This window comes from Canis lupus, chromosome 11, assembly GCF_011100685.1.
Source record: "Canis lupus familiaris isolate Mischka breed German Shepherd chromosome 11, alternate assembly UU_Cfam_GSD_1.0, whole genome shotgun sequence".
In the NCBI taxonomy this organism is placed as follows: domain Eukaryota; kingdom Metazoa; phylum Chordata; class Mammalia; order Carnivora; family Canidae; genus Canis; species Canis lupus.
In genome coordinates, this window is record NC_049232.1 from 23,592,903 (window position 1) to 23,878,684 (window position 285,782).

Below are 285,782 nucleotides of genomic sequence, written 5' to 3' on the forward strand. Positions count from 1 at the left end.
GTCACCAGATTCAGCTCCCCAAATTCAGGCCCCACCTGCCATGGGATATTGCTAAAGCCAAGGTTCATTTTTGTCTGTTTCATGTTTTTAAATCCTTAAGAACATCTTCAGGGGAGATCAAAAACACCCGCCTCACTCTAAGGTGCTTGTGGGTCAAGTGTGGGGAAAAATGTGTGAGGATGTTTTCTTCTGTGCCTACAAAAGAAGCCACAGTGAAATTTATCCTAATGGAATTTCACTATCGTTTTAGGGGAGAGAATTCTGAAATAAACAGAATAGAGAAATAGCTGAAGGGTTTCCCTTTTGCTTTTTCTCTTCCTTAATGCTGCGGGCTACATATATTCATGTTGGGTTGGAACACAAATGCATTTTGTTTGTAGTAATTAAAATGTTTTAATGAGACAACCATAAAATCCACCATTAATTATTTTATTTCAAACACTCCTGCCTTCTTTTGAACCAGGTCTATTTAGAAATAGTTTAGAGAGTAGCCTGCAGTTTTATTCTTTCCTCTGCATTATACACAGGAGTGGAGAAGTCATTTATAAATAATTACACAATGTTTTGGGTCTTTGGGCTTGTATAATATATCAAAGCGATTAGTACACTTATTGTTCCATTGTAAATGCTTTTTTTCTCCTTTCAGTTTCACTTGCCTTGTCTTCTGGCTAAACCTTTTTCTGCAAATCTTTTGTCTTCTTCATTCTTTTTGCTTGTTACAGTCCGGGAGCATTCTTCTTATTCAAACACTCGCAGCAGGGGCACAGAATGAGACTTCAGCCGCATCTTAAGTTTTACCGTAACTTTCTGGCATTTTCTTTTCTTCTAGTTTTCCCAGACTACCTAGGGGCAATGAAGAATTATAACATACATGAATTATTGGTACTCCCCTTGAGTTAAAGGGTGGGGGTAAAGGGTGCTTCATTTTCAATGCCCCCCCCACCCCCACCCCCCCCCGGGTATGAGCGAGCCGGCGGCCGCGAAACAATGTATTTATCACATCGCCCGTCTGTGGGCCGCGCCCGCGCGCCCCCTCCCGCGCTGCCGCCGCCGCCGCCGCCGCCGCCGCCGCTCTCTTCGCCGAGCCTCGGATACAGGCTCCCAGGCCGGGGCCGGGGTCTCCGTCCGGGCGGCGCGGCCGAGGGGAGCGGCGGGGCCGGGGCCGGGGCCGGGGCGCAGCGGGGCGGGCCGCGTGCGGGGATTAGGGCCGCACGAGAGGAGACTGCGCCGCGGCCTCCAGCCACGTGAGGACGGACGGGGCTTCAAAGGTGCCCCCCAGCTAATCCTTGTTATCCGGCGGCGCGCCCGAGCTCCGGCCTGCTGCTCGGGTTGGGCTCCCCCGCGCGCCCCCGGAGCCCGCCGGCCGGTGGGGCAGCCCGGGGCCAGCCGGCGGGGTTGCACGGCGGGGCGGGGCGGGGGCCTCGAGGGCCTCGAGCGCCTCGCGCCCCCGGCACCCCCCGGGCCAGGGTGCCGTGGCGGGGGAGGCGGGGGGGGGGCTCGGGCGCGCGCGGGTGGCGGCGCGCACGGGGCGCTCTCGGGAACAAGTAGCTGGAGGGCACAGCAGGCCCGGGGGCGCCCCCGCAGCCCGCGCCTCCCGGGGGCGTATCTGAGGCCGGCGCGCGCCCGGCCCCGCGGGCCCCGCCCCGCGCCCCGCCCCGCCCCGCGCCCCGCGCCCCGCGCCCCCCGCCGCCCGAGCGGCCGCGCGGCGCAATCTGTCAGGCCCTCGGCCCGTTTCCATATGAAGGGCGCGCCGGGCGCCTTGGGAGCGCTGAAAGGCCGCTCGCGGTCGGGCGGGCGCGCACGCCCCGCGGCCCCGGCTGGATTTGGCCGCATTTGCATAGCAGGTGCTGATGCTTGTCCATTCTTACTTAAAGAAGTTTTAATATGGGATAAATTACCAGGAATTAGGAGCAGGCGTGGGCGGGAATAAAGGGACCGTGTCGCCCGTCTTACCGCCGCCTGGCGCGGGGGAGCAGAGAAATATTAAGTGAGATTCGACTTCAGAAGTTCGTCTCCTTAACAAGCTACAATCCAACACCCCCTCCCACCACCACCACCACCAAAGAGCCAAGAGAAAACAGGAGGCAACTTGAAGCAATTTGATTTTAGAATCTGTTCTGCAACCAGTAAAGCAATAATCCCAGGGACAGTAATACGATTAGCGATCGAAGATCTTTGAGTCAGAAAGTCCGCTTGAGTTGAAAATGTTAATCCTGACCCTAATCCTCCCTGTTGGCGGACGGAGTAGAGTGCTGTGCCCTGGAACGTGTGTTTTCTTCCTCTACTCTTAAAGGACCATCAGGTGAGGCCCACGTTGGCCTATTTCTTGATGACAAAGAGGGCACACCGATTTGCCCAAGGTCACAGCCCCCACCATCTCTGGCCAGGGGTGCTGGGCTTCCCTTTCCCCCTAGGAACCAGCCCCATGTGGCTGTGCTGGCTCCTGTGGCTCATTCCATCCATCTGCTTGGACTCTTGCAAAGGCTTAGAGCAAAGTGGATTTTTGAAGAGATGGGATTTTGAAGGAATAGGGTTGGGACAGCTCATCCACCCAGCCTGGTCTCCTAGCCTCCTGTAAGTCAGACCCTGGGGTGTCCTCTTCAAATGGATGGCTGGTTTTCAGGTTGTTGAGGACTAGAGAACAGTTGTGGCTGCCTCACACTCTATCCTGCCAGATTGTGGGTCTGCTTATCATATTTGTGGGGGAAATGCCTGGGGTCTGGGACCCTAGTGGGATCTCCACATACTTGGGGGACTGAGTAGGGGTCACAGTGAAGAATGGGTAGATCAAGCATGAGCACTGCCACCCCAGGACTCTCCACACCCCAGGACTCTCCACACCAGGATTCAGCCAGACATGCTATCCTAGGTCTGGGACAGCAGGCTGCCTTCTATGTGAGGGACAAATGTCAAGGTTCTTCTCTCCTTTGCTTTTCTTCTGCCCTCTCAGGGCCACACACTGCTTTGTAGAGTTCAGCCTCTGATCTCTGGCAAGTTTCTCTCTCCTGGTCCCGACTGATCTCACTTTGGGGCAGGATCACACCTGGGATCTTGCAGGCAGGCCTTTGGCTTGCCCCAAGCACTTCCCAACATGCCTGCTTTTCCTGGAAGGCAGTGTGAGATGCCCAAACGGACCATATGGTTTGGAGTGAGAGCCTCGGAGCCCACAGACAATGGGGGAAGTGAGAGGCCCAGGTCAGTGGCAGAGCTCGCGCGGCTGCAAACCTCTCTTTCAGCCTAATGAAGCTGTTGTCTGGGGGTAATGATGCAAATGCCCCGGCCCTTTCTCGCCACGATAGTCTAGAACGTGATTTGTCATACAATCTGAATCTTTGGGAGGACTTTAGACGGAACCTCCCCCAAAGATGGAGATGAGCCATATGTGCACTTTGCATCTGAAGTGGGGGTGGGGGCAGCAGGAGGGAGGACAGAGCCCACTCTGACTTCTCAGAGCCTGCCTGACCCCAAGGGGCTCATGAGTGGGTGCAGCGCCCTAGTGTCTAATGACAGATCAGCAGTGTGTGTTGGAAAAACGATGCAGAGGATCTGGATATTCCGAGTATAGTGGTCCCTGTGTCCCTCATTCCTTTTTCCCATGCTCTGGGATGACGAAGACAGGCAAGGGGCAGTTCTGGATGAAATGCTCATGTAATGCCTAGATTTTGCTGTGTTGAGTGCCCCGGGCTGATGTTATTTGCAGCCAGGGTGGACCCTTCAGTATTTCTGAAGCAGAAATAGTAAAAGAGAAGCAGGCACCAGGTGATAGGCATCCTGAGCCTGGGGCAGATGGGAAGGGAGGCACAAACCAGAGTGAGAAAGATAAGCAGGAAGAGTGTGAAAATCAGCTCCCCGCTGTGTGTGTGTGTGCTCTGAAGGAGAAGGTAGTGATTGCTCTTTGCCAGAAGGGAGGCAGCTTCTCATTGCCTCTGCAGCTCAGGCACTGTGGGTGCCGGCAAAGTCTGGGCACAGAAATATATTACTCATTATCAATCAAAGTAAAACAGACTGTGTGGAAGGCATTGATCTAATGCCCCTTGTTTGCTGGACGCAGTAGAGAAGCACCAGTGCCCAGTATGACCTCAGTAATAGCAGTAACAATGGGGGGAGGGGGATCTGTGGGATGGAGTCTGCCCTAGAAAGGGAGCAGGAGAAGCAGAGATGACATAGTCACATCCGCCTGCCGGTAGGTGAGGCCTTTCCTTTCTGCCCTATCCTCTTTGTGCCCCCAGGCAAAGTGCCGGCTCAGCTTACAGGGTGCTCAGAGGGTATTTGTGGAGAGAAGGGTTTTATGTGTGGGCACTGGGTGTTCATGTATATGTGTCTGCCCAGGTGTGGTTGACTTGCATGTACACATGTGTGCGCATACACAGCCCTTCCTCACCTTTACAGCAAGGAGTTGGGTTGCATCTCCTCTCGGGAATTACCCCACCTCTGTAACCTGAGAGTTGGCCCACAACTAGGCACCACAGCCCCAGGCTCTGCTGGGTGCTCGGTGCCTGGCTGGCAGAGGGCTTGCTGGGTGGGTATCTGTTCACTCATTCTGTGGTGGTGTAACTTTAGGAGTTAAAATGGGATGGGGTGTGAAATGGAGGACTACGTAGGATCTGAGGAGAGGTCCCTAATTACCCCTGCTGTCTGTAGGGGTCAGGCAAGGGCAAAGTGAAACCCTGGGCACGCCTTTACTGCCAATCATACCCATGGCCACAGGGAAGTTGTAACCAAGCTCTGCCAAAGCCCAGGCCACATGATACTCTTTCTGCTCCCTCAGATGCCCCCTGCCTCCTGTCTGGACACTGTAGGAGAGAGCGTAGGGGAGTTACTGTGGTGACAACACCAGCACTCAAAGCCCTGGCCACAAGCTGCTCACCGCAGCACCTGGACACCTGTTACCACTGAGGGGTGTGTCCCAGAGTGGGGGCTGGGAGGTGGCTCTCCTGGAGTCGGGTAGGTTGGGGGTGGGGTGCTGGGAAGGCAGCCGGACTAGACTTTCTGCTCTTTTGCGGGCTCTGCAGAAATCTTTCCAAAGCATCCCTATTTCCTTTCCTGCTTTAACAAATACGTTTCAGCATGAGCCCTGGGAATACCCAGGGTAGAGATGCTCAGTAGAAGTCCTCTTTACTGCGTGATGCCACCATCATCATCAACATTTGCACTGACATAAATACTGTTTCTGAACAGTATTTTTATGGAGAGACTTTGAACTTCATCCTCAATATGAATAATTTTATTAAACTTGTAAGCGTGTGCATTGTACATTTTAATCTGCCTTTCAAATATGAGGAGATTGTGGCCCAAAGAAGTTAATGTACATGACCAAGGTCATGGGGTTGTCAGACAGTAGAGCCAGAATTGGAGCCCAGGGCTGTCTGGCTTCAGCACCCATGACATTGACCACTCACCTTCTCCTTTTCTCAGTTTATGTGAACACCACTCTGTGGCCAGCTCCACAGAGAGGCTGGAGACATGGGATGGAAACCACAGCTCTACTTTGTGGGGGAGGGCAGCTGTGGCAGATGCAGGCGGCAGAGAAGGTCTATTCTTGTGTGTTGGCAGGTTGCTCTTGTGGAAGAGGGCATACAGGAGACATTGTTTGGGTTTGAAGTCTGCTTCTGTCCTTGTTTTCTTGGAAGGAATTGAGAGGTCTGAGTTCCCTTTGCTACCTTGAGAAAATCCTTCTCTCACTTTCTGAATCTCAAAAAAGAATGATGGGGGGGGGGTAGGAGATGGAGGGGTGTTAGGTGTCCTCAAAGGCTTGCAGTCTGGGGGGAGACTTCCAGGCTCCAGTAGTGCCCTCATCTGAGATCTTGGGGAGTCACCTGGATATGGGACATTAAATGTTTCCCTCTTCTCTCTGGTCTCCCTGTCTTCTTGGTGAGCAGAGCTTAGGAGGTGCCAGAGACCTGGGGAGCTGAAGCCAGTAAACTCTCTGAGTGGTGAAGGGGATGCTCTCTGTTCTCTGTCTGGTGTGGAGTTCATGTTCTAGAGTTTGTGGGCTGTCCTGGGCTTCTTGTCCTCATGTCCCTGAAGAACTCAGCATGATCTCATCACTGAGAGACTGTAAGTGACTCACATTCATTGATTCTATAGTTGTTCATTCAATTCATTTGTTCACTCATTCATTCATCGCTAAGATGTTAAGTCAACTTCTGAGTAGAGAAGATCATTTAATTATCCTGCTTAAAACCCTTCAGAGATTTCCCATGGCACTTAGTGTAAAATACCCATGTCTTTTAATTTTTTTAAAGATTTTGTTTATTTATTAATGAGAAACACACAAGCAGAGAGAGAGAGGCAGAGACACAGGCAGAGGGAGAAGCAGGCTCCATGCAGGGAGCCCTGCATGGGACTCGATCCTGGGTCTCCAGGATCAGGCCCTGGGCTGAAGGCGGCGCTAAACCACTGAGCCACCCAGGCTGTGCCATGTCTTTTAATTTTAACTCCAGTTAACAAGGCTGTGTGCGATCTGCCCCCTGCAGACTTGGGGATCTCTTGTGGGGTATCTCAGCCTCATGGGGGAGGGCCAGTTCCTTTGCCCTCTGCACACGGGTCTATATTCGGGACCTTTGAATGCTCTTCAGGGCTTTGTACCTGTTCTGCCTGGAGTGCTCTCCCCATCCTGGAGGATGGAGGAGGACTTCTCAGAGGAGGACCTCCTGCTGATCCTGACCAAAGCCACCTTCCATGACCCCAGAGGTCACTCTTCATCACAGCACTGACTCTACTAGCCTGTTAATGTGTGGTTAGTCTGCATATGTATTTGCTTGCTATTCCTTGTCTCTCTGTCTGTCACTAAACTGAAAGTTCCATGTGGGGCAGTAACCTCTGTCCCCCGATGACTAGAACAGTGTTGGCTATGTATGTTTGGTGATTGAATGTGGACCTGGATTTGGATATATTTTAAATGGTGAAGTGCGTGTGCCTTCCTTTTGTAGATGTCTCTACCTCCTCAGCTCCAGGAAAATCTGGGCTAAAGAAAAAGTATGTCATGTATGAGTGATTTAGCTTTTACAGAGTGGGAAGCTGGGTGCTTCTGACTGGAGTGTGTCCAAGATGGGTGTTTCTCTCAGCATGGGGACATTTTCTGACTTGGCTGGACATAGCACATTTTTTCCTTGGGCCTGACTCCCCATACAATAATTTTGCATCTTGTTTGAATCCATGATCCATGGGACTCCCTGAATCACACTCTTTATGGCCAGAGGAGATTGCTGTATTTGCTAGGGTAAGAGATGTCTCTTCTCTTTATAAAAGAGATATGTGGGCATGCCTCTCTAAGCAGTGTGGGATTGGATGTGGGCAGGCTTTCCTGTCGAAAATGGAGAATGGACGACCAACCCTGGAATGCTCATGAGTTGCAGGGAAGAGGAGGATCCCCCTCAGCGCCGAGTAGGGACTACGTGGTTGCTGGGGGCAAGGTACACCTGGCTTGATGACCATCAGCAGGAAGACAGCTGGGACTGGTTCTAAGGAAAGCATCTCTGTCGCTTCCAGGAATCCACACATGCTGGTATGTTTAGGGTGGGAATGTCAGGGGCCCTACCCTCCAACAAGCCCTCAGCAGCCCTCTCCTGTTGCTCCCTTCCTTCCCCCAAGTCCTGGCTCTGTCCACTGAGTACTGGCATCTAACTGAGGGCTACGTGTGGGAGAAGACACCATTCCTGCCCTCAAAGACTGGGCAGTCTGCCTGGGAATCAGAACATGGGTGTGCAGCCAATGAACAGAGTTCAAAATTCAAACATAACTCTGCCTATGTGCTCTCATCCACTCAGCCAGTCATCCACCTGTCATTTATGGGATACCTCCTGGGTGCAGGATACCTCCTGGCTGCAGTGCTGGAAAACTCGAGGAAGATGAAGCTGCCCTTCTGGAATCTACATTCCAACAGAAAGAGAGACCACAGTCACAAAAATGAATCCACACCTAGGATAGCAGGTGGTAACATGTGCTAAATAAATAGGAGATAGCTACTCTAGCTGAGATGCCAGGGAGATCTCTGGGGAGACGACTCGGAAGCTGAGATCTAAAGGATGAGAAGGAACCAGCCAAGGGGGATCGAGGGGGAGAGTATTGCAGGCAGAGGCCCTAGCAAGTGTGGACTTTGGGGCAGGAACAAGCTTGTGGTGTGTGAAGAACTGATGGAGACCGGCGTATGCTGAGAAGTGTTCCCAAGTGAGGTGCAACATTTGGACAGGCAGGGCATGTCTGTGTAACATTTAGCATGTACCTCGCACATACACTGTAAACCTTGTATGTTACACCTGGTTTAATCCTCCCACCAGCTCGGTGAGGTGTGTACTGCTGTCCTCTTGTCCTGCAGAGGAGGTGGTGGAAGCTTGGACAGGTGAAGCCAGTTGCCAAAGGCCACGCGACAGGGCACATGGTGGAGTCGGATTCTGAACATGAGTGTGATTCTAAAGCCCAAGTTTGTACCAACCAGGTGATTTCGTCTCGCAGTGTGCGGGAGAGCACACCAACTGCACGTACCTGCAACCTGGAAAGGGACGGAGAAGGGAGAAACCAGAGGAAACTGTAGTCATGGCCTGAGGCTGTTGGAAGATCACGTGGAGAGGTTTGTGGGTAATCGCAGGGCTGAAAAGTCCTCATTTACTCTCAGAGACGATTGCTTTTGTAGGAGTTGGCTTCCTATGGAGTGCCTGAGCTGTCCAGAGGCAGGAAGCAGCTCCACCTGTTGGTGAAAGAGGGTGACGGTCTTCCGACCCAAGAGGACCCATGGATCCATGGTAGTGTTTGTCAGCCCCTGGGTGCAGGCCTGCCCTGGATAGGGTAGGGTGGTTAAGGGTGTGCAGGAGAACCTGGAGTCCCAGCTCTGCCTCCAGCACAGAGAGTGCCCAGTTGAGAGGTCCAGCTGCCTGCTCCGCCTCTCCTCACGGGTACCGGTGGATCTCAGAAAATAAATGGAAGCAGCATGTGTCAGAGGTGAAGGATCTGGATAGGCTTGAGGAACGTGGAGAGGCTCTGGCAAAGCGGCAAACCTGAGCAAGCACATGTTTTTGCATAAGCTGTTCACTGCAGTATTGTTTGAAATACAAAAGGTGGAAATGACCCATGTTAGAGGAGCCGGAAATGAAGTATGTTGCATCCATATAAAAGAATACTGTGTAGCTGTAAGAAAATAATTAAAAAAAACTTTCTAGGTACCCATGTAGAAAAGTATCCAAGGTATATTAAGAGAGGAAAACAAGGGGCGCCTGGATGGCATAGTCAGTTAAGTGGCTTCCTTTGGTGCAGGTCATGATCCTGGGGTCCTAGGATCAAGGCCCACATTGGGCTCCCTGCTGCTCAGGGAGCCTGCTTCTCCCTCTCCCTCTGCCTGCTGCTCCCTTCTGCTTGTGCTCATGCTCTCTCTCTTTCTCTGTCAAACAAATAAATAAAATCTTTTTTTAAAAAAGAGAAAAAACAAGGGCAGAGACTAACATTTTATATAGTATGCAATTACATGTATATATATGTATAAAATGTATATAAGTATATTTTATAATATATATAAAATAAATAAATATTCATCTTGCTTGGCTAAGCCTAAGAAGACTCTGAGGCATGCTTGGAAAACTGTTAACATAGTGGTTGCCTGAGTGAGCGTGTGGAGATAGGAATGGGAGGGAGACCATCTGTCTTAAAATGTACCTTTGGAATATTTTTTAATTTTCAAGTTAAGTATATTATTACATATTCAACTTAGTGGTTTTAAAAAAGGAAAGTTAGAAATAAGCAAAAATAAGTTGGAATTCTGATTCCACTGCAGCTCAGCATTGCTTCTCCTCCCCTGGGCCTTTGCAGCCTTGGGTTTAGAGCTGATAAACCTTGGTGGGTCATGTGGGGTCCAGAGTTCTAGAATCTGAGAACTTTTATGGGAAGATTACCCACTGAATTGGAAGCACTGTAAACCTTGTATGTGTAAGATAACTTGTTTCTCAAAGGATTCTTGTTAGACTTTGTTACTCCATATTTTTTGATGTTTTGATATCAAGATTCACCAAGTTGCATTCATAAGCTTTTTGTACTTTGTTGTAATTAGTGATGAGACCAGGTAGTTATTTGTTTAACTGGTGTCAAATATTTACTGAGCACCTAATAGGTTTGGATACTGTGCTTATTCCCGGGACTGTGCTTATTCCCAGAGAAGCCTTGGTCTTAGGTTCCACCCTTGGGGGCTCACCATCTAGACGGAGAGCAGGGAGCTGTTGGGTGGCCCCCAGTTAAGGAGACACTGAAGCCTGCCTGACAGAACTAGGAAGGCTTCAGGGAGGGGGGAGTCCTTACATGGAGACTCAAAGCATGAGTGGTGGTAAGCAAACGTTCCTCCAACATATGTTTTGATCCAACATAGAGCGCCAATGAGAAATGGCTGAGTTGGTTTTTTATTGTCAGAGCAAGCGTGTTTTATTTTTCAAGCGCTCTATGTTCATTTCAAAAAAGAAACACATGGCTTCTGCTTCTTTTTTCTTAGCTTCCATTAAAATTACTGTAAGAACTACTTTCTCTATACTCTGGTTGCAAATAGGTGGTTGTTGCTTCCAGTTTACAGGTCATAATGCAGCTGGCAAAGCCTCTGATCTTTCCGCCCTGCCCTGCCCTGCCCTGCGGCTCCCTGCCTGCATCCTAGGCCTGGCTCTGTCCACCACAGCAGCTAAGACACACTGCACCATGACTAGTGCCAGCGCCTTGGTCACTGGGGACTCAGCTTCTTATTGTTATGCAGTGTGTAGTAGGGGAGACTCCTAGGGTACTAGGGTATTGATCCCCTGCCAAGGCCTCATAACTAGGCTGTGTTCCCTTTGTGATCTCAGTTTACCTGTTTCTGAAATATGAGGGTTGGACAAGGGGACTTGCTGAGGCCTTCTAGATCTTACCCTCTAGAACCATGATGCTGAACACATGGGAAAACTCATGACATATCCCAGGTAAGGGGGTCCAGTATACTCAGTGTGCGTGGCCTCCCTCCATCTTTCTGCCACAATAAAGACAATCTTTCATCTTTACTGAGCTCAGTCAGGGGCAGTGTGGCTCCTTGAAAGAACATTTGAGAGGAAGCTGGAGACAGATCTGGGTCTAGGTTGAGGCCTTTCCCCTTTCAGGCCTCAGTCTCTTCTCTTGGGTCACCAAAAGGCCGATGGATGAGGCCCTTTCTAGGTCCAGCTTTATCAGAAGCATCCCTGGCCCAGTGGCAGGTGTAGAGACTGGGTCCTTTAGATCTGTCTCCCCTACCCCAGAATCCTGATATGCTTTTCTGAACATCTCGTGGGAATGAATTGAAGCTGTATATATGTATATATATATATATATATATATATATATATTATATATATATCTTTAAAAAAAACCCTGCCAAAATCTTAGAGGTCCCATAACTAAATTTCATGTCATGTTTAACAGAGATTCAAAGCATTCGCTTATTTTTTTAAAAGATTTTGTTTATTTATTCATGAGAGACATAGAGAAGCAGAGACACAGGCAGAGGGAGAAGTGGGCACCCTGCGGGGAGCCCGATACGGGACTCGATCCCAGGACCCCCAGGATCACGACCTGAGCCGAAGGCAGACGCTCAACTGCTGAGCCACCCAGGTGCCCCTCAAAGCATTCACTTATTAAACGTAGATCAGAGGTGCCATAGCATTCTGTTTTGGTATTTTGTCCTGTTGAAGGCCTCGGTTTGGCTTTTAGGAGCTGACTTGTAGCCATGGTCCCCTGGTGGGACCTGGGCTAGCCTTCACAGGGGCGACTTTTCCTCCGAAGGCACAGTGCTGAAAGGGTGAGGCAGAGGAGGAGAAGGTGTCCGTGAACTTGTGGGTGAAGCCTGTATTTGGAGCATTTCCCAGCTGTTGGGCTCACTCTGGGACTCCCGCGTCACCTCCCTGGTGCTGTGTGAGCAGCCACAAGGTGGAGCTCGGCTCCCGTCTCCCAGAGGCATCTGCTGGCTCTGGGAAGCCCTTTCCAGACTCCAGGCCTGGGAGGTGGTGCAAAGGACTTGGAAAGAAAAGTGCTGAGAAGCAGCCCCCCAGCCCCACCCGAGTCCCCTGATGGGGATGACAAAATCTCTGCCTTGAAGGAAATCCTCTCTCCTTGGCATCCGAACCAGCCCATTTGGCCCCACCGTGTTAGGGGCTGTTTCCTTCCACCACAGGCCAGGGGACGGAAGCTCGGGGAGGGGGGGGGGTGTCCAGTTCCCAGAGGCAATCTGGGGCAGAGTCCAGCTCCCAGTTCACGTTTTCCCGGGTGCAGGTCCTCCTTGTATCATGGGGCCGTCTGTGCTTTCCCTGTTAGTTGTGGCGTTGCCTCATTCCAGCAGGTGTCAGCAAAAGGTGCTCCCTGAGATCATGCACTGTGGCGGCCCCGTCACTTTCCCACCAGATGTGTAAAGAGGGAAAGAAAAGTATTGCTGTTAAAAAAAACAAAAAACAAAAAGAACCCCTCTCTTCTTTTGAAAGAGGTAATATATGCACAGAAATAAAAGTCAAACAGTATGGAGGAGAGTCTGATGAAAAGAAAATCTCCCTCTGCTGACCCAGTTGCGAGCCTCCTTCCCTGGAGGCGGCCTCTGCTACCAGTTACTTGGGGGTTCTTCCAGAAATACATATATGTACTTGTGTGGGGAGGGAGAGAGAGAGAGAGAACGTGTGTATGTGTGTTTAATAGTTGGTGGTGTATTGTTTTGGATACAGAGCGCCCCAAATCCACTTGCTACCTTTCATTCCTCTACCGGCTGCCCCAGAAGCTAATCATTCTGGGCTTCATGGGGATGGAGGAGGCTCCCACGCCACCTTCTTTCAGCTGGGCTCTATCAGTGGCAGGCAGCAGCTGGAGGTGGTTGGTGGGAAGGGGGTGGGATTGGAGTATTTTTTTTCCCCCTATCTTGTGCCCTACTGGATTTCCTGTCTCAAAGGTTCTGTCCCATGATCCTCACCTTCAGCTACAGTCTGGATTGCTCCTTCAGGGCTGGGCTGCTGATGGCTCCCCACTGCTGCTAACCCCAGAGGACTGCATTATCCTACCCGACTTCCCTTAACTTTGCCCACATTTTTACAAATTTTCTTCCAGGGGTGTGCTGACAAAGGTTTAATAACACACACACACACACACACACTCTCTCTCTCTCTCTCTCTCTCTCTCTTTCTCGGAAAAACCAAACCCTGATTTGTAACATTTCCTGATTTCTGTGGTGTAAATTCTCCCACCACGGCTGGTTCCAGGCTCACTGACAATGTAGTTACTGGCTCATAAACATTCTGAAAAAGTCGCCATTGGCTCCCATGCACATCACTGCCTTTCCTTTATTGTTATCTTTAATTGCCCCGTTTGAGTGTGGCATCTATCTAAGGAGTATGGGTCAGATATTTTGTAGGGTGCCCAGAATGGATGGTTTGGTAATAATATTCTATCAAACTTCTCTCCAAAACGGCTGAACCATTGCCACCTTTTGATCCCAGGATCCTTGAGCATGGTTTTTGCATATAGTTGGTTGATTAGGGTTATAAAGAAGAGATAGTCTGGAGTACTGTTTTTTTTTTTTTTTTTTTTTTTCTGGGGAAGGAGGGCAGAGAACATTTGTTTGGAAACAGTGTGTGTGGGTGTGTGGGTACATCAAAGAGAAGGAGGAAAGTCTCCCACCTTGGCATCACTGTCTAAGCTCCGAGTCTGTAGATCTTCTCTTCAGTGGGGCACAGGGTTTGGAGAGGAGTAGGGTTGTGGGGGGTTGAGTTTGGAAGAACCTGGACCAGAGTCCAACGAATTTGGCTTCACTGTGGCTTTGCCACTTGCTGGCTGTGTCATTCTTTAGAGTTCCTGAGTTTTCGGTGTCACATTTGCCCAATGGGGGTGACCATTCCTCTTCTCCAGAAAGTTTGACTATTCCATAGAAGAAAGCATGTCACATGTCTCAGGGAGGGCCCCGCACGTTTCAGCTGCTCTACAAGTGAGAGTTTTTGTGGTGGTGGTGATGATGATGATTGGCCCATAGTAGAGTTTGGGGCCCAGAGAAGGCAAGAGGTCTTGCCTTTAGAAGTTGTTTATTCTTCACAGAGCTGGTTTAGCCCTTCTACCTGGAAGGGTGTGTTTGGAGAACCCAGGCACCTAAATCTGTCTTTGGCTTTTATTCCCCTCCACTCAGGATGTGTATGCTCTTTTAGGACAAGCACATTCAGCCAGCTTCCACCGAGTGGCTTCTTAAGAAACCTGCCTGGCACCTTATATTGAAGGAATGCAGTTGAGGCTTGTTTGTGAAACTATAACATATGTATTTTTTTGTATTTAGAAACTTGATACATATATATATATATATATATATATATATATATATATATATTTGAATGTATTAATGTTTTTCAGAAATGAAGGTTTCAAGGTTCTGAAAACCAAACTGGTTCTAACAGAGTGGGGTAGAAAGTGTGGACTGCGCAACTCCTGAAAATCTTCCACTGACAGTTTGTGAACTTGCAAGAATGGTGTTGAGATGTGGAGGAGAAAAGGGATCCAACATTTCTTCCGGGGATTAAAAGTGAGTCCAGAATTGCAAGGACTCGGGAGAAAAAGGCTCTTGTTGAGCAACCCTTTGAATAACCGAGCCCCTTTCTCTCTGAGCGCTAAGTGTTGAGATGCAGCGTCCTTACTGCCTAGAAACCCAACAAAGACTGGCTTGGTGGTTGCTTTGAGGTTTCTGTTCTATGTAGAATTTTAACCATGAAAAGACACAAAGATTGGTTTCTTCTGAGTCCTTAACTGAACACCACAAAGAAGGACAATTAGCGGGGAGCTGGGCTGCTGTCTCCCACCAGCTATGCTGCTGCCGTCCGGAACCCCTCCAGGAGCCACGTGAAGTACGCCACCCAGCCCCTCTCTGCCTCTAGTGTTTGGAAATGTGCCACAGACTCAACCGTCCAGGTATGGAGATTGCTGGGCTCCAGAAAGGCTGTGGTGTCGAGAGAATGGGTCTTTATCTGTAGCCTTGTTGTGTCACTTGCTGCAAGTCCTAATCTGTAAAATGGGATAATCCTGGATTGAAGGCCTGCTCTGAGAATGAGGTGAGAGATGGTGGATAGTGTTGGCTTGGAGTAAGGGCCCTATAATGGTAGTCATTTATTTAGTATTGTCATTCTCCCCATTCCAGGCGCTATGGCACACCTGTCCTTCTGCCTGACTTTCAGAGCCCTCCAGACCATTCCCAGCTCCTTATCGTCTGCTGTACCCAAGCAGGTCTCCATGATTTTTCCTATTCGTCTTCTTGTTACACATGTGGATAAGAGGCCATGCCTCTGACCAGGAACAAACGTCTGCATCTCTCTGAACTCAGCTTTTGCAGAAATGAAGGTGTAGTGAGCTCTCTCCCCAGGGATTACTACGAGAGTTAATGTAGACAGTGGAAACAAAGGACCTGGCTCAGTGCCTGACCTCTGGCAGATGCTGATAAAGGCCCTTTCCTTGGCCTCCACCTGGAACCTGGGCTGGAAAGGACAGAGTCCTTCCCACAGAGGCCATGTGCTGACTATACACATAACTCAGGTGACTTTCTCGTTGCCTTACCTGGTTCATGGAAAGTAGCATAGTGAGCATGTGTGTGGACTTTGTGTCAGGACTCCTGGATTCAAATCCTGTGTCACTTCCACCAAAAGGTATAAATTTCTCCAAACCTTGGATTACACATTTATGGAAGGATTTATAAAGATGTCCATAACATTTAAATTGTTCCAGGGTGAAATGATGTAAAGGATGTAAAATGTATAACGCACAATAAGGATTCGGTAAATTATTGCTGGTATTCAGCAAGTGTTTGAGTAAATATTCCTTTTCTTTCTTTCTTTCTTTCTTTCTTTCTTTCTTTCTTTCTTTCTTTCTATTTTTTAGAGAGTGAGAGAGCAGGTGAGTGGGGGAGGGTCAGGGGGTAGAGAGAGAGAATCTTTTTGTTGTTGTTGTTGTTGTTGTTGTTGAGAGAGAGAATCCTAAGTAGGCTCCATGCTCAGACGTGGGGCTCAATCTCAAGATCATGATATCATGACCTGAGCCAAAATCAAGAGTCTGATGCCTAACTGACTGGGCCACCCAGGTGCACCTGAATAGATATTTCTGCAGTTGGTGTATGAATAGGTTGCCTGGTTATGCATGTGTAATAACATTCAATTGTATCCTAACCTTTTGAGTTTGTTTATTGATTTATTTATGCCTGTTGTAAATAATGCTGCAGTGAACATCTCCATGTGAGCATTATTGTCCTTGATTGGAATTCTTTTCTTGGGATGGACTCCTAGAAATGGTTTTGCTGGCCGAAAGGGTTTATCCAGCAGTTCCTGAGGATATTTCTGTATTGCCACGCAGGCTGCAAAGAGAGCTTTGGCAGTAAAAAATACTCAGTAAAAGTTCTATTATACTCAGCAACCACTTCTTTTTGACACTTTGGTGGAGATCTTCCCCGCTCACCTTGCATTTTAATCTATTAGCGATCCATGGCTTTAAGATTTATTATGTCATGTAATTATTTCATTCGAATTTAATGAGCTGGCATTAGTAGTTTTGCTTTCAAAAGCCTTATTATGAAGTTAACGTAAGCATCATTTGTTTTGTGCAACTGGGCTTAATTCTTTTTTTTCTCTTTTACTTTTATTGATGTGTAATGTCTCTTGATGACAAGTGACAGAGACCTGACTCTTGCTTCAGGAAAACAGAACGAGTTGGCTCCCGTGTGGGAGGAGAGAGTGGTTGCAAGTTCAGGCAGAGTTTGATCCAGGGGCTAACCATGTAGCTTGTAGTCCCGGCACTGCATTTCTCTGCTCTGGTTCCTTCTGTCTGTCTGCTTTGTGCTCGGGCAGGTTTTCTTTGAACGACCCCAAACATGACCCGCGGCGCCCTGAGGCCGCATCCTCATAGCTCCTGACGCGAGAAGTGAGAAGCCTCTTTCTCCGGCTTCTCCTGGTACATCTCGTCAAGTCCCTGATTGGCTTTCTTGGGTCAGGTGTCCGCGTCTTGGCCAATCAGCGTGCTGCGGGTGGGCGACGCTGGGCTCTGATTGGTCACCGTGGATCGGGGGGCCGACGCTGCTGCGGTGGGTCACGTGCTCGCGGACGTCGTGGTCCACAGCGCCCCCAGGCTTCACCCGCTGAGGAAGGGGCCTCCAGAGGGAAAAGAGAGAGACAGGCGGGGAGGTGTTACCGCGGACGCGGTGGGTTAGGCCTGCAAGCTGCGAAGTCACCACCAGATGGCGCGCCCGCCCTTTCTCCTTCACGTGAGCGCCGGGTCTTCCCTGGGTCTTTTCTTCCCGCCTGTTAACCCACGACGGGGACTTTAGGGGCGCTCCTGCCTGATGGTTCCCAGAAGCATTAAGACCTCGCAGCCCGGAGTCAGAGGAGCAGGCCACGGTGGGGCGTGGGTGCCACGAGGGGGGCGTGCATGGAAACGCGGCGCTGCGTGGACGGAACTGGTTCCGCGCACGGACGGTGCTGTTCCCTCACGGTCTTAAGCGTCTTCCCCTCGGCCGGATTCCTCGGTCTGAAAGCTCTGTGAGTTCGGTCCGGACCCCGTTTCTTGAAAAAGGAGTGTCTGAGTGTGGTCAGGAATGTTTGAGGAAAATCCAAGCCAGAGGCTTCTCGAACCTTCTCTGTGCCACCCCTGAGGGGGCCCGTGCTGAGGAGGGCGCTGAGGGGCGGGAGGGGGGCACCTGGGAGAGTCCCCCTCCCCCACACACACACCGCAGTGGGCTCAGGTGGACGGTGGTGTGGGAGGGATACAAACGCCACCCTTCGGGGTCAGTTTCCAACGACGTGGGTGAATGGGTGTCACGGTGTTCGCGCCCGCACGATCCTGACGGCTGGGGACACGGCACCTTCTGGTCATGAGTGGACGAAGGGGGCGGTCCTCATGTTCCATAGGGTAGAATAAGTGCTCCAAAAAACTTGAACTTCAGGGCTCGGCTACGTGACCCCTTTCCTTGCTGTCCTTTTAGTCATAAAACATGTGCTCTGCGCCAGGCACTCGCCCAGTGGGGGCTGGGAATTCAGAGATGAAACCTGTTCACGATTATCAGAGATCCCACAGCTCAGGTGGAGGGACAGACATGTCTAGGGAAAGATGCCACTCAGTGTGGAAAATAGTGGGGCTCTGACAAGGCCTGGGTCAAAACCCTGACTGGGCTCTTCGGTACCTGGATGACCTTCTACAAGTGACTGACTCTTTCTTCATCAGGCTCAGTTGTGTTTTGTTTTTAAAGATTTTATTTATTCATGAGAGACACACACAGAGAGGCAGAGACACAGGCAGAGGGAGAAGCAGGCTCCATGCAGGGAGCTCCACGTGGGACTCAATCCCGGATCCCAGGATCACGCCCTGAGCCAAAGGCAGATAGATGCTCAACCGCTGAGCCACCCAGGCATCCCTCAGTTTTGTTTTATAGAACAGGGATGATAGTAGAGATGTCAGTGCCTAGTTCATAGAGTGGATGTGAACATTTAATGAGAACACGTGTGAGGCACTTTGCCCCGAGCTTCACACAGGGAGATGTGTAAGTCTTATTGATCGCCTTACCTTGGATGGGATTTGCAAGTGTCTCAAGGCTGAGAGACAGAATTAATACAACTAGGTGACAGGATGTGAACTCCAAAGATTCCCGAAAGGTTTAGAGTGTCAGGGAAGAAATCAGCGAGACTAAATATAATTGGGATAGATGTACGGTGGCGAGCTTAGGTTTAAAAGATCAGTTGGTCAAACACTAGATTGGAGTGGGAGTGTGTGGGGCACAAAACTCTGCTCTTGCATGATGACACCTTGGGGAGTGGTTAAATGCCTGCCTAATGGATGTGATGAGGTGGCTAAGAACTGTAGCTTGGACTTTGGAGGCATTATTAAAAGCACAATGTACCAGATAAAGGAAAGGAGCTGCAGCCGTGCCAGGAGGTGGTTTGGGCAGGGCGACCTGGATGGCAAATGGCCTGGAAGCCATCACCTGGAATAGCTTAAGGATGCACAGGTTTAGCCCGGAGAGGGTCAGGCATGTCACAGCATGGGTCTGCCTTCTGCAAATGTTAAGGTTTGGCACCTGAAAAAGGTATCATGCTACCACTGTTTTGCTCCAAAGATAAAACTCAGGAAGCATCCTTTAGTATCCTGGTTCAAGAAAGGATTGTACAACCTTTTAGCACTGTTCCAACCACAGAGTGAGCTGCTTTATCAGTTGTGGGGTCCTGGTAGCAGAAGCACTCAGGCAGCTGCTGGATGCATCATCTGGGATGGTCTAAGGCAGGGATTACCCACATAGAATATAAGGAATCATAAGGATGCCTTTCGGGAATCCCAGAATCTCCTGAAATCATTTGTAAAATTGTGCATTTTTTTCAGGGAGAAGGAGGCATAGCATTAATTAATGTTTCTGGGGCAGGAGGTGGGGGGCAGCATTGAAAAGCAGTTTAAAAATACATAACATAATAATAAAATAATAAAAATAAAATAATAAAAGAAATTTAGCTACTGCGTGCAAGGTGGGACTAGATTTTAAGGTGTTTTTCCCCCCAGATGTAAGTCTTTGCTGAATTGTTAAATATATTCTTGTATCATGAAATTATTGTTATTTATTATTAGCTGTCAACTTACTGTATGCCTATTATTACCAAAGAGAGTTCTACATATTTACTTGAATTATTTCATCTGTTTTAAGAAAATTCTTTGAGATTAAGCATTATTATTATTCCTATTTTATAAGTGATGAACTGAGGTGTGGAAATTCACACCAAGTTCCAACTTCTTTTCTTGGTAGATATGTGCCCCCACATCTGACCTTTTTATGCCAAGTAAATGTCATGTTATGTTGGAAATTTTAAAGGTAGGATGGTAGTAACCGTGTATTGGCTTTTTACTTTCTGTGTTGAGACATCTCATTTAATGCTCACTATAGCCCTATAAAGTTGGGCTTGGGGAGGAATTAAGTCACTTGCTCATGGTCACTCAGCTTTTAAGGAGAGGAGCCAGGATTTGAATGGGCCCATCTGGCTCACAGCCTGCATTCTCAGCTCTGCAGACACTTTGGGCTGGGACACAGAGTGGGGGTTCAGGCCCCTTCTGTGTATTTATCCCGCAAGGGACTGTTTGAATAGATGGGGGAGAGGTACAGAAAACCCCCTAAGGATCTGTGGCGGGCATGGGAGGCAGAGTAGCAGCTGGACATACCCTGAAGCCTCAGGAGCGGGATGCCAGCCCAAGGGCTAAATGTGGAGAGGACAGCTGAGTCAGTGAGCCTGAAGGACTCACGTGCCCCTCCCCCTCAGCTGCCATAGCTCCAGGTGGCTCAGCAAAGTGAGGTTCAGCATACCCTGTGTCTTGGGGCTGTGCCCTCTCTCTCACCGCAGCTCCTTCCAGGCTCAGAGAAGGAAGCAGGTCAGCAGCCTCATGGCAGGAAAGCACTCCAGAGGGCAGTTGGAGGGGAGATGTGTTCTGAACTGATGTGGTGGGAGGGACTGCACCTTCAGGTCTGCAGGGTTTCCTCAATCTTCCTGATGGGCTTCAGCCCTCCCCAGGATCCCTGAATCAGAAGGATCGGAATAAGATGTCCAAGGCCTATATCCCATTACCTACTCCTCTGGAGTAGCTAATCCCCCACTTAGTGTATGCCAACCAAATTGTCAAGGAGTGATTTTCCTCAGTCCTCTGGGAAGTACAGCTGCTTGGCTGATTTGCCTCTCTGAAACCAGAATCTGATCCTCCCAATTGTCTGGGAGTCTCATGTGAATAGACACAGAGAGGAGGATAGGGGTTTTGATTTGTGTCTTCATTGAACAGATGGGTCTCCAGAGTACTGTGTGCCTGCTTCCCACTGAACAGTCCGTGGACACAGGCTCCAATTTTTATTTAGCACAGAAAGCAGGCCAGGGTGGAACAGGAGGAAATGGGAGATTGTCCAGGAAGATCCTATAGGGTGCTCTTTAGGGTTAAAGAGGCACCATTACTTCCAAAGGGCCCACACTTGCTTAGGAGTAGGTTTCTCAAGGGGTAAACTGACTAAACATTTCTCAGATAACCACATAATTCCCTACCCTACGTGCTCTCTTGCCAAGCCCTGTAAGTAGAGCAATCACAATTTATCAGTCACACCAGTCTCTCTTTTAAGAGAGAGAAAGGAAACACTCTTCATAATTACACTGGGACGGCCATTATACACTGGGCTTGTCCCAGGAAAACTGGGATATATGGTCACCCTACCTGGAAGTGTCCAAAGATTTAACACTGCCCAAGACCATCTATAAAATGGGACTATTAACAGAATTTGTTGAGAAAGCAGTCAATAAATATTATGATGGTGTTTACAGTTTTTAAATTTATTTATGATAGTCATACAGAGAGAGAGAGAGGCAGAGACATAGGCAGAGGGAGAAGCAGGCTCCATGCACCGGGAGCCTGACGTGGGATTCGATCCCAGGTCTCCAGGATCGCGCCCTGGGCCAAAGGCAGGCGCCAAACCGCTGCACCACCCAGGGATCCCTACAGTTTTTATTAAACTTTGTTGCCCCTCAAAGTGTGGGGAATCAGAAGGGTTGATATCTTAGCAGCTATCAAGGAATTGATTGTTATTCTTTCTCTCATCAGTCTCTCGGTTTATAATTTTTTTTGACTGTACTAATGGAAGTACTTAACTCCAATCTGTCTTTGCAGACCATTATTTCAAGAGGACAAAAGCCTTTGTAATTTAGAAATGATTCTTGTTTGAGGGCTGCCTTTAACAAAACAATGGGCTGAAAGAAAGAGCCTGTTGCTTCACCTTCCCTTTTGCTCTGGGGAATAACTTTGAATATGAGATGAGAGTCTCATTTGCATCCAATTAGACATGCCTACTACTCATCCCACAATGTCAGCTCTCATTATGAAGTGGGGCTGATTTTTTCAAATCCAGCTTTGAATTAATTTTTTAAAACCCAAAATGGTTTCACCTTGTTTCTAGCTTAAGACGTTGTGTTGAATTGGATGCTGCCACAGTCCTCTTGCTTCTTCAAGATGTTTGGTGGTTGTGGGAGAAGTCTCTGGCTGCTGCTTCTCAAGCAGAATTTGTGTGTACCACACGTGGGTGCGAGTAGCGATTGCACAGTTGTTGGGCTCGCTTCGGTGGGTCAGCGGGGGAAGCCCCGAAGGAACACTTGGGGGTTGCAGTCTTCTGCCTCCAAAAGACAAATGAGGTACACTCAAGACAACCCTGGCCAAGGCTGGCTCTCTGTGTGGCCCGTGTTAACTGGATGATTAATCTCTATTCAGTGAACAGGAGTTAAGCCCCTGGTGAGGGCACAGCAGAGTCTCCTGTGGGCCAGGGTCAACAGCAACTGTGAAACAGCATCTCTGCCACACACAGCTGAGTTTGAATCCTGTGTCTGCCGCCTAGTAGCTTCGTGAATGTGGGCAGTGTATTCACCTCACTGAGCCCCGGTTTTCTTATCCATAAAGTGCAGCTGACGACAGAACCCCCTGCTATGGTTGTTAGCAGGATTCAGTGGGATAAGGTGCGTTAGGTCGTCAGCATGGGGTCTGGCTCACAGGCCACTCTGACTGGACCAGTTCACTGCTGTCACTGTTCTCACGCAGCCTCAGGCAACTTGGGGAGAGCCCTGGGCTGGGCGCACTCACTCTTTGCTGCCCTCTGGTGGCACATGTCAGAGTGGTCTGGCTGGGAGGAGGCTGGGAGAGGTTACCTTAAAAGTAAGAAAATTTGGGTTTTATTGCTTTCTCGATGACCCCTGAGAATATCTATTCAACTTTTCAAAAAGAGGAGGAGAGGAAAGTACCCTGAGGTTCCTAAAAACAGGATGATGTCTTCCTTTATAGAAAGTTGCTCAGGAAAGCTGTGGTCAGCTTCCTTGCCCATGAGGTTGGGGAGGCTAGCCCCAGCCAGATGGCAGGCAAAGATAAAGGAGAGGAAGAGACATGCATGAAACGGGGGGTAGAGGTTGGAGCTATGGCTGGTTTCCCTGGACGTTTGTTCATCTAGGGCGTGGCTGGTCTTCCGGATGCCCCTCTGAATTCCCTGAGCCTTCCCCACTTTTCCAGCAGTGGTGCTCCCTGTCTTTGCAGGTCTGTCTCATTGCCAGTGGACGCAGGAACCACAGGCCACGTGAGAGCAAGGATGGTATCAGCACTTCCTATTGTTGCCTGACAACAACTTGCCATTTGCCATGAGTCCTCTCCAAGCTGAGAAAGGTCTTGGTCAGGGGTTGCTTCCTCCGAGCCTAGGTGAGGTACCTCTTTGGAGTGGCCCTGGAGCCTGCAGCACAGCTCCCTAGCATCGTGTGCTTAGACCGGTGGCCAATTACTGCTGAGTCTGTATCTCCCTCGTAGACTGGGAGTTTCTGGAGACATCATTCCTAGCAATTGGCACAGTATGCTACGCATAGCGAAAGCTTCCTGATAAGACAGTGGCTGGGCAGATGAACAGTGGACTCTGCCCTTGAGGACAAGACAGTACTACACCAAGCCTTTGTTCCCCATGGTGCTCCATGCTTGGCACAGGCCTCTGTACGTAGTGATGGCTCAGTAAGTGGGTGCAGAGAGTGTGTTCTCAGGTGCTTCTTGGCACTAAGGTTAATTCACAGTGTTTGAGTACCTCACAACTACTGTCATAGGTTTTGGCAGATTTTTACAAACAAGTGTAAGAGATTGTCCCTGGCTTCTAAGAGCATAATCTTGTTAGATGTCTTAGTTAAAATAAAACTATTACATTGTAGTACCAGTTAAATAACTCAAGGCTGAGATGTGCTGTCCGGGTGGGTGTTAGAGTTGCTACCCGAGGTAGAGGGCTGGCTTCATAGTCTTGAGGCATGTGAGTTGCACAGACCCCTGTACTGAGGTTTGATGCTTTGCTCTTGCCATTTTGACATGGTTAGTTTTTGAATGAGGGCCCTGCATCTTTATTTTGCCCCAGGCCTTGTAGTTATGTAGCTGGTCCTGGGCCAAGATCCAAGCTGACCGGGCTCAGTGATAGAGGGTTTGGCTGGGCAGAGAAGATGAGCAGCAGAGCTAGGCCAGAGCTCTTCTAGGACATGGCCATCCGGGCATCAAGCCTGCATCAAGCCTGGTGCAGTGCTGTGGTGCTCTCAGGACGTGCCTTTTGGAATAGTGGGGCAGGGAGGGGTCAGAGGTGTGGCATTTGCATCCTAAAGCATACCCATCTGTGAGGAAGTGGTGACTCTGAAGATGAAGCCTACGTGGGGGCTTGGGCTGCCTGTGTGCCCCTGCATGCCTCCCCAGACAGGCCTGGGACAGCCACTTGGAAAGATGGCCTGGCCTTGCTTTGCTGCAGTAGAATTACTGTCCCTTCTGGATTGTGGCGGATATACCCCTCATCCGGCTGCTGGGAAGCCCCGAGGAGAAAAATGACGAGCAGCAGCTCTGTAAGTGGGAAAGAGGGTATCTTCCCTGTAGCTGAGCATGGTTTCTGGCGCCAGAGGGTCCTCGTTTGGTGTTTAGTGAATTGTTGGGGCTAAGAGCCTATCCTTAGTGGTCCACCTAATACTTGCCTATTGGAGGACAGGGCCTAAGTCATACAGGAAGCATAGCCCAGTCTTCGTTCTCCAGGGATACACAGTCTCTGTAGGAGATGAAACATTTACACACACTCTCTCCTCCTTCTGCTCCCTGACAGACGGGGTCGAGAAGTCCACTTCTCCCCCTACTGACTGTGTCTCCTAAATGAATTTCTTAACTTGTCTGGGCACCTGCAGTACAGCATGGTTGGTAGGGTGGAGGTTGAGCATGCAGGGCAAGTGCCCAGGTCAGTGCCTGGCACACTGTAAGGGGGCGTTGTTACTGTTCCTAAGAATCCCTTCTGTGCCTTGGGAGGTCAGAGAACCCTGGGGGGACACATGGGCAAGCAGGGCTGGAGAGGAGGTGCTGGTCCTGGAACCACAGATGAGAATGAGAGAGCAAGGGGAGGACATGTGTGTGGTGAGCTTAGAATGAGCAGAAGGTGAAGGCTGAAACTCAGGGAGCAACACAGAGAACCCAGTGCCCCATGGCCCCATGCTCTCATGCCTTAGAGTTGTCAGGCTGGAGGTGTGTGTATGGGGGTCCTTCAGCCGACCTCCTTACAGTGACCCTCCCTTGTGAGGTCCCATGGTGTGCTGATCTGGGGCCAGGTAGGGTTCAGGGCTCCCAGGGAGAGAGGCCTGGCCTCTGGTCTCCCCCGCCTTGGTATGTGCCCTCCTACTGGGGCCCTCCTGCTCTGTTCTGTTGTTTAGTGTCTGGGCTTCCATATCCAGTCTTCCTTCTTTCTCCATAATGAAGGGAAAGGTGGGACCAAGCCCCGGCATTCACAGTGGCCCTGGCCCACTCTGTCCTGCTCCTCTCAGCAGAAAGGCTGGCAGGCTCTGCTACTGGAGCAGTGTGATGAGTGACCTTGGGCAACTTTCTTAACCTCTCTGGTCCTCAGTTTCCTCAGGAATAAATTTGGTATAACTTGGCATTGCTAGGAGAGGAGGCCATGATGTAAAGGGTCTATTGCAGCATTCTGCTGAGGACATCCTAGGGCAGGGTACTTGCTATGTGTCCCTGTAAGTGTTGGCAGAGGCAACAGAGGTAAGTGCATGTCAGGAAACCATCCTCAGAAGTGAAGTGCATGTGGGCACCTGACTTCTCATCCCTGGTGTAGTGCATAAGAAGTGTGGACAGGTGGAGGCTGTCCCTTTAGTCAGTCCTGTGGAGTGTGGGGGACACAGGTGGGCACATAGAGGCCTATTTTAAGGCCTGGCTGACTTGAATACAGTGGACTGTGGGGCTGTGGGTGGTTTGCGCAAAGTACGGAGTGGCCTGGTCTTGTGAATACTAAGGGTACTGACATTTACCAAGTGTTCATCATGCCCTATTATCCTGAGTGCCTTATGTGTATTGCCTCCTGCAGTCCCCAGAAGTGCATGAGGTATGTGTTCATCACCCTCATCTTGCAGAAGCTGAAAGAGAGCCTCAGTATTTCTGTGACTGTAACTCCCTGACAGCCTGGCTCCAGAGCCCCTCAGCCCCACAGCGGGTACTTTCCACCTCTCCCTGAACCCCACTGGTATCATGGCTGCCCTGGACTGTATAGATCTTGCCTGGTCCCCCATCTACTATCTTCCCTAAATGGGGACCCTAGTGTGACCCTTTAGTTCCAGATGTATGGACCTGGTTATTCTGATGAACCAGCCCTGAGACTTTAAGACCTTGCATTCTGGCTGTAGGACTGTAATGGCATTCCACAAAGGTGACGATATTAACAGGTATTTGGGAAACACCAGTTTTCCTTCCTTTCCACTGCATTGGTCCCTGTTTATTTACAATGCGGTAAACATTTGATTGTTATTCTGGCCTCACTGAATAGAAAAAAGTCAGTAGTCTAGAATTTGGTACATTTCAAATATATTTTATTACTTTTCTTTTTGTCTTAGAAAGAATATGAAACCTGCATGCAACGCTAATGGTTTCTGACATGTGCGTAGCATATGACACAGCAGTACAACGAGGCATATACTGAAGGGGCAGTGTGTGGAGGGGGCTTTCTTCAGAGTATATTTACAAAGGAAAGGGCATGTGGTCATCTCAGCTTTCAAAGAGGACTGCGCTATTTAACATTGAATTACACGGGGGAATCGCAGATAGAATGCTTCTTCTGTACTGCCTATTCTGTTGCAAGGAGAGAAAGAGACATGCTTTGAAGGTTCTCCATCATCAATAGAAGGTGTGTCTGTAGCTGTGGGATTGTGCATGTATCGGTTTTCTTGTATTTCTTGTATTAGGTTTTCTTGTAAGGTTTTGCTAACAGTGTTGGGAACTTCACGTGCTTCCAGAGCATTAAATACTGAAGCAGTGAACCTTTCACAAGAAGAAGACCCAACCCCTTCCTTAAGGACCTTATGCTTTGCCATCCCAGAATCTTGGAAATGTTTCCTAGAGTATGCAAAAATAAACCAGGAGATGGGGGTGGGAATGAAGCACATTTCTCTGGCAGCCAACCTCAGGTTCCTCAAAGAACAGATGCCGAGAGATTGGCTTCTGCTTGCCCCATGACAGGGGCCACTGTGGAGTCCCCCTGAGGCTGTGACCAACCATGAGCCCAGGAGAGCCCGTGGCAGCTGTGCTGAGGCGCCAGGACCTCTGAGCGGAAGCTTCCTGCATTAGCAACGGAGCAATGCTGCTATGAAATGTTTCAACCAAGCTCTGTGTTCCTCCCAGGCGCTTATAAAGCTCAGATGTAGTGATGTCTGGACAAATACAAAAAAAGCATTTTTTTTTTTTTACAAAGGAAAGGCATGAGTTTCCCCCTTTTCGGTAAAAAGCAGTGTGTGATAAAGTCTGGAGCACAAGAGAGAAGGGTCTCACATCTGGAAGCCTTCCTTCCACACACAGCTATAAAATGTAAAAACTGACCCTTGGTAAAAAGTGCTTTGTAACAATATATAATTTGTGTCTTATGCCTGTGAGAAAGAAAAGGTTTGTTTTTTTATCTGCAGAGTCCTTTGCTTGTCTCCCAGCTGGTGTGAAGTTTTCCCATGTGGGATATTTCACCCTACTCTTCGTAGACCCTAGGAAGAGAAAATACCCGTGTAAGTGGCTCAGGATATGATGCAGGTGATCCACAGGACAGTGGCTAAACTGCTTCATCCTTGTCTTTAGGAGTGCCCCTTCCAGGAACGCCAGAGCTTGGGAGAAGCAGGGGTGGGAGTGGGGAACATCTCAGAGGAGGTCATCGCATGGACCACAAAGCTTACCCAAATCTGGCTTTGTACATTCTCAACAGCTTCCACCTCTGCAACCCTCAAAGCCCTATGGAGCAGACCCTCTCTATATGTGAGAAAACTGAGGCACAAGGGACTTCAGATTTGCCCAATGAACACTGAATGTCAGTGGTGGTAATGAGGTCTGTCTCTAGCACAAGCAGGGATGCAACAGGGGAGGATAGGCACTCCCTCCTTCAATTTAGGATGGTATCTTTCTGTCTATTTTGCCCAGAGAATGCATGTCCTCCAGAAAAATGCTAGTTCTAGAAGCTCCTGACCAAAGATGAAGGATGGTAGTAGTTAGGCTGGCCTGGGGCTATCTCGTAGGCCTGTGGCTCAAGGTCACCTCCTCTAGTGGTTGTGGGGCCTGTGTGCATTCCCAAGCTGACCTTTCCCCCTCATCTTCCAGGCTGTCTCTCTTTAGTTAACTTAAATCCCTTCTCTTCTGCCCCCTGGCTGTTCCAAGGCCATGCTTCATGCTCAGACAGCCAACTGATTCCTCTGCCTCATTCCTGATTTGAGTAAGACCACCTAATTGTGCTCTGATGCTGCTGCTGCTTCCCATGGCAGCTGGAAGCTCACAGCTCTGAGATATGGAGCTGCTAGTCTGGCTTCAAGGCCTGGGCTGCCTGGCTGGCTTCTCCTCTCTCTACGCTATGTTTATGATTCTCTTGCTGTCTCTACAAAGAGGATTTCCAGATAGTTCATTTCTTTCCATTGTACATTCATGGAGACATTTTCAACCTCTTATAGGGGGCATGGAGGGGGAGGGCAAGGGATTGCCCCCTTCCTCTCCCAGGATGGCTCAGCTTCCCTGGAAAGAAGACAAGCTCATTTTAAAATGAAGTGATGGGAGGCCTGGTAACAGAGATGCTCTCATCATTGGAATTTGTAGAAATAAAAAGAGGAGAGTTCATTGTCCCAGGCCTGCCTCCACTTTATCAGAGCTATGGCCCAGGTGGAGAGCTGGGGGACAAAGTATGCAAAATGCCGGAGTGCCAGCAGTCTGGTGGAGATGTTCTCAACCGCTTCCATGGACTGGCCCTGAAGTTAGCCTCATTCCACTTTGATGACGCAGGGCCTGGAGACTGACAGTGGATAGGGCAGGTCCTGCTTTTGTCACATGAGCCACCTGTGCTGACCAGAAAGAGGGCTTCATTCCCATCAGATTTATAGAAAATAATCTCTCGCTCTCAACAGTTTCTATTTCAAGCAGCTGCAGACGAGGCAGTTTTGGAGGCAGGACAAAAGGCGCAGGTACTGGGGTTGGACCCGAGTGTCAGCTGTGGGAGAGCTGGTCATGGGCTGAGCTTAGAGTGGAAGAGCTGCATGGGACCATGGGAGGGTGGTTCAGGCACCTGCTCTGTACAGGGTGAAGGTGACCCTGGGAGGCCTGGCTTCCTGCCCTGTGCTCCCTGGGAAGTCACTTCCCACCTCCACTTAGCCTTGGTTCCCCCCTCTGCAGGATGAGGTGCTGGCACCAGCACCTGAGGAAGTCCCCTCTGCGTGTGTACGTGCACGCAATTCCCCAGACATGCTATGTAGGTACAGGTGTAGACAGGCCCTGAGTGTATGAGGAGTAGCTGTGTTCTGGGACAGGTTCACCTGCATGCCATATGAGGAAACCAGAAACTCACCAGACACAGGACCCCAGGAGATTAGAAATGGAAAGTCACCTTCTTATTATGGGGACACAGAACCCAGAGAAGACAGGGATCTGGTTCACAGCTCTGGTCATCTCATCACTACTGCCCTCCCAGATTAAGCATGGCTCTGATTTTATTTATTTATTTATTTATTTATTTATTTATTTATTTATTTATTTATTTAGTATGTATGTATGTATGTATGTATGTATGTATGTATTTTTATGGCTCTGATTTTAAAGGGTCAAGCCCAAGGTCCCTCCCTGCATCTGCATAGGAAGGAGTCTATCAGCTTTGTCATGAGCACCTGGAGGGGAGGGAGTATTGTTGGCAGGGCACTGTTCTCACCATCTTGTGTTGTACCCAGTGTTACAGTTAACTAATACCATTACTTGCCATGTTTTACTTACACAGGAATCACAGAGAGCCATACCAGGTGCTTGCTCATTCATTTGACAGAGGGAAACTGGGGATCTGAGAATTTAAGTTACTTTAAAAAGAAGAGGAATTAAGACTACAACTTAAAAAGTTAACATGGTGCAAACTTTAGTTCACAAAGGGATACATTTTTGATGCTTAGAATTGTCCAAGAGAGCAATAGCCTTTGTGAAATTGTGAATGGGGTTCTGCAAGCCGGGTTAGGTATCTGCTTGCTATGGCTACTGTGGGGGGTGTTCACCTATCAGATAGGGGTTCAATGAGCTAGATGGGAGTCTAGGATCTGGAGCTGTGGGAAGGTGGGAAGGAAGGTGTGAGGAGGTGGGGCATACCTGCGCTTCTCGTTCCAGGCGTTGTACCACTTGATGAACCGCTTGGTGCTCTGCAGCTTGGGGTGTAGGCAGTGCTCCTGACCCCGGTACCTGGACACGCTCTTGGTGGTGATGCTGAAATGAAGCAGCATGACGTGGAGGATTGAGAAACTTGAATGACAGGCTTGGTGTGGCCTGTGGGTGGTCCTGGTCTGTTCCAATCAGGACACGGAAAGACTGTGGCCTCCTCCTTCCTTTCAAGGGAGTGTGTCCATGTGCTCACTGCCTGGCTGGCTCTTTGGAAGTTTCTGGGTGTCCCCTTAATCTCTGATTTCACATTAGGGGCTAACCCTGTATGGAGTTATTGGCTTTCACTTTTCCCCTGGTACCTTAGAGTCTGGGATACTCTCCCTACCCTTGTCCCTACCCCCATGAGGCTACTGTTAACAGGGCTCGTGCCTCATTGGAGAACAAAGCTCAGGGGATTCTTCCAGCTGCTCTGAGAGGTGGAGAGGGCTAATGACAGCAAGGTGCACATGCTGAGACCTCTTTCCTTGGATGCAAGGAGCTCAAGACAGGACAGACATGCTTTGCGCATGTGGTGGTCTCTGACCTTTCAAACCCCAGTTCCACTTTATCTTCTGAAGACTGTCCCATGGTTAGGCATTGTGGATCTTGAAGTTAAGTCTTGCTGGCCTTGAAACCCATTTTTATTCCTGAGCATGAAGTCCCAGTTTGTCTCAGCCTCCAGCAATAAAATAAGGCCTCCCTTCAGGCCTCTTGTCAGCCAGTGTCCCAATCCAGTGGAGGCCTTAGCCATGTGGCAGAGAAGCAGGTGGCATTCACTGTACAGAGTATAAGGCCTGGGTGTGAATCCCAGACCTGTCTGTGGACCTTGGTTAATCTCTCTTAATGATTTTGCCCATTTGTAAAATGGGTCTAATAATAGGACCTACCTCTTAGGGTTATTGGGTGATTAGAGGATTTAATCTATGCAGAATGCTTAGCACCTGGTAGATGCACAGTGAAGAGTGTCACTGTAATGACAATACTGTCATTAGTATTTGTCATGGAAGATGGGGTGGCTGAGGAGAAAGAGAAGCCTTAGTATAAGAGCTACAACCTGGCTGGGGATGCAGGACTGCTGCTCAAAACTGCTAGGCCCCTCTCAGCCAGGGCTGGGTCAAGGCAGCAGGATTTAGGAGGAAGCTTCTGGATGGGGGAGGAAGGGTGGTGTTTTAGAATGAGAGACCACCTAGGGGACCTGAAAAACTGGAAGGTGAGAGGGGGCCCCTCCATGAGAGGTCATAGCACAAGCAAGGGATGATGGTGGACTAGGCGCTGGGGAATGAGCTGAGGGCCAAAGAGGGGTAGCTGGAGGCTAGGATGGGAAGAGCAAGAAGGGAAGGAGAGAGGTCAGCTAGGGCCCTGTAGGTTCCTAAAGATAAAGTGTCACAGGGCACATGAGCCATATTCTAGATGGGAGTAGGGCCTCTATGAACTGAGTCTACCAGTTGACAGGGAAGAAAAAAATCAAATCTTGCCACCAGTATGGAGATAGGAAATTTGGGGGCAACTTGTTCTCTTCCTTCTCTGTGCTCTGAATTTCAAGGCCCCCACCACAGCCTCAGCTTCCTAGAGCAGGAGTAGTTCTGCTAATGCCTATGGACTGGGCTCTGCCTTCAGTGGTCCTCCCTGAGACCAGTTGCTCCCGTGGTCCTGTCCCTTCTTCTCAGTCTCAAGCATGGGCCAGGCAGGCTTCAGGGGGGAGTGTGCTCAAACTCCTTCCTGTGGTACCTGGTTGCTCTGTGGGAATTTACCCCTCTGCTCTCTCTGCCTACACTGCCGGTTTTGCACATGGAATGGAAGGATTTGGTGAAGCCTGATGAAAATCCATTCCTATACAGTTAGATCACTGTATAGGCTGAGGATCCACAGTCCTGAAGGGAGGGACAACACGGGAGGACACTCAACCGGCCCACCACAGTCCTCACATGCTTGTCACAAAACTAGGACTGTGAAAATTGGTTATAGGGTGAAGACATTAGGGTTTCTGTTCCCAGCAATTACTCAGAAATTCTGGGTCCTGCGTCCCCTCTCCTCAGCGGTTCTGGGTGCCGAGGGTTTTGGCAAGAGCTCAGTGGACACAGGATACAAATTGCCCTTTATAAAATTTGGAGTCTTCTGGTGCAAGAACTCCCACTTGCAAAGCAGACTGCCCTCCCCACCCCACCCCACCCCCAGCCTCATCAGAGATTTCTGGGTGACTCAGGGTGAGCTGGAAAACTTGCTTTTGTTCAGCTTTTGTGGCTGAAAACCTGCTTTGGCAAAAAGTGCTGGCCCCTTGTCTAGAGACTCTTAGCTTGAGACAGGAGAGGACGTTTAGACTTTCAGGGATGGGGGACCTGGGTGTGGATGAACGTTTAGGAGATGCTTACTGTGTTTGGACCTCCAGAGGCCCCTGCAAGTTTTCACAGGGCTGCGTAACTCTTGCACCTGCCCACTGCTGTCAGTTTCTTCTCAATTCTGACAAGTTTAGCCAGGAAAAAGTAAGCTTGTTTATTGAGGGTTCTGTCTTTTGAGATGGCTCTGCATCCCATACCCTGCTTCTCTTTCCCTGCAAGGTCTTGGCACCTCGTCTTGGGGTGGTTTTCAGCACTTAGAGGAGTGCAGACTTAATTTGCGGTGCCCCTGCCATCTTCAGCCCCCACGCTGGGAACCAAGGGGTCTTGTAGCTCCTCCCTCAGCTTGTGGGAACTCTGGCCCTCACCAAAAAGGAGTTTCCAGCAGGTCTTCTGGGCTTGAGTTTGCAAGGCAGGGGGGCAAGGACAGGAGGTTAATTTAGGTGCCTGGGCAGGAAGACAGTGGGGTTCAGCTCAAGCCTCATGGCTTTGCAAATTCCCTTAACTTCATCCTGACTCTGTAGCCCCCAGGTGGCAGTGGGGGGTGGGAACTGCCTTTGCATGCACTCTTGTGGAGGCCTTTGGGCCAGCCGGTCCAGCAGACAGAAAGTACTTGCCCAGACTGAGAATAAAGTGTGTCCTGTTGCTGGGGGAGGGGAAGAGGGGCCAATGGTCCATGGCAGATATTTGGTAGCTGCTTTGCCAAGGGCTTCTTTCCTGGCCAAGTGCGTATTGATGGGGAAACAGTGGTGCTGGACTCAAGTGGTTAATTGGGAAGGCAGAGGAGCAAGGAAACTCAGTGTTCTCTCACTCTGCCCCAGTTTTTAAAATATTCCTCGCATCCCCACCAAGCAGGGCTCCAGCTGCATGGCACGTTAACCCCAGCAGAACACTTTGCACAGCACTGCTCGGCTCAAGGACCCACAAACCAGTGGTGGAAGATGGAGGATCAGTCTCAAAATGAAATCTCTAGGAGCCAAAAATGGGCCCTCTGTGGTCCCCTGATCCAAAAAAGGCTCTGAAAGGAGGGTCTGAGGACTTAGACATTTGTTCTAATTCTCTCTCCAATAACAGGAAGGCAGCACGTGTGCCTCCCGGTTTGGGTACAGATTCTAGTTCTGGGTGTGTTTTGAGTGCCTTCGGTTTGGAAGTTCTAAAGTTGGCACAACGGAAGCCATTTACCCCTTGACCACCCCAGAAAGGTGGGCAGTGCAAGCAGCTAGGCTGCCCATTTGAATCTTAGCAAGGGTGAACCCCAAGAAGCTGTTTCCAGAGCACGGGACAGTGACCCTCCTTCCAAACTCTTTCAGACTGTCGCGCCAGCGTCCCAAGGACTCGCTGGGCAATTACAAAGGCTGGTCCAAGGCCTTGCCAGAGGCACAGAGGAATGTTTGTTAGCCCGCCCGATCCAGCCCCATGCTGCGCCCCAGCACCGGGTTAAGAGCAGCGCGCACACGCTCACGGTGAGGAGCCAGAACTCACATAACCATCTTCTCCTCGCAGTGCGGGTACTTTGGCTTCATTTCCAGCTTCTTCACGTCGCTGTAGCGAATCTTGGGCCCCTTTCGGGAGCACTTGCACTTGGATCCTGCGAGAGAGAGCGCAGGGTGCCGTTCAACTGCGGGCGGGGTCTCCTGTCCCCGACCTCACCCAGACCCTCCAGGGTCCCAGGAAGCCCAGCCGTTGGCGCCTGGGTGCCCCGGGACCGGACGGCACGGCACGGCACGGCAACGAGGGACCTCCCGGGCACTCACCGTCCACGCGTGCGGCGCAGAGCGCCAGGAGCAGCAGGAGCAGCGCGGCTGGCAGGAGCCTCATGCTGGCCGGAGGGGCGCGGCGCGGAGCAGGGACTGGGGAGGGCGCCGGCCGCTCGGCTCGGCTCGGCTCGGCTCGGCTCGGCTCTGTGTGCCCGGAGCGCGCCTCCCGGCTCCGCTCGCTCCCGCTGCGCCGTCGGTGGTGCCGGGGCTGCCGCGCCGCGCTCTGCGCTCCGCTCCGCGCTCTCCGCAGCCTCCCTCCGCCCGCCGGGCCTCTTTTAAATCCGCGCCTGCCCTCGCCGCGGCGAGCTCATTAATATGCAGAACCACTCGGTGACTCACTGAGATTTCTCAACGAGGTGGGGGGAGGAGACCTTCCCCGCCCCGGGACCGTGGTCGCAGCGGCGCTCGGCCGGAGCCACGCGCGCACACGCAAGCTCACACCCGCTGCCCTCTCACTTCCACACACACTTGCACACCCAGACTCCAGCCCGCGCACACCGCTGGTGCCCGGGCTGTACCCGAACACTTGGGAGGCTGCTTAAGGGCACTGCTTCGCGTGGTTCCTTCTGGCCAGACGGGCTTGCTGTCCCGAGCCGCGGAGGGACCCAGGCCCGCGGCCCAGATCTCCTGAGAACAGAAAGGGTTTTGGAGCAGGTGCCAGGTGTGGTTGCCAGCAGGCCTGACTCGGAGGGCGTGAGTTGTCCTTGCTGGGCCAGCGGCCTTGGTGGCCGCAGCACAAGGCCAGGTCTGCAGGGAGGTTGCCGTCTGCTGTATGGCAGCAAAGCTATTGCCTGTGGTCCCCGGGGCTGCCTCAAAAGGTGTGTGAGGGAGATTTGGTCACTCTGAGAGGAAGGCTTCTTAAAGTGGTTTGTGGCTGTGGGAGCTGTCTGCTGAATGGGGAGAACAGCCAGGGGTTCCTCGCTGTCATACCGTTCTCTAAAGCCTCTGCCCAGTAGGGAAAGGTGGCAATGGTAACCATCTGGACAAAGTCCGTATTCCACACATATGCCAAGCTCTGTGGTATAGTGGTGTGGGCCAAGGCATGGCAATAGAAATTCCTGCTCCATTACTACTCTGAGCCTTCATTTTGTTTTCTGTAAGGCAGGAGTGTCACAGTGCCCGCCCGTCATAGGGCGGCTGTGAGAACTATATGTAAGATCAGACATGTAAAGTGTTCAGCAGGCTGCCTGACCCATAATTGGTGCCCAGGAAATATTACTCATTGGTATCGTTATAGTATGTATTTTGATATATATTATTTTGATTTTTATAAATCGTCTTCCAAGTTGGTGTTTATTTATTTATTTATTTATTATTTATGATAGTCACACAGAGAAAGAGAGAGAGAGAGAGAGAGAGAGGCGGAGACACAGGCAGAGGGAGAATCAGGCTCCATGGACCGGGAGCCCGACGTGGGATTCGATCCCGGGTCTCCAGGATCGCGCCCTGGGCCAAAGGCAGGCGCTAAACCACTGCACCACCCAGGGATCCCCCAAGTTGGTGTTTTAATTCTTTATTTGATGATCGTGGAAACAGACTCAGAAGAAATAACTTGCTTGAGATCATGTGGCCAGGAAGCCGGTGGTTAGGCCAGGAGGGGCCCTGGTGTCTATGGGTGCAGAACTGGGGCTCCAGTCTCTGGGCTGTCCTGCCTCCCTCAGGCACTTGGTGAGGTGCTTCCTTCTTAGACCCAGCGACAGGGGATGGTGTGTCTCGGGCTCCAAGGGTCCCTGGGCTTGGCTCCCAGGCCAGAGCTGAAGCCAGGGCAGAAGCTGCCAGGTTATTCTAGCTAGCAAAGCTCTGTGCTGTCAGCCTGATAACTCTCTGGGGGTACAGATACCCAGAGAGGGTCCTGGGTGGATGGGGAGGGCAGGCTGCTAGGGGCAGAGTAGGAAAATGTGTATTGTCTCTTCCTAGTTTGAGACCTTGGCTGCCTTGAGAGGATGCTTGGCCACGAAGAGCCTGTAGAACTTGATCTGGCTTCAGGCCATTTCCTGAGTCCTATGCATGTAGTCGTATCAATATGTAAACTAATGTCAACAGCTGGACATTTGGGTTTATGCAGATGAGTGCAATGGAGTGATTTTTGACATTAACATTAATTACAAAACTTTTTAATCTTTTGAAGTTTTTTTCTTAGTACAAAACCAAAACATTTGTTACAGAACTATCAGAAAACATAAGCAGAAGAAAACATAAAAAAACACACCTCCATCCACTCAGAGGTCTACACCAAGATGCTAACAGTGTTATCTTTTTAAACCCTTTTGTCTTTGCTTGCATGCATTTGCACAAATGTGACCAGTGTGTGTGTGTCCTGTTTAATAACCCACTTGTTTTACCTATCATTGTATCATCAGCATTCTCCCATGTGACTGGTTTTGCTTCTCCAGTCTCTCTTTTAATAGTGTTATATGAGGGGTGCCTGGGTGACTCAGTTGGTTAAGCATCTGCCTTCAGCTTAGGTCATGATCCTGGGATCCTGGGATCGAGCCCCGTGTTGAGCTCTCTGCTTTGTGGGAGCCTGCTTCTCCTTCTGCCCCTCTTCTCCTGCTTGTGTGCTCTCTCTCTCTGTCAAATAAACAAATAAAATATTTTTTTAAAAATAGCATCATATGAGGTCATAGAGCATTGTGCCTGAGAGCTTGGTGTCTCTATGTCAGACTGCCTGGATGTGAATCCTACTACTAGCTGTGTGATCTGGGGCAAATGACTTAACTTTTTTTTAAATAATTTTTTTTTTTTTTATTTGTGATAGTCACAGAGAGAGAGAGAGAGAATGAGGCAGAGACACAGGCAGAGGGAGAAGCAGGCTCCATGCACCGGGAGCCCGACGTGGGATTCGATCCCGGGTCTCCAGGATCACGCCCTGGGCCAATGGCAGGCGCCAAACCGCTGCGCCACCCAGGGATCCCCGACTTAACTGTTTTTGATACTGATTTTCTAATCTGTGAGATGGCAATAATAATGATAGCTACAGCTTAGGGTGAATTAAATGAGGTGGTACCTTTAAAGCTTTTAATATGGTCCTGTCACAGAGTAAGTGCTCAATAAGTTCTGTGTATTGTTCATATTTTGGATGCAGCATATTTCATTGTACAGATGTGACATAATTACTTTTAAGTAATTACTCTCTGCTAGACATGTCAATTGTTTTCCACCATATTATCTCAGAAGCAATGCTGCGAGGCAGATATTCTTGTAACTTAATTTTGGGGTAGCCCTTTAAAAATTGATCATGTCTCAGAATCACTGGGCCATGGGTCATGCCTATTTTAAGGCTTTTAATACAAGTTGCTCTTCAAAAACTAAAATGCATTTTATTCTGCAAAAAATTTCTTACCTTACAAAGCTTTCTCAGAGCATATGGAATAGATTTTTTTTTTTAATTAACAGTGCTTATTAGTTAAGTGGGATCTAAGAGCATCAGGGATCACAGGCACTGAGCTTTTGTAGGAAAAAGTGGTTGGCCCTAAAAATATGGGCCAATTTCCCAACTTCCAGGGCCAGACCAGAAGTCATACAGTCCAAAGTATCATCCCTAGTTGTATTCTTTAGTCTATGTATGCTCATCTTTGAAACCGAAATATAGCAATGTGTGTTTTTTTTTTAAAGATTTATTTATTTGAGAGAACAAGAGAGCATACACACGATGCATGCTGTGGGGAAGGGGAGAGGGAGAGTCTTAAGCAGACTCTGCACTGAGTATGGGGCCCAATGCAGGGCTGGATCTCAAGACCCTGAGATCATGTTGTGAGCTAAAACCAAGAGTCAGATGCTTAGCCAAATGTGCCAGTGGGACGCTTGGGTGGTTTAGTGGTTGAGCGTCTGCCTTCAACTCAGGGCGTGATCCCAGAGACCGGAGATGGAGTCCCACATCAGGCTCCCTGCATGAAGCCTGCTTCTCTCTCTGCTTGTGTCTCTGCTTCTCTCTCTCTGTGTCTCTCATGAATAAATAAATAAAATCTTAAAAACAAAAAAACAAATGTGTCACCCAGGTGCCCCCAAATACAACCGTGTGTTTTTGTAAGCAGAGCTCACTCCTATTTGTGTGAGCTCTTCCAGGGTCACTGGTATAGAAGAGGATGAGGGCTTCCTGCTGCCAGCCTGTCTGTGGATGATGCTGCTCAACTGGGAGAGAGAGGATGTCTTGACCTTTGACTTGCCTTTAGGGTGTAGATTCTCTACTGAGCTCATGTTGGTGGGGAGGGGTCTTTGGGCAGGTGGATGAGGCAGGGTGAGGTGGATATAAGTAAGGGAGTTTTGTGCACAGCGGCACTGCCTAATTGAAGGGGATCCCTGGGGTGCAGTGAAAGACCAAACACATGATCCTGCTCTCTGGAGCACAGTCTCTCTCTCTCTCTCTCTCTCTCACTCTGTATGTGTGTGTGTGTGTGTGTGTGTGTGTGTGTGTAGGTACCTAAAGGTATTTATGGTCATGCTGGCTTCTGTGGAAGGGGTACAAGCAAGTTGTGGGGGGTACAAAGATGGAAGGAAATAGAAGCAGAAAATCGCTCCTTGAGGGAGTGGAAAAATTGGCAGAGATGCTACAAATTTGCATATTCATTCTGTTTACAGTGATTGAGCACCCATTGTGTGCCAGACTCTGTGCAAGGTGCTGGGGATATAAGGTGAACAGAGGAGGGGTGTACCTGTTCCCAAGGAGTCTAGTGGGGGAAGACAGACATTACTCAGACAACCAGAGATGCACATCAAATTACTACAGAGCTAGATGTATTGAAGGGAAGCTGATGCTGTGGGGCTCACCAGGGGATCCGACCAGGTAGGGAGGTGGGGGTGGCTTCCCACAAGGAAATGCCCACTGGATTGCAGTGTGAAGGATGAGAAGGAGTTAACCAGGTGACAGTGAGAGGAGAGCACTCCTACCCCCTTATAGTCTTTGCTCTTCACATGGTGATCTCCTGGGGGTAAACCCCTGCTCAGTGCCTACTGGCTTCTGATCTCACCCAGAGGCAAAGCCGGTCCCCTGGTGACCAGCATCCACCTCTCTCCCCATGGGCATGCTCCATCAGAGTGCCTTGTCTTCTTCCTCAGATATGCAGAGCCTGACCCTATCTTGGGATCTTTGTCCTTGCTGGCCCCTCTGCCCAAACTGCTGCTGCCCACGTGTTGGCAGGTGGCCCTCTTCTTCCGTGTAGTCAGTCCCATTGTCACCCTCCTCCTCCCTGTGCCTGCAGTCACTCTCTGTGCCCTTAACCTATCCTATTTTACTTTTTACATTGTATGTGCAATGACCTCACACTGTACAATGTGCATGTTTCTTTGGGAGTATATTGTGGGTCATCTTCTGATCTGCTGGTTCTGTGAAGGTAGGGTCTGTGTCTTTCTTGCTCATCCTCAGTGCCAATTGCAGTGATTTACCACATTTTTGATAAATAAAAGTGTGTTTCAGGCAAAAGACCAGGTGTCTTTGATAGAGCAGTGCTGAAACCAGTCTATGTAGACTACAAGATTAGGTGAGAGAGGGAAAGGGCATGCGAGAAAGAGAAGGGAATAGGGGAGGGGAGAGAGGGGGAGAGAGAGAGAGAGAGACAGAGAGAGTGTGTTGGGGGTGGGTGAATGTGGCCACTGGCAAGACCATGTTCCCAGGAAAGCCAGTTCTTCCCAGTGCATTTGTTTCAGAAAAGTGTTTGCTAGGAGGAGGAGGAGAAGGTGAATGAGTAGGAGTGTGGTTTTCAAGGAAACCCTGCAGGTATCTGGCTACCACCTCATAGGTCTGCTGAGCCGGTGGATCTTGACTGGTCAAGGCTGGTTTCCTGCCCAGGGAGCCAAGAAACAGCACTTCCCCATGGTGGAGGTCTGTGTGCCTTTCTCTGTCACCCACAATCTGTGGGACCCTGGGCAGCCAATGGCCTCCTCTTTGCTGGCTTTCCTTCAGCACAGTTCTGCATACTGACCCTCTCCCCAGGACCTTACTCTGGAGGAGAGAAGGATGTAGGCTGAGGTTTCCTCAGGACAACTGTTGGGTTTCATTCTTTATTCTTAGAATGTTTAGGGAGCCTGAGCAATTAAGCCTAGAAGAAGTAGTGCAAGGGGGTAGCCAAACAGTGTCTAATTAGGCTTCAGGCAGCCTTGAGGAGTAGAGTGGCTCTGCCACTCAGGAGGGTAACTGAGGATGCTAGTGTGTTCCCCCAAACATGCAACAGGATGCTTGCAGTAAAGATAACAGACTCACTGTTAGTATTTATCTTGCCACTTATTTATTCAACACCACCTCACTGCAGACAAGCATCTTTACTATATCAAGAACCCAAGCAAAGATATTTTCAAAGGAGGCCCTAACAAACAAATGAGCAAAGGACATCGAAGGGCAATTCAGGGGGAAAACAGAAAGAAAAGCAATTATTAACCAACTCATGAAAGAATGTGCGTCTTCATTAGCAATCAAGGAAACCCACATTAATGCTGTAGTATCATGGCATCTTGGTTTGGATCTTACCTGATGATGAATATTTATTTTAAAGAGTAATATCTGAAGCGGACAATGGGAAAGGGCAGAAACATCACTTAGGTATCACTGGTGGACTTATAAATTGGTACAAGATTTGGGGAAGTTATATTTATAGTATCTATCCAGACTGTTTGAAATAAGCTGCTTCACCCTATTAATACACTTCAGATCTATTTAAACAGTTGATAAGGGAGAAATCCCATGTGCAAATAAGGAGTTAACTAAATGTCCAACAATGGGATGTTGGTTAAGTAAACAGTGAAGGCCCTGAATGAAATATTATACTGGTATGAAGACTCCTGATTACAGAATCTGTGGAATTTCATGGAGGAAATACTTATGCAGTGAGGAGAGACAACACAAGGTCGTGTAAACACCATGATTGCAAGTATGTAAGACAGCAACCGCTATATAAAGCATGGCAAAGTAAGAGATACAAACATCATTCTCTTTGAGTAGCAGGGCTTTGGGCATTTGTAAAAGGTTTTCTCCTTGCTTTCTGGTTTATTAGGATGTTCTTATTATAAAAGGAACTCAAGACCATTCAGTTGAAACAGTGAGGCCTGGGTCACCTTAATCCCACTTTCTTTGTAGGGTGGTAGACACTCCTATCCTGCAGTTGGCACCACAGAAGCAGCACAGAGAGTTCTTGGTGCTGAAGGTGAGCCCTCTGATGAGGATCTAGACCTTGTCATCATAGCTGTCTATACTTTCCGCAGCACAGCTCATGTAGGCCCTACCTGCCTAGCGTTGCTCTGCCTCCTTCTGCTGCCAGTCCTGGTTCACACTCACAGCAGGGTCCTGGCCTCTGTCCCTCACTGGCCTGTACTGCAGGGGTGTCCCCACCTTCTCCAGCCACACTCTCTATTTTTCAGTTCCTTGAAAACTGCCAGCTCAAGTTCCTTTGATGGCTACCTGTTCATCTGAAGGCTTCTCCCCTGCCCCTTGGCCAGGCTGGTTGCTACTTTACCTTCTTACTCTGCAAAGATATCATTTAACAGGGAGGCCTTCTGTGATCATGCACATCTGCCCCTTTCCCTTCCTCTTCCTCTTTCTGTCTCAGTCTGTGTGGTCTATAGACCCATTTTCTCTTTAGTACCACTCATACCTGCAAAGACTCCTTCAAGATCTTCCCCATCAGTCCAGGAGCTTCAGAGGATGTTCTTGTTGACTCCAGTGTCCTGGCAGGAACCCAGGGCCTAGCATACAGCAAGTGCTTAATGAGTGAATGAATGAATGAATGAGTGATGAATGAATTAATATGGATCACAGTTTACCTACCATACAGTCTAGTGAGTTAGAGTCAGACTTCTTGGTTTAGAATCGTTGTCTATCATAGGCTGCCTCTCTGTGCCTCTGCTTCCTCATCTGTAAAAAGAAGATAGTAAAAATAACAGTAGGGCTATGGTGGGGATTAAATAAGCTAATACAGGACAAGCATGCCCACAACGCAATGTCTTATCACATAGCAAGTGCTCCACAGATGTCTGTTCTTGTTGTATTTTACTATTATTTTTAAAATCTCCTCAGCTACCCCCCCCCCCTTATCTCTGGGTTTGCTTGACTAATTCCTTTTGCTTTGTATTTGTGAAAGACTTATATAACACTTACTTTGTGTCAAGGATTGTTCTGAGTGCTATACAAATATTTATTTATTCAGTCATCATAAACACCTAGGATGGGTGACCCCCATCTGTAAAATGGCACAAGGACAAAGATAAGGTAAGTAACTCGCCCAACATAACTAGCTGGTGGCAGAGCTGATCTTTACCTCCAAGTAGTGTGGCTACAGAACTGTGCTCAGAACAGCCATATGCCAGCCCCCCAGGAGGAAAGAGCAGGGCAACATAGCCTATCTTTTTGCCCAGGTCTCCCCACTGCTTCCCTTGACCGGTGCTGCTGGCATGTGATCTTCAGCTCCTGCCCCTGGAGGGTGTCCCAGAGCTCCCATTCAGTTAGGGTTGCCAGATTTGGCACACACAAATACACGATGCCCAGGCAATGTGTGGGGACACACTTACACTAAAAATTTATTCTTTGTTTGTGTGGAATTTATATGTGGAGTGTAAGAAACAAGACAGAGGAGCCTTAGGGGAAGGGAGGGAAAAATAAAATAAGACAAAATCAGACAGGGGGACAAACCATAAGAGCCTCTTAGCCATAGGAAACAAATGGAGAGTTGCTGGAGGGGAGGGTAGTGGGAGGATGGGTGACAGGCATTAAGGAGGGCAAGGGACGTAACCAGCCACTGAGTGTTCTATGCAAGTGATGAATCACTGACCTCTACCTCTGAAACTAATAATACACTATATGTTAATTAATTGAATTTAAATAAAAAACAAAGTTAAAAAAATAATAAAAGTTAACTGAAGTTCCTGTATTTTAAATGGCCACCCTACATTTAGCATCAGAGGCTGTAATGTGGTTTCTGCCAGCCTCCTTCAAATGGTGGTCTCAGACACAGACATGGGAGCCCCCTCAGATCTGCCTTGTGCAGGGCTGGGGAGGAGAAGGATAGGCACACTTGTGAGCTCTGGGCATTAGGCTCCAGCGGGGGAGGAGGAGGCAGTCTGAAAAGGCAGGCATCAAGCAGGACATTCCTGGTGGAGGCAACAGCTTAAGTAAGTGCTCAGGAAAGGGGGAGGTCTGGGGGGAACTAGTCAGTAGACCACTGTGAAGGTAGGGCAGGGATCTGGTGGGGGTAGGGGGGTGGGGTTGGCCGGGAAGGCTGGATCTGTGAATGAGGGCCATACTGCCCATGGCCTTGGGCTTCACCACCTAAGTGATAAGGACCCCTTGAGGCCCAAAAGTGTTAGGATCCAGTGATCAGGTTTTACTTGTTGGGAAGACCCTTCTGGGTGTTGGTGAAGGAGGAGTGACAAAGAGGGAGTTGGGAGGCAAGAGAAGCATTGGCCAAGGGCAGGGAATAAACACTTTGTCTTCTTATTCCCCAAATTCTTTGTCTTCTCCTGAAAAAATGTAATGGAGAGATGGAAAATGAAAGATGGTTCAGTCCCCTTTGTTAAGGAGAGGTAGGCATTTGCAGTGCTGGTATTTCTTTCTACCAAGCTTTCTATCAAAGAGTCTCTAGCACCCAGAGAAAGGAGCACAGCAGAAGGAGGAAATGATTGGGTTTGGAGTGGGGATGTTTCTAATTTGCTTCTAAATCAGTGTCTCAGCCATGTGTAAGACGACCAGGTCAAAGGCATTGCTCAGAGGATTTACCTGCCAGGTGAACATTAGCCTTAATTAATCTTGTATGAAGAAAACTTTTCAACCAACTGTTTGAGATACATTGTACGTTTCTGTCTTAGCAACTAGTCATTGCTTCTGAACAGGACCAGGTTCCTAACGGTGAATGATTTAGGGCTGTAAAAGAATTGTCATAAACAGCTCCCTGGAGCCAAGAGCACAGCCTAGATTTTAAGCACATAATGGAATCATATCAAAAGCAAGGAGGGGCAGCAGGACCCATAAATCCTTGAAGTGCAGAATCTGTCCATTGTGAAACTTGTGAGGAAGGGAAACCAGATGTGGATGCTGGAGAGGAGCAGGCGGGAGGGGGCAGGCAGGAGAGGGGGTATGCAGGGGGGGCAGACAGGAGCGGAGGGAGGGGTGAGGGGCCGGTGGGAGGGAGGGTGTGCAGGTAGGAGGGCCAGGTGGAGGGAAGGTGGGGGGTAGGTGGGAGGAAGGATGTGCAGATGGGGGCAGGCAGGAGGGAGGGTGAGCTGTTGTGGGGGCGGACAGGAGGGAAGGGGTTAAAAGGAAGCAGGTGAGGGACAGGCAGTAGTGGGGGGCAGGCAGGGAGAGGGGATGGAGGGAGGAGGTGGGCTAGAGGTCGAGGTGGTTCAGGCCACGGAAAGAGGGCAGGCTTGCCCCTGTTGGTGGCTGGGAGGTTCAGCTTCAGAGGGGAGAGGCCTAGACTGAAGAGTTACCTTTCTTGTTGCTGCTTCTTCAGCTGTACTAACAAAAGTATTTATAAGCTTTCCCTGAATTTTTGTCTTTGAAGACAACATTTGAAGTAGTTCTTTAATAGTATATTTGAAATACCACGAAAAGACTAACTTTGTTTATCCTGTGGAGGAAAAGAGTAACACATGTGGAAATCCCCTTGGATTGGGGTGAAAAGTATGTTTGCCTAAGTGGCCCTCCTTGGCTTAAGATGGAAGATTCATTTTATTCTGATGTGCGTAGTCCTTTGAAAACATCAAGGTGAACCCTTGCTGAGCACCGCATCTTTGCCAGGGAGCACAGGCTGCAAAGATGCGGGCAGCTTTGTGATGTGTCTGTGGTAGAGGGGACCAAAGGCCAGCAGTCTGGGAAGATTTCTTTAAATGGGTTCCAGACATGAATTCCGGGATTTCAGAGAGTGGCTACTGGTAGCCCCTCCAGCGAGGGGGCCAGGGGAGGTCTTGTGGAGCAGGTAGGCTTGAAGCGAACCTTGAAGGATGAGAAGTATTCCCTCAGGTAGAAAAGGGGGAGGGAAGGGAGAGCTATAGGTACTGAAGAGCAGAAAGCCTGTGGTGAGTCAGGGAGTCGCTGGTTCCATGAAGAGGTAGATGGGGGCTGTGTGGAAGAATGCATGGGACAGCAGGACTGGCTCTTGGCAGGGTGGATGGTTCCATGGTAAATTTTCTTCTTTTCAGTTGCTCCTGTACTATTTCAGGATAAGAAAGCTGTATTATATTGTTGTGGGGGGAGGTGGTTGCATATATATTTTTTTTTTAAAAAGAAATGAGTGTTGCAATGGCATCAAACAGACCTAAGCAAATTGAATTTTCCAGTAAGTTGATTACAACTTCTCGACTTTCGCAAAATTACAGTTATACTGTATGATCCATGTATACTTGTCTTTCTTTGGTACACATTATTTTATGACTCCTCTCGTTGCTCCATTTAATCCCTATGTTAAATGGTCTAGGGAGGCTTAAAAGGACCCTGGGGTAAAATACAGACTTTCTGATATATAAACAAATTTCCAGCTTATGGTTTGATTTTGGGTTCTCCAGAAGTTTCTCTAGTTCATACCTGTCGGAGGTTGGAGAGCCCTTTGGGCTGGCTCCCCCATTTCACTCAGCCACATGCTCCTATAGTACCAGAAAAAGTGAGCTCGTGTTACTGTGCCCACGTTCCTGGCAGGCCACTGGGGTGACAAATGCCATACAGCAGGACAGGAATTTATGGTAGAGCTTTGGGATGACCTCTTCCATCTGCCAGGCAATGGGTTTGGTCTGTTAGGGGCCCCAGGTCAATCCTCTAAAAGTCAATATGCTAAAGGACCAAGGTACTGAAATGTTAGTTTATCAAAATTTGGTTTCTGTTCACTACTAGTGACATTTGTTTGTTTTTTTAATTAAGATTTTATTCATTTGAGAGAGAGAGAGTAGAGAAGGAGAGGGAGAGGCAGAGTCCCTGTTGAGCAGAGAGCTTGACGCAAGGCTGGATCCTAGAATCCTGAGATCATGGGCTGAGCTGAAGGCAGACACTTAACCAACTGAACCACCCAGGTCCCCATGGGCATTTGGTTCTTGCCCAAATATGTTTAGTGAGACCTGAGAGGGACTGCATTTTTTTTGGGAGTGCCTGGAGAGGAGGGATTTAAGGGTGTTCTCACCCAGGGCTTGTATGTACCCATTCCATATCCACAAGCAAGACAAAGTGCGTTTAAGGAAAGGCTATCCCTGAGATTCAAGGCCCCTAACACAGAAGAGCTGCATGAACCTGACTTTCATTGAGCTGGACCTCTCACCCTTTCTTCCCTCACATCTGCAGTAGGGCCAGCCTGGAAGTCTGCCATTGGAGACCAGTGAAGAGCTGGAGGAGGGGCCTTTCCTGCTCTGTTCCATCCCTGCCTATGGCCTGGGCCCCTGCCAGCCTAGTGGGTGTAGGAACTGTTCTCTATCCCTGAATGCCTTTGCTCTGTGTCTGGGTCTGTAAAACTGCTGGGAGCCCCCAAGAATGTAGCACACTCCCCTTACAAAGTCACCCTTTATTTGTAGAATTTTTTTTTTTTTTTTTTTTTTTAATGAAGGCACCTGGTTCCCTTAAGCTCAGGGCTTCTTGGAGGGCCCAGGGTCTGAGCTAGTGGAGGGGAACACAGCCCCTGCCGTGGGACTGTAAAGCTTGAGCACTTCCAGGGCTGCTGCTGGCCCACCCCACCCCCACCCCAGCACCTGCGCTGGGGCCCCCACACTCTTCCATCCTGTGAAGGAGGGTGGGAAGCTTTGCAGGAAAGACATTAGCCTGGTTTGGGGGGGAACTCTGCAGATTCAGACATTCTCTGGCCCTCAGGTTGGGGCAGCCAGCAGAGGGCATTTGTTGCAGGCCTGCTATGTGCTAGTTCTTGTGTACTGGTTCTTCACAGATACTGTCTCTTCACATTATCACCCAAGCCCAATATGGAGCCCACTCCCCATTGTCAAAATAAATGAAGTCACCCAGCTTTTGGGCAGACCTGGGCAATGAGCTTACATCTCAATTCCAAGGCCCTGGCCCCCTCCACAGGTTTTATCCTGCACCCCTCCCCCAACTCGAGGAGGGGAGCCTCCACAATGTCTGGGAGACAAGGACTGCCTTGTCTCCAGAGTTGTTCCCTGCCTATAAGGTACCTGTAATTTTGCTGTTAGACTGTACTTTTCTGGACAAAGGCATGGCCTCACCTGGCAATGATATAAGTGCAGAGCATTGGAGACTCATACACTGCCCTGCATCCATTTTTGTGCCTACTGTAAGGCAAGTATTCTGATCCCCCTTTGGGGGATAGAGAAACTGAGGCCCAGAGCAGAGACAGGACTGCTTCTGCTCAGGAGTGGGGTTGTTCTCAGATGTTTGCCTGATGCCTAGCATACTACCTGGCATGTCAGTATTCTTGAGGTGGTCCTTCTGTGGAATGGAAGGTGACTAAGGCCCACATGCCTGTCGTAGCTGCCTCCCTCGGCCTGCCTCTTATTTCAGTGGCAGCTGTGTTGGGCAGTTCCAACTCACCTGTCCCTGCCCTGTCTCAAGTGTTCCACACATCCTATTGCTTTCTTCCCCAGAGCCTTCTCCAAGCCTATATAGGAGCTCTTGTTGCCTTTATACCACGACATCCTAGAAACATGGAGGAGTAAGTGGCCACTTAATGCCTCTGAGGGCAAATCCCAGCCAATGGGAAGTGGGAGCTGGTGGACCAATACTTGGTTCTGCCTTTCAAGGGGATAGTTCTGCGGGGCATTGCCTACATTTTCAGAGACCCTGGCAGAATGGAGCCCCTATTACCTGTATTTGTGACCTTGATAGCACACCTTACAGTGACTTTTCTCCTCCTGTCTCACTCCTGCTCCCTTTTTCTTGCTTCCTGGGACTATTTCTAAAGAAGCCACTCACACTCATATCCCCATGTCAGGCTCTGTGATGGTTAAACCTAAACCAAGATGGTTGACCACCCCTGGTCAACCCTGCCCTACTTTTTAGGGCCAGGGGAATCTTCTGGGATGAGGGACTTACAAAATGTAGAGTGCCTGGAAACCACCCAGGCCTGCTTGTGTTACAGCAGAAACTAAGGCCCAGCCCTTTAGACCTGTGGTGGGGTCTCATTAAGGGTTATGTAGCTAAGCCTAGGCGACCAGGAACAGACATTGTCTGTGGCTCTAGGAATACTCTTTCAATCCTAAATACCTTTGACTTTGTCCTGTCCTGGTATGTAGTAAGTAAGTCTCATCAAATCCATGCTGAGGCATGGTGACTCCAGAATGGATCTGTCATGGATGTCCACACCACATCCTAGACAGGGGTGTGTTAGGGGCTCAGCCAGAAAGGCCAGAGGAATGAGACATGGGAAGAAACGGACATGGAAGTGGAACTTGAGAAACAGTAATGGGAAAGGGATGGGCCGTGGAGAGGGAAGCTGCAGGGTGTGATATGCTGTGAGAAGAAGAGAAAGGCAAGCAGGGAATGATGGAGTGAGTGAGCGTGTATGAGGGTGAGCATATGTGAGTGAGCGTATGCAAGTGTTTATGGGTGTGCCTTGAGTGTGTGAGCATATATGAGTGTGAGAGAGTGTGTGGATTGTAAGTGTGTACAAGTGAGAGGATCTTTGTGTATGAGAGTGAGTGCATGAGTGTATGTGGGTTGTGAGTGTGTATGAGTGTGAGTATCTGGGTTGTTGTGACTGTATGTGAGTGAGTGTGTGAGAGAGACAACACATAATGTGCCCTGAAATGGTCTAGCCATGGGCCTGGGAAGCAGGAAGGTAGAATGAGGGCACTGGGAGTTTGGGGAGGAGTTGGTTCCCACACAGGTACTGGAGAGTTAAGGGTAGATGTTTTGGGTTTCTAGAAATTCTGAAAGTAGCAAAACCGCCAGTACCTGTAGCAGAATACTCCGAGAGAGCACAGTGGGGTTAGGGTGGGAGGGAGAGACCTGGTGTAAACATTCTCCTCCTGAAAGAGATGGAGGCAATGGACCATCACTTGGTCCATTGCCCAAGGTCCTGAAACTCCAGGACCAGCCAGGGACCATCCCCCCACAGAACTTAGTAGGTCTCCAGGTGAGTGCTCAGCTCCAAGGGCTCAGAGTGCTGCCAACTAGGCTCTCAACTCTGCTCTACAGGAAGAGACACTTCACCCAGTTCTGATGGTCTCTTTTTCTTCCTCCTCTTATCCTCTAGTTCCCTCCTTTTCTGGTCACAGCTGATGTAGTTCTCACTGTCCTCCATTCCTGGGGCAGAAGCCAGGATGTCTCCATCTTGGAATACACAGGGTCAAGCACACAGTGGGCCCTTAGTGAGAGCCTTGTCAACCAGTGAGCCTGATTGCTTTGTTCCTGTGGTGGAACATCAGCTGGCTTCCTGTGCTGTGACTAAGTATCAACCTCCATCACAACCTATGTGTGCTAACCTCAAGTCAACACACAACAGGTATGTATGTTATTTCTAATCCCATCCAGAACAGAAAATGAAAAGGGGCTTTGATGGGTCTAGGGAAGCATTTGTACTTAATTAAGCAGCATCTGCAATTTCTGGCACAATAGACAAAGTTCCAAGGGTTTCTTCCAAGAAACAGATGGAGGATAGCATCTTGAGGGACTTACTGATGAGCTAAAGTCATCACAATGGCCCATTTCTGTGGGAATATGGCACCCAGGGCTTTGATAGGTAGTCCTCACTCCAAATATTCTGTCCCTGTTTTATATATTGGTCTGATCTTGTACCCAGATTTTGGGGCTGAGAGATGTTATACACATGACTTTGAAGTCTGATCATAGCTGCAGTGACTCAGGCCCCACTTTCAAACAGTCTCTGGTGAGACAAATGGAGTCCTCCATCTTTAGGCAGTGCCATTCTGGTGGATCCTCTCATTCCCTCACTCAGGTCCACCCTGTATAGTCCCTGTCACCTCTTTCATTTGGAGATGATTGGATGGGCAGGGCTGGGTATTGCCTATATCTTCTGGGCTCTATTTCCATTCTATGCCATCTGGAGTTGTGTGACATGGAAACCCTGCTCAACCACATGGATCCTGGAGATCAGAATCACTAGCAGTTCTACACTGAATGGGAAGGCTACCGCTGGATGGACAGTGCTGACCAGAAACATGGAGCTACCAGTGGATGGACACTATTGACCAGGGACACAGATACCACTGATTAGGGACCTAGAGATACCAATAGATATACATGGTTGACCATGGATTCCAATGGTTGAATGCTTCTGGTGGTCAGGAGCATCTTCCCATCAGGGTCACCCATCTAGGGAGCTCCCTCCTAGAAAATTAGGAAAGCTGTTGTGCTCTTCACCTTGAAAATTTCAGTTTTGTTGGGTAGTCATGACATTTGTGGGCCTGTTATATGTTGGCAGCAGAGGAGAGGGTAGAAAGGACAGGGTCTTTAGACTGAGACAGACTGGGGCATATATCCTGCTTCTACCTCTTTTTAGCTACATGACCTCTCTTAGCCTCTGTTTCCTCATCTATAAATTTGGCATAATGACAATTATATCTAGCTCCTAGTGCTGTGGTGAGGACTACATGAAATACTGGTAAAGTACATAACAATGATTGGCACAGAGTACACTCTGCATAAATGTTAGCTTTCATCATTCATTTATTCTTTCATTCAACACAGTCGCATCTATTTACATGGGCTGTTCAACATAAGGCCCCAGACAGGCAAAATCACTAAGCACAAGGGCTGAATGATCACTTACATGAATGATCCTCTGAACATCAGTCACCTCCAACCTTGATCCCCCAAGAGTGAACATTGTCAGGCGCTGGACACTGTTTCCTGGGCAACCCCCACCTGTCACTCAGCCAAGCCCTTACCCTCACCAGACCTGCCTCCCTTAGGAGATCTGATGTGCTCATTGCAGGTTAGGGCTGAAAAAGCAAACTGCAACAATTCTTGGATTATTATTTATAGCCATATGGTTACCCAATTTTATCTATTTTTGTGTGTAGAGACATTTTGTATAAAAAAAAATCTTAAAAGGTTCTCTGAACATTCTGTATACTTGATTTCCATGATTGGAGCCCTAGGGGTATTTTCCAAGAATATTTTATGTAAAAGAGACAAGTGATAACTGTTTATACTCAGCCGGTAACCATAGAGATGAAACTTCACCAGATCAAAGTATGAAGGTAATTAACTCTCTGCAAATTATAGTTGTTAGACTTATGCACAGAGACACATGACTTCACTGATGGGCTAAGCAGCCAAGGAAAAATCTCTCAGGGGAAGAAAAGGATTAGCAAGAGCTCATCTGCAAAGCTGTGTCCTTTGTCCCTGTCCAGAGGGAAAGCATATGACGAGCCTTAGTTTTGGCCTAACAGGTCAGCCTCTGTAGCCCTCAAAATCAAATACTTTGATTCTCTTTCCCTCACTTCACTATCCAAGTGGTCTCTTTTTTGGCCCTACTAGGCCAGACTTTGCAGATGTGGGGAATGAAATGACCCAACAAGCTAACTTGTGAAATTGCTGGGGAGTGAGTGGTTGTCAGGATTTTCTTGCTGGTGTCAGTTGCTAAGCAAGCAGAGCTTTATGCCCCACTTTTAATCAGGTTGACCCACCAGAGTGTCCTCCCTTATCCCGCCATCATTTTTAAAGAGTGCCCATCCAGTGAGCTTCCCCTTCTCTCTCCTGCTGTTCTGCCCCTCCCCCAGCATAATGGAGGCTGGAAAAGACATGTTCACAGGGCATCTTCTGGGAGGTAGTGTAACAGTCTGCTCCCCTATAATCCCTGTAGTGTAGGGGTTGGAGATGCACATGGCAGTGGGCTGAAATCTGGCTCTGGCCCTTACTAGCTGTGTGACCTATTGTGAATTGCTTATATCTCTATGACTCAGTCCTCTTTTGAAAAAAAAGCTAATAGTAGGTCTGTCATGAGAGGCTAATGCATGTCAAAGCCCAGCACACTGCCTTGTGTAACCTATCAGGGCTGACCTGGAGCAAGGGGAGATTGAATATAGGGAATGAGGTCCTGCAACTCTATTGGGAGGACTGGAAGAGCAGGTCACTGATGAGCCCCTAGAAGGATTCCCAGGATAGTTCAGAACTGATCTTCCAGGGTGGGGCTGCCTGCCTCTGCACTGCCCCTGACACTGGAGTTCAGAGCTCAGGACTTATGCTTGCTGCTGGGATCCAGGTACCAGGAAGCCACTGCTGCTTCAGGTGTCACCACACTCAGCTCTTAGTACCTGGGAAGCTGCAGAAGGAACCCTGGAACCTGCCTCCAAGAAACCCCACATCTCCAGGACCCTGCTTGCCACTAGTAATAGCTGAAGGACATGGGAGGATGGCCTTCACCTTACTTCTGCTTTCCAGATCTGGTGTGAGTGTATCTGTCTGATGGAATCTAGTTCACATCCTAGACCTTAGCCACAGGAGTCTGAGAAATGTGTTTAGCTTTCCAACCTCCCAGCTAGGAGAATGGAATGGAGGTTGAGAGAACCAATCCCCAGAATCCAGTACAAAGTGCTCATTAGTATTAATGCAAGTGCTCAAAATATTTGATGTTATTATTATTACTGTTGATATCATTATCATTATTTTCCTGGCCTTCTTAGGCAGCCTGGATTGGTGCCTAATAAACAGTGCTAAGGTTCACCTTCCTCTTTTGGGGCCTCCCTTACAGAGAGGTTTTCTGTGACGTAGCGTCTCATTTCATGGTGTCATCACACCATCTTCCGCCATATTTGTCTATGCCAAGAACTTGGACCACTCTGGCTTATTCTTCCCCCTCACTGCTGACCTTCTTGCCCCAACCAGCCACCAAGCCTTGTAAGGCACCTACGTGTCATACATGTCCCTTCACCCATTGCCACAGTCCTTTGCCAAGTCTTCATCACAGTCTCTGAGCTGGACAATGTGACTGCCTTCTCTGTGGCCTCCTGGATTCCAGACTTGCCTTCCAGGCCATTGTCTGCCTGACAGCCTTGCACAGCTTTCTTAAACATAAATCTTTCCACCCTCTCACCTATTTTGAGTTCCTGAGTGGCTCCTGGCCTCCAGGTGGCCATGCTCAGGGCCTGGCCCTGGGACATCTAATCTTAGGGCCTCCTGGATTCCTTTGCCCCTACCACACTTGGCTCAGCCTTCCAGCCCCTGTGGCTGTGCAAATACACCATGTACTCTCACTTATGCAAGCTTCTGTACTCTTTGTTCCCTTGTCTGGAATGCTTTTCCTGCCTCTGCCCCTGGGATTTCTGGATCACCCCTCAGGACTCTCTCAAGGCTGCCTCCTAGTGACATCCTCTCTGGTATTCAATATGTGTTCCCCATTCCTTCCCCTCTGCAGAGCTCCTCTGCTCTTTTAACATCAAACATATTAGGTCCTCCACCATGAAAGAGGGTTGATCAGTTACAAGACAAGAACTTTCTCATCTTTTTTTTGTTCTTTTTAAAGATTTTATTTATTCATGAGAGAGAAAGAGAGAGAGAGAAAGAGAGGCAGAGACACAGGCAGAGGGAGAAGCAGGCTCCATGTAGGGAGCCCGACGTGGGACCCAACCCCAGGACTCCAGGATGGCACCCTGGGCTGAAGGCAGGCGCTAAACCACTGAGCCAACCAGGGATCTCCAAGAACTTTCTCATCTTCATCTACCATCATCATCTCCCCAGTCTTTCACTGACTCAAAGTCAATTAAGAAACCTCTTCCCTGACCTTTGCTCCATCTGGGTGGCTTCTCCAGTCATCTTTTGAGCAGTTCAGCAATGGCCTCAGGCACCATTCTCCCTGGGCTCTGGTAGGGCTGCCAGTCATGTACCTCTAGGTGAAGTCAAAGTCAAGGTCTGTCCTCTGGGGATGTACAGCCTGCGTAGGGGGGAGGACAAGTCCCAGTGACAATAAGAGATAAAGCGGCAAATTCAGTGCCAAAGGAAAAGACTGGGAGGTGCCACAGGGCCCACTGTAGGTGGGTGAGTGGGGAAGGCATGTGGAATAGGGGACTTAGTGGGCCCTCCACAGAGCTGGTCCTTCTCAGTGGGGGATGCCCACTGTGTTCTTCCTGCTGGCTAGTGACCTGCACTGAGTGTGGTCCCACCCTTCTGAACACTTCTACCTCCTGGTCTAGCCTTTTCTCAGTGATTGTCTTGTCAGCAGTATTTGAGCTTTCCTGAGTTTTTTGTTGTGTTTTTTTTTTTTTTTTGAAGATTTATTTATTTGAGAGAGAGAGCATGTGCAAGTATGGGGAGGGGGAGGGAGAGTAGGGTGAGAGGGAGAGAAAATCCCAAGCAGCCTCCATGCCTCATACAGAGCCTGACACAGCTCTCAATCTCATGATCCTGAGATCATGACCTGAGTTGAAATTAAGTGTCAGACACTTAACCGACTGAGCCGGCCATGTGCTTCTGGTTTCCCTGAGTTATTAATGAAAGAGCTGTTCCTTTGACATGCAGACCTCAAAGACAAGTAAGTGTTCATTCCAGTGTTGCTTTCGCTTTGGTGGGAGGAGAGACGGCACTAGGTTGGGAGAAGATGGAGAAATAGATGGAAGGAGAGTTGTGTCTTCTTTGGTTTCCTGATGAGTGAGCAGGAACTAAGCATGTTTGAGGGAAGGAGACAGAGGGAAAGGGAGATTGGGAGACTGGCAAGAGGCAGGGCTGATGGAAGAGACCCATACCCCCCAGCAGTGGGGAGAGAGGGACCCAGAGCCCAGGGGTAGAACTAGCCTTGAGCTAGGAAGGGCCACAGAGATTGGGGGCAAGATGGCCCTGAGGAGGCCTCATGCCCTGGTGGCAGGCATGAGGGGCACACCTGTCTGTAAGTTTCTGTCCTCACTTTTAATACTTTCCCTTAGCACTTGTCACATACTATTTGCTTTGTTCATCTTTTTAGTTGTTTGATTCCCCCCAGTTGGCTGTAAGCTGCTAGGATAAGGATTTGTATCTGTGGTGTTCACTGCTATAGCACCAATGCCTATAGTAAGCCACACACATTTGGGATATTGAATCAGTAACTGCTGAATGAAATATGGGATTCTTTATGATGCGAGGATGAATCTGCAGCTGGGAAGAAGGGGGTAGTGATGTGAGGAGGTCTGAGAGAATGAAAAGAGCTACTGTATGGAGTTTTGACATAGAGGACTGTGTCAGGATCACAGGCACCTCATGTGAGGCTGTGGAGACTCAGCAGTGGGGCTCTGTGGTAGAGTCCAGGTCAGGGGTGGCTCCAGGGTCAGGGCTTCCCAGGAAGATGAAGTGTCCTGAAGGCTGGGGGCCTGGAGGCTGTGGTCAATAGGTGGGGTGTCTGAGTTGGTCATCTGGAAGATGGAGTGAGTCTGGGGGATGACAGGGTGCAGGGTATGACTCTGGATGTGAGTACCTAGGCTAGGGTGTGGGCAAGGTCCACTGGCAACAAGGAGGTCAAGCACTGACGGCATTCCCCAGAGCCTGAGGTCACCCGGATGGGCTAGGGGGAGGTCAGTTGGCCCACGCACAGGTCTGCAGTGAGTGAGGGGGTGTGAAGGAAGTGGATGGTAGATGACCACTGCAGGGAGAGGAGGACCAGACCACAAAGCTTCAGATAGGAGCTTCGGGTGCTGGCAGAGGAGTGTGAGCTGGAAGCAGCTCCAGGGAGTGAGGACAGCTTGGAGCCACTTGCCAATGCAAAAGGAAGGAGTAGCTTCCCTACGAGTGCCATGGAGCAGCAGTGCCCTCAAGGCAAAGCTATCTTCTCATGAGGCCTTGGGCAGAGAGAAGGAGAAGATGTGGTGGAGATGTTATAACCATTACTATTAATTTAGCTCCTAGAGCCATGGTTCCAAAGGGACGGTGAACTTGGGAAGATCCTTCTTGGACAGTGATGGCCAGGAGGGCTTCCACCTGGACGATCATGCTTACTTCTCATTTTGGGGACCATTATGATTATATGTCTGTACACATCCTTCCTGGGCTACCTGACTGATGGGACTCCTAGACCTGATGGTTAGTAAGGGTGTCCCCCTTCTGGTGGGGAGTTTCTGGGGATTTGCTATAATTAAGCCACTTATTGCTCTCCTTTCTTCTTCTTCACCATGCACAGATAGGGTTGCTATTGTGCTGGGTCCGGGTCGCAGGTACCTTTGCCATTTATCACCCCTGAAGGTCCAGAGCAGCTGGAGGCAGGATAGGCTGCTGGGGAAACTGAGGCTGGGAAGACACAGTCAATATTGCTGGTATTAATTGTGCTCTTGCCATTCTAGTTGTAAAGAGCACAGAGCAGCCCGATAAGTTGCTTGTCATCCCTTCCTCCTGGCATTCATACTCTCATTAATTTTACCCAGATAATATTCCTTCTTGCCACTTTTGGGCTAACTCTGTGCAAGGAGCTAGAAGTCAGTAGGCACAGCCTCAGTTCTGGCTTCCAGCATTCACAGACTTGCCCAGGATGGGGCTGCCTCTCCAGGCAACTTTGGGGAAGTCCATACATGGCAGTGACTTTGGGAAGAGGAGTCTGTTCCTGTTTGTCCATGCCATAGCATATCGAAGAAGGAATCCATTTGTATTTCTACATACTCCTCTTGGGGCTCAATATAACAGTCAGCACTTGTGCTGTATTAGAGTTGTCAAGGCTACATCTGTTGACCTCATTATATTATAGCTTCTCATGCTAGGAACTGTATCTTTGGGTGTGGTCTTTGGTTGATTAAAAGCAGGCTAAAATAATAAGGTAGATGAGGCATTTCAGGGCCTTTATGCTCTGGTGCCTGGTTGTTGATGGCCAGGACATTCCAAGTGGAACAGCTTGGGGAATTGAGTAACGTGGCTTCCTACTCTATATGGGCACGGTTGCCCTTGCCTTCACTGCTATCGAGTATCTAAGCCCTACAGATGTTAGTTTGTTGATTTGACAACCCTTCAGCTTAGGGACGGTGGTGCACTGGCCCTTTGAGGAGGTGCACCTGGCACCCAGCTCCAGTGGCCAGATGGGAAGGCACACCTCTTCTCTTCTCAAAGTTCTGCACAAAGTCATGTCCATAGGTCATCTCCCTGACTAACCTTCCACTCACTCCTACACCTTTGTAGCCCCTACTTCTGTGCTCCTTACCTGGAATCTTTGTCTGAGATGTCTTTTCCTGAAGGGACCGTGTGTTCAGTGTCATATTCCAGCACCAAACATGGTGCCTGGCATATAGTAGGCACTCAAGTGTCTGTTGACTGGCTGGCTGACTGGATGAATGAACAAAATACCCCTCCCCTGGCCTCACAGAGTTGGTCACAGAAGTGGGAAGTCACAAACCCAACTACAGAAGAAGAGACTGGAGAGCAAAGGGCTGGCTTGGAGGAGCAGGGAGGGAGTGGCCTGGAGAAGTTCTGACCACTGGCTAGGGCCACCCATCCTGAAGTGGCTAAGTCATTTATGGCTTTGGTTACCATGGTCTCCAGTTACAACTTTGGCCGCTTACTGTCCTTGCAGGGATCTGGTGGGGACCTCATCAGAACTCTGCTGGCTGTTTTTTGGACCTGTGAGAGGCTGTCACAGGTGAGGGCTGCCTCCTCCCACAGCCACCTCCTGCTGCTATGCTGGGGGAGTCTGGCTCTTCCTCAATCTCCACCTTCCTGGGCATGCCTAGGAAGCTTCCATGGAAGAGTTCTTCTATCCTTGAGCTGGTCATGTGTGTTTGAAGTGTTTGTCTCTACCTTGTCTACACTCTTAGGAGAAAGTGTAGTTCTTCTTCCCTTCTTGACCTGAACCCAAAGGTCTACAGTGTTTGAAGAAGCTGGCCTCTCTCCCTAAGCTCTTTGCTTCCTCACAGCTCCCTCCAGTGGGCTCCCACCCCTTTGCTGCCCCTATTGGGCCCTTGCCATCTCCCACTCGATGGTGAGGGCAGTGGGCTGCCCTGCCAGACCTGCCCCGGCTTCCGCCCTCTCCTATCTATCTATCCCTCACATGGCTGCCACATGAAGACTTAGCTGGACCAAAGGGAAGCTCCATTATTGAATTCCTGGGAATGCCATGTGTGCAGGCTTTGACCTGAGTTTGAATCCAGCAGTGTGCTTGGTCAATGACCCTGGGGAGTTATGTAATGTTTCTGGGCCTTGGTTTCTTCTTTTTGTAAATCTGGGTTAACAACGTCTACTCGCCGGGTTTCTTGTGAGGAGTGACTTCAGTGTCAATCACCTTGCCCTGTGCCTGCCACTTAGCAGAGAGCAGAGGATTAGGGCTCGTCTCAGAGCACATGGCAGGCACCAATCCATAAACGGCCTCTTACTTTTTGTAGAGACTGTATACAAAGCTAGGGCTCACTGCCAACAAAGTGAGCCTCACATGGCAAGAATCATCGCTGTTGGACAGAGTGGGGTTATTGATGTCTATCTAGCTCCTTGTGTGCTAAAATGTGCAACTAAGAGGATCAGGAAGGCTCAACGAGACTAAGTGTTTCCCCCACAATTGTGTTCACTAACATGCCTTCCGTAAACCATTACAAAGGAAGGAGCCAAGCATTCCTTGATCTCAGCTACCCTGAATTCTGGATGAGCATGTTTTGACTTAGTGAGATTTTTTTTGTAGGCGTGTGGGCTTTTGCAGACCTGGGGGTGGATCCAGCTTCCAGATTCTCTCCCCATGCCCCAGTTCCAGAAGGGTATTTATATAAAAGGGTTTGGCCACTGGCATCTCTACTCTCCGGGGCTTTTGAATTATGAGTTTAGGATTCAATTTTAGCTGATACATAGATTTTTTTTTCTTGTTGCAAAAGATTGCTCATTCTCATCTGGGCTTTGTAGCCTTGCATGAAGTTTTCTGAGTAAAGAACCATTCCACTCAGATGGATAAGTCTTTCTGTCTCTCAGTTGGCCGGTTACACAGAATCACCCTGGCAGACAGGAGGCTACTGCTGTGGGGAGCAAACAGCTGTAGAAACTGAACCTGTGGGATCTGTGGGAATGTTCCTGGGCATACCTGTTTCCTGGGTCAGATCTGCACTGACCAAGTCAGATAGGCTCAGAGGGAAACCAGAAAAGACCTTCCAGGCCTCCAGTTCAGACCCAGATCTTGACTTGGGACTAGGTTGAGAAGTCCCCCTTTTTGCCCTTCTTGGGTATAGATTTAGCTGGTTAGCTCTGCCCTCAAGATTCCTGAGACCATGCTGTAGGCCTCTTAGGAATTGTGGATACCAGCACCCTAAGCCTCCACCTGTACTCTCCAGCCCCACAGCTGCTTTGGGATTTTCTTCTGAAGACACTTTTGGGAGGTTGAGGGTGAATGACTTCAAGCAGATGATTAGCCTAATTAAGCTTAATGCCTCCTGCAATTACCATGCTGGCTTTGAGGAGTGTCCCATTCCTCCCTTTCAGCCCAAGGGCTGAGTGGAAATACTGAAGAAGCAGGCCTGCCTCCCAGCAGGCCTGGCTCTGCCTCCAGATTGCCCCTCCCTGGAGCTGGGGAATGGGGGTACTGTCTTTGAGGGGCACATCAGCTCAGAGTCCTGGGGAGCCTTATTACTGGATGGTGACAGGCAGTTTCCTGCATAAATCACTTAGGAACCAAGGACGGCTTTCACAACAGGCATTCCAGCCCCAGGGGCAGGACCAAGCTCCTCAGAAGTGCTTTCCTTTCAAGGAGAAGGTGATTCCTTTAAAAGTAAGATGCTAATGGCCCTCTGGGGTGCTGGAAGCCTTCGCAGCTCCAGTAGTACTTTCAGAGGGTGGCCAGGTACCCTGGTCAGGTCCCCTGAACTGTGAAATGGAAAAGGGAAGTGGAGGGCAACCAGGTCTCTAACCCCCCTACCCCCCACCCCCCACTCCCCACGCTACCTCAATTCTGGTTGCTTGAGGGTTCTCATGTCACAGACTCAGGCCTGGTTGGTAGTTCCCCTGCCTCTTTCCTGGGCTTCATCTTGACAGGGAAACAAATGAAATGAATATGGGGGGAAGCAGAGAATGTGGAAAATGAGGGAAGAAGTAGTAAGAAGGGCCATTAGGGAGTCCCTACTAGATGCTAAATTCCTTGACATACATTATCTCATCTGATCCTCTTGGTGACCTGCATGGTGGATACCATTATTATGCCTGTTACACAAATGAGCCAACAAAGTTCAGAGAGGGTAAGAAACTTGCCCCAAATCCCACAGCTAGGAAATGGCAGGGCTGGGAGTTGGACCTAGCTTGCCTAACTGCAGAGTCTGTCCTTCCCATACCAGTGGATAAGTGGATATCCATGCAAATCAATAGGTAAATTAAAAACAAAAACCAAAACCAAAACAAACCAACAACAACAAAAAAAGAGCACTGCACTTTACCCAGCCCTGGGGCCAGCTTGGGCCCAGTACTTCAGGTTCCTCGAGCTGTCTCCTTAAGTCTCATCAGCATCCCATCAGGCGGTGAAAGTGCCTGACAGTGCCGGTGTTAGCGATAGAAAGTGAAGCTCAGCAAGATTAGGCAACCTGCTGGAGCATGAACAAGTGGAGAAACAGCCGGGGCGTGGGGGGCCAAGGGCCAAACAGATAATGCTCTGATAACAGGCATTTCTTTGGCTGTGTTGTCCCTCTTTGCTATACACAGCTTGTAGTCAACAGTTGAGGCAGCTGATACTCGCGATCCTTTTCCTACAATCAAAAAACTCAAAGAACCGAAAGGACCTTGGCTAGAAGGGACTTTGAGGTTTAACTGTGGCACTGCTCCAATCACAGGAGAACAGATTGGAATATTATTAAGGCATAAAAAGTTATGTTTCTAAAGGCTGCAGACACAGTGCAGCATGGTGGTAAAGGGCAGGGCTTTGGAGTTAGACAGCCGGGTGTGAACTCCAGTTCTGCTACTTGCCTGCTCTGTGATCCTTCAGGATCCCCAGCTGCAAATAAGGATAATAATAATACTCACCTCCTAGGCCTGCTGTGAGGATTAATGCTTGCTTGTGAGGCACTTAGAACAGTTTCTGGTGCAGAGTAAAGGCTATGTGGGTGTTCATGAAATATAAATAATATAATAATATAATATAAATAAATATAAACATTGAATGCCATTGGAAAATGCTTTTAAGTAATTTTAGGTGAGAACTGTGGGATGTAAAAATTATGTATGTTATGCTTCTAATTATATATATAGATATATACACATGCATACATATATGCATTTAAAGAAATGTTAATAATGATTATGCTATGAAAATTTAGATGGTTTCTATTGTCTTCTTTATATTCTGTATTCCCTCTATTTTGAACAATGAGTATGAATTACTTTATAATTAAATAAATCCTATTGAAGAATGTAAAACAAAGACTGCTCTTTCATGCCAGGATCCAGCCCTCCCATCCCTCACTCTCCTTAAAGGGTGGGTTCTAAATGATGAGAAGTGTATGCCTCTGAAAGGTTGGGGGTTCTTGATTGGAAACATCAGAGGCTTCGTATCTAGATCTGAGTGTAAAGGTCCTAATGGTTAGGAGGGTTTGGGAATTGGGCAGTTGGTCTTCTTCAGGTTAGTGTGTCTAGCGAGAAACACTAGGTGGGGCCTGCCTTCTCCAGGATCTCATCTTCCTGAAAGACCTGTCTCCTACAGAAATGCTGTATCCATGGAGATGGTAGATACTCTTGGTTGAATTTACCTTGGGTACTCGCTTTCCAGAAACATGAACATTTAACATTTAACATCTTCACTGCCATTGCCTGACTTCCTTGCCTGAAAGACATACCTTTGGAAGTGGCAATGAATTTGCACTTGAAAATTTGTCCTAAGTTTGGCGCCAATGGAAAGTCTCGGATTGAGACTCTTCTGCGTGGTCTTGACTGCTCCTTGGGAATGCTGATTTTACCATAGCACCAGAAGTGAACAGAGAAAAATCTGTGTTGTGACAGAAGGTGCAAGTTTTGGGAGGTGGACACCTGGCCTGGAACAGTATTGTCAAAGAGAAGTTGGCCATTTGAAGCCAGCGTTTCACAAATTAGCATATTATTTTGGGATTTCAGATTAAGTTTAAGAAACATGTATTGAATACTTAAAATGAGCTAGGTTCTCTCCTAAGTAATGTCATTGCAGAGAGCTGTGAGAATAATTTCAGCCCTAGGGGAGAGAAAAAAATCTGGCCTTTTAGCAAGTGTAGGTTGGTTCAGCCTCACATGTTGTTAAGTTAAGGCCCAGACCTGTGTCTGGACTGAGACCTGTTGTTTGTGCTGGCTCCCACTCTACCAGCATTACATTTTTATTCCACATAAAATGCCCACGTTTTCAGTTCTGAGGGTGATTGTCTGAGCTATAGATCCATCTTGACAAATCTGGGGAATATGTTAATTTGGGTTACACTCAAAGTTAATGTGAGACCCTAGAAATGATAAGTTGCTAAGATCTGACTTTGTTATTCAATTCTTCGTTTAAAATATTTAAGGGACACCTGGGTGACTCAGTTGTTTAGGTATCTGACTCTTGGTTTTGGCTCAGGTCATGATCTCAGAGTTATGGGATTGAGCTCTGTGTTGGGCTCTGCACCCAGCATGGAGTCTGCTTGGGATTCTCTCCCTCCTCTCCTCTAGTGCTACACCCCCCCCCCCAAAATAAAATCTTTAAGGTATTTGAGAAACATTTATCTGCAGACAAACTATGTGATTTTTTTAATCCTCTAAATAGACAAATGACACCACTGCCCCATGTGCAGAGCACTTAGCACTTCAGGGTCACCAGGTGGCCACCTGTGTTCTATGGCAGGTTCTTTGCATCCTCACCATGCCTGTGACCCAGCAGCAGTGTCAGAGTGGTTTAACAGGTTAGAAGCCAAGCCTTGGAGAAGTTAAATGGCTTGGCTGAGGGTCCTATCTAATGAGTGGCAGACCCTGAACTGTAGGTCAGCTCTTTTTGACTCCCAAACACCCAGGGTTCCACTGTCTTCCCTGCTATATAGGTCATGTTCTCTCTCAGGGCAAGTGAAACTTCACTGAGGTGTATACTCAACACAGGATGGTTAAGGGAGTTCCTTGGAAGAATAACATCACCATCCATGGTGGCTTTGTTTATGTGGTCTCTGAACAAACTTCCCCAGACATAAAGGAGAGATTTTCCAGGCCTGGAGAACTGCCTTAATGTGTATTTGGTTTGCTTTTATAGTTCAGAGGAACAATAAAATAGATGAAATTACCACTGTGGCTCGTGAGAGAGTGAATTAGAATTCCTTGCTGGTGAAGTCCAAAATTCTTTTCAGTTCTCCCATGTTTCCTGGTCTCCTGCCCTGACAATGTGTCCTGCCTTGACCACTCCCATACTTGGCCTAGACCCCAGGACCTCTAAGTGTCCACCGAGTCAGCTAGTCTGTTTCTCTTTTACCCTCTGGCTGCCTTCAAAGCTGCTACTTATCAGAAGCTCAGGTTCCTGTGTTCACTATTTTCAATGGTTTGGGTTAGGATGTTCTCCAATGCCTTTCCTTCCCTTGTTTTCTTGCACAATACCGCTTGAATTATCCATGGGGAAGAAGTGAACTTCAAAGGTCAAACTTAACTGTAACCTACTTAATTACATTCTGATAAATCTGTAAATATAGCTAATCTCCCGTCAAAGGAGACCAACTCATTTCCAAGCAGGCATGCATATGTCCATGCATGTACCTGTCTGTACGTGTGCTCCCTCATCCATGGACCCAGCCATCCTTCCGTCCATCATCCACCCATTCACGGACTTTGAGTCCCTGCTCATGCCAGGTCTCATGTCAAGAGGTAGAGCATAATAGTGATGAAGACAGCCCTGATTCTCACTTCTAGGAGGAAAGACCCACCCCCTGCCACACCACAGAATGAGATATGCTATGATCGCAGAAATACAGGTTACATTACATATTCTGTTACCTTTGGAAGAGGAATATACAAGCATCTCTGAGTGTATATGTTTCCCTGCTTATATAATGAAATAAGTTAAACCCATTGGAAATTGTATTAGATCAAAAGAACAATTTCTTTAGCTCAGGATTTCTTACTGAATAGTGACTTGTTAGTTTCTAGTGGATGCTCATCTTGTGACTTCAAAAAGGGCCCTTTTCTACTTTGATCATTATGTAAGTCAGTGATAGCAGACAGTGGAGAAAGGATGTGGAATTGGTTTATTCACTGGACTGTAGTCAGGGAATTCGAGTCCAACTCCCATCTCTGTCTCTAACTTCTGTGGGATCTTGGTCATTCCTTTACTTACCATGTCTCTGTCTTTGCTTTTAATGGGGGATTATACTTGTTTTTATAAAACAAGTTCACAAAAGTACTATGTGGATGTGAAATGCTTGGGAATAGTTTTATAAATACCAGGCAGTGGAGGATGTGGAGCTGGGGGAGTCCTTTGGAAGATGAGCCAAGCTCAGAGATGTGTTCAGGGCCGTTAGAAACAGCAGACTTGTTGCCATAGTTAGGGTGAAATATGCCAGGTTTGCTTGGAACAGTCCTGGTTTGTACCTGAAATCCTGGCATAGGTATTAAGGGTACCCTTTTATTTTTATGACTATCTTGGTTTGGAAGCGAAGTCTTAAGGCTTCTTTATCCATAGAGGATGTAAACCAAGTGGAACACTGACGTCTGTCTAAATGACAAAGTTCTGCTATTATCTTTTAGGCTCATCTAATGGTGGTGGTCAGACTCTGTCTAAGACCAACCATGAAAATCAGTGCTTGATTCAAGTCAGAAGGGAGCCAGCTGCTGTCTAGGGCAATGGCTCTTTTCTCACCAGGAGGGAGAACTCTGCAGTTGGCCTGGAATATCTGCAAATGGGCCACCTCGTGAGGCAGTTCCCAGAAAACCTGGCCCATTTGAGGAAGAGCAGATTTCCACTTGGGTGCATGTACCCCTTCTCCCCTCTCTGATCTTGGCTATGCAGCTACAGGGCACATGCTGAAGCATGCAGGTCTGTGATGACAGGAGGTACAGCATGTGAGGGGACTGCTCCATGGTGGATAGCAAACTGATCAATGGAAGTGGGTGGGCTAGGTCAGAGGTGGAGGGTGCTCTCTTCTCCCCAGGCTGGCTACACAAGTATGAGAGGAAATTCCTGGGTTTTCCTGGTACCCCAAATCCCTGGCAGCTTTCATATGTAAAGAAGATAGTTTGTGTCCTTTCAGGCACTAGGAGTTTGAAGGATTTCGTCCCCTTATCTGTGGATATTTGTAGAGTTAGGATCCTACTTGAAAACAAGGACTGGGGATGCCTGGGTGGCTCAGTGGTTGAGTGTCTGCCTTTGGCTCAGGGCGTGATCCTGGAGTACTGGGATGGAGTCCCACATCGGGCTTCCTGCATGGAGCTTCTCCCTCTGCCTATGTCTCTGCTTCCCTCTTTTTCTCTGTGTCTCTCATGAATAAATAAATAAAATCTTTTTTTTAAAAAAAAAACAAGGACTGGCATTTGGAAGCTGAGATTTGATCAGTACAAATTGGCATTTTCTACAGGTAGAAAAGGCATGGTTCTTGAATCACCGTGAGTTGTAATTTTGTTCTGTCACTCACCCATTGTGTGGCCTCAGACGAGTTGTACTTCCTCTCCAAACCTCTCCAAACTTCCTGTTTTCTCATCAGTAAATTGGGGTTAATTCTTATCTCCATGATCTCATACTGCCTCATCTATCCCTCACACAGGAAACAAAGGAGCTCTGTAAAGTCACAATGTTACTTTATTTTCTTACCCAGTATACACAGAGCACCTGTCATGGGCAGTGTGTGGTGGGCACCAGGAGAGTGACAGTGTTGGAGCGGTTGTAGTCTTGGCACCTCATGGAGGTGCCATTTCATGGGAAGAGACACATGGTGAACCAGTGAATGAATGGGCAAATAAAGTAGTTAAATACCCCGTTAAATGGTATGAAGAAAACATACAAGGTTCTGAGAGAAGACTATATCTGGGTGGGGCTGGAAGGTATATCTTAGATAAGGTGACCCAAGAGGGCATGTTGCTGAGGGTGACCTTTTAGGTGAGACCTCAACCTGTGGGGAAACTGCTGTGTAAAGTTGCAGAAATCTGTTCTAGGCAGAGGGACATACAGAGAGTCCCTTTGCCCCTCCTGTACATGGTTTATAAATTACCTTTCCTTGCAAGGATTGGGGGAGGGAGTCTGAGCCAATATTGGGTTAAGAATTAACTCCATCTCCAAGATAGACAATTTGATGGAAAAAGCAAGATGCAGAACAAGGTATCTAACTTACTATCATCTGTTTAATAGGGTGTGTATTTATTCATGTATGCTTGTACATTTGCAGAAATCTCTAGAAGAGTACGCTAAAAATTGGTGGTTGTGCCTGAGATGGGAGATTGGGGGTAAAAGAGAGACTCACTTGTATCTACTTGTACTGTTTAATTTTTGTTTTAGGCACATGCATATATTAGTTTTCAATGCAAAAACCCAGTTGTTTAAAAATATCTATGCTTACTTAAAGGAAATGTTTGTAGACCATTTGGCAATAAAAGTAAGAATGGTATATGAGGAGAGAGAGATGTGGAATCTTCCGGTGCCAGAAAAACAAGCCAGGTTTGGGACTGATGATGGGCCTGGGCCGGCTCCAGCCTGGAGGGCCCAGGAGAGGGAGGTGACCAGCCCCAGGCATCCATTCCCACAGGCTCAGACCATTCTCTGTGGATGTCACTGCATGTGGCAGGGGTGCCTGTTTCCTTTCTCTGACATTCCTACCTGAAGGGACTGTTTCTTTGAGCCTGAAAATTGCAGCCCCAACCCTCATGCATTTACTGACTCTTACTGTTATCATTCGTGTGCATATTCGGTTCTCTTTCAGGATTATGTCCCCTGAGAGTTGCTAGCATACATAGAGCTTCATACAGTGTCAGTACTTTAGTAAGCATAGAAGATATATACATAACAAGATTCAGTTGCCCCAATAGATTTTTTTTTTAATCATTCCTGCTCCATGCTCTTTCCATGGTAGGAAGACCACTGATAACAATAACTTTCATCATGTAACTTTCATCATAGGATGAAATCTTACAATCATTTTATAGAAAGCCTCTTGATTGATTGTAGAATGAGATGTTTAAGTTAATTTTCTGTTTTACTGGGATCCCTGGGTGGCGCAGCAATTTGGCATCTGCCTTTGGCCCAGGGCGCGATCCTGGAGACCCGGGATCAAATCCCACATCGGGCTCCTGGTGCATGGAGCCTGCTTCTCCCTCTGCCTGTGTCTCTGCCTCTCTCTCTCTCTCTGTGTGTGACTATCATAAATAAATAAAAATTTTAAAAAAATTAAAAAAAATTTCTGTTTTACTGTTTGCTTTACTCCCATTTTATTATTGAAGTTCTTAAAGCATGTTTATGTTTACTTTCTTGCCTATAAAGGTAATAATGCTTCCTACTTGAAATCCACTCTGCTCTGGAGCTGAGCTGACAAACACTGAATACAGGGAGAAGTTTAATAACAGACAAAATGGCCCAAGGTTTATTTGTAATAATACTCTAACTCATAAAGAAATTGCTTTCTCAGAGCTTATTCTCATTTTATATATAGCTTTAAGAAGTAGAGTTTTCTAATTTAGACATCTTCAAAAATTTATGGTAAAGGGGAATAGTTAGAGATGCATGCCTTGACATCAGCGGAAAATGACAACTTAATAGCACAGAAAAGAAACATAAAAAGCAGAGCCCTGATTTTAAGAAACATAGCATCAGGTGAAATATTCTTATAGAGGCAAGAACCTTTGTGTGCCCCAAAACATTAAAGTAATGGATATGCAATCAGTGATTCTGAATCTTCAAGACAAATTATGCTCTGAATCTTTCATTTAAAGAAGACAAGTCAAAATAAAATAAATAAATAAAGAAGACAAGTCAATAAATTTTAGAAAGATTTTTATCAGAAATAATTAACATTTAAAAATGCTATGATGTGAAGAATGTTTAACAGGATGAAGAATATTTGTCTAAACTAAAATCCAACTTTGTAGAAAATAAGGAAACAGTAGAGACATACTCATTAAAACCAGCAATATGATAAGAATGGCCTCTCCTACCTGACATTTAATATTGCTCATTCAATAAGATATGGAACCAGAAAACAAAAGGTATAGTTATTGAAGAGAAGAAACAAAGTGATCATTATTTTAAAATTGTATAATTACCTTCCTAGAAAACTTAAGAGCATTAAGAGATGTATTATTAGCATTAATAAGAATTCAGTAAGATGTCCAGGCTGCATAGATACTTTGTATGCTGTAGTTTTCCCAAGTATTAACAATAACTAGCAGAAAAAGTTTTTAGTGCAAAATACCTTATTTTAATTTTTTAAGCATATAAAGTATCTAGGAATGAGCAAGCAGTATATTGAACCTTAGTACATCACTCAGAGTAATAATTAAAGATGGATTGAATCAATGGAGAAGTATACCATGTTCATGAATTGGAAGACTTGGTACTTTGTAGGTATGTGAGACACTGCTTCATGAAGACTATGTGAAACAGCTTATAGTTAAATTGCCCTGATTCAAGCACCTGCTTTACTACTTACTGAATATGTAGTCCTAGCCAAATTACTAAATATTTCTGGGCCTAAGTTTTCTCATCTCTAAAATGGTGACAATAATAACAATTTCCTCATAAGATTGTTGTGAGTTGTTACATTGCAAGCATGTAGAGCGGTGCCTGGTACATAGGAATGGTTCAATAAATATGAGCTATTATTTTATACTAATCCCTCTAAATTAAGTTTTCAATTTATGAGAATATCAAACAAAAATCTAAAAGATGTTAGACCCAAGTGGATATAGGAATTTCATTTATTATTCAGTATTTCACAACAATTGGTAAGGAAGAGTTATTCATTCAATAAATAAGCTGGGGCAATTCACCCATTACCAAAAATGTTAACCTCTTACTCTGTATCAATGTTTTCGGAGTATGGCAGCAGCCATCAGAATTCCTCAGAGCACTCTTAAAATGCAGATTGTTTTTAGAGGGTTGGGGAGGGGCAGAGGGAGAGGGTGAGAGAAAAAAATCTCATGCAGGCTCTATGCCCAGTACGGAGCCTGACATGGGGCTTGACTGAGATCATGACCTGAACCCAAATCAAAGGTCACATGCTTAACTAATGAGCCATCCAGGCGTCCCTTAAAATGCAGATTTTTAAGCTTTACACTGAGCTTCACATTAAATGTGGGGACCACTATCATATACCACACATCAAAATACATTCCAGATAAACTACTGGGATAAATGTCAACATTGCCATCTAAAGCCAGAAGACAGGATGAAGAGATATTTACATTATCTTCCATATTTTCAATATAAGATCTTTTACAGTTCAGTAAGAAAAATAGAAATGCACAAGAGTTAAAAGGGCAAAGTACATGAATAACCAAACCATAATAGCAAAAGGGAAAAGGCCAATAAGCATATGGAAAAATGCCAAACTTCACTAACACTCAAAAAATGCACATTAAAACAACCTATCATTTTTCATATTTCAGGAGAGAGAGTACATTAAAAATTATAAGATCCGGTGATGTTTAAGGATGCAGTGAAATGGGCATTTTGATATTCAGGTGAGGGTGGGGATGCTAAAGCAGCTTTCTGAAATGCTTTGTGTGGAAAGCCTGAAAAATATCTATACCTAGGGGCCAACCTATTCATTTTCCATGAATTTATCTTGGAGGAGAATCAGAGATTCATATACAGACTTATGTATGCAGGTATCTGACATAGTATTATTTTAATAGAAAAAATTGGAAACAGCTGAAATATCCAAACAATATGGTAACAGTTAACTCAATCATGGCCCATCCATGAGACGAATACTCTGTGGTCATTAGAAGTCATTTTTTGAAGGATCCTGTCATTAAATTACTTGAGAAAATGCTTATAATGTATTAAATGAAAACATCAGGATATAGGCTATATATAGAATGATTCTTTTTCTTTAATTTAAAATAATCACAGACCTAGATAAAAGATGGGAATAAGGAAAGAAACTATGCCAACATGTTAATGGTGCTTACATCTGGGTGGTTGGATTTGAGCAATTTTTATGTTCTTTGTACTTTTCAGATTTTCCAGTTTTGTGCAGTGCACACGTATTTGTAATGAGAAAAAATGTTAGTTGAAATATAATCAAACAGGTGAGACTGGATGAGAGATTTTGAAAATGAGTTGTATCTTAAAGATGGTAATGAAACGATGGTGGTCCTGGATTTAATAGAATAAATCGATGAAGCAGGATGGATACATCAGAATCTGAATGCTTTGGAGAGGCAGTATAGCATGAGGGTAGACAGGCAGGCTGCGGGCAGAGTGTATGGGGCCCTGCAGGGTGCCACAGCTTCTCAGAGAGACTGAACTCCCTTGGAGTAACCCCCCATCCTGTCAACTACCCTCACCAGGTGCAAATGAAGTTGGCATCCTAGAGGATTCACTGCAGTATAGTTGGTGCATCCAAAGAGGCTGCTTGGGCATGTGTGTCCAGTACTCTCATTTTGTTTAATTTTAAAAAAGATTTTATTTATTTTAAAAAGAGAGAGAGTGTGTGTACATGCAGGGGGAGGGACAGAGGGAGAGAGAAAGAGAGAGACTCTCAAGCAGACTCCAGACTGAGTACAAAGCCTGATGTGGGGCTCGGTCAGGACCTGAGCCAACACCAAGAGTCGGACACTTAACGAACTGAGCCACCCAGGCACTCCCCAATTCTCCTTTTGACTCTGCTACTTTGGAAGGAAAAGATCTCTGGTATAAAGAGTTTACTCTTGGGAAGCCCCGAGGTTGCCAATACAGTTCTCGGGCTGAGCTTTCTCTCCTCTTACTCCCATCTTGCATCCAGCCTAGCCTTAGGACCTTGGCTGCTTGCTGGCCTTGAACAGTGGATGGGACATTCTGGAGACAAGTGTTTCCCCACGGGCATGGTACTCAAGGCCTGAGAGAGCATAGTGACACCTGAGGGCACCAGTATGGTTGGGAAGGTCAGTCTCAGGTAGGTTTGGAGGAGCCCCATAGGTATGGAAGCCCTTTACACTGGCTGTGAACTCCTGCTATGGGAACTCAGAGAAGCTGCATGACCCTGGGTGTAACCATGTCCCTTCACTTCAGTGGTCAGCCTCAGGCTCCCTCTTTATAAGTAAGTTCCTTATCGGTAATAAGTACCTTGAGGGGCCATGTGAGCCTTAAGTAGGCAAATGTATGCAAAGCATTTCTCTCGGCGCACAATGCAGAGGTGCTCCGTAAATCACAGTCATAATGACTTTGGCCTTTCTGTGTCCCCTCAGCTAGGCAGCATGCGGTGCATGTGCCAGGTGCTGATAAAATGCCCCTGGAATCTGTGCAATAAGACTTCAGGGGCTGCAGGCTATCATTATTACTGTTGCTGCTGCAGTTGTTGCTCTGGCCTCTGCCCCTGGGCACTTTGTGAGGAGGTTCACTCCAGGCCCTCACCTACAACAGGGCCTGCAGCTCTTAGGTCTTTGTGAGAACAGGCTTCCTGCTGGGTCTCTTGTCTGCCCAGCTGCTCAGGGAATGGAAAGCAAGTGGGTGGGAGCCTGAGTGGGTGTGGTTATTCCCTGAAATGAGTACAAAGCCTGGCTTTGCCCTCTGTCTTCCGCTTTCCAGTGTTTGCAAACTCTGCTCACAGTAACCTCCTTAACTGGGCCCTTGGGAGCAGGGTCAGTGAGTCACCCCAGAAGCCTGGGAGCCGGGCACTGTAACCGCTGTGCCAGGTCCCTGATCAGGTGGAGCAGAAGTGTTGACATTTTGGTCTGCAGTGTCAAAAGACAGGCATAGCAGACAGAGGCCACCCCCAAGGTGGCCATGCTCATGACCTGAGTGGGAAACAAAAAGGTTTTAAGCAGGTTTTTGGAAATGTTAGTCATTTTGTGTTTGGTTTAGTAGATATTAGGAAAAATAAATGCATTGAATGAGAAAAGCTAAGTTGGAATAAAAGAGTCATTTTAATGTTATTATGAAGAAAAAGATAAAATTAATAACACAGATGGTAAATGGATGATGGCAAAAATTGTGAACATGGTGGGGATAAACTTTTGAGAAATGCTATTCCAGGGAAACTGAAATTCCATACTATCTTTTGTCAAGTGAGTAGGCCCTATTGATTCATTCATTTTTTGTGGGTTATCTTAAATGAATAGCGGCAAGGAAGAGGATCCTTTAAATTTGGCCAAACCTAAGGGAGGCTTTATCAGAAGTTACCAACTTGGTGCTTGTTTGAAGCTTGTTTGAGTCTGTAGATACATGGAAAACACAGAATGCATTTTTGGCTGCTATGGTTGGCTTAGAATTTTCTTGGCTGGATCAGATAATAGAGGAGATTTCTGTTCCTTTTATGTCTGTGGCTAACAGGTCAGATATGTGGAACAGAATTATCCACCCAAATCAGGTGGGGAAGTATGGCTGATGACACGTTCCTGAGCCCTGTCCCTGCTGAGTTCCCTGTCCATTGAGGGTGAAGAACCTGGGTAGGTGAGGGTGAGACAGGAAGTGGTGGTTGACCTGGTCCTTGAAGGGAAGATGGGGAAGAGCCTTATGGGAGGAGGAGAGTCATGGGCAAAGGTACAGAGACTGTCAACCTAAAACGACCCAGGCTATAGTCAGGAAGATTAAAGAGCCATGAGAGCCAGGTGAGGGGAGTGTGGTAGGGACAGTAGGAGATAAGGCTTATGGGGCTGTGTCAACTGGACCCAGGAGACCACAATTCCCTCCTGAGAGAGAAACTTGTTTCTAGGGCATTACCTGGGTTCTGGTTGATCAGGGTCCTTCTTACCCAGCTTAGGTGGCTGCTTACCCTAAGACTTGGTAGGACATTATGAGGCCCTCCAGAATGGGGGCCCTGACAGGTACTGCCCATCCCTTCCATCTCAACTGGGACATTCTGCTCAGGTTTAGTTCCCTGTCAGTTTGCATCTGATCCCAAGATGTCTGATGGCAGATGGGCATTTGAAGGCCTTTTGGGATGCCCCCAGGTAGAATAGGGGGAAAGTGTCATTGAGGGGAAGGCAAGAATATGAGAGACAGATCTCTCCAGACTCCCTGTCTTTCCTGAGCTGACTGTAACAACTGCCTGGCAGGTAACCATCAAAGTCTCATGGGTCAGCCTTTACATCCTGGTGAGGGGCAGGGGCTGCCAGACTCTGAACATGTGTCTGGTTCAGTAACACTCCCCTGACCATCAAGAGGGTGGATCTTCCCTGGCCCCAACAATGGCTTTGTCTATTTGAGCTGAGCTGCCACCCCTGACCTTCGAGTTTCTAACTCCTCATCTCTTTTGGGCTTAGACACAACCTCAGGGTCCCCCAAGGTCAATGGTAGACCCTAAAAACAAGGGTAAACCTTGATGTAGAAAACTTCAAGAAAGTTGAAATGGGATGGGAATAAGACTACTTGGAATTGTAAGGCTGAACTTCAGGATCCAGGGTTTACCTGCCCTTGTCAGTCCTTCTCCATTTCTCTGATGAAAGTTTGGACAAGATGGGTGGTACTGAGTTTATTTAACATGTCAGATTCCTGAGACATATACTTGAGTATAAACAAAGCTTTTAAATCCCCAGCTGTTTCTCTGCAAAGTGGGATTTCTTCCATATTTTCCTGTAAACATTCATGAGCACATGAGCTCTGCTTAAATGTCAGAGTTGGTTCTTCTTGGCATTACTGGTCCCTGGCTTCTAGATTTTGACATGTGTTTGCAGTGAACAGTGGCTTTTCAATGTTAGAATATTGGGCCCTTAAGCCAAGCATTGCCTTATCAAGGGGAAAGCTAAGGTCAATTTTAAGAAGAACTTTGGGAAAATGCCCAGAGAGTTCCAGCATGTGCAAGAATATATGTGTGAGTATGCGTTTATGCATGTGTATGTGTGTGTGTTTCTGCAGAGCAGGCTTCCTAATTCCTAACCTCTTGTGGGTCAAACCTCTGGTGGTTCTTATCAGAATGAGTTAGAGGGTGGTGGCCAAATCATGCTGTAGAGGCATCCTAAAGCCCTGAGAGGCCAGGTCAACCATATGGTCCTGAGAGAGTTGACTTTATGGGCCCACTGGGATGGGGACTCCTTGCAAATTGGGTGAGGGAGCTGGGCAGTTCTGAGTTCCCCTGGGCCCATCACCAAGCTTGGGTGATTCCCTTTGTCTGTACTGCCCCTAATCCTGACTGGCCAGGCCAGACCTGCTTGCCAGGGCTCTTTGATCAGGGATTGATCAAGGTCCAGCCAACCTCTCTCCCTGGCCTGGTTTGTTGTCCTCTTGGAGCAGACTCAGAGAAGTAGCCCCCATTGATGGCCTGGTTTGGCATGGCCATGAAAGGAACATAGGCAGAAAGGAGAACTCAGAACCATGGCAGAGGAGGGGACAGATGCTTGTTAGGGATAAAGCAAAAGAAGAAAGCTCTTGGACCATTGCTCTCAGATCCATTTCACCCGCTGCTCCAGCTGGCATCACAGGAGCAGCCAGGTGCTCAGGTGGCATTTCCAGGCTCCCTTACCTTCTGGCTTCAGGCTGTGTTTGGCCAATGGGAGGCACCAGTGGAAGGCTGGAGGGCAAGAAAGAGGCAGAAGCCAGGGTATGTCTCTTGCTGTCTGTTTAGGGCAGTGCCTAGGGAAGTGGCTCATCTCCTCTGTGGTTACATTAGCCACAGACAGCCTGGCCCTCTGTGGTCTCAGTCTGACTGGCGGCCTTGGCTCCTGGGCTCTGGTAATGCTGTCTCTGTCTTATGACCCTCCAGCAGAGTCTAGCTATGGATGATGTTTAGATTGCCTCATTGTTCCCTGTCCTTGACCACTCTAACTTTCTTGTACTAAAACCCTCTATGAAAGTACTTCCTGTTTTTTTAACTAGTCCCTGGATGATTAAGGACTCTCTGTCCCTCTTCCTTGTTACTTACTCTTTCTTCCTTTTTCTGGCCGTCTCCATTTTGCTGAGGAGTCATCATCCAAAGAAGTGATATCATATGGGGAAGGGGAATGTCATCTGCCCCATACTTTCTTTTTGTCACTCTTGTCAGAGAGACCTGAAAAGTTATTCCTTTGCCCATGTTCTTCCTCTAACATTTATTAAGCACCTTTTTGCTTGGAAGAAGACTCTATGCTGATGCTGGGGGTGGGAATTAGGGCCTGAAATGAAGAGGCAGGCCTACCTGCCAGAAGCCTGCTGCACACTGAGAATGTGGGGCTTACATACAAGAGAGGGTAACATGGAGCACCACTCAAAGAGGGAAGTGCAAGGAGGTCTGGAGCATGGGAGGCCTCCTATGGCACAAGGAATCAGGGAGGGCTTTCAAAAGGAGGTGGCATTTGGCTGGGTTTTGAAGGATGGGTAAGATGTATGGAGATGATTAGAGGGAGACATCCAGAGGTTAAAGGTAAAGTGTAAATCTTCTAATTCCTCTGAAAAACTGAAAAGCCCTCAATAGCCAATCTGTGCCTTAGTGAAGACTCCTCGTTCTTTCCATGGAGATACTGCAGCCACAGAGGGATTGATGCACACCCAGAGGAGCTTGAGGACAATCCCTAACATGTTTTAGACAAGTGTAGAATTTCCAAAGTGCCTCTTTAGGGTTAGGTTATCCTCTGTTGGAGAAGTCCACTTGGTATTTAGTTTGCTTTCCATATATCTGCTTGGAGAGAGAGCGCAAGGTAAATTGTTGGAGGGGAGGAGAATGAAAGAGTAGTAAAGTAAGGTTTGGGCCCCAGGGGTAACCTGGGAAGGACATCGCAATGGGTGTGGACTAGCTTAAGACAATCTGAGGGTACTAGGACCAAAGGGAGGTAAGATTGGACAGATTTAAATCAGTCATTGGTTGACAGTCCTTTGGGCTGTGAGTCTTGCATGAGACCTGTCTCAGAGGATGGATATCCCCTTACTGTTCCCAGGGATGTGGCAGAAGAGAGGTGGGTACATGTAGACAGAGAAAAACATAACCTCTCTCCCTCTTTCACTCCCTCCCACCATCCCTCTCTCCTACTTTGGAGGGTTGTCAGAGGCATCATTATGAGATAGAGGGTAGGGTCTAAAATATATCATGGATTTAATAATGGAGATTTGTGGGATTTCATCTTGCATGCCTCAGCCCCCTGAGGCCACCCCATGTCCAGATGAGCATATGTGTGAAGACAAGGATATATGTCTGCAGGCTGAGGCCAGGAGGCTGCAGCTGGTGCTAGGTTAATTTCCAAAATTAGGCTGTGGTCTGTTTTCATAAAATCCCCAATAATTATAACAACTGTTAAACTATGACTTTCCTAAGGGGTGGGGGGATATCATTATGTTTCCAGTTCTGCCTTGTGGACTATTGCACAGAAATTCAGCACTGGAGTGAACCTAAAGGGGCATTCAGTGCCAGAATCCCTGGTGTTATAGCCTCTTTAAAGGAGCCTTAGCTTAAAGAAAAAAACTTCCCTGCCTTTGGATATACAGCCAAACACCTGGGTTGGAATCCAACTGCATAAAACAGGCATAGAATGCAGGAATGCAGCACCTGTGGATAAGCTGTTGACTCAGAGGCTAGTGTGGTCTCTGAAGAGGGACTCTCCAGTGCCTCTCTCTGCTATCTGCCTCTGGGGGACAGCTGCCTATGGAGGGGATGGGGGTGATTGTCAGCTTGGTGTTATGGAAAGATCTGGGTTTTTGGAGTCAGTTGCATAGATCTGGCTTCTAATCCCAAGGGACACTGGACAGTGCAGAGTAGGGAGAGAGGAAGTAAGATCAAGAAGGAAAAGAAGCCAACAGAGGATCCAGTGAGTGGATTCAGTTACTCTGTGAGTGACTGAAGGTGCATCAGACTCAGGAACTCTGGGAGACAGTGCATAATGTGCTCAGAGTTATCACAGCCAAAGAGTGAGAGGGCTGGGGTACTGGTCCTACAACTTCCATCTATCAGGGGTTGAGGGCTGCTGTCGGTAGTGAGAGGTGTTGACTTCCTAGTACTCAGGCTTGCTCTGTACATGGGCTGAGCAGCCTCCACTGTCTGGAGAAAGCCCCCAGCACCAAGACTTTTAGGACTTTGTGGTTGGAAGCCATGCAGTTAACATGCTAATGGTGGAGGTGGTAGCTGCAAGGCACCAGCAGTGACTGTGGCAGGTACCCAGACCCCAGAGATTCATGATCTGATCATTTCATCCTCATGAACCTGCTGGGAACCTGCTGGGGTATTTATTCTTCCCCAGGACTTGAAAAAGATCATTCTCATGCCAGGAAATGAATGACTAGGGTAGAATATGGCAGGTGGTGAGAGTTTGGGGCTGGCATCCCACAGTCCCCTTTCTGCAGTGATCTTCCTGCCATTGAAGAGCTGTCTGGATCAGGTGGTGCTCTTATGTTTAGGCAGCTTTTGGACACATGGGCATGTAGCTTCCTCCCGTCTCTGCTGTAGTCCCATGAGGTCTCCAAGATTTCTTCTGTGGCTCTTTCTAATGTAAAATCTCTTCCATGGCCCTGAGAACTGAGCTTCTGACCCCATAGGAAAGTTTGGAGAATATTGTCACAGCCACGTTCCTCATCCTGGCATAATGAGACCAAGGCTCTAGTGAAGATCTCAGGGGGCCAAAGGGCCTCAGGGTGGAGCCAGTTGATGAAGTTTTAGACATTAAACATCTCTCCCCCTCCTGGGGCTGAGGGTGGAAGGGGATGGCTGAGCACCATTCTTATGCAACAATGCTTGGAGGTAGGACTGGCCCAAAGGGGGCAGTACCATCTCTGCCCTGCTGCCCTGCTTGCCCCAGAAGAAGGCCAAGATAGAAGATAGGGCTTGTGGGAGGATCCTGAACCCTTCCCTTCCTCACTGACTCTGGAGCTCAGCATGAAGCCTCTAGGTAGAAGCATGTGCGTTTTTCATTTGGAGAAATGAAAACAGTTTTGAGGCAGGATGATCAGAGGCCTGCCATGTGGAGTGTAGGGTTTTCCAGGTGGAATTTGGGACATGATTTGGTTGAAAGAGTTTCCTCATGGAAATTGAGAGAGGAAAATAGACAGAAGAGTCTCAGCTCCCTTGTAGTGGGATTTCCATTCATGAGCTGACGAATTTCAGGGGAAGCGGGCTCAGGTTATGCTGTGACTTCTGTGTCCAAGGTATGGAGATGGAGCCGTGCCTTGTGCCTTTGAGATGCGTACAACCTTTCATCTCTACATGGTTCCCATCTGTTTGGCAGCTCAAGAATGGATCTGTATGACTGGCACTTAAATGGTTCTCATTTTAGAAAGATTTCAGGCTGACTTAATGCTCCAGGAGACCAAATTCAAAGGCAAAAACTCAAGGGTGACCCCCAAAATGCCTGATTTTCCAGACTAATTTGTCCTCCTTGACTTGTCTCCTCACCTCTCCTCAGATCAGCACAGCCATCAAACTCATTCTCATGTTGTGTAAAATGACAGCTGTAATCACAGATGAATGATATGGATCACTCTAGAGAGGAAAATCTGCTTGGAGGATGAGTCATTTAAAACATCTTGTGAGGTTGCTTTGAGCTTTATCTCCCATGCGAAGAACAGCCATATGATTTAAAGAGCTTCTCAATCCAATCATTAGTATTGATTTTAAATGGGCATTACTACTAATAATAATAAATATGACTTTTGAAATATCATGATCTCCTGTACCACCCATTTTTACAATTTTATAACATATCTTTTAAACAAAACTTTAAATAATTAATAGTCATAAACATGATTTTGTCATAAGGCAATTTTTCTGCCATAGGTTTGTCAGCTCTTCTTAAAAGGTAAACGTAAGAAAATCGGCCACTTTTATTAAATAAGATAGCAGAGTAACTTAACTCACAATTATAGTTCTATACTTTTAAGATTTTTTATTTATTTGAGAGAATGAGAGAGAGCATGAGTGGGGGCAGAGGGAGAGGGAGACACAGACTCCCTGCTGAGCAGGAAGCCAGATGTGGGGCTCAATCCCTGGACTCCCAGATCATCACCAGAGTGGAAGGCAGGCATTTAACCAACTGAACCACTCAGGCACCCCAGTTCTATGCATTTTTTTAATGTGTTGTCTGTCTGTCCTTCTCTTGGTTGTTAAGCAAAAACAGTAGCAAAATATTAAAGGCAAACAATGAAAATCAGAAAAAAAAATAAATGGGCATTACCTCTCATACGGTATTTTTGCTCTTTATCTAAACCACAGTCTGACTTTGAAGTCAGACCCAGGGAAGGGAGAGGTCTTTGAAATGATGCCAACCTTCTCCCTGCTATGATTTAGATGCCTTCTGCCTAGAAACAAGGGCCTACATGTTGTATTTCTTAAGATGCTCTCTACCTGTGTGGTTCTTGTCCCTCAAGGGTTATGATGAAAGACTAACCTGAGTGTGACATGTCTTGTGGTTGGATAGTCTTTTCCAGTGTCCTCTGGAGACCTGGTCCATGGGGACATCATGAGTTATCAGGGTGACCAGGTCACAGAAGGCCTCATATGTCATACTGTAATGTGTAGGCTTTTCCCTGAAGGCCATGGGGAGCTACTAAAAGGTTTCATGCAGGAAAGTGGCAAAGAAGCTTAGTGTCATAGAAGGATGGCTCAGGTTTCCGTGTGGTGGATGGATGACAGAAGAGAACCAAGGGGCATCGAGACTTCATGGGAGGCAGGTGTGTACCCAGGTGAGAGAAGACATTGTGGCTTGGACTTAAGCAGGGGTAGAGGGAGTGTAGAAGAGAGGCACATTCAAGAATATCTAGAAGATAGACTTTGAAGTCCATAGGGTGGACTGTGAGGTACAAGGAGGAAAAGTCTAGTTCCTGTCCTGGAAATAATGATGTACAAAGTCAGGGTTAACTTCGGCCTCTCATTCTTGGGAGCATGTTACCGAACACAAGGGTCTCTAAGCCACTGGGAGGGGAATCTTGTGAAAAAACAGAGAAGAGTCTGAGCAGAAAGAATAGTGGGAAGGAAATTCAAACCAATATTTTGAACTTTTTTTTAATCATCATTTCTCAGACAATGTCATTATCCTAATTTGAAAGAGAGCGATTCAATTCATTTTCTATTTGTGGTTGCCAGCTCCATGAATACTTGATGGTTTTGGATTACAAAGCTTCCAGCAGTGGCTCTCATGTGGTCAATAGAATGGAGGGCAAGGAGAGGCCTGCATTGAGGTATTGATAGGCTGTGTACCTCCTCATGTGTCTCCTGCTTCAATAGCATCTATTTTGAGCCAAGTTCTTTCTGAAGCTCTGGCAGGGTGAGAAAAATGAGCATTCTTCCTGCTTCCAGGGCTGGCTGTCAGAGTTCTGGAAATGATCTGTTGTGACAAACGGCAATGGCTTCAGGTTATGTGGGAGGATCGCAACCCTCAGATGGGTAATTATCTCTGTGGTTTAATGGTGATTGTGAGGGGTGGGGGAACTGATCCGAGTAATGGGAACATGACAGACTAGATGAAGTTAGGTTTTTTCTTTTTTGTTTTGTTTTGTTTGGGGCAGGGTTTCTTTAGGTTTCTTGTAAGACAGTGGGTTGTATTAATTAGAGACATGCCTATGAGAAAGATGAGTGGTCTGGAAGAACTTGGAGATGTGGCAAAACTTGTCACAGCCATGGGTATAGACTGGATTGTGCAGCCCTCACATTCATAATCCCCCAATGTGACTGCACTTGGAGATAGGGCTTTTAGGAGGTAATTAAGGTTAAATCAGGTCATAAGGGAGAGGTCCTATTCTTATACAGTTGGTGGCCTTAAAAGAAGAGGAAGAGTGGCAAAGAGAGTTCCCTCCATGCACACACACTGAGGAAAGGCCATGTGAGGACACAGCAAGAAGGTGGCCATCTGCAAGCCAGGAAGAGGGCTCTCACCAGAACCCAACCATGCTGCTACCCTGATCTCTAGCTTCCAACCTCCAGAACTGTGAAAAAATAAATTGCTGTTGCTTAAGCCACCCAATCTGTGGTGTTTTTTTAATGGCAGCCCAAGCAGACTGAGACAGACATGTAGATGTGAGGATGATTCAATCATAGTATTTATTTGAACAAAACGAATCAGCTCTCACGGTGCTAAGATTGGAATCGGCAATAAAAACTGATTCTCCTGGATTTAGATTTTTGTACAATGAAGTAGTGAGTATCTTGTTCAGTTTTGGAATCTGCATTAACATTGTGAGATCTAAAAAAAATTTTAAACTTAATTTAAGTCTGAAGTTGGCAAATGGCTGACATATTCCCCATATGACTTCTGAATTCTCTCAGGGAAAGTACACCCATTTCTCTCCAAGTTTGAGTTCTTTTCTGAGACCAAGTTAGAATTGGGGAAGGCCAAGTGCTTCATGCTATTTTTGTTTCTGTTCTGCGGAGGTACTTTGCCCATGACTGTCTTTTACTCAGTTCAATTTTCTCTTCAAGAACAAAGTAGGAAGGCAGGGCCAACTCTGTGACACCTGCATCATGAGGGAGTGCTGGATGTGCTTAGCCTGTGGGCTCTGCTGCCCCCTCATTAGGGATGTGGCTACCATTTCTGTTACCCTCTGGAGAGACATTGCTGGCATAGAGTCCAGTCTGCAACCCAGTGTACCTGCAAAGGCAAAGAACAAGAGAAGCAATAAAAAGAGAGAGAGAGATGGAATATCTTCTAGAGCTGATCTATGATCCAGTTATTGGTGATCCTAGCCAATGACCAATGATCATGGGACCGTGAGACTCCTGATTGAGCTAGATACCACAGAAGGACACTAAAGAAAGCGGAAGCTTGGGTTCTGCCATTAAGGAGTTCATGATCTCCTTGAAGAAACAAGACCCATAGGAAGCCAAGACAAGTCCACATAGGGATCTTCATGGGCTAACTTGCACTGGGGGAGTTTTTGAGAAGAGAAAGGAGTGATTTAGGGTTCAGTCCAGGATTGGTAGCATGCTTAATATCTGGGTCAGAGAAGGCCTTCTAGAGGAGATGGTCCTGTTTCAGTCCTCTGAAAGAGATGTAGTCTGAAAGACTCAAGGCTGAGAGTGGTTGCTCATTCAAGAGAATACTTTTTAAGTCACAACTGCAAGTCAGGCCTATGTTGTGTGTCATGGAAAGGAGAAAGCTAATGGCCACATGTGCCTGAGGGATTTCTCTGTCTGTTGGGGCTTTGAGGACCAAGAGAGCTGAAGGCAGATGAATTTCTTATTCATGGGAGGAAGCCAAGCATCCCATGCACTAAGTGCTGCCATTGCTGCAGCTTTTGTTTTGTGACAACTGTTAACTACCTTCATCTGTATCTCCTATGACTCCAGTAGCTGTCCTTCCCTCCTGGTGGCTCCATGTGACTCTGTAGCTCATGAGGATGGGATCCCTGGGGCAGACCTCAGAAAGCACACACTGTCTGCAGGAAAATGCTAGTGGCTGTGACCCTGCTCTTCAGCCTCTGCCTGTTCATGGAGTCCAGGGCTGCTCCACATCTATGGTGGAGCTTCGGAAAAACTCTCATGCTGTAAAGCAGGACATTATTCCAAGCAGGACTCTGAGCAGGCTTCCTGTCAAGTGATGAATCTGTGTAAATTGAGCTGGGATCTAGTGGTGTTAGTGTTGGGGAAGCAGACCTCTTGCTAAGTCCATATAAGTTTAAACAGGTAAACGGGTGAGGTAACCAGGCCTGGGAACCTTGGTGATGGGGCCAACAATGATGACAAGCATCCTAAGTGTGAGGTCTCTTCAGATGGGACAAGAGATGCTTCAAATAACTTGGTGCTGGTGGAGGCCTGAAAGGTTATCTTGCCAACTATGTTTCTGTGCAGGATTTCATATATAAATATCCTCAATATCAGTCATTGGACCTTTAATCGGTGGTATGCTGATAAATGTTTAACAACTGGCTCTCTGGGGAAAATTTAAAAGTCTTGGTTTGTACTTAGTGTAAATATTCCCACCATGGCTGATTTCAAGCTATCAAGAACAACATCTTTGAACCCAAAGCTGGGAAGATACTTACAGTCAGCTTTCTCAAGGAAGTACAAGCCAGACCCTGCACATCATTGCCTTTAATGAAATACCTCTTGTGACAGGAAACTCATTACCTCTTGATGTTGCTTATTCCATTCATCTTTCCTTCTGTCTTGGGTCTTACAGATATCATCCTTTTGTGAGGCCAAAACAAATCCATCCTTAAGCAAATATTAGAAAATTATGTCAAACCCAAATCTGTTATTCTTTCATATTAACCAGTATACCCTCCCTACCCCACCAACTCTAATTTCTGGTTCCTATTTCTACAGATATTTAAGAAGCAAGCTGGATTTTAGGACTAGAGGTGAATGGTTCTAGTAAAGAATAATTGTTACTCACTGGTCTTGGATAACGACCTTCTGCTGACTTGCTGATTGTCCCCCTACAGGTTACCTCATATCTAGCACATTATGTTTCTAATTTATTTCATTCAACAAACACAATAGAGAATCTCTTTGGTGCCACGCCTTGTGCTGGGCACTGTAGGGAAGTAATGAATGAGACAGCCTCTTCTTTGAGGTGCTGAGTGTTCAATGAGAGAGAGAAACAGGTCAGTCAGTACTCTCAAGTGCTTTGTTCTGATGAGGGGCAGGAATGTGCTCTGGGGCTTTCCGGTTATAGAAAGGTCACTTTTGACTCGATGGTCAAAGAAGATGACATTAAATTTTAAGTCTCAATGGCAGTCATCTGTGAATTGCTGTAGGGCTTGTGGTTTGCTGTTTCTGGTGGAAACAGCATGTTTGCTGTTTGGTTTCCATGTTATGGAAAGGGATCAATTAGTATGGCTGACTTCTTTAGGGCAGAGAGCACTTTCCATGGGAAGCTTTGGGCAACTTCTGTCACACACATGTCTGTAGGAATCTTTCCATGTTTCAGTGACAGGAAATTTAACAGTGCCATTGTTAATCTGATCAATAGCTCAGCATGTGGAATGGAACAAACCCATAGTTCTCGTATTAGAAACATCCTCTGTAGCAACTGCACGCACAGTAGCCAATAGTCTTTAGATGTTGGACTCTGGTGCCAAGTTTCAACTTCCATTACCCTTGAGGTTGAGCAATACCATATTCACATACCAGGAAACATGTGGGCTGTTACTAGTCAAGCCAGACCATGTTGTACATCTCTTTTGAAGTGTGGTCTGCTTCCCATGGGATGGAGGAAGAATTTTCCAAGTTCTGTACTGCCTCAGTGTAGAGAGAAAGAGAGTGAGGAAGAGTGAGCATCCATTGGGACTAGGAGCGAAAAATAGGAAAGACAACTTTTAAGAGCCATCTCCTCTTAACAGACATAGTTACTCATGTATCTTTATTGACTGGCGATGTTTTCATGCCAAAGATCAGCCACGTGGATTTGGAGTTGATACAGGGTGAGTTGAACTGATCTCATCTCTGACCTTCAGAATTTGTAATTTATCATCAGTGTGGTCAACCCAAATAACCAAGAAGTAAACTTTCTATCACATGCTGGTTATGAGCTGGCAAAGTAACCAATACAACCCAAATGTTTGGCTTAGTTCTGCCCATATGAAACCATATCCTCCTGTTGGAGTTGAAACAGCAAAGAAAGCTATGTGAAGAAGCAAATGCTACAGGATTCCCAGGGCTCCAGATAAATTCATTCCCTCTCCCTCCCTCCCTCTCCCCCACTCTTCCCCTTTCCTTCCCTTATTGCCTTCTCCTGCCACTTTTTGAAAAGGAAAACTTACCAAGCACATGGGGACCCAAAGAAGAACTTAAGGACCTCAAGCCTCTGCAACCATTTAGGGATAGTTGGGTGAAAAATTTGGGGGGAGTTCTCTTACTCATGGTTCCTAACTCATTAATTTTTTCATGCCAAAGATCAGGGTAAGGAGTACAGCAATTTGATTTAATCCAGGAGGAGTCTCTTTTGGCAAAAGTGTTTTTTCATCACATGTTTCTCCATCAGGAGAGAAATGTGAGTGCTGACAAGTCTGGTATGCAGCAAAGCAAAGAGAATTCCTTTCACAAGCAATAGAAACTGTGATTATGAAGTGGGTGAGAGGTCTCAACTCCCTGTCCTTAGTTAAAACAGCATCCTCAACCTCCTCTCAATTTTAGAGAAACCACTTGTAGACTGTCTACTGAATAGGTAGGTCACAATGACAGGTACTGCAAAGGATATTTTGATTGTATTTGGTGTTGTAACCAAGTACCTTGATTTCTAGTTCCAGAAAAGCCTAAATCTACATAAAGAATGAATATATTTTTCATAACTTGCTCCATTTCATCAATTTTAAGGTGCACATTTTCTGTTTTTCATATTTTAATTTTTTCATATTTTAACTTCTCTGAAATTAATGGCATGGTGTAGTTTCTGTCAGCCAGAGAGCAGTCATGACATGTCATCATCTATACATGTGAAAACTTAGTCTTAGCTGTTCATATTTTCACTTCATTGAGTTATGAAGTTTTATACATTTTGGTGCTACATATGAAGTTTCATTGGCATTTAGAATGCTTTTTTTTTTAAAGATTGCATTATACTTTGGTATCAAAACAAACAAACCCAAAAGAGCAGAGGTATGTAAATTTGCTCTAAGTGAAGCAAATACCAGTCATTGGAGAAATGACCAAAATTCCATATTTCTTGCAGAATAACCAAGTACTTTATGAAAATACTTCTTAACTTTTAATGTGCAAACAAATCATGTGAGAATCTTAAGATTAGTTGCTAGATCTAGGGTGGAGCTTGAGGGTCTTCTTTTGTAACTAGTACTCAGGTGGTGTGTTATTACAGGTCCAGACCATACACTGAGTAACAAGGCTTTAACCAAAGCTATAAAGGAAGTTAATTACAAATAAATGTAGCTGTGCTCATTTTGTTACTGGATTGTATACAATGGATTGTGTATCATGTGCTGAGTCATGCTACTGGAGGCATAAATACTAAATCCCTAGGAATAGGACGAAAGATATTTTTTTAAAAGATTTTATTTATTTATGCATGAGAGACATAGAGAGAGAGAGAGAGGCAGAGATACAGGCAGAGGGAGAAGCAGGTTCCATGCAGGGAGCCTGATGTGGGACTCGATCCCTGGTCTCCAGGGTCAGGCCCTGGGCTGAAGGCAGCACTAAACCGTTGAGCCACCTGGGCTCCCCATGTCAGTGAAAAATTCCCTGAATTGGATTAATATTAGATCAGAGACTCCAGAAGAAAGGGTCAGTGAACTGGAAGAGAGAACAAAAATGATTCAATCTGAAGAATAGAGAGAAGAAAGACTATGCAAACTGACAAACTTGCTTACCTATGGAATAAAAGTAAGCAGTTTAATGTAAGGGTAATTGGAGACCTATAAAGGTATGATAGAGAGAATGGGACAGAAAAATACTTTAAGAAATAATGACCAGAAATATCCTAGGTTTATTGGAAGTCATCAACTTCAGATCCAAGAAGTTCAGCATTCTCCAAGCACAATTAACTTTTTTTAAAAAAGGTTATTTACTTATTTATTTATTTGAGGGAAGGAGGGAGGGAGGGAGAGAGAGAGAGAGAGAATGAGCAGAAATTTGAAAGAAATTGAAGTCATTTATGTTTAAGATTGTGTTCTTCTGTTTGGTGTGTTCAATATCTGGTATCTAGCAAAATTATCCTTAAAAAATAAGGGTGGAATAAAGAAACTTCCGGATAAACAAAAGCTGAGAGAAAAGGTTAATATGCAGGTAAGTATAAAAGACTTTCTTTCCTTTTTTCTTTTAAAATATTTAAACTATACTTGACTAGTTAAAAGAAAAATGATAACATTTAGTTGTAAGATTTTATAATATATGTAGAAGGAAAATACATGACAAAAGTAGCCCAAAGAACGGGAAGTAAGATGATATTTTTATGGGGCTCTTATGTTTTGTAATATAGTAAAATGTTAATTTTAAGTAGACTCTAATGAGTGAAGATGCATTTCCCCCCAGCTTTCTTGAGAAATAATTGACATCACTGTTTAAGGTACTGATGATTCAGTTTACATATATGAAATGATAACCATATTTGAAATGATTCTAAATGACTGCCAGTAGATTTAATTAACATCCAACATCTCATATAGATATGATGCATATTGTAATCTCTACAGCAATCATTAAAATATAAAACAAAAGATAAAAATTTAATTAAGGATATAAAACTGAAAGCTAAAAAGATATTTGATTAGCTCAAAATAAGCCAGAAGTGGAGAAGCAGAGGCATAATAAAACAATGAGAATAAACAGAAGGGACAAATTGAAAACAAGTTGCAAAGTGGTAGGCTTACACCTACACATATAAAGAATTGTACTTCATGAACGTAGACTAAAAGGCAGAGATGATCAGACTGAATAGAAAAGCAAGACCAAACTATATGCTGTGTATAGCAGATGCATTTTAAATATAAAGGCACAGATAAATTGAAAGTAAAGGATAGAAAAGATACCATGAAAACAATAAGTAGAAGAAAGCTGGTGTGGTTCTACCAACTTTAGGCAAAATGGACTTCATGGTAAAGGAGTATTATCAGGCATGGTAGGGATGTTTCAAAAATCATAGAAATATTAATTCACAAGGGAGACATACAGTTATAAATGAATATGCTTCTTATAATCAAATTTCAAAATATTTGAGGCAAAACTGACAGAACTAAAAAGAAAAATAGAGAAATTCACAATCAGTAGGGATATGGAAGACTTGGACAGGGTCAACCAACTAAATTGACACAGAAAACTACACTCAAGAGTTGAAGAATTAACATTCTTTTCAAATGCACAAGGAATGTTGAAAAGTTAGACCATTTGCAGACCCATATAATAATTTTAAAATACTGAATTTCAAAGGACTAAAATTATAGAGTATGTTCTCTAAAAAAACATTAGAAATCAATAGTAGTAAAATATCTAGGAAACCCCCAAACAATTGAAGTATGTTCTAAGAGATAGTTTTGAACCCATTTCCAGGGTGAAACTCCTTGGGAAATTAGAGATATTTCTCTCTTTTTTTTTTTTTTGGAAATTTGAAATACCTAAAATGAAATTATAATGAAAACAGCATATTAAATTTTTTGGGATACAGTTAATGCAGTAGTGGAAAAATTATACCTTTAAATGTTTATAAGAAAAGTTTAAAATCATTGACAAAAACTTCCACCTCAAGAAGCTGGGAAAAGGTGAGCAATTTAAACACAAAGTAAATACAAGGAAAGACACAATAAAGGTAAGAAAAGAAATCAATGCAATAGAAAACAGTAGCATAACAACAGAAAATTAACAAAGCTCAAAGTTGGCACCATAGAAAGATTTTTAAATTTGATAAACTTCTGGAAAGATTGAATAAGAAAAAAAAGAAAAGACACAAATTACCACTATCAGGAATGAAAGAACAAGCCCACTATAAATCCTACATTTATTGAAAGGATAACAAGGGAACATAACAACTTTATGCCAATGACAGTGTAGATACAATGTACTGGTTTCTTGCAAAACACAACTTATTAAATGAACTAAAAAAGAAATCGAAAATCTAAACAGTTTTATATCCATTAAAGAAATTAAATTCATAATAAAAAAAAACCATTCTACTAACAAAACTGCTGGTCAGGTAGCTTCACAGGTGAATTCAATCAAACATTCAGCAAAGATGTAATACTGATGTAACACTATTTCAGCAAATAGGGGAGGAAATGTTCCCAACTTGTTTTATAGAGCCAACATAACTTTGATACTAAAACATGACAAAATATCATGAAAGAAGAAACTAAAGATTAATATTTTTCTGACATAGCCAAACAGAAAAAAACCTTAACAAAAATAAGGAAATTGAATCCAGAAATAAATACAAAGTAATTATATATTATGACCAATTGAGATTTATTTCAGAAATTTAAGCTTTGTTTAGCATTTAGAAATTGATTGTTGTAACTTAGTATATTAAAAGAACTAAGGACAAAAACCATATGATCATTTCAATAAATATAGCAAGAGAATTTGACAAAAATTTAACACCCATTTTTAATCAAAATTCTCAGAAAACTAGGCATAGAAAGGAACTTTTTCAACCTGATAAATAGCATCTGTGAAAAACCTATAGGTAACATCATATCCTCTCATTAAAGACTGAATACTTTTCTCTTAAAATCAGAACAAGACAGGGATGTCCATTCTCATCACTTCTGTTCAACATCGTACTGGAGCTTCTAGCCAGTGAGATAATGCAAGAAAAAAAATGAAAGGCATAAAATTTTTTTTTAAAAAGAACTAGAACTATCTTTGTTTACAAATAACATGATATTGTATGTAGAAAACCCTTAAAAACCTATGGGGAAAAATATTAGAATTAAGAAATGATTTTTTCAACATAATGGAGCACAAGGTCCATATATAAAATCAGTTGATCAGAAGCTTACTTTGAGACATATTAAATTTGAGATGTCAAGTTGACAGTTGAATTTAAAATCTAGGATTCAAGGAAGAGGCCTGTCATGGAGATATAAATTTAGAAATGTTTTATAAGATATTTAAAACATTTGGATGAATGATAGAGGAAAAAAAGAGGGAAGCAAAGAAGTCCAAGGACTGAGGGTCCTTTGTAAGGGAACTTCCCTGAGTTTCATATGCTTGCTCTTGCTCTAAGTCCTGATTTAAGGTGTGGGGGTTCTGCTGGGTGAGAGTCAATAGAGAGCAATATTTCCTCCAAGTCACTTTCACTTGAACAATAATAGGCTCCCCATGGGTGCTGGAACTCTTGCCCACACAGTAGTTTTCCATCAGTACCAATTGACTCTCTAGTTGGTATTTGGGATGACCTCACTGAGAAGCCCTAGGACACCCAGATGCTTGTGCCCAGAGAGCATTGGTCCTTTCTGGGATGGAAGAGGGGTCAGCTGAACCATTAAGAGTATAAATCTTGTTTCCATTGATTGCCCAAGAGACACATTTCTGTGATAAACTCCAGGGCTGTTTCTTCCTTTGGCTTTTTATGCTTTGGCATCTCATCTAGTTCATGTGCAGTGTTTGGCTCTGGGGCTCTGTAGAGACAGGAATGCTCCAGTACATCACCGTCATCACCATCCTGCCAGCCTCAGAGCTCTCATGTTGATGTCTCACTTCTGTTCCACCCCCAGATCTGGGAAGATGAAAACTTTGGGCATTTCACATGGCTTCAGGCTATTGACGACTATAAATATGGAGCCAGATGGATTTACATTTTTTTTTTTTTAAAACAAAACATAGCTTGTCTCTGCTAAGATCTTATCTATTTAATGAGCGGAGGCAGTATAATTAAGGCCTTTCTCTAGTGCTGTGGATATGCCAAACCTACTGGAAAGTTTGCTTAGTGTTCATAAATCAAATTGATTTGGACTTTCACACACTTGGGGGTTAGTTTTGACATCCATTAATAGAGGCTGTCATCGTGGCTTTTATTTTTTCTTCTCACCAGCCAGTCACCTTTGTTTAGAGGGAAACTTCTTGATGGTGCTGCGGACTCTGGCCAGATGGCCATTTTCAAGACCAAGGCATGAGATGAAGGAAGTTGCTCTCAAGCAGGAGGTGTGGGAGGTAGCAGGACTCTCAGAGTGAGCCTTTGGCACCGATCAAGTTCTCCTGATGCAGGAGAACCCAAAAGTAACTAGTGTTAGGCAGTCCCTGACCAGCAAGCAGGACCAAACCACTTAAGGTGACTTTCTTGGCTCTGCTGGCTATAAAAGGTCTTTAGCATGGTTCTCCAGAGTGCCTGGTAGAATTAAATATATTTGCAATTTGCATTCTAAACAAGCTGTTTGGAATAAATATACTGGCCACATTGTTTTCTTGGCTCTTATTCATTGGTTAATAATGTGTTATTTTTTTGGAAACTTTTCTTTCTCTGTTGGCTTGGAAGAGGAACCCAAGAGAAATATTGTTTTGGATTCTGTGCTAATCTTTCAAAACAACACGTGTGCAAGCATGGTTTGGCCAAACCTGGCTATATCCATAGCAAGTGGATCTGGACATAAGAAGGGCTGAGGATGGGATGAAACTCTATTGGCAAGTCCTGATGATGCAGATATAGCATCTGATGTGCACTTGCTCAAGAGTAGAGAGAAAAGAGCAGGGAGCACAGATGGCATCCACATCTTTTATGACCTCTACGATGGCATTGAGAGACTGCCTCATATACAGACTCCACTGGAGGGATCCAGGGCCATGGGAGCTAGAGGGAATGGCATATCAAGTCCTGAACCCATGACACAACAGGCAAGGAAGTGGACAGAGAGCAGTGTGGGGGTACACAGCATGGACTCATCTATCACATGAATTAGCTGTTCCATCACAGGCTTGTAACACATACTTGCTGGACGCAATGTATTGTTCTGAAGCAGGTTCTTTTTACAGCCACAGCTGCTCAATTATATTTCTGTGTTGTTTCCCGACGGGCAGTGGGGAAAAGCCAAGAACAGCTGCAGCCTCCATGAGAATGAAACCCAGTTCCTTGGTCATTTATGGCCCTGCCCCATGTGGGGCTAAACACAGAGGCCCTGGAGGATGTGACCAAGCTGAATTTCTAGCCTCTTTTACAATGACCACTTCAGAATGTCTCTCACCTGCTCCTACGTGAAGAACCTTCAAGCTAGAAGTGGGACTGGAACAATAGTGGATCCTTCCTGGCTGTGGAAGGCAGAGGGTGATACTGGAGAGAACTTTCAGGATGCTGATGGGGCAAAGGGTGCTTCTCTATAGAGGAGGGCACCTCCCATTACAATCTGCCTCCCATGGGCATCATTCTGCTGCACTGCTGATGAAGGGCTGACTTGCCTTCTGTCCCCATTTTAGCACTATGTAGAGGGGTCGGGACAGATGTGGTCTCAGCCTTCAAAGGGTTAGCTCTCCCAAGGGAAATCCTATTCAGCCAACATTCATGGAGCATCTGCTCATTCCAGGAACCATGTTTTCTTTTTTTCTGTGGAGGTGATCTAGTTCTTGGCCTTGGAGAGCTTCCAGGCTGGTGAGCCAGTGAACTGATTTACTCACAGGTTTTCAGAGTAGCGAGCAACATTTCTGGACTAATATATGTGCCAGGTACCTTCACCTGCATAAAAATGTTTAATGCTTCCAGCAACAATGTGTTTGGCGTCATGACTAACCTCTCATTTTACAGATGAGAAGACTGAGGTTTTGAGCATTAAGTAACTTGACTAAAGCCACTCATAATAAATGGAAGAGCCCATACTCTACTAGAGCCAGAGGACTGATATCAGAGAGCCTTTAGGATAAGCAATTGATAGTACACATAAGACAGTGCTGTGGAAGGCCAAGGTGGTTGTTCTAACAAAGAGACTAAGGAAGGCTTTTCAGGGAAGACCATTCATGACACAGATTTTGGAAGACACATGGAATTTCAACAAGGGCAGATGGTGAAAAAAAAAATCCCAAGCAGAGGACCAGCCTTAGTAAAGGGTTTCACGGTGTCCCAGCTAAGCAGGGCGTGCTCAGGAGAAGTCTGATGTGGTAGGAATCTGGCATTTGTGGTAGAAGGTGGTAGAAGATGACACAGGCAGCTAAGATTCTAAGTCTCACTTTGCAAAGCAGATAATTTGAGCTGTGGGCATTAGGGACAGTGCTGTATCTGACCCAAGTGCAGATTTGGAGTTGATAGTGATATCTCATGAATGTCGGGTATACAGGTGGCTAGTCTTCCAGAGGCAGTGTCACCTGCTACTATTCTTGAAAAAGCCAGCATTTGTTGTACATAGCTGCCACAATACTGGAGGCTTTTTATTCATTATCTCTAGAATTTACCTTGCCCTGCAATGCAGATGAGGAAACTAAGGCTCAGAGAGGTTAAGTCACCTCCTCAAGGCCACCCAGCTAATGGATGATGGAACTCTGAGTCAGACTCAGGTCTGTGTGATTTGAAAGCCATGCTCTTTGCACAACACATGAGGCATTTCCCAGGAGACCAGAGGGTGAAATGAAGACCATTTTCCTGCTCATCCTCACTCCTGGGAGGCCACCTTTGCAGGTGTGAGTCAATGATGAGGCCGTCACCCAGTGCTGATTTCACCTTCGGGGAGGTGGCTTTCACCAGGGTCTTCCCTTGCCATCACTGTTAACAGAAAGGGCTGGAATACCCACAGGGGAAGATATTCCCTCACCAGAGTGCAGTTTCTGCAGGGGGAGTGTATTTGGGGGCTATGGGAATAAGTTTCCTGTCTCCTACTCTGTCACCATCCAGAAACAGCCAAAGTCTCGGCAAGGCCTCCTCTGTACTGCTCAGGTGCACTCCAGTTTTGAATGAAACCAGCTCTTGGCCAATTAAGTGATGTACGGGAGCTTCAATATAATTCCAAAGGCAAAGACTTGTGGACAGTTTTTCCTTTGGCTGTTCGCTTTTTTAGCATTGTGTTTTGAGTTTACAGATGTTAAACCACAGCTGGTTTCCTCCTTTCCATAAGGGCCCTTTGATAGCCAGTCAACTGAGTTTTCCATTGTTATTTTTCACAGGGCTAATAGCTGTTGGCAACTACTTTGTGTTATTTTGTTCACGTAATTATTCGCTGGGCCTGAAATACCCCCCAAACAACCATCAGCATCTCAGCTGTGGCCTTGCTCACTGGAGTTACCACTAGAAAGTGGTTAAAACCTTGAGGACAAAATGGGGAACTTTTCCTAATGAGGTTGATTCAACCACTAAGAGCAAAGCCTGACAGACGTTGAGCTCCAGCTCACCCTGAGTTGCTGTGACACGGCTGCCCCAAGTTCTCTGAGCAATGTCAGGTCTGCCTGTGATCATAACTCTTCTTAGAGAAGTGTTTTTGGGACAGACAGGCTGACCCTGTCTCCCTTGCTCATGATTGAAGTTGAGAGCAGAGCAGAGACCATTGAGCCCGACCTGTAAATGCCCTCTGTGGGTTTGTCTCTTCTTCAGCAGGTCTTCTTTGACCAGGAGCTGCTAAGAATTCATATTTCTAGCACTTAGTAGAGCATACATACTAAAAAGAGACAACCTAGAGACTAGGGCCTGCTCCCTGCCCTGTCTCCTACCAGCTAGTTGGGGAGAGAGCTAGAACTCCTCCCTGCCCTTCATCTCATAACTTAGTGGTTCTTGGTGTTGAAGTGTGGAGCCAAGGAGGGGTGAGAGAGTTTGAAGGGCCATCAGATACACTACTGGGCACAGTCAGACTGCAGGATGGAAGGAGGGCCTCATGCTTAGCCAGAAACTTGGGGATAGCTGCACAATTTCTGTCTGTGTGAAAAAGAGCCCTAGGAAGCGTTTTGAGTCTTAAAAAAAATTCTTATAAATAGAAGGAAGAAAGAATTTTCCCTTGATAAAAAGCTTCTGAGGACTATGTTCCAAGGCTCTTGAGGGAGTAGGAAGGAATTTAATTTCCCGCTGGAAGGAGTTGCATGAGGCAGGGAGGGATGGCGGCTCTCACCGTTGACACTGCAGGGGGAGGAAGGGTACTCCCAGGTGGGGCTTGGGGGGAGTTCAGAGGTCCCGGCGAGTGTTTCAGAGGCCTTATGGCAAATCACTCATTTTTACTGGGACGTGGAGTTCCATGTAGTGTGTTAATTGAAGTGTCCTTCTATATATGGGCTCGTACAGGTGGCTGCCTATACAATCTCTACTCCTCCAAGTGGTGGTGACCTCTGAGCTACCACCTGCTGCCCACCAAGCCAGGATGTCTGCAGCTCTGGCCTCAATCTCCTTGGCTGTAAATGAAGATCATAATTGCAGCCTCCATAAAGTTTTGGGAGGATTGATTGAGATAATGCATAGTCAGCTCAGTGACTGACACATGATCAGTGGTTACTTTTTTATATATAAATGTTTCATTTTGGAATAATGTTAAATTTACAGGGAAGTTGCAATAATAGTAGAGGGTTCCCATGTACAGCTTACCCTTTTATATCCTGTTGCCCCTCATCTGTAACAGCTTTCTCCATTAATATCTTGCATAATGTTGGTACATTTATCAAGAGTAAGAAACCAACTTTGATATATCGCTATTATGGACATTGCTGCTATAAACATTGGGGTGCAGGTGTTCTGCCATTTCACTGCATGTGTATCTTTGGGATAAAGCCCCAGCAGTGCAATTGCTGGGTCGTAGGGCAGTTCTATTTTTAACTCTTTGAGGAACCTCCACACAGTTTTCCAGAGTGGCTGCACCAGTTCACATTCCCACCAACAGTGCAAGAGGGTTCCCCTTTCTCCACATCCTCTCCAACATTTGTTGTTTCCGGTCTTGTTAATTTTCCCCATTCTCACTAGTGTGAGGTGGTATCTCATTGTGATTTTGATTTGTATTTCCCTGATGGCAAGTGATGCGGAGCATTTTCTCATGTGCTTGTTGGCCGTGTCTATGTCTTCCTCTGTGAGATTTCTCTTCATGTCTTTTGCCCATTTCATGATTGGATTGTTTGTTTCTTTCCACGGTTCTTTATAGCCAAACTGTGGAAGGAGCCTCGGTGCCCATCGAAAGATAAATGGATAAAGAAGATGTGATCTATGTATACAATGGAATATTACTCAGCCATTAGAAACGACAAATACCCACCATTTGCTTTGACATGGATGGAACTGGAGGGTATTATGCTGAGTGAAGTAAGTCAATCGGAGAAGGACAAACATTATATGGTCTCATTCATTTGGGGAATATAAAAGTTAGTGAAAGGGAATAAAGGGAAAGGAGAGAAAATGAGTGAAAATATCAGTGAGGGTGACAGAACATGAGAGACACCTAACTCTGGGTAACGAACAAGGGGTAGTGGAAAGGGAGGTGGGGGGGGCTGGGGTGACTGGGTGACAGGCACTGAGAGGTGCACTTGACAGGATGAGCACTGGGTGTTATGCTATATGTTGGCATATCGAACTCCAATAAAAAATATATATATAAAAAAAGATATATCGCTATTAACTAAACTCAAGATTTTCTTTTGGATTTTACTAGTTTTTCTACCAATGTCCTTTTTTTGTTCCGTGATCCAATCCAGGGAACTACATTGCATTTAGACTTACTTGGATTAGGCTTCTCCCATTGGTCTGTAGGCCCTGAGATTAGCAGCATCCTCTCTCCTCTCAAATACAGAACAGTCATGCACATGGCCAGGCACACCTGAAGTCTGGGTATGCAGTCAGTTACTTTGCTCTAAAAACATTTTGCCCCAAATCTGTGGGTTTGGAGGAGACCATTAGGGCCCAAGGTGGCAGTTCTCATCATGCCACCGAGTCTCAGCCTTCCTGCCTTATGAAGGATGGAGCCTAGGGCATTTGCAAAGGGAGTCTTCTGGGCTTTAGGCACAGGGACAGGGAGTCTTTGCATTGAGCCCATGGCTGGAAAGGGGTCACCTTCTGGCTTTCCAAGCCAGCTGGGGCTTCCCAGCCAGCCTTGACCTTCTGTCCCATCCCAAGTCAGCACAGGGTCCAGTGTACTCTGCAGAATGGGCCCTGTGGTGGGATCCCCTGGGGCCAAAGCTTTCACTGAAACCTGACTCCTTGGAGCATGGCCTTGGCTCTCAGAGCCCTACTGGAAGTACCATGGAGAGATTTAGAAAGAGCTTTGTTCAATTTCCTGTCAGGGCCTATGGTGGTAGAAGAAGGTGATGACCCAGAGGGCTTAGGGCCTCCATGGCATCTTCTGGCCTCAAGCTAGACCCTTCCTTTTTGTCTTTAGGCTTTTAAGAGGCTTCTGAGGGCTCTAAGAGATGTTAACCGGCTTGAGATGAACCACCCCAGCAGAGATCTCCGTTCCTGGGTCTGTAGCTGCCTATTAGTACAGAACCTGGTGGAGAGTCTGACATGAAGATCCTTAGCCTTTGTCCTGCCTGGAGAGGACAGGCCCTTGTCATATTTTTTCAAGACTTGCTCTCAGGCCTGGCACTTTTCTGTGGCACCCTGCTGCAATGTGAGCAGTTTCGGGACCTGTAACATGGAGCTGTGCAGACGCCCAGACGCACTGAGTCTCAGTGCCCTCACATCAGGCAGCCAGCCTGCCCGGCGCTGGGGGATGGCTGATGACCAAGAATGTGCACTTAACACACATTCCTTCTCCAAACTCTAAGTGCTTAATATTTTGAAACCTCAAATCAGTTTGTTCTCTTAAAAACTAGAACCACATGCCTGCAGAGGCAGTGTGCTGATGGGCTCAGATTTTTCACACATGAAATGGGAACGCTGGGCTATAGAAGCAGGAGCCCTGCTCTCCAGCCCTGCATATGCCACCAAGCGCCCTATGAGCTTGGGCAGGTCCCTGCTCCTCATGGGCCTCGGTTTCTCAGAAAACAAGGACACTGGGATATTTAAGGGCCTACAGCTCTGCGGGTTTATGATTCTTGGGGAGATGGATACTCTGAAGTCGACTGGTTTATAGGAAAGTTTATTTGAAATCCGTGAGGGCCTATGATTGCTTATAAATATTTAAGATGTATTTTTTTAGTAAGTCTAAACACAAGCAAAATGGCAAGAATGTAAACAGTCCTTAGATCCTTTCTGCTGGTGCATGTGGATGAGAACTGCAAGAAGCACAGGGGAGCCAGAAAGGGCCATGGAGAGGCAAGCTGGCCTTCCGGGGCCATTGCACAAGTGGACTTGCTCATAGCCGTCCAGAGCTGGTGCACACCAGCAGCCTGGGACACTTCCTTCTCTGCTGCTTTATGGTAACAGTTTTTGGGGCTCTCCCAGAAATAAAGGCTTGAAGTCTCCAGTCCTGCCCTCCTAGCTCTCCCCGAGGGGATCCTGCGGACTCCCGGTTGTACACTCCCAGCTTTGAATTCTGATTGGAGCCAAACAACTGGAAATAAGGACCCCAGCTAACTAATTTATGGGAAAGTGGAGCAGAGGCAGTGAGAGACAAACCCTAGCCTGTGACTAGCCTTCATTCAGGCGTGTCTGATAGTCATAGCATCTGCAGGAGCCACTAGGTTGGGGGCCTTTGTGTTTCTGGGGTGAGATTGCTTTGGGACAGAGGAGCAGTTCTCTGGCTAACAACATGAATCAGAAAGAAAGTGCTGTAAATGATGAGCATGGTGTCAATTAGCTTGGGAACCCCTCAGGAAAGGGACATGAGTCTATGGGCTTCATTTTCCCCATTGTGAATGTCTCCTGAACGTCCAGGAGGTACCAGATACTGTGCTGGCGCATGACTTGATGGAAGCTGAATCCTGGCAGGACAGAAAGAGCAAGTGAACCACAGATGAGGAAGTGGTGACAAGTGGCAGACAGGGCACCCTGTCTGTGGGGATGACTTTACTCTGAGACTTGAAGGGTTAGGAGGAGCCAGTGTGCCCGGGGTAGTGGGCAGAGCATCCCCGGCAGACATGACAGCACAGGCTAAGGCTCTCAAGCTAGAAAGGGCTGGGCTGAACAGGGTTTGAATGAGAGAGGTGGGGGGACTCAAAGAGGCATGTGTAGGATTTGCTTGGCTGTGGTCCTGAGAGAGGGTGGCTTTTTTTTTTAATATAAATTAATTTTTTATTGTGTTCAATTTACCAACATACAGAATAACACCCAGTGCTCATCCCGTCAAGTGTCCCCCTCAGTGCCCGTCACCCATTCACCCCCACCCCCCGCCCTCCTCCCCTTCCACCACCCCTAGTTCATTTCCCAGAGTTAGGAGTCTTTATGTTCTGTCTCGAGAGGGTGGCTTTGGAACAGGATGAGAAAGCAGGGCAGGATGAAAAGAGGACTGTGTACCCATCAGTGTCTCAGGAACGGACAAGCTTTGCCCGCTGGACTAAGTGGATATGTATGCAGCTTAAATCCAGACTCTTTTTTTTTTTTTTTTTTTAAATCCAGACTCTTGACTAAGAGGCTGAAAATCATGGTTCCCTGGGGACTGATTCAAACAGAGTGAATTAATGGAGACTTTTCCACCTCCACCCACTTCCCCTGCCAGTCATTGTCAGGGGCCATTCTCATCTTTTGTTCTTGCTATTACTCACATTTCCCCCAACATATGCCCATTTATATTTCCTGTAGTCCCATTGTTCTTGCTGGCCCATAATTGCTTGAGGAGAGAGTAGGCAGGACTTACTCCTGAAGTGTCCTCCTCCTGGCTCAGGGTTTCAGAGAAGGAACCAGAGTGGGAAGAGGAACTTGACCATGACACACAGCATGTGTACTTGATCCACCTCCAAGAAGTAGGGCATGCTGAGCAGGAAAGGCATGTGTGTAGGTCAGAGGCAGGACAGGAGAGACTGCTAGTTGTGGCAGGCAGAAGTAAGGGTGCTGCCTCCTCTGTGGACTATTGGGTCCCCACTGCTTGGACACCTCCCTCCCTGCAAAACCTCCTCGTCTTTGAGACCCAGTTCCAGTGTCGGCAACTGTGAAGCTTTGCCTGACTTCCTGGACCTTGTTGGGGCTGTAGCCTCTGTATTCGTGAGTTCCTGTGTCACCATAGTTCTGTAACCCACACACTGGAGACCCTTGCTACTCAAAGTGTGGCCCATAGGTTGGCAGCTTTGGCATCACTGGAAGTTGTTGGAAATGCAGGTTGCCTGGGCCTTCCCTAAACCTTCTGAATCAGGATCTCATTTTAAGAAGATCCCAAGGTGATTCCTTTGTTCATTAGACTTTGAGAAGCAGGGCCATAGATCATCAGTAGCTGCTGCCCTACCCACTCTGCCTCATACAGGAGTGGGACTCAGCTCTCCTGGGTGGGATGGTGAGCTCCTAAGGACAGAGTCCTAGCATCCCTCTTGAAGCCAAGCTGAGAAGGATAATGGCCATCTAGGTAGAGATACATTTTGGATCTGTCTTCTTTAGAGGAGGTGAGGGGTGAACCAAACAGCAGCAAAGGAGGGGAAAAGAGAGCATTTATGAGTGGTTCATCCAAGATCTCAAGAACCTTGGAGAAGGCTGTGTATCTCTCTGGGAATGTTCATAGTCCAAGACGTTTTTCACTTAGGGAGCCCTGAACAGAGATGTTTATGAAATCAAGGCCACAGCTTGGAGACATTGCAAGATCGAGAGCAAGATGACCACTCTTCCTTAACAGAAAGTCCCAGAGATCCCAGAGGGCTCTTTGCTTCCCCATTTCTCTTTCTAAAATCCTGACTTCCAAAAGGCAAAGGTTGGGAAGACCAAAATTATGTCCATCACCAAGATATGTCAAGGGCTGCTCTTCCCTCCCCTCCTCTTCCCATCACTGTATTCCAAGCTCTCTCAGTCATGAAGATAGAGGGACTGTGCCAGCACCCAGGAGGTCAGAGCCATGGTAAGAGCAATAGAGGGTGATGCTTCCTTCACACAAGGAGGAAGAAGCCTCCAGATGCAAAGTGACTTCTCAGGAACCAGTTGGGGTCCTAGGGAGGCTGCCATTCCTGGGATGGATGATTCCAAGGCAAATGATGACCCTGGGGGTAAGTTGTGTCATATGCTGATGGAGTGGAACAGGAAAACTCTCTCAAAGTCATTGACTGTTATTAAGCCCCTCCTGTTAGCCTGGCCCCTGGCCAGGTTCTGGGGAAATGAGGGAAGATGCTTAGTTCAATATCAGAGTTACAGAAGTTGCTTTGTAAGGGTAGTTTGCTTAGATGTGAACGGAACTGAGAACACTCAGCCTGCTCCTACCCTTGGGTTGAGCTGATCATCTTATGGGGGGCGGGGCAGAAGCTCACATACTGCCTCCTACGGGCAGCCTTTGAAGAGTTATATATGCTGCTGAAGAGTTTTATATGCTCAGCTTGTACACAGAGTAATGCACTGCCGTGTGTTGGTCTGCTTCCTGCCGTTCTCTCTGACCCCTTCTCCTAGCATAGCACCCCTCCACCCCATGCCATTTATCAATTTATTGCCTTTTCAGTTCCAAACTCATCCTTGCTGTCTGCTCTGTGATCACAGAAATGGGCTTTGTAAAAATTTCTCCTTTGCCAGCTGTCATGATTCTAAGTCTTGTCCGTAAAGGACACTGAGGTACACTGGAGAAAGGAGTTTCCTCTTTTTGGTTCTCATTTACCAAACTCATGCAGATGATGCTTTGTCCAGTACCCAGGTCCTGAGAGCATATAGTTTCTGCTGTGTTAGGCTTCTGTAGGGGACACCTTTCTCTTGTGCCTGCCTCCTTCAGTCACAGTGTCTTGAGCTCCTGCAATGCCCAGAGGCTAGCAGCTTCTCCCAGCATCTTATCTTCTCTGGCAGTTTCCCAGTGGAATGCCACCAGCCATGGATTTCCTTGTGAATGGCCTCTTCCAGTACTCTCTCCCATGGCTTTACAGTGAGTTCTGAACCATGGCACTTCCCTTTGGAACCTTCTCCTGACCTCTCAGAGGGCAAATTCCTGTCAAGTCCCAGTGGTGAGGCATCTTTTGGCTTTTGTGTCATCCAGTAAGCCATGGCAGTGTGTATTCTGAACTCTGAATCCCCATCCTTGGTCAAGGAGGAGGCTCTTCCTTGGATATTATTAGGGCACTATCTCAGTTCTAGGGGTAGAGGATGCTCCTATGTTTACTATTCCTGCATTCTTTATAGTTCTCAATAACTCTTACTACCCAAGTCCCCATTAGTCTCCTTTTAATATAGTCTAATTTCCTATTAATAATTATTTATATTAATTTTTTTCCGTTTGCATTACCATGTGGTTTCTGTGCCTTGATTGGACTTGTGAAAGAACTTTGAGCAATATACTTATCTGTCCACTATTGTGAAATGAGAGATGTCCAGAAGTAGGAATCTACATAGGTTTATGGGCACTTATTAATGGTTTGGCTGGATGGTCAGGAGCATAATTGGAAGATTGGTGACAAGAAAAGTCTGGGGGAAGAGGTGTTGGATAGATCTCTCTCAGAGTGGGCACAAACTGTGAAGATATTTGTGTCCAATGTGGATGCCGTTTGGGCATCCACAATGGAGAAATTTAGTCATCAGACAAAATTACTCTGTAGACATCAGTCCACCTCTTTCCTCAGACACTCCAATGCTTGCTCAGTAGGCCTGTAACAAAGGAGCCATGGTGGCAGGCATGGAGGCTGTGCAGGAGCTTAGCAACATGGGTGCTTACACTGCTATTAGGTGCCTGGTCTGCCTACAGTAGAGACCAACACTGAGCCCTTGACACCATTCCCTGGGATAACTAGTTAGCCACATAGTGGCAGATTGATTACATTGGACCTCTCTGTCATGAAGGAGGCAGATATTTGTCATCATTGGAAGAGACATTTTCTAGGTATGAATTTGCATTTAAGTGTGTCTGTAGCACCAACCATGATTCATGATTCACAGAATGACTTATCTACCACCATGGCATTCTCCATAGCATTGCTTCTGATCAACAGTCCATTTCTTAGCAAAGGAAGTATAGCAGTGGGCTAATGCCCCTTCCATGGAATTATGTGGTCTTACCCCATTAATTGGACGTGACTGGGCTAATTGGAAGGTTCATTGACTTACTGAAGACTCTGTTGCAGTACCTTTCATGGGAAAACATCTTGACGGATGGGGTTCTGTCTTACAGGACATAGTATATGCTTTGAATCAAATCATAATATGGTGCTGTCTCCCCAACAGTCAGGATGCATGGGGCCAGGAATCAAGGGATATAAATGGGAGTTGCATCTCTTACTATTATGTCCAATGATCCATACACAGAATTTTCGCTTCCTGTTCAGGTATCCTTGAGCTCAAGCAGAGAGTGCTTCAAATGGGCTGAGATTCCATGGAGTAGAAAGATTAGACCCTACTGCTTTGGGCTCCTTGTGCCACTGAATCCACAAAAAAGAGCTGGTCTACTGGCTGGAGTGATTGATCCTGAATACCAAGAGATAATTGGGTTGCAGCTACACAATGGGGGAAAGGAAGACTATTTTTGGAACCCAAGGGATTCTCTGGGACACCTCCTAGCTTTTCCATGCCTGGCAGCAGAGGTTAATGGAAAACTGTAGCAACTAACAAACAGGCAGGGTGACTAAGGACTCTTCAGAAATTAAGGTTTCAGTCACACCCTCAGGTAGCAAACTCAGCTAGCTGAGATCCTGACTGAGAGCATTGGGGAAGCACAGAGTGGTTAGTGGAGGAAGGAAGCCATAGATCGCAATTATGACCTCAAGACCAGTTAGTCATACTCTATAGAACTCTGTTAGTTTGCATATTTTCCCTGGTCTGTTTCATATGTGTGTGTATTTGTATACACTAACTTTCCATTTTTATTTTCTATACGAGTTGTTGGAAGTTAATTTTACGATGTAGTCTTTAGGTGACAGATCATTCAATGGGTTGCTGATGGATTTGAGGAATAAATATAGCTATGGTGCTAGATTCAGTGGCTGTTAGAACTGGGTGTCCATTCATTTCAGGATAGTGTGAGAAATTCTTCACTTGAAAGGAAGATAGCCCTATCACAGGAGTTGGAAAGAAGATAGTATTATTTCATTGTTATGTAGAAGTATGTCCAAGTGCCCTTTGGAAACTGAGTAGCCAAAGGAATGAACTATGCTAGTTTATCCAGTTTATTGCTTCTCAGCTCCAATCCACCTCCTCTTTGCTGGCTCTGTCAGAATGGAGGTGGGCATGGCCTTTGCCATGGGTTCTTCTTTGCCAGCTGGCACATTGTTACATGTGGTTCATAGAGAATCCTGAGAAGACATGGGAGGGAAGAGAAAGAGATTTCCTCTTCCTGGTTCCAGTGTGTCTCACTTGCCAGGCTCCTTGAAGGGTACACTTTCTCTAGTGCTCAGGCCCTGCAGAGGTTGGCTTCTTGAGCTGCTAGTTCCTGTAAGTGTGTTTCAGCCAAAAGTGCCTAGCAGCCAGCATCTTCCTCTGGCACCTTTTCTGGCAGCATCTGGAATAGTGAAAATGCTGCCAGCAAGGCACCTCTATGTGAGCAGTCTTTGTGACATCCTCCTGGGTAACTCTGGGGACAGTTCTGAGGTATGCCATCTCCCTGTGCAAGCCGTACAAGCACAAAAATTAAGTAAATTGGATGGAAGACACATATAAAGTCCAACTATTATGAGTGAAATGGGATGAAGGATTTATTTTAGGGATGAAGCAGGAATGCAAGTGTGGGAGCTGATGACAAAGTCAAGGGAAAGCTATCTTCTCTGTGTCTTACGGGGGCCTGAAGTTGTTAGAGGTCATAGAACTGGCAGGTAGGAAGAAAGCTGGACAAAAAGTGGGGAGAGCAAGGACAAATGACTTGTGTGTAATGATTAATTTTATATGTCAACTTGGTGATGCTACAGTATGCGCATTAATCAGACACTCATCTACATGGTTAGCATCTACAATCACTTGACTATAAGTAAAGGAGACGACCCTTAATAATGTGGGCGGGCCTCATCCAATCAGTTGGATGGCCAGTTGAAGGCCAGGAGAGCAAAAATAGAGGTTTCCCAGAGAAGAAATTCTGCCTCAAGACTGCAGCATCCATTCCTGTCTGAGTTTTTCCAGTTCCCCCATATAGACTTGTGGGAGCTCAGCCCGCCCCACTCCTGCGCGTATTCCTAGCAGCTCTGAGCACAAAGCTTGGCCCAGAGTGGATGCTCGATAAATATTTCCTGTCTGGAAACGACAACCATCTGTCGGATTCAGTGTGAACAGAGCTCTGCCTTGGGGCAGGGGCGGAAGCTGAGGGACTGAGGAGGGCCTTTCCTGTCCTTAGATCCTATGACAGAGAGCGGGAAACTCTCCAGATTTGAGAAGAGGTTGTTGGGAGACAAAGTGGGAAAGCAATCCGAGATCTATAAAGAAAAAATTAAAATTTAGGAGCAGTGCTGGAAGAGCAGCAACTTCGGGGAGAGATTTGAAACTTCAGCTTTGCTGGAGTGCTTGCTGCAGGTGAGGATTGGGTTAGCTGTTCTGAAGGGTCAGGCGCTTTCTTCGAGATTCCCATATATGAATCCCTTGCACCCTCACAGCCACCCCCCTAGATAAGTTCTATATGATGAGCTCTTTGGCTCACAGACGGGGAAAAGGGAGGGACAAAGAGCTAAGTAGCTGGAGAAGGATTCACTTTGCCCCTCGGGTGCTGCTTCTCCAGGGACGCCCCCTCAGGCCAGGGGAAGTGGCCCCTTTGTCTGTCATGTCTGATTCCAGCACAGGCCTCCGCTTGTTTTTTTCTGGAGTTTGCCAAGAAAATCCCAAAGGCTGAGAGAGTCTCCTATCCCCTCTGGGACCCATGGTATGCTCTGCATCAGCCCTGGTGGTCTTCAGAATGGGGACAGATTGCTCTTCAAATCTTTTCACTCAGAGTTGCAGAGCTGGCTTTGTGGCCACATGTGCAATTCATAAAGTTTGCATTTTCCACGGGACTTGGTTTCCAGAGCATTTTGGCCTGAGCACTGTGAGCTTTCAAGAATTTCAGCCGAGAAATGCTGTCCACAGATTGCTCAGCTACATACATCCTTCCCACGGCTGTGAAGTTTGGCACAAGTGTTCTATTATTGCTCCGGGATTGGATTTAGAGTTTCATTTTATTAATATTCTTTTCTGCAAGGATTTAGAAGGGGGAGGGGATCTGGACCAACACTGGCTTCTCCAGGCTCATCGTTACTCCCCGCTGACACCTACCTATGTTTGGCCTCTTTCTGTCCATTGTTGACACCATTTGCGTGTTGACTCATGTCTTCTGTGTCTTGAGGGATGGCTTTTGTGGAGTCCATGGAAATATGAGTGTGATTATGTTTAGAGTCTATAAATTTGAAAACTTCCTTTAAATTTAAAACCACCATATTAACTGGACTTAAGAACTATGTTTATATGAATTTTTTTTTTTCTAAATCAAAATACTCTTTACTTCAAGGCCAGAGCCTATTGTTACAGGCTTTGATTTTGGTCACCATGGGGCTCCTACCCTGGCCTGGGCTCTCAGGCCACACTAGCCAGTATCCTCAGGGAACATCTGCCAGTCCACAGCCTACACTGGCCACCTTGTTCAAGTACTTGAGGTCTGTAGCTGACAGTGTTGCTACTTCTGTGCCCAGTTTGGGCATCAGATTTTTGCTGAAGCTGAGAGCACTGGGTCCTGGGTCCTGACTCCCCATTTAGCTGCTATGCACCCAGGACACTGTATCTTGCCAGTCACGGGACCTGTGGCCCACCATCTTTTTCAACCCCTCTGTTATGGGCTGTGCTGTTAACTCCTCCAAAATAGATAAGTTGTAATCCAGTACCTCAGAAGGTAACCTCATTTGGAAAATGGTCATTGCAGATGTAAGTAGCTAAGGTGAGGTTATACTAGAGTAGGGCAGACCCCTAATCCTGACATCCATACAAGAAGAAAATAAGAGACATGGGGACACACCAAGTGATGACAAAGACAGAGACAGATTGGAATCCTGCAGCCAGGCATTTACCATTCCTAACCAACCACCAGAATTGAAGAAGAGGCAAAGAATGATTTCCCTACACATTTCAGAGGAAGCTTGGTCCTACTCATACCTTAATTTCAGACTTCTAGCCTCCAGAATAATGAGACAATACAACTCTGTTTTAAGATACGCAGTCCATGGCACTTTGTTATACAGCAGCCCTAGGAAAGGAATGTATCCTCTGTCTCAGAGATAGCAACTTTCCTGCCCCTCAAACACATGTCACACCCCACCCTCCAGGAGAGTCCAGCATAGTCACTCCTCAGTGGGGATTCACACTTATTTTGATGGTAGATGCCCCTTTCAGAGGATGAGTGTTGCAAAGGTGATGCTGAGACTAGCCACTTTTCTTCTGTTGACCAATCTTTTTTTTTTTTCTATTACTCTTCAGTTCTAAGCAAAGCTACATCACATGAGCATGTGACCATGGCTGGTTCATTTGGAGCCAATATCCAAACACATGAGTTTTCCTTTCCATTAGCTCTTACACCATGGAGGCCAAACTGAGACCTAGGGCTTAATGGGAGACATTTCTCCTAATGCTGATGAAGGAGGGCCCCTGTGGGAAATGTCAGACTTACGAAAGTCAATGTTTGTGAAATGCAACCTCTTTCACAGCTTGATGGCACATGGCAGCCATCATAGGGCATAAGCTATAGGATAAAGAAAACCACTAGTCAGCTTCCTTATCCTTTGAGTGTACAGAGAACAGTGCTGAGGTATGATTTCCCCTAGCCTTGGGCTCTGTGGGTGCTAAATGTGTAGCTCTGAGTTTTTGTTTTTCTCGCCTTGGTGCTCTTTCCAGAAGGTCTCAGCCTTGAATTTCTCATCCAAAACCTCTCAACTACCTTTGGCATTAGGGCTCCATGCCTGGCTGCTCTTTGTGGTCTTTAGCTATTTGGCTCTCAGGCCTTAGAGAGGGATGGCTTTCAGATCACCTTTGGCCTGTGTGGACTTAGCCCTGGGCTTTTTGTATTTTCCTGCTCCATGAACTGGGGTGAACATGGGGAGGCCACAGGCTGTGCAGTCTTAGGGCTCTGGAGAAAGAGAAATTTCTCTAGAATAGCCAGTGGGCCATACAAGTTCTGGTCAAAGATTGAAGCCGCAAGGAAGAGAAGCAGGACTGAGCCTCAGCTCTTAGACGGTTAGTCCTCCAAGAGTTGTTTATTGAGTAGATACTATGTCCCAGGGCTCATTGGCTAGAAGAGTGATTAAGTAACCAAGTTGAAATCCCTGCTCTCCTGCTTTTATACTGAATGGATTGCAACAAGAGAATAACAGGAAGACAAGGCAGGAGGTGTTGGAAGGATTCGAAACAAAATGGGAGATGAAATGTTCTGGGTGAAGACAAGTGGGTCAGGACAGAAGCTGCACAGTGCCTAGTGCTGCTGGCATGTTTTCATGGACTACTGGCATAAAGCCACTGGGGTTCAGTTTAGGTCCCCTGTTAAGCCCAGGTGGTGGGTGTGGCAGATCTCATCGAGATCATGTCAAACAGTCTTCTGGATATCTCCAGTGAAGGGGATGGAATTAATATAATCCTTAGATGAATAGCATTGTCCAATGAGATGAGATTTGAAGAAAAGAGGACACATTTACATAGAAAGAGGAGGGTGGAAAGAAGAAGGCTGATACTGGCCTCCTGGCTGCCATTCCACAAAGGCCACGGTCCCTGGACGTGGCCAAGCTGGGCCTCTCCCTGGATCACTGGGCAATGATCACCCACAGAAAGGCCTGTCTTTAGTTGCCACCCAATGTGAGAGCCATGTGGTGGCTTCCTGGGACCACGGAAGTAGGTTACTGTGATGTGGTGTCTGCAACAACCTGGGTACTGTCTTCCAGCAGTGGTCAGCACTGGAAACATCCATCACAGACTGGTATGCAAAGTGACCAAGGGGGCTCTTGATCTTCATCTTACAGAGTTCCCTGCAGCCCAGCAGGCCCTACTGTGCAGTGAAGAAGAGCTACTAGCTGTAAGCCTAGTCTGGACTCTCTTAAAAGGAGTGACAACAATGCCTGCTAGCTGGCTTCTGCCACAAGCAACCAGTAGTCAGCTGGAGGGATGCATTAACCTGATGAACTAACTTCCAGGGGAAGCCCTCTCTTCACCTTAGAACTTTCTAGCCTTTTACAAAAATGCCTAATTCATGTGGTGTGAACCAACCATTGGCTTCAGTCAGGACTATGCGGTTCACAACACACATATCTCTCTCCCTCTCATTCTCTCTCTTTCTCTTTCATGTGCATGCGCGCGCACACACACACACACACACACGAGCTTTGGGGTTCACCATTGAGCTGTGTGTTTTTGCTCAGTTTATTGACATTACTCTGTCTGTGCTGATCTAACAACTGGATAATTCCCTTCCTAAGACATTCTGTGAAGAACATGACTTTGGTTTGGCTCTTTGTTTTTAAAAATCAACTCTAGCCAGGAAGATGCTCTTTTTGTCCTGCTGCAAGCCAGGCATGGTTTTCCCACTTTCGACTCCTCATATTTTGTTCTTTTCTATCAATACTGCTTTATGAGATTATTTCCTTCTAAATGACTAACAGGTTGTGTTTGTGGGAGGGATGCACACATGTATGTATGTTTGTGTGTGTGTGCTGTAAGCTGGCATTTTAGAACTAAGGAGACTTAAGTGTTGAAGCACAAATGGTTTTGGTAAATAGCTGCACTTAGATTTGGTCACCTCTCCTCACTCCCCCTCCCTAGGCCTTTAATTGTGCATATTTTAATCAGAACACACTTTTGGTCCATATGTGTAAAATTTAACGTTGGCTTCTTTAGCAGGGTTTTAAGCTTGGAAATTTTAGCAATGGAGAAAGCTTTTTTTTTTTTCTTCTTTAATTAAAACCTTTTTGAGAGTCATATGCAGTTGTAAGAAATAATACAGAGAAATCATCTGCACGCTTAACAGTTTCCCCCAGTGATAATGTATTGCAAAACCATAATAAAAGATCACAACCAGGATATTGACCATGATACAGTCAAAATACAGAACAGCTCCATCACTACAGTGAGCCCTACCTCCCACCTCCACCCAGCTGCATCCCTAGTCCCTAAAAACGACTATTCTGCTCTCTGATTCTATAATTTTGAAAGACATGTTTTTTTTACTGAGCTAGTCTTGGTGAAGTTGACTTTATTCTTCACAGTACCCTAAGGCGTCTGCCATCAGGCTATATAGGAAGTTAGGGAAGCTGTAACCTCTGCAGTTTACAGTCAGCATAGTGCCATGGTGGCTAATAGCTCAGGCTCTACAGGCCAAATCCTGGCGATAGGAATTATTAGCCAGGTGACTGACCTAAGACAAGTTGATTAACCTTTGTATGCAAGATGGGGATGATGATAATAGAACTCAGAGGGAGTTAGTTGATCCAAGTACTAAGTACAGTGCCTCTCAAGTTTTAATGTCACACAAATCACCTGGGTCCTATTGTGCCTGAGAGTCAGCATTTTTTTTTTTTTTTAATTTATGATAGTCACACAGAGAGAGAGAGAGAGAGAGGCAGAGACATAGGCAGAGGGAGAAGCAGGCTCCATGCACCGGGAGCCCGACGTGGGATTCAATCCCCGTCTCCAGGATCACGCCCTGGGCCAAAGACAGGCACTAAACTGCTGCGCCACCCAGGGATCCCCCAGAGAGTCAGCATTTTTAACAAGCTCCCAGGTAATGCTGATTGTTGGTGGTTCTCAGACCACACCCTATAGCCAGGACTCAGAAGAGTTCCTGATACAGAGTAAGCACTCAAGAATCACTGGCCATGTTTTTCCAGCCTTTGTGTGAAGCTGTGTGGGACAGAAGCTGGCCGAGTGAGCCTGAGCTTCAAGGTTCAGAGCCTGGATTGCCCCTATCTTTGCCAGTCTCAGGGTTGGACTGCAGCCTGAGTATGAAGCTAATGATTGGAGAGTGTGGATGCGCCCATGACCTCAAGTCCCAATCCTCGTACTCTTTCCTATGGGAAGAGACATGCATCAGGAGTCACTTTTCTCTTACTAGCTTCTCCTGCCCCCAGCAATGCAGCTTCTGCATGCTGCTCCCTTCTTCACCTGGGCAAGCAGTAGGGAATGAGAGAAGCAAGACCACCAGTACTCAGGTGGCTGTGAGTACCTCTAAGTTGCCCAAGGTTGACTTGCCCTTCATACATCAGGGAGCAATAATGAGAGTGATAGTTACATCCTGGGAGCAGCTCTGCAATGTGTCCTCCTTCAGTCTCTGTGCCCCAAGTGGCCAGGGCTACCAGTCTTGGGCTGGCAGCCTTGGGCAAAGTGATCAAGGCTGGGACTTCTGTTTGAACAAGTGCCACTCACCTTTCCTTCTGTTCCTCTACAGTCCTCTCCAGCAGTAAGTGCTGTCAACCTATTGTGTGTGTCTTCCCAGTACTGTTTCTTTGGGTGCACAAACATATTAATATAGAAACAGTAGGGATAAAGAAAGAAAGAAAAGAAGAAAAGAAAAGAAAAGAAAAGAAAAGAAAAGAAAAGAAAGAAAAGAAAAGAAAAGAAAAGAAAAGAAAAAAGAAAAGAAAAGAAAAAAGAAAAAAAAGAAAGAAAAGAAAAGAAAAAAAGAGTAGGGATGTCTGGGTAGCTTAGCGGTTTAGTGTAGCCTTTGGGCGTGATCCTGGAGACCCGGAATTGAGTCCCACATTGGGCTCCCTGCGTGGAGCCTGCTTCTCCCTCTGCCTGTGTCTCTGTCTCTGTCTCTCTCTCTCTCTTTGTGTGTCTCTCATGAATAAATAAATAAAATCTTTAAAAGAAAAAAAAAAGAAACTAATGACTCATCTATACACGTTGTCTCACAACTTCACCTTGCTCTTGTCACTTTAATATAAATCCTGACCCTTATTCACATATGAACAAGCATGGAGACCTGCCTCATTCTCCCTAACATCTATGTACAACAGTATAGATAGACTATAGTGCAGTCAGATCACACTCTAGTGATGAACATTTTGTTTGTCTCTAAGTTTTTAACTTTATAAGTTGCAGTGAACATTCTCTAGGATGGGTTCCTGAGCAAAAGGTAAGAGCCTTTGTGTTTTTGATAGGTGGTACTCTCCCAAAAGGTCATACCTGCCACCATATACCTTCCACTTATAGCATATACGTCTTCACTCAACACATCCCTGCTATGGCAGGGTATTGTCCAGCCTGTCCATCATTGTCATTCTTCAAAGGGAAAGACATTGTCTTGTGCTTATTTACAGTTGCGTGTCTGGATTCATGAGGAAGGCAGAGCATCCATCCCTTCTGGTGTTTATTTCCCTTCTGCAGTTCATGAGCTCAAGTTTCCAGCAGCCCCTTGGCCAGCTCAGCTCCCCACTGAGGAGGCACCACCAAGGGCTTTGCTCAAGGAAGAGGTAAGCAGTATTTATTTGTTTAATGTAAATACTCTGTGCAGAAGCCGTTGCTATGGCCCCCAGAGGGCTTTCAGCTCATGTTGGAAGAAAGAAGAAAGCTTCTGTATGACACCAGACTCTTTCTGTTCTGGTAACTGTTAATCATCATTCTGTGTCTGCGATAGTACAGCTCCAGCCAGCCCGCTTATGTCCAACAAGAGGCGTTCATGGACCCGCATGGTCCTGAGGCAGTGTGATACAGCCACTGGGAAGAGCCCTGGGCTGGGGGCCAACAGATCCTAGTTGAAATCCCAGCTCTCCCTGTGGAGGGCACAGGTTTCATTCCACCAGCTTTCCTCATCTGTGCCAACTTGTACCTTTGGACCTGCCTCATCCTGGCCTTAGGCCTCATGGCACTGTTGCCCTCTATGGCACTGATTTTATTAGCTGTTCCTTAGTCTCTATAACCATTCTTCTCCCCTTTCCTCGAAGGGTCTTTGTCTGGGTGTCCTCCAGGTCCCTACCTATATGTTCACTTCCTCCCAGGAACACCCACTGAGGTAGCTTCAGTGTATCCCCACTCAGCTAACTTTCAAAGCACTTTCTGATCTCTGCACCTAGAAATCAGGGTTTTTCAACCTCAACATTCTTTATGTTTTGAGATAGATAATTCTTTGTGGTGGGGGAACTCTCCTGTGTATAGTAGAATGTTTAGCAGCATCCCTGGCCTCTTCCCATAGCATCACCTCCCCAGCCATAACAATGAAAAATGTCTTCAGACACTGCCTAATGCCTCATGTTACCCTGGAAGACAAAATTTCCCTGTGTTGAGGACCACTAATCAAGAGCCATATGGTTTCATCTGCGTGGAAAGCCTTCTCCCATATCTCCCCACCCCTAATTTGTAATTTGGTGATACATTTGAAAAAGCAAATTATAGAAAAGTATGCACTGTGATTGTTATATATGCAAGTGAATAAGGACTGGAATAGAATATGCAAAGATGAATATAGTTATGTAAGCTATGTTTCCTTGGGCTACTCTTGTGGGGGGGTTAAAAATGTGGCTACTTTTTATAGAACTAACCAGCGTTTAGGTATCTCTCACTTCCGCTTGTTACTGTAGGATTCTGGCATCAGAAATTCCTGGGAATGAATAATCTCCCATAGCTCCCCAAAAGAATCCCTTGACAGATAAGTTGCCTCTCCCATGGAATCCCCCCAGCCTCAGACACCTGTCAGGCTAGGAGATGCTCATACACAAAGCACTTGCCCTGCTGGAGAAAAATGAGGTCCTCGACCAGGCACACTCAGTGACGACACTGTCTCTGTATTCTCTATAAAGCTGTGGATATGTAATTTTAATGAAACTGCTCTTTGCTGCTTAGATAGGTGTTTATGGAAGGCTTGGCTGGGACTCAATCCAAGGGACAGACACTATGACAGACTCCTCATTCTTACCACCTTGGCTTTGGTATTGATCCGAAGTGTTATGCTTGATGTACTCTCAAAAGGGTCTTGGTGGCCTGCCCCATAGCTCTCTAGGCATGCCCAAATGTGTCTGAATCCTGGTGGTGGGCAAGCACCAATCTGGAATGGATACTCCACTGCAGTGGGGAAGTGGGATTATGAATGACTTGTTTTGATACAAGTCTCATTATTATGTTTTAAAAACTCTGGTTATTATATTTATAAAAAATATCTGATCTACCCTCAAGTCCTGCCTCTAAGACTTCTGGGCTTCCATCCACTTGATCTTTCCTCTCCGAATGTGACGGAATGTTGGCTCTCATGCTTTTTTATAGTCCTGCAATTTAACCCTTGCACAGGACGCTCAGTGGGCTCTGCTCAGTAGTATAGGTATTTGGATACTTTTCTCTTCCTCTCTACTGTGTGTACTCCTTGAAGACATAAAATGCCTTAAACCCACTGTGAGTGCCATCACTGTTTGGTGAAACTCCAGCTATATGCCTGGGCTCCATGAGTACTTGATGTTCATGACGGGCCATGACCTGGTGAGAGAGGCGGACTGCAGGTTAACACAAGGTCCTTCCATGCAACAGCCAGGACATGGAGATTGTAGACCTGCTTTGCCACCATTTCACTGGGGACCACAGCCAGCTCTCATAACTCCCCTATCTTAGTGTCTCATCCATAAAACAGAGGAAACAGCCCCTACACCTGGGATGGGGCGAGACTCTATTTAAGTGAACTGAACCACTGAGAGGAAACTTCTCCACTTATTCAAGGGCTATTTTCAGTAATCTGTGCATTTTAGACCAGGAAATAGTGGTGTGGTTTTTCAGTAAAATACCCCAGTGATCACCTGTCTTTAGATATCTTTCACATAAAGAGCTTATGTTCAGGAAGAACTCAGCAGGTTGGAAGAGAGGATTGAAATCCAATTCCAATTACTCCTGGCCTAGATCCCTCTGTTCCTCAGATGTTTTCCTGTGGTTGTGGGGAACGTCTAAAGCAGGGACCAGCTTACAGCCATGACTGAAATCTGGGGCCCTTAGTCTAGGACACGAGGGCTTTAGCAAATTCTGATTTCTCATAGAAGCCTGTTGTTGAAGAGATCAGAAAGGACAGTTCTTGGGGGCAAAACCTTCCTCCTTTAGGAGCCCAGCTGCGAGTTGTGAGTGACCTGGGGATTGTAAGTCCTGCTTATCAGGAGAAGGAAAGCTGTCTTCTCTGAGTCCCACTTTGCTGATTTTGGAGGAGCAAGGGCACAGAGGGTATTGACGCCAGTGCAGGGAGGAAGGAGTTTGGGTGGGAAGTGTGGCTGTAACAATGCCTTGCTCATCCACAATTACTGGAATGAATTTACCATGAATGGGTTTCCCAGAAAACAGTATCAGCCCTGTGAGCAGATTTTGAAAAAGTATAATCGTCTGGGAAGGAAATGTTTCTAATGGGTGTCACACCTTGTCTGGCTTCTTAAAGGGAGTATGTGAAAAGGCATTTTGCTTCTGCTGTATTTCGGCCCATGCCTTGCACCAGAGCTTTAGCTAGTCTCATGCGTTCTGAAACATGTCCCGTGCTTTTCTGTGTGAGCCTCAGCACTCTTGGCAGCCATCTGTATGCTGTGCATCTTCAACTCTGTTTTCCTAAAAGCATTCTGCATGGCGTCTGGCACACATGGTGAGTGCCAAATAAATGTCTTTGAATGAAGACTCAGTCATAAAAACCCCTGCTGTTTGCAAGTTGTGTCCAGTCAGCAGAGCGCTGACATAGACTCTTTAGAAACGTCTTCCCGGGGCATCCATGAGGGGAGTCTTTGTTGTTTCACTTACTCGCCAACATTCATTACCTCTTCCTCTGTCCCAACACGATGCCAGCATCAGAGGCATACAGACAAATCAGATCTGGTTCCTTCCCTCAAGGAGTTCCTAATCTAAAGTTAATATAAAGAAAATGAACTCAATTCAGTATGGCAAGTGTACTACTGAGGTGTGTCCTGCATGACATGGAGCGTAGAGGCATTCTAAATTTCTTTCATATTTTCCACCATTTTGCTCTCTTCTCTCTCTTCTTCTCACTGCTACTTCTTGATATACTGGGTACCCCTCTTTCATGCCATCCTCTTTCCCTCTTCTAACCTGCTTTTTCTCATCTGCTCTTGTCTAGGAAATTGGTTGAATTTGTGTCCTTTCTTTACAGTACTGGGTTTCCACTCTACCTAGCTGCACAGTACACGCGCCTGGGAATCCATTCCACACCCATACTGCATCCCATGCTCAGAGATCTGATCTAATTGATCAGAGTAGGTGCCAGACTCCCAGATGATTCCTCCATGCATCCAAGGTTTAGAGCTGGTTTACAGACAGTTAGAGGCTTGGGGATGGCCCTAGTCTCACTTGTGGAATTAAGTGCATGTGCTTTGTGACAGCTCTTTCCCAAGTACAGAATTGATTTTTAAATCTCTGGAGGTTGAATACACTACCTTGGCCTCTCTGCAGTTGTAGAGTCCAATAGTAGAGTGGCCCAAGGCCAAGAAATGGCTCCATCTACTCTCCAAGATATTGAAGCACCTCATAAGCAGTCATGATATGGTTGAGGTAGTTCCTAATCAAGTGTTTAAAATCTCAGCTAACCAATGTTGGTGCTAACAAGGGGCCAGAGATTTGATCATAACTGCCAGATCATCAAAACTCAGGAAGGAGTCTCTAAACTAAGACCTGTGCCTTGAGAATGGAATATAAGCTATTTATATACCCAGAAGAGTTCAATGTAACCTGACATCCATAAAATGTATCTAAGAGGGCAAAGTTACCAAAGTTAGTGACGATCTGTCACCTCCTATTTTTTGAGATTTTCTCTCACAAATCAGCCTAGTCAGGCTCTGGCTACATCCAGCTGTCAGTGATGGATGTCATTAGAGCAGGCCCTCTGGTGCTATTTGGCATGTTCATATCAGATTATTTCAGTCAAATAGCCAACATTTAATGAGCACCTACTATGGGCTTGGCATAGAGGAGCATGGACACGGATCAACACAGGTGCTGTCTTTGAGGCACACCTCATGTGAGACGTGCTCTAACTATTCTAATGTATGAAGAGTGAAATCATAACCCATGAGATAACTCACAGCTGCCTCCTCCGGCTGTGGGCTCACACAGCACACATGAGCTGAAGACATCAACAAACAGGAAGTGCTTTAGGGTTCTGTTCTCTAAGCCTGAAAAAACACAGTGTAATTAGCATGCTTTCATCTAAGAACAGGTAATGCAAAGAATAGGCAAAGCAACTTATTTATTGATTTTATTTTTTGAGAGTGAGAGAGAGATAGAGAGAGAGGGCACATACATGAGAGTGAGGGCAGGGCAGAGGGAGAGAAAATCTCCAGCAGACTACCAGTTGAGTGCAGAGCCCAATGCAGGCTGGGCTCCATCTCACAACCCTGAGATCATCACCTGAGCCAAAACCCAAGAGTGGGATACTTAACCAACTGAGCTACTCAAACACCTCTAGGCAAAGCACTTTAATGTAACAAGTATGTAATTGAGTGTCACCTGTGAAGGGGAAGGCAGAGAGGAAATACTCATGGTCTGTGACCTTCAGAAAGTCACAGCTCAATTACAAAGGGAAGACAAGTGCTTGTGTTATTCTAAAAAAAAAAAAAAAAAAAAAGAAGAAGAAATAATACTGGCAGCTACCCTGTGGTGAGCACTCAGTATGTACAAGGCACAGGACTCAGTTCTTGTCATGCCCACATATCACACCCACACATTGTCAGTGTGCTTTACCTTTGAGAATACTGAGGCCATGGGAGGTCACCTTCTGTGCCTAGGATGACACAATATAAGGAACCTTTCTGCCCAGCTTATCTTGTCCAGCCTAAGAAGAGAGACATGAAGATTCCCTGGGGTTAGAGTAGGAGAGGACACACTGGATTGGCACTGGATTGGGTTCTCCCCGAAGCAGACCCGGGACAAGGTTGGAGCACAAGTAGTTTATTGGGAGTAGTGCTGGTAGAAGTAATGATGTGAGGCGGAGAAGGGAAGGGAAGGACACCAAGTCAAGGTACATAATCCAGGAGTTCCTTCTGTGGGCAAATGAATGTCAGTTGCACAGGGGCATGCAGTAAGATGATGCATGCCACACCTCAGAGTTATGCTGAGTGGTGAAGAAGCTGGAGATATTTGTCACCATGCCACCACCCATCATTATTTGAGGGCTGTTTCCAGGAGCATTAACTCTCCAGTAGTAAAGAGCTGACATTCTCATGGGCAATCTAGGTGAGTGCATGGCTCTATGCCTGTCTCTGGCTGTGGCCTCCGGAGGCCCAGGGATGAAGGATGATAATGCAAGTCCTCACCCACACATCTACTGGGGTGGCACCATGTTTTCTTGAGCTTGAAGACCCACATCCCTAGCTCCTCTTCAGAATTAGAAGTCTCTGGGCTCCTTCGGGGCAAGTTCAAGCCCAGCAGAGAGAAACTTCTTACCCATAAATGAGTATGAGTACTTTACAAACCTTCTTTCGATGACCAGAATGATGTCCCAGCAATTCAGAGATCAATGATCAGGAGTTGAATTAGTAAGCTGGTGTAGAAGCCCTTGGAGGCAAGTATTCTAAGCCATACTGGATTTCAAGGCAGTGAACCTGGATTTGAGTGTCAGCTTGGTGCTATTAGCCAGGCCAGTCTCTCTAGGTTCTTGCTGACTGGCTAGCCTGCAGCACCTCGTCTCACCCAGTGCAGATCTGGTATGTCCTCTGGGGAACGCAGGGCAAATGACTCGTTGTGGACCCTCTTCTCTGCTCATGAATAGAGCTGCTGCCAGGAGGCCTCCCAGAGCTGGATCCCAGGCACTGCACTGCAGTCTTGTCCAGGGACAGACACAGAGTGGTGGAAAGAGGCATGGGTTTGGGAGCCAGGGGTGGGGACAGAGCCCTGCTCTGCAGTTTACCAGCTGTGTTGCTCAAGACAAAGCATTTTGTCGTGTTGAGCCTCAGTTCCCTCATTTATAGAATGGAGACAAAACTACTCACTTTTCAGGGCTGTTGTGAGAATGAAGTCAGCAAGTGCACACATGCTGGTTTGCACAGTGTGCAGTACATAGCAAGAACTCTGTAAATGTTAGCTACTTGTTATCATCACTTTGCCCCAGTAGGGATCCCCCTCGGTGCGGGCAGGAGGGAGCACTCCAGCGCTTTGTGAGCCGCCTGGAAGAAGTCCTGGTGTCATGGGAGCAGATGCTCTTTGCCTGTCTCCGGCTGTAATTGTCAGGCTTTGTTCTCTTCCACAATTAGACATATCGGGTTCAAAAGAGACATTGTTTCACACTAATGAATAGATTAATAGCCTCCCTCCCCAGATGTAGGGGACTTTATCAGCCTCTTGAAATGTTGATGATGTCTCAGAGAGTTTTAGGGAGCCACTCCTAAATAAATCATTCATCCCTGCCATACCTGAGCCCCACCCTTGGCTGGGGGTGCCTATGGCTGTGGGACATGAACTGCCTGGGGATCAGTCAGGGGCCACATGCAGTGGGTGCCCATGGACTGGCCTCTAATCAGCTGTATGGTGAAAAATGAAGAATCTGACTCTAATAATAGAGGACAGGATAAGGGCTGAAGGATTTGGAGAAAGTTATGTATTTCAAGCCTGGGTTCAAGTTTGCAACCCAGAGATGTGCTTAGCAGGCCTTGCATTAGACCAGAGGGTGCTGGGCAAGCCCAGCTCAGGAGTTGGGAGGCTGGTGGTCCCCAAGGAGCTGGTGGACACTGTGCCCTTGTCTTCCCTCTCTGGGAGACCTGCTTGCCAACATGGTGCCCTTGGCTGAGAGTCACTTGGCTAGGTGTCAGCCTCTAGGCCTGAGCATTCTTCATTCCACTTCCCGCTCTGATGTGTTATGTAGACCACTCAAGTCAATGTGCTATGTGTGAAGAGCTCCTCCTTTGTCTTTCTAAGGAAACCTAACCAATGGTCTGTTTCCTTTATCCCTGAATGCATATTCCTGCTGTCTTGGGTTGGGGGAGGGCAGACCCATCAGCTGGCAGATAATCCCTACTCCTATCTTGGGGGGAAGCCCTGGCCTGTCAGCATTTGATGAGATGTGACACTTTCTCACTTTCCCTGCAGATCAGCAGCCTGGGGAGGAAGCAGGACTTATTTAGGAGAAAGGTATTTCCAAAAAATTAAAAATATCAGAGCCTTTTAACAAACAGAACCAGATTTCAGATTTATTCCTCTGCTTTCACCATAGATTCAATCTATCCTGAAATGAGCGATTTTTAAAAAAATTATCTATCAGATCACACAACAGAAGGCATTAGATTTTTTCCCCCTCTCTCTCTAGAGTTAACATTTTAATTTTAGAGACAGATTTAAAAGAAAAACACTGACACCAAGGTATCTAGCATTTCATGAGAAAATGGTGAGATTTTCAAAATGGGGAAGTTTACCAGGCTGGCCCCCTTCCCCCCACCCCATCCCCCCACCTCGCCCCTGGTTTGGCCAATTTGTAGGAACTGACCTTCTCAGAAGGATTGGAAGTCTAAGCAAAGCCAACTACTAGTTTCCAAATTGATTTTCTAACCAAAATTGGAATGGTTCTCAAATGCTCCTGGGATTTGGGGCTATTAATATTGAAGAACAATGAGAAGGAAAAAGTGAGTGTGTAAGAGGTGATTTATGACCAAAAGGAAGTTACGAGCTCAGAAACTTGTATGCAACCCAATCACAGAGCCCTCTGGAGAAGTTCCAGAGAAGAGATGGAGAATGTAAAGGGAGAGCGTTTCCGAGGGATATTAAAGCTTATAAAAGAGGTAATGTGGGCTTTGGGCCCAAAATGAGCCAGCGAGGAGCTGACCATGTTGAACTGCTCACAGCCACAGCAGGTTTTGTGCAGCTGTCATCAGTGCCTGAGACCCCCTCCCACCGCCCCCACCGCCCGCCCGAGTCTTTCTTTGTATTTATTTCTTACCATTAGTTCATCACCAAGCAGGTTAAATGGCAGGAAGAGAGTCTCCCAGCCAGAGTGTTGGGACTTTGACCATTGCTATTCAAACCTGTGGGCTCATCTCAGGTGTCAGGTTCTTAGGTGTCAAGGCTGAGGCTCAGCTGCTAAGCGTTAAGACCAGGCCAGAGTGGAGGTGCACAGGGCAGGACGGTTGGGCAGTCACAGCCTGGCCAGGTGTTCTGGGAATGGACACTTAACCCCAGCCTTTTTTTTACCCCTCCCATAGCTCTTACAAAAGTTATTATTATTTATAGTTTTACTGAGGTAGAATTGATACAAAACAAATTGCACATATTTAAAGTGTACAAATTATACACTTTCCATATATACATATATGCATATAGACATGTACATATACATGCCTTTACATGAAGGACTAAAGGAATCAGCTAATCCATGGGGTACTTTGCCTATGAGCAGGGCATTCTCATGGGGGTGCACACCAATCACATCCTTTGGGGGGATTTGGGACATTTCCTCCAAGAGGAAGAAAGGGTGCTGAGATGGGCTTCTAGCTATCACCACTCCTTGAAGGACAAGAGGTGAGACTGTTTGCAGACAACCCAACTGCCTCAAATAGCCAGGTAAGGGACTTTTTATAAAAATGAACAGTAGGTGAACTAGTGCAGCCACTCTGGAAAACTGTGTGGAGATTCCTCAAAGAGTTAAAAATAGATCTGCACTATGACCCAGCAATTGTACTGCTGGGGATTTACCCCAAATATACAGATGCATTGAAACGCCAGAACACCTGCACCCCGATGTTTATAGCAGCAATGTCCACAATAGCCAAACTGTGGAAGGAGCCTCGGTGCCCATTGAAAGATGAATGGATAAAGAAGATGTGGTCTATGTATACAATGGAATATTACTCAGCCATTAGAAACGACAAATACCCACCATTTGCTTCAACGTGGATGGAACTGGAGAGTATTATGCTGAGTGAAATAAGTCAATCAGAGAAGGACAGTCATTATATGATCTCATTAGGGGAATATAAAAGTTAGTGAAAGGGAATAAAGGGAAAGGAGAGAAAATGAGTGAAAATATCAGTGAGGGTGACAAAACATTAGAGACACCTAACTCTGGGAAACGAACAAGGGGTGGTGGAAAGGGAGGTGGGCGGGGGGTTGGGGTGACTGGGTGATGGGCACTGAGGGGGGCACTTGGCAGGATGAGCACTCGGTGTTATGCTATATGTTGGCAAATTGAACTCTGATAAAATTTTTTTTAAATGAACAGTAGGAAATAATCCAAAGGGGGCAAAAATGATACCCTCACACAGTTTTTTATTTTATAGATTTAAAACTATTATACCACCAGGATTTCATCAGGGAGGTATAGCATATCTGGACTGTTATGATTATAACTAATCATCACTAACCAATCTGCTTCTTAGAAGTCATGCTGTGGGGAACCCTGGGTGGCTCAGCGGTTTAGTGCCTGCCTTCCACCCAGGGCCTGATCCTGGAGGCCCAGGATCAAGTCCCACATCGGGCTCCCTGCATGGAGCCTGCTTCTCCCTCTGCCTGTGTCTTTGCCTCCCTCGCTCTGTGTGTCTCTCATGAATAAGTAGATAAAATCTAAAAAAAAAAAAAAGAAGAAGAAGAAGAAGAAGAAGAAAAGAAGAAGAAGAAGTCATGCTGTGGCTAAATGGGAGAGGGAAGAAGGGATTCTCAGCACTGGAGGACTATGGCTGTTTCTAAGACCCGAAGTCCCTCTGGGGAAGCCTCTGCAGGGTCGGCCAGAATGACTTTCCACTGTTAACACTACTTCTGCTTCCAGCATTGATCACAGCCCTCCACTGCCCAGATGATGCCTCCAGATAATGCACATTGCTGCCAACAGAATGTAAATGGAGAAAATACCGTGGGTTTAATCAGCGTTGGCCAAGGAATGGGGGTAGGGCAGGAGTGCAGAAAGGTCTGGGAATGAGGAGAGATCTAGTACATGGAGAAGAGTCAGGCCTCATAAAGGCATTTTATGGTGTGGCTAGGACCAGAATTGTTGGCATCAGATATTTACTAGTCTCCCAGGATCTGCAAGAGCTGAGAAGTGCCTCCACTCCCAGTCTCCTTCTGCCAACTGGCATTCTTGCTGACTTAGCAGTTGCTGAGAAATTTTCCTCTGATCTCCCTTAGAATGTTTCAGTTTTATATTCATAAATGGGATGAGGAAGAAACTTCTAAAAGCAAGGGCTTGGCTCACTGTGGAGGCAGAAGTTCTCTTTGGAGGAAGCATCTGGAAAAGCACACCACCAAATATGTGTTGAAGAGCTGGGTGGTCAGCAGCACCAAGGCGGGGCAAGGCCAGGCATTCAGATGTCTTCCCAGAAATGGGCCTGGTGGGAAGGTCAGCTCCATCATCATCAAAGTGCTCATGACCAGAGACACACACTACCCTGTACTTTCCAGTCCTCTGAACGGTAATACAGGTTAGCACCAAAGGCCCAAGTTCCCTTGGTGATGCCTGCAATTTGTAAGCAGCCCTGACAATTGCCCAAGGAGAGATGCCCTACCAGAAACATTTCTCCTTCCCAACCCGGCTTGGATTTAGGATGTCTTTGTGGGGTTTGAAATGGAAAAGGAGTAATGTCCTCCCTGCAGTATCAGCAGGCCAGGGAGTAACTCAGACTCTCTTGTTTCAGGCTGGTGGAGACTTCCTGCTGAATGCTGGCAATTACCTAATGATTGGAAGAGTCTGGTTAGGTTTTCTTAAACCTCTTCTGCTTTCACTTTAAGGCATTGTTACTTCCTTTATTTTGTCAATAGGTAACATATGCTCATGATACAAATTTCAAAAAAACTAAAAGGGTCTTCTTCCCTCTTAGCCCGGCCCCAACCACTGGGTCCCCTCCCCAGAGTTACTTCCTTTATTTTGTCAATAGGTAACATATGCTCATGATACAAATTTCAAAAAAACTAAAAGGGTCTTCTTCCCTCTTAGCCCGGCCCCAACCACTGGGTCCCCTCCCCATATTGCACATTCTTGCATATGCTTCTAGAAGTATTTTTTGAACAGTTAGGCAGGCATGTAAATGGATAATCTTTCTACCCCTACTCCCATTCCTCCTCCCCCCGCCCCGGCCCCTAGGTGGTAGCCGTAACAGTTGGTTCTATGGAAATAGACTCTAAGGTAGAGATTGGCAGGCAAGAGCAAACACCTGTGAGGAAGAGTGGGAAGCAGGGTTGACCAGAGGGAGAAATTCTAAGTGCAATGCTATCATAACAGGGGCTCAGCCCCGCAGGGACCTCTGGAGCCAGAATGGCCCTCTGAGTTGTCCCAGTTTGGGGTATGAGGGGGCAGGCCTTTGATCAGTCATTGCAAATAGGCATAATCTTTTGTTAGGCTTCTCTCTTCAGCACTGGGCAATCCCCTGGAGAGGAACTTGGGGTCCCTCCAACACTCCCAGCAGCTGTCAAATCTGGATGGGCCCACCCCAGCACCCACTTTACCAGCATATTATGCACATTGCTCTTACATGACTTTTTTCTACCTTATAGTAGATTTTGATTGTTTTACATCAGTACATAAATAGCTTCTATACTCCATTTTTTATGGCTGAAGAGTGTCCATTGTGTGGGTATAGCATAATTTAAGTTCTCCTTTGATGGACATTTTAGTGTATTAGTGTTCTTTCAGAAGTACATCCACTTCCGTATGGATTTGTCTTTTCACACATGTGCAAGTATATCCTATAGACAAATTGCATGATCCAAGAATATGCACATTTTATTTTGGAAGATACTATCCAATGCCATCCACTGAGGCTATATCAGTTTACACTCCCATCAGCAATCTATGAGCTTGTCTGTTTCCCCTACTGTTGCCAATACTATGTTATTAAACTATTTTTCCCAGTCTGAAGGGTTGAAAATAGTTTGTCGTGGTAGTTTCAGTTTGCATTTCTCTTTTTATGAATGAGAGTGTCTTTTTGTTAAGTTTAAATGCAATTTGCATCACCTGTTATGCAAACATTTTAATTACAGCCTTTATTTGATTTTTCCTTAGTTGGCCATTTTCTTATTGATTGGTAGAAACTCTTTCATAGGATGAAAATCAGAACTTTGTGATATAAATTGACAAGTTCACCCTTTAACCTAGGTAGACACAGAAACTGTTGTATATTTATGGACCTTTTGAGAAGGCAGTGAGACCTGCAGTTTCTCTGGAACTTTTCTACCTAGGCTTGGTTTCGTGTGATCTACCTATTTCTCATCTTTCTGTCTCTCAGGTGACTGTCCCGGGAGCTATAACACCCTGAATTTGGGTAGAGCTTCTTGTGGAGCGTACTCTTCATTTTCAGAGGCACTGGAATTGGACAGACCTGGGTTTAAGTCTTCTCTTTGTCATTTAACAACTATGTCATCTTGTTATTAGCTTCTCTGAGGTATAATTCCTTATATGTACGATGGGGGAAATAATAGAGATCTCAGGGCACCTGGGTGACTCAGTTGGTTAAGCATCTGCTTTCAGCTCAGGTCATGATCCCGGGGTCCTAGGATCGAGCCCCACATCTGGCTCCCTGCTCAGAGGGGAGTCTGCTTCTCCCTCCCTCTGCCACTCCTGCTGCTGCTCCCCCTGCTTGTGCTCTCTCTCTCAAAGAAATAAAATCTTAACAAAAATAATAGAGATCTCTGTGGGTTGCTGAGAGGATTAAATGCACTAATGTCTAAACTACTCGATATGTCCCTCTTTTACCCCTCCGCCCTCCCCTCTCCCTGGCACTCTCCCTCTTGCTGCTCCCACTCCAGCCACACTGAGCCTCCTTCACTTCCTTGGAGACCCATGCTCAGGCTAATGCCCACTTACCCTGTAAAGTCTCAGAGTAGTCTCCTCAGAGAAAGAAACAGCCTTCTCTGGCTCTCTTGTATGAGTCTGTTGCTCCTTCCAGGGTCAGCCCTGGCATGCTGTATTACAGCACATTTTAGGCTTCTCCTTTCCTTCCACGAGTGTCTCTCATTAGACCGAGAGTACTGTGAGGGCAGGACCACTGGATCTCTCCCCTGGACTCACGTTTACCCAGGAGGCATGCAGTAAAGGTGTGCTGGAGGACAGATGGATAGTTAGGATAGTTAGATGGACAGCTGAATGGAAGAATGGATGGATAGATGGGTGGATGGGTGAAGTGTGTGGGTGGGTAGGTGGGTGGATAGATGAGCTGCCTGGGGGTCACACGTGATAACTCTGGGAGGGGCTTCATTTATTTCTGAAGGCTCTGACTTAGAAAGAAAATGCTTTCTACAAAGCAGTAGAAACCTGACAAGAACAACTTCTCAGCAGAACCCATGCCATGTTAACTTTTTCTTAAATGTGCTAAGAAAGCATGACTGACTGGCTTGGCTCACCTGGGCTCTCCATACCTGTGAGGCTGAGTCTCAGTGTCCTTATGCTGTCAGTAGCAAGCCCTCAGGGAATTTAGGAAGAAAGCCGACATTAAAGAATCTCACTTACTCTTCAGAAAGTTTACCTGCAGACTGAGTGAAAAGGTGAGCACTTTACCACCTATTTGAAAATCATTAGGTGTGTTTTTCTATAAAAGTCATAATCTATCAAAAGATTAATCCTCAGATTTCATGGTTGCACTTAGAATTGCGATGTTTATACATGGAAAATGCTTCATTCACTGCCAAGTTGAGTAACATGGTGTTCAGATGAGTGAGATTTCTATGAAACTGAGGCTGGGTATTTAAGTCCTCATTTTATCTTTCCACTACGGTTACTTCGAAGCATTTTTGAAATCTTTCTTTTGCAATTTCCTTCAAATCAACTTCGGACAAGTCTTATTTTTTTCTGTTACTGTTTTTACAACAATATGTTCCCTTCCCTGCTTAGCAAATAGAGCATCTCAGACACAAATCACCATTTCACAAAAACTCAGGCTTGTCTTTGTAAATAGGCATTATTTTCCTGAGTTCTTATATTTAGGAATGTTTTCTGGGGCCCCTGCAGTAAGCAAGGCTGTTTGGCTCTGCAGGAAGTGGCCTCTAACTGCCATGCCCGCTACCAAAAGTTCTTCTCCACTTTGTTACCTTTCCCTTCTTGTGTCTGCCATTGTCCTGAGTGCGTCTCTTGTGGTGCAGGGGCTTCCTGAGAGCTACTCACTTCTCTGTGGCTTTTTGATACAGCCTTTGTGGGCATAGCTGAGAGGTTGACCTTACCGGGGGCCTGGTCTCTAGATCATTAGAGACGTCCCTACAGGAGATTATGCCTGAGCAACCAGTGTTCTAGCGATTAGTTAGGGTTGCAGGGATGTCTGTGAAGGTACCTATCATGGAACAGTATGTTGCAACTTGAAAAAAAAAAAAAAAACCTACACCCCAAAAATAAATACCAATGGAAAGAAATTGCTCAAGAACTGATTCCATGAGGGAAGGTGGAGATTGTTATCCAGGGAATATTGATTCTGACATTCAGATTTATTGTAAACGTGCCAAAAGCAAAGGCTGAAGTACCAGCACTCTGCATGAGGAGCAAACACTCGTCCCCTGCAACAGGACTCGTGAAAGTTGTCTGCCTCTGTGGGCCGTGTGAGTTCACTGAGAAGCAATGGTCTCTGTCACTTGTGTAGCAAAACGAGCAGTAAGTGGTACTGTGAATGGATATGCTCACCACCTGCCACCCCTACCTCAGCCTGGCTGAGCCCTCAGTGGGGGTGGACGTCAACAGGAGTCAAATTGGCCAATATTAACCCAGTCCCGCTCTATTTCGGGTCCTCTTAAACAACAAAGTTTGAAGACGTAGCCGCTGTCCTCAGGGAGTCTATGTCTTCTTGGGGACTTGGGACTGTGGATTGGGGAAGGAGCGAGGAGCCACTGGAGAAAGAGCCCTGGTTCGGGCCAACCAGGCATTTGGTTCAAACTAGGGTGACTTAGTTTGCCTGGGACTGAGGGGTTTTCCAGGATGAGAGACGTTAGTGATAAATCCAGGTAAGACCTGGACAAACCAGGATGACTTGCTCACCCAAAAGTTGCTAAATCTCCTTGGTGCCTCAGTGTTCTTACCTACAAAATGGAGGCAGTAATATCAAACCCTTAAAGTTGATGTAAGAGAGGGCAAAAGGTGATTAGATTTGTAAAGCATGTGGCATGTGGGATCTTCAGTGTATGAATGCCGTAAGACATCATAAAGGGTCAAGATTCACATGGAGCTGTGGAACCATTCAGGAAAGGACGCAGCCAGCATGAGCCAAAGTGAACTGGGGAATACTCTGTGGAGGGAATTTGCTCCAGAGAGCTTTGCTTTAAAGAGCAGTGACACTTGGTCCCAAATTATGCAAGGAGATTTGATTGTCTTGGAATAAAATGAGTGGCTCTAGAAATAACTTCTTCCTGCTTCAAGCCACTTAAGTTCTGCAGGATTTAGCTACTGCTCTGCTGTGATTCTCAGTTGCCTCTATCCCCCACCCCAACCTGTCCACTCTTTTCCTTGGGATTTGCTTCTGCTGTGCCATAGGCCGAGTCCCCCTTCTCTAAAACACCTGCTCATTAATTGGCCACCCGCCCCCTCCCCATGAGAGGTGTCTAGTGAGCCAGGATTAGGGAAACTTAAGCTCAGAGAGGTTAAGTGACTTGCCAAGAATCACCCAGCAGATCAATTTTGAATCCAGAAACAGGAACCAGATGTCTGCACCTTACTCTGTGCTTACTTTGGAAGGTGGAGTGTGGGGCCCGGGAGGCCCCAATAGAAAGACGGATCTCCTCTGGGAGAGACCAGGAGACCAAGAATTCCAAAGCTGTCCTGTAATTTATAGCCAGGAGTTTCCCCTAAATGTGTTAGGGGAAGGCATTTTTATAAAAAATTAGCTTTGAAGATACCCCCTGAGTTGGGAAGTTTGCATATGAAGGAAATTTCTGACTGTCGTTAGGAAAAGATGCCACAATGAGTGAATTTAATGAATTAAAGATTTGGCACAAGCTGTATCAAGTATCAAGTAATGAGCTTTCCGTTTCCAGTCACACATTCAGTATTTCTCAGTTCAGCCAAAATTGGCAAGAGTCAAGCTGGTTATTACAGCAAAACCTGGAAAAGGCAATTAAGCACTCCCAGGGTTAAAAGGTTAACTCCAGTGGAAACACGAATCATAAATTTTACTCACAGATATGCCTGTTACTCGGAGCCCTGTATGTGGGGAAGGTTCCTCACCCAGGGCCAGGCCATCAAAGGCCAGGATGGCAGCTGGTGCTGGCCTATCCTGGGAAACCGTGGTCTGGTACTCTGTCCCATGGCAGGCAGAGCTAGTGGGTGGTGGGAGCAAGCTAGGGATTCCAGGGAGGCTCCATGGTTCTCCAGTTGCTTCCCTGGAAGTGGAAGGCACTGTTCAAGGCATCTGGCATGTGCTCCTTGGACATTTAGGAATAGGCTAAATGAGCAACCATCCTGGACACTGATGGGCAACCTGGGATGCAGGGCTTGGGTCAGCTCTAAAACTAGAAAAAGCCCAGGTAAACTTGGTGACCAGTGTGGTCACCCTATAAAGGATCCTGATATTTTGGGGAGTCCTTATTTCCTGTCTAGCAATTTCTGCAGAATGTTTAAAACCAAAGGTGTTGGATGTGGCCTTGGTGCTTCCATGTCTAGAGCTGTTCTACTGCCTAGGGGAGCATGAGGATTGGGTGAAAGTAGGTAGCTGAGTGCCAGGCAGTGGGCAGGAGCCCAGACAGGGTCCCTGTCTGGAAGTGCCACCCATTTATCATCTGCCCCTTGTTCTATGTGGGGGCTTTAGGGGGCTCTTCCACTTTATTTGCAGCAGCCCAGAGAGCTCAGAGAAGTCCTGAGTCCTACCCAAGGGGGCTACGAGGATTATGTTGTTCAAGCTCAAATATCTTCAGAAAAGAGACGGACAATAGCTCATATTAGTTCTTTATCTGAAAGTGGGCCCCATTTCAAGAGCCAGCTAGGAGGGCCAAATGTGCTGCCCTGAGAATGGCTTTATCTTGTTTGCTGATTAAACCTGTTTTGAATAATCATTCATGCAGGTGAAGAAATAGATAATCTGGGATGGTTTTGTTGAGGCTTTTTAGTGTTACAGAATTCTACCTCACTTGATCCTTTCAGAGGGTTATTTGCTATTAAAAAGTGCCCCAGAGGAGGAGCCATGGGCAAAGAACAACTGCCACCACCCCTGAGAGCTGAGACGAGCTGGCCCTGTCTACGTGTGTGCATTTCTTTGGAAAAAGTTACATAGCTGAGTATCTCACTCCCAATTTATATGCACTGCAGTCATCTGTGGAGATGCTGTCTTTGCTAATAATCTAGCAATTAAAATGGAATGTGACTGTTCGTTAAGCCTGCCACTCAACTAGAGATGTATATTTGTTTTCAAGTGGAGCTGGGTTTGATCAGCCTGTCTCCAGCTGAAGCTGAGTACTGAAGATTTGGAGTAGAAAGTGCCTCTATACCTTTGAATTTATTATTTTTTTAATGGACCTTATTAGCCACTAAGATCGAATCAAAAGCTCAAACTGAGTAATTAATCTCAAAGTTCAAAAGTGTTTGTCTTTGCAGTGTGTTTTCAACATGGTTTTCCTCATTCGATTTGTGAGCAGACTTTTAATAACTTGTTGAGACTTTATTAATGTTAAACTTTCTTTACATTTTATTTAATTAAAACTCCTACCACTTAGCTTGGTCTATTAGCAGGGATCTGAAGCTGCTTAGTCTTCTGTGGAGGATCCCTGCCCAAGAAAGTTCTGGGTTAGAAACCTGCTTTAGTGCCCATATGATTAGGGAATTTTGAGTTGAGGAAAGGACTGGGTCAGGCCTGGGTAGTGCTGGGGAGTTCTCTTTGGTATGGCCTGCACTGGGAGCCCCACAGGGACCTGAGCAGTTTGGAATTTGGGAACTGGTTCTGCCAAGCCACACAGCAGCCTTCCAGGTGGGCAGCTACACAGAGGAAGATAGAGTTGGATGCCAATTCTCCAGCTGATGTCTCCAGACTTGTCAGCCTGTGACAGGATTGACAAATAAAGGCACATATGCCTACAGTCTTCTCCCACGATCAGGGCAGACATCACTAATCTATCACTTCATTCTTTCCTCATGAACCAATGCATGATATGAAGTCTTGTTAACACCTTTCTCAAAGCAGCCACTGCCAGTTGAATAGAGTGGAGATTCAGACGAAGCACAGCCGCCACCATCCTCATTTCAGGGCCTGCTGTCCAAGCACCTGCCATATGAGGCAGGCCAGGTCTGAGAGGAGAGGAAAGGAAGAAGGGCTGTTACAGTACAGTGCCATTCACAGCCTGAATAAGAACCCTATGATCCCCTTTCCTGCACCCTGGGTCCTGCTCTGACTTGCAGTGTGTGGAGTGCATATGAGAAGACGACCTTCCCAGGTCCAGAGAAGCCTGCTGGACCTTCTGTCCTGCAGCCTTCCAGGTCCAGAAGGATGGAATATTCTGGAGAAAGAGCCATTTCCTTATCAAATGCTTTTAGAGGACATGCTTGAAAGGCAATGAGGAGAGCGTGGGTGGTGAACTCCAGGTCACTGCTCACCTTTGCAGCCCTAGTAGGGGTCTGTTCACACACAGGAAACCAGGCAGCCACGACAGTGGGCAGGACCACAGCAGGCCTGTATGGAGACAGGGACAGACTGTGAAGGAGGCTCTTGGCTCCTGGATGAAATGCGCCGGTCCCCTGGGTGGCCTGGTGTGCTGCATTTACTATTTTTATTGAGCCACCGGCTGCACGGATGTGTCCCGCCCACACAGGCTTCCCGAGGCCCAGCCCTGGCCATGGGCTCCATGGAGAGAGAGCTGCAGACGGTCAAACACTCTGAGCAGTCTGCACTTTGAGGAATATAAAGATGAAGCCAGTCTCCCTCTAAGCATGACACTGCTTAGATATTTAGGGATGGAAACTCTTCTGGGAAATGGCTGAATTCTAAAATCAGAATTCTATCAGCTCCCATCTGCCTGCTTTGACGTTCACTCTCCAGAAGTTCACTGTCTGCCTGGCAGCCAGAATGAGCTGACCTCTCAAGCCCCATCACCTCTTGCTCTCCTCATGCCCTTCAGCTTCTCCAGCTTCTCCATTCGCAATTTCCTGCTCCTCCAAAGCACAGGCCTGCCTGGGCCCTGGAGCAGTTGTGCTAGCTGGTCCCTCTGCCTGGACCACTCTTTTCCAGTTCTTGCTGGCTGCTTCCTATTACCTGTGGATCAACTCAGTGGTTCCTTCCACAGTGGGGCCTTCTCTGAGCACCCAATCCAAAGCTGTCACCTTTCTCTTCAGGAGTCATTCTCTTCACAGAGTTCATCACTCTCAGAAATTGTCCTGTTTACTGTTTTTTCTTGCTTCTTGTCAGTCTCCCCTTATGAGAATATAAGATCTCTGAGAGTAAGACCTAGCACCCAGCACAGACTATGTGCTCAGTAAGTGTTTGACAATGAACTTAACTTGCTAAGTCTCCTAGGACTATAGGATTGTTTTTTTTTTTTTTTTCCTTTGTTTTTACAGCTGGCTTTTGCAGGATGGTGAGCTAGGATGGAAGCAGCCCAACCCTCCTGGGGCTGGTATGCCAAAACGATGCACACATAGGCCTGGGCGACCCCTTTCCCTTCAGCCTCTGCTCACTGACAAAGAGCTGCCTTCCACCCACAGGGGCCTCTCTCTGGCTGGCCTCCTACCTCAGGGCAGCTGTACAGGCACCTTCCTCCTGCCTCCTGTCCTGGAGGCAGCTGTTTTCCTCTTGGAGCCTGGTTTAGGACAGACACTCTTGGGAGTCTCCTCTGATGCTGGCCACATGTTTTTGTTCCTGCCACAACCTTCCCAGGACATAGGCTTTTGGGCTCAGAAGTAGATAAATTCCCAGCAGCAATGGGATGTGAGGGAGGTTGATTTTTGTTGTTTGGAAAGAGAGAAAACACTAAAGTCTCACCAAGAGCAGGATCTCTGCCTCTTCCTAGCCCGAACAGCCTATCATAACCCAAGAAGAAACATTTTCGTTTTCTAGCCTGCCTTGACAAAGCAAGTCCAGGGAAGAGATGTGTGGATCAGAGTCCCAGGGCATGCTTCAAATATGATCTCTCTGAGCCTCAGTTTCTTCACCAGAAAAGGCAATAACATCTATACCCATGGGCAGTTTTGAAGAGTAGAACGCAAGCCATGCATGGAAAGTGCCCAGCATGAGCTCAATGAGGAGATACCCAGGAATGCCAGGAAGTATTCAGGGACCACAGAACAGCAAGACCACTAGGTAGGGACCAGACTGACTTGGCTCAGAGGGGATGAGCCAAAGTGGGGTGAAGCAGAGGATGCGGTGGGGCCAGGAGTCATGCCAAACTTCGTGGTACTTGAGAGGAGGTAGAGGAGCTCTGAGTGAGAAGGATCTGAGTTTCACCCTTTTTGGATCCTTTGTGCCAAATTCTGTACCAGGCATACAGTAAGTGTGAATGAGGAGAGAGATTTGTTTGGCCGTGAATTCCAGGACACTGATGCTCAGTGAAGAATGAGTAAGTGAATAAATGAATGAGTGAATCAAGAGTTGTGGTCTCCCTGGCCCCTGTCCTGTCCCCACCCTGCCCATCCACCTGCATGCAAATTCAAATATGTGCCAAGGAACTAAGGGAGGTTCTGGAGTAGCACCAGGAGCAGATTTTTACACAGGAAGAGGCTGGTCTGGGAGGCTCTGTTCCCAGTGCAATACCCCGTAGGGCTGTGGCTCCCTGCACACCTGTGGGAGGTCTCTGGGTATGCTCAGGGCTAGCCTGGGCCTTCAATGCTGGAGATCAGCTGCAGCCAACCCTTCTCACCCCCTGCCATTCATTGTGCTTGGAGATGGGAAGCCTGTCCCAGTTCATGGTGACCTCCCCTCTGAACCAGTGCCAGGGAAACAAAGGTGCCCTGAAAGGGCAGGGAGATGGGGCTGGGTGGGACGCATGACCTGGTGATGAGGCACCAATTAGAGTCTCATATCTTAGAGTTTACCTCAAGGAGAAAAGAAAGATAATAGAAGGATAATTGGAAGCTTTATTTATTTATTTATTGAAAGGAAAAAGAAGTAGAATGCCTAAGTATGTAAAAAGTGCTATTTAAATTTCTTGTCTGTAGCGTATACTCAAACCTATAATTATGGCTTTGAAAAAAAAAAGGGTAATTATGAAAATTTCTAGGCTCATTAAAAACACACAATTGACATTCAAAATTATTTGAGTTAGAAATGATGCTGGAATGAATCTCTTGTAAGAGAATCAGAGGCAAAGAACTTTGTTTTTTAAAAACTCCAAGTTCTGGATTAACCTACAGTGTCACAGGCCACCTCACGTGATGCTTCCCTCCCAGTGAAGGAAATGATGCAGACATTGCCCCCTCTGGAGGACCAGCTCGAGTTGGCCTCCAAGATTTAGGCTTGTTGGTCTTGGTGGGTGGTGATTTTCAGGGGCTCCCCATAAACAGTGCACCAAGAGACCTGCAGTCTCTGTTTTGTCCTGCGCCGGCCCGCTCAGGCAACCAAGGAGCAATCAGAAACCACTGATCCATTAATTTCCTTGGGATAGGATATGACTCTAGAGTCAGACTGCCCAGACTCAAATCCCTATGCCATCACTCATGAGCTGTGTGACTTTGGCACATCTCTTCCTTTCTCTGGAGAAGTTGGACCAGTGGAGTGTGGGCAGCTGGAAAGCTTCCCTTGCCAGAGCCTGGACCTACTCTTCTGTGAGTCCTAGCAGTCCTATTCATCTTTGAAAGTACAGAGAAAGAGAGCAAAGCAATGTAACACAGTTTATATTAGTTTTAGCCAGTTCATATTAACCAGTGCAATGATAAGAAGAGCCAGGCCCAACATAATAAGAGGGTAGACAAGATGTATGATGGGTTGCTGGCAGAGCCAGCAAGGCACTTAGTTTGTGGCAGGGTCTCCAGGACAAACAGAACACCCCAGTGGCCTTCTCCCAGGGCCCAAGAGAGGGACATCCTTAGTGTATCCTTGAGATAAGAACACATCTCACAGGCCCTAGCTGCCAGGTGAGCTTATAGATCAGGCTTTCAAAGGCTGGCTGCAAGGTTGCTAAGATCACAACCTTTGCCTCTCCTCCTTGCCACATCTCCTCATGCCTCTCACCCTGGTTCCCGTATCACTAGACCTCTAGACCTACTGTCTTAACTGTCCAGGCTGTCCCTGGGCCAGGTGGAAGGCTCTGATGTCTGCTGCAAGCAGGCCTTTCCACCTTTAGGATGGGCTGCATCCAGCCACAAGGAGCTGCCTAAAGTCATGTCATCTTCCAACTTGTCAGTGCAAGGATGCCTCTGATGGTTGGCTGGGCCTCCATGGGGCAGGGCTCACCTGCATCCTGAGTGTCATCTCCTGGTGATCATCCTAGGGCCATCCTCTGGGACCTGCTATGGTTCCCAGGGCCATTTTAAGGTCATGCTATGGTTGTCTGAGTTAGTAATTGGAAGTAATTGGGGAAGTCAACATAGCTTTTTCTTTGGCTGGTAGTTCTTATACCAACCATTTGTGGCCTGTGGTCAGTCAGCCATGACACTAACAAAGGCCCTTTCTTTGAACTGATATTACCTCTTCAGCCTGAGGCTTAGGTAAAGTCTGATCTTTTCAAAAATCTCAGTGTTTCCTTAGTATTTATGGCTCTAATAAACTACTATAATTTTAAAAAATCATAATTTGAGTTGGATCATAATCTAAATGTAAAACCTAGAATCAAAAAGCTTCCAGAAAAAAAACATAGGATTTCTTCACAGCTTTGGGGTAAGCAAAAATTTCTTAGACGGGATACAAAAAGCATAAACCATGAATAGAAAGAATAATGAATTGCTTGTCAAATGTGATAAAAAAAAAAAAAAAGATGCTTTTTATCCTCTGAAGACTCCATTAAGAAAATGACTGGGCAAGCCACAGAAGGAAAGTATATGAAATGCATATATCTGATGAAGGAACTGTATTCAGAATATATAAATAACTTCAACAGAACAAAACAAAATGACAAGCCAACTTAAAAAATGAGAATGGAGATTGCCCAAAAGAAGATACACGTATGGCCAATAAACACATGAAAAGTTGCTCAACGTCATTAGTCTTCAGGGAAATGCAAATTAAAACCACAGTGAGGTATGCTTTCTTGTCCAATAGTGTGGCTGAAGTGAAAAGGACGCCTAATAGCAGGTGCTGGTGAGGATACTGAACACCTGGACCTCTCATACATTCCTGATGAGAAGGCAAAGCATCACGAGCATTTGGAAATGGGTTAGCAGTTTCTTACAAATGTGTATATTCTGTGACCCAGTGATTCCATTCACGATTATTTACCCAAGAGAAATGAAAGCATATGTTCACACAGAGATTTGTACAAGAGTGTCTACAACAGACTTATTTATAATAGCTCCATACTCTAAAACAAACCAAATGTTCATCAACAGGAGAATAGGCCTTTTTCTTTTAAAGTGATATACAATTGAATACTATGCACCAACAAAAAAATAAACTGCAAATACCTGCAACACCATGGATGAACCTAAAAAACATTATACTGAGCAAAAAAGAAAGCCAGACAGAAGAATGGGACCGGGGAATATATTTATGAGGCCATTTGTGTGAAGTTCTAGAATGAGCAAGCTCATCTATGATCAGGGAAATCAGAAATGGTTGCCTCTGGAAGCAGGGAGGCAGAGATTGACCAGAAAGGCCTGTGAGGGAACTGGGGTGCTTGGAAATGTTGAAATATCTATGTCTTGAGATGATGATTACACAGGTGCATACAGGTGCCAAAACTCTTCAGATGGGACATTTAAGTTTTTTTTTTTAAAGACTCACGCATTTTTTTTAAAGACTTTATTTATTTATTCATGAGAGACACAGAGAGAGAGAGGCAGAGACACAGGCAAAGGGAGAAACAGGCTCCGTGCAGGAAGCCCAATGTGGGACTCGATCCAGGGTCTCCAGGATCACACCCCAGGCTGAAGGCGGCACTAAACCGCGGGGCCATCGGGGCTGCCCTGGACATTTAAGTTCTATGCATTGTTTCATATAACATTTCATATGTTTTATGCTTTAATTAGAAAAATAATATCAACATCCAGCATTTACTGAACACACTCTGTGCAGCTCTGTGACCAACCACCTATCAGTGGCCTCAGCAATACTCACAACCACCCTCTTGGAGGGGTAGGACCCATCATGACCACTTTTTAATCTGAGGGGTTGTGGGGCCCTTTAAGGGGGCGGGGGAGACAGGACCTAAATTCTGCAGCTCGAGGCCTTACGCACTCTAATTGTATCTCTGGTTCTTATCTTGTTATTTCCATTTCCCATTAGCATTTATCAGGTGGCCTTGCAGGTACTTAGCAAAATGGTATTGGACTGGCAGTGGGAATTCCAGGCATTGTCCACTATTAGATGAGTGTGTGCTGTACATCAGGCAGGCACTGTGCTGGGGCTAAGGAGAAGCAGTGAACAAGAGGGGTGCTACCCCAAGAACCCATAATCCGAAGAGGTCCTTGCAGGCAGACATCTGGTCTCTCTGGTGTTTGCTGCCCCTGTGTTGCTCCCTGGTGGTCTCTAAGCCTTCTTGGGTTTCATTTTCTGATGTCTTCCAAGGCTCCAGCCTGGTTCCAGAGGGGGTATGGCTTAGGAGTGTATACTTTGATGGTGAGGGTGCCCTTTTATCTCCACAGGTGCTGGTTCCAGAAGCAAGTCAAGGCACAGGCCCCTTGTCAAGGAGAGAATTCTGAAGTCCCCCTGGGCTCTGAGTGCACATCTGGACCTCTGCATGCACTTCCCATCTCCCAGGCTCTGTAGGATGCTCCTGCCAGCAGCAACACAGTGGATGCTGCTTGTGCATGTGCTGAGACCCAGGGGCCAGCTTCTAAAGACAGGTTTGGTGCAGGTTGAGACATCATGGCCCCCCATAAATCACAGGGCCTTAAGGAGTTTGCTTTCCTGCATTTGAATCATAAGATGCAGCTCTTTTGGGCCCTGTCCCACCTGCAGATCTAGTGATGGGCATCCTCCCTATCATCTGAACAGTCTCTTAGAGACCTTCAGGGCTCCATATTCCCAGCCCCCAGCCCTAGCCCCAACCCCAGCTGCAGTATGCAGAGTCATGCCCACCTACCTCTGAGTTTGGGCCACTGGGCATCTCATTAAGATACAAGTAACAGACCCTTGTTGCCTGCCCTGGCCCACTCAGCCTAGGCTGTGCATCATTTTGCTTTCCCTGTACATCTCTGGTTCCTGGCAAAGACCTCAGTGGCATGGCTGAGGATAGCTTTGGCTGAGATTCAATACCTTCGTATCTTAGAAGACTTCTTCCTAATAATTGCCTTTGCCCTGTTCTTACCTGCCTTAGGATCAGAGTAAGCCAGACTGTCTGATAGGGGCATTGGATGACCTGCTAGGAGCAGTATTTTGAGGGGCATTGGTCCCTATCACCACCACCACCACACATACATACATCTTGAGCACTCACTTGCATATTACAAAGCTCTTTACTATGCATTTTGCCATTCAATCCTCATGTCACACTATAAGAGATACCTGCAAGAGACTGTTATTCTCACATTTAGAGGAGGAAACAGATTCCAAAACTTTTGATGGCTTGACCCATGTCTCATGATGATGTCTAAGTTGACAGACAGTGGGACAGATAGGCAGCCCTGAGTCCATGTTCCCTGAGCAGAGCCTCATATGGTTCAGATCTGGGCATCCCTCATGCTATTTTTTACTGTGGCCAGATAGGCTATAGGGAGTGTTTCCTCAGATGCTCTGAGGAAAAGGCCTAACGAGATCAAGACAGAAGTTGGGTATTGCCAACTCATCCTCCCACCCAGAAACCAGGGGGATTGGTTTCTTTCAAAAAACTCATCTGACCCTGTTACTTTGCTGCTTAAAGCTCCATTGTGTACTGGGCACTGGGCTCCATGCTTTATGTATTTATCTCTTTGATCTTCACAACAGGCCTATGAGATGATTAGATGAGAAGAATGAGTCTGGAGGTGCCACAATTACTGACTTGCTTCGATTGCTGGTTGGAATTTAATGCTAGATCTGGCTTCAGAGCCTGTGTGCTGAGCCACAGGCTTCCGGCTTTAAAATTTTTTTCTCTCTAGCCCATCTATAGTGGGTCAGTATCCGCCCCCCCCCCGCCAAGAGATATGCCCCAATCCTAACCCATGGTTGCTGTGAATGTGATCTTATTTGGAAATAGGGTCTTTGTAGAGGCAACCAAGGTAAGATGAGTCAAACTGGGTAGCTTGGGCCCTAAATCCCATGACTAAATCTTCATAAAAAGGCATGTGAAGACACAGAGACATGCAGGGAGAACACCATGTGATGATGGAGACAGAGATTGGAGTGATTTGTCTATAACCCAAGGAATGCCAAGGGTTGCTGGCAACCACCAGTAGCTAGGAAGACACAAGAAAGGATTCTTTCCCTAGAATCTTTGGAGGGAGTGTGGCCCTGCCAATACCTTGATTTTGAACTTCTAGCCTCCTGAACTGAGAGAAAACAAATTTTTTTTGTCTTAAGCCACCCAATTATGCAGCCCTAGGAAAACAAGATACTTACTATCTTACTCTTGCAATGGGGAGAGTCTGGACCACTCTGGGTGCTGTATTCTCCTTCTGGAAATTTCCAGTGCCCGTTCACATATGAAAGGTTCTGAGAAGTCCCAAACCCAGGAAATGTATTCAACATTTCTTAATCAAGTATTTCCCAAATGACCTCGGGATCACTTTCTCATAAAACACCTTTTGGCATGGTGTGAAGCCAAGGCTCCAAGGAGCACACTTGGAGAAATGCTGTTAATCACCAAACAGGCATCCTCGCTGGATAACCCAGGACTGGAAACAGCCACATGCATGGCCCTTTTCAGGAAATCGCCTTCTCGGGTGAACTACCTGAGGATTTCCATCCTCCTCTCAGCACTGGGGAGAGAAAAAAGACATCAAGAAACTAATTATTGTAGAAAGGGCTATGAAAATGCCATTCACAGCAGTAAGCAAGATGGCAATATTTAATATCAGACAGGGACCCACAGGCAAAAAATAACAGAGGCAGATGTGCAGGCTTGTGCTGTTTCATCTGAAGTGTGATAAGACACCAAGTCTGAAATCTGGAGCAGCTCTGTGGGAACCATACATGAGCTTTTGCAGAAGAATTTCCCCAAAGGCAAACCTAGAAACTTCAATCACTACTCAGGGATGCTTTGGCATGCCTCTGCCTCTGAGCCAAGAATGTTTCAGAGATAACCACACAAGGCAGCCCAGCCACCCCCTCCCCTGTGGTTCCCAAATGGTGAGGAGCAGCAGTTTCTCACCCTCTGCAGCTGCAGATACCAAGGCTGGGGGACAGATGAGCCACACACTTGCTTACTCTGTGAGAAGCTGTTTCCACCCCCAGGCCCACTGTGTTTTAACAAGGTGAGCATTTTTAAAGCAGGGTCAGGTAATGTACCTGACATTCTGCTGCCCACAGTCTTTCACACCACCCATCCCTGCCTGGCTAATTTCTCAGAAGAAAAGTCCCTTCCTCCAGAAAGCCATCCCTGACTCTCCGGCCACCTGTGTCCCCTTGCTTCACTCTCCCTAAGCACCCTGGATGTCCTGCTTTGAGGCACTGACACCACACTATGACACACTCAGTTTCTGTCTCTGCCAGACCGTAGGGCTCTATGTGGACAGAATGGTCACATTCACCACTGTGTCCCCAGCACCTGGCCCACTGTCTGGCCCAAGTGGGTGCCCAGAACCTAGCTGAATGACCGTCTCTGCTTTTCCTGTGTGCCTCCTCAATCCCCACTGCCAAGGCCATGAGCATCCTTTCTCCATGTGCCACCTCTCTAGACTAGGCAGGAAATGGCTGCACCATCACCAGTGCCTGAGAGCGCCCATCTGGTGATCAGCATGGAATGCCAGACTCAGCATTTTGGCAGTTATGGCAGGCTCGCGCTCCTGGCAAGATTCCCATCCTGAAATGTGGCAAATACCTGTATCAGTTTGTAGCGTTCAGTTAATGTTACAGTTGTCCTGTCCAAAAGGACGTGGCTCAAAGTCCTGAAGAAGGCAGTGGTCCCAGTGGTGGGCTTGTTTATGGCTTTGGGCTGGGGAGGTTCAGGAGGGAGAGCAGCCTCTGCTGAAGAGACAGTGGTCCAGCAGTGGGTGGGTGGGGGTGGGGATCGCTGCGCTGAGGGGGCAGGGGATTGCTGCAGAACTCATCCTCTGAATGTGTATGTTGGTGGCAAATCAGGTGGGAGAGAAATGTTGTTTCCCACTCAGCTTCACAGTGACATCAGAGCCCCAGCTCCAAGCCTGCCCTTAATTAGAGCTGGTGGGTTCTGAGTTAGCTATTTAGAGAACAGACAACTTCTTTTTTTTTTTTTAAGATTTTATTTATTTATTTATTTGGCAGAGAGCAAGTACAAGCAGGGGGAGCAGCAGAGGGAGAGGGAGAAGAGGGGCTCAATGTGGGGCTCAATCCCAGGACCCCAGGATCATGACCTGAGTGGAAGGCAGACACCTAACTGACTGAGCTACCCAGGCATCCTGAGGACAGGCAACTTCTAACTCATCTTCCTTCAGGCTTCAGGCTTTCCAAAGATCCTTATGCAAGAGCAACACAGATTCTTTTGTCAAATATTGAGTAGGATGTGGGCAATATCTTCATTTTAAAAAGAGAAAACAGACCCAGAGATGTGTAGTTATTTGGCTAACTTGAGACTCAGGACTTCTGGTTTCAGGTCAGTACTATTTGGTCATTTACTTTAAGGGACACATATAAGGGTCAGGGTGGATCAAAATTAGCTACTTTTCATTTCTCTGTTTATTTACTAAGTTCTGGGAGGTATATGAAGAGCTTTATGTATGTTATGTCATGTAATCCCTTAATGAACCCTTTTAGGCAGGTATTACTATTAGTCTCATTTTATAGATAAGGAAACTGAGGGACAGAGATGTGGCTAATAAATGGCAGACTCAGGATTCAAATAAGTACTGTACGATGCCAAAGCTATGATTGTAACTGAGTTTTCTGGAAACTTCCACATACCTAAGTTGTTCCCTGGTGTCAGGCAGACTGCAGTGTGAGGTTTGGGTTGATGATGCAAACCCAGTACTGTTCCTGACTGCCACTCAGGTGTTGGGGCCTAGGAGGATGACTGAGCGTAGGCTTTGATGTGGGTGGGCATGGCCAGGGTGGCTGAAGAGGAATTGGCGGGGGAGGGTGCGACAGGAACACTCTTGTCTGAGGGAACTTGACCTGGGTCTGGGAGGGACTAGCCAGTGTCTTGTGGGCTCTGACTGCCCCAGCCAGGCTCTGGAATCCCTTCCTGTTGATAAGGCCACAGTCCTCCCTGCAGGTCTGTGATCAGAAACCTCCCCCCCCCCCCCGCCTTGCAGAGCCCCCATATTCAGGTTAGGACCTGCATTTTCTGGATTTGACTCAGAGAGCAGCAGCCCCCAATAGCAGAGAGCAGGAGGCAGGGTGAGTCACTGCCTTTCTGAGGGTCACCACATTGCTGCTGTTGCTCACTTCAGGCTGGCTCTACCATCTACTCACAGAGGCCTTGGCCGTGTTCCGTAGCTTCTGAGAGCTTTGGTTTCTTCATCCATAAAGTGGGAATGTTAATGTTTATCTCGTGAGTCATTGTGAGGAATCAGGTAATATATGCAAGGCAGTCAGCACACGGTAAATATTCCACATCTGTTAGCTTTGAAGATAGAACAATGATGATGATGATGATGATGATGATGGTGATGATGATGATGGCAACAATGACAAAGCATGGGCTGTGTACCCAGCAGATCCCAGCCCATGCTAGGCCATGTACTCGCATTATTATTATTAGTGCTTAAAACAGGACACGGCAGGGATCCCTGGGTGGCGCAGCGGTTTAGCGCCTGCCTTTGGCCCAGGGCGCGATCCTGGAGACCCGGGATCGAATCCCACATCAGGCTACCGGTGTATGGAGCCTGCTTCTCCCTCTGCCTTTGTCTCTGGCGCTCTCTCTCTCTCTCTCTGTCTCTCAGTCTTTCATGAATAAATAAATAAATAAATAAAATCTTAAAAAAAAAAAAAAAAACAGGACACGGCAAAACTGCCTAGATGTAAAGGCATGCTGGGGTCATCCTTCTAGTTTGTATGTGGGCTCTGGTGCCTACACACTGTGTGAGTTTGAGTAAGCTACTTGGCTCCTCTGAGTGCATCCTCCTGCTGCTTGTCTACAGTAGAAGGGCTGAGTCTTCATCCCCAGGAGATGGGGCTAGGACTTCCCAGGGCACTGGGATGGCAGCAGCTCCTGAAGTAAGCTGGCCCCTCAGCCAAGTCTCAGGTCCCAGCTGCACCAAGGGGCAGCTGGCCTGTCTGGAGCACAGACGGGTGTGTGTGGCCACTGCATCCCACCTTTGTTCTCAGGAGTCACTCACCCTGTAACCACTTTCTTTGAACTCAGCCTTTACTTCCTGGCTGCCCATCAGTCCAGCCCTTTATTTTCAAAAAGGTCAAAAAAAAAAACCCAAAAAAACAAAAAAAAACAAAAAGGTCCTCGTGTCTGTGAGAAAGTGCTCTGCCTCTGAAGCCAGAACTCCCCCACCCCCCACCCAGTACACCTGGCACCTGAGTAAATAGGGCCTTTCTGCTGGCTGCTTCCCCAGGGCAGGGCCTGGCCCTCTGCTGGGCAGTCAGGAGAGTGGTGTGTGTCACAGACCTCCTGGGCTTGGGAATTGGGGACTGCAGTGGACCAAGAGCAGGACCTCTGTCCTCAGACAAACCACCATGGCTCGGCTACACACTAGTGTGTGAGGTTGAACGAGGCACTCATGTTCTCCTAGCCTCAGTTTGCCCACCTGTGAGTCTGGTTAACAATATTACCCACCTCAAAGGATTAGTGGGAACATAAGATGCACTTAGCAAAAGGCCAGGCACATAACAAATATGCAGTATTGATCAGCCATTATCAGTGCATTGCTCTTCTTTTGGAGAGGCTTCTTATTTGGAAGGAGTTGGACAAGTGTACAGACTATCTCAGGATACAAGACCAGTGCTCCAGGAGAAGCAAGTGCTGGAGGGAGCAGGAGCACTGGAGGAGGGGCACTGAACATCCAGAAGGTGCCATTACAATGAGACTTGGAGGAGGAGGAGCTCCTAGGAGGATGAAAGCTGTAAGGGGCTCAGTCCCTTCCCTAAAGCTGCTGATGTGTGACCATGTCTCACCTCCCCGTATAGGGCAGGCAGGCATGACAAGTGTCACGAAGGAGCTGAGGGGACATTATAGTGCAGGGGGTGGGCAAGGGCAGCAGCCTCTTTTGGTTTCAAAGATCAGGAGAGGTTTCATGGGAGAAGTAGAAAGTGTGATGGATTCTGAAGCAGCTACAGCCTATGATATGATCCCCTGGTCACCCCCCTGGCTCCCTCTGTCTCTTCTCACTGCAAACCAGAGTGTTGGTGGCATTACTCTATTTCTCCCACAAGGCCTTCGAGGACTTATGTAGTATCCCCCGTCCATCTGACCCATCCCTTAACTGCAGTGCCTGCCCTTCTCTCCTGCTTGCTGCACTTTAGCCATTGTGGTCTCCTTATGGTTTTCCAAGCATTTCCAAGCATTTCCATTTCTCCTTATGGTTTTCCAAGCATACATATTGGAAGTATTTCCAATACTCCCAAGCATGCCCTGCCTCAGGGTCTTTGCACTTGCTGTTCCCACTGCTGGAGTAATTTCTTGAGAAGCCCTCATGGTTCACTGCTTCCCTTCACTCCAGTGTCATCTTTTCAGAGAGGCCTCCCTAACCCCCATAGCTAAAGCAGCCTCTCTTTCCTAACATCCTGGTTTCTTGTCTGAAAGCTCATATCAGTCTGAAATGGCCTCAGGTATTTTTCATATTTATTGTCTGTCTCCCCCAGGTAGTGTGTGAGCTCATGAAGGCAGGCACCATGTCTATGTCCGTTGTGTTGATTGCTGGGTGCTGGTGACTGGCATGGAACAGGCTTCCTGGTAAGAGGATGACAAATACATTGAGTGACAGTGGATGGATGCAGTCAGTTGAGGCCTCTTTGCCTTGAGCTGAAAATGAGGAAAGAAGATGGGCCCTGGGAGTTGGGACTCTGCAGCTGTGACATCCTTTTCCTGTTGGCTCTGTGCCACTGGGACACGAACCTCTAGCCTCCTAGGCAGCAGGAGCTATACAAAGGAGTATAGATTATATCCAAGGATCCCTGTTTTGATTTTTAACTTTTTATTACAGAACCTCCAAACATCTGCAAAAGTCAAGAGAAGAGTATAATCCATACCCATCACACATCACCCAGCTGCAACAGCAATCAACCCCTGGCCCATCTTGTTGCATGTATTCTATGCACGCACCCCACCCTCACCCCCCACAAGGGTTATTCTGAGGCAAATCCATGGGTTCTCCTTTTGTGTAGAGAGCTTAGAAATACTTCCTGGCAAGTATTTTCCTTGTCTCCCTCACGCAGGAATCCTGAGTCCTCCTGCTATCTCTCCCTGGTCAGAATTAGCTCTCCTCAGGGATCTGCTAAATCTAGTCCCATAGAGGTGTCAGTGACTGAGATTTGCTTAGTCCTGAGGGTGCTTTCATCTAGATTCTGCACTGTAATGGTGGGTGTCAGGCCCTGCCTTAGCCAGGCTGAGATGGCCATGCCGTCCCAGGACAGTATGGCCACAGCTTGTTTAGAGCCTGTGGTACTGCCACTTTCGTTCTTCCAGGTTGGTGCCCTATAGAGAGTGGCTACAGGCAACAGAAGGGATGTTTGCTGTGAGCTGATCCAGACTTGAGCTGCAGCCGGGGAGAGCCCAAGTGCCTCTGGAATCATTCCTAATGACTTCTGGTGGAAAAGCACATCTGAGAGAGAGAGAGAGAGAGAGAGAGAGAGAGCGCACCTGCAGGCTCTGAAGGCCAGTGGGGTGGGGTAGGCAAGACTTGCCTTTGAGAACTGGGCTGGCCCTGGTAACAGCTGTGGCCAGGTGAGCCTGTGCACCAACCCCTTTCCCTTCCCATTTATTTTTTTTTTCTTTTTCCTTCCCATTTAAATATGACATTTGTGTTGTTTCAAGTTGGTCAAGTGCCATTTCGTTGGAGAGTGTTTTCATTTAGGTTGCATGACTGTCCTGCCAAGGTGATTTTATTATTATAAAATATGGAAAAGTCTATTTTGAGAAGAAAATAATGCAAAACAGATTTTGCTCCGCATACTGAAAATTGTTATAAAATTGAGATCTCAACCAACAGCTCTTCATGACAGTAAAAGAAATGTCCCCGCCATGTGCTCCAAGTGCCCCAGCCCCTGGGAACCACTGAGCCTGCTGAGCTGGGGAACTCACTGACTTCTGGGGAAGGGGATGGAATCAGAGTCTGGATTCCCCAGCCATGGGCTCTGGAGCCAGTGCCTCAAACCCCACCCAAGTCCTACACCAACTCTCTGGGCAGATTTCCCAGTAAATTTTGTGGGACGCTATGAGAAGACCCCAGGTGGAGTCCAATTTTTAACCCCTAAGTCCTTGTTTACAACTTTTAGTGAGCAGAGGAATTGCCAGAGAGCTTGATACAAATCCAGAGTCCTGGCTCCCCTCCCCCAAAATCATGATTTAGCACAGAAAGGACAGTGCCCTGGAATCTGCATTTTAATGAACCAGCTAGGGTGCTTCTGAAGCAGGGGGACCCGGACCATATTTCAGAGGCACCACTATGCTGAGAGGTATAGCGAGGTGGTCAAAGGGTGGTTTAAGCAAAGGTGATGAAAACACATACTTAATATGTTTCCTGTGGGTTATGTAAACGAGAATCTCTGGAGCACGGCCCAGTGCCAGGCACATTGTAAGTGCCTGGTTTGTGCTGGCTGCTACTATTACTGCTATTTCCCACCGTTCCTCATCTGCACATCTGCTCCTTTCCTCAACACACATTGTTTCCTACAACAGTCTCAGCTGGATCTCTGCTTTTTAAAAAAGTCCTGATTTGAGGCATTTACCAATTTCTGTGGTGTAAATACTCCCACATGGCCAACTGAAATCTTCTAAGGTGATGACAATGAGCATGGAGCTCGGGAGAGATGTGCACAACTGGCCAGGCTGTGCTACTATGAGCCAGCTCCAGCACACCAGCAGAAAGTCCTTGTTTGCTGTGAGATCCGGAGTATGTGGTTGCCTCAGCTGGAGCTGATAAATGCAGAGGGCTGTGGGCAGAGTCCAATGTAATTGCTACCTTCTGCTGCAAGGGGCAGCTGGGTTTTGCACAGTCTTGCTATCCATGCATACTCCTAGCTAATGCAGGAAATGGGAATCCTAGCCTCAAATTACCAGCATTGGGAATCTAGAGAAGAAATTATTATCAAAGTGCAGAGATGGCTCCAACAGGCGAATATTTACCATTTGCCATGGACTGCATGAAAGGGTGCAAGGCGTCTGAAGTCACTGTTGTCTCCTTGCTGGTTCTGCTTTTATCTTGTGTGGATGACTGAGAAGGGCAGGCTTATACTGAGGAATGAGTACGGGTCTGGGAGCCAGACTGGAATCATATCCTAGGACTGCTTTATGACAATTGTGTGACCTTGACACAAGTTAGCTTGGCTTCCCTGGTGCGCAGTTTGCTCCTCTGTCAAGTGGGCATATTTATGGCTAAGTCACACAATGTGGTGAGACACAGACATAAGACACATTGTGTGCCCAGGATAGGGCCTGGCAGAGAAGGGCAGGTCAGTGGAGGGGTGCTATGTTATCGCTAATCCTGGCATGAAGGTGCTGCCCACATGATGTTTCTGATGCTGTTCTTCATCCAGAGTTATTATTCTTAGTAATTAAGAAATATTAAGTTCTTTCCTATAATTCCAGCATGAGAAAGAAGTTAGATGGAAATTTTTTTTTTTTTTTCCGCCAAGTTTGGAGGAATCTTTGGAATGCTTTGATTTAAAATGTAAGTGGCTACATGCCACTAAGAGGTTTGGTCATAAAATATGACAGGCTCAGAGATGGTGGAACAACACAATGGAAGGAGCCTGAATGCTTATGTTCCTGCTGGAGGATTGTTGGCTGACCAGGAGACCACTGTGCACTTTCTGTGGGTGAGAAATGAACCTTCTTTGCGTTAAGCCATTGAGTTTTAAGATACTGCTGTTATAGCACCTAGTATTAGCCAACCCTGACTAATACAGTCCTATTAAGCAAACACTTTGAGAAGCCTGGGGACCACTCAAAGAGGTGATCAGGTCTAGTCCAGAGCAGTGACTCTGAGACACAGGAGAGCTCCAGTGTCACTGCTGTCATTTCAGACACGGAGCAGCAGTGAGAAGCTCCAGACAGAGGAGAGTCAACTATGAATCTCAACTTGAAAGGCATAGGGCACAAGTTCTGCATTGGAGATCCAATGACAGCTCTATGTCATGTCAAGGTCTTTTCACTGTCCTGTGTCCCCTCCTACCCTTCCCTCCAGGGAGAACCAAGGTGGCAGAGATGAGGCTTGCCTACCGTTGACAATCCTCAGCTCTGTGTGGATACTGTGTTGCCAGTCTGTGGGAGGATTGCAGCCCTCTCTCCCCAGGACCCTGCCTCTCCAGTGACTTTTGGCTTCATGTGTGGGCGTGAACAGACTGTGATTGGTTCTCAGGAAGGCTCTGTGAGCTGCTGTTTTCATGCTGTTTTGGAGGAAGGAAGGAAAACTTGAGTGCTAAGAGCCTCAAGGAGTGTCCCTAAGAAGCAGAGTCCCCACCATTTCCTTTCTCTCACCAGTCCACTAGATTTGCTTCATTCTCTCCCTTCCTGTGGGACCAGGAGCATAGAGGAGCTGCCTGGACACGAAAAACAGGCAAAGTACTTCCACTTTGCTATGGATTACACAAAACTCTTCCTAGCATGTTCAGGTCTGTCTGTTCTTTGTGCCCTCCCCTCATTGCCTGGACTGTATTCTTTGGTTGCTTGGAGTTAGTACCTCAAGACTGTCACTGTCTCTCAGGCCCCCCTCTTGTACTCTTTATTCACTGCTCAGCCCTGTTGGTTCTCTGTGTGTAGATTCCTACCTGGATCCCTCCTACCAGCTTCCATGGCTGCCACCTCCGTGGGCCTCAAGCTTTGTCATCCCCTCCTGGTGCCCCTGTCTCTAGCATCCCCTGCCAGCTCATCCCACCAGGGATCCTGCAGGCCCTTCCCCATTACCCCCATTAAACACAGCACTTCCGAGTCCTTGCAAGTCGGCTCCAAAACTTTCCACGTCTTTGTTGGCCTGACCCCTGAATAGTCGATGATTTTCGGATGGAATCAGAGGCATCCTTTGTTCCAAAGTTTTCTCATTGTTTTCTTTCCATGGGATTGTAGAAAACATCTCCCGCCAGGCACACCCTACTGTTTTTGTGAAAATTATAGGCTGCAAATAACTGCTTAAGTCAACTGCCAGACGAGGTACTCTCTTCAGAGGGAATATTCCAGCTGATGAACAAGTTTATGGGCTTTATTTTTGGAGGAAAGAGTTCATCGAGTGGAGAATAGAATTTTCCAGGTGCCCCAACTCCATTCTTATTGTAAAGCATATGTGTCTGAGTGGGTGACTCACTTGCAAGGTCAAATTTATGACCGCAGTACTTATTCCCCCTTCTCTTTCTGTTGGCTTCCTTGGGCCCTTTGTGCAGCCCTACAGTAGACACTTTGAGGAACACAGAGACGAATAAAGACACGAGAGAGAATCTGAACAAGAGGCCAGCCCCCATCCGGCTCCTCCTGAGGTCTGACAGCATTTCCTGGTGCAGGCTCCATGAGCTAATACTTTGCACTGAGGATATTTTGTAGCTTAAGTCAGGTAGTCCCCAGAATCCAGTCTCAACTGAGACCCACCAAAAGACCAGGTTCATCCCCTTGAACACTTGTAGGGAGAAGAAGATGCCCCGGAAGAAGTAGCCCAAGACCTGTGCCCAAACCATGCCAACCTCTTACACCTGGGGCCCCCTGTCATTCTGCAGAGCATTCTGGACACCCCTGAAGAGCCTATGAAGTGTGCTCACTGGTCTTTTCCTTCAGACCTCACCACCCTCACTGTCCCTGCATCTCCCTCTGCCCTATGGATGCGTAGACCATTCTCAGTGGCCTCCATTCAGGAAGGCCCTGCATTGTAGAACTTGCTCAGTGTCAGGCACTCCTATCAAAACTTATCCATCTGATGTTCCCCTCCCACCAATTCATACAATTAGCTGATCTGATAAGCCAAGTTATATCTTATGCTTAATGAACTATAACCACTCAACATTAACCTAACACCTTGCTCTTTACAATGTGGTCCACAGCCCAGTAGCTTAAGAGCTTATGAAAAATACAGAGTCTCAGGCCCATCCCAGGCTACTGAATCAGAGTCAACATTTTGACAAACAAACAAAAAAACCCAAGTGCTTCTAATACACATTAAAGTCTGAAGAGCACTAACCTAATAAGCATTTTTCAGCAGATAATTACATTTAATGCAACACATTCCATGTTAATGATGCTAGTTGTTTGGCATTTCACGCTCTCACCGAACTGTTTTTCACATTTATGGCCTTGTATGGTTATTGGAGCAGCTAGTCTGGGTTCTAGAGGCCCCCAGGACCAGCAGGCTTCCTCTGACAGCCCCTGCTCATGCCTGGCATTTGGCTGCAGTTTAATTAGCTGAACAAATGAATAAACGTATAGGCCCCTGAAGGAGACAGGACAGCAGACATTATTTCCATTTTGCACGTGAGGCAACTAAGGTTCAAATAGGTTGAAACTTGTTCCGGTTATTTCCTAAGTGTCAGACTGAAATTGCATCGACCTCTCATCTCCGGGTGACCGCAGGCTGTTTTTCATGCTTCGTTGCAGGAGATATGTGTGGTCCCCCTATTGTGGTTATGGAGGTAGCTCACAAGTTCTAAAACAAAGCTCTGTGTGGAATGACCTGCTCTGGGTGGAGGCACCCTGCATGGCCCACCCAAGTCTCCATCCTGGCACACTATCATAGGCCTCTGGCCATGGGGGCGTCCCCCTTTGGCACCCCTGTGGCTGGTGGTAGGAAACTCTGCAGGGAGCTGTTCCGGGGGTTGGGAACACCTGCTGCTCACCACAGCCCACCCCCCCAGGACTGAGTGGATGGGAGGAAGGGTAGGGCAGGAGTGCTGAGGAAGCTTATTGAGAATAGTTTCCCATTGTGAAGCTTGTTAACTTGGAGCCATTTACTTGGGAGCCTCTTCCCCAGGGGTGCTGGATTCTGGCCATCTACCCAAGGGCAGAGAGGTGCTTATTCACAGAAATGCTCACTGGACCTGTGATGACACCAGAGGCAGGGTAAGTAATCAGGGGAACAGGGGGATCTGAGTGTGGAAGCCCAGACCATAGGAATGTACCAAGCAGACCACTGGAAAGGACAGAAGCAGATGAGGCCTTTGCTGTTCCACACATTCATCCAGGCTCTATCCTGGGCTTTGCAAAAAGCTACCTGGGCCAAGAAGGAGACGGAGGGGCAGATGTCTCTCTCTGCCATTTTCAGTTGGCAGGCCCATCACTTCGTGCTTTGTTGCAGTTGATCAGCTTGTCAGCAGACTGGAAGTCTGCCCACTATCTCCAGCCTGCAGTGGAGGCCAAGCCCAGTGGGGTTGGGCATCCCCTGCATGGTTTGGTTTAGGTGCCCTGGCTACAAAAAAACACACTGGGCAGAGGTGATACCACTAGTGATGGCTGGTGCTATGTGCATTTCCCACACCAGGCATGTTTCTAGATCAGCATTCAATTCTTTGCTCCTCACTCGAGGCTAGGCAATATGATTATTCCCATTGTATGGATGAATCAAAATGAACACAAAATGACCATGTCACACACTGTTGATGGCAAGAACCCTTTTAACTGTCACTTGGGTTTCATGTGTTAGGGGAAGGCAGGCGGCTTGAATGATGGACTCTGCACAGTGCAGTGGGTGGATCTGTGCAAAGGTGATATGTAAACCACACAGTGCCCTGGGCTCAGGCCTGGTGTGGTGGGGAGCTGTGACAATGAGGGGCAGGCTAAGGAGTCTGAGCTTCACCTTGTGGACAAAGGGAGTCACTGAAGGGAAGTTGAAATCTGATGCATGGTTCAGGAAGGTAAGAGGTGGCATCCCAGGAGGGGCCCAGTTGGAGAGGCAAGAGATAGGAGGCCTGGAGGCTGCATGTGTCAGTGCAGGGCAGATAGGAGGTGAGGGCCGAGAAGATGGGCCACATCTGAAAGAAACAGCAGCCGCTAGAATGTGGCCACTGCTCCAGTGTTTACAGTGGCTCCTCTTCTAGGTTGTGGTTTCCTGTCCAGAATGGACATGGACATGCTTCTGTGTGAAGCATGTGAGTCATCGTGGCAGAGAAGAAGAGGGTCAGGGTTGTATTCAAATTCCCAAAGTTTGACCTACGTCGCCCCTATCCCAGCTGGGGTATCACAGCTCTTCCTGAGAACACAGAGAGGTGGCAGATGTGCCTTGTGGTGGCTCCATTGACTCCAATAGCCTCTTAAAACACTTTTTTGTCACCCCAGCATAGCCTGAGCCATTGTCTCTTCATGGGCTGTTATAGATGCTGTAGCTGCTGGGTGGGCTGCTGCCCAGGTGGGTGTTGGGAGGCTGAGACTGGCCAGAGGTGACCTCACCTCTCAGGACTGTCTCCAAAGCCCCAGGGAGTAGATGAAAGGTTTGGACCTAGGAGCCTTGGCATAGAAGTGCACTTGTAGGAAAAAACAAATTTCTTAAATTACTAATCCATCCATTCTGTGCTAATGCCTCCTGAAAGAAAACTTTCAAGTTGGCTAACAGCCTCTTCTCTCTGGGAACCACTTGTACCTGTAATTAGGAAGCTGTGTCTCATTAAAGCTTCAGCCTTAGATTGCAAAGCTGGAAGATCCAGCTTGACCAGAGCATTCATGGCTTTCTGGGACTAAACTCAGGTTCTTGTGCCCTTGCTATGGTGTAGTCCTGTTTCCCTGGGCCATGAGACTCCTGCTTTGTATCTGTGACCTTTTACTTGGAGCAAGTGATTCTTGTTGAGATCGACTCTTTGATTCCTAGCACTGATAACTATGCCAGTTACCCTGACACATGGTTTCCAAGAGTCACTTCCAAGGCTTTTTGGTGCATGTAGCTTGGACCCCATGTCACCTGGTGGTAGGTTTCCACCTTGGAAGAGAACGCTTACCTACAGGGAAAAGTCAGCCTCAATCTTACCCAGTCCCTAGCTCCAGGACATCCATCAGGATCTTCATCAGGGAGAGAAGCAGGACTGACTGCATCATTGAGAAAACTGGATGAGAGCTGCTCAGACCTGTCACCTTTCTACCATGTGCATGGATGGTATATTGGCAAAGACATTTGGATTTTTCACGAGCACCTTTATATGGGCCAGCGTGGGTTTGAGGAGATGAGCCTATTTCTGACCTAAGGTCCCCCAGAATCTCCTGTGCTGCCACAGAGGGGAGATAAAACTCCTCAGGAGGACTATTCTCTGATCCATTGGTTTTCTTTCTTTCTTTTTTTTTTAAGATTTTATTTATTTATTCATGAGAGACATAGAGAGGCAGAGACACAGGAAGAGAGAGAAGTAGGCTCCATGCAAGGAGCCTGATGTGGGACTCGATCCCGGGACTTGGGGATCACGCCCTGAGCCAAAGGCAGGTGCTCAACCATTGAGCCACCCAGGCATCCCTGATCCATTGGTTTTCATTTATGCGCGAGTCTGCTACTTCCTCAAGAGTATGTGCATAGTAAGCTTCTTTCATGGTAGATGATTGGCTTTGTTTCTTCTTCAAGAGCTTCCAGGCATCTGTGAGAGGAATCCTGTCCTTGTCTGATGAGTCTTTCCTGATACTGTGATAGAAAGGCAGTTCCTGATCCTAAGTAAAAAGTTAATAAGGGACAGTTTGTGGATCTGAAACCTTAAATTACAAACATGAGATTTGGGTTGTCGAAAGCTGTGGGCTAGGAAGACCTAGCCTTTGAGAGGCCTTTGAGACCATTTAGCCCAAGCTCCTGCCAGCAAAGAATTCCCTCAATACTATAGTCTCTCAGCCTATTTAGACATTTTCCAACCATGAAATTTCAGTACCACAGAAGTACCATATATCTGTTTATGTCCTATAGCCGTTTGGCAGGCCACAGCCACCATAACAGTTTCCCAAGAACCAAGTTTTGTCCTGTTAGGTGTATATCACTCTCATTGAGAAAGCTCGCTTTATGCCACATCCCTGAGGAATAGCTAGCGAGCTTCTGCTTGGATGTCATCCTTGTACTAGGGAACTCACTATCTGCCTCCTTCTCGGGGTAGCCTTGGAATAGTATTTAGCAAGAAAGGAACAGACTATTGATAGGCATACGACTTGAATGAATCTCCAGATAATTATGCCACTTGAAAAAAGCCAATCCCAAAAGGTTACATGCTGTACGATTCTATTTAGGTAACATTTTGAAATAATGAAATGTCAGAAATGGAGAAGAGTTGCCAGAGATGTGGGGCTGAAGGGAAGTGGGTGTGGTTATAAAAGTGTATCAAGAGGGGCGCTCGGGTGACTCATTCAATTCAGTGTCTGCCTTCAGCTCAGGTCATGATCTGGAGTCCTGGGATGGAGCACCATGTCAGGCTCCCTGCTCAGTGGGGAGTCTGCTTCTCCCTCTCCCTCTCTCTCTGCCCCTCCCCCTGCTTGTGTTCTTCTCTCTCTGTCAAATAAGTAAAATCTTTAAAAAGGGGGTGGGGCGTCAAGAGAGATCTGGTGGCTTTGGAACATTTATCTTGATTGTGGTGGTGGACACATAAATCCTCACACGTGATAAAACTGCATTGAATTAAATTCACAGCTGAGTTCAAGTAAAATGAGGGATGTCTGAAGAGGCTCAGCAAATTACATCACTGTCAGTGTCCTGATATCGTACTATTGCTTCACAGAGTGTTACCATTGAGGGAAGAAGCTGGGCAAAGGGCACACAGGACCTCTCTATAATGCTTAAAACCACATGTGAATCTAACAATGTCATATTTTGAGATAATTGTAATTTTTTAAGTTAGCTCATCTAAAAAATAGCTAACTTAAAAAATTTAAAAATAGCTAACTTTGAAAATAGAAATGTAAACAAATTAAAGAGCCTGTGTTTTCACTTTATAGGTCTGGGATTTATTACGCCCTTTGAGATTTTCTTGGGACCCATTGTCTCTTCATCAGTTTCAGTCAAACTGACTTAAAAGACAGATAAATGAGCCCACTGTGTAGCAGAGGCAGCAAGTATAGGCATATTCCAGTGTCCTAGGGGGTGGGCTGGGGGCACGGGGTGCCGAGCAGGCATGCAGGAAAGACAGGAGGAATGCAGACCTGGCTGCTGTCCCTCCCTGTGGAGCCCCAAGGGGGAAGGATGGGGAGAGGCAGTGGGGGACAGGAAAGGATGCTCCCCACATTCCCCCCAGGGATGCCCCTTCAAAGCAGCAGCAGGGGTTGGAAAGGAAGCTGCTCAGGCTGCTGCATGAAGATGGATGGGAGAACATGAAGAAGCTTCTGTGAGGGGAATGCCTGGATCTGCTCAGGAATGTGGCAGGGGTGTGGGAGGGGTGGGGAGCAGGGCTGGGGAGTAAAGAGGGAGAGCACAGTCAGTGGCTTCCACGCTGGGCCTGGCCCAAGGCTGGAGGCATCACCTCTCTCACTGAGGAGGGCTGAGAAGAGGCTCTGTGGGTTCTCATTTTAGCAGCTGAGCTCCTTCATATGGGATGGGGGCACTTCCCTCCCTCCGCCCCCCCCCCCACCCTGACCCTCCCTGACCTGGAGTTGGGTCACATGATGCAGACCTATCCCCAGGGCCTTACAGACAGGCCTCATTTCTTGGGTCCCAGTGGGTTGAAGTGGTCGGCTGCCTGGGCCCAGGGAAAGGATCTACATGGCTTGTTCCCCGTTCTGTTTCCAGGGCTGGGCTACCAGGCTTTGAAAGTGAGCCTGAAAGTTTCTGTTGGCCTGGAAGTGCTGGCTGGGTCTGGCCCTTCGTGAGAGGAGGATATGGGTTGAGTGATGAAGGCCACATGCAGAGCTTACACAGCTACCCCTGGCCTCGACATGGGCTTCTGGTCTCCTACTACATGCCAGGCCCACTGAGAGGAGGGTACTTGCCCGAGATCCCACAGCTGCCATGTTCACACTCAACTCAGTGCTGTCTGACTCCCCTGCTGAGCTCCACACAAGATGACTGCCATCTGCTCACGTGTCACACAGGGCCTTTCACACACCAGTATGTACCTCTAAGAGGCAAGGAAGGTGGGGATATGATCTCCTTGAGAGATGGGTGCTTGGATCCCATGTCCAGAGACACCCAAAGCTGGCAGCAAGTCAACCCCCCCTGACACCCACTTCTGCATCCTTTGTGTAAACTGCACAACCCCTCCTATGACCTGGGAGCCTTCTGTGGCTGAGAATACATTGATGGAAGAGTAAAGTGGCTCTTCATGAGAATCAGTGGTCCATGTGAGCCCAATATTTGCTGTTGCTGGGACTAAATGACAGTGGGTTCCTCAGAAAGGTTTGATGCCCCCAGACAGTTCCAGAAGCCTCAAAGAGCATGCTCAGCCTAGCCCCCACACAATCCTGGAAGATCCTGGTCACCTGATTGTCTCCCACAATTCATGGCACAGAGATGCCAGGATCGAAAAAAGAGGAAAACATTCCAAGCCTAGAAGCTGCTGGACTCACACTAACCAAATAGTGAAGCAGGGTGGTATAGGGAAGGGAGACTATTTTGGCAGGTGGATGTGGTGGAAGCCTCTGGTTGGTGTCACAAAGCCTTGGTTCTGGCCCTCCCCCTGGCACTGGCCCGCTGCATTATCCTGGCATTCTTGACATATGCACATGAAGATGCTGCTCAGAGGAAGGGGTGTTCTGAGGAGCTGGGAGCAGAGTGGAGCCAGGCTAGGGGGCTCTGCACCAGCATCCCCATTTTAACCAATATCATTCCATGTCCATGTGATTGCACGTTGGGGACCACCTAAAGTTGCTCATCGAAAAGATTCCACAGCTGAAGCTGGTTGCAAGGCCCCAGATAGATGGTCTGAGCAAATCTCTGATCTCCAGAAACCAAGTGTAGGAGGCGAGAGGGAGGCAGTCGGGGGATAGTTCCTGCAGGAGGGGGAGATTCCTAACAGGGTGTGGGCCAGAGAGAGGGAGAGAAGGATGCCAACAAGAACGATGTGTCCTCCGCAGGCCGCTGACAGCCTTGCTCACTGACAGGGATGACGCCAAAGCTCTGGGAACATTAACCTGGATGTAGCCCAAGGGAGATGCGGTTGTGATGCCCTGGAATTGCTCTTCAATTATTATTAGATGTGCTGTGGTGACAACATGCTGCTGAAAACCAGAGTGAGTAGCAGAGAGGCCATTCAGCCCAGGTATTTGGGGCTTCTGTAAGCTGAGAGGGGGTTCGGTCCCCAAGGCTCTGGACCCTATGCTCATGGGAAATGGCGCCTTGTTGTTTTGCCTTTGCGGTCAACAATTTCAGAAGCCCAGGGCAGAGCAAAAGTTTATAGTCAAATATCTTCTTCTGAGTCTGTGTGCAAACTGTTGATTGAACAGCCAGAGATCAGGATTTCGATGTTCTCTTCTACCTTTCTTAACATTGCTCCTTCCTGTTTGCCCTTCATGAAACCAGCACTGGGTCTGGCTATCTGGCTCTGTCTGCTGGTCCATCCACCAGAAGTTCTGTGCTTCTGTCCCCAAGCTTCTCATGCCATTAGCCACAGCTGGTACCTTCTGGGTGGTTGTGTAAACCTGCTGTCTGAGGAACCTGGAGTGGATGTGTGAGTGCAGAGGGAGTTTTGCCTACAATTTCTCTTTCCTTCCTCTTTGCAGGCCCTTGGCTGCCCCTCCATGTTTTTTCCTTACTGCAAAGAGGAACAGGATGTAGGTTTCAATCACACCCAGTCACTTGCAGGGATGCGTGGCTTTGAGTTTGAGTAAGTTATTTGTGTCTTTGAAGACTCAGTTTCCTCACCTGGAGAGATGCAGCATTACTGTTGATGGAGTCTGCCTGGGAGAGGCCAAAGGAAGGGAGAGCCTTACCCAATCCCAGCTGAGCTGAGGGACAGCCTGGCTGGGCTCCAGATGGGAAGATGGGAGAGCAAGGCTCCCATTCCAGGACATCATCCTCTAAGACCCCGTGATCATCAGGACAACGGTGGAGGCCATTGCTATTATCTCCAATAGGAGCGATTATTTACAGGTACTACATGTCTTCACCTTGGCTGTGCCTGAGAGCCAGAGCACAGGTCCCCAAGAGGCCGCTTTGCTCACTCCACAGCATCTGTTCTTCAGGGAGGCTTACCTGGCTAGATGTCCTCTGGCTCATGAAGTAGCTGGGCCCAGTGAACTTTACCTGAGGCCTCGGGGCTTTCTTTCATTCACAAGGCTACTTGCAAACACGTTTTCATCTCTTGCTTCCCTTGCCCTTAAACTCTATGAACTCTGTGCTGCAAACCTTAGTAACAAAGCCTGACAATGTTTTTCTCTTTGGCTTGTTAATTTGCTATTCTTTGAGCTACTGTAAGTCTGCAAAAATCCCACTTCAACAGGCCATGTTGGCTGGAGCCATTTTGAACGGTAGCAAATGGGGTAGCAAATAGTACCAGAGAGGGAGAATGAATGAAGGAGGCATCAATGCCAGGGAACCCCGTGTACATACACTCCATGAGATCCTCCCTCACTCCTTTTACTTAAAAAATGGCAGAGACCGTATTGTAACCACCAGAGCAGAAATGTTGCTTTAATCACTCCCGATCCTTGACTCAGGCAAATCAACTCTTGTTGATCGTTGCTTCTCTAGCCTGCCTGTAAGCAGACATGCTTCTAGGCAGCTGTTATTGCAACACAATTCTGTATTTTGTCTTTCCCCTTATTTCCTAACTCTTGCTTCCCATTGCCACACAGTCGTTATAAGTATCAGTTTTAATGGCTCACTCACTTGTGGCTTCTGGAATTTACTGACCATCCCCCTGAATGACCATCACATCACGTTAGCTGGGAAATAAGCATGGAGGTCACTTGTGCAACCTCTCAGTGTTACCAACTCTAGAAGTATCTGGCAGGAAAAAAGGCTTTCTTGGGGCAGCACATGACTATCCCAGGATGGGAGCTCTTCTCCATGCTTCATGTGTAAATAAATGCCTTAGTTTTTGAAGGAGACTTGGGCCCAGACTCCTTGCACACATACTTTTGTCTCTCAACAGTACAATCAGAGATCATTCCTACTGCTGCTTTTCTTCAGTGTGAATTAATCTCCTTCGATTTCTCCATCATCATCATCCTCACCATCTTACTCAGGACTGCCATTTATTGAGTGCTTACCCTGTGCCAGGCACTGTAGTCTTGTATCATGGCTTTATTCAGTCCCATCGGGTGGTACTGCTGTTGTCATACTCAGTTACACATAGGGAAACTGAAGCCTGGGATGCTGAGTAGCTGTTGGAACTCTAATAGCTCTCAAGGGTTGCCTGCCTCCAGGTGGGGAAGATCTTTATACCCTCTAACTCCTCATGGAAGGACCTTTGGCAAAGTTTGATCTAAAGTCTCTGGGATGGCCCCTGGGCCTAAGGAGGTTTACTGCCTTAGTCCCAACAGGCTGCTTTAACAAAATACCACAGACTGAGTTGAGTGGCTTACAAATGACAGAAATTTATTGCTCACACTTCTTAAGGTTGGGAAGTCCGTGGTCAAGGTATTGGCAGAGTTGGTGTCTGGTCAGGATCTGCTTTGCTGTATCCTCTCAAGGTAGAAGGGGCAAGGGAGCTCTCTGGGGTCTCTTTTATGATACTAATCCCCGTTCATGAGGGCTCTACTCATTTAATCTAGTCACCTCCCAAAAGCTCCACTTCCTATTACCATCACCTTAGGGATTAGGTTTCAGCATGGGAGCTGGGAGGAGCAGCACAGGAGTTGCAAATATTCAGTCCAAAACATTTACCACAATGGCTCTTTCTCTCCATGGGAGAAAGGAGGCCTCCCTCAACCCCACAAGAATCCTGGGCAGGATGGAGCATGCCTGGCCAAGGTGGCAGCTGCGAGGTCATGTGTCCTTTCCAGAGACTCCAGGGATGGGATGGGTCTCCCAGAAGATGGATGAGCTTCCGATCTCTATGGGGCTATCGCTTTGGTGAGGATAATACTCTAGTAAACAGGACAGTTCCTGGAGGTAAGTGCCATGAAGGACACAAGTGGGGAGAAGGGGTAGGGATTGTGGCTGGAAGTGGGGGCAGGAAGCCAATGTGGAGGGAGCTGTCAGCGAAGGCCCTTCCCAGGAGGAGAAATGTGTGTTGAGACCCAGCAGATACCCGGGAATCTTCCCAGATGGGGGCAGAGCACTCAGGCAGGGGAAACAGCAAGTGCAGGTGCCCTGAGGTAGGCAGTTGAGTGAGTTGCAGGAACAGAAGACTAATGGGAAGAGTTTTATTTATAGGTTTAGCGTTGCTGCTGTTTAGAGCAAAGAGAGAGCCAGCCCACTGGGATTGTTGGCCTTCCTCAATACAGAACATCCACTTGGACTGTACTCTTTGTCTCTGTAAGTCATTACTGTTTTTCCCTCATCAACGCCTGTGTTTCCATGCTACAGGGAGCCCTGTGTGGCTGGTGTTCTCATGTAAACAGTAGCTCTTCTAAGGGCTATGCTCCCTCCAATCACTCAGTAAGCTCAATCAGATGGTTTGTTGACGTCTGATAACTATGTCCTCATTAGAGGCAATTAACATGGCATGTCTTGGACCTCCTAAAGTAATAAATCATGCTATGTTTACTTTTTGTTACTAGGCAGAGTGCTAGGGTTTGCAAAAAATAAAAAATAAAAATAAATAAATAAATAACAAAACCCCCTGCCTGTGGTTATTTAATTGGAGAAAGCTGCTCTTGTTATGGATTCTGAGTTAAACAGGCCATTAGCTCTGGGAGGGACAGCCCTGAACAAGCCACGCCTCCTCATTTGCTGCTTGCTGATGGACTCCTGATCTCACCTGGGAAGAGACAGTGTCACTGTTTTATCCTGCCCATGGGCCAGGTTGATCCAGATGTACTTTGCACTGAGGTGTGCTGCTGGGATCTGGCCCTGCCTGGACATTGGTGCCGGGCTGGCTCTGCCCAGTGGCCCAGAGCTGACTGGGGAGAGCCCCTGCCATGCTGGTTCCTTCCCTTCCCTTCCCCTGAGGGCTGCCAACAGGACAGCAGGAGGCTGTGCCCTGAGGGGCTCAGAGGAGTCTGGCAGGCTGTTGGGGACCCTCCCCCCATGGCCCTCACTCTTACCACCCTGGTGTCACTTGGATGCTGAGTGATCTGGGCTCCCTGCTGGATGCAAGGCCTTCGATGCAGCCCTGAGTAGCACAGCACACAGGCCCATGTCTGCCCATTTTCTGGGGACTGTCTCATCTCTGTCCTTTTTATTCTAATGAAACTTTTAATTTGGAGATCATTGTAGATTCACACAATTGTAAGAAATAACGCAGAGGGATGCCGCATACCCTTTACCCAGCTTCTTCCAGTGGTAACATTTTGCAAAACTGTAGTACAAGATCACAACCAGGATATTGACATTTCCAGCACCATAAGGGATTCCCCATGTTTTCCCTTTTTAGTTATGCTCATTCCCTCTTGCCTCTACCCCTCCTTAACCACCCGCAACCAGGAACCTGTTCTTCATTTCTATAATTTTGTCATTTTGAGAATGGACTAGTGAAGGAACCATGGAATTACAGAATATAATCATAAAATATCACCTTTGGTGATTGGGTTTTTACACTCGGCATAATAATTCCCTGGAGTGTTGTCCAGATTGTTGCATTGGTGATTCTTTCCTTTTTCCTGTTGAGTAGTGTTCTGAGGTACGGATATACCACTGTCTAACTTTTCACCCACTGAAGGACATCCCTATTTTTTCCAGTTTGGGGCTGCTGTGAATGTAACTGCTATATACACTCCTGTGTGGATTTGGGTGTAGGTATAAGCCTCCATTTCTCTGGGATAAATGCACAGGAGTGCCACTGCTGGCTTCTGTGGTAGTTGCAGGTTTCATTTTTGAGGCAACAGTTTTCAGGAGTGAATGTCCTATTTGACATTGTCACCAGCAGTGTGTAAGTGATCCAGTTTCTATGTATCTTCCTCAGCATTTGGTGGTGCTATTTTTTGTTTTCGCTATTCTGACGGATGTATAGGATATCTCATTGTGATTTAAGTTACATTTCTGTGATGGCTAATAACATCTTTTCATGTGCTTATTGGTCACCTGTAGATCCTTTTTGGTGAAATGGCTTTTGTCTTTTGTCTGTGTGCTAGTTGGACTCTGCTTTTTTTACTATTTGGTTTTTTAAGTTATGTGGTGCAGATACTAGTCTTTTGTCCTACATGTAGTTTGAAACTACTTTGTGTTTCGTTCTCTTGTAGGGTCTTTTTCAGAGTAAAAGTTTTTATTTTTAATGAAGCCCAATTTATCGGTTTTTCCTTTTGTGAATTATGCTTTAGATCTTAAATCTGAGAAATCTTTTCTGGCCCTGAAGAGTTTCTCCTATTTTTTTTTCTAAAAGTTTTATAGTATTACTATTTATAGTATAGTTTTATAGTATAGTGATCCACTCTGAGTTAATTTTCATATAAGGCATGGGACTTAGGTTGAGGATCTTTTTTTTTTGGGGGGGGGAGAGATGGGGGGAAGGAGCAGAGGGAGAGAGAGAAAGAGAGAATCCTAAGCATGCTCCAGGACCAGCATGGAGCCTGACATGAGGCTTGATCCCATGACCCTGAGATCATGATCTGAGCTGAAATCAGGAGTTGGATGCTTAACTGACTGAGCCACCCAGACACCCCTGCTGTTAAATTTTTGTCAAGTCAGGCGTATTTGTGTGGGTCTTTTTCTGGATATCTGGATATATCTCCACTGATACTACACCATCTTGATTGCTCTAGATACATAGTAAATCTTGAAATCAGGTAGAATGATTCTTTCCCTTCTATTCTTTTTCAAAACTTATTCTAGCTATTCTAGTTCCTTTGTCTTTCCATATATATATATATATTTCAGGATAATCTTACCTATATCTACAAAATATCTTGCTGGGATTTTGATAGGAATTTGGGGTTCTGCCTTTTTTATGTAACTTTTCCATAGTGTGTATTTTGTACAGTATTTTTAATAGGGTGAAATAATTACGAGAACTGAGAACATCTGCACATCTACCACAAAATATATATATCTTGTATAGACAGTTTCATAACCAGCTGTCTTTTACTTAGTATATTAAGACTCTTTCCATGGGAACAAATGCATTTCTATTGTTGTGCCCAAGATTGCGAATCCGAGAAACCACCAAGGAGCCGACACCGATGCAAACACACGAGGGTTTATTACAAGCTCGAGCTTGGGTCCAAGTGTACCCAACACAGCGGAGCAGAGACTTGGACCCCGAGACTAAGAGGCGTAGCAGCTTTATAGGGGCCAGTGGCCCATGGGATACGGGATACGCAGATCAGTCCACAGGCAGGTGGCCAATTGAATTACATTTTACCCTATAGTATCCATTTGAACTGGCCTATTACTTTGGTCAGAATTGGCGTGTAGTTTTGGCGGGCACAAGGCAGAGTTACATTGTTATGAGCCGATTTCAGATTAGGGTGTGCCCAGCTGCTTGACTAGGGTGGGGCAGCGCCTTAAGCAATAAGCAGGTCATGTGGGGGTCATACAGGAGGTGGCGAGTGTAGCACAAAATGGAGTTGGTCCGGCTCTGCTTATCCAGGGGTAGGGGATTTTTGTTAAATTTCCTGGGTCCCACACTATGTTATCATTTTTAATTGTTTCATAATATTTACTTGTGTGGATACAGCATCATTTATCTGAGCAATCTCTCATTGTTGGCTATTTAAGGGTTTTCCTCAAAATATTTTTTTGTTTACTTTTTATTTTTAGAAACACCACCATGATAACTATCTTAAAGCCACATCTCTGTAAATATCTTCAATTATTTCCTTAGAAAAAACTTCTGTGAGTCAAATAGCTGGTATCATCTTAATTCTTCATTTTTCTCTTTGCAGATGGAGTTACAGTTCTTTGAACTGAAGCTTGTGTGTGGTTATTAGCTCAAAAAAGGATTGGGCATCAAACCACTTTCTACCTCTGGCTTGCCTATCACTTTGGCTTGGAATGCCCATGCCCATACCTAGACCAAACTCTGGTGGATGGCTATTGCAAATGGGGGATCCAAGTTCTACTTAGCTCTCTGTTCTTAACTGTCTTTTTTTTTTTAATTTATTTTTTATTGGTGTTCAATTTACCAACATACAGAATAACCCCCAGTGCTTGAGGCTCTCCCTGTAGTTGAGAGCTCCAAGTCCTATTTCTAACCCCAGATGTAAAACAGATGGGAAGCAGCTCCTGTGCCTTACTCTTAGAAGATTTCCCCCACACCCTTATGTTTGCCTAGTGATTCTCTGAAGGCTGTTCTTCCTTTCTGGGAAAAGATACATGGGGACTCATGGGGCCCTTCCACCCCCTTTGTCATTTAAAAGCCTCTCTCCCCCACCCTGAGTAGCATGTTACTATTTCAAGAAAAATTCTTTAAGGGCTTCAAAGAGTAATAGGATAGTCTTCCTGGATGATTATTCAAATTCTTGAATACATTTAAGGGATTTACATGTTCAAAGAGAGAATGTTTTCTGTTTGATGTTGAAAAAAGATGATTTTTTTTTTTCCATCCCTGTGAATTTAAATAATTTGCTTGACTTTCTGGTAGAATAACCACAGCGTTCTTACATTCTGGATGTAGTATTTGTTAGAATCCTCCATGATTGACTGCAGGGAGATTGTGTGTGTAAATGACTTTGAAATATGTTTTTAAACCAATGGCCATCTGTAAGTTGTCAGCTTTAAAAAAAAAAAAAGGCATCTTCCTTGCATGGGGAAATTTTGTTTCTTTGAGGGAAATTGTCTTTCTCTCTCTCTCTCTCTCTCTCTCTCTCTCTCTCTCTCTCTCACACACACACACACACGCCCCAGAAATACCAGTTTTAAGTGATCTTTAATGATGACCTGATGGTACTTTTCAGAAGAAATGGAATCAGCCTTCCCCCTTGTGGATAACTGGGAAAGTGCCTCTTTTCCCTTCTAAAAGTTTAATGTTAAGAGTCTTGAGAGAACTATAGAGTAGATGATGTTTCTCATCTCATTTTAAGTAATTGTGAGTACATTTTATCTAAAGTTTGTGCTAAAGTCATAAAATGTCTCTGTAGTAGCTGATTGGATTTATAGTATTTTAAAACAAGACATAGAAAAAAAGTACAAGGGGTAATGTGAGACATATATATTGTTATATATAATTGAATGTTTTAAGATATACATATGTTTAACCTTTTAGAGTTTCCTGCCCCACATCCCCAGAGTACTGGCAACCACATCAGGTAAGTCATTCTTAATGTCCCTAGCTGCATCTTGTAAACTGGGAGGTTTGGGCAAGAGCTTTGGGGACTTGCAGGAGAGGTGGTGATAATGATCACTGCTGTTTGGGAAGAGATTACTGTATGTCAGGCACTATTCTTAACTTTACTCTCTAATGAATTCTCATAGGAAGCTTAGGTTGTAATTGTCCCAATTTTACAGCTGAGGAATTGGGTTATTCTCTCCAAAGTGACACTGCTAAGTGGCAGAGCTGGCATATAAAAGCCTGTGTCTGGATGCACCCAGAGGACACGAGGCAAACTCCCTTCTGGGTACTGGCATAGCACCAGAGTAGCCCTGGGAGTTGGTGAAGAAAGAGGCCTGGTTCCTGCCCCCGGGAGATCATGGCCCTTCTGTCTGTAACCTCGCCTGAGGGATGCGGGCAGCAGAGGTCTGAGCACCCCACATCTCAAACGCACACATCAAGCAAAGCAAAGTGAAAACTCCTCTAACCCTTGGCTGAGAGGAAGCAAGAGACTAAGTCTGAGGATGAAGAGGATCTAGAATATCTAAAGTCCACCTCATAATTTTATGGGCTAAATCATGTCCCCTAAAATTCATGTGTTGGAGCCCTAACCACCAGCACCTCCAATATTAACCCTATTTGGAGATCAGTTTTCTTTAAAGAGGTAATCAAGATAAAATGAGGTCATTTATTCTATTCTAATATAACCAGTGTGCTTCTAAGAGAAGGAGTTGAGGACACACCTATACACATACACAGAGGGAAGACGATGTGCAGACGGGGAGAAGGCCATCATCTATCTGCAGGCCAGCAAGAGAGGCCTCCGAAGAAACCAGCCCTGCTGGCACCTTCATCTCAGACTTCCAACCTCCAGAATTGTGAGAAGATAAATATCAGTGTCCTTAAGTCCCCTGGTCTGGGGTATTGTGTCACAGAGCACCTGTGGCCAACCTTGGCTGCATCTTAGAGGAAGGCGTCAGGCTTGCTCAGGTGGGAGTGGCATTCCAGTGTGAAAGCACAGTGGGGATGTACCAGGTCTGTTAGGGCAAGGTGCCCAAGGGGAAACTTGCTTTGCGTAGTAGAGAGGCAACTAGATTGTAAAACACCTGGGATACCAGATCCTACAGTTTGGATTTGCTTTCCTTTTTTTTTTTTTAAAGATTTATTTATTTATTTACTTATGATAGACCTAGAGAGAGAGAGAGAGAGAGAGGCAGAGACACAGGAGGAGGGAGAAGTAGGCTCCATGCCGGGAGCCCAACGTGGGATTTGATCCCAGGACTCCAGGATCGTGCCCTGGGCCAAAGGCAGGTGCCAAACCGCTGCGCCACCCAGGGATCCCTGGATTTGCTTTCCTAAGCAAGAGGGATCTACCAAAGGTCTTTGAGCAAGGAAGTGATAGGATAATATCTGAATTTTAGGAGGAGATATCTAGCAGCAGGTTGGGTTGGTGGGGGTGTATCTGTCTGAAGGTAGGGGCCAGCTGGAAGAAGCAGCAGATGTCCAGGATCAGAATTTTAAGGGTCAGAATGAGCATGACTGGGGGACAGGCTCAGATGTAGATCCTGAAGAAGGAATAGCAAGTGGGTGACATAGAGGTCCTGAGCAGGGGATTTCAGATGATGCTCTCTGAGAGGCAAGAGATGTCAGGACCAGAGCGGGTAGGGAGGTGAGGTTCAGAGAGAGCAGGGCACTCAGGCAAGAGCTACAAAACCCTAAGGGCTACTATTCCTGAGACTGCTATTTGTAAAAATGCATCTTTGGTTTGCCAGTGTTGGAAAACAGACAGTCCTTGTTAGTGAAAGTTTGTCCTTCTGACACCGTAAACTTCTTATCTGAATCAGAAGAGAGGGTGGGTGAGCAGCTCACCTGGTGGCCTGGCAGAAAGGGAAAATTAAACACATCCATCATCAATCCTTTTGGGAATGAATAAATGGTATAAAAGGTACTGCATGATTCTTACATCCTTAAAATGCCATAGGGGATTTGGCATGCTTCTGCCTCAGATGGTGTAGAATATCAACTTTACTGAACTTTTCCCTGGGAAACAAAAGAAGATGAGAAAATCCAGAGGCAGGGAAGGTAAAGGACACCAGGAGCTTGGGGGGGATGGGAGAGTTCTTGGGGTGGGAGCCAGGTTTCGGCTTCCTGATGGACTCCGTGTGGGTGACTCATGACCAAAGGCATCTGTTTCTCCCAACAGAGCAGCAGATCCTGGGAGCAGGCTCCAGGTGATAAATGTGTCATCGTGGCAGTAGGAGGAAAACACAAAGGGCCATTTTGACCACCTGAGGCACACATGGAGTAGATATTTTTTTTCCGACAAAGAAAACTATGTTTATAGTTAAAACAGTCTGCAGAGTGGGTGAGCTCCAGGTTTGAGTCTGACTTCTCACTCAACGTGGGGTCCCCACGTGGCCTCTGCACCCTGGGCCTTGTCCATGCTTTGTGTCCGTGGCTGCTTTTGCAAGGGCATTTGTCCCTCACATACGTTCCCTGGTGGGGTAGAGTCACTTTGCCTGTAGTCTGGGCCCTTGTGCCTCCTGCAGGTAGCCTCTTCTGACCACCTACATCTTCTCAAATCTCTGCTTTCTCTGGGCTCCACCTGTGCTCATTGCAGGGGGTACATGGCCCTGCAAGTCTGGAATAGTCTAAATTTCAGACATCCTGCCAACACGGTCTTCGCTCCTGCCAGGATGGATAGGTCCCTATGAGAGACACAGATGAACTATGAGGCATATGGTTGGACCATCTAGGCAGTGAGTGGACTCCTCCTATAGAGCAGGGGCTAAAAGCACAGGCTTGAGGGCCAGAGGGACCTGGGTCAAGACCCTTACCCACACTGGCCTTGAGTGCTGCATCTCCAGGATGGGGATTCAAATCCTTGCCCCCAGGGATTGTGAGGGTTACACGTGAGAATATGTTTCAAGTGCTTCCTTGGCACAGTTGCCTGGTGCCTAGTCCTAGTTCCATATTCTGTGACTCTGGACAAGTCAGTCCCCATCTCTAGGCCCCATCATATTTACTGGTCCATACATGTGAGGATTTAGGGAGGATACAGTGAGAGCACAGAAGGCCCCTGGGGGATGAGCCCGCAGTGGGAGAGGCTCTGTTGAGCCAAAAGCTTGAACTACAGTTTGACTAAGCACTTGTATAGCAAAGTAGAAATAAATTTTCTCCAGGGTTGTCTACTAGCTAGGATAACTCAAGGCTTGCTATAGAAACCCTGGAACCCTGGTCTTGCACAGCAGCCATGAAGAGATGACTTTCTAAAAGTCACTGGGAACTTCTTGCAGTGAAGAGGAACATCAATCCCACAAAAAGGCCTGAGGGGCTGCCTTTAACTATATTTAAGGGGAAGAGCTAAGTCCAGCACAAGTTGTGAAATGAAGAAAGCACATCGTGATGCGCTTTGATGTCACATGAGTTACGGTCATCCTCATCTACAGATGCACATGGACCCAGGGGCCAACCTGGAAGGGGTGAAGTGTCATGGATGTGGCTGGGAGCTCAGGTGTTCTCACATCACCTGTGTGTTCTCATCCTATATGTAAGTAGAGATTCAGCATTTTATTGGAGGTGGGGGGGAGAAAACTACTTAACTCTTGTCTTGGACAGAAAGATCTGAAAAAATCATGGCTTTAATGTGACAATTACATTTTTTTTCTAAATAATGTACAGTAAATTAAATATATTCGCTGTTAAAAACTGTTTACGGGGATCCCTGGGTGGTGCAGCGGTTTGGCACCTGCCTTTGGCCCAGCGTGCGGTCCTGGAGACCCGGGATCGAGTCCCACGTCGGGCTCCCGGTGCATGGAGCCTGCTTCTCCCTCTGCCTGTGTCTCTGCCTCTCTCTCGCTCTCTCTCTGTGTGACTATCATAAATAAATTTAAAAAAAATTAAAAAAATAAAAATAAAAACTGTTTACGTATATCACCTAAAATAATTTTCAATGGCAAAGTGATCAAATACTTTGGACTCTGAGCCAAGCTGCCTACATTTGAAATCCAGCTCTGCTGTTTACTACTGGCCTTTTATTACCCTCTTTAAACCTCATTTCCTTATCTTTACATAAAGGTAATAGTGGTACCTCCCTAGTGGGATTATTAAGAGGACATAATCAATGACAACTGATTAGCATGGTTCCCAGCATAACCACTGAAATAAATGTGACTATTAAAAACTGGTTATAGAGACCTCTGCTTCTAGTCATGTTAATATAGCTGGTACTAGATTTGTTCTCTTGCCGTGAACAACTAGAAAACTGGATAAAATAGGAAACCACTATTTTAAGACAGTGGAAAACAGGAAGTGCAGGACAGTGACTTAGGAGAGAAAGGAAACAAGTAATGTGAGCCCTAAAATCCTCCCTCAGCTTTCTGTAGAATTTAGAATCCAGCAGGGAAGGGACACTCATGCAGAGCCCCATAGTCTCTGGGAGTCAGGAAAGCAGAGATCTGTTCAAGGAGGATGAGTAACTAGAACTTGCATATGACTCTATTTATAAAAGTTTTGGGGAAAGGCAAAACCATAGGGACAGAAAACAGATTGGTGTTTCAGTGAGGGTGAGGAGGGTTTTCAACCAAAGGGTACTGTATGTAGTACCCTAGAGGCAGCTTGTAACAGCTCACGAGAGCCCAGTCTGCACATCTCTTCCCAGTTGCACATTTAGTGATGCCAGGGCAGGAGTATTTATACCAGGAAAATTAGCAAACAATCAAGATTTAGTCCTGATGTTTTTGAGAGCTGGCTTACCAGTATACCAAGGGGCAAAGGGGGAATATGGGGAGATAATTGAACTGTTTTCTATCTTGACTAAAGTGATGGTTACTTGATGGGATGCATTGGTTAAAATTCATAGATCTGTATACTCAAAAGGATATATTTTACTAACTAAAAAAGAAACAAGCAAAAAACCTTGAAATTTAGAGATAGATTTAGTATACCTTTCTATGAAAATGTAGACATAGGTCTTAAAAAATATTTGTATTTCTTAAATGTTAAAGTATATTTTGAAAAAAAAAAAAAACTGGCCAACTACCCTAGCTGATTTCAAGGCATACAGTAAATTTGCAGCAGTGGTTCTCAGCTGAGAGTGATTAAACCCCAGGGACATTTGGCAATGTCTGGCAAAAGCACATTTTTTATTACAATTTGGGGGAGGGTGCTACTGGAATCTAGTGAGTAGAGGCCAGGGATGCTATTGAAGATCCTATAGTGAGCAAGACAGCTCCCACAACAAAGAGTAATCTGGCTTAAAATGTCAATAGTGCCAAGATTGAGAAACTCTGATGATCGCAATCAAAGCAGTGCAGTATCAGTCGATGGGACATAGCAGAGAGTCTGGGATATATGGGCCCATGTATATAGTACTGATTTCTTTTAAATATTTATTTATTTATTTAAGAGAAAGAGCGGGGAGAGATCCAAGTGGGAGAAGGGGCAGAAGGAGAGGGAGAGAGAATCTCAAGCAGACTCTGTGCTTAGTAGAGCCCAATCTCATAATCCTAAGATCATGACCTGAGCCAAAACCATGAGCTGGAGGCTTAACCAACTAGGCCACACAGGCGCCACCATATTGTACTAATTTTTGACCACAGTACCAAGATATTTCAATGAGAATGAGGAAAAGTCTTTTGAACCGATTAACATAGTGGATATCCAAATGGAAAAATAGACCCTGATCCCCACTTCAAATCATATCACTTAACTCCAAAAGAATCCTAGGAAGCTTAGTATAAAAGCTAAAGCTATAGAATATCTACAAGAAAACACAAAGAAATCATCACAATTTTAGGGTAGGCACATGTTTCTTAGGCTACCAAAAGCACAAATGAAAAACAAAAACAAAAACAAAAAACAAATTGGATTTCCTCAAAATGAAAAAAATTTCCTAGAAAGACATTGCTAAGAAGATGCAAAGTCAAGGCACAGCTCAGTAGAAAACATTCACAATACATATTTCTGACAAACGAGTTGCATCCAGTAGATTTAAAGAGCTCATACAACATAACAGTAAGAAGACCAAAAAAACCTTATTAAAAATGGGGAAAGGAGGTTCCAGTACTAGGATGGTAGCATAAACTCAGTCAACTCCTCCCTCTGATTAAAACTGAAAACTTTGAGCCAAATAAAAAGCCAGCTACCGGAGAACTCTAAAAAGTAAACAAAAACAGATTGTGGAGATGCCACACTTAGACAAGTGATCCACTGTAGGAAGGGAATTTCCCAGGTTCATTTTCATTGTCTCTGTTTCTTGCAGTCTCTCCGCTTTGCCCAGAGGGTGGGCTCCCCTTGTATAGCAGCAAGGCAACAGTAGCAGAATAAGGGGCTTGGGCGGATAGAGAGTGTGGGAGGAATCCAGGAGAGAGAGCCAGGAGAGTAGTCCCTTTATTCTGCGATGGCAGCGCACACAAATCTCAGCCTCACCTCTGAGCTATGCATAAGTGGGACAGACCCAAACCAGCATAGCAAAGCTTTGAAAACCAAACTGAGCTGCAAACCATGTGCACGCCTCTTTTTAGCCTAATCACTAAATAATGTATACTCAGGGACAGAGCCAAACCAATACAGCATAGGCTTAGAGAACTGAACTTAGATTTGAATTGCTACATATAGAAGGCAAGACGGAACATGTAGTTTGAACCTAACCCAGTTGATTGCATGCTAAAACAAATGCATAGACTTCTCCAGAGGATTTTGTACAGGACCCAAAGTCTACACAATATAACATTCACAATGTCTGGGACAAATCAAAATTACCCAGTGTATAAAGAACCAGGAAAATATGGCCAGTTCTCCAGGGAAAAGACAACGCCAACCCCAAGGTGGCCCATGCATTGGAATTATCAAGACTTCAAAGAAGCTATTGTAACTACGTTCTATTAGGTCAAGAAAAACACATTTGGAATGAATAAAGGGGTAGAAGTTCTCAGCAGAGACATAAGACCTATAAAAATGAACCAGATGGAAATGTTAAGACTGAAAAATACAAAATCGGAAATTTAAAAGTTTACTGATTTCAATAGCAGCTTGGTGATGATGAGAGGGGAAGAAAAATCCTCTAAACTTTAAGATAGATCAATGGAAATGGCACACTGTGAATAACAGAGAAGAAAATTAGAAAAAATGAGCAGAGCCCCAGGAACCTATGGGAAAAGATATTTAAATTTTTAAAAATTTGTTATTTTTTTAATTCTGTAGAGAAGGTATCATGGAGATGACATGGAGCAGGAAGGGGGCAATCCTGGGGGACTAGGCACAGGCAGGTCAGGAAGGGAAGGCAGATCAAGATCTGATCCTACATGGAAGGTCCTGGAGCCACTCCAGGGAGGGGAGAGCCCAAAGATCCCCGACCCACAGTGCCATGTGACCTCAGGTGGGGAGCTGTAGCTTGGAGAGGGGCAGATGGTTGCCCAGGGTCACAAACATTGGGAAGGGGCAAGAGCTACAGGAAGGAGAGCAAGACAGGTCAGAAAGAACTCCCAGTTCAAGAGAATCTCCAAGAACCCCCACTGCCGTTGCAGCTGGGTTCCCGTGCCCAGCCCCTACCTCATCCAAATAATGGCTGACTAGCCCCCATGTGAGTTCATGTCCCTCAGGGTGGAAACCCAGAAACAGGGCTAGGAAGCCCCTCAGAGGTGTCACTGGAGTTCCAGAAGGTGAGGAAAAACCAGCCGAGAAAAAAAAACATTTTAAGAAAGTCTTCCACGATTTGGTGAAAGACATAAATTGACATATTCTAGAGGTTCTACAAACCCTCAAAAGGATTAGATAGATCATTGGAACTCATGCCTAGACACACTATAAATGGCTGAAAATGAAAGATAAAAATAGCTAGAAAAAATGACACACTACATATAGTGGAATAATGATTGTGGTCCATCTATACAATAAAACAGCACTTAGTCATAAGAAAGGAACAAACTGGGATGCCTGGCTGGCTCAGTGGTTGAGCATCTGCCTTTGGTTCAGGTCATGATCCCAGGATCCTGGGATCGAGTCCCACATCAGGCTCCCCACAGGGAGTCTACTTCTCCCTCTGCCTATGTCTCTGCCTCTCTCTGTCTCTCATGAATAAATAAATAAATAAAAATCTTTTAAAAAAGGAATAAACTACTGGTACATGCAAAAAACATAGAGGAATTTCACAAGTATTATGCTGCATAAAAGAAGACAAAGTATATAGTGTATGAATCTATGTATGTAAAATTATAGAAAAGAATAATCTATGGTGACAGAGAACAGATCAGTGGATGCCTGAAATGAAATAAAGAGATTACAAAATTGTATGAGGAAATTTTGGTGGCTGATGGAAATGCTTGTTTTCCTGATTGTGGTGATCGTTTCTTGAATATGTACATATGTGAAAACTGGACAAACAGCATACTTTGAAAATATGTGGTTTGTTGTACTTTAATTATAACGATAAAGTTGTTAAAATGGGCAAACGATTCCAAAACTTAACAAAGGTGTATAAATTGACAATATGCACAGGAAAAGATGCTCAACATCATTAGCCATTGATGCAAATCACAACCATAATGATATACCAGTACACACCTGCTAGAATGGCAAAAATTTAAAGTGATGGCAAGAATGAGAAGCAACTAGGTCTTTCACACTTTGCTTCTGGGAATGTAAAGTGATGCAACCTTGCTTTGGAATCAGTTTGGCAGTTTCTTAAACATAAACATACTGTACAATCATGCTCTTCAAATTGTAGGTATCTACCTAAAAGAAACAAAAACTATGCCTATGCAAAGTCTTCGACATCAATATTCATAGCATCTTTATTGATGATGGAAACAACTGGACTGTCTGTACACCGATGAGTGGGTAAACCAATCATGTTATACCATACAGTGGTATCGTGCTCATCAGTAGAAAGGCACAAATTCCACCACATGGATGAATCTTAAAACCAAAATGTTGAATAAAAGAAGCCACACACAAAACCACAGATTGTGATTCCATTTATTCTAGAATGGGCAAAATGGATCTATGGTATCAAAATGCAGATAGATAACTTGTTGCTTGAGGCTGGGAGGCCTGAATGAGAGACTACCTGAAGAGAGACATTTCTGTATCTTAATTTTGGGGTTACATGGATTTTTAAGTTGTGAATGATACACATGATGTCTGTAAACTAGACCTCAATAAAGCTGATTTTTGAAAATATGAATGTATAATAGGGGCGCCTCAGTGTCCTGAGGTGCCAAGTGTCCAACTCTTGGTTTCTGCTTGGGTTGTGGTCTTGGGGTCATGGGATTGAACCCTGTGTCAGGCTCTGACCTTGAGAGTCCCTCCCCCTCCTCCTGCTTGCTCACTTTCTCTCTCTTTCTCTCTTTACAATAAATAATTGACTGTTTAATGAATTAGAATTATAAAACTAAAGAGCTCAAGACAATATGGTGTTGGTACCAAGAGAGACAGAGAGGGACAGAACAATAAATAAATCTGAGAAACTAACTTGAGTTTATAATAGTTAAGAATTTTGAAAGTGGTTACTCTGGTATTTCAAATCAGGTGGGTGAAGAAATAAATTATTCATAAATGATGTTGGATCAACATACATAACTGAAAATATAAAACAGAATTAGAGCCTCCTCTATTACCACTTACAGAAATACCATGTGGATTAAAGAGTTAAGTCTATAAAACAAGAAAAGCAAGCTTTAATGGCCCAGGGTGGGGATGAGGTTGGTGTCGCTTGGGCCCAGGGAATGTGGCTGGGTCCCACTGTGCTTGGAATCCAGCACTGGGGTGCCTGAGGTCCTGGCCATACGAGCCCTCGGTGGTGTATTGGTGTGTCAAGGCTCTCCTATTCTTGCCCTAGGGCAAAAGGCCATCCCGGCACTGAGACTTGACTCCCCAGCCTGTAACATGGCACAACAGTGGTAACTGTTCATGACTTAGGGCTGGAGGGGGCACCGCATGTGGGGAACACCCGGCTTGGTAGCTGACAACAAATGCTAGTCTCTTCCCTCTGAGCAGGAGCGTCGGGCCTTGGACAGAAGCCGAGGATGATGGCTCTGTGGGGGAAAGCGGGCATTCAGCCTAAGCAAGTCTTCTACCCTCTCACCTCTTGCTCCCTGGGGAAGACTTACAGAGGAAAGGGGGCCGAAATCAAGTGTCGAGAGCAGAGACCCAAGGGGACTGAGGCACCCAGGTAAGCAGGGGGCCAGGCAGCCCTGGGCAACAGCATGGATCCTTGGGGCCCCTCCTCACCTTCCATGGGAGGTGCTGGGACCCTCTCTGAGTCTCTGGGCACAAGTCCCTGAGCCAGCTCACTGGCCTTGTCACGGAGAGCCGATCTGATTCCGGAAGATGTCTGCCTCCTCTTTGTCTCCCCCCAAGTCTCTGGGGAGATCTGGATTAAGCCGAATTAGAGGCAGGTGATGATCACAGGTGTTGGGCGCTTGGGCAGGAGTCTCCATGGTAACCATCTCCATCTGGCTTTCTTGCCTGGCACCAGGCCTTGTGACTTCACGGTAGAATCTTCTCTGACAGGTAGAGGGGGACTTGCCAGGGTGAAGAGCAGGCCAGGAGGAAGGGACCTGCCAAAGGCAGCTTTGTCTTTTCAGCCAGAGTTTGAAGATTAGCTTTGATCACGTCACAGCTGGGGGCTCCTGCTGGCTCCAGAATGGGTGCTGGAGGAAGTGATGAGGGCATAGCCTAAGTGGCCTTGGGCTTGTGCCACTTTGCCTAGCCTCTCTGGAGAGCAGGTGGGTGCATGCCTGGCCTCCATCAGCCCAGGACCCACAGGTGAGGTGGAGCCAGGACCCAGGCGGGGAAGACTCAGATGTGGGTGAGCTGCTGAGCCAGCACCACTGGATGGCAGGAAGGGTAAGGCCTTGGGGAACCCAGCCTCTGCAGGGACACCGCAGTCATAGTGATGGGCTTCTCTGCATAAGCTGCTCAGGAGGAAGTGTCAGGAGAACCTTTGTTGTTGTGGCCAATCCCTTCACCTGCACAACCTGCCATCTGACCCACCTGTATGTCTTAGTGTCCTGGAGCAGGGAATGAATCACCACAAACCAGGTGGCTTAATATAACACAAATGTATTCTTGCACTGTTCTGAAGGCAGGTTCCTTCTTGGGGGGTCAAGGACAATGTGTTCCCTGCCTCTCGTTTCTGGTGGCTCCTGGCGATCCTTGGCTCTCGGCTTGTGGCAACACCACTTCAGTCTCTGCTCCCAGTGTCATATGATGCTCCCCCTGTGTCTGTGTCCAAATTTCCCTCATAAGGACAGCAGTCATTAGATTTAGGGCCACCCGAATCCAGTATGGCCTCTACCTCAACTTGATTGTATCTGCAAGGAGTCAATTTCTAAATAAGGTTGCATTCACAGGGACCATGGGTACTTATCTTATGGGGTACACAGTTCAGACCACAATACCACATAGGTCATGGTGAAAAGAGCACAGGCTTTGGAGTAGGGCACAGTCAGCCTCACACCCTGGCACCACATCTAGCCTGTCTTGTTTCCTGTGCCCAGCAAAGCTGGAACCAGGCTCCTGTGGACTGCCCAAAAGAGAGGACTGCAGAGGTCCCGTGGGGTGTCTGGGTAGTGGCAGAAACTTAGCACAGGTGGCCCTGAGCTGGGCACCAGGACTCGGAGAGGGGCCCTGGTCCCTGCTCTTCAGGAACTCTCGCTCTGTGGGACCCTGGGCTCTTACCCAGGGTTAGGACTTGCAGTGGGGACAACGGTGGTTAAGCTGCACACGAGGAACTAGGTCACATACATGACCACATGGCATGGGGTTGGGGAGGAACCTTAAGGCCAGAGGCCCCAGCAAGGATCAAGAAAGCCAGAGCCAGACCATAGGCCCTTCCTGTAGGACTGAGAGTCCACAGAGTCCCCTAGGCCTCACATGTACGCATGGGCTCTGGGTCTGACCCTGACAGTCAAAGGTGGAGGATGCTGACAGGTCTCCTGGGCATCTGAGTCCCCTCTGGGCCTGGGAAGGAATTCCTCACTCCCCTCTCCAACTGCCCTGTAAGACATATCTTCCCCTTCCTGTCAACATGGAGTCTGGCAAGGAATTTGTTTTTAGCCAAACCCGGTTTAATATTCTCTTCCTCCTCCTTTCCCTCCCACCTTCTATTCCTTTATTCCTCTGTTTGGTACCTGCCATATGCCAGGGCTGTTCCAAGCTCTGAGAATACAGGAGACAGATGGGTCTTGCCTCAGTGGAATTTGTAACTAGTGAGATGAGAGACATTAATCAAGTAACCATGACAATGAATGTTTCATAGCAGAGGAGGGGGTACTCTGGATGAGGGGCATTGGGGTAGTGGGAGTCAGCAACAGAGTGATGCAGCTAAACCGGGGGAGTACAGGATGTGGCCTGGAGCCAAGGGTCGAAGTTGTCAACCAGGGAAAAGGCAAAGGAAGAAAGTCTAGGCAAGAGAATTAGCATGTGCAAAGGCCCTGTGGCAGGAGGCTGCTTGGCAAGTGAGAAGGACCAAGAGGTCTGTGTGGCTGGACAGGACAATGAAAGGAACGTGAGATGACTTGAGAGTCAGCAGATTACCCAGTCATTCATTGGAAAAGTATCAATTACAGGCCTGCAATGAGCCAGAAGCACCAGACAGACAAGACCACCATACCCCAGAACAGGCCGGCCACAGAGCAAGAACATTCCAGTGTGGGAGGTGTGAGGGGTGGAGGGAGGCGGGGGTTAGAAAGGCTCCTCTGAACTGAGAGGAGGAAGGCAGACCTGGGCATAGGCTCTACAGCTGGGCCAAGCTTGGCATGACCGAGGAAGGACAAGGAGACAGGTGTGTACAGAATGGAGTGAGCAGGTAGGCAGGGTACTGGTGGTGGCAGGGCCAGGTCCTCCAGGGCTCTGGGTAAGCCTCTGCTGGATTCTAATGAAGGAGACTTGCACTCAGGTTTAGGCTTTGGAGGGAAGGACCCCTCTTGCTTCCAGTATTGGCAGGAATGGAGAGGAGGCTCAGGATTGGGGAGCTGGGCTACCATGACTGGTGGGACACCCTTCTCTTCCCAGTCATCCCAGAAGAGCAGTGAGTCTGAGCCCAGGCTATCAGTCTCCCGGAGCCACCTGGAGGACGATGGCTCAGAGCCCCGGCCCCAGCACCTACAGGCCAGCCACTCAAGCAACAGCGGGCCTCTTGGTAGCCTTGGCCTCTCCCATGGGTCCCCGTTGGCCTGGGAGTACCTGCCCTTCTTCCGCACCTATGGGAAGCTCCTGGCTGTGGAGGAGCCGGCCTCACGGCCCCAGGTATGCAGGGACCGAGGTGGAGACCAGAACACGCCTGAGGACCTGGAACCACCCAGCGGGTTCTTCCCTCACTACCGCTCCAAGGAGGAGAGTTTCCCCTGCCTGGGCCTTCCTGGTGGATCCTGTCAGAGCTCCCAAGAACTACGCCTCACGAAGGAGGCACTGGTTGGCTGTTTCTGCAGGTTGACAGGCAGCTGCAGGTGCTCCGTGAGTAGGAGAGCAGCCCTGGGGCCCCTGGACCCCCTGCAGGCCTCCGCCCCAGGGCCCCACACAGTAAGCCAGGCAGGACCCCTATGGAGGTCCATGGGGGCTCCTGGAACAGTGGGTACAGAGGCTGTAGGCAGACCAGCTCGCTTAGTCCCCGTACTTGGTGGGGGTGGCCTGGGGAATGTGTTCAAGCCCCTTGAGCTGCAATTTCCTGCAGAAGAGAGGCAACGGTAGAGCTGCTCTTAGAGCCACTGTGAGGGTGATGTCCAGTACTGTGGTCACACGCCAGGCTTAGCCTCTGTTCCCAGATAGAAACATCTGCTTAGTCCTCATGTCTCGCTAGGCACCCAGACAGATACTCCATGTACATCACCTCACTTGTCCCAGTAAGTGTTATTCCCATTTTATGGATGAGAAAAATGAGCCTCAGAGATGTTAAATGACTGGCCAGAGATGTCGCTAGCAAGTGCTGGGATCTGACCCCTAGCCTGTGCCCTGTCACATCACAAAGCTGGTGCCATGTCATGACTGCAAAGATGGAGCAGGCAGGATGAGTGGGTTCCAGTCCCAGATACACTCCTTCCTGCTGGGAGGTGCAGAGGGGTGAACAATACTCTTTACTGCTCCCCAATCTGCACAGGCATGCAGCCTGCCTGCTGCCCCCACCGTCCTGGAGTTGCAGACACAGGGCCAGTTCTGGATTTCCAACTGAAGCTGTGAGCCTGGCTGACCATCTTGCTGACCATCTTGTCTCCTTCCCACACAGGCTGTCCTGGCAAGCCCAGATGTTGTCCCCGGGTCCTTACATTCACCACCCTGCTGCCCCATCCTGCTGCTCTCGGCAGGGTGCTCCCGTGACAGCAGCCCGACTGTCCCCCTCTCCAGTGATGCTGCCTTCAGGAGCCAAGCCCTTTGTGCCTCGGGATTCGTGCCTTACTACAGAACCCCAGAGGAGGAGCTACACACCAGCCCTGGGCCTCCCACCTCTCCATCGGGGAGCGGGGGGGCCCACAGGGGAGCTGCCCAGGCCTGGTGCAGCCATAGTGTGAGGGAGCAGGAGCTGCTGTGAGCAGCAAGAGCCACCGAAGAATGGAGCCTAGTACTTACTTACGAGCAAGAGGTGAAGGTGGCTGGGGGTGAGGCTCCCTGAACTGGCCTGGGACCCTGTGTGTCAGTGTCTGTGACCCACACAGGTGTCAGGAGGAGCCCAAACACTGGCAGACCTTTCCAGCCTCCTCTAAGTCTCCTTGGGTAGGGGCCCCAAACAAGAGGGCCCTGTGCCCTGACAGTGTGCAGCCTCACACCCTGGGGGAGTAGAGGGGAGATGCTCAGCCTGTGCCCCCATGCAGCCTCGGGAAGTGACCCTGCAGCTCCGGGTGCTCTCCTGGCCCTCCTAGCTAGAAAAACTGCCAGATGACAAATGGCAAGCAGCAGCCCCAAAACAGCTCCAGAAAGGGGATGTCTTCCTGGCCCAGCACTCAGGCCTCCCTAAGGTCCTGGTTCTGCTACAGCATGTCCCAAGGTCAGAGGGAGGGAGCAGGGTCACCCAACAACCAAGGGATACAGACCAGAGACTGACTGACTGACTGACTGACTGACTAAATAAATAAAAAAATAAATAAATAAATAAATAAATAAATAAATAACTTCACTACGAGGGTTGGAATTGATGCACTAATGGGGTTCTTTGGAGAAATATGGGCAGCTTCCATTTATTGAGCATTTGCTAGGTGTTGGGCCATCTTTGTAATCCTTAGGGATAGATACTTGTGTCAGCTCCATTCTCCAGATGAAGAAACAGGCTCAGAGAGGTAAATTGCTTGCCTGGGCTCACGCAGCCTGCAAACAGTGGAGCTGGGATTCATACCCAGGTCTGTCTGTCCTTGGGGCCTAAGTATATAAAACTGCTCCTCCGTGAGTCTTCAAGCCCCCCTCCTCCCATCAAGCCCCCCAGGGGGGGGCCCACCTTGCCTTTCCTCCTTGCTCCCTTTCCTTCTCCAGCTCACTGAGCTTTGGAGAGGCAGACAGGGGAAAGAAACCTAACACACATCTACATGAAGACCTGCCTTCCTGACCTCTGGGGATAACGTTTCCTGGTATTCCTGCCTGACCCCACACCCCAGACGCACCCATACCATGGTGGATGGCCCTGAGGCTAACGCCCATGGTCATGATAACAGCACATGCTCACCCACCCCACCCACTCCTGGGGCTGTGAACCGTGGCTTCTGCCCCAGTCTCTTGGTACCAATGTTCATAACCACTCTTCCCCGTGACCTTGGGTTCATGTCTCCTCCCCTCTGACCCACACAATGCCTAATAGCTGGATCCTGTTTGTTCACCCAGGAGGACACCCTCAGCTGCAGTCTTCCTGAGGATGGCAAAGTTGAAAGGACGCTTGAGAGAAATCAGTTGGCCTTGCTTCAGTTGTATTCAAGAATTTCTTTTTAAAAATGCTTTTTTTTAAAAAAAAATGCTTTTTTTTTTTTTTTTTTTTTGTATTTCTGAGGCACTCGTATGACTTCTCTGTGGGCTGGGTTAACAGTATGGTGAAGAAATTTAGGTGTCCTTGCTGGAAGACTCCTTGATCTTATATTTGGAGGGGATGATGGGTTGGTCTTTCCCCTGTTATGCTCAATAGGCCTGGGTCTGGCCAGCTGGTATCCCTGGGTGGGCCATGTGGCTCCCTCTTCCCATGTGAGGGGGCCTCCCAAGCATCAGCAGGGCCAGGAGCCCTGTGGCCACCTGCCAGCCCTCCTGAGGGAGCTGGACAAACCTGACTGGCTCGCACACCAAAGAGAACCTCCAGATTTTCAAGACAGAGTTTTCTGGAGTGAGCAGTTTGCAAGAAGTGTGGGGCCAAAGAGGTCCTGGGTAAGGGAATGGGCTTATCTGGAAGAGCAGTGCTGGCTGCTCATTGGTCCAGCTGGCATCAGCTAGGAGTTGTTCTGACAGACATGCACAAAAACAGGTCAGGATACAGGGGCCGTGGCGGTGGTAAGAGCTAATTTCTGTTGTTTACCCTGTGCCAGCCACAGGGCTGAGTACACACACTGGCTTTGAGTTGAGAATGACTTCATTTAGGTACAACTGGCACTCCCATTTCACAGATAAGAACGTCTAGGCACAGTTGATTAAATGGCCAAGTGAAGACAGAGCCAGAGAGCAGTCGAGCCAGACTCTGAATATATCCCTAGACGGCATGCTCTTGACCGTCATGCTTAGATCATAATAAACATTAAAATTATGCTTATGCTACTTTTATCAGATCTCTAATTCTGTGTAATAAGTTATCTCAGAGCTTAGTGACCTACAATAACAACCTACATTTATTTTCTCTCTGTTGTAAGGGTCGGGAACCTGGCAGCAACTTGGCTGGGTGGTTCTGGCTTGGGGTTTGTTGTGAAGTTGCAGTCAGAGTATTGGCCAGGGCCACAGTCATCCAAGGGCTTGATGGGGGCTGAAGGCTCTGCTTGCACACTCCCAAGGCTGGTGGTTTGGGGAAGGGCTTCTGTCCTTCACCTTGTGGGCCTCACCACAGGGCTGAGGCCTGGCCTCCCAGCATGGTGACTGGCTTCCTTCAGAGCACATGATCCCAGAAACCAAGACAGAGCTGCAATGTCTACTACGGCTTAGCTTCAAGAGCCCCACATTATCACCTTTGCCGTACTCTGTTGGTCACACAGATTAGCAGTCACTCAGCATGGAAAGGGACCTCACAAGGGCATGAATGGTAAGTACTGGGAGTCCTCTTGGACTGGCAGGCCAAGAGGCTGCCTACCTCTTGGACTGGCTACCCTAATGCTATGATACAAGGTACAGAGTTCTGGTGATTCAGGGGCTGAGAGCTTGCTCACTAAGGCTGGCACGCAGGAGGGAGAAGGTGTGGCTGTGGCAGGCAGTTACTCTGTGGTGGAGAGGCAGCCGGCTGATGTCACAGCAGACCCAGCTGCAGCAGAACTGTGCAGGCTTGGGGCAGTGGGTGGCTTCCCCTCTGGCCCTGTCCCAAGTGGGCTTGACCCTCATTTAAGGCTGGCTCTCCTGAGCCATCTCCCCTTGCCACAGCTTTTGTCACTTAGCAAATCTCTATTTTTGAGAAAATCTAATCCATATGGTTTGGGGATTTTATTCTTTTAAATTTTTCCTTCTTACCATGTCTTTGGAGTCCTTTAAAAATCTCTCCTAACAATGGGAAGTTTGCTCTTTGCCACATTCACAGGGATCCTGAAGCAGAGAAGAGTGGAATATGGGTGGGTTCAGAGCTGGGGGTTTTATCACACCCTGTGTCTTAAAGTGACATACAGCAAGTGGGAAGACCTATGCTGTCCCTGGGCATGGAAGGTACTGATGGCTTGAACTCCTGCCTGCCTGTCCCCCGGCCCCAAGTCTCCAGTCCTGGCCACCACCCTCATGCAGAGGGCAGTCGGGTGTGCATGTGCTGGGGTGGTGGTCAACTGCCCAGGCAGGTGTGGGGAGACCATAGCCCTTCTGAGTGGCTTTGACCAGCACAGGCCTCAACTTTCCTGAGACAAGGGGCGCAGATCCTTGCTGAGCCCCAAAGCTTGTTTACAAGGAGCCTAAGCCCACCTCAGTGTGGGCCAGGGAGGTTTGTTGAGGTGAGATGCAGATGGCTGCAAGACAGGTCTTCAGTCCACTTATGGGAACAGCAAGAAGCCTGAGGTCCACTGACAGTCACTTTGCTGGCCAAGGTCCTCTGCCATCAGACCCCACACATGCAGCCTCCCCTCCCACAGCAGAGAGCATCTTTAGCATCTCCTTCCTTCCCTGGCTGGCTTTGTTCAGGCTCTTCCCTTCTGCCCACCTACCCTTCTCAACTGCCTTCATGGATCAGAACCCAGGCTCTCTTTTAAGACCAGCCCAAATGTAATCTCCTTCCTGAGGCTTCTGAGTTTGCCCTCAAGACTTTCTTCTGTCCTTTCTTTCAGGTCATCCGGAATATGGGGTTTCCTGGCCTCCCACTAGGGCCCTGAGCTGATGTTTGAAGAACGCATGATAAGGAAGACCCACCACATGACAGGGCCGGGGCAGACTTCTTCTTGCTGCCAGCATCTCAAGCCCTCTGCATCCCTGGCAGGTTGGTCCACAATAGGTGCTCGGCAGGGACTTTGGGATGTGATCTCAACTGCACTATACTGGATCCTTCTGTCCCTCCTTCCATGCCCCTATCTTCCTACAGAAACCCATCAATCTGTGTGGTCCCCTGACCTGCGTGGCCTCCATGTGTCCTCATCACCGGCCCACTGATGTCTATCAGTTGAGAAGAAAAGACCAGGGAGGGACAGGCTTTCCTAGCTCTCAGATGTGCTCAGAACCAGCTCGGCCCATGGGGGTCTATCAGGGAGGAAAGACAGAGGGCATCCCGGGGCATCTGCTCCAGAAGCCCCAAGAATACTGAGTGTCATTGGCAAATGTTTATGCCTTCTTATTGATGGTAGAGAAAAGGAAGCACAGAAGTTAGGACATTTATGCAGGTGGCCCAGGGCAGGGATAGGGGCGCAGGGGCTTTGGAGAAAGTCACCTCCACTTTCTGAATGTTGGCCAAGAGGCAGCACCTTGGTTAAGAGCTGGGCCCTGGAGTCATATAGCAGATATGTAATCCTCCATCCACTGGCCGTGTGGCTTTGGGGAAATCGCTTAACCTCCCTGAGCCTTATTCATCTCATCTAATAAAATGGGAAATTTCTTCACAGAGTACAATGAGATGGTATAGGTGAAACATAGAGTATTGGGCCAGGGCTTGGAGCCCTGGTTTAAAAAAGAGAGAGAGACCTCGGTACATTTGAGATCTTGATGGCTCTTTACCGGGGGATTCTCCCTCCAAGTAGAGTGAGCTCCGGAAAGCCTCAGGTGCGTCCTCCTCGATCCACTCAGAAGCCTTCCCTGGCACCTTCAGTCTCCTCTGAGCCTCCCGGGTCCGTGCCTCTTTCACTGTCCAAGTGTAAGCTCCGCCAGCCCAGGGCAGAGGAATCTGGGCGGGAAATGCTGGGCTGCCTAGCTGGTTTTTCTCTCCTGGGAGTCCCAAATGCTGGGCAGCAGCGCGCTCTGGTGGCACATCCTGACAAGACACCCATGGATGATGTTGCTGTGGCCCAGAATTTCATACTTTTTGGATACTGCCTAAGACAAAAGTCATTCTGCACTCTCCAAAAGACAGAAGGGAAAACTGAGGCCTGTACTCGCCCACAGGACCCACTGAGGCAGCAGCAGCACCAGAAGCAGAGCCCAGCCTTCCCAGCCTCCCAGTGGCCGCTTTGTCCCCCTTCACAGCCTCACACCTCTATTTCTTGACTTGGAGTCAAATCGAATCGACGCTGGACCAAATACAGCCTGAACATACTCTGAATAGACTTTCTCAAAGAGCTGTCAGTAAAGGAGGGAATGGTGCCCCAAATGAGAAGCTTGAACAGCACCTTGGAAATCACCGTATGCTCTTTCCTCTCCATCAGAGACAGGGAAGGAATCAGAGAGCTCCTGCTGTCTGTGGCCAGTACAGGATGGACGCAGCAGGTACAAATGCTCAAGGAAAAAGACAGCATGCATGTGTGTTCCCACGTCATGCATTTGTTTTCAACAATCAGGATTTCCTGCTCACCTACTCCGTGGCTGAGGCTTAGGATGCAGCAGTGGTGTATGAGTCACAAGAGCCCTATGCTCCCAGGCCTCCAGGGCATTGCACAAGGACTGACCAACATGGTAAGGGATGGAATGAGAAATAGGGATGCTTCAAGAGAGGCAAAAAGGGCTTGACCTTGGCCCAGGGGTCTGTGAAGGCCTCTATGAAGAGTATGTTTCACCTTAGGTCTAAAGGAAGTAGAAGCTTCCTCCAGAGGCAAGAGGAGGGAGCTATGAGCAGGAGTGGTTAGTGCAAAGGTCTTGAAGTGTAAAAATGTCTGGTAGCTTTGAGAGCCTGAAAGGAGCCAGGCTTCTATGATCTGCCAAGAAAGGCCCAGGGCCTCTTCTGCTCTACCTTGTATCTGGACCCCCTCTTTGGCTGCTGGCAGTCAGTAGGCCCTTCAGACTTCTGCTCCACAGCCTTCCCCATTTGAGGCATCCTGAGCAATGACTGTCCACCAGGCCTGTGCCAGACACTGCAGGTTTAGAGGAAAATAAGGCCCCTTAAACTTTAGAGGGTTGGCAGCTGTGATATGGATATGCCTGAGATATTCTGGAAACACACTTGAGAGACAGCAGATCCAATGTGAAGTGGAGTGATGAGTGCTTCATGGAAGGCAGGTCAGGAGAAAGTGGCAGCTGAGTCTCAGAGGAGTCAGGTTAATCAGAGAAGCAGGGGAGAGTGCATTTGCAGTAAAGGAACACAGATGCAAAGTTGCATGTGGAAAGCAGGTGGGGCTTGGAGGACACACTGCCCAGTTGGGGCTCCAGCCTGAAGGGAGGTGGTAGGAAGTCAGAAGTAGAAAGGCAATTGGACCTCAGCCCACAGACCCTTGAGTGCCAAGCTGGGGAGTTGGAATTATGCATAAGGCCATGGGAAATCATTGGCATGCCCTCAATAGAGGAGAGCCAGGGCATATGCAAGTTTTTGGAAGTTCATTGTGGCAGCAGCTGGAGGCTAGACAGGGAGCAGGGCAGAGAGCCTCTGTCACCATGATCCAGGCAGGCGGTGGTATAGGCCTGGGCTCAGCCACCTAGGGGGATGTTAGAAAGGGTGGATATCAGGGCCATGGAGGGGAGAGACCCTGAGGACTTGGCTGATGAGATGAGGCCTGGGGCAGAGAGAGGAATCCAGGGTCTGGCTTGGGTGACTGGCTGTGGGGGGACATGCAAAGAGGAATACTTTGGGAGTTAAAGAGGTCATCAAGGGACGTGTCACATTAGAGATGACGTGGGGCCACCCAAGTGGAGATGTTGAGTAAAGAAAGACGTCTGGGTTCAGAAGTGAGGTCTGAGTGGGAGATGAGATGTGGGGCTTGTGAGTGGAGAGATGTGGGTGTGATTGGGACAGGGTGGCAACGAGGGCCCATAGGGAGGAAGCACCAAGGAGGGTGATCAGTCCAGCGGAGGAGGGGAGAAAGACTGAGTGGGAGGGGGCTTCCAGAAGGCAGGAGAGCAGGAGGCAGGGCCACAGCCACAGGCCATCAGGTGGGAGCACCTGGCCCAAGACTGTGCTGTTCAGGCAGCAGGTGGAGAGGGAGGGCTTGGCTGAGAGCATGGAGAAGGTGGAGCCCTGAGGCTGGAGAGACTCAGTGCAGTCAGGAGATTGGGGGCCTGAGGGTCTTCTCTGATGGCCGCTGGGCACACAACCCCCTCCCCAGTGCTCTCACAGTTGCTTCCTTGTGGGCAACTCAAACTGCCTCCTCTGTGACAGCTCCCAAGAACGGAGACTGGCACAAACTAGGTGCCCAGGAATGTCGTCATCTGAAAAGGCAAATGAGAGATGGGAAGTGGGCCCCTAATTGTCAGATGTTAGCACATTCCTATACACATACGGCAGCAGGAAATGCTTGGGAGGGTACCTCTCAGGAAGAGGGAGGAAGGGAATGGGGATTTTTCTGGCCCTAGCCACTCAGGGAGCTCATCTGTCTGTGCCTCAGTTTCAGTACTCGCCCTCTCCCCAGGCTAGAATACAAAGGTGCATGGCAGCATTATAAACACCCCAAAGCAGGGAAGCCAGGGCTAAGCCACAGGCCAGCCCCCTCCCCAGAATGAGCATCCTGCTGGGTCCCCCAGCCTAGTCCTCCAGGCCTGGCCCTTGACTGCCACTAGACCTGAGTCCTCCCTCTGCCTGTTGGGTGCTGTGCCTCGTAGGCAGACTTGTGGCACACAGTTGGGAGTGGAGCACAGGGGTTTATTCTGGAGAGGAGCCCACTCCTTCCATTCTGCTATGCTCATTAGCGGTTTAAGCAGTAGCCTCAGAGCTCAGGAGTCTGTCCCAGGGCTGCCAGGGCCACTGCCTGCCAACTCAGGACCTTCTAATTAGTGCTGACACAGGACTGAGGAATGACCATGTAGCCTGGCACCTGTGAGGTGGTCCTCCAAGATGGTGGGCCTTTCTACCTGTTGACTTGCTCAGTGATGAACTCACAAAAGGCCTGCTCTTAGGAGAGCTTTTATGTCTTTGAACTGTCCCAGCACATATCCCAGGCCTGGTATGTAGGGCATAGTTTGGGGGTCCATGCTGATGGTGAGCCCTGACTCCTCAGCAAGTTTCTTGGCCCTTAGGATCAAGGCTCAGTGGTCAGACTTTGCCTTGCTTTGGAAAAAGGAGGCCTGGGTGGTTGCTGCATTATGGCCTAGATAATATGACATGGATGTGCCAGTAGGAAAAGAGCAGGCCCAGCAGAGGCCCCTTATTTTGGATGATACCCTCACCATTTTGGGTTCCAAGGCTGGTTTCCTGCTGGAAATTAGCATCAAATCACCCTCCTTCTTGGAAGGAGGTCAGAGAACTCCATTGTACTGAAAGCACCTCACACAGCCAGGCCACGTCCTCCAGTGAGCATGGACCTGCAGCTGGATCCTGGCTACAGAACCTACAGAGAGGATATTTGAGGGCCAGAGGACTATCCCTCTGGCTTCCTGGGTGGACCAGAGTGGAGAGTGTAGGCTGAGCCTGGACTTGAGTGGAGCTGGGCCCCTGGAGAGCTGTACCTGAAAAGTAGACATGAACCTGAATCCCCAGGTGCTTGCGTGGGTGCTGAGTGGGACATGGCTGGAATGGTGGTAAGCATCACCTCCCTGGGCTGGGAGACCAAAGAGAAACCCACAGGGGATTGGAATCAGTGATGTCAGGGTTGTGTCAGGTAGAGGGTTCCACCGGAGAAACAATCAGTAGGAGACATACACATATTAGGTAGTTGTGGAGTCTAGGCTTCCTCAGGGAAGCCTCCATTTTGCTCTTTTATTTTTATTTTCCTTTATCTTTAATCTCTACACTCAACATGGGGCTAGAACTCCCCACCCTAGATGAAGAGTCACATGCTGTTCCCACTGAGCCAGGCAGGTGTCTCTCCATTTTGCTCTTAAGGCCTTTCCATTGATTGGGTGGAACTCACTCAGATTATCAAGGATAAACTCCCATATTTTAAGTCAGCTGGTTTTAGATGTTAACTGTATCTATAAAAATACCTTCACAGCAACACCTAGATTAGTGTTTGATGGAATCTGTGGGTACTGTCGCCTGGCCACATGGACTCCTAAAACTGACCCTCAGGGGGCTGATATGCCTGCGCACAGCTGCTGTGAGAAGGAAGCGGGACTGTGCACAAAGCCCTGGGCATAGACTCTGGCCTGAAGACATCCTCATAGCTCGTATTTATTTAGAGTTCTCTTGGAGCCTACCCTTGGGCTACGTGCTTTCCACTCAAGGTGTCAGTTATTCTTGAATAGAGGAGGTTCTGCAGCCCGGGGCTAGCCAGAGAGGTGTGGAGCATGTGGCCCAGAGAGAGAGAGTCCCTAACCTCTACAGAGGTCCTGCAAAACTGTGTGTCCTGGGTATTTTATAGTGAAACCATCTCTAAGGGCTTTCAGAGAACGAAGGACTCGCGGCTGAGCTGATTATAGCTGCTCATCCGGTTAGAAGACCCTCGGTGCTGCTTTATGTAAACCCACGGAGAGATGGTGGGGTTGGAAACCAAATTCTTCCCCGGCCCGGGGGAAGGTTCTCAGCCTCCCTTTCTACCTCCAGTAACGCATTTTGCGAAACTGCCCCTGACATCAATTGCAGCGTCTCAGAGGAAATGTGAACAAGGCAGGGCGGGCATCTTCGGGCCCGAGGTGTGGACGGTGTGAAGCGGCCGGGCGTGGGCGCGGGCGCGGGCGCGGGCGCGGGCGCGGGCGCGGGACAAGGGCGGGCGGAGGGAAGGCGGCGCGCGCGCGGGCCCAGGCGTCCGCGAGCGGCCGGCGGCGGCGCCTTTAAGGGCCGCTGGGGGCGTGCTAGCCGCAGCCGCGGGCGCTCCGAGAGGTGAGCTCCGAGGCTCCCCGGCGGTGCGGCTCCGACTCGGGGGACTGGGCTGCGCCGCGACCGACCTCCTCCACCTCCTCCCCCGGCACGCGGGCCGGCGGGCCATGCGCCGCGGACTTTGACTGGCCCCGGCGCGGCTCGGCCATGGGCAGCTTCCAGCTGGAAGACTTCGCGGCGGGCTGGATCGGAGGTGAGCCCAGCCCGGGATGGGAGGGAGCCCCCCGGAGGTGCGTGTGCTTGCGGTGGACGCCCGGGGCCAGGGAGAGAAAGGGAGACCCGACCGGGCCCACAGACCTTGCTGGACGGTGGGAGCTCCGCACCCTGCACCTCCACCCCGCGCGCGCACACGGGGTGGAGGTGCAGGGGTGCGGAGCTCCCACCCCGCCGCCCCGCCGCCCCGCGGCTGCTGCTGGGGCCGAGCCCCTCCAGCCTCGCACATTCTCCCCTGACCTGCGGCTTTGCCTCCCAGAGAGGACCCGCCGAAGTGGCTCCGGTAACTATTAAACAGGCCGTGGAAGCCAGCAGCCAATGGAGCGCCCAGGCGCGCACACACCCTCCGGCCACCCGGTGTGCGCCAGAGTTTGGGGACAGGGCTGCAAGAACTTGTGGGTGAGGGTGGCGACTGCCCCGTGCACGGGATGGGGAGCCCGGCTTCGCGATCAGGCTGGCCCTGGCGGGGGGGCGGGGGGGGGCGCCCAGACTGGGGGGTGCAGGGCATGCGAGCGCATTGCCAGATCGGAGGAACCCTTCTTGTTTTCGGCCTTTATCGACTGTCAGGTTTCTCCTCCTGTCACTCTTGGACCTGCTTCTCCTTGGAGCCCCTCCTGGAGCCACTATCTGCTGGGCCCTGGGAATGGGTTGGCTTGGGCAAGAGTCACATCCATTTCCATGCGTCTTTGATCTTCTCTTCACATCAGGCTTCCTTCTCCATTGTTGTCTGCTACTGACCAGGTCTGGGGAGGACTGTCACTTACTGTAAAATACTCTTTTCTTTTGGCCCCGTATAAGAGAATCATCAGCAAAGGGATGTTGGCAAATGCCCCTGCCCAAAGTCAAAAGCAAAAACAAAACCAAAAACCTGAGATGCTGAGACAGAGGCTATAATTAGTGTGTTTGTACCTCACAAACACACCAGTTCTGGAAATAGAGAAGACCAGAAGATTTGTAGGAAAATGAAAATGAAACAAAAAGAGCAACAGATCAGATAGCATCCCAGGATCCCTTTCTGGTGGCTGCTCCCCTGACTCCCAACAGGTGGCTGCAGGGCCCATGCTTCTTGCTGTCATGAGCAGAGGTTGTCCTTTCCACCATAAACAGTTCTTTTGTGCAGGCTTTCTTGAGTTGCATTGAGGGGTTCCTCTCCTAACTCTACTGTGGTGGGGTGGGGGGTGCTGTACCCAGAAGCCCACTGGCCTTATTCAGGCCCTCTTTGGACAACCCTCAGCCATTCTGACAAGCCTCAGTAGAGCCTTCCCTACTTTAGGCTGTCCCCCTTATGTAGCCAGACCAACTTCAGTAGGGCTGTCACTGGCTCAGTTTGAGGGTAAGGCTGTTCCGAATAACCCAGGTCTCTAATGACTCTGGGCCCTCCCCAAGTCACACAGTAAGCAGTGGATTGTTTTTTATTCTGCCATTGTCCTTACATTGTTATGGTAACATTTTGTTGTTTTTAGCTTGGCGGTTTTCTTGCTTCCATAAAGCGAGGATACGTGTCATCACTGAATACTTAAGTCGGCAGCAGGTGGTGTTGAAGTGCCACATGTATTTTTTTTAAGATTTTATTTATTTATTTATTCATGAGAGACAGAGAGGCAGAGACATAGGCAGAGGGAGAAGCAGACTCCCTGCGGGGAGCCCAATGCAGGACTCCATCCCAGGACCCCAGGGGTCAAAACTTGAGCGAAAGGCAGACACTCAACCACTGAGCCAACCAGGCATCCCGCCACATGTATTTTTATAACAACTTCACTGAGGTTAATTTACATAAGACACACCCATTTCAAGTATAGAATTCAGTGATTTTCAGCAAATTTACCAGTGGTGCACCCATTACCATAAATTCATTTTAGCACATTTTCTTCCCCAGTAGCGCACTTTATTCATGCTTATTTACGGTTAAATTCCCTCCCCTCCCTCTCCCTCTGGGAAATCCATGAATCTACTTTCTGGTTCTATAAATTAGCCTTTCCTTGGCATTTTATATAAATTGAGTCACACACTATGTGGTCTCATGTCTGTTGATGTATATTTCTTTATAGCCCCAATGAGGTAGCTATAATTATTACATCCTCATGTAACAGATGAGGAAATGGGTACACAGAGACACTCATTGACTTGCCCAAGGCCATGCATCTAGCATGAGCCCTGGGATCCCAACCTGGACAGTCTGGTACCAGGGCCATCTTAACCCCTGTACTAATCTCTAGGTGTTTTCTCTCTTAATGAACTTGCATGATAAAATTTTACCATGACATTCTTTACATTTTGTTTGAAGTTTTACTGATCTGTTAGATCTTCAGGTCTGGAAACCACTGACCTGATTGTCCCATTTCTTTTCTTTTTAAGGTTTTATTTATTTATTTCAGACAGAGAGCGAGAAAGAGCCAGAGAGAAAGCATGAGCTGGGCAGAGGGACAGAGGGAGAAGCAGACCCCCCAATGAGCAGGGAGCCTGTTGTGGTGCTGGATCCCAGGACCCTGGGATCATGACCTGAGCTGAAGGCAGATGCTTAACCGATTGAACCACCCAGGTGCCCCAGGTTGGCCCATTACTTACTTATCTTGCATTCCCTGCTTTCAGATGGGTGGGTTAATGAGTGACCAAGGAGATACACATCCAAGGTGAGCTCCAGGGCTGCTTCCCTGGGCTTCTCACTCACTAGGGAGAAGCATCTAGAGTCTGAGGACCAGAAGTCCTTTCTTCTTATGCTGGGATGGGTTCCAGTAGATTGAATACTCAACCTTCCCTCTGCCTACTTCTGTGGGAAGGAGGATCTGAGAGGGGTCTGGAGGTTCTAAACCAAACAATTGTCTGTTCTGGGCTTCGCTGGTTCCTCTACATCTCTACCTGTCTCATATTCCAGGACTGCCTTATCTGGTTAAATCACCCCAGCTAGCAAGGACTCTTCCTTCTTCATCAGCGTTGTAGGGAATTTGTCATAGAGGATTGGTTTCAACTGCAGAGTCGACAACTTCTGCAACAAGGACCTCTTCATCTACATGGCCTCAGGGCAGCCTTGCTTCCCATTGATGCTGTTTAGGCCTTGAGACTATGTGTGTGGTTGGACATTTTTCTGTGAGAAGAAAAGTCCAGAATATTTCTCACCGTTTCAGAGAGGCCCTCTTTAAAACACACACACACACACACACACACACACACACACACACACACACAACTAAAACTTGATAGTGACAGCATCTCTCTTTGAAGAGCCTAGAAGAAGAGCTAGGACTCTGCTCGTGCTTGACATTCATGACCTCATTTCATTCTTACAATGCAACTGTGAGGTAGATGTTAATATTACTTCTACCTACAGATGCTAAAAGTGAAGTATAGAAAAAGTGAAGTTACCTGTAGGTAACTGAAAAGTTTCTGGGTTTTCTCTTCGTACACACCCCCTTTTCTGGGAGGCAAAAATCACATAACCTAGAAATAACCATTTTCAAGCATCCAATTCAGTGGCATTTGATGCATTCACACTGTTGTGCAACTGTCTCCTCTGTCTACTTACAAATTTTCCTCGTGCCCAAAAAAGCCCCTGGATCCATCAGGCAATCACTTCCATTTCCCCTCCCCCTAAGCCCTAACAACCACTGTACACAGTGACCATGTGTTTATTTTCTTTGAAGAAATGTCTCTTCAAGTCCTTTGCTCATTAAAAAAAATTAGGGGGTAGGGCATCTGGGTGGCTCAATTGGTGGAACATCTGACTCTTGATATCAGGTCTTGATCTCAGAGTTGGGAGTTCAAGCCCTGTGTGGAGCTTACTTGAAAAAAAATCTTTTTAGTTTTAAGTATTTTTTTAATAAATTCTGGATCCTAGACCCTTATACATATATGATTTACAGATATTTCTCCCGATTCTTAGATTATTTTCATTTTCTCGATAGTGTCCTTTGTTGCACATAAGTGTTTAATTTGTATGACACACAATTTATTTTTTCATTCATGACTTGTGCTTTTGGCATCGTATTGAAGAATCTCTTGCCAATCTAACGTCAGGAAGATTTCCCTCTGAGTTTTAAGGTCTTTGGTCTGTTTTGAGTTCATTTTTGTATATGGCATGAAGTAGGGCTCTGACTTCACTCATGGGCATGTGGATACCCAGTTGCCCCAGCACCTTCACTGCCTTTTTGGGGTGCTGGTTCCTTGAAGCAGAGCCCAGATTTTACTTCATGGTCTCTGCCTTCCTCAGCGCCTGGGCTGGTGCCTAGCACATTACAGGGGTCCCCCCGGCAGCTGGGTATTGATGGCATGAGTGAGCTGGGTACCCGGTGAAGAGTCCAGGGGCTGAGTGACCAGGTCCTCTTCTTTGATTCACAGGTGCAGCCAGTGTCATCATCGGCCACCCTCTAGACACAGTCAAGGTACTGCAGCCGTGTTTGTCATTACTTCTTGGAAAGTGGCCTGGAGTGAGTCTGCCTCCAGGAATGTGTCTGCTCTTTCTTTTCCCAAGACAGTCTCCAGCCCAGGGCAGATTCTATATGCCAAGCCAGGGGTGGGGTGCCAAGAGGCCTGGTTTGGAATCATCACTCTCCTCTCATGACTTGGCAGTGATTGTGTTTTTGTGAAGCCCCATTTCTGCCCCCAGGTGCTCGTGGGCTGTGGGGGGGAGGCGGGGGCAAGGAGAGGGTAAGTAATCCTATTGGTCTCTGTGGAACTAAGGATCCAGGAGGGGCTTCAGGTGCAAAGTGGCATCTGAGTCCAAGATTTAAGGTTGGGTTTCAGGTGATTAGAAAAGATGTTCCTGGCTCAGCAGCAAGAGCTAAGCAGTGAGATGGGGACACTGTTTGGGGGGCGATGCTTGGGAAAAGCCAGCGTGGCTGGTTTGGTGATGCATCAGACTTCTGAAAGCTGCTATAGATCAGAATCCAGGAAAGGTGGTCATTGCTCAATCCTGGGAGACCTTCGCTGTCAGAGTAGGACTGTGGACCTGGGGCAGCCCGGGTAGCTCAGCGGTTTAGAGCCACTTTCAGCCCAGGGCGTGATCCTGGAGATCCAGGATCGAGTTCCATGTTGGGGTCCCTGCATGGAGTCTGCTCCTCCCTCTGCCTGTGTCTCTGCCTCTCTCTCTGTCTGTCGTGAATAAATAAAATCTTAAAAAAAAAAAAAAAAGGACTGTGGACCTGGGCTGGGGATGGGAAGCCATTGTAACTCAAGGAAGTGTATAAGGTTTGAGGATTCAACAGGGCCATCGGGTGTTGGGATCATCCAGACCTCCTTGTTCTTTAGATGGAGAAATGCCCAGAAAGGGGAAAGGGCTTGCCTGAGGTCATCCCAGGAGGTAAAGCATCCAGGAGTCAGGGAATGAAGTGCTCTACAAAGGGATGTTCTTTGACTCCACCCCCATCCCTACTACCTGTCCCCAGTGGTGAGCAGGACTATAGAGCTATAGACAGGCCCTGAGAGCATGGTCACAAAGAGTGCTGTCTCACCCCTGACTTGCATTCATATCTCAAGCTTTGCCTGGATTGTGCTCTGAGAGAAACCACTCAGGCTCTTCCCAGATGGCTGCTACAATCACTTTTCCCTGCCGGTGTCTTCCCTGTATGACAGTGGGTCCCTGCTGGGTCACAGCCAGGCCTGCTTTCTTCTTCTTCTTCTTCTTCTTCTTTTTTTTTAAGATTTTATTTATTTATTCATCAGAGAGAGAGAGAGAGAGAGAGAGAGAGAGAGAGAGAGGCAGAGACACAGCAGAGGGAGAAGCAGGCTGCATGCAGGGAGCCCGATGTGGGACTTGATCCCAGGTCTCCAGGATCACGCCCTGGGCCAAAGGTGGTGCTAAACTGCTGAGCCACCCAGGCTGCCCTGCTTGCTTTCTTCCTGATGGAGGTTTAGCCTATTTGTCTTAAATAGTGGGAGATACTTCCTGGCTCTTTGTGTCCCCCATATGGGCCCTGCCTTTTGCTCCGACATCAAATGCATACTGGATGCCCTCTGCGTGCAGGCAGTATGGAGGGCATCAGTAGTAGACAAAGCAAATCCAATCCCTGCTCCTGTGGGCCTTCCAGCTGCATTCCTGGCACAGGTAACCTCGGTGTCCCCCTGGTAGAGCATCCGTCCCTTACCTGCAGCTTGCTCAGGGGCTGGTGAAGCTTGTTGGAGTCTCCCCCTCTCCACACAGGCAAGTCTGGCCACGTTAAAAGGCTGGGGTGCTCTTCCTTCTCTCTAGTCTGTCACTTGAACCTCTGAGGGAACCCTTTCTGATACATCAGATCTGGTCTCTATGTAGCCTGAGAACCTTCTTACTCAGGGGGCCAGCCTGCTGATTACTCAGGGGGCCAGCCTGCTGATGCCAGGGATGTGGCCCGGGGCCATTGTTACTCCCCAGAACACGCTCGTTCCTTCCTTCCTTCTGGATGACATTTTCTTTGGAGTCCCTGTCTGAGAAAGGTCCAGGCAAGAGCTTTAGAGTCTGAATAATCTGGACCTCAGTCTCTGCCTCCTCACCTACTCTCCTGTGACCAGGGACAAGCACCTAACCTCCCCCAGCCTTGCTTTCCTCATCTGAAAAATGGGCAAAGAGCACCCCTCATGGGACTGTTGTGAAGATCCTAACCCTGTGGCCCTGAGGCTAGAGTAATGAGTGAGCCCTTCCTATCCCGATGAGCAGACATGCTCCTATGTCATGAGTGAGTTGTGACTTGTCCAAGGTCCTAGGGCTTGCCTTCAGAAGAGCTGACCTAAAAGGACCTGGGCTGCTAACCCGGGTCAGAAACTCCTTCCCTGCTTTGTTATCACTGGTGAGAGAGCCAGCCTCTGGCTGCTTGGTGGCTGTGAAGCTGGGATACAGATTCTCACCTGGCTTTTGGCACCAATGCAGTGTGACCAGGGTTTCCTGATTAGGACTCAGCTACCTTTAGACCAGCTAGTGAACCCTAAGAGAATAGATATGCATTGTGATTGTGGTAAGCTGCTAAATTTGTCATGATTTGTTACATAGTGATGGGACACTAAGACGGGAAGGCAGCTTTCTCCATCTGTGAAATGGGGACAGGATCCATGCCACGTAGTGTTTGTGGGATTCCATGAGATAAGTTCTGTAAGAGCCCCAGTATCTCCCCCAGGTACATAGTTGTCGCACACAAAATCCCAGCCCCTATTATAACGGAAGCCCTAGAGGCATGTGCTGTGCTGCTGGCCTCCATGACAGTCTCTCCAAGTCCCCAGCATGACTGGGAGATCATTGCTCTATTCTGTGATCTGGGATTGACTTCCTCATGTATGGTTTGCTTGAGTGACTCAGGCGCTCGAGTTTTTCAGAGGAACTTGATTCTTCTTAGGGACTCAGACTGTGGATTCAGTCCCCAGAGGCAGTCCCGTAGGTACTGGGGGCCACAGAGATTCACCCCAACACCGGCCTTAGCTGGGGGAAGAGAGGGAGGACTGTGCCCACCTCCCCTTGCCTACATTCTTGCCCTGGTTAAGCATACCCTACCCTGAGGTAGAGCTCTATGGGTCTGCTTGACCATGAAAGGCTGCTTCTCCTCTCCCTGCCCCTTCCTCTGTGTCTTTGCCTCTACCAGTTAAATACTGCATTTTCCTTCAACCAGCCTGCACTTCTGACCCCAGGTCTGTTTCCTGCATGGTGCTTGTCATCATCGGACATGCATATTTGCTTGGAAGTGACCTTTTGCTGACTCTTGTTTCCATCCCCACTTGGTTCTAAGTTCCATGAGGCCAGGAAGTTTATTTCCCCTACTGCTGAATCTCCTGAGAGTGGAACAGTAGCTGTTGGGAAAACAGTCATTTAATCATACTGGTTGATGAGTCAACCATTACATGTCTTTGATTATTAAAGTATCACTTATAAAACATACGATACCATTCACGCATCATGCCTGTGAGAGTGCCACAGATTTCCCATGGCCATCTGGGTTTCTGACCCTGTTGAGATGAGTACCTATCAATCTCTTAGTCACGAGATTAGCCAGGCTTGTTAGCTCAGGGAGGGGGATCAAGGAGGGAGAATGTTGAATTTTTTTTTTATTAAGAAGATATATTCCCATATTAGTTGTGTCCTTAAAATTATTTTTATATTATGTGAGTAAAAATAATGAAAGTAACCCCTGTCTATCTTAGGAAAGTCGGATATGAAGCACAGTTCAGTGCAGAAAAACATCACCTGTGATTTTTACCTCAGAGACTGTCACGTTTATGATGTGCTGCCAGAGTCTTTACTACTTGTCTACGCACTGAGCACAGACTGTTCGTGTGAAGTGTTGGTCTGCACACTGGGTCTTAGTCTTCATAAGACCCTGGGTTCTTGGGGACAGGGTCCGGATCACTCCTATGGTTCTCAGGGCTCCTTCTTACCAGGCTCGAGGATTCCACTGGCACTTTTATGGGCTTGCTCAGACCCTCTGTGGCTGCCCACTGTTGCCCCTGGTCACCAGAGCCAGCCTCCATTAGAGGACACTCTGTCTTCCTCTCCAGCCCCTCATTTAGCCAGTGCAAAGGAGACACATGTCAGGGCTGTGCTCAGCTTGGGGACAAGAGGGACATACAAGATGGTTCTGCCTTAGTAAGGAACCCCAAATAAATCCTAAGTAAACAGACAGATGACATCATTGCATCTCTTAAGCTCAGACCCCAAAGATAAGCAGGAGCTGGAGGAAGAGCCTTCTGGGGGAAGGAAGAGCCAGTGGAAAGTTCAGGCAGGCTGAGGGAGGGGGAAAGTGATGCCAAGGACGTGGGAATATGCCACGTGGTTGGGCCCAGAAGGCAAGGGCAAAGATGAAAGAATGTGCAGGGGCGGGAGGCAGGCTTGGGGTCTACCCAGGCCTCTTTGACACTGGTAGAGAGTGTGGGGTTCACTTCAACTCTGATGAGAAGCCATCAGTGAGCTGTAAATAGCAGTGATGCAATTCGCTGTTGTCAGAAAAGACGGTGTTACTGTTGTATAGACACAGGCCTGAAGTGAGAGGGCAGCAGGAGGCCAGTGGGCAAACCAGCCCATCATATAGGTGAGAGATGAAGGGGCTCTGGACCCACAAGGGGCAGGTCACTCGGGGAATACTTAAGATGGCAGAGTGATGGGCAGCGGATGAGGCAGAGCCACAGATTCGTTTTTGTCCTCAAGAGGCAGGGATCACGTGTCCCCAAACAAGCATCACTCTTGAACAACAAATGGACTTTTGTTCTTCTCTCAGACCAAGAGGACTTCTGCTGCATTCAGTGATGCCTGAATGGGATGTGGAAGGCGCTCTGTGGGTAGAGGACAGAGCACTGGCCTGGCAGCAGAGGACAGAAACCCACCCTCCCCCTCGCTGGGCCTCAGTGCTCCTAACCCTAGCACCTCTGGGGTGGTGGGGATGTGAATCCTCTGGGCCTGGGCCCTCACACCCTTGCCTGTCTCCGCAGACTCGCCTGCAGGCCGGCGTCAACTATGGGAACACCCTCAGCTGCATCCGCACCGTGTACAGGAGGGAGAGTGTAAGTGCTCCCCTGGGGCAGGGGCAGGAGCAGTACCCCTCAGGGACCCCCACCAAAAGCCCGAAGCTGCCCGCGCCCAGGCACCACGGCCCTAGCCCGGACACCAGCCATCAGGCGGTGGGGGGGCCCATTCGTTCTTGCCGCCTCCCCACTCCTCTCACACCACACCTCACATGCTGTGTGTTTCCTCAAGTTAACTCTGCCACCTCATGCACTGTTACTAGGGGAAAAAATTGATTCTGCATAACCTCTCTGGAGAGATTCTGAGGAATTTAGAATCACAGAGTGGAAAATGCCTGCAGTAATGAGGTGGCCTGTCAGTTTTCACAGCCCAATGAGAGGCGGGTAAACTGTGCTCACAGGCTTCCCTTCTTCCAGGTGTGGCAGGAGCCAGGCACTTGTGATTCCAGGTGCCCTGAGCCGGCTTTACCTCAGGTTGCTTGAGACCAGGGGACATGAGGCTTTCCCTTTTCAAAGAGGAAAACCTGACTGGCATTTTGTGGAAGATGTACCAGGTGCCTGTCTTGAACATTAGCATGTGCTTTCAGAAGGCTAAGGCACTTTTATTTTCTCAAGATTTTGTTTGTTTATTCCTGAGAGACAGAGAGAGAGAGAGAGGCAGAGACACAGGCAGAAGGAGAAGCAGGCTCCATGCAGGGAGCCCGATGTGGGATCCCAGGCCCTGGGGTCATGCCTTGAGCTGAAGGCGGACGCTCAACCGCTGATCCACCCAGGCGGCCCTCTGAGACACTTCTTTGGGGGCATTTAAAACACATTTTCTAATTAACGATGAAATGACCGTTTAAAGATATCATCAGATATGGCCCCACAGCAGCCCTAAGCCTTGAGGCCTTGGAAACATGGCCCCATTGTTGACCACCGTCTCCACAGGCTCCATCCTAGGAAGTGCCATTGGGCTCTGGAGCCTCATCCCCACACCCAGACTTTTTCCTCACGGGTGTGTTTTGTGTTGAGTGTTGCTTGAACTCTCTCTATGAGCTGCTTTGCAGTGGACTGCCAACCTAGCTCTAGCTGTTCGGGGTTCCCCAATTCCCTGAGAAGTGGCCGTTAAATCTCCTTTCTGGCACACACTCCCCTCGGGGCTTGCCAGCCACTGTCCGAACTCCGAGGGATTTTGTGGGGACTGTGGCCGTTCCTTGGAGACACGGCACCTCAGGGCTAAGTGATGTCCCACTTTATCTGAGGGAGCTTATTTTGGAAGAAGAACCTGAGGTGGGGTGTGTGTGTGTGTGTGTGTGTGTGTGTGAGAGAGAGAGAGAGAGAGAGAGAGAGAGAGATCCTGCCTCTGGCAAATAGGGTGCACACACCCAGGTCAGGATTAGCAGGTTTGTGTGTGGCTTGGAGCTTATACAGCTTCCTGGTACTTTTTCACTTTTGGCACGGGGCTGAAAGTATGTGCTGCTCTGACTCCTCCAAGGGCCTGTGGAATATTCCAGAGAAGAGTCTGTGATATCCCCCAAGAGTGCAGTGTAGAAAGGACCCTCTCTCCCAGCCTCCAGCACCTGCTCCTGTGGTCACTGCATGTGTGCAGAAGCCTCCCGGTGCTGTCTCTCTGGGGGCTCCCCTCCCCTTAGACCCCCACTACATACTTAGTGCATTGAGTTTTAATCACCTGTCCATTTGGCTGTCCCTGTCCCCAGAGTGTGCACTCAGTGAGGGCAGTGAGTATTTCTTCCTGATAGTTGTCCCCCAGGGCCTGGCAAGTGCCTTAGAGAATGCTTTTGGTTGAGTGGCACATGAGGAGGGTATGTGTCTTTCCAACCTAAGAACACTGCCATTCTGGTGGCAAATATGGGTTCCAGGCCTAGGGCACCCTGACCCAGAAAACAAAAGTGCTTACAGAAGTGGATACCCACCCCCCTCCACTCCCACCTGGCTAGGATGCCCTGCCCACGAATGTAGAGCAACCCCTCCGCCACCTGGTCGCTCCATCACATCATCCTTTTTTATTCTTGTCACTGACATAATGATTGATCTTTCCTGTGGTGTCTCTTCACCAGTCTGTGGGCTCTAAGAGGGCAGGGTCTTAGAGGGCAGCATGGTCGGGTGGCTTGGCACCTGGCCTGCAGACAGCCCCAGGCCCTCATGTCCCTGCTCCCTGGTTTTCCCCCAGGTGTTTGGCTTCTTCAAGGGCATGTCCTTTCCCCTCGCCAGCATCGCTGTCTACAACTCCGTGGTGTTTGGGGTCTTCAGTAACACGCAGAGGTTCCTCAGCCAGCACCACTGCAGGGAGCCCGAGGCCAGCCGGTCCCGTACCCTGTCTGACCTTCTCCTGGCCAGCATGGTGGCTGGCGTGGTCTCTGTCGGGCTGGGAGCGCCCGTGGACCTCATCAAGATCCGGCTGCAGATGCAAACACAGCCATTTCGGGAAGGTAAGAGTAGAGCAGGGGGCCTGGCATCTGGGCACCTCTGCCCCTTTTCTGCTTTGCCACCTGGGATGTGGTTGCTGACGTCTTTTTCATTGAGCAGTGTCTGTGTTGTCACGTAAGAGTCTGCAATTGTTATTTTTATCTATAGTAGTAGCTATCGTTTATTCTGTGCCAGGCACCTGCTTAGAGCTTTGGGCATGTTTCTTGGTCTTTATAACAATTCTGGAAGGCAGGCACTATTAGCATTTCCATCTTACAGAGGAGGCTGAGGCTCCCAGAGGTGAAGACACTCACATAGGGCCATGCATTTAATGATGGGTGGGTGAGGACCAGCTGCATTGTTTGCAGTGTCCAGTGCAGAAGGAATATGGGGAATTCCTTGTTCAAAAACTGTAAAGGGGGGCAGCCCAGGTGGCTCAGCAGTTAGGAGCCACCTTTGGCCCAGGGTGTGATCCTGGAGACCCAGGATCGAGTCCCACGTCCCATGTCGGGTTCCCTGCATGGAGCCTGCTTCTCCCTCTGCCTGTGTCTCTGCCTCTCTCTCTCTCATGAATAAATAAATAAAACCTTAAAAAAAAACTGTAAAGGGTTTTAGAAGAGCAGCCCAGAACACTAAATCAAGCACAGGGTCCTGAGGGCTCACAGGTTTCAAAGCCACACCTGTCCCTAACACCAGGGTGTGGAGCCAGGAGCCTCAGCCCTGGACTGCCAGCTGCAGGGGGTGAAGGGTCGCTCTTCTTCCCCTCCTTGACATTCTGGTTTGAGCTTCATTTCTTGGTAAGCGACACAGCTCTCCTGTACCACACGCCAGGTCCGTTACTTCCTCCCTTCTGAAAAAGGAGCTTCTAGGTCTTTCCTGTGCTTTTGACAAAGGAGGATGGAAAGAATGGGAAAGTATGTGCTGTGCAGAGTAGAAAGTGCCAGCTCTTGAGGAAAGATGAGCCAGGGGTCTTAGATTTTTTCCTTTCTTTTCTTTTTTTAAAAAAGATTTTATTTATTTATTCATGAGGGACACAGAGAGAGAGGCAGAGACACAGGCCGAAGGAGAAGCAGGTTCCCTGTGGGGAGCCCAATGTGGGACTCACCGCCGGACCCCGGGATCATGCCATAAACTGAAGGCAGATGCTCAACCACTGAGCCACCCAGGTGCCCTGACAGATTTCAGTATCTCCAGGTTTGGTTCTTGGCTTTGATTTCAATCTGTCTCCTCAGGTGAGATACTGCCCCTGCCTGGGCCACCGGTCCCTCTCTGCATAATGGAAGGGCTGGATCTGTGGTCCTTACTGACACCTCAGCTATCTGATCTGGGGTGACAGCTCTTATAGATAAGACCCCACTCCCTGGCAGCCTTCTTAGTGGTCAGCATGTGACCCCTATGCTTACAGAGGCCGGGCTCAGCTGTGTTGCTCAGCTGAAGTCCCAATAGTGTACTCAGGACCACTCCAGTCCAGCAACTCTCTTGCTCCCAGCCCAGGTGCCTTGATTCAGCCTGCACCTCTTGCCCAGCCCAAGAGGCATCCAGGACGACTGTACATCCCCTGAGCATGATTGTGACATCCCCACTGGGGTCCATGGAGAGGTTGGGAACTGGCTGACCTTAATAGTTGGGTCATCCCTGGGGGACACTCAGTGCCCCAAGGCCCATAGTTACTGTCAGCATGTTGGCTCATCCTGAGGGTTACTGCATACCCTCATCGGGGCCACTCAGAGATACACAGGGTGAGGTGAGTCCACCTCCATCTACTTGACATACTGAGCCATGTTTTGGTGCGGTTTAGTTTAATCATAGGGTTGCATCTCACAGAAATGTCTGAAGCTTGCTGGTCTGGTCCTGTCACAGAGGCAAAAGCAAATCTGTTGAGGAATGAAGGGCATCATGAGCAGATGGAGAACCAGGAAGCATGGGCCCCAGCCTGGCCTTTGGCTCTATCCCTCCCTCAGAAAAGCCTGTGTCCATTTCAGGTGCAGAGGAAATCTTTCCGTAAGTCTTAAAACTCTTTGGGCCCAGATCGTGAAAGAATTAGCAGTGATGAGTCTCCTTTGCTCCTGGAGGAGACCTGCCTCCTTCACAGCCTGGGTACTTTGACCCTAGAAGAGGAGGCAAAGGGCTAAGCATGCATTTATATTTTGGGGGAGGTGAGACACAGCCAGCCTGGACACCAGAGGAGGTGTTTCTGGAGAAATGCCTTTCTTAGAAAAGCCCAGAATGTTTGGAGGCAAATTAATTGATTCCATCCTCTATCCTGTCCTCCTCCACCCCTGCCTTCCCTACATAGGGTGCTAGAATGGTAACTAACTTGGTGGGCTAAGGCCTGAGCTCTAAGGGATCCTGAGGTCAGGCTAGAATCTTGGAGGAAGGATAGGAGGTGGTCAAGGAATGGGCAGACCCAAGAAGGGTCCCAAAGCTGGGTATGCTGCAACAGCCAGTTTTAGGGACCTGAGCAGCTGCCATCAGCAGCTGCAAAAGCTGCCAAGCAACTCACCGTATGCCAGACATCCTGTGTGCGTCATTCACTTAATACCCACTACCACACCCTAAGGTCCGTATGGCTGCTGGCCCTGTTCATTTACCCAACATGTTGTGTATGTGCCTGCTGTATGCCAGGCACAGAGCTAGGTGCTAGGACTCAGTGGTGAACAAAAGTCTCCATCATACCCCTCCTCTCAGGCTCTGTCCAGCAGACAGGAATTGGGCCACTCCACCTGTGGTGGGGTAGGGGGGAGGGAACAGGACAGGCTGGGAGTCAGGAAGGGCATGGGGCAGGAAGTAGGAGGATGGAGGAGTAGCTGGAGATCAGGGCTGTGTACCTGGTCTGAGGGTTACCCATGCCTGCTATCCAGGGCCGTGACAGCCTGAGTTGTTGCTCTCCCAGGCTAGGGTTCTCCAGAACTGCCCACCTGGGACGTGCATATTCTTCTGGGGCCTTGTCTCCTGGATAAGTTCTCTGAGCGCTGAGAACATGGAGACCCATAGGCTTTCCCTGGCCTTTCCACCACAGGAAGCTCTAAAAAATGTCTGAGGCAGGTGGTGTCCTGGCCCTGCTCCTGTATGTGTAGGACAGTGTCCGTGGCTTTAGTTTGTCAGTTCACTATAGTGCCAGAAGGAAACTTGTTCTGTTGAGTCAATCCCTTGCAGCAGCAGTGGAAAATGAACATGTGTTTATTACATCCTTTTCCGTGTGCCAGGAGAGTGATCTTTTGTGAACTCAGGAAAGGTTCTTAAGAAGCCAGGGAAGGTTCCTGCAGGCCAAGATTTCTCAACTCTGCAGAGTTCTAAGTCACTAGCATCTGGGCCCCAGGGGCTTAGCTAGCAGGACAAAACAAAGACAGTTCACCTGAGCAAGTACAGGGAGGGTAGAACCCAAGATCGGAGGATGTCCTCAAGCCTCTGATCTCGGCTAAGCCAGGTCACAGCAGCAGGGCCAGGACAGCCAGTATTTACTGAGCCCTTATCCTGCACCAAGCACTATGCTGAGAGCTCTGCAGGTGTTTAATCTTTCCAGAAACCCAATTCCTAGACATTAACAAAGGGGATCCCCAGGCATCAGTAGCTTCCTGCCCGGCCTGGGGTCACTCCCTAGTGGGAGGTGGAGCTGAGATGAAACCTCAGGCATTCTGACTAGGGCCCACTGATGCTGCTTCTGTTTCCTGCCCTGGGATTTTCTAGAACCTGAGACTAGGGCAGCTTTGATTAACACCTGGGCCTTTGCACACATTCCTCACAAATCCAGCTTCAAAATTGAGGGGGTAAGTGGGCTGGGGGGCACATCTCCAAACTGACATTGTTCAAGTAACAGACACAGCTCACGGATTCCCAAGAATGGGTCTGGATTCTGTGGCTTTGGGCAGCCCCTCTCTGCCTGGGCCATTGTTCCTTCACCTTCTAGGCAAGCTTCTTAGGGGAAAGTCTTTGGAGGCTGGGCAGGATCTCCACTGGGGCTGGAGCAGGGGCAGGCAGGCAGTGTGTCACCAGGCAGTACTTTCTGCCAGGAATCTCTCTAGGAAGGGAGGAAGGATGCAGTTTACTTGTTCCTCAGAGACCCTCTAGGCCCGACATGGAGAGCTCAGAGACTCACTTGAACCATGGAGGTAGCATAAGTGAGCAGAGGTACCTGGAAAATGTACCCTGTTCTGTTTTTCTTGATACCCATAGCTCTCCTAACCCATGTTTCCTTTTTTCTCTTGATCGAAACATGTACACAGAACATGTTTCACTTTCCCTATCACTCTGCTATTACAAAATGAGCAAGCTGCAGCACGTGTCAGCTCCAGTGCCAGGGAGATAGTAGGGAGTAGTGGGGACTGTTGTAAGCCAAACCCACATTGTGTCCAAAGTGGGTGGCTACAACTTCATCCCAGGTCATGGTGGCCACATGGCTTAGATTGGAAATTGTCAGGCAATTTCATTAAAAACAAAACCTGCTGCAAACACAGTATCATGAAGTCCAATGTGTTGACGTGGCCTGGGATAGTGTGGAGCTAGTGCTGGCTGCAAGCTTGCAGTCTGGGCCCTGAGTCAGGCCCGCTCTGCATGGTGACTGTGCTGAGATGGGCATTTCCAGGCAGCCTCGGGCCAGGCTTGTCAAATTGTCTATGGTTTGTAGCTTTACCCCAGAAATGCTTGACCACTTCTCGGTTGGAGACAATGGGCCATGAGGGACTGTATTCGTATTCTGAACTCAGGTGCTGGAGGCCTCTGGCATCCCCCCTTTGGGACATGTGAAGGTAGCATGGAGGTCACATTGGGGTTAGAGGTCAGCTTACCTGAAGGCTTGCAATTAGAAAGCCAGTGGGATCATCCTGATTATCTGTTAGTGGTGACCTTGTGTTGAAAATGTACACAAGAGAGGACATTAAATGTGGAGGGAGAAAATGCTCATCCCCCCAGATACAGTCACTGTTAATACATTAATGTGTTTCCATTTCCTTTTCCTTTTCTCAATATATGGATTAAATATCTTAAGAGGTTATACTCGTACATATACTCGTACATATACAGGATATACTCATATCCTGTTTTTAACTCAATTTGACAACATTTTCCATGTAATGAAAATGGCATTTAAAATTATTTATAATGGAGGACTAATATTTAATTAGATGTGCAATATTCCATCACTGTGCTTATGTGGACACGTGTGGAGAGCGATGATACAGTGTGGCAAAAATTCAGTTCCTGGAGTGAGACCACCCACTTCTAGTCCTCCCTTCCCTAGAACCTGGGAGCTCTAGATATCTCCACTAATGTCACTGGACACAGCTATAGTGGCTACTTCATAACTGGGATATAATGGGATGATGGATTGAACACGAAGAACTCAGCACCATGCCTGGCACACCAAACACCTGAAATAAATGTTAGGTGTACTATTAAACTTATGTCACCATCTTCCTGGTGATGGATGTTTATGTTGCTGATGGTTCATCCTCTTTTAAGCATGGTGATGTGGTCAGGAGATCTGTCCATATGGAGTTGCTTTCATGTAGGGTTATTTCTCTAAATGTGTGGGCTCTTTGATTCATGAATGAGTCAAAAGGTCTGGCCATTCTTAAGAATCTTGGCACATATTATGAAATTGTTATACAGAAGGGTTTTACCAAATTCAGAAGTTGCTGAAGTTGAGAGGGAAGCTCCATTTGGCACTGACTGTGGTTGCATACTAAACAGCAGTTAGCCCTCATGTAAACTGTTGCAACTTCATGGAGGTTTTCTCCTGGTGCCCCTGCCACTTGGCAGGCAGGGAGAGGCTGGCCTGAGTTCCGCTGGCTGTGACCTGGACTGTAAGGCACCGGTGAAGAAACCCTCCCTCTGGAAGTCATCATTACCCTTTGTGTGGGCATGAGCCTCCCTGGGTGCCCTGCTGGGCCTGAACTGGAATTCAGGGCTGTGATTCCAGAGGCCAGCAGTCCCTCTGCTGCCAGGGCCAAGTCACATCCTGGAGGGAGGTCTGATGGCCAGTGACACTCATTTCTCTCCAGTGTGGGAGTTTTGAGGTCTATGTTTTCATTCAGAGCCTAATTAATGTGCAAATCACAAAAGCCTTAATGCCCTAGGAGGGGAGAGTTTGGGGACTGGAGGAGGACTCAGCATTAACTCTGTGCTGACCATCCTATAATTTAACTGGGCCCAGCTGGAGGTAGAAGGCTAAGTGTGACACTTCTTGGAACTCACTCTCTGGCTCCTTCATCTGCCAGCATTTCCTGAGCTCTTTCTCTGAGCCAAGCAGAGTAGATAAATCAGAGGTAGCAGATACCCAGCCCCTGCCTTCAGGGAGCACACAGTCTAGTGGGGGAATCAGATGGGTAGAGCAGAATGAGAAGGGCCTGTGGAAAGCTCTGGAACCTCGGAGTGAACTATTTGGTTAGGGCAGACTACAATGTGGGGAGGAGATGGCACAGGGTGAGTTGTGAAGAGCTTGGATTTCTTAGCTGAGGGTAGGCTAAGATGTCATTTTGCAGGCTGTGAGGTGTCCTGGACACCAGAAGACCTGAGCAGAGCTGTGTGGCAGGAAGGTGGATCCAGCCTTCAGGAAAGGTTAAAGGGATGGGGAAAGTAAAGTGGGCGGGTTGATTTGGGAGCTGCTACCACAGACCAGAGAAGAGACAGAAGCAGGGAGCCCAGGGCCTTGGGCTTTGGGAATGGAGGGAAGTGGCAGATTGGAGGCATCTGTGATGGAGAATCAGTGGGCTAAGCAGGAGAGAGGAAAGTGTCTAAAATGACCCAGGATGTCACAGTTGGGTGACTGTGAGGGAGGAGCCACCCCCACCCACCTCAGGGAATGAAATGGCATGGGAAGTACGTGAGGCAGCCCTTGGTGGGGGGCAGCGATCCATACATGCTTTCTGTCACTTGCTGCTGTTTCGGAGACTGGCAGGAGGGCAGGCTTGAGTGAGAGCATGCTGAGTTCGGCTGAGGCTTCGTGCGTGAGGTACAGCAGCTGAAAGGAAGAGTCAGGGCTCTGACAGAGAAGTGACAGCTGAGGCCATGAATTTGATGCAGATGCCAAGGTGAACTGAAAGGAAGAGGCTGGAGATGAAGGAAAAGATTCAGTAGAAGAACTCAGGGAGGAAGGAGCCCCAGCAACACTGGTATCTGTGTTCAGCAGTTACTGAGCCATACCATGTGTGCTGTGCTAATGCACACCTACAATTGAATCATCACAGCAACTGTGTAAAAGAGGTGCCATCATTCTCTTTATCCTAACAGATAGGGACACTGAGGTTCAGGTTGTGTGCCGTGTCTGTGCTCCCTCATGTGTGACACACTGCAGACAGGGTATGGCCCTGGGGCCATCCACCTCCACTGCCTCTGGAGGCACAGTCCTGAGAAACTCCTGTTACCAGAATAGGCCAAAAGGAATCAAGAGGGGAGACTTGCTGAATTTGGGTGGGGGGTGGGCGGACACTAGGGACAGAGACCTAGGGGTGAGGAAGTAAAAAGCCTTTCATTTCCAAGTGGGAGAGGAGAACAAAACAGATAATTCAAAGAGAATTTTGAGGGCAAGAGGAAGGAGGTTGAGGGAGCCCTCATCATAAGGCCGGGCTCTACCGTGTTTAAAATGACCCTAACAGAATGAATGGGGTGGAGCATGGCCAGTACTTAAGGAGGAGAAGGTCCTAATTTCTGAGCATGCCTAGGTGAGATAAATAGGGCTGGAATGGTCATATCAGAGAGGGCTGCCTGAGGGGTGGACCTGGGTGGATGAGATCAAAACCACACACCAGAACACAAAGCCTATCTGAGCCCAAGGAGCTACATGGTGACAAAATGTGGTAAAACCATTTCTCCGATTTTTCTGAATTTTCAGAAATATCTGGTTGGAAAGGTCTCCAACTGTGCCTTGCAGGCCCTGACTACATCATTTCTTCTCTTTGGCCACACCATAAAGATGTGTGGCTTCCAAGAAAAACACTCTTCTCCAGGCAGGTTGGCCTTGGGGAGGAGCAGCCTTCTGATAACAGTAGAGTTTTCAAGACATTCCCATTGCAGGACAAGAATTACTGAAGCTAAGCTCCCTGAATGTTGCTCCATTTATTTCCTAAAGAAGAGAGCCTATGTGGGAGGACAGGAACCCTTGGAGCATGACAAGGGACTGAAGACAAGCTCGGACCATACAGCCTGAGCCTTCTTCTCCAGTAGACTGTGGGCTGCCAATAGGAAGTGAGGGCTGGAGCAACTGCAGCCTAAAAGCGAAGGGAGGAAATTTATGAAGAGGCCAGGCATTTAACCACATAGTCCAAGAGGAATCGTTGAATTCTGGATGGTTTGGCTGAATCATTTACAAACCATGGTCCCACATAGCTAGCAGAGATGAATGACAGTGCATACAATGTAACACACTGTTGTGAGGTTATGTGCTTGGGTAACACATCCATTTGGTCTTCAAATCAATTGATGAGATCAGGTATTGTTCTGATTTCAGGACTCCATGCTAGTAGTAGTGGTAGTTTTGGCCCTGCGTGAGCATCCCCAGTCTCCCACAGTAGGTTTGGCTGCAGGCCACAGCTGCCTGAGGTTGGCAGTTCTAGCACTTCCGGAATCTGGAGTCATATCAGGATAGGGGTAATAAAAACAGGAATGACAGTTTGCCTCAAGTAAAGTGCATTTGCCAACATTCTCACTCAATTTTCACAAAAGCCAAAAGAGATGGGCAGGCTGTTTATTCTTCTCCTTTTATAGGTGGTGGAGGAAACTGAGGGCCATTGTGGTTAAGTCTCTTGCACCAGGTCCTACAGTAAATAGCAACCGAGTAGCAAAGAAAATCCCAACTGCTTCTAATCCAGAGCTCTTTCTGCTAAACCATCTGCCTATTCTCAGAGTCTTGAGATCATAAGGAAACTACTGGACTCTTTGGAAACAGGAACTGGGCAAGAGCATCCCAGTTGGTAATATTCTGAGGAAATGAACTGAGCTGTTTGACCAGCCTGCTTAAACCCAAATTGCAGAAGTTCTACTCAGCCTGTCTGCTGGAAGATGTATATCCACATCACTGCATGCTTCCATGGCATTTTTGGAAGAGCATGGTAGCTGAGACCATGATGTAGGAGTTGCTTTTAGTATCTGCAGCCTGTGGCCAAAAGGATCAGATAGGCCCAGGCTTGGGTGAGTGAATGCCAGGCATGGGAGGGAAACTTTGGGAGGCCCGAGTCCTGAGAGCTGCCTGGTTAAATGCTCAAGTATTTATTGAATGGATGTTGAGGCATATATGGGACAGGATGTCAGGCACAGGGTCCTAGTGCTCTGGGAAAAGCCACAGTGTGCTTTTCATGTCATCAGGAAACTCATTGCATGGGTTCAAACAACATGCTCAGAAGTAGCAGCATCCAGAACAGACCTTAAAATAGAGGGTAGAGCCTCTGGCATGGGCTAGTATGTGTGTGGGGGGAGGGTGTCCCATCTTTTCCTAAGAATACTTTTTAAGTATATTAAATGGGGTCCAACCCATAGAATAGCACTGTTCATTAAGTGTCTGTGGATTAAGAAACCACATACAATAAGAAGTTACCATGGATAATTATTATATTTAAGTAAATTTTTGTGTTTAAGTAGATTTTTTGTTTCCCCACAATAACACCTACACATGAGAAAAGTGATCACACATGTATGTGAGATATTTTAGGAGTCCTGTGAATCTATAATACTTACCAATTTGTGGGTCCCTTGAAATAAGTCCATGTTCCCAATTTCCATTTGAGAGTCCACTGGCCCAGAAGTATTTGAGCACAGAAAATGTGGTAACCTGTACATCACTGACTGGGGACCAGCAGGACTTCATCTATGGATGGCTTAGTTATTATAAATTTTCTGTAGAAAGTGACCTGTTGAGAAATAATGTAGTGTTTTTAATCCCACCACTGACTGCACACACAGGAGAAGTCTTGTGGCTCTTTCCCTTCCTGGCTTCTGAGAGACAAATCTAGGTTGTGCATCTGGGCTGGCTCAGCCCCTCTAAAGTGGGAGAACCCCCAAGAGGTGGCTGCATGGGTACCTGTTAGGACTGGCCAAACCTGGAAACCCCTACTCCCTGCAGAAGCACCTGCCTTCAGAGGGACCTCCTGGCCCAGGCAGGGGTCAGTAAGCACGACACCTTGCACTGGTGCAGAGCAGTGAAGTCAGACATCCACACCATGTAGTCTAAGGAATGATGCAAGGGACTGAGCTGAGGGAGGTGGGGATGATGCTAGGGACGAGGTGAGGGAGTTTGGAGGAGAGGGAATTTTTAGATCCGTATAGGCTCTCCTCTGCTCCTGGATGAAGATTAGGAGCTGGGTAGGGGCCAAGTTCATTGACTTTTGGCATCTTGCCTGGATAGGGGGTTTGAATTGATCCTAAGTGAATTTGGGAAAACAAACCCACAGGCATCCTGAGCATTGCAGGTTTTTAATCCATACATATCATATAATAAAAGGTAATAGGGTCTTCATTTAGAGTACAGAAAAAAAAATGGTCTCAGTGGCAAAGCCTCATGATAAATGATCAAAATTTGATTCATGATTTTATCCCCATGGTAGAACAAAAAATTCTAATTAGAGAAACTAAATATAGTTTGTCCCAGAAAAAATATGCCCTATGTGAATCCCTTCACACGCATGCATATGCCTCCAAGCCAAGCCCTGAAGGTTCAAGAACAACAGGCAAAAAGCTGGTGGTTCAGAGTGAGCAGAGTACTCACCCAGCACCTCACCCCCTTCCTCGTGCACAAACATGCTGGTCCACGGATTTCAGTTGTGCCTATTTCCAAGAGCTGCTTGCCGGCAACCTCCCAAATCCATTTTTAAAGGTCAACAAAGTTTGTTTTAAACAGCTAGAGTTACCAAGAACTCTGATTCAGCGTTTTACTAAGAGGAGCGGCCAAGCCACGCCTCCCCAGGCCCTGTCTCCCAAACTCCGCCTCCTAAGCCGTGCCTCCCCTCAGGCCACTCTTCCCTAGGGTCGCGTCTCCCAAGCCCTAAGCCCTCCTCTCGGGTCACGCCCCCTAACCAGTGCCACCCCCAGGCCACGCCTCCCAAGCCCAGCCTCAGCCTCTCTTGGAGCAACTGATAGAGTTGCTGCTGTTTTCTGCTTTGTGGTCCCATATGAATCGTCCATGTCACTATTGCTACTGCAGATAGGCCCATAACAACCATCGACTAGTTGAAAGATTTGCTTCTTGTTGAGTAGCACACCACTGATGTCACAGAGCTCTTAGACCTTGAAAAGCAAGCAGGAGAGAGTAGGTAGGCTTGGAATCTTCACTGCGTCTTAGTGGGCTGTGACCAAAACAGGTTGTTTCAAGCATAAGATGTCATTTTCTCAGTAGGGTGTGGTGCCGCAGGTGCCTGCAGTTGTCAAAACTCATCAACTGTACACCTACGAGCTACACCTTTTATTGAATGTAAATTATATCTAAATTAAAAAGGAAACTAATAAAAACAAAGATAGGAGGCCAGAGAAGGAGAAAACCAGTGGCTCCTAAGAGTCATTAGTCCTCTAATGGGAGGAGAGGAAATCCAGCCAAGAATGCATCATCTCAATGTGATCAAGAAAACAGCAAACAAATCCCAAATGAGGAAGTTTCTATTCGTAAGAAGGGAGGCAACATACTAAAAACATGTCAGTATCATTAAAAACAAAGAAAAGCTGTAGAAATGCTCCAGATTAAAGAAAGCTAGGGGCACCTGGCTAGCTCAGTCGGTGGAGTGTGCAACTCTTGATCTTGGGGGGTCCTTAGTTTGAACCCCATGTTGGGTGTAGAGCTTACTAAGAATAAAATTAAAGGTTAAGAATCATAACTAAATGCACTGCCTGATTAGACTAAAATCCTACACTAGGGAGGGGAGGGATGCCATGCAGGGTCAGTATGAGATCAAGCGATAATTTGAGTATAGACAGTACATTAGGTAAAGGTATTGTCAATATAGATTATGAAACTGATAACTACTGTTGCATGTAAGGCAGTATCCCTATTCTTAGGAAATACATATCGTAGCATTTAGGGGTAAAGGGCCATTTAGTATCTAACTCTGAAATGGTTCAGAGAAAGTATCATGTATGTATGTGTGATAAAAATATGCATATGTATACAGAAGAATTTCCTTATTGCTTACCTTGAGAAAAGGGATAAAAAAAAGTACAAGTTTGGGTCTTGTTGACATTGTTGGTTCAAAGTTTGTCAGATGTTTTTCCAACTTTGGCACCTCCAAACAAGGAAGATTTTTATCAGATACGCTCCTATCAGTAACTCCTGAAAAGTCACATCATATCCTTAGCTGATGCATACAGCCCTTGATTCCAGGTCAGGTGATGAACACAGCCCAGGCAAAGTTTATGGATTGGGGCAGGGGCATCTGTTCAGTAAGAAGGGAGGGGCAAGAGAAAGAGTGCACACATGCCATAAAATAAATGAGGTAAAATGAGGTCAATAGGTGAATCTGGGTAAAGGATATATAAGAGTGTTCTTTGTATGATTGTTCTTTTGCCCTTTTTTGCAAATTTGAAATTATATCCAAATAAGTGCACATGTGTGTGTGCATGCTTTAACACTGGGGATGAAGGAGCTAGAAGGAGTTCTAGAGGCTTTGCAGAATTGACTTGTGTCCAGAAGGCACTGGCTACCAGTTCAGATTCGTATCCATATTCCAGGTTATGGCAGTCCCCATGACAATTACATTGGTTTAATAGCCATAAATAGATAATTCTCAGGCAATAAAAACAAGATTGCTCATGTTACAAACCTGGGGCAACATGAGTGTTTCCTTATTGCTTATCCTGAGAAGAAAAGGGGGGAAAAAGTACAGGTTTTTTTGTTGACAAGGCATGTTGGAGGTTGGGCAAGTATTTTTTTTTTCAACATCTATACCTCTACACAAACAAAATATTATCAGGACACCCTCCTTCAATCAGTAACTTCTGAGAGCCACATCATACCTATAATTGATTCAGGGAAACCTTGACTCCTGGGTCAGGTCACAGTTACTTGGACATGAGCATGACCCAGGTAAAGTTTATATGGTAGGACAACTGTATCTATTCGATCTCATCCTAGAATTTCCCAGGATGATCCGGGCAGCATCCTTGTGGATTTGGGAAAGGAAGGGGTGTGCAGTGGTCTCTCAGTAGGCTTTCAAATACCACATTGTCTGATCCTGCTCTAAACTCAGAGGGTGCTTTTCCACCAGGAGTGGCCACCACTCTTGCTCCCTTCCTGGGGGGTCTGCTGTGGAAACGAATGGGACTTAGTCTCCTGCCCACACTGTAGTTGGCTGAACGCACATTGCAGCGATTAGTCTCCTCCCTACACACAAAAAGAAAATATAGGACTCATTTGTTCAAACACACTTCCCAGGCAAATAAAAAGCTTTCCCTTTATCTTACCTCCTTCTGGAATGAGCGAAAGGACAGGTTGCTGTTGACTTCAAATCTTCAGTTTGGACTACGGAATCATGAAGCTGAAGATTTTCTCCTCACCTTTCATCTGATAAAGATGGAACTGTTTGGGGAACTTGGAAATTCAACTGTTCAGTAGTGAAAGTTACTGCCTCTTTGTCAGCATGTTCAAAACTAAACTGAGATGCCACATACAGGGAACTAAACCCAGGCAGCAAATAGGTGTGTGTCACAGGCAAGCTTCATTCTGTTTCTTTTCTGTTAATTCCACATTAGTTCTTCAGGAACAGAATGTTGAGAATAAGAGTCTACTTTATCTGCACTAGGACCAGGAGGCCTCTCTGGCCATGAGTCAGAGCTGAGCTAAAGGGTTCATAGATGCGGAGATGAGCATCAGACAAGGAGCCAGGGGAGCCAGGTGGAAGGATTAAAAAGAAGAGACAGAGTCACTGCATGCTGGCTACACACACTCCTAGAAGAAGCTACAGGACGTCATATTCCATGATCTGCCAGCAGAGACCCTGGAGGTAGACAGGGAGACAGCAGCCCCATGCCTCCGGACTTGGGCCAGTGGCATCAGGGCTGTCCTACAGCTGCTTCAGGGTGCGGCCTGGTCATGGCTGGAGTGACAGCATGTCTGGCCCTCCAGCCCATGTGTCCTGCTTCCAATTCATGCCAATTACCTACATCTCAGTAATAATCTGTTGATAACTTATTCTATCCCAACAGTGTTCCTAGTACCCTGTTGAATACTTTATAGGTATTACCTTATGTATACTCACCTGTTCTCTTCTTTTCCCTTTAAAATTTTTTTTCAGCTTTATTAAGATATAACTGACATGTAACATTGTGTAAGTTCAAAGTATACAACTCAATTATTTAATATGCAAGTGTATTGTGAAGTGGTTACCAAGGTAAGGTTAGTTAACACATTCATCATATCCTATAGTTACTATTCATGTGTGTGTGTGTGTGTGTGTGTGTGTGTGTGTGTGTGTAGAATTTTAAGATCTACTTTCTTAGCGACTTTGTATACAATAAATAGTGGCCTGTTCTCTTTTTTAAAGATAGGCAACTAAAGGCCGAAAAAAGGTGGCCTACCAAGGTTGAAAAGCTTTTAAGTAGTGGGTTTAGGATTTGGAACCAGAGCAATCTGGGTCCAGATCTCATATGCTTTTTTACCACACTGTGCACAAGCACACACAAGCCTCTCTCACGCACACACACCCACACCCACCCACACCCCATACACAGTATATTGGATTTTGCAACCTCTGCTTCAGAAAAGAGCTTGGTACAGCTTGTTCATTTTGATCCTGGGCATTCTGCAGTCACTGCTGCTTACAAACACATAGTGATGGTTGACCAGAAACCATCCAGGCAACTGGTGCCTTTTCACTCAGCAGGTATTATCTCCAGTCTGGCTGCATATCAGGCTGCACACCTCAGGTTTTCTGTTGGAACTTCAGAATCTTGATGTGACCTGCTAAGGTCATAAGTGTTAGTAAAAACTTTGGGAAAAACAGGCTGCACAAGTGGAAATTGTCAATAGGCTGGGCTGGCTCAAGGGCTGGAGATTGGTCAGTCATTTGCCTCCTGGGTCACTTGCCATCTTCTCCCCCCTGTCTTTGCAGCCAACCTTGCTTTGAAACCCCGGGCAGTGGCTCTTGGGAAGCAGCCCGTCTACCAGGGGCCTGTGCATTGTATCGCAACCATCGTGCGGACCGAGGGCCTGGCAGGGATGTACCGGGGTGTTGGTGCCATGCTGCTGAGGGATGTCCCAGGCTACTGCCTCTACTTCATCCCCTATGTGTTCCTGAATGACTGGATCACACCTGAGGCCTGCACAGGCCCCAACCCGTGTGCCGTGTGGCTGGCCGGTGGCATGGCAGGTAAGGGCAACCACACTGATCCCCGTCCCCATGCTGACCCCTGTAGTGAGATGGCTGGGGAACCTATCATGCCATTCTCAGTCCAGGAAAGGGCACAATTAATCTAGTTACTCATGCAACAGTTCTTTGTTCAGCACCCTCTATGTGCCAGACCTAGCCAGACAGAGAAAAGGCTGGGGATGGGAAATGGTCTCCCTCTTTTTTGCCTCTCCTTCCCTCTGGACCTGTGGGAATGGCAGGTCCCTATGCCAGATTGTTGAACTTTCAGTTAGAAGATGTATTCTGACCATTTATTCTGTGTCAGGTATTGCTGAGGTTTGAAAAGGAAATCTGTTATTGGGGTTCACCTGTTTTGAATGTTGACACAGCAAACCTTTCTAATATGAGAATTTCATTAACTCCATAAGGGAGGAATCAGTCTCCCCATTTTTCAGATGAGAAAGCCAAGGCTCAGAGACATTAAGTGACCAACCTCAGGACACACAGCTAGTGAAGACAGTATGGCAGGGACTTAGTGGTCAGCAAGATCCCAGTTCAAATCCACACTTATTCACTGGGTGACCATGAGTTGGTTACTTAGTCTCACTACTCAGAAATCACACAGCACCTCCACTTCATCTAGGGTCAAAATTAGTGTTCTTGCAGTGATTTTCAGTCCCCTTCTGATCCAGCTGCCTATCAGCCTTCTGCATTCCTTTTCTACTCCTACGTCTTGGCTCGCTCTGCTCCAGCCACACCAGTCTCCTTGCTGCAACCTGACCATGCCTGGCTTCTCCCCACCACGAGGTCTTTGAACTTACTATTCCTACTCCTGGATTTAGCCAGGAGTAGGAATAGTAAGTCATTTTGTAGGTCATCAGAGACCGTAACAAGACCCATTTTGGTCAAGAGAAGAGTGTGGAAACCCAATTGAAATGGGATCTAGAGAGAATGGGATTAAAGAAATCAGATAGTCCAAGTATACATGACACTTCTGAGGGGTTTGGCTGTGCTGTGTTGGGGAAGAGAGGTGTGCAGCTATAGCCAGGGCAGGGTAAGGAAGGCAAGAGCGGGTTGCTTTTCAAGAAGGCTGATAACATGGCACATGTGATGCTGATGGGGAAGATCTTCTGGAGAGAAGAAAATTGTCATTCTTCTCCCCACTTTCTCCTCCCCTCCTCCTCCTCCTCACCTGTGCTCTAAGCTCAGCAAACACATAATGAAGCTTATGTCTTAGCCACCAAACACCTGTGTCTGCCCTCTGCCCCCATGTGTCTGAGGCCTGTGCCAGCTCCCTGTAAGTGCTCAGTAAGAGATGACAGATAAGGCCCCATCCATTCTCACTTCTGGTGAAAGCAGGTATGAGTGGCCTGGTAGGCAGACCTCATTTTGTAATAGCCTTGCCCGTGGGCTGAGGAACAGGGGAGTATGCCAGGGCAGTCCCTGGACAGACTCCAGGGGAAGCAGCCTCATTATCCTGGCAGGAGGCAAGAGGGTGGGATACGGTTCCCAGAGGACCATGGGCAGGAAGCCGAGGGGCTGGAGGCTAGGATGGGCAGAGGGTCCAAGGCAGGCTAAGGTCTCTTTTGAGAGTCCCTGGGCAGCAACTATTAAACCTTGTAAACCAGATGCCTTGGACTTTGGCATCTGTGTGTTTTTCTCTTACTGTCTAGAATGTGCCAGTTTCAGTGTTTATACAGTAACCTGGCACTGTTTTCCTAGAGTCCCTTAAAGTCACCAAAATGCTCAAACTAGGGCACCTGAACTTCTCCAATGAGGATGACCCAGTGTTATTTTGTCCCAAGGCGTCTATTTCAGATATCTGGAAAAGTTACTAGATTTGTAAAGACCTGCCCCTACTCTTTTAGTCCTTAGCCTGGCCCTTTGTTGGCAAGCAGCCTACCTGCAAGTGTTTGCCTTAGCTTCTCTGAATTCAGAGTAGGTTCTGTCTCTGGGGGAGCTGCAAGCTTTCCACCTCAGGCTTCACTCTGGGTTCTCACCTGTGGTGCCTCAGAAAGGCACTGTAAAGAATTGGCCCACCTCTTCAGTGGGACATGTTCCTGTTTCTTCAATAAAAGCTGCTAATAAAGGCATCTACTTATAAAGGACTGGCTGTGGGTCTGGCACTGTGCTGAATGCTCTCACGTGCATCCATTTATTTGTCCTAACAGTAACCTCATGAAGATAAGTACTATTGCTCCATTTTACAGATGGCAAACCCAAGGCCTAGAGGAGGAGACTTCTGTAAAGCCCAGAGAGAGTGGTGAGGGAAGTTCAGGGATGGCCTTCACAGGTCTTGACTGAGCTCTTGCCACTTCCCCAGCAGCTTGTTAACCTGTCAATGGTGGAAATAGGCAGGGAACCATGTCCCCTCCAGACCCCAAACAGCCAGTCCCTGATACCTGATTGTCTCTTTACAGGTGCAATTTCTTGGGGGACAGCAACTCCTATGGATGTTGTGAAAAGTCGACTCCAAGCTGACGGTGTTTATTTAAACAAATACAAAGGTGTCCTGGATTGTATCTCCCAGAGTTACCAGAAGGAAGGTCTTAAAGTAAGCCCATCAGCAGTCATGTGGGGCCAGTGTCAGTCCCTGGAAGGTGGGCTGGCCAGTCTTTGGGGGCATATGAGATTACAGAGGGGGAAGTCAGGAAACCAAAGTACCAGCGGTCACCATATACAGCACTACTTAGATCCTTGTCTTATCTAATCCATGCCCCAGGCTGGTGGAAGAGATAGGCTCAGAGAGGATGGGTAACCTCCCTGAGGTCACACAGCCATGCATGGCAGTCATATCAACATTCAGTCCCCCGGTCTATCTTCTACTGTCTGACTCCACTTGAGTTCACACCCCATCATCTCTGGTCTTGTATGAGGCATCCTCCAGCCTGGCTTTGTTTCCCTTCTCTTTCCTCCTCCCTGCATCCAAAGGGCTTGTCAAAATCCAAGCCCGTTCCTATCTCTAAACTATCCTAGGATGACAACCAAATTCCAAGTTTGGCATCCGAGATTATAAAGAAATTCATCCCTATGTTGCCTCCTGTGATACCCCTGATACCCTCCAGAGAAACAGTCATGCATGCTCTGCCTCCAGTGGGCCACTAGTTTTCTTGGCTTTCTCCTTTGAGTCAGCAGACTTGAGTTAAAGCCAGCCTGGTTACTCATGAGCTAGGGGAAATCCAAGCAAGTTATTTTACCTCTGGGCTTCAGTCTCTCCAAGGATAATCATCCCTACCATGAACAACAGGGATATTTGTTAGTGAAATTAAATTGGCCATATAAAAAGTGCTTGGTTTCATGCATAACACAGTATATTTAAAATAGAGCCAGTTGTCATTGGCTTTAGTATTAGTATTAGCAGTTTTACTAGTGTTAAAGTTACCACTGAACACTGGACCTTTCCTCACATGGCTGCCTCATTCCCAGCCCTCCAATCTTTACTAATTACCCACACCGGTGCATCCAGACTAATTTTCTTTCTTTTTCACCTCAATGGAATGCTGGGACTTCTCTGGAAACCTGGACTTCCACAAAGGCTCTCTTGTCTGTAGGTGACTGGCCAATCCTGGTTCACCAGGCAATCCTAGACTGCAGCTGAGAGGCACCAGAGCCTGTTCATAGGCTGCTGCAGCTTCCACTGCCAGTACTGAGGTCTTTTAGCCTAGTACCTGATACACAGGCGGGCAGGACTCTTGAGTCCCTGGCAGATGGTGCTGGATCCCACAACTCCTGCAGAGGTACCCATGTTGTGGATGGATGCCCAACTCTTGTTGTTGAGGTGAAGACAAGATAGGGACATTTTGTACTGCCACGATGCCACACTGTTGTCACACACATGTATTTCCTTTTTTTTTGAGATCTTTATTTCTTCATACAGATTCAAGTTACTCTCTAGTGCCATTTCATTTCACCCTCTAGGACTCCTTTGAACATTTCTTGCAGGGTAGGTCTAGTGGTAACAAACTCCCTCAGCTTTCGTTTATCTGGGAATGTCTTGATTTCTCGAGCACTCTTGAAGGATAGTTTTCCTGGATACAGTATTCTTGATTGACTCTTTTTTCTTCTTTTAGTACTTTGAATATGTTGGCCTATTACCTTCTGGTCTCTAAAGTTTCTGATAAGTAATCTATTGTTAAACTTACTGAAGATTCTTTGTAGTGTGTTCTTTCTATCTTGCTACTTTCACAAGTTTGATTACGTTTTGGTGTGGGTCTCTTTGAGTTTATTTTAGTTGGAGTTCATTAAGTTTTGTTGATGTTTATAGTCATGTCTTTCACCAAATTTAGGAAGTTATTAGTCATTATTTCTCTGCTACTATCTCTCTTCTCCTTCTGGGACTCCCACAATGCATATATTAATTTACTTAATATTTTCCCACAGATCTCTAGGCTCTTTTCAATCTTTTTTCTTTCTTTTTCTTAAACACAGTGGTTTCCATTGTCTTATTTTTAAGTTTGCTGATTCTTTTTTCTACCTGCTCAAATATACCTTTGAATCTTTGTAGTAAATTTTTCATTCCAGTTGTGCTTTTCAGCTGCAGAATTTTTATTTGGTTTCTTTCTGGGTTTTCTACTTCATATTGATGTTTTCATTTTGTTCATGTATCATTTTCTGGACTTTCTCCATATCTTCCTTTAGTTCTTCAAACATCATTTAGACATTTCTAGAGTCTTTGTTAGGTAGATCTGCTACCAGGTCTTTTTCAAGTACAGTTTCTCTTTATTTTTTCTTTGAAGGGACCATACTTTCTTGTTTCTTTTTATGCCTGGTTATGTTTTTATTGAAAACTAGACTTTTGAGTTTAATTATGTGGTAACTCTGGAAATCAGATTTCTCTCTTCCTGTCCCAGTGTCTTTTTTTATTGTTTTTTTATTGTTTTTATTTATTGTTTCACTTTTTTAAATTGTTTTAGCCTGTCCGTCTGCCGAAGACCAGCTGGAACTGTAAACTTAAGGTCTTTTTAGTTCCTTTCTGAGCCTTTCTCTGGGCATGCACAGTTACTTTCCAATTTTCCCCATACATGCAGTAGCTTTTGAATGTCCTAGTCTTTAATATCTATCCCCCAAAAGGGGAAAAAAAAGATAAGTGAAGGGGGAGTGGGGCACCAGCCATAGGAGGAAGGACTTGCATCAGTGAGAGGAGAGGAAACAGCAGTGGCCACCTTCCTCTTTGTACCTCTGTGATCAGAAACCCCAATCACTGATCAAAAATAAGATGTCCAATATTTGGAAGACAGGGTCCTTATTGCCCACTCTGGCTTCCAGAAGCTGTGTGTGCAGGTTGCTCCCAGCACGTGTGTGCAGCTGTCTGCCACAGGCCTGGGGGTGGAGGATGGGCAGCTGTTCCCTTGCTAAGAGCTAAAATGGACTGAAATTAACCAGATTTACTGTCCAAACCTTCTCCTGGAAGTTTTAAGCATTAAATAAAACCTGATTTCCAAAATAGTTACACCAGACAGTTTCTACCAATGCAACTCTTATCTAGGTAAGGAAGCAGATTGCTGGCATTTCCTGTTCTGCCACCTTCCTAGAATCCTCACCTCACTTATCTTTTGTATTATTTTAACAGAAGCACAGTTTGTGATTCAACCAACAAGTACAGAGGGACACATCAGAGAGATTCAAACAGGGTACTGTTTTATTTGAGATGTTTTTGTCTACTATTAATTAAAATACTAATGTATCATATTATTCAAATTAATGTATCAAAATATTGTATCCCAATTCCATAAAGTCTATAGAGGATAAGTACATTGCTGCTATTATTTCATCCAGAAATTACTGTGCTCTGTTAAAAACAAAGTCCTAGAAGGCAGCTGAGGTCAGATGATTGATTTCTTAATCTCAGTAGCATTGATCCATAATTTATATTCAGAGATAGGTTTTATTTATTTATTTATTTATTTTTAACTATTTTATTTATTCATGAGAGACACACAGAGAGAGAGAGAGAGAGAGGTAGAGACACAGGCAGAGGGAGAAGTAGGCTCCATGCAGGGAGCCCGATGTGGGACTTGATCCCCAGACCCAGGATCATGCCCTGAGCAGAAGGCAGATGCTTAACCACTGAACCACCCAGGCATTCCAGAGACAGATTTTATTTTATTTTTTTTTTTTTTTTAATTTTTATTTATTTATGATAGTCACAGAGAGAGAAAGAGAGAGGCAGAGACACAGGCAGAGGGAGAAGCAGGCTCCATGCACCGGAAGCCCGATGTGGGATTCGATCCCGGGTCTCCAGGATCGCGCCCTGGGCCAAAGGCAGGCGCCAAACCGCTGCGCCACCCAGGGATCCCGAGAGACAGATTTTAAATAGGGGTAGCAGTATTCAACTTGATTAGTCCCTCATTAACTGAAAATCATTTTTTAAATTTTTTATTAGTTGGTTTTGAAAATAGATAATATATGAACATAGAAAGTTTCAAAAGGTGTTAGAAGATACACTGTCTAATTGTCCCTCCTTGGTCTTCAGTCTTCTCTCAAAAGCAGTCACTGTTAGGAGTTTCTTAATATTCCAAAAATATTCACAGCCTATGCAAGCATGTATGTCGGTAGGTAGATTTAGGTATGTTTGTATATGTGTTTGCATGTAAACATAAGTAGTAACATGAAGAAAACATCCCATATAGCCCTGGACAGATGGCTTGTCTCATAGTCCTTCCCAGCAGCAGGAGAAGTAGTTTATTCTTGGGTACTAATGGATGGCTCCAGTCACAGCTGGCTGTGGTGCTGGCTCGATGGAGCATCCATTCCTGCAATTTTTACTGTGGCTTACTGAAGCAGGGTAAGCCAACCTGTCCCCACTTCACTATGGAAGAAGAACTCAGTGAGAATAAAGAATTGCGAAGAAGTAGAATAATGGTAATAGTACCCAAGTTTGACAGATCTTTGTAACTCACTTAATGATTACTACAAAAGCAGCCTTTTTAAAAAAATCTTATTTATTTGAGAGAGAGAGAGAGAGAGAGAGAGAACAAAAGCAGTGGGAAGGAGCAGAAGGAGAAACAGACTCCCTGCTGAGCAGGAAGCCTGATACAGGGCTTGATCCCCAGACTCCAGGATCATGACCTGAGCAGACGTTTAACCGACTGAGCCACCCAGGCATCCATGCAGCCTTTTTGATAAAAGGAATTAGAAGTCTAGGACTTTGGGGGCATTCCCAAGTCAAAAAATAAGTTCCTTCTCTGCCTGCTGTGAGTCCATTCTCTGCCTGCTGTGACATTTGTCATGGGTCACTTGGGCCATCTTGCAACTTAAAGAGTTACCATCTGAGATCAGGAGGCTGGAGGAGCGACTTGGTATCCTTTAGGTGCGCAGAGGTGGATGTTGTGAGGCAGTTTGTGACAGTGGATCGAGATTGGACAATTCTAAGGGGAGGTGGAAAGGAACATTTGTAGGAAGAGCAGTTTCCTGAGACAGCAAGGTTGGTTGCCTTTTGGTTCTGCCATCTAGGGACTGGAGCCCTCCCTCCCCTCTAGGAATCCCCCACTACCACTACCACCCACAGGATTCTTTCAGCTCAGAGACTGTTCCCTTTTCACAAGGAATTTGTTCCTTCCATCCATCCATTCATCCATCTACTGATTCATTTAGTAAGATTTATAAAGGGCCCTCTGGGCCAAGAAAAGCATTAAATGCTGGGGGTTCAGAGGTGTAGATGCTGGGGGTTCAGAAGTGTAGATGCTGGAGGTTCCAAGGTAAACTACACAGAGCCCTGCTGTCACTACCCTGACTGAGATTATTAATGGGTACACAGACAAATGAAGGGTGCTTAGAGACAGTGTGAGAAGTGCTAAGATGGCAGAGCCATTGAGTGCACAGAAGACAACGGGCCACAGTCCAGCTTGAGGTGACCATGGGAAGACTGCTTGAGGGTACAGCCAGGCCTGGGGAACATCCTGGCAGACAGAGCAGAAGAGACCCAGTGGTAGGAGAAAGCAGGCTCCTTGGAGGAGTGACAAGCTGTTAACCTGCCCAGAATGTCAGGTGTAAGAGGCTGCCCAGAGAAAGTGCAGGGCCTGAGTATAAGAATCTTGGCAGGCCAGGGAAGTGTGTAGACTTCCATGGGCAGTGGAGAGCCATTGAGGCTTCAGGAGGAGAGACTAGGTCTGGTGATTTTGTGTTCTGAAAGCTCAGGGTAAAAGCCAGCAGGTCTGCACTTTGCCGTCTTCAGGCTTCACAGCAGAGCAGGCCATGGCTGCTGGAGGGAGTTCATGTCTGTATGTCTGAAGTGTTTCATGGTTCCTGCAGGGCCCAGGGCTGTGGGGGAGGAGGTCCACACTCCAAGCTGAGCCCTGCTGGCTTGGCCTCAGAGCAGAGCCAGGCCCAGACTCACAGGGGAGTGTCCATGGGCACCCAGCATAGAATTTTCCTTTCAGAGCTGGAGCCACTTCCCTGCTGTTATTCAGTCACTCTGGGTAAGCCTGGGCAATTCCAGAAAGGTTAGACATGAGAGAGTAGCCCTGATGTTCCAAGTGTCCTGTGTGCCTCATCTCTGAATCACTCCAGGGCTTGCTGAGCCACTTGCTCACCTCTGGGGATCTTTGACCATCAGTTCCATTCCCGGGGAGGGTCAAGGCTTCCCCCAAATCCAAAGAGGCATTCTCTCCCCTTTGCAACCAAGCTACATCTTGCAGACTGCCATCTTGCAGAAGTGCCAAGGTACAGGTGCCTCTCCCAAAAGAAGACATCCTGACATACTGGCCCACGACAGTGGCCTGTACCTACCCTGACACCACAGTGCCCAACAACCGAGAAAACTGAGGAAATGTAGAAGGGCTGGATTTCTACTTCCTTAAAAGTACCAGTTCTCTTTATTACACTTAGTAAATATACAGGAGTCAGATAAATGGGTTTATATCCATTCCTGACAGTTCTTGGGTCATTTGTGCTTGGGTAGAGTTTCCTTCAGTTTCTGAGAAGTTGTCTCTTCCCAGAAAAGACATTTAGGACAAGTCCTCCTCACCTCCCCATGTCACCCCTCATCAAAGTCCTTATCTGTTCTCATCACATTCTAGATTGTATTGTAGTTATTCCCAAATGGGACTTATCTCCCCCTAGTGGGTTTTAAACAGCAAGGACTGGAACCACATTACATTGATTGATTTCTATGCAGCACTGGGCAGCAAGATCCAGAGGAAGTGAAGCATCTTATCATAGGCCCTAGGGATGCAAGGGTTAGAAGACAAATACAGGGTTCTTGTACGAATGGCTGAGTTAAGCAGTTCATCAATACAAGACACTACTACTGAGCACTCATGCTGATGACCTAAGGTTGAGTCCCACTTTGTGTAAAGATGGTTACTGATAATAACGAGGGTGATGGGATAGCCGGCAGTTCATGAGTGCTGGCTGCATGGCGAGCACGGTGCAAGAGCTTTTGAAGGCATCATCTCATTTATTCAACAGCCTGTCAGGTCAGTAGTATTGTTACCCCCATTTCATAGTTGGTAAGTTGAGTTCTAGAGACTTTGCCACTTCCCAAGTAACACAGCAATTCAATGGCAAAGCTGTGTCTCAACGTCCTGTCTACCATCATAAAAGTATGGCCTGCGTTCTTTCCCACTCTGCCACTTGGGGGACATCCTGAGAAGCACCTGTCAAAATGGTTGGTCATGTCTGGCTGCTCTGTCTGCCATTGCGAAGTGAGTGGAGTGGAGAGCTCGGACTTTCAGGTTTCAGAGGATTTTGTGCATGCGTGTGTATGTGTGTGTGTGTGTGTGTGTGTACATGTGTGTGTTAAGTATACACATAAGAAAGAGTAGCAGTTAAGAAAGTGTATATGGGTGTTCACAATCAACAGTTTGCCCACAGTATTTAGTGTTTATGTACCAGGCCTGGGAGGAAAAGCCCAAGCACAGGTGGTGTGGGTTGTGGCAGGGGCGTGGCAGGGGCATGACTCGGGCATCCTGGGTGGTTTGGGCTTGCACGGGTCCTTTGGGCTCTGTGTAGTCCAGGCTAGGACAAGTGGGCAACATCCCCAGCCCTTTCTCTGCACCTCACTGGGTGGCTCTGTAGAGGGTCTGGGTCAGTCCTCTGAGATAACGCTGCCTCCTGCCAAAGGTATTTTTCAGAGGCATCACGGTGAACGCTGTGCGTGGCTTCCCCATGAGCGCTGCCATGTTCCTTGGGTATGAGCTCTCACTGCAGGCAATCCGCGGGGACCACACGGTGACCAACCCCTGAGCACCAGGTCAGTGTGCTTCCTTCCTAGCCAGCTGCACCTCCTGGAGCTTGGCACTCTTCTTTGCAATGAATTCATTGTGACTTTCTGAAACGTCCCTGTCATTCATTTCCTATCTAATCTGTGTTATGGGGCTTCAGTGGCCACCCTTCTTATCGCCAGAAAGCCCTTCCGAAGTCCCCACATGTGACTAGAGGTGAGCTAGGTGCTTAGTAACTGAGATCGACACAGAATTTACCTGTTTGTAGTGAGCTCACTGATCTGTTTTCCCATCCAGCAGGTTCAAAAGCCCTTGGAAAGGAGTAGAGGTGTATTTCACTGTACTGTACAAATTCAATGGCCCAGGCCCAGAAGTGAGGACTTAAACCAGACCACCCACCCTCTGTTACAGGGCACCATCTCCCCACCTCCCTACTGAACTCAGAGCATGAGTCCAAGAGCCCACAATGGGCTCCCAAAGGCTGTCCTCCTTTGCCCTCATTCCCACCTCCCACACCCTTTCCTTCTCTCTCTCTCTCTCTCATTGCAAAAGATCACTGTGGCCCAAGGGATCTAAGAAAAGAAATCTGGGCAAGTGACTCCCTTAGTCAGATGCCCTCAGTGGCTCCCCATTGCCCTTTAGGTAAAGCTTTAGTCATCAACCCTGTCATCACCAGCATCCTGAAAATAACATTCTTACTCTTGCCTCTGGATCTTTACATATGCTGTGCCCACCTGACACTCTCTTATCACTGCCCCCATTCCCTTGTCCTTGGCTTCACCAACTCTTCTTTTTCATCCAGGCTTTAGTCTAGAAGTCTCTTCCTCCAGGAAGCCTGCCCTTATACCTCAGCCAGGATGAGTTGTGCTTGCTGTAGGTTCTTCCCACAGCCCCTGCTCAGCCCCTACCACATCCCCTTGCATCATAACTGCCTGATGACTTTTTCCACTCCCCAGCCAGCATGAAAGCCCTGGGACAGCTGCAACTTTTTCTTCACTTCTCTATTGCTGGTGCCTCACACAGAGCCTGACAGAGGTGGCCACTCAGAAACATCATTGAGAAGATGGACAATCAGTTTCCAATATCCCTTCAGCTCCTTCTTTTCCTCAGTTTCTCCTTCTCTAGCTCCAAACTGGGAACCTGGAGAGCTGAGAAGACAAAATGGGACGAGTCACTGATTTTTCTAGTCAACAGGAAACCATTTTGCTTCAGCCTTGTTGACTGCAAATTCTCTCCAGAAGGATGGCCTTCATCAAAAAGGTCTAGCAAACCTCTTGCTGCCTCCCCTGGGGCAGCGGATGCCTACTAGCATGTGTTGGTGGGGCCAGGCCCTAGATCCAGGGGAAGAGCATGATGGATCAAACCCACAAGACTGAGCCCAGGACAAGCCCTAGAACGTAAATCAAATGCTTGGGCTTTTTACTAAAGCACCCACATTCACGGCTCTCCTGGCTTTTTGCCCTCTCTCATAAAAGGAAAAGAGTAGTAACACATTTTGCATACTTAAACACCTTGAGTGAAGTGCTACTGTCTTTGGGTTTTGTCCGGGGCCAGGCAGAGGAATGATCTCTTTCTTAAAGCTGTGCTTAGATATTGGCCACTTCCCACCGTGAACAGATGAAAGTGGCTTTCCAAAAAAATCCTATAATAAAAGCAGTGCCTCTTTATTATAGAAAAAGAAAATATGAATAAGCAGAAAGAACAAAAAAATACCTATTTTATGCAATATATTTTTTACTTGTTCTTCTCGTTTAATAGGTCAGACCATTTTTTCTTATGTGATTAAATATTCAGCAGCAAGGTGGCTTTAGTGCCAAGACCTTGCCAAACCCAGAGCAGCTGGATGCTTGCTAACACTTGGTCACTTGTCACCACCCTGGTGATGGGTACTTCAGGAGGAAGGAAGAAGTTTCTAACAAGCCAAATTCTGATCGTCCTGGATTTGGCCTTTCAGAGCAGTGACCACCCCCTTTGGAAGCTTCCCTTTCTGAAAATACTCTCACGGTACAAGAGGCACACATGGGTGCCGGCTTTGCCTCTGCTGGAGTAGGAGAGGAGGCTGTGGCCCTCCAGTGGAAGGGGAAGGTTCCCAGTGACTTTTCTGGGCCTCATCTTGAACAAGTTTCACCTAAAGAGTTACAACTTCCAAGGCTCTTTATCAAGTCCTAGATTTGAATTTACCAAGTAGCTCTGAGTTCATGGGCAGGTCATGCTCTAGGAAGCAATAGCATCCAGTCTTTGAAGACATGGAAACCAGTGCCTTCCTCCTAGTCTAGGCTGGGGGTGGAGTGAGACATGGTGGATATTGGAGAACTGCAGAGCCCAACAGTCCCTGAGAAGTCGCAGGAAGGTGACTATCTTGAGTCCCTGAGTATAGGTGGTGGGATGGCATGGAATTGTGTCCAGTGTCTGTGGGGAGCAGAGTCCAACCCTTGGCTTATGCAGCCTCTTTCCATCCAGCAGAGGCAGAGCTCTCTTTTATCTCCCACCAGCTCCCAGGAAGGAAGAATGCTTACTTTTCATTCATCCTCTCAGTTATTTCTCCCACAAAGCCACACCTGTGAATGACCCAAGGGCCATGTGTAACAGTGAATGTCGCATGAGGTGGTTGTTTGGAATGTGGATAGTTTTATCTGTTCACAGGGAGATACCCGACTCAGACACCATGAGAAATATGCCCCTTGTTGGTAGAAGTGGGGTCCCAACCCTGGTCAGCAGTCAGTTCTTCAGCCTGTTGGAAGCCCATGAATCCAGCAGAGCCATCCCTACCCACAGGCCAGGATCCACTGTCCCAGAAACTTGCTGGAATAATGCAGGTCTGCTTCTTGCTGTGACATTCTTGCTCCAGACCTCATTGATCTGCTTTCAGTTCCTGGAAAATCCATTTTCAAGGAATGAAGATGCATTCTTCCTATAATACCTTTGTTGGACATTTACGAATTGCCACGGACAACCTCATGGCCCTTCACATCTGTTCTCAGGGGTGATACTCTGCCAACTGTTGCTTCACAGAAATGATTTTCTCAATGATTTGTTGACCCTTGGGTCTTGCTGACTGATAATCCCGGTTAGATGAAAGCCTTATTTTTCATCCTTTTTCCCAAGGGCCAGTGTCACCTGGCCGGATATGTTGTGCCCTGACCACAGCCTCATTTTGCTACAGGCTGTGCCGAGGTCAGCCACCTGTAGAGGCAAGTCTTGGGAGAGCCTCCCTGCCTGAGCAGCGGCACATGCCAAAAAGGCACTTGGGAGGTGGTGGCGCTGAGCGTGCTGGGCCCGGCATTCTTGCAGCTTTGTCTTCACGGGGAGAACAAAACACAATAAAATACTTTGCCCACAGTCTGGTTTCCAGAATGGTTTCATTATTCTAAATTTTCTCCCTCACTAAAATCACCACGTGGAAAGGCGACTGCTCTTCTGCTGCCCCGTGGCATGTGTCCACAACGCCACTCTCACTTCTGTGCCTGCGCTGGTGCCCCAAATGAGTCATAGAGTCTTTTCCTGATGAGCTAAATCCTACTTCAGAATCTTCAGCATTGGGCCCTGGGCAGCCACCACCAGCCAGCAGAACTGGCATGCACATTAATTGCCATTTGTATTTTAGATCCCAGTGGGGGAAAATCTCCTTAGATTCATTTCCTTTGCCTTTTGAAAGTGTCTCCCTCGATTTCTCTTTTCTCTCCTGCTGCACCACAAAAACGAGTCACCCAAAGGCTCTCTTGGCTGATAAACTCCAGAATCACCACTTGGTGGCAGCAGAGGTCAACAAAACCATCCATAGATCTAGGCTTCCGGTACCTTGTGACCAGGGTCCTCAGTGGTGAGAGCATCTGAGCCTCAGGACTCTTCTCTTCCTGTTTTCTAGATCTCACTGTCTACCTCGTTGTTGTCCTTTACTTCTCTGTAGTGGAAAGAACCTCAGACTAGAGAGAATTCCACCTTGCGTTCCAGGTCTGCACTATCATCAGCTACTTTTGTGACCTTGGGAAACTTTTGTCCCCTCTGGGCCTCAGTTTTCTTATCTGTAAAATGGAGGATTTAACAGTGGGTCTCCATTATTTACCTGCTAGGGCTTTGGTAAGAATCAAATGCAAAAATGGTTTCATAAACTATAAAGTTAAAAAAAAAACACAGGAGTTGGGGAACACAGGGAGAGCATCACTTATGTGATTTTTCTAATTTCTTATTTTGACCTCCCTTCCTCTCTCTGAGTCTGAGTTGTTTGCAATGCAGGGTGCTTGCAGTAGTGTTCTTTGGACCTGTCTCTACAGGTGAAACCCCAAGAACTACAGGTGCCTGGCCTCCAGGCTTTTGGACCTCCAAATGGACCTCCAATGCACATGCTTTGGGTAGGGCATCTGTGATAAGTCCACAGCCAACATCACATTCAGTGGTGAAAGGCTAGATGCTTTCCCACTAAGGTTAAGAACAAACAAGGCAAGGAGGGCTGCTCTCACCACTTCCATTGCACATTGTATGGAGGTGCTAGCCAGGGCCCTTAGGCAATGAAATGAAATAAAATGCATCCAAATTGGAAAGAAAAATGGAACTGCTTCATGTGCAGGTGATATGATCTTATACACAGAAAATCCTAAAGAATGCATTGAAAAAATATTAGAACCAATTAACATGTTCAGCAAGATTTCGGGATACAAGATCAGCAACAGAAATCAACTACATTTCTATACCCTAGCAATGAACATTCCAAAAAATGAAAGTAAGAAGGCAATTCCATTTACAATACCATTTGAAAAATAGGCATATCTTAACATGAGATGTGCTAAACTGATATGCTGAAAACTACAAAGGTTTGTTGAAAGAGACTTTTAAATATCTAAATAAATGGAAAAGTATTCTATGTCATGGGTCACAAGACTAAATAGTGTTCAAATATTGTTATGTAAGGTGACAATATTTCCCAAATGGATGTATAGATTTAATGCAACTCCTTTCAAAATCCCAGCTGGCTTTTTCTTGGGAGGGAGTGCAGAAATTGACAAGCTAATCCTAAAATTCATATGGAAATGCAAAGGACTCAGAATTGCTGAAATGATCTTGATAAAGAAGAATAAAATTGGAAGACCCACACTTCCCTACTATAAGGCTATGTTAATCAAGATAGTGTCATGCTGGCATTAGGTTTGATATATAGATCAATGGGATACAAGTGAGAGTCCAAAAATAAACCCTTACATTTATGGTTAATTGATTTTGTCAATGGTGCCAAGACAATTCAAAGCAGAAAGAATAGTCTTTCTAACAAGTGGTATTGGTACAACTGTACATCCACATACCAAAAGTCAGGATCTTATTACACACAGTATATGAAAATTAACTCAAGATGGGTTGTGGAGTGAGATGTAAGAAGTAAAGCTATAAAATACACAGAAGGCAATATAGGAGTAAATCTGCATGAACTTGTATTGGACAGCGGTTTCTTAGAATACCAAAAGTGCAACTGACAAAAAAAAAAAAAAACACCTGTGACAAAATATAGACAATTGGGATTACAATTAAAAACTTTCATGCTACAAATGGATCCCATCAATAAAATGACAACCTGTAAAATGAGAAAATATTTGAGAATCTTATATCAGATAAGGGACTTCTATCGAGAATATATAAAGAACTCTTCCAAAAAAAAAAAAAAAAGAACTCTTCCAGTTTAACAATAAAAAGACAAGTAGCCCGATTTAAAAAAAAAATGGGCAAAGCATTTGAACGGACATTTCTGCAAAGAAGATATGCAAGTGACCAATGAGCACATGAAGAGATGCATCAGTAGTTATTAGGGAAACACAAATCAAAGCTACGATGAGATACTGCCAGAAACCCACTGGGATGGCTATAATTGAAAAGACCGAAAACATCAATTACTGATAAGAATGTGGAGAAATGATGGGAATGGAAACTGGTGCAGCCCCTTTAGAAAACAGTTTGGCAGGGCAGCCCTGGTGGTGCAGCGGTTTAGCGCCGCCTGCAGCCTGGGCTGTGATCCTGGAGATGTGGGATTGAGTCCCATGTCGGGCTTCCTGCATGGAGCCTGCTTCTTCCTCTGCCTGTGTCTCTGACTCTCTGACTCTCTCTCTCTCTCTCTCTAAATAAATAAATAAATAAATAAATAAATAAATAAATCTTAAAAAAAAAAAAAGAAAACAGTTTGGCAGTTCCTCAAAAATTAAATAGAGTTACCATATGACCTAGGGGCATCTGGGTGGCTCAGTTAAGCATCTCTTGATTTTGGCTCAGGTCATGATCTCAGGGTGGTAAGATGGAGCCCCGCCTCGGGCTCTGCCCTGGGCAAGGAACCTGCTTAAGATTCTCTCTCTCCTTCTCCCCTTTCTCTCTTTCTCTAAAAAAAATAAATACCTATGACCCGGCAGCTCTACTCCTAGGTATATACTCAAGAGAAATGACAGCATATGTCCCACAAAAACCTTCACGTGAATGTTTGTAGCAGCATTATTCATTATGGCTGAAAAGTGGAATCAACCCAAATGTCTATCAACGGATGGATAAACAAAATGCAATATATCCACACAACAGAATATTATTTAGCAATAAGGAGACAAAGTATGGCTGTATGCTACAACATGAATGAAAGCATCGTACTAAGTCAAAGAAGCCAGTTACAGAAAAACACATATTGTATGATTCCATTTATAGGAAAAATCCAGAAAAGGCAAATTTATAGAGAATAGAGTAGATTATTAGTTGATTTTTTTTATTTTTTTTTTAAATTTTTTTTTCTTTATTTATTTATGGTAGTCACAGAGAGAGAGAGAGAGAGGCAGAGACACAGGCAGAGGGAGAAGCAGGCTCCATGCACCGGGAGCCCGACGTGGGATTCGATCCCGGGTCTCCAGGATCGCGCCCTGGGCCAAAGGCAGGCGCCAAACCCCTGCGCCACCCAGGGATCCCAGATTATTAGTTGATTAAGGAGAATAGGGAATGGCTGCTAATGAGCACAGGGTTTCTTTTGGAGGTAAAGAAGGTGTTCTGGAATTTAGATGGTAGTGATGATCTGCATGGCTCCGTAGTGACTGACACTGAAAACCACTGACCTGTACACTTTAAGTGGGTGGCTGGTCTTTACGTTTCTGTTGAGGGCTCCCTTTGCAGAGGAAGAGAGGTCTTGGTCTAGAGTAGGTGAGGGGAGCAGGCTAGGAAGGGAATGTCAGAGTTGAACCTTTGCAATATCTTCCTGCTTCAAATTGGATGGATGGGCAGATAGACCAGTGGGGACTGATTACAGCCAGTAACCTCTGGGCTTGGCTTTGGTCAGTGTCACTGTGCCTTGGACTGGAATCTTCTGGAGACAACTCTGCCTGGGACTGGGCAGTCTGGACAAGGCAGAGGCTGTGTTGAGAGCTTCCACGCTCCTGTTGGTTAGATGTAAGATATGGCTCTAGGGCCAGTTACCTGAGTTGGAACCTTGGCTTCACTTTGAGCAGTGTGCTTGGGGCAAGTTATACTAACTTCTCTGGGCCTCAGTTGCCCCATCTATGCACTGGGATTAACAAATTTACGTATCTACCTCATGAGGTTCTTGGAAAGATCCAACTGGACATTCCATAAAACATGCTTAGCAGAGTGCTTGGTACACAGTGAACACTCAATGCATGTTCATTCGTTCTCCTTTCTCCAAGCTGTTTTTTAGATAAATCTCAACTCTTCTGACATGGGTAGGAGAGTAATTACAGTGCACCTCGTCACAGGCCCTGAGAACTCTGGGCTGAGCTTGCCTGCAGGGGTATATCCTGTGGGTTATGTGACTTTTTGCAGAACAACTGAGGGAAACCACCAGGCCACACTGTTGACTCATCTATGACAGTGGATCGCAGCTCATCTCTCACCCCATCTTCTCTGGCAGCCGACGGTGGCCCCAAGCTGTGTTCTGAAATCATCACCAACAACTAGCATCTGTCCTCACTGTGATCCCCACGTGGAGTGAGTACTGCTGAGGTGGCAGCTCCCAGTGCTGTGGGTGGTGAACCACACTGGAGAACATATCTGGTGCCATTCAGAAAACCCAAGGGGAGGAGATGAGAGAAGGGGCTGTGGCCAAGACCCGGGATGCTACAGAAGCCTGTGTCCCTCCCTGAGAGGCCAGCTGGCCCCAGATAAGCCCTTGGGAGAGAGTGCCCTGCTTCTGTAAGTGGGGCCAGAGCTAGGGAATTACACAATTCTGAAGTCCAAAGGTTCTGAAAGCCCAAGATTTGCTGAGACTCATTTGGCTGCAAAACCTGACTACTTTGTGTGACTGCTCATGTATTTTTTTTTTTGGAGAATATTAATATACTTAATTACAGAATCCTGTCTCACATCCTGCTCTGGGTATTCTGTAACATATGGCGCATGAGCAATGTGTTCACTTTTTAGAAGGCCAAATAGTTTCAATTCTGAAAGCTATCTGGTCCTCAAGTTTCGGACTAAGGGAGTATGGACCCATATAATTATGAATCTGCTTTACCTTAAACTGTAGTCTGAGGCAACACACCCTGATATACATGAAATAGGAAAAGAATAGAGTGGAGAGAACAATAGATTTGGGATGAGCAAGGGTCCTGCTCTAGGTCTCACCAGCTTGTAGGACTTTGGGAAGGTCTTTAATCATTTAGAGCCTCAATTTCCTTACTTACAAAACAGAAATAATAATCCTTAACTCTTGTGGTTATTATGGGATTAAATGAGATAATGCATGCCAAGTATATACAGAGTAAGTGCTTAGTAATCACATGCTTAATTTGAATACATTATAATGTATGTACTGGCCAGATAGAGCTTTTACCTCAGTGCTTTGTGCCCTGGGATCCTCAGACCAGTTAGAGAGCTAGGCAGGACAGTCACTGTCTTCAGGACAGTGCTGAAGACAGTTAGTGCTCGGAACTTCTGGTCTTGGGGAAGAAGTCATGTGGGAGACGCTGGGATAAACTACTATAAACAGTAATAGTGGAACACGATGTCTTGTATCCACTCTTACGGGAGATGCTCAGAACTCCTCCTTGTCAGAGCCTATGCCCCAGGCCCCCCCACCCCCACCTCTGCTCCATAATGCTTCTCACTTCTCTTGGGAAGCAAGTGGGGCAACAGGCTGTGATGACTGTCTATTTGTCTTAAGGTCCATGTTCACTACAAAATGCTTATGGCCTTTGGCATTGAGAGAGGACAAAGGCTAGGCCATTGGTCCCCTTCTGAAAGCCTCTTGACAGAAAATCCGACTTTTGCCCTTTCATATACATGTCACTGTAAATAAATCATTGAGAAATTTGTTCCTTTCCGTGCAAGCTAAGACTAAAACAATGATGATTGGCTGTCCCCATGGACTCAAAATTTCCACACTCCAGAAGATAGCCCAGGCTCCTCTGACCTAGGTGCGGCTCGCTAAAATTCCTTCTCCATCTCACCCAGGCAGAAGGGGCTTGGCTGCAGGTGCAGCACTGAATTTGTGCCCACCCCCTCACTAAAGGGTCTGTACAACTCCAGGGGACCAGGGCTACTTAGAGTATCAGAGAATCTTACCTTTGGCTGAGGACTGCTTAAAATGCCGGTCACCTCTGGGCTGTGTGGGTGTTGCAGTTGGTTAAGCGTTCAGCTCTTGGTTTTGGCTCAGGTTGTGATCTCAGGGTTGTGAGATCGAGCTCTGTGCCGGGCTCCATATCAGGCTCTGTGTCTGGCTCCATTCCCAGCATGGAGTCTGCCTGAGAGTCCCTCTCCCTCTTCCTCTGTCCTTGCCCCCTGCCATGCTCTCTCTCTAATAAATAAATAAATCTTTTTAAAAATACAATAAAATACAAGTCACTTCTCATATTGCTTGACATTGTAACTGATAAAAAAAAAAAAACAAAAAAAGGCTGAGCAAAGCTCACTGAAGAACTCTTGATGCTCCGAACTTTCTGTGGTATTGGGTATCAAAAATACCCAAGGATGGTCTAGCTCAATAGAGAGGGAAAGTAATCCTAATTTTGACAGTACCTGGAAAAATACTCCCCATGGTAGATTCCTGTAAGCTCTTCCCAAGCCTCTAACCCTTCAGGTAGTAGGAGCAAGGGTGATTGTGATTGTCAGACCATCCCAACCCCAAGACCCTCACCTTAACCCTGCCTTCACCCTGCTCATCACACAGAGTGGCAGGCCATGCAGGAAGTTACTGGCAGGCGGTCCCCCCAAGTGGCCAGGTCAGGTGAACCCCACACTTGGGGCCAGCCTGGAGTTCTGTGAAGGGACCTTGCCTTTTTTTTTTAAATAAAGATTTTATTTATTTATTCATGAGAGAGAGAGAGAAAGAGAGAGGCAGAGACATAGACAGAGGGAGACCCCGGGATCATACCCTGAGCCAAAGGCAGACAAACACTGAGCCACCCAGGTGCCTGGGACCTCACCTTTCTGAGCACATGTAGTGGTTCTGGGAGCCATCTCTTCTCTAGGTGAGCACATTCCTGACCTACAGACCAGTTCATACTCTGTTTTTGCATCTTCAATGTCTTTTATTCCATTAGTATTTATGGAGTGCCTACTCTGGTATAGGAGTAGGACAGGCTCAGGATGGGCATCTGGGATACACCAGTGAGTTAACAAAGCTCTCTGCCTTCAGGGAGCTGGCATTTGAGTGAAGAGAGACAGACAGTAAACATGGTCAAGTAAGAAATTCTAGAGTATCTTGGAAGGTATAAGCACTGCAGAATAGAAGACAGAATCTGAGGTCCTGGGGTAAGTGGCAGGTTAAGTATTAAGGTAAGATGGTTAGTTTATTAATCAGAGTTCTCCAGAGAAATAGAACCAATAGGCTGGATAGATAGACATACAGATAGATAATAAGGAATTGGCTCATGTGATTTAAGGAGGCTGGGAAATCCCATAATCTGCTGTCTGCAATGTTGAGGCCCAGGAAGCAGCTGGTGTGGCAATCATACCAGTCCAAAGGCATGAGAGCCTGGGAGCTGATGGTGTAAGTTCCAGTCCACGTGTAGAAGAATGTCCCAGCTCAAGCTGTCAGAGCAAGTTCTTCCTCGCCTTTTCATTGGATTTGCATGAGGCCCAGCACAAGAGGCACAGCTTCCCAGCCTACCAATTCAAATGCTAATCTCGTCTAGAAACACCCTCACTGACACACCCAGAAGCAATGTTTGGTTAAATATCTGGGCACCCTGTGGCCTGGTCAAGGTGACATTAAATTTACCATCAGAGACAGCCACGCTCTGCCAGGCTGACTAGCTAGTTTAAGGATCCCTTCAGTATAGCCCCCATCAGGCTCTGAACCCCAGCTGGGCAACCTGCCCAGCATGCGGGGGATACTAGCTGATGGTCTCTGGGGCAAATAGGTGACTACTGATCCTAAGGTTGCTCTGCTTTGTGCTCTAACTCAGAGGGTCTGCTCCATGGGTCTTGCCCTGGCTCAGCTTCAGGTACTCTGCTCTCTTCTATGTGCAGGCGCCTACATTCCTGGGTGGGCTCCCACCTCCTAGGCTTACCACACTGCCTTCTCCCATTTCAGGTGCACAGGTGGTTTCTCAGGACCCTGAACTCCTCAGTAGTGCCCTGAGCATCCCTCCCCCAGCACCCACACATAGGGTGCATCAGGCATGCCCTGAGCCTCCCTGACAGCAATCCTGTGGCTGTGTCCACACACCCTTCCTAACTGTGCCCTCTATGTCCCTAGCCATGACTAGCGGCACTTCCAGTCTGTTCTGAATAAGGAATCTTGTTACTATAGGAGTCTGTGATCCATTCAGTCCCCCACAGAGTTTGTAACTTTCTTTTTTTCTGAGCAGCAAGGAGCAAATAAGCACCAAGAGACCAAGTTGTGTTCTTTTTCTTCATCTATATTTATTACAAAATACATTATTTTAAACAAATTATTACCACTGATTTTGATTTAGCATGGTTTCACCTGATTTTTTAACGCTCCAACTTAAAGAAGAGGCTTTTTAATTCAATAAATAGCATAAATAATTCATCTTCATACTGTGACTCCCTTTTTTTTCTGGAAAATTTCCTGGAGACTCCTCAGAAACATCAGCGTGTTGCCTGTTGTGGTTTGGTTACATGGCTGTTCACAGGAGAAATACTGTGGGGAGAAGAGTTAACAAAGACAGTGACTAAGATAGTATGGACCAGGAACCACCCTACTTGCAGCCCTGCGAGAGGTGGAGTGGGGGTGCAGTGGGGTGGGGTGGGGTGGGTTGTACAGACAGCAGGGGCTTGAGACAGAGCAAATGCATGGAGAGATCCAGGGCTAGCATGTTGTATAGCCAGTGTAGGTGGCGGACTTTGTGCTACCATCTCAGGGGTGAGACACACACATGCACACATATACACACAGATACCTATCAAATGGTCCTAAATCTCTTCACTAGAAGAGAACTTTTCTCAGGATTCTTTGAGTCCCAATATTTTATTATCCTGTTTGGTCATCCTTCCAAGGTCATTGAGTAGCACTTTGGCTAAGAGAGTCATTGGGGCCAGATGGACCAGAGTTCCAATCTCAACTCTGCCACTTATTAAGTATCTAGCTTTGGGCAAATGGGTTAACCTCACTAAGCATTGCTTTCCTCCTCTAATAAAGTGAGGGTGATAAATGATCATTGAAACACTGGTTATTGAAATGTTATTGTAAAAAAAAAGGAATGTTATTGTGATGAAACAGTAAATATTAAGCATTTAGACTACATGCTGTTGATGGTAAGTAGCTCAGTTAAGTAGCTGAGTGAAGAGCTCTCTGCCTTCTGTGGACACACGTGAAGATGCTAATTCTCAAAGAGTCATGCCCCCCTTTCCCTCCAGGGACAAGGGCATATGCTGAAGAAGAGAACTTGCCAGTAGGTGCTTAAGGCAAATGGCAAGCCTCCCTCTGGATCTGAGTGTTTGTACCTTCTTAGCCAATCAAAAAAAAAAAAATCTTTTTATAGGCCACAACAAACACCCTGTTAGTGAATTGAATTTCTAGCATAACTTAGTAACCTTTGAGGCACAGCTCTGATCCTCTAGATTGAAACTTCTTATTACAATCAGGACAGATTCTTTCATTATTCAATAAAGTGGAAAGAAGTAAATGGCAACATGGGTATGAGTATTTTTTAAAACTAGAGGGAATAATGGACTAGCAGGGTGGATCTCACTTTGTGTCATTCTGAGTAAATTTCTTAGGGGACTCTTATTGACCTTGAACTACCAGTTCCAACTTTATCATCCTTCTTCATTTAGATAGAGTTGTCATTGACCTTCACATAAAAATAACTAAGTAGAGCATATCACAGATAAAAACAAATTCACCTTGCACTTGTTCTTTAGGTCTTGGACTGTTCTTTTTACTCGATTGAAAATCAGAAGGTATCTTGCTCCCACTGTGGAGTTGATCAACTGGGACAGACCCTCTTGGAAGCATGGTGTGGTGCAGTTGTCCTGGTAAATAAAAATTTATTGAAAAAAACACTCTGAGGACCACTTTGAGAAGAATCACAAAGAGAACACTTTCAGGCACTATTTTCATTTAACCAATGTAGCCTAAACTGGTATTATTTTTAGACAAGTCCCTTGTTGGTCTAGGAAATGATCTTCAGCATTTCAAGGCAAGGGCTTTTTTCAGCAGTGTCACTCCTTGGAGATTTCCAGTATGCTCCATCCAAGGAACACAAAGCCTGTGGATGCTGGAAAACAACTAATTCTAGTCTCCTTTACACCTAATGTTCTGTTCCATGTCTTGTAAAAGTAAGTTCCAAAGTAGAGAGAAAGGAATTCCCACCAGTCTGATGGGATGTGCCAATTGGATAGAGCCAGTGTCTCAGCAGTAGCTAAAATCATAGACCATAAACTGAAGGGCTGGCCTGGGCTACAGGATGCTTGGTTCCTCCTCGGCAGGTGCCTCACACTTGTCTCATCTAGTGGATGTGCCCCGATGGGGTGTGATATATCTGACCCCTGCTAGGGTAGGAAACCAGAGAATTTCTTCCATACTTCCTCTTTGCCTGTGTGAGGAATGACACTCTGGAAGCCCTTTGCACTTTCCTTCTACCTGAGACACGCTAACCTCCCAGCATTCAAACTGTGCCACAGCCATCCTAAATCAACTAAAAAAACAAACAAACAAACAAACAAACAAACAAAAAAAACAGATTGGAGGGGAGGGAAAAAGGGAAAAGGTATAGCACAGGGATAGTTTATGCAAGAGGAAAAAAAGCATTAATTTTACTTACTCATTTTGCAATCCTAGAGTTTTAAGAAATCAGTAAGCAATACAATACAAGCTACATTCTTATATTCTCAGCTCCAGTTTGATTTAATTGTGCACATGGCCACTAATCCAGAAAGACATCCAAGATTCTTCTTAAAACATTGAATAGTGTGCAAACTTCTGAAGGCATAAAGCGAGGTATAGAGGATAGAATTTCAAGAGCCTGCTATTATAAGGACATATTGAGGGGTAAAAATTCAATCAAGGAACATTTTCTTACTTAAAATTGCCAAATGGAGCTATTTACTTTTACTTGAAAACTTTGAAGGAATATGATGTCAAGAGTATATTGTTTTGTTCTACTTACAGAAGGAATGGGCAGACACAAACAGTCGGTCACCTGCAAAAGAAGAATTCCAGAGTAAAGATGCCAGATGCAAACATGAAAATAAGTTTGGAAAGTTCTCAAAAGAGCATTTACTCACATTGGCGCTGCAACTGCAGCTTGAAGGGGGTTGTTTCTAAAGGATGTAGAAAGACAAGAACCCATCATGGGTGGTGAGTTTTTCATCCTTAAGTGAGTTCACCTAAATTTCCATTAGCTGCCTTCCCATCTGGTGCCCAACTCTGCAGCTTACCTGCACTTTGTCAATGAGGTACCTGACATCACTGATCCCCATAAAGCTAAAACACTCCTGGCTGGCCACAGTGCAGAGGAGCAGAACAGAGGCAAGGACTGTGGACAGGAGCATCTTGACAGGAGCTGCAAGTTGGCTTGCAGATGACTTGAATTCACACCGTATTTAAAGCTCCCTTGTAAACCTGGAAAAACCCTGACATCAAACTGATACCAGGTGCCCGCTTGTTCTACGTAAGTTTGGGTCACTTGACATAAAAAAAAAAATACATAGACATCAAACTGAGTCACTCGGCACAGACTAATATGTTACATTGTGCTAGGAAATGTCATTCCCCAGAAAAGATGCTTTTCAAATAGTTGGGTACTGAGATGCCGAAGGAAAAGTTAAAGATCTTAAAACCATATTTTTTTAAGGCAGATATTCTAGTTGTGAGAGTTAGAATACTTTCCATGAAAGCTCAGATCTGTATTTTCCCCCTTTTTACTTTATTGGAAATGCTGATAAAATAGCCAGTCACAGGTATTCTAATGAATGGGCCAGGAGGGGGCGGAAGAAAGAGATACCATGCCAGGGAGCTGCACTCTCAGGCTTTCTGCACACTTCAGCGCTTGAGCTCCGTGAAGCATTGCAACCTTCATCTTACTATATTTCATTCCCAAATCTTAGCAGTGTTTTTCATGCCTGGGGCCAGATTCTCCACCTCATACAAATGCATCTTTGTGCAAATATTCCTTTAAACAGGTGTCTGAAGGAGAAAGAATGTGGCAACAGTGTCCATTAAAATTGGCCTGGAGGATTCCTTAGTGTCTTTAGGGAAATTATGTAGCACTGCACAGCATCCAGTCAAAACTCAGGGCTTGAAATGGGGTAGCAGCTAACATTTATTGAGTGCTTACTGCATACCACTCACCATTTTAAGCACTTGCTGGGAATTAAGCCATGCAGTACATACAGCCAGATACTAATATGTCATCCTCGTTTTTTATATTTTATTTTTTTAAGGATGGATGGATGGATGGATTTATTTATTTATTTATTTATTTATTTATTTATTTATTTATTTATTTGAGAGAGAGTGGTAACACGCCCGAGAGAGAGCAGGGGAAGGGCAGAGGGTAAGAGAATCTCCAGCAGATTCCCTGCTGGAGCCTGAAGTGGGGATCAGTCTCAGGACCCTGAGATCATGACCTGAACTCATTTTTTATTTTTAAGACACTGTCTATATCTTAGCTTCCTGGCCATTTGATGAGGCTATTCTTATCATTATGAGCCAGAAAATTGTCGCACTATAGTCCTATGAGACAGGTACTCTGATTGACCCTCATTATGTTATAGATGGGGAAGCTGAGGCACAGAGATTCAAGTAATTTGCCTAAGGCCACACAGCCAGGAAGCAATAAAATTCATTTTAAAGCCCAGAAGTCTGGCTCCCAGGTTCAGCTCATAATCTTCCCTGTGTGTTTTTTGTTTGCTTCTCCCACCAGGATATACACCCCCTATGGGTCCAGTTCCCCCTTTATATCCTCAGCACATGGGCAGGTGCCTGAGGAACAGTGAGCTTTTGCTAAATGCTTGTCGAATCAAAACATTAATGTGGAAAGCGGATTTTGAAATAGAAGGAAAACTCTGATTTTGTAAGGTTTCCAATCTGGTTTCTGGGGCATGTATCTGAAGTGTGTGTGCTTAAGAAAATTTATCTTCTACATACTAGAGATTGGAAAAGTGGGGATTCTGTTGTTTATCACTTTGAGCCATACTAACCAGTGGGACAAACTCAAGATTTTCTCACCAGTGCCGTAGGAGCGTGTTGCTAATATTGCCATTCTCGTCGTGTGTCGTTCCTTCAGAGTGGTGGCAGACTGTGGGAAAGAGAGGTATCTTGGTAGCAAGCAAAATAAGATGAAATTGGCTTTCTGCCAACTTCCCAAAATCTTTCTGTAGTTCCATACCTGTCCTCAGCACGTACTAAGGAGAAGTCACAGAGGCCTGCTACCTGATGGCAAGACTTTTATTACAGAGTCTGGTAGCGATGCCCTTTTCTTGCTGATAGAACCCTGGTTAGTTCAGGGCAGCGATGTACCCAGCCAAACACCCACTTCGTCATTCTCTCTGCTGCACTGCCACAGGTCGCCACACAATGTGTTCTGATCAATGCAATGCCTGTAGAATTCATTTTCTTTTCTGGTAACAGGAGGCAAAAGTAACTGAGATCTGCCCTTACCCTCTTATTGCAATTTGAGGGTGGGTGTGATGGCAAGAGCTTCTGAGGCCATCTTGTAACTATGCAGGAATGGACAAGAGAATCGCAGCAATAGCAACACTAACATTTTACATAAATAGAGATAATCATAAAAGGCAAGAAAAATAAAATAATGAGAGCAAAAATAGAAGGTAACAATGAGGATACAATGGCGGTACTAAATTCTAGTTAGTTACCACTGCCTCCTGAGGACCCTGCATCTTGAAGCTCCGTAAAAATGGAAATCTCTTCTAAAAATGGAAATTGGCACATGCTAGAGAAACTTCAAAGATGTGCCAGCATCAAAATGAACCTTTCTCTCTAATATCATTGGAAGACCTAAAAGAGACTTGAAAAAGCAATCACCTACTCTTTGTGGTGAACAATACTATTTAATGCCGTGCGTGTGAGGTGTGGAAATTATTTCCCATAGCCTCAAGTGTACCACTCACACTGAGGAAAACACTACGCTGTCCCTCTTGCTGTACAGATGGATGGAGGCTGTACCCAGAAAAAGTGGGCTTGTGCAAAGCCATATGTTCAGTTACCAGTGGGGGATAGGAGAGTGTAGTGGTTAACACCAGTGACCTTGAAGTCAGACCACCTGGGTTCCAATCTTCTATCACTTTCTGCCTATATGGACTTGGGCAAGTTGCTTGGCCTCTCATCCTTTTATTTCCTAACTGTAAGATAAGGATGGGGATGGGGATAGGATTTGGGTTGTCATGTAAGCCCTACCTCAGAAGATTCTTGTAAAGGTTGAAAGAAATTCTTACTCAGAGCTTAAGTTTGATGTTTGATGGGACAATATAGCCCAGTGTAGATGTCAACCCACTATAACCCACTTAGCCAGATCCACTGTAAGGCCTACAAACCAAAAATTCTTTTTAACCTTTTAAAGGTTTGATTTAAAAATAATTAATAAAGAAAAACAGAGAAAAGCCTAAAATATTTATGGTCTGGCCCTTTACAGAGAGAGGCCTGCCCCTGGCATACTTCACACAGCACATTCCACATTTTCAGTAGATGTCCTCTATGATCTTCCCCTCTTGGGAAATGTCAAGCTAGGAGTTGGTGGTCTGAGTGTCTCTTTTCCAATTGTTCTTCCAGTTATTCAGCTCAGGCCTCTCTACAGAGGGGAGAGCAGAGGAAGCCCTGGAATCATCAGCTGCCAGGTTCTCTGAAGTGCTAGAAGCCCATTATCTTCTGCAGCTGGCTATAGAGTGAGCTTCCTTGCCCCATGAGCCAAAGGTCTTCTCTTGGCAAAGCTAGGTACCTACCATTCAAGGTATTGCAAGTAGGTCCTGGTGGTTTATTGGAAGAGCCCCACATATTGAAGTCTGGAGAAAAGCAGATGAACTAACATTCCTTTCTCTCTGCGTCAAATCCTGGCCCAACCTGCTGATCTTGAGTCACCTACCCTTGTATCCATCTCCAAGTATGGTTGCAGAGAAATCCTATCAATGGACACCGGTGCTCCTTGGGCAGATTACCTAGACTTTCCAAGCATCCATGGACCACTAACAGTCACCCACACAGGAATCTGGGGTAGATTACTCAGCCTTACCTCATAGAAGGATAGAGGAATTCAATTTGGGATGCTTCCTCAAATGTGAACCATGTTTCCATTTGGAAATGTAGTCTGGTCTGGTCCAGACTATGCTCATATTCTGCTCTCCCTCTTACCTCCCACCCTACAGTCACATTGGTTGCTTTTCCAGCCTCCAGGCCTTTGTTCTTGCTAAGCTCTGCCTGGAATATTCTTCCTCAGCTCTACCATGTGTGTTATGTTCTTATCCTTCAAGCTACAACTCAAATGCCACTTCCTCCATGAGGCTCTTGCTGACTATAGTAGTCATGGCAATCTGCATGATCCTGTCTTGTGTCTATTCCTCCGGGTGGGCTTGAGTACCGTGAGAATGATATGATGTTGGACTCTGGTTTATTATTGTATTCCCAGGGCATGGTCTATATACTAAGTGCTCAGAAATTGCTGGTTAAGTGAATGAATAACTACTTTTGTAAAAATGCATTTAATATATATTAAATCAACAAAATACACCCTCCTGCAGGGCAGTCCCTTCAGAACTTTGGGGAACTTTTTAATTTCTTCTCCTTTCTGGTTCTCACAGTCACTACACAAAGAAAGCATGTCAGGTGTGGGAACTTAGACTCTGTAAAGGAAGAAACAGGGTGAGAGAATTGTGCGATGACTATATTCTTTACAATTCTTTTCTATCTTTTCAGCCACTCAGTTATAAAAATGAAAAGAATTAAGAATATTTAAATGCAGCTCTGGCGTTTAAAACACCATTACAACAGCAGATATTTATCTAGCAAAGTCTACAGCTTTTGAGGTTTAGGTTCTAGGATATATTGTGAGTAAGCAAATGATTTCTTACAGAGGAAATGCACCGAGCTCTGAAATTAATTACTCACCTGTTTTAAATATCAAGAAGATTGGAGAGTGGGATGCTTACCAAGATTTAGTGTAGATAGCATATTTTACAATAAATGAGAAAAGACAATACTCAGCCATTTATTTTGTTTCAAAGATAAAGTTTGACATTTTTATTTTGTGATTAAATACCCATGTGTCATGTATTATTTCTCTAGGAATAAAACAAAAAAGATTGTTTGTTCTAGGAAGCCACAGCATGAAATGACACACAAAAAGAAGACACTAAATTTCTAAGTAAAACCCATTCTGCCTTTTCCTCTAAACAACCAAGAGATAACTAGTTATGAGAATCCTAAAGCACTAATTTCTTAAATAGTTATTTCTAAGCTATTATTTCCCAACCAACTGTGAGGGGCAGGCCCCACTGGGTGCACTGTTACCCCTATAGGGGCTTCTTGCTCAGGCGGGGTGATTTCTAGGTGGGTGCTCGGCACCTCTCCTGTCACATTCCTCCTACACAAATTCTGGGTCCCATGGACCTGCAGTCTACTGCTCCGAGCTTAGCTTCCATGCGATTTCCAGAGCTCCAGGATCTGGGCTCCATTCCTTTTTTTTCCACTTCTGCTCCTCCTCACCGTCAGTGAATAATAATCCAGGTCATCCTTGTAAATGCAAGTTTTACATTTTCCTACTGACACAACCTATTATTATCTGAAACATGCCCCTGTGTTTCGTAGAGACTGTGGGGGAATCCTCCCCCCACCACCCTGCCCTTCTTGCAGTGGATAGCTTATTGGTGAACATCTAATTGAGAAAGGATGAGAATTCCTTTTAGGGTCACATTGGGGAAGGTACTAGAGTTTGCTGAACACTGACTATATGCAAAGTAGTTTGCTGAACACTGACTATATGCAAAGACTCAGCCTTCTGTAGTCTTTATTAGCCCCAGTTCACAGATGTTGAAGCTCAGGAAATTGAAGCTCAGGGAGGTGAAGAGGGTTGCCTTAACTACACACCTAGCAACCTGAACTGGATATCTGATCCCAGAGCCCGTGCTTTTGTCAGCTATGCCATATAACAATCTTTCTTTCCACTGACCCAACTATATAGACTAGATTTTAAGTCCACTTAATGCAGTCAGTCTATCAACCTATGGTTTTAGGCCTGAACATAGACCCTAGATATCAGCTGTATTGGTTGGAGGATCTCAGCTCCCACATACACAAGACCAGTGAGATAATCCAGAAACATTATGCTCATGGTAGTGGAGGAAGAATAACAGAAGTAAGGCTAATGCTCATTTCCATCTCAAGCCTCTGTTTATATTACTTCTGCCGACACCTCACTGCCAAAGCAAGCCATAGAACTGATCAGTGAGCAAAGCAGGTCACCTTGCCCATGATGAGGGCACACTGAACTGTTAGTCACATGGCAAAGAACTGGCCATCGTGAGGACTGAGTAATTAGGGCCAAATGATGCGATCTGACACAACAGATTTATTAACGTTTATATCTTTATTTTATACCCACCAACTACTGAAACCTCTTATTAATTCTAATTATTTTCAGCTGATTCTCTTTGGATTTTTCTTGAGTGGATGTTTTCATTTGAAAATAATGATCCTCTTTAAACTTTTTCTTATCCAAATAGTAAATATTTGGAACTTTGTAGGCCATGTGGTCTCTGTTGCAACTATTGAACTCTTTTGTGGTAGCAGGAAAGTAGCTATAAAGATAATGTAAATCAGTGAGTATGGCTCTGTCCTAATAAAATTTTACTTAAAAGAAAAACAGGCAACAAACAAAGAAAAAATAGGCAGCCAGTCCAAGTTTGCTGATCCCTGATGCTATAATCAATTCCTTTAGACTACTGTGTCTTGTTTCTTTTTTTAATTTTTTCTTTCTTTCCTTCTTTTCTTTTTGTAGTAGCAAGCATCGCTGCCATTTTCTTCATTTTAATGGGAATGCTTTCAATGCTTTCTGTTTAAATATCATGCTTGCTATTGATTTTATATTAGGGAAGAGTTTTGAACTTCCAGTTTACTGAGTTATTAGAAATGATAGCTAAATTTTATCAAATATCTTTTCAGTTCCGTCAGGGTCATGAATTTTATCTTTTTAGTAATTCATATAATTTTAATGGATTTCCAAATGTCAAGCCATCCTTACATTCCTGAAATGTAAGGTCATACTATATCGCCATTAAAAAAAAAAAAAAATGCAGGGCAGCCCGGGTAGCTCAGCGGTTTAGTGCTGCCTTCGGCCCAGGTTGTGATCCTGGAGACCTGGGATCGAGTCCCACGTCGGGCTCCCTGTATGGAGCCTGCTTCTCCCTCTCCCTGTGTCTCTGCCTCTGTGTGTGTGTGTGTGTGTCTCATGAATAGATAAATAAAATCTTTATAAAAAAAATGCAGCTGCATTCAATTTGCTATCCCATTCTTTAGGGTTTTTATCTTTATTGCCCACTGGGAGATCTTCTTAGACTCAAACACTCAAAAAAAACCACAGGCTCATCTAAGCCTTTAGACTCATAAGACCATTCTACGTTACACTTAGTCTGTATGTCCCCTGAAGAGTAGATGGAACATTACTTGCCAAGACAATAGCATTAGTTCCTCCTCTCAGTGGGAGTGGTCCTTACAGTCACCCAGGACCTATTCATTGAGCTCTCTAGATGAGATGGCTCAGATGTGAAGCACACTCTCATTTGGAGGGAATGGGCATGATCTTGGTTTAAAAGCCTTGTGCCTCAAAGTTGCCAATATCCCTTGAAAGAGCTCCATAGTTGTAGCTTCCAAGACCCCTGTATTCAGAAGCCCAAGACTGTGGTGTCCCCATGAGGAATTTTTAGATCATTTTGACTCTTGCTAGTCTAGATACATTTTGCCAATCAGGCCTAGTTGATGTTTTACCTTCCTTTGGTTTTCAGGGGAACAAAGGCTTAAAAAAATTGGTGGTAAGGCCAAATTCTCTTTCAGAAGGGGAAATGGTTAACACATTACCTATACCATCTACATTTGTAAGTGAGTTCATTCTTAATTTCCCCTTATTTGTGTTAGGGTTTTGGCCAGGGTTACCCTACCCTTCTAGTGTAAATCAGGAAGCTTTCCATCTTTTTCTTTACTCTGGAAGAGTATAAATAGTATGATAATTTTGTTGTTGTTGTTGTTCCCTACTCCTCCATGGAGAGCAAAGGATTTTTCAGTGATAAAATGGTGCCCAGGACACAGCAATAAGAACAGCAATTGGATATTTCCTAGCCTTTTTGTGGTACCCAGAAAGGGCTCCATACAGCACTGTTCAGAGTACCCATCATAACTTAAAGGGAAACTTTCACAACGTCTGAAGCTCTTGATGTCTTGCAGATGAAGGAGGAGGAAGTCCTCAAATTCCTTGCAGCAAGAACCCACTTAGGTGGCACCAACCTTGACTTCCAAATGGGACAGTCCATTTGCAAAATGAAAAGTGAGCATCTATGTCATAAATCTGAAGAGAGCCCGGGAGAAGTTTCTGCTGGCAGCTCATGCCATTGTTGCCATTGGAAACCTGGCTTATGTTGGTGTCCTATCCTCTAGGAATACTGACTGGTGGGCTATGCTGAAGTTTGCTGCTGCCACTGGAGCCACACCTGTTGCTGGCCACTTAGTCCTGGAACCTCCTGGTGCTTACTGGCCCTAGGGCTGACCACCAGCCTCTCATGGAAGCCTCTTAGCTAATCTGCCTACCATCCCTCTGTGTAACACTCTCCTGTGCTCTGTTTGCAGACACTGCCATCTCCTGCAGCGACAAGGGCACTCTCTCAGCAGGTGTGCTGGGGTGGGTGCTAGCGAGGTCAGTTCTGTGCCTGTGCAGCCCCACTGCCCAAGTGCTCTGGTGCGGGGTCATGCCCAACTTCTGCTTCTAGGAGATGGTTGACAAGGAAGAGCAGGCTGCTGCTGAAAGGGGCTGATCTGATCTGGAGAAACCTCAGGGTACACAGACTGCTCCAGCTACCAAATTTACTGCTATTCCCGCCAATCCAGCAGGCTTGTCTGGAGGGAGTGGCGGCCTCCGTGCCTACTCAGCCTGGGCCTGCAGAAAACTGCGGCCCTCCACCCCCACTGAGGACTGGACTGCTGCTTATGGGTAGGAACAACCAGCCAGGGGTCTTAGACCATTTTTCCAGATTGTTTTTTAAGTTTTTATTTATTTATTTATTTGAGAAAGAGAACAGGAGAGAGAGAGAAAGAGAGAGAGAGAGAGAGAACACCCATGGGAGCATGGAGGGAGGGACAGAGAGAGAGGGAGAAAGAGAGAGAGAGAGAGAAAGAGAGAGAGAATTCTGAGCAGGCTCCATGCTCAGCGCAGAGCCCCACCTAGGGCTTGGTCTCACAACCCTGAGACCATGCCCTTAAACAGAAAGCAAGGCTCCTAGGCACAACCAACTGAGCCCCCTCAGGCACCCCTGTTTTTCCAGACTCTTAAGCAGAAAATGAAAATAAAAATTGTTGAATGAATTAAGTTCTGATAAACCTGTCTGGAAAATCTGGATCTGATGGCTTTGGACATTAACTTTTTGGAATTTTCTGGTTTTTCTCATTTTAGTGCTCTTTTATCTCTTCTACTTCTTAATTTTTTATGTGCATGTTCCTAGAAAAGGATCCCAGATTTATGCTAACAGAGTAGTGAGATTGTACATTTTACCCATGTATTCTCTTTGAAAAAATTTGTAAGGAATTTGTATATTTATTATCTTTGGATATTCAAATTAGTCTCTTATTTATCAGTTCTGTGTATGGTTTTTCTTATCTTTCCAAATTAGCATTTTATGTACTTGCCTTCCTTCTTACTGGAACCCAATCTGTTGTTCAAAACCTGTATAGAGGATGTTTTTTTCCATCAATTAATATTTTAATATGCGTTCCAAAAAGTATGCAACAAGCCCACTTTGCACCTTTTTTTTTTTTAAGATTTTATTTATTTATTGATGAGAGACAGAGACAGAGAGAGAGAGAGAGGCAGAGACACAGGCAGAAGGAGAAGGAGGCTCCATGCAGGAAGCTCGACATGGGACTCAATCCCGGGTCCTTAGGATCACACCCTGGGCCAAAGGCGGCACTAAACCACTGAGCCACTGGGGCTGCCCGCACATTTTTTTTTTTTTAATAAAAATGAGGAAGAAAAAAAAATGAGGAAGAAAGGCGATACATACAAATTACAAAGACACATAAAATGGCCTTTACGTTTTCCACTAAGACTAAATTAATTAAAAATTCCACTGAAACTTCCACTTCTTCTGAAGTTTTTCTACCCTGGATACAGCCATCCAGCTCCTCTTTCTTCAAAATCTGACACCCACTGCCAGACCCTAAAAGCAGACTACCCTCTATCATACTTACCAGTGTCTTTCTGTCTTCTTTTTTGATTTTTTAAAAGATTTTATTTATTTATCCATGAGAGACACAGAGAGAGGGAGGCAGAGACACAGGCAGAGAGAGAAACAGGCTCCATATAGGGAGCCTGACGTGGGACTCGATCCTTGAACTCCAGGATTACGCCCCGATCATGAAAGCAGAGCTTCACCGCTGAGCCATCGATGCATCCCATTAATAAAGTTTTTCTATTAGAACAGTTTAAGATTTACAAGACAACTGTGAATGTATTATAGAGAGTTTTCATATACCCCACATCTAGTTTTCCCTCTTGTTAACTGCTTACATTTGTTACATATATACATATATTTGTTACAATTAGTGAATCAATATCGACACTTTATTTCTAACGAAAGCCCATGCCTTATTCAGATTTTCTTAGTTCTTACTTTATGTTCTTTTTCTGTTCCAAGATCCCATCCAGAACACCTCATTACATTTAGTTATTTCTAGGACCCTTGTAGCTATGACAGTTTCTCAGACTTTCTTTGTTTTTGATGACCTTGACAGTTTTGAGTACTGGCTAGGCATTTTGTAGAATGTCCCTCCATTAGGATTTGCTTGGTGTTTTTCTCATGCTTAAACTGAGGTTAGGGAGGAAGACCACAGAAATCAAGTTTCATTTTCATGACATCATATCAAAAATAATATCCATCAACATGACTTATCCCTGTCAATGTTGACCTTGATCATCTGGCAGAGACAGAGTTTGTCAGATTTCTCCACTGTAGATTTCTCTTTTCCCCTCTTTCTATACTGTACTCTTTGGAAGAAAGCCCTATAGACAGTCCACACATACAGGGTGGGGAGTTATGTTCCACTTCCTTGTGGGCTGAGTATCTGCATAAATTATTTGGGATTATTCTGCGTGGCACACCTGTCTCCCATTTATTTATCTATTCAATTATTTATTTATATCAGTATGGACTTGTGGGTATTTATTTTACATTTTGGGTTGCAATCCATTACTGTTTATTTATTTGGTTGCTCAGAGTGTTCCAGCTTTGGCCATTGGGAGCTGTTTCATTTGTCTCCTGTGCCCCTTTGACCCCATTACTGTGGCTTTTCTGTTTTTGTTTTGTGAGCATATTACTTTCTGGCATTACAGGATGTTACAGGTCCCTGTTGTCTCTTTTGTGTGCCAGTCCTGGAATCAGCCACTTCTCCAAAGAATACGGATTCCTTTTACGGGAGTATGGGATTAGAAAGCAAGACAGAAGCTAATTGCACATACCGCTACTAGGATTCTATTTTTCTTTTCAGTTTTGCAATTATATTTTTTATCTTCAAGAATTGTTATGCTTCCTTGCCATAATAGTCTGCTCTCATTTTATCAATGCAATGAAAGAATAAAAATTATTTTTAAAAAGGTATACAGAGGAGACAGGGGAGGGAGAAGATCTTTTGTCTTTTTACTCAGGGTTATTCATTCTGAATGTTCTATTTAAACCGCTGAGTATTTTTACCTATCTGGTAATATTTTGCTCTGCTGATACATATGAACAGTTGTTCAGAAAGATAATCTGAACTGTGATGGGTTCCAACGGAACCTTTGTAAGCCAGTGCAATTTCTTTCTGTCCTTAACAAAAATAGAAGACAAATTTAGATGTATATTTTTTCTTTAGCAGCTGAGATTGAGTAGTTTGTTGAGGACAGGGATAGTGAGTGCAGGCAGCAGTACTGAGAGCTACTTGGGTAGAATTTCACCTTATCTCAGGAGCCAGATCTCCTTGTCTTGGAAGTTGGCCATCAGCCAGCACAGAGCCACTCTCTGGTCTCCATCTCAAAGGAGACAGGCCTCTACATACTTTACATAGCAGCACTTTGGGACTACAGTGGATCTACTTCCTGTGTACCCCCTAGCCTGGTGAACTATTGAGTTGGCCCTAAATGCAAACTATTGGCTTCTGTCTCAGTTTCTACCTCTGTATTCTGCTCCCTTGGATGGAATTATTCAAAATAACTCTCTTTTTAGTTCCTGATTCAGTCTTTCTCCCCACCATCATGACAAGCTGTGCTCCTCATCCATGGCTAGTGACAGGTTCTAGAAACCCAGCCCAAGTTAGAGAGGCCAGGCTTCTCACCACCCATTCCCAAACCTGCCATTTTACTTAGACCTCCAAGGTCATTCAGCTAGTGAGGAATTCAACACATTCTCTTTGCATTATTATTCTGCCTCAGAGGCCGACCATTAAATAGTTAAAACTCTACACTCAAATGCTATTTCCATCATCTAGATAATCCAGTTTGGTTAATAGGTAAAATGGAATAGAGAAAGAGAACAAAATTCCTACTATGGCCATAGTGATGACTCAAAGTGAGGGTCAAGGTAGGGAAGGTGGGCCCCAGGAATTCAGAACAATGGTGGGTAGATGCAGAAGGATGTGGGCATCGTGCCCACCTCAAAGGTTTATTTCACAGCCCATTTGGTGGAAAAGCAGGCTCCAGCTCTGGTTACAGGTGTGCTGTCTCTAGAGCACCTGGGACACCAGGCAGAGCTCCCAGCAGAGGCCCCACTCACAGACCCATGTACTTTGGTTTGAAAGAATGTGTTTTCCAAATTGATTTCAGAAAAAAGATAAGCAAAGCAAAGAAAGAAACATTGCTCCACTTCTCATGATGTTTCATAAGAAGCAGACCAAAGGATTCTATGGAGTACCTCTAAAGGTTCTCAGTAATAATGGGGGATCTCCAATCACCACTGTTCATTAATTCAATCATCCCAATGGGGTTTCAGTTTGGCTCAAAGAGCACAGCATTCTCTGAATAGAGTGTCATCTTAATTAAGAATGGTGACATAATTTTATGAAGTTTTGTTACCATGGGCCCTTTTAGATAAGGTATTATTTTTTTTAATTTATTGTCTTCATTATCCTTCGAAGGAAGAGTTGAGGGTTTGTGGCAGGGTCAGGGTCAGGATTGGAGTGCCGGTTAGGATCCCATTTCAGTCTTGACCTCCGGGGAACATTTGCTTCCTCTGAGTGCTCCCTTCCTCTGGAAGGGCTCGGCTGGCACCTCCACAGTAAGGATTTTCCCATGTGACCCTATTCATATTGCCATCCTCCCATGCCCTCGATTGAATTACATGTGTTACTTTCTTGATAGTAATTATGAACCCCTAAATCTTCTTTTTCATGTGTTCATTCATGTGTTCCTTGTCTCTCCTCGTTCTCACATGAAAAAAAGCTCCCAAAGTAGGGACCATTTCTGTCTGGTACAACTCTGCTTTCAGAGTCTCAAATAGTGAATGGCACATCTTGGTTGAATAAACCCTTGAATTAAAGAATCGGTGGTGAAAATTGCATGTGGTGCTATTGTAGGCATCTCATAAAAGGACTGCAAATTGCTGACCAGCAAAGCTAAGGTTTGAGTATTTTCCCAAGAGGCAGTATTGTGGCTCTACAGACATAAGTGTGGAAGAACAGACACCGGAAGCCAGTGAAGAGTTTGCTGGATGGCAAATCATGCACTCACATTATAAGTTTTCCAGTGATAAATGACATCAAACGTTGATGTCAGTGCCATCAGAGAATCTTAACAAAATTCATACTTAAGTTTTACAAACATTTCAAAAGTCCAAAAACAGTTACTATAATTTACTCTGCATAGAATAGAAAACTATTGATAGAAAGATCAATAAAACCACCTTATACGTGAGATTCAATCATCTAAGGTTACCATATAAATTAGACTGAACATTTCTTACCTAAAGAAAACTTTATTTTAATAAATAATTCATACAATATTCTATTTTGCTAATTCAGTCAGGGTGATAGTGAAATATCTCCCCCTTTGGTTTTCATAGTGTTTAAATTTCAGCTAAAGATAGCATGATATAAAAGATACCTCTCAGCTTGCATGATTATGATGCTGTGGAATCTTTTGCCTTCCATTACTCAATTTAAAACTAGGAAGGAGCAAGATTTAAAGTGGTGGATTAATTTTACAAGGCCATGAGAAACAGTCTTTTTTTTTTTTTTTAGAAACACAGTCTTTTGATGGTACTCTTATTTTCTGACTCTGAAACTTTTTTTTCCTATCATTTCTCTATATCCTGTTTGTGGTTTAAAAATTCTGATCACAAAGAATGATAACACACACTAAACAGTAATTCAAACAGAATAATCTTAACATCTATTCATCATCAAGTGTTCAAGTTTCCTAAAACATGATTCACCATGTTACTAAATCCAGGAGGTAGCTACTTTCACACGGTTTGCTCCAAGGTATAGCCCTTTGTAAATGAATATTACTGATTATGACTGAATCTGTTGTAACCAGTTCACGGAACTGCTACAATCAGGGTATTGATCAAGTGTCACTATTGTTAGTTACTTCATTTGCTCCTGATATTCAGTCCTACTAAGACAGACTCATGTTCTGTGGCTCCAGCTTGAGGTTTCTTCTGTTCAATTCAGAAAAGGCAGTGGTTGCATAGTAGACTGGGTTTCACGGACATAGCATAAGATCGCTATAAGACATTATATAAGCTCTGTTGAACAAGAGGAAAACCAGTTAATTTTTGCTTGAAAAGCCCTCTACTTCTCTTTGCCTTTCCTGTTTCTCTTCCTTCTGGTCTCCCTTCCTTCCTTCTCTCCTTCCAGTACCTATTGGATTTCACCTATGCATGAAGCCCACTGTAAGGTAACTACACATGAACACATTGATGGAAGACCCTATTGTCATGCCTAGAACAAAGCAGATTGTCCTATTTGGGGGGAAAATAGAATCAAGTACATGATTTTTACCTTTGATCCTGACATAACTGAATCTTTTATTTGGACCTAACCTAGACACAAGTCAATTAGTCTAAGCTCTCTTCTTGTGTCATAGAATCCTCAATAAATGATTCTCCATCTTTTGTTCAAATGAATGAATGGATTTTGCCATGGTGCAATATGGCATGAAAAAAGATCTGTACTATCATTCAGAAAATGTTGAATAATTCACAAGACAGTATATATAAAGAATAGTGTAGTAGGAAATGCATTGGAATGGAAATAGGCCTGATTTCAAGTCCCAATATTGTCACCAGTGTCCCATGTAACCTTGAGTCAATCACTCCCTTCATATGAATCTTACTTTCCTCATTTGAAAAAATGAGAGGATTTTTTTAATCAAAAGTGACAGAAACCCAACCAAAACTAGTTCAGGCAAAAAGAAAATTTTTTGACTCAAGCATCTTCTGGCATGGCTGGATTCAGGTTATTAGGCCGTATAACAGGAACACTGTCTTTCAGCTGTTTATCTCTTTTTTGGCCTCATGTCCCCTCCAATAGATGGGCTCTGCCATGGGCCCAAGGGAAAGAGTCACTGTAACTTTAAGCTTGCATCATCCTAGGTTATTAGCTCTAGAGAAAAGGAATTTTATTTCCTATGATCTGTATACCAATCTGAGGGGAAAACTTAGATTGGGTCTGCTCTGGTCCTATGTCTATCCTTTGGACCTATTTCCATTGCTAGGGTAGTAGGTACCACTTTCTGGCTGAAGAAAGGAACTAGAAAGTCTTGGGACGGCACAAATGTACTCAGCCTTTCCAGACAGTTGGTTTCTCTAAGTCTCTACTAGGTTAGGAGATACTGAACCAGAGAGGCATTTTACCTTTAAAGCAAAATGATTGCCCATTTGCTTTGCTCATCCAACTGCCCTGTCCTAGCAGATGACAATGAGTTTGAATACTTAGTAGGAGGGTTTCTAAATTTCAAAGAGATGAAGTGCTTGCCCAAAGTGAAATGGCTAACTTATGACAAAATCTGGGCTGAAACTCACATCTGCCTTCTCTGATCCAGCATCCTCTCCATACCACCAGGCTTTTTCTTCGGTCAGTCACATAATACTGATTTACCGTCTATGCCTATGGCCATGGGGCTAGTTTAGAGTCAGATGACAAGTTAGTTCCTCCTGGGTCCCACGTGAAAACTTTATTGTAAAATTTATATTCCTAGAACATGGGCATTTTTAGAGCATCATGGTTGATGAGCTCAGTCAAATATTACTGTGTCAGTCTCAGAGGATGTGCAGAATGACTATGCTGAATTACAGGACCTTTTACAAGAAATGCAGTCCAGTCATTTCCAAGCACACACAAAATCAAGATATGGAATGTGCACTTAGGAGATCACAGGCCAGCAGTTAACTGTTTGGAACCTTAATTTCCTTATCTATAAAATGAGAAAGTTAGATAAAGTGATTTCTGAGGTCCTCCTAAAGTCTGTGAGTACCTGCCTTAAGGCCCATTGAATTTCCTTCAGACTGTAGACCCATGGATACATAATTGGATAGATTATCCAATCCATATTATCCATATCCATAAATGGATAGATAATAATTTTAATTAACTTTAATGTTAGTTAAAAATTACAGTAAATGGAGCAGCTACATGCTCAAAGTATAGGGGCCGTGAGTGTCTGTCTTGCTTGGCTTTATCTCCAGGGCATTGGCAAAATCCTGCCCCCTAATGCAGAGGCTGGGCCTGGCTTGCTGGTTCCTGATACATTCACTTTGCTTCTGGTTCGCATCTCTCCAAAAGGATATATAACAACCTAGCAAGAGGTGGCTTGTTTTAGCTGTGATCAATGGCCTTCTTGTATGTCAGTTTTGAAAGGAAGAAGAGTGAAAGTCCTGGGCTTGTAAAGAAGGGATTGAAGGTATGAGGGGGGCAGGCCATTAGGAGGCCAGGGAACCAAAGCCACTCTCTAAGCAGCTGGCAAATCGGTAGGGGCTCAGTCTCATAAAGAACACCTGTCTTTTCATTGTAAGAGTGGTCAACACAGAGTTCATGTGGCATTCACACTTTGACCTCAGGAAAATACTTTTGGTTAACCGCCAAGAGGGAGCCCTACTTCCTTCTCAGAGCCTTCCCTGACTAATTTGTTCAACTGTGACATGCCCACATAGCCTGGAAGAACTAAGTGAGGTTAGCTGAGGTAACTGACTGGCCCACAGTTCCCATGGCACTCTGTTGACAGTCTACATGTCATTTCACTTCTTTCTTATGCTAATAAGCCAGGCAGTAATAGACTTTCTAAAGCTTAAGTGACGTATTGTAAATGTCAAACTACTTCTTGGGCTCATCTTACATTTTCTGTTCCAGTACAAAGTTGTCAGAAGCTGAAAGATCTTGAATCCACTAAGACTCCTACTGGTACCTGATGTATAATAGAGATATAGAAGTATACGTAATTATGCTACTTTTTTTCTTTTTGGTAACATATTTTAAGATGTTCCAATGAAAGGTGTTATTTAATACTTAATTTCTTAGAAATATAAAATGTGTAATGATTATATGCTGTCCTTAGCCTAAAATGGGAGATTTCTGTCTATAATTCTGTATTGGTGCTTGGGCTGCCTTTCCTGGAAAGGGCCTGGGGGATGATGGTGACCAGGTCATACCAGCCTATCTGTAGGCTTATTTTTATCTATCTGTCCATCCACATCCATCCATCTTCTGTCTACTGGAACAAAATATAATGTAAGATAACAAGATATTTATTTACTCATTCAATTATGCAATAAGCATGTGCTGCATGCTGGACACCACTCTAGGTTGTGCAGATGCACCAGAAAACAAAACAGGCAAAAATCTCTGCCTCCCTGGAGCTTACGTTTTAGTGCAAGTGACAGATAAGCAAAGCATTTAGTATATCATACAGTTGTTGGTGAGAAAGTAAAATGGGTAACATTTGAGTAAGTCCTGAAAGAGAAGAGGGAGTAAGCCCTGTCAATACCTTTGGAAAGAGCATTTGAGACAGAAGGAAAAGTAAGTATGAAGGCCCCAAGACAGGAGAGTACCTGGAGGGCTTGGGGAACAGGGAAGAGGAGGTTCCTGTGACTGGAGCAGAGGGAAGGAGGGAGGGAGCAAGTAGAAGAAGGTGAAGTCAAAGAGAAGCGTAGGCAGAACAGATTAAGGGGAACTTTCATAGGTGCTGTACAGATTGCCTTTTACTTTGAGGGCAAAGATGCCACTGGATGTTTTGAGCAAAGGAGTGACATAAGCAAACTTCTGAACAGGATGACTCTGGCTAGTATGTGAAGATTGTATTGTAGGAGTAAGAGTGGAGGTAAAGAGGCCAGTTAGGAGGCCATGGCATCTTCCAGATGATAGTGGCTAGGACCAGGATGGTGGCAGCAAAGGTGGTGAGAAGTATTCAGATTCTGGACACATTTTGAAGGTTGAACTGAGAGGATTTACTGACAGACTGTACATAGAATATGAAAGGAAATTCAGGAGTCAAAGATGATTGCAAAGTGTGCCTTAGCAATTCCACACATGGTATTGCTGCTTAATGAGATGGGAAAACCACAAAGAAGCAGGTTTTGAAAGAGAAGACCTGGAAGTCACTTTGAGGAAAGTTAAACAGAGAATGGGATATAAAAGTCTGGAGTTCAAGAGAGAGGTCAGGACTGGAGATATACATTTAGGAGTCAGTAACATATAGATTGAGCTAAAAGCCACAGGAAGGGATGACTTCACCCAGAGAATCAGCAGAGGCAGACAGAAGTGTTCCTGAACTGAGCTGGGGGCATGCTAATGCTGAGAGCTTAAGGAGATGATGGGGCACCAGCCAAGGAGTGGAATGGCCAGAGCAACGGGAAAAGACTAGATATTGCATCCAGTCTTTCACCATGGAACAGGAGATAATTAAACAGTGTACTTGAAAGCTCATTTTCCATTATTGTTCTCTTGCTAGAAAAATGTCTGTGATATAGGCTGGGAGTTGGACAAATTAAAACTATAATAGGGTAATATGATGTCATCTGGTCAGAGAAATCTAACTGGGGATGCCTTCCCATTATTTCTTCCTAGTTTATAAGAGGCTGCACAGTGAAGTTTAAAAGTTGAATCATTTGATTTAAAAACCATGTGGGTATATTTTTCTGCCTAATTTAGAAGAAGTCATTAGTATTCTCAACATATTTCTATGGAATAACAGCAAACGGGATCCCTGGGTGGCGAGCGGTTTGGCGCCTGCCTTTGGCCCAGGGCGCGATCCTGGAGACCCGGGATCGAATCCCACATTGGGCTCCCGGTGCATGGAGCCTGCTTCTCCCTCTGCCTGTGTCTCTGCGCCTCTCTCTCTCTCTCTCTGTGACTATCATAAATAAATAAAAATTAAAAAAAAAAAAAAAGGAGTAACAGCAAACAAAATAAATTTAGGCTACTTGAAAATAGGTTTCAGATAACTTCCAGAATAGAGGGGAATCTGAGTTTGTGAAAAGGAACTTTGATCAAATCCATTGACCTCATGGTTAAATTCACTACCCTTTCTGATTGGATAATGTTCTAGTTCTATACTGAGAACAATTAGGAAAAGTGCTAGAGATGCTATTAATGTTGGAAAAGAAATTCTGAGGTTTATTAATTAATGTTTTTAGCACAATTTTCTAGTTACAGGCATTCCTTGTTTTATTTGCTTCACTTTATTGGGCTCTGCAGATATTGTAGGGGTTTTTTGTTTTGTTTTGTTTTTTAGTTTTTACAAATTGAAGATTTGTGGCAACCCTGTGTCGAGCAAGTCTATGGGTTCCATTTTCCCAACAGCATTTGTTCACTTCATGTCTCTCACTTGTTGGTAATACTTGAAATATTTCAAATGTTTTCATTATTATTATATTTGTTTTGGGGACCTATGATCATTGATCTTTGATATTATTATTGTAATTATTTTGGGGTGCCATGAACAGTGCTCATCTAAGATGGCAGATTTAATGGATAAATGTGTGTGGTCTGATTGTTCCACCAAATGACCGCTTCCTCACCCCTCTCTCTCTCCTTGAGCCTCCCTCTTCCCTAAGGCACAACAATATTGAAATTAGGCCGATTAATAACCCTGTAATGGCCTTGAAATGTTCAAGTTAAAAAAGTCACAAATCTCTTACTTTTTTTTTTTTAAGATTTTATTTATATATTCTTGAGAGAGAGAGAGAGACAGAGACACAAGCAGAGGGAGGAGCAGGCTCCATGCAGGGATCCCGACGTGGGACTTGATCCCAGGACTCCAGGATCATTCTCTGGGCTGAAGACTGGCACTAAACTGCTAAGCCACCCGGGCTGCCCGCACATCTCTTACTTTAAATCAAATACTAGAAATGATTAAGCTTTGTGAGAAAGGCATATTGAAAAATCAGGCAAAAAAACTAGGTTTCTTGCATCAAATAGCCAAATTATGAATGCAAAGGAAAAGTTCCTAAAGGAAAAGTGCTACTCCACTGCATAAAAAATTGATATGAAAACAAAACAGGCTTACTGCTGATATGGAGAAAGCTTTATTGGCCTGGATAGAAAATCAAACCAGCCAGAGCATTCCCTTAAGCCAAAGCCTGCCACAGAGCAAGGCCCTCACTCTTCAATTCTTTGAAGGCTGAGAGAAGTGAGGAAGCTGCAGAAGAAAAGTTTGAAGCTGACAGAGGTTGGTTCATGATAGGTTTAAGGAAAGACGCCATCTCCAGAACATAAAAGTGTAAAGGGAAGCAACAAATGCTGATGGAGAAGCTGCAGCAAGTTATCCAGAAGATCTAGCTAAGATCATTCACCAAACAGCAGGTTTCCAACATAGCTAAAATAGCCTTTTGTTAGGAAAAAAGATGCCATCTAGGACTTTTATAGCTAGAGAGGAGAAGTGAATGCCTGGCTTCAAAGGACAGGCTGACTATCTTGTTAGGGACTAATGCAGCTGTTGATTAAGTTGAAGCTAATGCTCATTTACCACTCCAAAAATCCTATAGCCCTCAAGAAAGATGCCAAATGTACTCTGCCTATAATCTCTAAATGGAACAATTAAGCCTAGATGAGAGTATACCTGTTTACCACATGGCTCACTGAATATTTTAAACCTTCTGTTGAGACATACTGCTTGGAAAAGAAAGATTCCTTTCAAAATATTACTATTCATTGACAGTGTGCCTGAGCACACAAGATCTAGTCTGCAGCCCACGGATCAGAGTCATTTTGGCTTTCAAATATTATTCTTTAAAAAATTCTTTAGCTACCATAGATAATGATTCCTCTGATGGATCTGGGCAAAGCAAATTGAAAACCTTCTGGAAAGTATTCACTATTCCAAATGCCATTAAGAACATTGGTGATTCATGGGAAGAGATTAAACTCTCAACATGCACAGGAGTTTGGAAGAAGTTGGATGACTTTGAGGGTTTCCAGACTTCAGTGGAGAAAACCACTGCAGATGTGGTAGAAATAGAAGTGGAGAGTGAAATGTGACTGAATTGTTGCAATATGATGGTAAAACTTAAATGAATGAAAAGTTGCTTCTCATGAATGTGGAAAGAGAGTAGTTTCTTGAGATAGAATCTATCCATGGTAATGATGCTGTGGAGATTATTGAAATGAAAGAAAGGATTAGAATACTATAGAAACTCAGCTGATAAAGCAGTAGAAGGGTTTGAGAGGACTGACCCCAATATTGAAAAAAGTTCTGCTGTGAGTTAAATACTATCAAAATACAGCATAGAATGCTGCAAAGAAATTGTTCATGAAAAGAAGAGTCTATCAATGTGGCAGATAACACTCTTGCCTTATTTTAAGAAATTGCCATTCACCTCCCAACCTTTAGCAACGACTGCCCTGATTATTCAGCAGCCATCCAGCATGGAGGCAAGACTCTTCACCACCAAAAAGATGGCAACTCACCAAAAGCTCAGTCATGATGGTGAGCATTTTTTAGCAATAAGGTATTTTAAATTAAGACATGTACATTTTTTAGACATCAGGCTGTTACACACTTAATATAGTGTAACTATAACTTTTAAACAATGTAAGCAGTAGTGAACATTGTGGTGAATGCCTAGCTGTGTTGCACAGATGCTTGTGTGGCTCACCATTTGATCTCTTGTACTGTTCTCTGTCCTGGATTAGGTACCATCATCATTAATGGCAAACCTTTATGTTCAGGTTTGTGAGCCCCATTTTTTCAGTGTCCTCGATAACTTGCCCTGAGAAACCAAAAAATTCATTTGACTTAATTTTGTTTTATCACTGTAGTCCAGAACTGAACCTATACTATTTCCAAGGTATGCCTGTAGTTAATTTAAGGAAATGCAACTAAATTACATTTAGGAGTTAATGACTAAATGCATATCATCAACACCATTTGTTAAAAGCAACCTATATATGTAATTCTACAAGTTTCATATTTGTGAATTTTTCTGGATTGAAAATGAAACATCTGTTCCTAAGGGAAACACATCAATCTAATAAGAGTTTGACTGGGTTCTCTTCTGAAGCACCTGTATAATTATCCTGCTAAAAGTAACGACTCACTTTCAGGATATGACTCAACAGCAATTTGCTCTTAATGAAACACACTTCATTCAATAGTGGACGGTGTCGTGATTTCCTCTCAAAGATTTGAAAAGCTCCCTAAAGGTAAGAAGGTGTGATGTTGATAAAGAAAAATGAGTAACAAAATTTTCTCTGAAGAAAAAACCTCTTTTATGAAACATAAGGGCAAAGATGCTTAATAAGGATTTGGGGATCTAAATACACACTTACTATGATTCAACCCAAAGGGATACATATTCTCATATTCTGTGAATCATCACTGTGGGAAGAAAATAGCTCCCACTCTCACACATGAGATCTGCTCCCTCCTTGGGGAGGAAAGTCATTCCCCTTAAACCTAGAACTTTGTGCATTCTCAAAAGACTGGGCTTTTCCCCAAATCCCATCTTAGATTCCATACTAGAAAGTACTTGAAAGACATGTGGTCAAGAAAGTGGTTTTACTTAGATTTTTATTTATACATATTTTGCATAGCTCATCCTATTTTTGGAAGGCTAAATAAGAATACTCATATGATAGATTGGAAGGTGTAACTCTCCCTGTAAATGTTGAGCTTTATACTTTTACTCAGTACAGGGAGTCCAAACAGGGAAATGGAAAAATCAGATGTGCTGTGCTCTGTTTTAATTTCTAATGTTGTAATAAATGGAATTACCACCACTGTCAAACAGCCTCACTGTAGGGATGTGTGTATGTGTGCAGCGGTGGTGTGAGTTTCTTTATGGTTGTAAGCACCTGGGTATGTTGCACAGATCACTGTGTGACTCATGGTTTGTTGTTTTGCACTGTTCCCTGTCCTGGATTGGTCATCATATTTATTGATTGGCAAACCTTGCTCATGTTTGTGAGCCAGCTTTTCTGTGTCGCCTTTATAATTTGGTAACAAAGAGCTGCCCTATTTCTGTTTGGGTACTTGGTTAGTGTGTTTGCAGGCAGTTTATTGCTATCCTGTGGCATTTTAAATATTACGTCTATTAAATATGATAGTATTGTTTTCTATTTCTTCTGACAGTTCTGCTTTATGATCTCATTGTAATTGACTGGCAATATAGCATATTCCTTATGTTAGTGAATGATAATCATTACAAAAACACTGGAGCATTTTCTTTCTAAGACCAGTAAGTCGAATTAAATTGGTATGTACTTAACTTTCAATTATAAGATAGGTCATTTTTCAAAGATTTTGAAGTAACACAGAAAACTTGCTACACATGAGGAAATTTAAATCTGTATCTTCAAAGAGTTTATGTTTTTTTATATGAAAAATAGCTCATTGTTAAAATGTTCCTTTTGTTCAAAAAACTAAAAATTTTCATTTTTGTTAATGACTCCTTTTTGAAATGCTCTCAGAAGTAGCTGATCACTATGACAGATGTAAAACGTGACCTACTAACCTGCTTTTATTAAATGATTTAGAATGACTGTCCCTGGTTCTCTCAGTAATTCCAGATTTGTGCTGACAATCAAATTAATACTAATGGTTTGCCTTTCATAAATAAAACAACTGCAAAAAAATAATCTCTAGATTAACAAAGTATTTACGTGATATGTTTAGTTAAACAAGAAAATAAATGCATTCACTTTTTTTTTTTTTTTTTTAAAGTAAGCTCCATGCCTGAGCTCAACTCAGGGCTCAAACTCAGAAACCTGAGAGCAAGACCTGAGCTAAGGTCAAAGGTCGGGCCCTTAACTGACTGAGCCATCAAGGCACTCCCATTTGCTTCTTTTTAAAATAAAATGTATTTGCAAAATTTTTTACTTGAGTTACAGCTTCTAAAACTAAGTAATACAAAGTTGATTCAGTGTTTCATTTTAAAGAGTTTGCATTGTAAAGCCTTGACTAAAAAAGTCTTAGTGAAAAGCAACAGGTTAAAAATAATTTTCCTTCTTTGCTTTAAGAAATGAAAAGTTCAGGTCCATGAAAGTGTATAAGTCAAAGCTACTTCACACTGAATAGAATGTGATGTTAATGAAAACTTGAGATCCACGCAATCCTCTTGGTTTTTTTCACTCTCCAAAACAGGGTGATGGCTTAGAATCAATGTTGTCAGTGATGACTAACCCTGACCCATTTAGAAATGCTTATTTCATAATTCCTCCTATTTACAGGGGCTTCATACTATGTCTGAACACAGTGCAAACAGCAGCAAGTTCATCCACATTTAGAGACACACTAGCTGGCGTTCGTGACTTAAAATGAATTGCCCTAAGGTGTTTGTAAAGTTAAATGTCTCCTTTCCTTTGGCAAAACTTATTCTAAAAGAATATGAAGTAAAAGCTGAATCTTTAGAAAATATTTAGACTGTTTAGAAAATAGGCTATATATCTTTTTAAATATTAAAAACCAAATTCTTAAAAAAAAAAAGGCAGGATAGATACTCAGAGCATATTTAAATGTAGAAGTCACCTGGGACAAACTGTAACATAGCAAATTTTAGAGTATTTTTTTTTGTAGATATTGTATTTGGCAATGTGCAAGAGGAAAAAAGTGGGAAATGTACCTGAATTTTTCTCTGGCAAGTTGACAGTTTATACATTAAGGCAAATATGGAATTTTTTTTTCCTGTCACACTGTCAAAAATAAATACCAATATAAATATTATATATTATATATAATATATATATTACTAATATAAATACTTTATATTAGGTAGCAAATATTACTGATACAATTCAAAGCCATGTTTCTTTCCAGTAGGATACATAGGCAATTTCATTATAGAGTTCTGAAATCATGTTGAATTAAATATGATTTAACTCTCTGTAGTCAAGAATTATCCTTACCCAAGAATGCCTGGGTGACTCAGTCGGTTAAGCGTCTGCTTTCAGCTCAGATCATGATTCTAGAGTCCTGCGATTGAGCCCCAAATTGGCCTCCCTGCTCAGTGGAGAGTCTGCTTCTCCCTCTGCCTCTCCCCCAGCTTATGCGCGCTTTCTTTCTCAAATAAATAAAATCTTAAAAAAAAAAAAAAAGAATTATCCTTACCCAAAGAGAGGCCTGATCTTTACCCTGAGCTCCTGTGTTATGATCTAAGTCCTTGAAATGTTCTGTTGGACAAGAGTATCTGTTTATTTGGGGCTTTGGGTCACACCAAATAGTCTAACAATGTGATTTATGGTGAGGGCTTTGAGCCAGGAGGTATCATCTCAACCTCTGGAGGGGCTGGAGGCTGAAAGTCAGCCACATAGTTAGGCAGTCAACTGTGTCTGTGTGACCAAGCCCCAGCAAAAACTCTGGACACCAAGGCTCAGATGAGCTTCCTTGCTTGGCAATACTCCGTACACACTGTCATACATTGTTGCCGGGAGAAGTTAGTACTGTCCATGACTCCACTGGAAGATGACAACTGGTGGCTCACATCTGGAACTCTCTTGGACTCTGCCCCATACATATCTTTTCTTCACTGACTTCAGTCTGCATCCTTTCATTGTAAAAAAAACCATAACCGTGAGTATAACAGCTTTCAAGGAGTTCTGCGGGTCCTTACAGTGAATTATCAACCTGAGGGTGGTCTTAAAGATCCCTAGTATCTGCTGTTGGTGTCAGGAGTGACTGCAGTTTTAGGAACTGTCTCCCTCCAAAATTTATATAACCTCCCCCCCCCCAATTAAGATATCATTTCATGCTTGAGAGTATTTTTTTAATGATTTTATTTATTTATTCATAGAGACACAGAAGGGAGAAGCAAGCTCCATGCAGGGAGTCTGATGTGGGACTCGATTCAGGGTCCCCAGGATCAAACCCCAGGCTGCAGGTGGCGCTAAACTGCTGCACCACCGGGGCTGCCCGCTTGAGAATATTTTTGATGAAATTTTGGTGGCATAATGTGATATCATTGCACTAATGTTGCAGTCATTATGGGTATTCTCAAATATTCCAGGTTTCTCCTTCCAGCATGTGGTAGGATTGCATTTTCTACCCCCTTAAGGGTAGGTATGGCCATTTTGACTAGTTTTTGCCACGGAGGATGGAATTAGCATTTGGGTAGAAGCAAAAGTTGCAGTATATTCATTCCACTCTCTCTTTCCCTCTCTAACACACGGACAACTTTCTAGCTACTAACTGCTCCATTATCCTTGGTTCCAGAATGAATACAACAGACCAGAGCTTTCAGCTGAATTTTGAGAGAAATGTAGTATAACTGAGAAATAAACCTTTGTTGGGTTAAATCTGTGATTTGCAGTTGTGTGTGCCTGCAGAATAACCTTGACTATCCTGATTCAAACAATCAGCATCACTATTTGCTGAAAGCATGACAAACTGACTATACAGAGGTGGTGTCTTTAAAAAAGTTACTAATTTTTAAAATAAATTTAAATATTTATTAAATATTTAAAAATAACTAATTTTTAAATTCTGTGCTCCTTAGTTTGAAATGAAGTATATCACATTTATCAGACCAACACTATTTTAGATAAAATAAATGTTTTATTTATTTATTATTTTTTTAAAAAGATTTATTTATTTACTCAAGAGAGACACAGAGAGAGAGAGAGAGAGAGGCAGAGGCACAGGCAGAGGGAGAAGCAAGCTCCATGCAGGGAGCCCGATGTGGGACTCGAACCCGGTTCTCCAGGATCACGCCCTGGGCCGAAGGCAGACACTCAACCGCTGAGCCACCCAAAACCTAAAATGTTTTAATCAGCAATTCCATTTCTATAAATGTTCTTCAGTAATATTCACAGAAATGCAAGATGTATCATCCTCACAGCCTACTTCATAATTGCAAAAACTAAATGCCCAGCACTAGTTATAGGACTTGTGATGTTTCCATTTAAAGGGAACTTCTCATTCAACCATTACAAAGTATAAGGCAACCTCTCATTCCAACCAAGATAGAGAAACAGGGAATGGATTTACCCTCTGTGAAAATACTGCCCCCCACCAAAGTACACAATACATAAAATGAGAACTTTCAAGACATAAGAGATATGAAGCCTACAAGTGCCCCCAATTGTTATAGGCTGCTATCTAGGAAAAGAGAAGGAACCCAGATTCAGTTTAGTAGACTCCCTGAAATTAGGTATCAGTAATAGGCCCCTGAAGGAGTATTTAAGGGAACACTTGAAGCACTAAAGCCCATTTAGAATACAAGAAAATATCTCAAATCAATGTACTTTGCTTCTACCTTAAGAAACTAGAAAAATATCAAATTAAATCCAATGCGAACAAAAGAGGAAAAATAAAGATCAGAACTGAAATCAGTAAAATATAAAACAGAAGAAATAATTCTGGAAATTAGTGAAACCAAAGCTGTTTCCTGGAGATCAATAAAATTGATAATCGTTTAGCCAGACTGATGAGTTTAAGAGTATACCAATATAAGGGATGAGAGAGGTGACATCCTTACAGATACTATAGACACAAAAGGGTGATAGGATAATATTATGAACAATGTTATGTCAATCAATTTAACCACTTAGATCAAGTGGAGAAATTTCTTAAAAGACACAAACTTCCAATGCTCATTCAAGAAAGAATAGATAACCTGAGTATATCTACTAAAGTAGATAACTGAATTTGTAGATAAAAGTCTTCCCACAAGAGAAACTTCAGTCCCAGATGACTTTGTTAGCTAATTCTACCAAGCATTTAATGAATAAATAATACCATTTTTACACATTTTACATTCTTCCAGAATACTGAAGAAGAGGAAGTACTTCCCAACTTGTTCTATGAAACCCATCATTACTTGATATCAAACTCTGCCAAGGATATTAGAAGAAAAGAAAATGATAAACCAATATCTTCACCCCATGAACATAGATGCAGAAATTCTAAACAAAATTTTAGCATATTGAATTTAACAGTTGGTAAAAAGATAATGAATTGTGACTGAGTGAGCTTTATCTCAAGAATGCAAGGTAATTCTCCATTTTAACAAACAACAACAACAACAAAATAAAATCAGACCATCTCAATAGATATAGAAAAAGCATTTGACAAAAATCTAAAATCCATTATTCATTTACCAAAAACAGACCTCAGCAAAGTAGGAATAGAAGGAATCTCCCCAACTTGATTAAGGGCATCTATGAAAAGCCTAAAGGTAGCCACATTCTTACTGGTTTAAGAGTGAATGCTTTCTGCCTAAGATTGGGAACAAGGGTGTCTGTTCTCACCAATATAATTCAACATTTTGCTGCAAGTATAGTGCAACCAGGCAAGGAAAAGAAATAAGAAGCTTTTATATTGGAAAGGAGGAAGTTAGACTTTTTATTCACAGACAACATGACTGTATGTAGAAAATCCAGTGAAATATACTAGGTTCCAATTGAAGTTCCTAAAACTAATAAGTGATTTTAGCAAGGTTGCAATATACAAGATCAATATAGAAAAATCAATTGTATTTCTACATACTGGAAACAAAAAATTAGAAAATAAAAATTTAAAAAGTAACAGTATTTATATTTTAAAAACCTATACAATACCTAGAGAGATATCTGATAAAATTTGCAAGACCTATATGAAAACTATAGACATTACTGAAAGAAATTAAAGACCTAAATAAATAGATATATTGTATTCTTGGGTTTGAAGACTCAATATTTTTAAGTCAATTCTTCGCATATTGATTTCTTGATTCTAGGCAATCTCTAGCAAAACCCCAGAAAGATTTTTTGTAGATATTGACAAGATGATTCTAAAATTCATAATAGAATGAATATGAAATAGCCAAAACAACTTGGGGGAAAAAAAACAACTTGGAGGGATAAAACCACCTGATTTCAATAATTATTATATAGATACAGAAATCAAGACAGTGTGACAGTAGCATAAAGACAGGCAAATATATCAATCAAACATACCAAATAGTCTAAAAGTAGATCCACACATACATGAACAATGGAATTTCCACAAAGGTGCAAAGGCAATTAGGTGGAGAAAAGGGTCTCTTCAAAAGTCTCTTCAAAAGCTATTGATGGAATAATTGGATATATGTATACAAAAAAAAAGTGAACTTTGATTCACACCTTGTATTACACACAAATATTAAATGAATCATATGCCTAAATGTAAACTCTAAAATTATAAACTGTATAGGGAGAAATCTTCATGAACTTGGCTTAGGAAAGATTTCTTAGATTTAACATCATGATCCATAAAGGAACAAATTGATAGAACTTTATCAAAAGGATGATGCTTATGCTCTTCAAAAGAAGAGAAAGACAAGCCAAAGATTGGGAAGAAAAACAGTTACAAGTCATATGTAATAAGAGAGCCAACAATACTGATTCCATCTCTTCATCTTAGCCCTCTCTTTGTTCAAGCCTGATGGCTAAACACCCACCACCACCACCACCACCACTGCCAGGCTTCTGGAACCCCTTGGAGATTAATATACATACCTTAGAAATGCCAGCCAAGGCCAAGATGGGGGTAGGCTTGCTTTGGCCTTCTGTAAATTTGTTAAAGATACCACTATCTTGCCTTCCTGGCACAGGTGGTGCCAGAAGATCTAATGGAATGTTTGATGTCAAGTAGGTACACCTGAACCCTTCTATCTCCCTACGCTGCCCTTCTGCCAATCCCCTTGCACTATAAAAATCTGTAGACTAAGGTCCCGACTTTATGGAGAATAATTGCACAACTGGATTATTACCCACCACATCTTCCTTGTCATTAAGTTACCCTGAAAAAAACTCTGTGTTAACTGTACGGGGTGGCCTGCTTTGTTTTTCAGTCTAAAAGTAAAAGCGCCTTCTTGATTTGGGGGATTATTTTCTAGTCCCTTCCCCACCTTCTAACAATCATATATCTGATAGAGGAATTGTATCTAGAATATAGAAGGAATTTTCCAAACTCAAAAATGAGAAAAACCAACCAACTAAAATTAGGCAAAAGATTTAAATAGACTCTTCACCAAAAAGATGTACAGATAGCAAATAACTACATGGGGACAAAAAAATGCTCAACATTGTTATTCATTAGGGAAATGTAAATTAAAACTGTACCATGGGGCGCCTGGGTGACTCTGTTGGTTGACTGTCTGCCTTTGGCTCAGGTCGTGATCTCGGGGTCCTGGGATCAGGCCCCCTGTTGGGCTCCCTGCTCATCAGGGAGCCTGCGTCTCCTTCTCCTCCCAGCTTGTGCTGTTGCTATCTCTCTTTCTCTCTCTCTCTCAAGTAAATAGACAAAATCTAAAAAATAAAAAAAATAATTTAAAAATCTGTACTGTGATACCCCTAGACACCTATCAGGTTAAAACATATGGGTGAGGATGTGGAAGAATTGGATCTCTAATAAACTGCTGGCAGGTATGTAAAATAGCCTCCTTGGAAACACAATGGCAGTCTTCTATAGAATGTAAAACATATGCCTGCCTTATATACAGTGCAGCTATTTCCATCCTGGGTATTTCACCCAGAGAAATGAAAGCATAACTATATACAAAGATGTATATGGGGACGCCTGGGTGGCTCAGTGGTTGAGCATCTGCCTTCAGCACAGGGTGTGATCCTAGGGTCCTGGGATTGAGTCCCACATCGGGCTCCCTCCATAGAGCCTGCTTCTCCCTCTGCCTGTGTCTCTGCCTCTCTCTCTGTCTCTCATGAATAAATAAAATCTTAAAAAAAAATGTGTACAACAATGCTCATGCTTTATTTTGTGATACTGCCAAACTAGAAATAACCTAAATGTCCATCTTCAGGTGAATGAATACACAAACTGTGGTATATCCATACACTGGAATACTACTCAGCAATAAAAAAGAACTATGATACATCCAGTAACCTGGATGAATCTCAATGCAATTATGCTGAGTGCACATAGCCAGGTAAAAAAGAGTACTACTCTGTGATTATCTGTGATTCAATTTACGTAAAATTTGAGAAAATGCAAACTAATGCATAGTGTCAGAAAGCTGGTGTTGAATGAGGGGTTACAGAAGGGGATAAAGAAACTTTTGGAAGATGTACATATATTCATTCTCTTGATTGTAGTGGTTGTTTCAAGGGTGTCAAAACTTATCAAGTTTTATGCTTGAAGTGTGTGCAGTTTGTTCATTATACCCCAATAAAGCTGTTTGAAGGGGAAAAAAAAAAAAAAAAAAAAAAAACCTCTCCAGGGGAACTGTGTCAAAATGTAACCATGACCATGATAATAAGCAAAAACAGAAGTCCCAGAACATTAAGTATAGTTTGAGCTCAGATTTTAAAAGAACTAATGATTTAGAAAAAGTAAAAATCCTGACCTCTGTGTACTTTTCTTGTGTGTAGGTATGGAAGGTCTGGTAGTTTACACAATGAACTACTGCAGTGGTTAGCCCCAGGGATTGAGATAGGGAGGATAGGGAGGATAGGGAGGTAATATAGACATATTTAACACTGACCTGTTGCCACTTCTGATATATTTTTTTAAAGACTTTATTTATTTATTCATGAGAGAGAGAGAGAGAGAGGCAGAGACACAGGCAGAGGGAGAAGCGTGCCCCATGCAGGGAGCCTGACGTGGGACTCGATCCCGGGACTTCAGCATTACGCCCTGGGCCAAAGGCAGGTGCTAAACCGCTGAGCCACCCAGGGATTCCCCCACTTCTGATATTTTAAGTTTCAACGATTTGTATATTAATAAAGGGGTGCCCTTTCCCGGGGAGGGTTATTTCCAGAAGCTGGAAGTATTAGCTTCCTGGCATTTGGCTGGCCGTCAGTTTGACAGCGCAGGTGGTCACAGAGGCGCAGCTGAAGACCAGCGGGCAGAAGGCCTCCCACTCACCACCTAAGGAGGGGCCCTCGGGGAACCTTGGAGCAGGTGCGCCCGCGCGCTCCCACCCCAGGCTGCACCCGCCCGGGACGCGAGCGGGGCGGGGCGGGGCGGGCCGGGGCCACGCCCACGGCCTCGGGGGTCTTAGGCCCGCAGCCCGCAGCCCGCAGCCGGCTCCCCGCTCCCCGCTCCCCGCTCCCCGCTCCCCGCTCCCGGACGGCTTGGGCGCACGGTCGCGGCGGGCGGGCGCTGCCCGGCAGCAGGGCCTGCGGACGCAAGGACGCGCGCGCTGCACCCCCGCTCCGCGGCTGCAGGATTGAAGGTAGCGTTTCTTTGGGAGGGTCGCGCGGTCTGCGAGGAGGGCCCCGCCCACTTCGAGGAGGCCGCGCGGGCCGGGGCGCCGGTCCTGGCTCAGGCGGCAGGTGGTGCGCGGCCCGGGACGCGCCGCCCGCGGAGCCCCGCCTCCTCCCCGCGGGGCCGCCGCCGACCCGAGCGCCCCCCACCCCCGAGGCCGGGGGCGGTGGGAGCCCAGAGGAGCACTCGATTTCCCCCGAGGGGGTGTCAGCCCCGCGTGGCTCGCCTCTCACCGTGCGCACATCCCCGCAGCGGCCTGCGCGGGACCCGCGCTCCCGGATTCGGTCGTTTTCTTCCTCTTTGGAGGGTAAGCGCCGTGGGGATGCGCTTTGGCCCCCGCGGCCCTCAAACGCGCCCTCGCCGCTGGGTGAATACGGGCAGTTGCAGGAAACGCGCCGCGGCCGCTGATCCACGTGGTCGCCTTTGCGCGACCGCTGCAGGAGTCACAGGTCGCAGGAGGGTAACGAGTGAGAGTTCATGTTTGCCACCAAGAGAAGGCCGAGAGGTCGACTGAAACCTTTCCCGTGACTTGGGAGGGCCTGCGCTCAAAGGTGGACTGGTTTCTGCCTTGGCACCTGTGCCCAGAAACTTTGCCCAAAATGTGAAGTTGAATGAATTGATTATTTTCCTGGAAAGTAATGCTGAGAAATGCTTTCTTGCGTGCGTTGTATTCATTGTGAGAACCCTTAATGTGTCCAGCCTAGGGTGGGACCCTCCCCAGTTCAGGCTTCCCTGGAGAGGGCCGGGCTTGCTGTCCTCAGGGCCTTTTCTTTTAAGGAGTCTGGCTGGTGGGGCTGGGAGAGGAAGAAGGAGGGGAGGGGGGGGTGTGGGCGGAGGGGGACAGGAGAGGGAAAAGATGCCTGAAAGCCTTCTAACCCCAAATCAGGGATTCTAACAGATTGCCTGGTTCAAGTTCTGTGTAACCCTCTTCTTGCATCTCAGAAGGTGTTTTCAATCTACATATATTTTGAAAATTTCAGTTTTCTATGAGTCATTAAAAGGAGATAGGCCTATTTTAAAATTTAAAGTTTTCTTTTAAAATAAACTATATCTTAATATCACAGAGAGACTTAGAAGACAGTATAGAAAACTGCTAAATCGTGGTGGAATAGGAGGACACCAAAATGCTGGAAATCCTTGCTTTAGGAAATATTTATTTGACATAATACTCTGTCGTGTTGAACCCTTGGTGATAATTGTAATTTGGTGATATTGTACTTTTTTAAAATGGCAGTTTTTGACTTAGAGGGCAACTAAGGTCATGTGAGCTGTAAAGAATGTAGTTTTTTTTTTTTTTTTCTAATTATGTTTTTGTTCTGTACTTGGGTGGTATTTATTGGGCAGAAGTGTTGGTCCTTAGTATCATTGATTCTTTTATTAGAAAGCTGTGTGTTTAAGAGCTGTATTTTGAAGCAGATCTTCAGCTCTCCTGTCCAGGCCCATACCTTCCTTGCCATTGCACCCATGACGGGGAATTCAGACCCATTAGCAGAAGCCTTCTGATCTGTGGTAGCAGTGATAAGATTGCAGTGTGCTGCTTTAGAAAGCAAATTAAATAAATGACATTTGATAATTATTTCTATTCATTTTCATTTTGGTGCTTCCAACAAATTTGTGTTGGCTTTTAGGTAGTTTTGAATCTTTATTCTGTTATCTGTAATATTTACACAACATTTCTAGTGTTGTGACAATTGAAAACTTGAAACTTTTCAGAGTACTTTCTGAGTATTCATTTAACTAATCCGGAAGAATTTGGTGATGGTGCAAAAGCTGGTTTCCACTGCTGCCACCAGGTTGGCTTTGGATGTTCAGTCTTTCATTTAATCTGTTTTTGGAAATGTTCTTCTCAAGAATACTTGTTGGAGATTATTCTTAGATAGTCTTAGAGGATCCAATTCACATAGTCACCTGTTCGACCAAACTAGTAAACATAACAAAAAAAGGAAGTTGGGTTAGGGTGGTTAGTGAAGCCACTAAGTGGACTTTGAGTCATTGTTACACTCTTTACCAAATGCTAATAAACCTTTTCCAAGCTCTAGAATTGCACTGAAGATCAGTGTCAGGCTCTCCATCACTTGATGGTGTCCCGTATTCTGGTTTTATGTTCTCCTGTCACTCAGAATTCTGGATAGTGACTCTGAAACAGCCATCAAGTTTCTTCAGTACTCAAGGAAGTAGTTCATCTGATCCTGAAGACTCCAGTGAATTGATCTCAGATAGGTACTTTCTCATCATCTTCTTAGGGGTTTAGTCATTCACTCTTTCTGTACCTTTACTAGGTTACCGCTGTATTCTCCAGCACACAGAACAGCCTGCAAACACAGGATTAGCTATTTTGATAACTCAGTAGAAAAGTTTCTGCAATAAATAAAATTGAGAAAAAAAATAAAATAAAATAAAAAATAAAATAAATAAAATTGAGTGTGACATCTTATGAGGGGAATACAAGCCCCTTAGCTTGTCTTTCCCTTATTTTGTGATGTTCTTTGAAAATGTGCCAGGAGCTCCTTTCTGCCTACTTCTGGAGTGGAATGTAAAGTGGGAGAACCAACCTTGAAATTACCTTGTAAAATTGAACACCAATAAAAAAAATAAATTTGTAAGTAAAAAAAAAAAAAAAAGAAAAAAGAAATTACCTTGTAAATAGTGGTTTGGATAATAGTAGGACATCAGGTAGTGGTGGGGAAATTAAATTGTGGATGTTGAGCTCAAGTACATTATATCTGTTCTCCAAAGCTCTATGTTAGGAGTAGGATTCAGAGAGAAATTGAGAGCTTCAGGTAGTAGACAGCAGTTAAGAGAAGTTTTTAGTGGATTAATGGGTTGTCTCCTCCACCTCCTCTGTACAGTTGAATTTGGCTTATGAAGGTAGTAGGATGCATTTATTTATTTACCTTGACTTTACAACATTTATTCATGATGCCAAGGCAGTGAGTTTTATCCTGGTGTAGACCTGTTACTATTTTCTTTCATAAAAATGAAATTTCCATAGACTGCTTCTAACTTTGGCAGGTTACTTTCCCTAAAATTGGTCAGACCTCAAAGACAGTATGAATGAATTGATTGAGTATGAATGAATCAATTATATCTATCAACCGAAGTGAAAAACTCAGAAGAAAACCCCACAAAAGTATATATGTTGTGCAGTTAATAGTCAAACAAATGATTTCAATAAAATTTATATGTCTTCTTATTTAATTATTATAACTGTAGTGGCATTATGTGCTCCTAAAAACTGAAACTTAAAGTTTACACAGCCTACAAACAAATAAATATAATCTTGGACTACTTAAACTTTTTGTAATATCTCTCCATATATGTTCATTAAAATGGAAATTTACAGAGCCCTTTGACTGTTTGATCCACAGATTTCTTAGTAGAGCTTCCAGTCTGATTCCTAACAAGGGTTACAATATTCCCACTAACCAGGCCAGTTGTTTTTTGGACTGGTTTCCTCCCGAGTAAAAAACAATTGCTTGGGAATCAATAATTTCCTAACAAAATCCTTGAACAAAATGAGATGATAGGTGAATATCCTAAGCATAAAAATTATTGGATTTTTACTTATACATTCTGATGAATGTGTTTTTGTGGTATTTTGCCAAGCTAGGAAGTGAAATCAGATGGATGTTGGTGAGTACCCCATGGCAGCAGTTCGTTCGTTCAGAGTGAACTATAACTTGGAAGCCTTCTTTAGGTAAGAAAGTTGGCAGTTTGAAAAAGCAATCATCAGTTTTTTAAAATGATCATGTATGTTTAGGTTGGAATTTTTATATAAGGATTTTCAAGCTAGTAAAGATTAATTTGTCTTGCATTCTAAAGTATGTTTAACTGATTCTCATTGATATGACTTATGTTAAATATATGATTTGTAGATGAGTTTTATACTCTGAAGATGAATGTACACAAAGAAAAGACATCAAAATGTTATTTTTAATAGGGTGACTGGTATTCATTTAATGTCTTGTTTATGGTGATTCTATCAGTGAGCTGAATAAACAATTTTACAATTATTTATTTTACTGAATAAACAATTAAAACAATCTGTCCATGTTATATGGAGTCAGTTTGTATATATAATATAGTCTCTTTGTTTACAACTACAGGGCAACTTGCTAACCTGACATTTAGATGAAATCTTATTTTACTTTTGGCCATGCTTCTTTTCCAGTGAAGAATTATATTAGGGGTAACTCTTTTCGTGATAACTTAGTGAAATTGTAACAACCTATCCTATAAGGTTATTAAATAAAACACATACAAGCAAAATGTCCGTAAATGTGCTCCCTATCAGAATTTAGGATTCACTGTCCATTCTTTAATCTTACCTGGGCCAACATATTTCATTTTAGGGAATTAAAATTAAAGAGTAGGGCAACCCTTTCAAATTAAGCATATTTCGAAAAAAAAGCACACACAAAATAAGCATATTTCAAGTGTGCTTTGAATTATTAGTATCAGCATTTTGATATATTCTACATTACTGGGCCAGTTCTCAGTTATGCGTATAATTGGTTGAGTCATACTAAACATGTGTGATAGCTCTTTCACTGGATGCTTGAGGTACAGCTTTGCAACTATTTCTGTTTTCCATTTTAGTTTTCCAAACCCTGAAGGTGACCTTTCATTTTGTTCAGCAACTTTATAGGTTAGCCCTGCTTTGGTATATCCAGCTGTCTATTATGGCTAAGAAGTGATTCACATCAGAGATATATACATTTCTAACATTCAGGGATGAAAAGAGGATTAAGTAGTCAACCAAAGTTTAATAAAGTTGAGAATCACTCTTACCATGATTTTGTCTCTCAAATGATTGTATACTTAAAATACTTTGGATTCCTATGTAGAATATATGTACAAGATAACCCTATATACTTGGGTACATCTGGACCTGAAATTTGTTGTAACTTAGTTGTGTCTCAAGCTGGCTCCTACCTGAAGATTCATCATATCTTTTGTTGGGGAAGAATGACCATTCCTTTGCTTTTTCACATTTGCTAGTGAGCGTCAGGTGTGTTCTTTAAACAGGCTGTATCCCTGCTAGGTCCAGCTTCTCTAGAGCTCCTGTGTCCTATGTGTCACCTGAAAATTGTGCTTCAAATTAAATAATGAAATTAGTTCATAAAAATGCATTGGACAGTTTAACACAACAAGAATGCAACATTTATTAAGCCTTTACTATGTTCTGGTACTTAGATGCTTTAATCCTCACAACTGCCTTATGTGATTAGGTACTGCTATTTTCCCTGCTTTTCAGACGAGGAAGCTGAGGCTTACATTTGCTCAGACAAGATTGCATGGTCAGTCAACGGCTGAGCTGGGGCTTTTCCAGGCCTCTGCTTTTGATAACGATTTACTGTCTTTCAGGACCCCAGGAGTTGTTAGCACAATTGCTATGTAATATTTCCTAATTAACCAGGAATGAACCTGGGAGACACAGTGCTTCCATGGATGTTCCCTTCTGGAAGCCTCCCCAACAATTCTCTTCCACACACAAGCTCAATCACATGTCATGGCTTTATTCTTGCAGTGCAGCTTGTCCCAATGTCAGGGATGGCACTTACCATGGTATTTCACCATTTGGCCATAGCTTTTTGAGAGCAAGTTCCCTCTTACTTACCTCTGTATGCCTAGCATATGGCAGTACCTATCAGTGTGTGAAAGTGGAAGATTACTATTAAAATTTAACTGTTTTTGGGGATCCCTGGGTGGCGCAGCGGTTTGGCGCCTGCCTTTGGCCCAGGGCGCGATCCTGGAGACCCGGGATCGAATCCCACATCGGGCTCCCGGTGCATGGAGCCTGCTTCTCCCTCTGCCTGTGTCTCTGCCCCCCTCTCTCTCTCTCTCTGTGACTACCATAAATAAATAAAAATTAAAAAAAAAATTTAACTTTTTCATTTTCTAGTGTTATTTTGTGCAATCAGAGTATAGATGTCTGAGGGAAATGTGGAAAATATAATAACAAAATCTTTTAATGTTTACAGAATGAAGAGGAACAATTTATCTGTTGTGAATAAGATTGTCCAGTATTCATCAGCAGTGAAACAACCAAAAGTTGGGTTCTACTCTTCTCTCAACCACACCCATTTGCCGGCTGTCCTTCTAGACTGGGGGAGTTTGCCTCACTATGTAGTATTACGCATTTTTCAGTATCTTCCTTTAATAGATCGGGCCTGGGCGTCTTCGGTATGTAAGAAATGGAATGAAGTTTTTCATATTCCTGACCTCTGGAGGAAGTTTGAATTTGAACTGAATCAATCAGCGACTTCATATTTTAAGTCTACCCATCCGGATCTCATTCAGCAGATCATTAAAAAGCATGCTACCCATCTCCAATATGTCAGCTTTAAGGTGAGAAGAGTAAGCATTAAATAGAAACAACTTACATTTTTGTTAGTGTCATATTTGTGTATCTAAATCATTATGCTGAAGCAGTCAGTGAATTTTGCAGAATCTTTACTCCAAGCTATTTCCTGGGGGTTTTGTTTTGTTTTTGTAATTATTTGCATGGACTGAGATATAGAACTTACATATAACTTAAACCTCAGTTTTCTTCATCTGGATGGTACTACTGAAATTCAGGTCATTATAAAGGATTTGAAAATATGAAACACTTAGAAAGTTACTTTGTCCTCAGCTCTATTTATCATTTTCTTGTCTGAGATCTTTTATATAAAGAAGAAATATCAATTTGATACATAGCTTGACAGGATAAATAAAGTGTTGCAGTTGAATTCTGTTCCATAGTTATATTGCCAATAACTTTCTGATAACTTACCTTCAGGAAATAAAGATTTAAAATTGTCTTTATAGGTTGATAGTAGTACTGAATCAGCAGAAGCTGCCTGCAATATACTTTCTCAGCTGGTAAATTGTTCTATCCAGACCTTGGGGTTGATTTCAACGGCCAAGCCAAGTTTTATGAATGTGTCAAAGGTAAAGATGCTAGGCTTTTATGTGATATATACAAAAATTCTCAAATATTTCAATCTAGGCAAAAGGATTCTTCCCCTAAAAACATGCCATGTCCTCCTTATGTTCAAAGAATTACTTAAAGCAGTTTTCTATTGACTAGCACTTTGTTTTGTGAAATAGCTTATGGATGGTTTCATCCTTTAGATATACTTTGTAATTTTAATAATTGTTTCTACAGTAGCCATCATTAATATAAAATTTAGGTGTTATACTTAGGATTTTCAAGTGCAAGTTTACTTAGTTTCTTTGAATATAGAGTGTGTATGGCCAGTAATGCATGACTTTCTCTTTTTTTTTTAAGATTTTATTTATTTATTCATGAGAGACACAGAGAGAGAGAGACAGAGACAGAGACAGAGACACAGGTAGAGGGAGAAGCAGGCTCTATTCAGGGAGCCTGATGCGGGACTCGATCCCGGGACTCCAGGGTCACACCCTGGGCCAAAGGCAGGCACTAAACCGTTGAGTCACCCAGGGATCCCCAGCACATGACTTTCTTGTAATTCTGCAGCCTCTCTATTGGAGGTAGAACAACATAACACTAAATGAACTGTACCAGTTAGGATGATGTTGGATTCTGTATAGTAGAAATTCCAAAGCAATAGTAGGTTAAACAATGCGGCTGGAGTTTATTTCTCTTACCTGAAAGAAATCCATGCATGAGCATAGCTGGTATGAAGTTGTTAGTACTCCGCCGAGCTCCTTCCAAGCATTCCCTGCTCTTAAAGGCATTTAAGATGGCATTACATCCTGTCCTGGGCAGGAGGGTGGAAGAAATGGGGAAAAAGGGTAGGCCCCCTGCTTTTCAAGGACACTAGCCATGAGAACCACGTAATGCTTCTGTTGACATCTCATTGGCCAGCACTTAACAGTGTGGCCACACCAGGTTTCTGGGAGATCAGAAACGTTTTTTAGCTGACTGGTAAAGTGCCCAGCTAAAAATTGAGACTCGATTACCAAAGAAAGGATGAATGGCTGTTAGGAAGCCTCTATAAGCATAAACAAATAATTGTCTTCATTCAGGCTTCATTTGGAATGCCATCCCCAGACAGACCTTCCTTGACCACTTTTGCTAAACCAGCGCCCCCTTCTCCAGTTATACTCTGCTGTATTATAGTATTTTCTTTATGTCACTCCTGAGTACTTGAAATTACCTTAATTATTTAACATATTTATTCTTATCCCCTATAGCAAAACACAAAAGTCTTTGAAGGCAGGGATTCTATTTTGTTTATTTACCATTATAAACCCAGAGTTAGAGTAGTGCCTGATATATAATAAACACAGTTCTGATTGTCAGTAAAACTGACTGATGGAAACCTTCCTGTTGAAGAGGAAAGAGGAATAGTAGCATCTTCTCTCTCGTAAACTGGGTCATGGTTCTCAAGTGTTTACACTAGCCTGTTTATCTTTTTAAGAGATAGTCAGGGAAAATGGGTCATTTGGGGATTGAGTAATATAAGCAATCAGATGAAAACTTAACTACTTCTAAATAGTTATTTCCTTGCATATGAATGATGGAATCAGCTTAGCTTGAAATTCTTAGCTTCTAAGCTATCTCAAATGTTACACATCAGCTTCAGTCTGAGTTAGCTGATGCAGGCACCAGGGTGAGGACTAGTGATGAGCACACTTCCAAGATCTGCCTCTACAGTTAAAAAGAGTGTAGTGGCTTCTGGCAAAGTCGTGCATCGCTCTGAGTGTCAGTTTTTTCCACTTGTAAACTGAGGAAAGATAAGACAAAAGTACAGTATTTTGGTAGTCATAAAGAATGCTAAAGGAATATGTGGATACCATGATGAGGTACGTCCTCTAATGCTGACGTACATCCTTCAGGACTAAAAGAGTCCATGTGAGTTGTTTAAAGGGAAAATAAACCTTATATTTCTTAAGGAAAAAGTGATGTGGTTCTCTAATTGTTTTTGACACCATAAAATTTAGTAAAGAGATCTAACCATCTACCATTTACAAATTTATGTAAATCAATTTACAATGAATACAAACCAGTATACTTTTTAATAAATGAATTGAGATTTTTAACCAATTTGGTCATTGTCATAGGAGTAATAGAACCTTTGGTAGAACCCAGATTGACTTTGACAATGGAAAAATGATCATGGAAGAATTTGGTTTTCAGATTGCTTATCTGTGTCAAAAAATACTGGATCTGAAAACTTGTTAAATTGTACCCATTTTGGAGTCAAACTATAAATAAAGTTTTGTTTGTCAATCTTCAAAACATTTAAAGTTTTAAAAACGTATCTTTATTGGGACACCTGGGTGGCTCAGTTGGTTGTCTGCCTTCGTCTCAGGTCATGATCTCAGGGTCGTGGGATCAAGTCTTGTGTTTAACTCCCTGCTTAGTGGGGAGTCTGCTTCTCCCCTCTGCTTGTGCACTCTCTCTCTCTCTCTCGAATGAATAAATTAAAAATCTTAAAAGTATCTTTACTTAGATAACTTTCTAGCAAAAGCATATCACTGAAGAATAAGATCATTTAGTTATGGACAAGTATTTATTGATCTCCTACTATGTGCCAGATATTATTTTAGGTGCTGGAAATATAGGAGTGAATAAAACATGAAAATTCTATTTATTCTATGACAGAGGTTGAAAAGGTTCAGACAGTAAGTATTATGGGTTCCACAGGCTATAGTTTGGGAGCTACTCAACTCTAGCACTATAGTGTGAAAGCAGACATAGATAGACTGCATGTAAATGAAGTAACATGGCTGCATTTCAGTCAAACTTTAATTGTGGACACTGGAAGTTTCTTGTAATTTTTATATGTCACAAAATATTATTCTTGACAAATTTTTTCCAACTATTTACAAATATAAAAATCATTCTGAACTCAAGAGCCATACAGTAACAGACAACACTGGATTTGTCCAAATAATAATTTGCCAATCCCTATTTTAGGAAATAAATATAACTATATCCTTTTAATATTGAAAATCAGATCCTTAGGATTGAAAATAATTGGAAGGTGTGTGTATTAAATCTTTGAGAAATTATTTTGACTGGCTATTGGTGTCATGAAAAAATGCTAATTTGTTGATTGCTTTTAGTATGTTATTGTAGCATATGTTGATAGAGTTTCAATGAACTATTTGATTGAAGCTGTAGATTTTTAAATAATGCTTTCATAATTCTTTTCTTATTGCCATGCAAGTCTCATTTTGTGTCGGCACTTACAGTTGTCTTTGACAACTCAAAATCATTATCATCGATCAAAATTGAAGACACACCAGTGGATGATCCTTCATTAAAGATTCTCGTGGCCAATAATAGTGATACTCTAAGACTCCTAAAAATGAGTAGCTGTCCTCATGTTTCCTCTGATGGTAGGTTATATCTTTTTAATCTTGCATAATGTTTTTTATTATACTAGTACTATAATAGTACATATTATATATATTATATATATTACATATAATTTATATTATACTAATTGTAACAATGCAATTTCATATTGAACAATTTATGCTTATGAAACATAATTTTTAAAAGTAATCTTTTTTGAAAGAAGTCTTAATCCATAAGGTAGACATAGTTTAAGTTACTTCTAAAAGTATTTTAGTCATATGTATATTTTATTATACATATTTATTATTATTATATATAACTATATATATTTTGACATCGATCTCCTCAGAAATCATTTGATGTCTATTTTATTATATTTAATTTTTAAGCTATCTTCTTTTTTTCTTTTTAAAGATTTTATTTATTTATTCATGAGAGACACAGAGAGAGAGAAAGAGAGGCAGAGACACAGGCAGAGGGAGAAGCAGGCCCCATGCAGGGAGCCCGACGTGGGACTCAATCCCAGGTCCCCAGGATCACACCCCGGGCCAAAGGCCGCACTAAACCACTGGGTCAAAGGGGCTGCCCAGCTATCTTCTTTTTAAAGATGTATTCTTTATTTCAGAGAGAGAGAGAGAGAGAGAGAGAGAGAGAGAGAGAGAAAGAGAACGTGCCAAAGAGAGCTAGTGAGTGGGGGGAAGGGGCAGAGGGAGACAGAATCCTGAAGCAGACTCCCTGCTGTGCACAGAGCCCAACCTTGGTTCCATCCCAGGACCATGAGATCAATGCCTCAGTTGAAATCAAGAGTCAGCTGCTTAACTGACCAAGTTTGATGTCTATTTCAGCAAATAATGAATAACTAGTGTCAGATCTAAATTTACAAAATGTTATATTAGTATCAGGGTGATTCTTTGTTCTTAAGGATTTTTCCCCATTTCCCACAGGAATCCTTTGTGTAGCTGATCGTTGTCAAGGCCTTAGAGAACTGGCATTGAATTATTACATTCTCAGTGATGAACTTCTCCTAGCACTTTCGAGTGAAACTCATGTTAACCTAGAGCATCTTCGAATTGATGTTGTGAGTGAAAATCCTGGACAAATTGAATTTCATTCTATTAAAAAACAAAGTTGGGATGCGCTTATTAAACACTCCCCTGGTGTTAATGTTGTTATGTATTTCTTTTTATACGAAGAAGAATTTGAGGCATTCTTCAAAGAAGAGACCCCTGTTACTCACCTTTATTTTGGTCGTTCAGTGAGCAAAGCGGTTCTAGGACGGATAGGTCTTAACTGTCCACGACTAGTTGAGTTAGTGGTATGTGCTAATAATGGTCTTCAGACTCTCGATACTCAACTTATTTGTATTGCTGAACACTGTAAAAATTTAACAGCCTTGGGCCTCAGTGAGTGTGAAGTCAGCTGCAGTGCATTCATTGAATTTGTAAGACTGTGTGGGAAAAGACTAACGCAGCTCTCTGTAATGGAAGAGGTTTTGATCCCTGATGATGAGTATAGCCTTGATAAAATTCACACAGAAGTGTCCAAATACCTGGGAAGAATATGGTTCCCTGATGTTCTGCCTGTCTGGTAATTGGCTACTAAAGTTTCTTAATTTTTTTTAAATTGTTAAAGATTAGCTTCTTTCTTTCTATGCAAATATACATTTTAAGATACATTGCTGAAATATTTTAGGGTAAGGTATCATTTGCAAACTATCTTCATCAATTGCAGCAGAAACATATGAGAAAATGTAAGAGATTTAAAAAGCCAGAAATTTCTATAAACAGGGTGTGGACCCTATATTGGGGAATAGGTAGTTGATAGGCTAAAAACTATACATGATTTGTAGATGAGTCCTTCAGCCTTCATTGAAGGCATATTTTAGCTTGCTAAATAAATTTATAATATTGAGCTTTGGATCCCTAAATATGACATTTATAGCTTTATACTGCTTTAACTGCTCCTCTTTCATCTTGCTATTCATATATTTTACAAGATATGTAGTATTAAAATCAGACCCAGGGGCTGACTTACTTGTA

General features: G+C 45.9%; 6 protein-coding genes and 4 long non-coding RNA genes across 22 annotated transcripts in view; 5 read left to right on the top strand and 5 right to left on the bottom strand.

Annotated features, from left to right (window-relative positions):
* The first annotated feature begins 961 nt into the window (after positions 1-961).
* On the top strand, positions 962-173,661 carry LOC102152433 (transcription initiation factor TFIID subunit 4). Its single transcript, XM_038551658.1, has 7 exons — positions 962-1,564; positions 14,761-14,895; positions 111,446-111,598; positions 164,354-164,396; positions 165,158-165,276; positions 167,848-167,948; positions 173,124-173,661. Exons 1-7 carry the CDS (start codon positions 962-964, stop codon positions 173,230-173,232), a joined length of 1,263 nt encoding a protein of 420 aa, XP_038407586.1. The 3' UTR covers positions 173,233-173,661.
* On the bottom strand, positions 26,344-34,504 carry CXCL14 (C-X-C motif chemokine ligand 14). The gene is made up of 4 exons (XM_038552223.1): positions 34,265-34,504; positions 33,993-34,098; positions 30,130-30,243; positions 26,344-27,518 (listed from the first exon to the last, which is right to left on the bottom strand). The coding sequence occupies exons 1-4, from the start codon at positions 34,326-34,328 to the stop codon at positions 27,503-27,505; spliced, it is 300 nt and encodes a 99-aa protein (XP_038408151.1). The 5' UTR covers positions 34,329-34,504; the 3' UTR covers positions 26,344-27,502.
* On the top strand, positions 77,765-78,638 carry LOC119873895. The gene is made up of 2 exons (XR_005366705.1): positions 77,765-77,870; positions 78,384-78,638. It is a non-coding gene; the product is annotated as an uncharacterized LOC119873895 (long non-coding RNA).
* LOC119873896 lies at positions 129,672-140,145 on the bottom strand. Its single transcript, XR_005366706.1, has 3 exons — positions 139,992-140,145; positions 138,572-138,930; positions 129,672-130,239 (listed from the first exon to the last, which is right to left on the bottom strand). It is a non-coding gene; the product is annotated as an uncharacterized LOC119873896 (long non-coding RNA).
* A 394-nt stretch (positions 173,662-174,055) lies between the features above and the next one.
* On the bottom strand, positions 174,056-174,861 carry LOC102152598. The gene is made up of 2 exons (XR_005366704.1): positions 174,629-174,861; positions 174,056-174,432 (listed from the first exon to the last, which is right to left on the bottom strand). It is a non-coding gene; the product is annotated as an uncharacterized LOC102152598 (long non-coding RNA).
* On the top strand, positions 174,777-179,483 carry LOC119863907. 3 transcript variants are annotated; one of them, XM_038552221.1, is made up of 3 exons: positions 174,777-175,246; positions 177,416-177,856; positions 178,623-179,483. In XM_038552221.1, the coding sequence occupies exons 1-3, from the start codon at positions 175,235-175,237 to the stop codon at positions 178,923-178,925; spliced, it is 756 nt and encodes a 251-aa protein (XP_038408149.1). In that variant the 5' UTR covers positions 174,777-175,234; the 3' UTR covers positions 178,926-179,483. The 3 variants fall into 3 exon arrangements, with proteins under 3 accessions (XP_038408149.1, XP_038408148.1, XP_038408150.1); XM_038552220.1 differs by lacking the exon at positions 174,777-175,246 and having other exon boundaries at positions 175,253-177,856; XM_038552222.1 differs by lacking the exon at positions 174,777-175,246 and having other exon boundaries at positions 175,253-177,849.
* A 9,280-nt stretch (positions 179,484-188,763) lies between these two features.
* Positions 188,764-241,165, top strand: SLC25A48 (solute carrier family 25 member 48). Of its 7 annotated transcripts, XR_005366707.1 has the most exons (9): positions 188,765-188,988; positions 193,341-193,384; positions 198,381-198,452; positions 200,587-200,845; positions 215,843-216,100; positions 218,500-218,633; positions 226,142-226,271; positions 239,533-239,646; positions 240,782-241,165. XR_005366707.1 is itself a non-coding variant. In XM_038552229.1 (8 exons), the coding sequence occupies exons 1-7, from the start codon at positions 188,943-188,945 to the stop codon at positions 221,661-221,663; spliced, it is 828 nt and encodes a 275-aa protein (XP_038408157.1). In that variant the 5' UTR covers positions 188,764-188,942; the 3' UTR covers positions 221,664-221,709; positions 226,142-226,271. The 7 variants fall into 7 exon arrangements, 6 of the variants coding, with proteins under 6 accessions (XP_038408157.1, XP_038408155.1, XP_038408152.1 ...); XM_038552229.1 differs by lacking the exons at positions 239,533-239,646; positions 240,782-241,165 and adding an exon at positions 221,649-221,709 and having other exon boundaries at positions 188,764-188,988; XM_038552227.1 differs by lacking the exons at positions 239,533-239,646; positions 240,782-241,165 and adding an exon at positions 234,028-234,228.
* On the bottom strand, positions 208,860-211,713 carry LOC119873897. The gene is made up of 3 exons (XR_005366709.1): positions 211,516-211,713; positions 210,489-210,661; positions 208,860-209,383 (listed from the first exon to the last, which is right to left on the bottom strand). It is a non-coding gene; the product is annotated as an uncharacterized LOC119873897 (long non-coding RNA).
* IL9 (interleukin 9) lies at positions 238,202-241,239 on the bottom strand. The gene is made up of 5 exons (XM_038551659.1): positions 241,051-241,239; positions 240,898-240,933; positions 240,780-240,812; positions 239,515-239,643; positions 238,202-238,309 (listed from the first exon to the last, which is right to left on the bottom strand). The coding sequence occupies exons 1-5, from the start codon at positions 241,162-241,164 to the stop codon at positions 238,202-238,204; spliced, it is 420 nt and encodes a 139-aa protein (XP_038407587.1). The 5' UTR covers positions 241,165-241,239.
* A 16,041-nt stretch (positions 241,240-257,280) lies between these two features.
* FBXL21P overlaps positions 257,281-285,782 on the top strand; it is a 28,560-nt gene continuing 58 nt past the window's right edge. Inside the window, exons 1-6 of one of the 5 annotated variants that reach the window (XM_038552232.1) lie at positions 257,358-257,753; positions 277,072-277,158; positions 279,446-279,812; positions 280,275-280,397; positions 283,610-283,781; positions 284,688-285,782. The exon at positions 284,688-285,782 is cut by the window's right edge and continues 58 nt beyond it. In XM_038552232.1, coding sequence (XP_038408160.1) covers positions 277,085-277,158; positions 279,446-279,812; positions 280,275-280,397; positions 283,610-283,781; positions 284,688-285,334 — 1,383 coding nt within the window. In that variant the 5' untranslated portion in view covers positions 257,358-257,753; positions 277,072-277,084 and the 3' untranslated portion in view covers positions 285,335-285,782. Of the gene's footprint in view, positions 257,320-257,357; positions 257,754-262,125; positions 262,773-273,358; positions 273,430-275,225; positions 275,682-277,071; positions 277,159-279,445; positions 279,813-280,274; positions 280,398-283,609; positions 283,782-284,687 lie in introns of those variants that run through there. The other 4 variants (XM_038552233.1, XM_038552231.1, XM_038552230.1 and 1 more) reach the window with 4 other exon arrangements.

Bases quoted from the DNA above. Each gene is read 5' to 3' on its own strand.
- CXCL14 (XM_038552223.1), bottom strand. From the start codon at position 34,328: ATGAGGCTCCTGCCAGCCGCGCTGCTCCTGCTGCTCCTGGCGCTCTGC. The intron at 34,099-34,264 runs GTGAGTGCCCGG...TCTCTCTCGCAG, and splicing joins CTGCGCCGCACGCGTGGACG to GATCCAAGTGCAAGTGCTCC. The intron at 30,244-33,992 runs GTGAGTTCTGGC...GCTTCATTTCAG, and splicing joins TGCGAGGAGAAGATGGTTAT to CATCACCACCAAGAGCGTGT.
- LOC119863907 (XM_038552220.1), top strand. From the start codon at position 177,386: ATGACTGGTGGGACACCCTTCTCTTCCCAGTCATCCCAGAAGAGCAGT. The intron at 177,857-178,622 runs GTGAGTAGGAGA...CTTCCCACACAG, and splicing joins CAGGCAGCTGCAGGTGCTCC to GCTGTCCTGGCAAGCCCAGA.
- LOC102152433 (XM_038551658.1), top strand. From the start codon at position 962: ATGAGCGAGCCGGCGGCCGCGAAACAATGTATTTATCACATCGCCCGT. The intron at 1,565-14,760 runs GCCCGGGGGCGC...AAGGACAATTAG, and splicing joins GTAGCTGGAGGGCACAGCAG to CGGGGAGCTGGGCTGCTGTC. The intron at 111,599-164,353 runs GTAAGCAGTATT...TTAACCTTTTAG, and splicing joins GGGCTTTGCTCAAGGAAGAG to AGTTTCCTGCCCCACATCCC.
- IL9 (XM_038551659.1), bottom strand. From the start codon at position 241,164: ATGCTCCTGTCCACAGTCCTTGCCTCTGTTCTGCTCCTCTGCACTGTG. The intron at 240,934-241,050 runs GTAAGCTGCAGA...TACATCCTTTAG, and splicing joins ACCTCATTGACAAAGTGCAG to AAACAACCCCCTTCAAGCTG. The intron at 238,310-239,514 runs GTGAATTTGTTT...TTCTCCCCACAG, and splicing joins ACCTAAAGAACAAGTGCAAG to TATTTCTCCTGTGAACAGCC.
- SLC25A48 (XM_038552227.1), top strand. From the start codon at position 188,943: ATGGGCAGCTTCCAGCTGGAAGACTTCGCGGCGGGCTGGATCGGAG. The intron at 198,453-200,586 runs GTAAGTGCTCCC...GTTTTCCCCCAG, and splicing joins CCGTGTACAGGAGGGAGAGT to GTGTTTGGCTTCTTCAAGGG. The intron at 216,101-218,499 runs GTAAGGGCAACC...GTCTCTTTACAG, and splicing joins GCTGGCCGGTGGCATGGCAG to GTGCAATTTCTTGGGGGACA.